The 245,877-nt window shown below is 36.3% G+C and overlaps 20 protein-coding genes, 1 non-coding gene and 2 pseudogenes across 39 annotated transcripts; 13 read left to right on the top strand and 10 right to left on the bottom strand.

Annotated features, from left to right (window-relative positions):
* Window positions 1–501: 501 nt before the first annotated feature.
* LOC145620580 (F-box/kelch-repeat protein At3g23880-like) lies at window positions 502–2,514 on the top strand. Its single transcript, XM_081675274.1, has 3 exons — window positions 502–661; window positions 860–932; window positions 1,028–2,514. Exons 2-3 carry the CDS (start codon window positions 862–864, stop codon window positions 2,202–2,204), a joined length of 1,248 nt encoding a protein of 415 aa, XP_081531400.1. The 5' UTR covers window positions 502–661; window positions 860–861; the 3' UTR covers window positions 2,205–2,514.
* Window positions 2,515–18,932: 16,418 nt separating this feature from the next.
* LOC145618935 (uncharacterized) lies at window positions 18,933–22,389 on the bottom strand. The gene is made up of 2 exons (XM_081673546.1): window positions 22,177–22,389; window positions 18,933–21,014 (listed from the first exon to the last, which is right to left on the bottom strand). Exons 1-2 carry the CDS (start codon window positions 22,387–22,389, stop codon window positions 18,933–18,935), a joined length of 2,295 nt encoding a protein of 764 aa, XP_081529672.1.
* LOC145621844 (small nucleolar RNA R71) lies at window positions 20,401–20,507 on the top strand. The gene has a single exon (XR_014108637.1). It is a non-coding gene; the product is annotated as a small nucleolar RNA R71 (small nucleolar RNA).
* Window positions 22,390–30,623: 8,234 nt separating the features above from the next.
* Window positions 30,624–31,559, top strand: LOC145618934 (ribosome-inactivating protein PD-L3/PD-L4-like). The gene has a single exon (XM_081673545.1). It carries the CDS (start codon window positions 30,624–30,626, stop codon window positions 31,557–31,559), a length of 936 nt encoding a protein of 311 aa, XP_081529671.1.
* Window positions 31,560–33,640: 2,081 nt separating this feature from the next.
* On the top strand, window positions 33,641–34,861 carry LOC145621472 (F-box protein At3g08750-like). Its single transcript, XM_081676207.1, has one exon. The coding sequence runs from the start codon at window positions 33,662–33,664 to the stop codon at window positions 34,838–34,840; it is 1,179 nt and encodes a 392-aa protein (XP_081532333.1). The 5' UTR covers window positions 33,641–33,661; the 3' UTR covers window positions 34,841–34,861.
* A 4,594-nt stretch (window positions 34,862–39,455) lies between these two features.
* On the top strand, window positions 39,456–56,659 carry LOC145619547 (putative protein arginine N-methyltransferase 6). The gene is made up of 13 exons (XM_081674258.1): window positions 39,456–39,770; window positions 41,314–41,379; window positions 41,723–41,791; window positions 44,008–44,043; window positions 47,776–47,841; window positions 49,261–49,329; window positions 49,466–49,543; window positions 49,649–49,727; window positions 50,579–50,673; window positions 54,082–54,166; window positions 54,770–54,972; window positions 56,036–56,154; window positions 56,232–56,659. The coding sequence occupies exons 1-13, from the start codon at window positions 39,528–39,530 to the stop codon at window positions 56,272–56,274; spliced, it is 1,251 nt and encodes a 416-aa protein (XP_081530384.1). The 5' UTR covers window positions 39,456–39,527; the 3' UTR covers window positions 56,275–56,659.
* Window positions 56,660–58,494: 1,835 nt separating this feature from the next.
* On the top strand, window positions 58,495–59,352 carry LOC145618933 (NEDD8-specific protease 1 pseudogene; annotated as a pseudogene).
* Window positions 59,353–77,203: 17,851 nt separating this feature from the next.
* Window positions 77,204–79,282, top strand: LOC145621190 (protein ASPARTIC PROTEASE IN GUARD CELL 2-like). The gene has a single exon (XM_081675927.1). It carries the CDS (start codon window positions 77,546–77,548, stop codon window positions 79,157–79,159), a length of 1,614 nt encoding a protein of 537 aa, XP_081532053.1. The 5' UTR covers window positions 77,204–77,545; the 3' UTR covers window positions 79,160–79,282.
* Window positions 79,283–80,746: 1,464 nt separating this feature from the next.
* On the bottom strand, window positions 80,747–97,994 carry LOC145619197 (helicase-like transcription factor CHR28). The gene is made up of 12 exons (XM_081673838.1): window positions 97,534–97,994; window positions 96,975–97,112; window positions 96,618–96,837; window positions 96,030–96,535; window positions 93,452–93,523; window positions 93,215–93,292; window positions 91,952–92,966; window positions 90,679–90,809; window positions 88,710–88,931; window positions 84,378–84,932; window positions 82,400–82,609; window positions 80,747–81,701 (listed from the first exon to the last, which is right to left on the bottom strand). The coding sequence occupies exons 2-12, from the start codon at window positions 97,083–97,085 to the stop codon at window positions 81,585–81,587; spliced, it is 3,237 nt and encodes a 1,078-aa protein (XP_081529964.1). The 5' UTR covers window positions 97,086–97,112; window positions 97,534–97,994; the 3' UTR covers window positions 80,747–81,584.
* Window positions 97,995–104,909: 6,915 nt separating this feature from the next.
* On the bottom strand, window positions 104,910–110,198 carry LOC145618932 (uncharacterized). The gene is made up of 6 exons (XM_081673544.1): window positions 107,778–110,198; window positions 107,613–107,623; window positions 106,686–107,037; window positions 106,302–106,619; window positions 105,517–106,199; window positions 104,910–105,357 (listed from the first exon to the last, which is right to left on the bottom strand). The coding sequence occupies exons 1-6, from the start codon at window positions 110,196–110,198 to the stop codon at window positions 104,910–104,912; spliced, it is 4,233 nt and encodes a 1,410-aa protein (XP_081529670.1).
* A 4,667-nt stretch (window positions 110,199–114,865) lies between these two features.
* On the top strand, window positions 114,866–118,452 carry LOC145618931 (uncharacterized). Its single transcript, XM_081673543.1, has 5 exons — window positions 114,866–116,078; window positions 116,154–116,593; window positions 117,260–117,387; window positions 117,817–118,237; window positions 118,330–118,452. The coding sequence occupies exons 1-5, from the start codon at window positions 114,866–114,868 to the stop codon at window positions 118,450–118,452; spliced, it is 2,325 nt and encodes a 774-aa protein (XP_081529669.1).
* Window positions 118,453–129,402: 10,950 nt separating this feature from the next.
* On the top strand, window positions 129,403–131,471 carry LOC145620586 (high mobility group B protein 7-like). Its single transcript, XM_081675279.1, has 8 exons — window positions 129,403–129,604; window positions 130,235–130,317; window positions 130,429–130,480; window positions 130,567–130,683; window positions 130,778–130,835; window positions 130,929–130,973; window positions 131,077–131,166; window positions 131,250–131,471. The coding sequence occupies exons 1-8, from the start codon at window positions 129,474–129,476 to the stop codon at window positions 131,295–131,297; spliced, it is 624 nt and encodes a 207-aa protein (XP_081531405.1). The 5' UTR covers window positions 129,403–129,473; the 3' UTR covers window positions 131,298–131,471.
* A 226-nt stretch (window positions 131,472–131,697) lies between these two features.
* On the bottom strand, window positions 131,698–133,693 carry LOC145620585 (uncharacterized). Its single transcript, XM_081675277.1, has one exon. The coding sequence runs from the start codon at window positions 133,584–133,586 to the stop codon at window positions 131,790–131,792; it is 1,797 nt and encodes a 598-aa protein (XP_081531403.1). The 5' UTR covers window positions 133,587–133,693; the 3' UTR covers window positions 131,698–131,789.
* A 1,497-nt stretch (window positions 133,694–135,190) lies between these two features.
* On the bottom strand, window positions 135,191–136,992 carry LOC145621149 (uncharacterized). The gene has a single exon (XM_081675880.1). The coding sequence runs from the start codon at window positions 136,973–136,975 to the stop codon at window positions 135,554–135,556; it is 1,422 nt and encodes a 473-aa protein (XP_081532006.1). The 5' UTR covers window positions 136,976–136,992; the 3' UTR covers window positions 135,191–135,553.
* A 973-nt stretch (window positions 136,993–137,965) lies between these two features.
* Window positions 137,966–142,886, bottom strand: LOC145620920 (pentatricopeptide repeat-containing protein At4g33990-like). The gene is made up of 3 exons (XM_081675661.1): window positions 142,758–142,886; window positions 141,383–141,497; window positions 137,966–141,119 (listed from the first exon to the last, which is right to left on the bottom strand). Exons 2-3 carry the CDS (start codon window positions 141,406–141,408, stop codon window positions 138,680–138,682), a joined length of 2,466 nt encoding a protein of 821 aa, XP_081531787.1. The 5' UTR covers window positions 141,409–141,497; window positions 142,758–142,886; the 3' UTR covers window positions 137,966–138,679.
* A 4,189-nt stretch (window positions 142,887–147,075) lies between these two features.
* On the bottom strand, window positions 147,076–157,313 carry LOC145620588 (uncharacterized). 3 transcript variants are annotated; one of them, XM_081675283.1, is made up of 12 exons: window positions 157,180–157,313; window positions 156,238–156,440; window positions 155,769–156,052; window positions 155,508–155,702; window positions 153,078–153,424; window positions 151,374–151,665; window positions 151,114–151,272; window positions 150,398–150,763; window positions 149,918–149,983; window positions 149,767–149,815; window positions 149,081–149,204; window positions 147,076–147,571 (listed from the first exon to the last, which is right to left on the bottom strand). In XM_081675283.1, exons 2-12 carry the CDS (start codon window positions 156,419–156,421, stop codon window positions 147,487–147,489), a joined length of 2,151 nt encoding a protein of 716 aa, XP_081531409.1. In that variant the 5' UTR covers window positions 156,422–156,440; window positions 157,180–157,313; the 3' UTR covers window positions 147,076–147,486. The 3 variants fall into 3 exon arrangements, with proteins under 3 accessions (XP_081531409.1, XP_081531408.1, XP_081531407.1); XM_081675282.1 differs by having other exon boundaries at window positions 156,238–156,587; window positions 157,180–157,294; XM_081675281.1 differs by lacking the exon at window positions 157,180–157,313 and having other exon boundaries at window positions 156,238–157,169.
* Window positions 157,314–157,610: 297 nt separating this feature from the next.
* LOC145620589 (uncharacterized) lies at window positions 157,611–164,485 on the bottom strand. Of its 2 annotated transcripts, none has more exons than XM_081675284.1 (11): window positions 164,249–164,485; window positions 163,766–164,043; window positions 163,501–163,695; window positions 162,756–163,102; window positions 161,710–162,001; window positions 161,461–161,619; window positions 160,779–161,144; window positions 159,301–159,366; window positions 159,147–159,195; window positions 158,260–158,383; window positions 157,611–157,748 (listed from the first exon to the last, which is right to left on the bottom strand). In XM_081675284.1, the coding sequence occupies exons 1-11, from the start codon at window positions 164,415–164,417 to the stop codon at window positions 157,658–157,660; spliced, it is 2,136 nt and encodes a 711-aa protein (XP_081531410.1). In that variant the 5' UTR covers window positions 164,418–164,485; the 3' UTR covers window positions 157,611–157,657. The 2 variants fall into 2 exon arrangements, with proteins under 2 accessions (XP_081531410.1, XP_081531411.1); XM_081675285.1 differs by having other exon boundaries at window positions 163,501–163,677.
* A 1,110-nt stretch (window positions 164,486–165,595) lies between these two features.
* On the bottom strand, window positions 165,596–178,321 carry LOC145621558 (phytochrome-associated serine/threonine-protein phosphatase). Its single transcript, XM_081676287.1, has 10 exons — window positions 177,966–178,321; window positions 176,329–176,475; window positions 176,159–176,226; window positions 174,049–174,106; window positions 169,300–169,410; window positions 168,597–168,647; window positions 167,418–167,561; window positions 167,233–167,328; window positions 167,073–167,144; window positions 165,596–165,916 (listed from the first exon to the last, which is right to left on the bottom strand). The coding sequence occupies exons 1-10, from the start codon at window positions 178,044–178,046 to the stop codon at window positions 165,833–165,835; spliced, it is 912 nt and encodes a 303-aa protein (XP_081532413.1). The 5' UTR covers window positions 178,047–178,321; the 3' UTR covers window positions 165,596–165,832.
* A 543-nt stretch (window positions 178,322–178,864) lies between these two features.
* On the top strand, window positions 178,865–181,637 carry LOC145621426 (uncharacterized). The gene is made up of 4 exons (XM_081676157.1): window positions 178,865–179,275; window positions 179,355–179,408; window positions 179,976–180,089; window positions 181,330–181,637. The coding sequence occupies exons 1-4, from the start codon at window positions 179,225–179,227 to the stop codon at window positions 181,456–181,458; spliced, it is 348 nt and encodes a 115-aa protein (XP_081532283.1). The 5' UTR covers window positions 178,865–179,224; the 3' UTR covers window positions 181,459–181,637.
* A 6,279-nt stretch (window positions 181,638–187,916) lies between these two features.
* Window positions 187,917–196,892, top strand: LOC145619135 (SART-1 family protein DOT2-like). Of its 3 annotated transcripts, none has more exons than XM_081673742.1 (13): window positions 187,917–188,033; window positions 188,488–189,407; window positions 189,588–189,729; window positions 189,838–189,892; window positions 190,085–190,198; window positions 190,305–190,401; window positions 190,804–190,870; window positions 190,958–191,017; window positions 191,129–191,741; window positions 192,656–193,065; window positions 193,799–194,019; window positions 194,352–194,436; window positions 196,589–196,892. In XM_081673742.1, exons 2-13 carry the CDS (start codon window positions 188,545–188,547, stop codon window positions 196,661–196,663), a joined length of 2,802 nt encoding a protein of 933 aa, XP_081529868.1. In that variant the 5' UTR covers window positions 187,917–188,033; window positions 188,488–188,544; the 3' UTR covers window positions 196,664–196,892. The 3 variants fall into 3 exon arrangements, with proteins under 3 accessions (XP_081529868.1, XP_081529869.1, XP_081529867.1); XM_081673743.1 differs by having other exon boundaries at window positions 187,935–188,071; window positions 190,305–190,389; XM_081673741.1 differs by having other exon boundaries at window positions 187,935–188,071.
* Window positions 196,893–198,716: 1,824 nt separating this feature from the next.
* On the top strand, window positions 198,717–201,220 carry LOC145620199 (putative membrane protein At1g75140 pseudogene; annotated as a pseudogene).
* A 604-nt stretch (window positions 201,221–201,824) lies between these two features.
* On the bottom strand, window positions 201,825–218,928 carry LOC145618912 (uncharacterized). 2 transcript variants are annotated; one of them, XM_081673519.1, is made up of 10 exons: window positions 218,681–218,928; window positions 218,128–218,353; window positions 217,879–217,965; window positions 217,571–217,740; window positions 216,870–217,006; window positions 212,214–212,391; window positions 211,428–212,031; window positions 210,219–210,331; window positions 203,873–204,116; window positions 201,825–202,372 (listed from the first exon to the last, which is right to left on the bottom strand). In XM_081673519.1, exons 1-10 carry the CDS (start codon window positions 218,827–218,829, stop codon window positions 202,145–202,147), a joined length of 2,136 nt encoding a protein of 711 aa, XP_081529645.1. In that variant the 5' UTR covers window positions 218,830–218,928; the 3' UTR covers window positions 201,825–202,144. The 2 variants fall into 2 exon arrangements, with proteins under 2 accessions (XP_081529645.1, XP_081529646.1); XM_081673520.1 differs by lacking the exon at window positions 218,681–218,928 and having other exon boundaries at window positions 218,086–218,220.
* Window positions 218,929–219,008: 80 nt separating this feature from the next.
* LOC145618913 (methyl-CpG-binding domain protein 4-like protein) lies at window positions 219,009–229,145 on the top strand. Of its 13 annotated transcripts, none has more exons than XR_014108075.1 (8): window positions 219,009–220,768; window positions 221,948–222,144; window positions 222,273–222,410; window positions 224,072–226,228; window positions 226,856–226,906; window positions 227,011–227,126; window positions 228,784–228,879; window positions 229,019–229,145. XR_014108075.1 is itself a non-coding variant. In XM_081673524.1 (8 exons), exons 1-4 carry the CDS (start codon window positions 220,739–220,741, stop codon window positions 224,085–224,087), a joined length of 366 nt encoding a protein of 121 aa, XP_081529650.1. In that variant the 5' UTR covers window positions 219,010–220,738; the 3' UTR covers window positions 224,088–224,134; window positions 226,856–226,906; window positions 227,011–227,126; window positions 228,784–228,879; window positions 229,019–229,145. The 13 variants fall into 13 exon arrangements, 7 of the variants coding, with proteins under 7 accessions (XP_081529650.1, XP_081529649.1, XP_081529648.1 ...); XR_014108074.1 differs by having other exon boundaries at window positions 226,782–226,879; XR_014108072.1 differs by having other exon boundaries at window positions 226,782–226,906.
* Window positions 229,146–245,877: the final 16,732 nt, after the last annotated feature.

Genomic DNA, 245,877 nt, shown 5'->3' with positions numbered 1-245,877 from the left:
CTTGAATTGGATTTGACGAAAAATTAACCTTATCCATCCTAATAAAACTAAATTTAAACTTAATTAATCGAGCTGAAATAAACCTAACCAAATCAGCCTAACCCGAAGTCATCCGACCTAAAGTTAACCTTGTTAAACTCGATTTGAACCCAATACGAATTGATCCGAACTGATATAAAATTAACCTGAACCTGGCTCGACAAATCTTGACCTAAAATTGATCCGACCCAAACCGAGATGGCTAAAAGAATAAATAACCTTGACTTGAATAGACCCGACCCGCTGTGAATCAACCCAAAACTTTATTTTGTTAACCAAATTGGCACCCCTAAATCTTAATCACAAGTATTGGGACTTTACCAATTGCCCCTCGTACAAGCGCACACAAACAAAAAGAAGAAAAAATATACGGAGTGTGTCGCAAGTGCTCGTATAATCGTACGTAAACAACTAAACAAGACAAGTACTCCGTAGACACAAAATATTCAATACTCCGATTAAGCCTATTTCAGCAAATTGCATATATTAAGCCTAAAAAACTGACATCAGGCAGAAATACTTACTCGCCAATTATTTTGTGATTTTGAATTTTGATTGACTTTATTTTCTTCTTCTTCAGTCCCAGATTCAGATCCATCAATCTTTTATAACTATTACCCAGGTACTGTATCAATCTTTCATTAATTGATGTTTAATTTCATCTAATTTTCATTCGTTCTTCTGCTTTGCCGTTAATCCTGCAATTTTAATTGTATGTTTCTTAACCCCATTCATTTTCTGCTTTCAATTTCTTATTTCATACATTATATAGTTAATTGGTTGTTAAAATTAACCCAATAATCTTCTTGTTTTGTTGCAGCGATGGCTTTATCTTTGCAGCGTTACACTTGGTCAGATGACAACGGCCGTTTTAATCATCTCTTGAAACAAAGGTCAAATCTTTATATCTTTATTCCTTCTGATTTAATTTATTTTTTGATGGGTGTTTTAAATTTGCTGATTATGTTTTTGGGGATTAATTTTTCAGGATTAACAAAGAAAAAGAGAGGTCAATGTCAATTGCAATTGAAAAGATTGATCATTTGCCTGAAAATTTAATCATTGAGATTCTGTCAAGGTTACCTGTGAAAGATCTGTTACAGTTTAAGAGTGTTTGCAAATCATGGTATGCTATTATTTCGAGTCCGAATTTCATATCCAAACACCTGAATAACTACTATAACAATGATGAAAGTTGGCGCAATTGTATCCTTGTTCAATTTTATGTTACTCATGCTGAACTTCAGCTGTATGAGCTGTTGCTTGATGAATCTCCTCGAGTTTTAGCTGATGAAGTGTTATATAGTATGCCAATGTATAGCTCGTATATTTGTGGTCCGTGTCATGGATTATATTATCTGTACCAGTACGATTCTAGTGGTCGTGCTTTGTGGAATCCGGCCATCAATGAATTTAAACCCTTGCCTAAAATGATTTGTAAGCCTGATCTTCCGTCTGAATTCACTTATGCTTCTATTGAAGTTTATGGTTTCGGGTTAGATCCTGTTAGTGGAGACTATAAGGTGGTTGTTATGAAAGGTTATTGGAGTACTAATGATGATGATGAAAGTGATGTCAAGCATCCTGTGTCAGTCCTTGTCTATTCGTTAAGGACTGATTCATGGAGGTATTGCGGAGATCTGGCTAGAGCTTATGATTTGGAAAGTAATAAATGTTACATCTATGTGAATGGATGTTGTTACTGGTTCGGATCATTTGAAAATAGTTCTGAAGTGATCATATCTTTTGATATGGCTACTGATGCATTTAAAGAGATTGATGTTCCAGACTATGCACAGCCAAGTTCTAAGTGTCTTGGAGTATATGATGATTCTCTTGCGTTTCTGTCTGTCCATGAGACTGAGAAGAAGTTTGATATTTGGATATGGAGTGAGGAGTGTTGGACCAAGAAATTTACTGTGGGGCCATTGTCAGATGTTCGTAGTCCTGTTGGTCATTGGAGAAATAACAGGCTCTTACTAGAATGTGAAGATGGTAAGCTGGTCTTATTGGATCCCAAAACACCACAAGAAATAAAGGATCTTGCATTTCAGAAGGAGAGGTGGTGTGAAGGAGTTTTTGCTTACATGGAAAGTCTGGTTTCGATCAAAGATAAGAACGAGGCAGGGCTGCAGCCTGAGGAAGTTGAAGCAGAAAATAACTAAGTATTGGATTCATCACTATTCCAACATACCAGTGCAAAACCAGCCTATGTTTGTCAAGTGCTTTGTTTAAAAATAAAGAGTAATCTTTTTTTTTTTTACCTGCAAGTAATTCAGAGCTATTGATTTCGGTTTATGGTGAAATATTTTGTAAATTAGAGATAGCTTTGATGTGTTCTGTAATATGTGTATTCCAATTGATGAAATAAGAGCCTTATCAGCTCATCTTAGTTTGTATTCTTATGTAAAAAAAAAAATGTTATTAATATTTCCAAAAACTAGTTATGCTGGAAATGTGTTACACAAAACCAAACACAGGCTGTGCTGCTGTTGACATAATCTTCTTCATATGTTCTTATCCTTGCATATGGTACCAGTAATAGCTGATCCTTATTCACTTGCGGTGGCTGTTTAATTTAAAGATCTCATTTTACGGCCTCTGTTTATGTAATTATATGGTTGTTCCGGTGTTTTTATGCATTTCTAAAATTTGGTGTAATCATTGAAATTATGTCAAGAAATCTGTCGGAAATCTAGCACCATTACCTGTTCTCCGGTAAGTCTCCTCCTTTTCTCGCGCCAGTGAAGAAGCGGATAAGAGGGATCCAAGCTTTAATTTCCTAAGAAATCTTCAACCATAATGACTGTCTCTTCTTGTCAGTATTTTTTTCTCCCTCTTACGGAGTACAATTTTGTGAATCAGGCACCAGAAATAACTCATTGATAGTTTTTTTTTTTTTTTTTTTTTTTTTTTTTTTAAAAAAAAAAAACAATAGCGGCCTTTGCGGGTGCATGGTGGTGTAGGAAAATGGATCCAATATCTCCTATTTCCTTGGCTATGAAGATCAAACAAGAAATTTGATAACTAACTTGTTGTTCGTTTAAAGTAGATGAAATTTGTGTTCGTTGAAAGAAAGCTCACCAATCCAATAGACTAAGAGTACGTTTGATAAATCTCTATTGACTCGTACACGATTAAGCCTATGGAAGCTAAATAAGGTTTCGTCTTTTTTTGTTTTTTTTTTTTTTTTTTTTTTTAACGGGGAATAAGGATTATTTTATTAATGATATGACAATGAATACTCACTTATCAAGAAAATTAACCCTACAAACCTTTTTTTAAAAAATTACTAGTGTAATTGTTTTAGAGAACCTTTTGGTGGATAATATGCCTTTAATTTCAACGAATAGTTGTGAATTGTGATAGTCCGTACCACTTTTGACAAATTATTCCCATATATAAATTAAATTTAGGAAATTTTGATATTTCTAACTCAAAAAATACCATGTTCCACATTTGCTATATGTTTAAATTTTTTTTTTTTTACTAAACTACCACCTAATACCTTTCTCGGCCTTTTGGCTAAGATCAAGTGTACTAAACTACCACCTAAATCACACTTCATTAAAAATAACTACCACTTAACGGAATCCGTTAAGGTTTCGTTTAATGGGCCCAATATTTCATTACATAATAATTTAATTTATTTAAAATAAAAATTTTATAAAAAAAAATTCCCAACCACCTTCCCCTCCCTTTCTACCACCTTCCCTCCTCCCTTTGCCGACGCCCAAATGTTCCCCTACCCGCTAAACCTCTCAGTCGCTCCTCGCCCAGCCTAGAAACCCTATCGACCAAGGTTTTAAAGGGTGGAGGAGGAACGGTTTAGGGTAGACGACGGATTTTTCTAGGGTTTCGTGGGAATGAAAGGGGCTTCGGGTAGGGGGCGGAGGAGTCGGTCATTAGCGAGGAGAATGGGTTGGCCAGCAAGGGGAGGAGGTGGCAGTGATGTGTTTCAGTCTTCAGGGCAGCATTGTTGGGGGAAATGGAGGTGGCTGAAGGTGGTAGTGAGGTGGCTGGGGAAGGATGAGTGGTTGGGAGGTGGTTGGACGATAATTAGGTCCCACTAACGGAAATAGTAGCAGTATAAGACATTAGGAAGTTATTTTTAACAAAGTGTGATTTAGGTGATAAATAAATAAAATAAAAAACAACCAGAAGCAAATATTAAAAATGGTGCTTTTAGTGGAAGCAAATGAGGTTGTCTAAGACAATAATTTGTAGAGTCCACTAGCACTCAAATAACACACCGTTGGTATTAAATTGTGTTTATATGGTACTTCGTATCATCTAAATACCATCAAGGATTATATTGATATCAACTAAACATTTTTGCATTCGTTGGTACTACTGAATAAGTATTCTGGTATTTAAATGATACCATCTAAACAAAATTTAATATCAACGCCATGTTATTAGAGTCTTAGTGGACTCTACAAATTAGTGACGTATACTTTCCTGGTAACAAATGTCAAAATTTCTTTATTAGTTAATGCCGACATAGATGAAAACAATACTCCGTAGTCCGTACATCTCAATTATAAGGACCACAATACCAAATTATCTCACAATGCATCAATAGTTTGGCTTCATTGCGTTGTTATTTAGCAGTAATACTCAGTATTAGCTTCCATGATTGAGCAGATAAAAACAAACAAGATAAATCAAAAGGTTAGACATGCATTGAAAATATGTATGATAGTGAGTTAATGGTACCACGTATACTGTATTTATTACTCGTTCTTATTTTATTTTATTCTCTTCCAAAATTCCAAACAAATCAATTATATAGGGCCCTCGTTGCACACGCTAACAACGTGCTGAGTAGAATTTCCATCCAAACAAACAAAAAGTGGCTCTTAGCTTGTTTGTTCTTTTCTTCTCATTCCTTATCGTATGACCCTTCGCTCCACAGTAATTGACACTTTCAACTTTTTTTGTCACTATTTATATATTAGTCGATCAATCAATTAAAGCCTTAATTCTGACCCTGTTTGGCAATTGGCTGTTGGCTGTTGGCTGTTTTAGTTGGCTAATTTGACTGGCTATTTAGATTACCTTTTGAGTTGGCTGTTTGACTAGAGTTGTAATGTTTAGTAAATTGGTTGTTGGGTGCTAGCTGTTGTTAAACTATATCAACACTAATGAACTAATATAGTACTTTAATATAATTAAAATAATAAATTATTGGTAATAATAATTGTAAATTAATTATTAATTGTTTACAATATAATAATTAGTTATAATTCAAATTAATTAATTATCGGTTATTAATCAACAATAATTGTATATAAGTTATAAATTGATAATTATCAATAATAATATACTATAAATTACTAATATTACTCCATTTTAATACTTATTATTAAAAACTAATTATTAAATACTAATAATTTATGTTTCAAAAAATATTAATTACTAATTACTACTTCCTCCGTTCTTTTTTACTTGACCCGCTTTGACTTTTACACTATTCATCACCCCTCCTTTGACCGTCTTTTGTGAATAATATATAAGAAAAAACATATTCATATGGGATCTTTTTGAATTTGTCTTAAAAAATACTATCATGATATATAAATTTTATAATTTTTACTTATGGGGAATTCAAATTATTGATCGTTAAAGTTTTGTATTGGCAAGCGTGATAAAAGAAACAGGTCAAGTAAAAAAGAACAGAGGAAGTAATTATTAATTATTAATTACTAATTATAATTACTACTACTGTTGTTGCTGCTGCTACTGCTACTGCTACTGCTACTGCTACTGCTACTGCTATTATTACTACTACTATTACTACTACTATAATTAATTGCATAATTATTTTAATCATTAAAGATATTTATTATTATAATAATTATTATTATTAAATATTAATTTTTAATAATAATATTAGTACTTTTAAATATTAATTAATTATTATTATTATTAGTAGTAGTACTATTATTATTAAATATTAATTATTATTATTATATATTTATTATTATTAATAAATATTAATTATTATTATTATTAAATATTAATTATTATTATTATTATAATAATTCAATATTAATTATTGTTATTATTAAAAATATTAATTGCTTATTATTATTATATATTAATTATTATTGTAATAATTCAATGGATAGAGCAGAGCAGATTTCAATAAAGTAGAGCACCTCTAAAGAACGAGGCCCAAATTGGTTAGAGGAGATACAAAGTTTGTCGCCAAAAGAAATGTCACTGCCAATACATAAAGCTGACCCTAGCACAATAGGCCAAATTATTACACAGATATCCAAAGTGGGCTTAACTTCCATGTGCTTCTAGTGGAAGGAGTTAGATGCAACATAGCTTGCTTGGCCACCTCATCGATCTGCTTCCCTGACTGAGGGCCTGTTCTCTTACGTTGAAATTTAGTTCAGTTCAGTTCAGCTGAGTTCAGTTCAGTTCAGTTCAGCTCAGTTCAGTTCAGTTTAGTTCAGTTCAGTTCAGCTCAGCTCCTAATTTCCTTCTCTTATAAAATATTCATTTCAGTTCATTTCAGTTCAGTTCAGCTGAGTTCAGTTCAGTTCAGTTCAGTTCAATTCAGCTGAGTTCAGTTCAATTTAGTTCAGTTTAGCTGAGTTCAGTCAATGAGAACAAGCCCTGAATCCCTAGACCTCTTGCACAGTACAGCCTTCCCCTTGGTGCATTAGAAGATGGTTACTCGGTCCATTATCAGTGTTTGTTGAGGAATTTTAAAGGGAGGAATGTTAGGCATTTAGAAATGCATAACAAGGGGCATTCATGTAATTATGCATATGTACAAACTAATAAATATTCTGGTATCATTGGATGATCAAATGGTACCACTGAATATACAGTGATACTATATATGCACATAATGGTATTATATATGCATTCAGTTGTACTAAATTTATGCGTAAATAGTACCACTAAGGATTCAATGGTACTATATAAACTTTCAGTGGAACAATCACCATGTGGTCCCCTATCACGTGATACAATCCGACCAAAAATTAGGTGGGGCCCACCTATAAGTCTCTCTCTTCCTATCTCTCTCCTCTTTTCTCTCTCTACTATGTGTTTTTAAAATATTTTAATCAATGTTATGCATTTACAAATGCATAACTTTCCTCCATTTCATGTTCCTCGTGTTTGTTGGTATGTGTCAGCCACTGGCGGAGCTAGCGTGGGACAGCAGGGACAGTTGTCCCCCCACTTATAAAAAAAATAAATTAGTTTAAATCTATAACTCTATATTTTGAATTTTGTTTTAGTGTAAAACTTTAACCATTCAAGTATCTGTTTATTCCAAGATTTTTGTCAAACTAAATGATACTCCCTCCGTTTTTAAATACTTGCTTTATTTCTCCATGCGCGGAGTTTTAGAAGAAATTGGAGAAAGTAATAAAATATGGAGGTAGTAGAGTTGGTGATGGAAGAATAAAAAAGTGTAAAAAAAAAAACAAAAGTAGTGGAGAAAATTGGAGGAGAGTGAATATATGTTGAGTTCATTAAGTGAAAGAAATTAATTAAATATTGTAAAAGCTTTCCAAATAAAGAAATTGAGCATGTATTTAAAAACGGCCGCAAATGAAAAGTGGAGCAAGTATTTAAAAACGGAGGGAGTATGCATTTTGTCCTCCCAGTTGAAAACTTCTGGCTCCGTCAGTGTATTGTCAGCGGATGACATAGATAGTGTGACTAACAACACATAAAGTGCGCTATAAAAGTTATTGTTAAACCTAATATGTGAATAGTTATAAAAATTAAAATTTTATAAAAAAAATCCAAAACGTGACATTTATTCTGGAATACAAAAATTGATACGGACTAATTACTGATAAAAATATGTCTTTTTTTCCAAGGAAATAACAACGTATGTAAGTGCTTGCCTCGTTTCACACGTTAACAATGTAGTACGGAGTATTAAATCTCATCCAAACAATGCGGAGTAGTACGTAGTTTGCTTGTCGTTTTCTTCTCGATTCCTGGCCCTTATAGCAGTGGCGGAGCCAGAAATTTCAAACCGGGGGGGGGGGGGAAATAAAAATCATTTAGTTAGACAAAAATGTTGGAACATTTATATACTTAAATACGTAGTAGTTAAGAGTATTACAACTCAAAATTTCAAAAATATAAAGTACTTAGTCTAAATAATCCAAAATCATGTACAAATTCTTCCTCCATTAATATATGCTTATGGGTTTAGAGTTTTGGGAGAATTCGAACATTAAATAATGTAGCTAATTAAATGTATAGTTCATAATTACCTAAAATTTGGGGGTATTATTCATGCAAACTACAAATTTGAATTATTCAAAAAAATTTATGGCATAATTGTTTTTAAAAAATGAAAGGAATTCAATATTTTACATTTAAAAATAAAGGAAAAAAGAAAGAAGGAAAATATTTTCAACAAGAATTTGGGGTATAATTTATGCAAAACTAGATTTGAATTACTCAAATAAATATATGGCATACTTTTTAAGGAAAAATGAAAGGAAAACTATGTTTTACATTAAAAACTGAAGGGGAAAAAAAAAAAGAGAGAAATGGCTGCAACAAAGTTTGATCCCACTTTCTCAATACCAGTATACCACAATGCTCTACTGCTGGAATACTGACCGCTGCTTTATGTTCTTTAGTTTAAATCACTTAGCAAAATAAACGTATATAAACAGTTTTTTTTAGGAAGTGGGGGCTGGCTCCGCCAGTGCCTTATAGTCTTATAGAGTATTGGTTGTTAATATTAACATGCAAAATGAAGCAATTACCATTCTTTTTTTCCCGATTCTAAATGGAAAATTGACACCAAAAACCTTACCTAAACAACTTTCACAGCTAAATAACTAATGATGCGCAACATGGGATATTTAATGATGCGCAAATCAAGGCAGTTGCAAATTACGAAATACAAAAACTTTTGTATACACCCGATTTACGCTAATATTATTGTACATCGAGCAGTATAAGGGTAACTTTTACCTAATTTTAGGGTAACTTTTTGTGTTTTTTTGGGTAACTTTAAACATAATACAATTTTTATATAAATAGACAACAAGAAAAGTTTTATAATAGTAATTTAATTACATTCAATCACTAATAATTGATTTTTAGCCATTTAAAATGTGATTTTTTTACTAATAATTTTTATTTGTATTGGATTACTTTTATGCATATTAGGGTAACTTTTATTCATTTCAGGGGTAACTTTTGATCACTTTAGTCTATTTTTATAATGGATGTACAATAATTATTGTACACCCGATTTTTTTAAAAGTTTGTGTACGAAATATTTGAGGTTAATTTGGATACTTAAGGACTAAATTGTAATTTGTGGTTGGTGCACCCGGGTGCACCATGCTCATGGTGCACCCAAAAGAACATTTAGTATATTTAAAAGAACATGGGTAAAAAATGAACATGTTTTTATTTTCTTGCAACTGCAAATCCATCACTCTCTTCTCCTGCAATTTCTCACTCCTCTTTCTCTTTCTATCACTCTCTTTTTTGATGCCAATTTTTACTCTCCTTTACACCATCATTTTCATTTAAGAATTTCAATGAATTTGGGTAAAAATCATTTCCAAAGTACTCATTTTCTCTCTCCATAACTTTTCTCTTTTATCTTTTTCTATTTTTCAAAAAAATTTCAAAATAGCAAAATTGTTCATCTTCAAAGTGAAACCCAAGAAAAAAATTGAACTTATTTCAATAATTCAACCTTCAAACTTAAACAAATGGTGGATTCAAGTAAAATGTAAGTATAAATTTTATACATGCAAATTTTTTTTCGTCAATAATTTTAAAGACAAAGTGTTTAATTTTGTGAATTTGGGGTTTTTTTTTTTTTAAAAAAGAAATAATTAAAGCTAAAGTACAAGTTGTTCAAAAAAGAACAATTAGAGGAGAAAGAAGAATTGTAATGAATTAAAGCCAACTGGAAGATAACAAAGCAAGGTTAATTTTTCAAACACTAACATGTTCTTTTAATTCCATGTTCTTTAAAATATGCCTATTGTTCTTTTCGGAGGTCATGTTCTTTGTCAAACACAAACATGTTCTTTTGTTGAACGCTATTATGCATGTTCTTTTTCAAATACTAGCATGTTCTTTTTCAAACACTGGCTTGTTCTTTTTCAAACACTAACATGTTCTTTTTATTCCATGTTCTTTAAAATATGTCTAATGTTCTTTTCGGAGGGCCATGTTCTTTGTCAAACACAAACATGTTCTTGTGTTGAACACTATTATGCATGTTCTTTTTCAAATACTAGCATGTTCTTTTTCAAACACTCGTATGTTCTTTTTTTTTCCTCATGTTCTTTAAAATAAGCCTAATGTTCTTTCCGGGTGCATTATACTATTTTCAACTAAATTGACCCCTACAATGTTACTTGAGCAATTTCTATAAAAAAATTTTGATACATAATATGAGGATACAAATTTTAGGGGTTGTCACTTTGACCCCATAAGGATACAAATGTTACTCCAAGCTCAATTTGTATCCTTAAGGGTCAAAGTGACAACCCCTAAAATTTTTAATGGAATATTTTTCAACACGCAAATCAAGAAATAATATTGATAGATGCAATGTGAGGCCCAGGCCACTTATGGTGACTGTTAACTGCAAGATCGATAATAGCAAGGTTACTATTGATGCCTAATTGTAGTTGAATGTTATAGTGTGTAACTTTCAAAAGGAGGGCCACAACTTAGAAAAGTCAATACTAGAGGCCGGGTTATTGCATTGTGTAAAATTTCCTTTGATTTAATTAATTGTTTGGATATCATGATGTCATTTATTGTTTGGATGAAATCTTAAGGTGTCTAGGCATGATGATATGATCAATTGGTTGGATGACATAGTTGAATGTTTGGATTATGGCCCTATTTGGTGGTAGTTTAAGGTAGCGGCTAGCGTTTTGACCAGTCAAAATACTACTAGAAAGAATTTGAGAGAGTTTGGCAAGGTAGCGATTCTGATTAGCGATAGATGTAGCGTTTAGATAGCTTTTTTCAAATGTTAAGAATTGTAGCATTTAGGTTCTGTTTGGCAAAGTAGCTGTAGCGGATAGCTTTTAGCGGTCAAGTAGCGAGTAGCTTTTAAGGTAGTGAGTAGCTATCAATTAGTAGTGGATAGAGGTTAGCTGTCAAAGTAACGGTTGATAGTATGAGTGTTTGGTAAAAGTAGCGGTTGTGATACTAAAATATATATCAAAATTAAGTGAACCAAAATATATATATATATATATATATATATATATATATATATATATATATATATATATATATATATATATATATATATATATATATATATATATATATATATATCAAAATTCATATTAATATTAATTGAAAAGTAATCAAAATTTGTCAAACGCTACCCGCTAATTCTAAACGCTACTATTATTAACATTTGAGAAAACCTACCTAAACGCTACCTCTATCACTAACCGCTACTAGAATCGCTACCATGCCAAACACTCTCAATTTTTTTCTAGTAGTGTTTTGACTAGTTAAAACGCTAATCGCTACCTAAAATGCTACCACCATACAGGGCCTTAGAAGTAGCGGGTAGCGTTTGACAAATTTTTATTATTACTTTTAAAACAATATTTATATAAATTTTAATATTGCAACTGCTATTTTTACCAAACACTCATACTATAAGTCGTTACTTTGACAGCTAACCTCTACCCACTACTAATAATTGACCGCTACTCGCTATCTTAACAGCTACCCGCTACTCGATTGCTAAAAGCTACCCGCTACCGCTACTATTGCCAAACAGGACCTATATCAGTAGCTTTTTGGATAATCTAATATAGTTAATTGTTTGGATGATATTCATATCAATAACTACGTGGATAATATGTTTAATTAATTAATGTCTAGATTGGATGATATAATTTATTGGTTGGATGACATAGTTAATTATAAGCTGAATGATATCAAAAACTACTTGGATGACATCATCAAAATTAATTTAACATTTTTAAAGGTCAGTCTTTCCTTATTTTGTGTTTGTCTCACAAAGTCATTAGTTAGGCAAGTTTCACCCAATAGTTTTTCAAACACTATATGTAACGTACATTGTATCTCAATTATTCCACAACTAGTTTCAATCTATTGTGTTATTTGCAACAATACACTAGAGTATCAACTTTCATTATGATTATATAAAAACAATTAATTACTCTCCATTTCTCCGGATATGGATATTTAAGAGGAATACAGAGTAGTATAAAGTGTAATTTTTTTTTTTTAAAGGATAGTATAAAGTGTACATTATTATATGATGAATGCGAGGTTGGTTGAAAAATAAAAAAAAAATTAAAAAAATTAAAAAATTGTGAAAAAGGCAAAAGTGAGTGTTAATGGAAAGAAGAGAGAATATGAGAAACATTAAAATATAATACTGCTTGTCAAAAAAAAAATATATATATATAATACTGTATGAGAGATTGCTAATGGGAAAAAAATTCAATTGCTAGTGAAAGAAAGGCTCAGAATAGAATTGATGGCTTATTTGATGAGCATGGAGACTGGAAGAGAAGCAAGGTGGATCTCGAAAAGCTTATTGCTGCTTATTTCTCAAAGCTTTTTGCCACAAGTTCTCCGACTGGTTTTCAGAGTGCAATGGAAGGGCTCGAAACAGTGGTTACTCCGGAGATGAATTCAGTGTTAGATTGTGAACCAACAGGGGAGGAAGTAAGACAAGCACTTTTTCAGATGCACCCACATAAGGCCCCGGGCCCCGACGGTATGCATGCATTATTTTTTCAGAAATTTTGGCATATTGTTGGACCTGATATTATTGCTTATGTCAAAAGTTGGTGGAGGGGGGAAATTGACTTGGCGGGAATAAATAATACTTGCATTGTGCTAATTCCGAAGTGTGAAAAGCCTACTCTGATCTCGGAATTTAGACCAATAAGCTGTTGCAATGTTATTTATAAAATTGTTTCAAAAGTACTGGCAAATAAGCTGAAATTTTTTTTGGGGGAAATTATTTCCCCAAATCAGAGTGCTTTTGTCCCGCAGAGACTTATTACAGACAATGCCATTGTTGCTTTTGAGATCTTTCATTCTATGAAGAGGGGTGGAGAAGGGAAGGATGGTAGCATTGCTATGAAATTGGATATGAGCAAAGCGTATGACCGGGTTGAATGGGTTTTTCTAGAGCAGGTGATGATCAGAATGGGTTTTTCTACAAGCTGGATTCATCGAATTATGAGCTGCTTACAGAGCGTGTCTTTTGCTTTTAAAATAAATGGACACATTTCTGGCTCTGTTGTACCTTCTCGTGGGTTACGTCAGGGAGACCCGATTTCTCCGTATCTGTTTCTATTGTGTGCGGATGCTTTTTCGACTTTGATTTCTAAGGCAGCCAACAGTAATCTTCTCCATGGTGCTAGAATTTGCAGAAATTCCCCAAGGGTGTCCCATCTTTTCTTTGCAGATGATAGTATACTTTTTGCTAGAGCAAATGTGCAAGAATGCTCGGTTATAGCTGATATAATCAGCAAATATGAGAGAGCTTCGGGTCAGAATGTCAATCTAAGCAAAACTGAAGTTGTCTTTAGCAAAAAAGTGTGCGCAAATCGTCGGCAAGAAATTATTGAGATTTTAGGGGTGAGAGAAGTAGAACGACATGAGAAGTATCTTGGGTTACCGACTATAATTGGAAGATCAAAAAAAGCAATTTTTGCAGGGTTAAAGGAGAGAATATGGAGAAAGCTTCAAGGATGGAAAGAGAAGTTTTTATCGAGACCGGGTAAAGAGGTATTAATCAAAGCTGTGGCTCAAGCGATCCCGACATATATGATGAGTATATTCAAGCTTCCGGATGGGCTTATTGATGAGATACACTCGATGCTTGCACGCTTTTGGTGGGGCTCCACGGAATCCGCAAGCAAAATGCACTGGCAGAGATGGGAATTATTATGTCGTCTTAAGGCTCGAGGGGGTTTAGGTTTCCGAGACTTAAAGTGCTTTAACCAAGCCCTTCTTGCCAAGCAAATGTGGAGATTACACCACAATCCAGGTACCCTTATTCACACAATTTTAAAAGCGAGATACTTTAAAAAATGTGATGTACTTGAAGCTAATCGGGGTTATGACCCTAGTTATGTTTGGAGAAGCATGTGGGGTGCACGGGTTTTACTTAAGGAGGGGCTCAAATGGCGTGTGGGAAATGGGTGCTCAATTAAAGTATGGGGGGATGCTTGGTTACCGGGTAATTCCCCTCTTAATACCCCTTCCCCTCTTCCCACAAGCAATTTGGAGCTAAGGGTGTGTGATTTGATTGACCACTCGTGTGGTGTCTGGGAGAGGAGTGTTCTAAGCAGCAACTTCTGTGAGGATGATATAGCAAAAATCGTTTCTATACCTTTGTCCTCAAATTGTCCCCCTGATAGAATGTTTTGGTGGCCGTCTAAGGATGGTGCTTATAGCGTGAAATCGGGTTATTGGTTGTGCAATCGAGAGCCTAATCTTGCTCAAGGTGTAGATATGGATGAGGTATGGCGCCTTGTTTGGTCTCTTGTATGCCCTCCCAAGTTAAAGCACTTCCTATGGAGAGCTTGTAAGGGATTTCTTGCTGTGAAAGAACGTCTCTTTTATCGTCACATTGCCACTGATTCCTCCTGCTCCATCTGTAATGCACAAGAGGAAACAATATGCCATACGCTGTTTGAGTGCTCTGCTGCTAAGGAAATATGGGAAGCAAGCTCCTTCAGTCAGTCGATCAATGCAGCCCCTGATAACAACTTCAGCGAGAGATTGCTATGGCTGTCAAGAAATGCACAAAAGGCTGACTTTGTTACCATGACAGCTCTTATGTGGGCTGCGTGGCATTGCAGGAACACGGTAATATATGAACAGAAGCAGGTGGTGGCGGTGGAAATTGCTAGAAAATGGGTGAACTTTGTTCAGGAAAGCAATGAGTATGCTGTGAAAATTTCCACCAAGTCTGCTCCTAGAGCTGCTGGATCAGCAAATTCGTGGAAAGCTCCTGCTGCTGGGGTTGTGAAAATTAATTGTGACGCTCATATGGGCTCGGCAACAGGCCTTGGAGTGGTGCTGAGGGATGAACAGGGGACTGTGCTAGCTGCTGCTGTACGAAAGGAAGGTGCTGATTGGGGTGTTGATGAAGCCGAGGCTGCTACCTGCAGGTTTGGGTTACAAGTCGCAAGAAGGCTTGGGTATTCGAGGGTCCATCTTGAGAGTGATGCTGAAATTGTGGTGCGAGCTATCAACTCGAAGGCAACGGGGTTCTCTCCTATTTTCTTGATCTTCGATGACATTCGTTGTTTGATTTCTGCTTTTAATGTTTTTTGTTTGTCTCATGTTAAACGAGCGGGTAACACTTTAGCTCATAATGTTGCTCGGTGGGATTCGAGAGGTTGTAATGAGTTTGTATCTTGATAGGCGTGTCGCGTACCTAACAAAAATAAACCTAACTAGACCACTACTATGTAGACGGGCAAGCAAGGGTCGGATCCCAAGAGACTATGGTTCAACTAATTAAATAGACTCAAGCAATTACTAAGCAAGTAACCAAATCAAACGAATTAGAATCAATAACTAAAGAACTAATTAAAGCGATTAAACTAAAAAATATGATAAATCAATGCTAAAAACATCCAAGATCAAGCATCACCACGAATACAATTAATGCAATAGTTGTTCTACCCCTAACATATAACTCAATTGATTAATGAGGAAAAGTAATCCCTATATAATACCAATGGTCTCTCCCGAGTTATCAATGGCTTCTCTAATCACAATCAAACCTACTTCCGTGGAATCATGCAAATTAAAGACTTTGAGCACATTACTCTAACTTCCTAATCATCCGTTCACCTACTTCCGTGATGAACTTCAAACCCTTAATTGATTTATTCAAATCCGTCAAAACCCAACTCCCGTTGTGATTAAAACAATGGATTATTAACAATACTAATTATCCCTAATCTAATATTGGCATGAGCACAATCAATTAAGCATATCAATTGCAATTATCATTAGGGAATTTAAAGAATTAAATCATGCATCAATCATATTCGGGTTCCGCTAGATCTTGGAATAAAGAAACTACTCACACATATTAACGAAGGCAAAAACAATATTCAATGAAGAAAACATAATTAATAAGCAAGTAAAAGTAAAAGAAGGAATAAAGATGAATACCAATTGCTTGAATGAAGAAAAGTACCGATTGTTGATGAACAAAGATCAAAACTTGAAAGTGCAAATTAATCTAGATCTAGAGAGAATATTAGGGTTCTAATGAATGTTAAAAGCTGCTAAAAATAATAACTAAGTATTTTAATCGGGGTTTACAAAGGGGTTTTTATATCCCTTAAAATAAGAAACCCGAAAAAATGCGAAAACGCGGTCTTCGACACATTGCCCGGGCTGACCGGGCAAGGCTGCCCGGTCGGGCGCGCGAAGCAACTCAACCCTGCGCTTCTTCATGTAGCTTCTCTTGTGCGGTTCCTTGTTTGCCCGGGCTGCCAGGGCAATGTTGCCCGGTCCGGGCGGACAAAAGTCACACTCTTCATACTTCCTCTTTTGTGACTTCTCTTCTTTCCTTCTTCGCCCTGGCTGCCAGGGCAATGTTGCCCTGCAGGGCGGACACGGGGAAAAATCTCTAACATCTTCATAAGCTCTCATGGCTATCCGAAACAAGTCCAAATCATCCGGAAATCTTCATATACCTACAAAATCAACTAAATAGACCAAACCACACTAGAGAAGAGGATATTAGTGAGAAGTAGTTCCGTATAGCTCAAAAACCATACGAAAATAGCTATAAAATGAGGGTAAAATATGGTATAGAACGTGTACATCAAATTCCCCCAAGCTAGCTTCTTGCTTGCCCTCAAGCAAGACAATCAATGACTATCAACAACCAAATAAACATACTTCACCCCATAATAAATTTGAAAATATCATACTCAAAATCGAAATCGGACACACAAGCATCTTAGCCAACCAATCACCTCATTCAGACTATCAATCAACCTGAATGGCCATCAAACAGAGTCAACCATGTACACATAAGGAATCGATGACTAGAATATCTCACTTAGTGGTCACTCTGCACAATTTTATGTGGCGAGCTAAAAATGAGCCCGATCTCTCTCCATCCCCACTAATAATGATAACCCCCTATCTCACAGCACTCGCGTGTTTAAAGGGTGATAACGCCGCTCAACCTAGTCAAAAGTCGACTCGAAATGTGACAAATACTCCAGCATTTTGACAAAAGACTCGTTTCACATGAACACAATACTATGCACGAAGGTCAGAAGGTCTTTTTCAAGCTTGTAATGTAGGCCGGGTGAAAATGGGTAGGAAAATTTGGAAAATGTAGGCAAATATAGTCCCTCAGGGAAGCCATCAAAAATGAACAATACAAATTAAAATCCCATCGAACTAATTCACAAGAACACACACTCCAAACATAACTTGGATTGAGAGAAACTACCACCTTATTCACCCTACATAACAATTCATCGTACTACTCTTATTTTTGAAGCTCATTTATTTATCCATTAAGAAGCTGATTTTTTTTTCCTTTTTTTTTTCTTTTTTTTCATTTTTTTTTCATTAACTTTTTTTTTTTATTTTAAATAACAAACTATAAGAGCTTCAAAAATAGATCATATAGCAAAAATTTCAAGAACCTTCAAGCTTCAAATTAATCTTCTCTAAAACATCATCACAAACCATAGAGAACACCAAGATAGATGGCTCCCCCAAGCTAGACTTGGGATAAGTTACTAATTGGGGCCGATAGGTTAATTTTGTGACTTAGATGAAGAACATGGACAAGGCTACAACATGGGTAAGCAAGAAGGGAACAGACGTTTCTAAATTCATCTGGAGGCTACCTAATGAACATGGCCTTCGTCCTCCTCATCGTGCATGTGCAATGTATCATGGCACACTACTAAAAGTCTCAAGTCAAAACTAAGATCAATGTCACACCAGGAACTAACACACATGAATGAATATTAAAGGCTCAAGCCTCACAGTTAACACAGTCAAGCTCCAGATTCATACACAGTTGAGCAAAGTTGACTTCCATTAGGCCAAGACAATCCAAAAATCAGATCATGATCATTTAATCCGCATTGCAAGTCTTTCAATCAAAATCAAGCTAAAAAAAAAACTTTTAAATCATCAAGGATAGGGGCACAGGGAAGTAGTTTACTAGCTATTCATCGTCATGATTCACAAAGTAACTGCCCAAAGCCAAAAGTAATCCCTCCCCCAAGCTAAACTTCACATTGTCCTCAATGTGAACATATATCGAATAAGAACAAGCAAGGAAAAAAAGAAAACTAGGCCCTACTGGCAGAGGCGGGATCATACCTAAGGGCGGAGCTGGGACCGCCCTCAAAATAACGTTGCATCATAACCCCAAACTAAAAAGAAAATAAAAAAATAAATAAATAAAAGAAAAAAAAAATAAATAAATAAATAAATAAAAAATACGGATTGGGTTGCCTCCCATTTAGCGCTTGTTTAAGGTCTTTAGCTCGACCCCTTTTTGGTAGCTCAACCTGGGTCACCACACGGAGAAGATACTCCGTGGTATTGCTCATTAATATATCCACCTCCAAACAACTCCTTCAAATTAGAGTCGATGTGTTTTGTATTCGAGCTTATTTTAATGTAGCTAAACCCATCATGTGGTGGAATATTGTCATTTTTGCTCACAAGATTTCTATTAGAAACACACTTATTAACCAAAGGGTTAGTAGCATCAATTCTCAAACAAGTACCACCATCGAAAGTAAAATTATGGTCATTAAAAAGCTTAAACACAACTTGTTTATCCTGAGCTCTAATGGTCACTTGTCCTTTAGGAACATCTATTAAAGCTTGACTTGTAGCAAGAAAAGGGCGACCAAAGATAAGTGGGATCTTAAGGTCTTCTTCATATCCACTACAACAAAGTCAACAGGAAAAACAAGTTCACCAATCCCAACTAATACATCTTCAACTACACCCTTAGGGAGTCTAACAGTTCTATCAGCCATTTGAAGAGATACGGGGGAGGGTTTAAGTTTTTTCAAACCTAATTTTTCATACAAAGAATAGGGCAGTAAATTAACACTAGCACCTAGATCACACAAGACCCTATCAAAATATGTTTCGTTTATCATGCAAGGGATAGTAAAACTACCAGGATCATGCAATTTAGGTGGTAAGCTATCATGTAGAGCATCAGGACATTTCTCCTTTACTACCAAACTTTCTAATTTCTTGTCATTATGATCATGATCTAGAATTCCTTTCACAAAATTTGCAAATTGAGGCATTTGAACTACAAGATCGGAAAAAGGAATGGTAGCATATACCTTTTTAAGAGTCTCAGAATATTTCCCAAAATGCTTATCGAGCACGACTTTTGATAACCTTTGCGGGAAAGGCATCGGTTCCTCATAGGCTTGTGGAGCAACATATTTGGGACCTTCATTCTCATGTATTTCAGTTTTCGACTCTAAATTGCACACTTTCTTCTCTAATCCCCCCATAGTCAACTCATCTCTTTTCACGAAAATTGCATTGCATTGTTTTGTTTGAACTTTTGCTTGATCTTGAAGAGTTGATAGATGACTCACTTGTTGTGATAATTGAGAAAGATGAGTTTCTATCCTCTTATTTTGAGCAACGAGCAGTTGGATCGAGTTTTCAAAATATTCATTCTGCCTTGCTTGTAACTCAAATTGCTTTGAAATAAGCTCTTGTTGTTGTTGTTGGGAAGTAGCAAAAGTCTCCATAATGGACTCAAGATTTGAAGATTGAGGTGGTGGTTGGTGCATGGGATGATGATTGATAGGTGCCCCTGCATGAAAAGCGGGTGGTGATGGAGGATTCGCTATAGCTTGAGTGTTCTTGTATGAGAACCCTTGATGATTTCTCCACCCTTCATCAAATGGCCTTGTGGAGGTCGTGGTATAAATAGCGTTGGCTTGCTCAATTGTCATTCCATCGTAATTGGGTTGACACTCCCGTGCCGTATGGCCTTGCAATCCACACATCTGACAAGTTTCCATCGAGGGTCGAGGGGACTCAGCTTGGAGTTGATTGACTTTATGAGTTAGTGCCTGCACAGAACTAGTCAACATGGTTAGAGCATCAACATCATGTTTATTACCTATGTTGATAGCATTTCGTCCCCTTGGATGGTAATTATCATTAGCCGCCATCTTCTCAATCAAATCCTTCGCATCGGTTGGGTTCTTAGTCATGATGGAACCTCCGGACGCAGCGTCAATGTAGATGCGAAACTCATGGGTCAAACCATTATAGAACGTTTGGATCAACATCCACTCTGGAATACCATGGTGAGGGCATTGTCTTTGCAATCGCTTAAATCTTCTCCATGCGTCATATAGGGATTCGTCATTGGATTGATGGAAAGTAGATAGCTCGTTCCTTAATTTTGCGGTTTTCTCTTGCCCTAAGAATTTGACTAGAAAGGCCTTGGCAAGCTTGTCCCACGTATCAAAAGAACTAATACCTTCATCTCGTAACCACTCCCTGGCTCTATCCCGTAGTGAAAAAGGGAAAAGGCGTAGTCTAATAGCATCATCAGTGACACCATTGAGCTTCATAGTGTCACACTTCTCCAAGAAACTATCAATGTGACTCACAGGGCAATCATTAGGTGAGCCCGCAAAAGAATCATTGGAGATGAACTGTATGAATTGGGGCTTCAACTCAAAACTCTGAGCGGTAACAGGTGGTCTAACAATACTGGAGAGGAATCCGGTTGTTGTATCCGGAATACCATACTCCAAAAGAGATTTTGTTCCCGGATCGTCCATATCTCTTGTATTTCGATTTTTCCTCCTTTTACCTCTTCGTCTTCTTGCAGTAGCTTCGATCTCAGAATCAAAAGGTGTTAAATCATCTGAACCTGAACTTTGAGTTTGCATGCAACAAAGAAACTAAAACGGGAGATCAAAAACACAAGGAACAATAGCCGAAGCAACAAAATATATGCTTAGTAAAAACGAATCACAAATAACTAGAATGAAACCGTTAGTCCCCGGCAACGGCGCCAAAATTTGATAGGCGTGTCGCGTACCTAACAAAAATAAACCTAACTAGACCACTACTATGTAGACGGGCAAGCAAGGGTCGGATCCCAAGAGACTATGGTTCAACTAATTAAATAGACTCAAGCAATTACTAAGCAAGTAACCAAATCAAACGAATTAGAATCAATAACTAAAGAACTAATTAAAGCGATTAAACTAAAAAATATGATAAATCAATGCTAAAAACATCCAAGATCAAGCATCACCACGAATACAATTAATGCAATAGTTGTTCTACCCCTAACATATAACTCAATTGATTAATGAGGAAAAGTAATCCCTATATAATACCAATGGTCTCTCCCGAGTTATCAATGGCTTCTCTAATCACAATCAAACCTACTTCCGTGGAATCATGCAAATTAAAGACTTTGAGCACATTACTCTAACTTCCTAATCATCCGTTCACCTACTTCCGTGATGAACTTCAAACCCTTAATTGATTTATTCAAATCCGTCAAAACCCAACTCCCGTTGTGATTAAAACAATGGATTATTAACAATACTAATTATCCCTAATCTAATATTGGCATGAGCACAATCAATTAAGCATATCAATTGCAATTATCATTAGGGAATTTAAAGAATTAAATCATGCATCAATCATATTCGGGTTCCGCTAGATCTTGGAATAAAGAAACTACTCACACATATTAACGAAGGCAAAAACAATATTCAATGAAGAAAACATAATTAATAAGCAAGTAAAAGTAAAAGAAGGAATAAAGATGAATACCAATTGCTTGAATGAAGAAAAGTACCGATTGTTGATGAACAAAGATCAAAACTTGAAAGTGCAAATTAATCTAGATCTAGAGAGAATATTAGGGTTCTAATGAATGTTAAAAGCTGCTAAAAATAATAACTAAGTATTTTAATCGGGGTTTACAAAGGGGTTTTTATATCCCTTAAAATAAGAAACCCGAAAAAATGCGAAAACGCGGTCTTCGACACATTGCCCGGGCTGACCGGGCAAGGCTGCCCGGTCGGGCGCGCGAAGCAACTCAACCCTGCGCTTCTTCATGTAGCTTCTCTTGTGCGGTTCCTTGTTTGCCCGGGCTGCCAGGGCAATGTTGCCCGGTCCGGGCGGACAAAAGTCACACTCTTCATACTTCCTCTTTTGTGACTTCTCTTCTTTCCTTCTTCGCCCTGGCTGCCAGGGCAATGTTGCCCTGCAGGGCGGACACGGGGAAAAATCTCTAACATCTTCATAAGCTCTCATGGCTATCCGAAACAAGTCCAAATCATCCGGAAATCTTCATATACCTACAAAATCAACTAAATAGACCAAACCACACTAGAGAAGAGGATATTAGTGAGAAGTAGTTCCGTATAGCTCAAAAACCATACGAAAATAGCTATAAAATGAGGGTAAAATATGGTATAGAACGTGTACATCATATCTTTAGGTCCTTTTCCCCAAAGCTTGACTACTTTGGCGGAAATTGATCTCCTTTAATGAAGCTTACAACGTGTTTTCAAAAAAAAAAAAAAAAAAATGGGAAAAAAATTAGTAAAATATTATTTAAAAAATAAAATAAAATTTAATACGATTGTAAAAAGAAAATGGAGCAAGTGTACGAAGCAGCATAGTACTTAAGGTGCACATTGCACACGCTTCTATAATTTTATGTTGTTTTGTTTTTGTAACAAGGGGCATGTTGGCAATACTAGGCATATGTTGCATATGCATTGAAAGTAAGTATTATAAATTTTATAATTAATTGATAACAACGTAGTACTTATCCTCATCCAAATTTCCAAACAAACAATTTATTATATATAAATAACCTTGTTGCCTCGTTGCACACGCTAGTAACCTATGGATTCTTATGGAGTACTTCCTCTACTTCTTTCTATTACAGAGTACGAATTACGGAGTAATTATGTTTCGACTTTGTATATTTATAAATACACTTAATTGTAAACATTTGTTATTGTACACTTGTAAAAATTATTGTATATAATACTTATTGTGATAAATCAAATAAGATTTTATATGATTATATTATCCTTTTTTTGTTTTATATTAGATGACATATTTTATTTAGGGTCTGTTCACATTTATTAAACTGAACTGATTGGAGCTGAACTGAACTGAACTGAACTAAAATTAAGCTGAGGCCCTTAGGCACGTTTGTTAATGCATACTTTTAACTTATAAATCATTGATTACATATTAGCAATAATTATAAAAATTTGATATTTGAAAAATAGATCTTGAGATGAATATAACAAAACCCACGTGACTGTGTTTTTTCTAAACACGAAATTACAAAACAAAGTCAAAGTAAATTATGTGAATAATACAAAAAGTCACACTACGTCATCTAATTTGAAATGGAAGAAGTATGTGATATATTGAAAATAAATCATCACATATTATCACATCTTATAAATGCGGTCAAGAATCAATATGTAACCATTAAAAAAGAGTGAAAGGGATAAGTATTTAATCTTATCCAAACATTCAAAAAACAACAACTAACTTTTGTGTGTGCCTGGCCCCAACGTGTGGTCAGCTAACACATACACAAGTAACTTCTGAATGAACAAGTAATCCCTAACTAAGTATTCCTGACCGACCGAGTGACTTCTGACCAACTGCGTAATCCCTGACTGACCAAGTAATCCCAGACTAAGTAACCCATGACTTTCCGAGTGAGTAACCCTTAACTAACCGATTAACCTCTAACTGTCCGAATAACCCTTAACCAAGTAACCCTGACCATTCTTTCAAAAAATAAAATAAAAAATATGTGACTAATCACATATGAAAGTTTGTGTTTAAAGAATGGCTCTCGATCTTAGTTAATTTTCTTCCTATGCAAAAAATGTGTTGGTTAGCCTTTTACTCTTTTCAAGTCACCACCTTGACCATTAACTTTTACATCCATTAAGTAATAAAAAGTTACAAAAAAAAAAAAAAAAGGTTTCTCTATATACTTATATAAAAATTAAAACGAGACTGGTTTAATATATAAATGGTCTCTTGGATACTATTATTAACCATTATTGAGGTCATGTTCTTAACCTTACAAAAATAATATTTAGTAATTAAAATAATATCAGTCCACTTATGAAAAATAATTTCAGTTTTATAAATATAATTTTTATTAGTAAATGTCAATAATTTTAAAGAACAAATATAACAAAGAATCAGTAAAAAAAAAATTAAAGTTTAGCAAAATAATTTTAATTTAGTAAACATAATTTCATTTTAGCAAAAGTAAAGTAAAGAGAACAAAGCCTAAATTAAACGAGAGTGGTATACAAAACTTATTTTATAATCAAATCTAAGAGACCGATTATGACCTATAACAAGAGCAGATCTCTTAGATAATTTTTTTTTCCTAGCGCAGCGAATTCAGTTATTCAGTTATATATAAGCATCAAACTAGGTTAGTACCCGTGCGATGTATGGTTTCACAAATAGAATTGGCTAAGTTTGGATATAATATTTAAAATTCCAACAATTCATGTATTATATATTCATTGGAGGTGTAAATTAAATTAAGAATATTGAAAAATCTTGTACAACATAGAGGGTATAACACAAAGACGGAGCAATGATATGAAATTGTTTAAACCCTTTATTTGCTTCTATAGTCTTATCTATAACAAATATTAAAATAGCAACCGCTGATGTCATCTTTTTTCAACGTTGTATACGTGGCGCTATTTCATGAAATGATTTCCCGCTCAAATGCTAATTTTTTAATTTGAAACAAAATGCTAAATAATTTTAAACAGATAGTAGCTATTATCTAGGTAATTAATTTAAAATAAGTTCCTATTACTTTGGTGATTTATGTTGATATTAGGTTGTTGGAGTCTTTATAGGAGTTGTTAGCACAATTGACGTCAATTAAATTGAACTTATGAACATTTTAAACTCAAAAAAAAAAATTTACAAGAATCCAAAGATAAATTACTGGTAAACCCGTGCATCGTACGGGTGCTAACCTAGTGTATACTACAAAAGATTAACCCTTCTATAATATTTGCAAATCACTATATCTTTTCAATCATTTCACGTTTGTGTACCTACACAAATAAAAACAACAAAATAAAAACCTAAATTTTAATTATAAGCTGATTCCCAATTCCAATAAAAATTTACAATTTATAGATTAAAATAAAATCAGAAGGGAATAGAAAATTTAATTGGAACCATGTTGTCCAAAAACCTTCATACCTTCAAGATTAAACCATCTAATATATATATATATATATATATATATATATATATATATATATATATATATATATATATATATATATATATATATATATATATATGTAAAGGGGAGTTTTTTCCCGAGTTTTTATAGAGAAACGTAAGATTTATTTTTTTCAGCGCGCCATGTAAGATTACAAATTTTAATTGTAACCAATTAAATTAAGAGATTATTAATTTACTTTAGATTTAATTAATTCAAATGCCACGTAAGCAAATTGAAGAATGATATTTTTTAAGTCTAAATTAATTAAATACAAAGTATAAAACATTATCTTTTGATATTAGGAATTTTATCTGTAACAAATTTTAGCACATAAATACAACAAAAAAAAAATTACAAATTCAAACAAACTGTGCATCGCACGGGCTTCATCTAGTGTACATGTAAAATTAACCTTAATACCTTCAATACTAAATTAGTATATTTTATGAAATACAATCCCATTAACAAAGTCCACAACTCCATCATTTCGTGATCTGACCAAGTACATTGACCTCAACAATGCTAACAACTCTTATAAAGATTCCAACAACTAATATCAATAAAATTAATCACCTTAATAATAGCTACTCGTAAATGTTTTGAAACATTTACTTGACAAATTTTAAGTCAATCTAATTAACCAATTAAAATAATCTCACCTTTTGAGCGTCAGAGTTTAATAATTCCACCTTTGGAATTCTTTTCAATAATTTTACCTTTATACCAATCCGCTCCTAATGATCCCAAGTGACCTGAAACTGGTTGAATAGGTAATTTTTTTTAATTAAGTTTAATTTACACGTGTCACCATGTGATTAGACATAAAATAAGTTTTAATTAATTATGTTAAAACAACCACCACCATCCCCAGCCACCTCCCCACCGCCACCATCAGCCTAAGCCTAGACTAGACACGTCGCCGAGCCTAGAGCATCAGCCGAGACACATTGTCGAGACAACGAGCCCAGAACACCAGCCAGTCGCCGCTACTCCTCCTACCCAGTCTAGTCGACGACGGCGCGAGCTCTAATCTGGTTGCCACAATTCGGCGATCAACCGTGGCTGGCTGGGGCTGCAACTATCAGATCGGGAAAACGAGAGGGAGGCCGCAACATAGATCCTAGCGGAGAAAGGGTCTTTGAGGGTTGCGTGATGGTTGGTTTCGAGGGTTTTCGTGATGGTAAAGGGAGGTTGTTGGTTCGGGGGAGGGGGAGGGGGAGGGTGGCGTTGGCACTAGGGAGGCGGTCTGGGCTGTTGGCGCTGCAGGGCAGGGGGGTCCGACAGCGAGGTCACCGGAACAGGCGGCAGGGAAGGTGGTTAGGGCTGGTGGGTGATTTTTTTTATTAAATCAATTAATTTCTTTTTTAATTTTTTTTCTTAAAAAAAAATTAAACTTAATATTTCTTTTGACCATTCACTAGCCAACACGTATCTAGTAATTTGTTATAACAAGTTCCATGACCGGTTGGGATCATAAGGAGCAGATTGAGTACAAAGGTGTGATTATTAAAAAAAACCTCAAAAGGTGGGATTATTCCCATTAATTTTTTCTATTAGTAATTTTATTTAAATTTTTTATTTAACTATATGTTGTGAAAACGAAGACTTCAAATTTTTTTTTTTTTAAAAAAGATATGTGAATATGAAAATCGACTATACGGAAGATTGATGAAAGTTCTTAAGATTAGTAAAGACAACAAGAATGGAAAAATAAATTGAAAACTATAATTTAAAGCATACCTTTACAACTCTAGAATCGGAGAACTGTAAGTTGATGAACCCCTGCAAAATATTTGCCAAAAATTAAATCCATCGTACATAATTTGTATTTAAAACTAGGAAAATTTTGCAAAAAACCACCTTTTAAAAGCATTTTTTTTTTGCAAGAAACCACCTTTAATTTTTTTTATTTTTTATTTTTTTTTTTTTTTTTTTTGCATAGACACACCTTAATCAAATTTTTTTTTGCAAAATCATACCTTTATGCCGGAAAATAGAGTCAAACCCTATTTTCCGGCGTTGACTACGCCATTCGCACCCACGAAACTGACAGTGGAGGGGAGAAGGGTGGCTAGGGCTATAGAGGAGGGTTTAGAGTGGTCAACCTCGTTGAAGGGGTGTGTTTAGGGTGGTCAACGTCGTAAGAGGGGGTGTGTTATGGTGGTCAACGCCATGAAAGGGGTGGTTTTGTGGGTGGGGCTTGGGAGAGAGGTGATTTCATGGGTGGGGCTGGGGAGAGAGGTGGCTTGGTTTTGTCGGTAGATTGGGGTAATCAACACTGCAAACCTCATTTTCCGGCATTAAGGTATTGATTTGCAAAAAAAATTGATTAAGGTGTGTCATTGCACAACAAAAAATTTATAAGGTGGTTTCTTGTTAAAAATTGCTTATAAAAGGTGGTTTTTTGCAAAATTTCCTTAAAACTAATTAGAATGAAGTTGTGTATAATAAAATATAAATTTAGTTGTTCCTTTTCTTAATGCTATAAAATGATAATTTCATATTAAAAAATAATTAGAATGAAGTTCATGTAAATTATGTATATACATACCTAGTAGATAAATTTTTTTTGACTTGATAATGGAGTGAGAGAGGGGGAAGGTGTTGGAAACTGGAAAGAATACATTTTGGGAGAAGGTGGCTTGGAGACTTCTCCAATATTACTTAGGGCCTGTTCACATATACTGAATCGAGCTGAACTGAACTGATTGGAGCTGAATTGAACTGAACTGAGCTGAAGTGAATATTTTATGAGAGAGGAAAATTAGGAGCTGAACTGAACTGAATTGATTGGAGCTGAACTAAACTGAAATGAACTGATTGGAGCTAAACTGAATTGAACTGAACTGAAATTAAGTAAATGTGAACAGGCCCTTAATACGTAGTACAAGTCATTCATATGTCCATTTAATCGGCCAAGTTCAAGACGAAATAAAAAAATTAATGACAACATCTATTAATTTAGGCGGGAAATTTTTGCATGATAAAACGATATGTGTACAGTTTGAAAGAAAAAAATAATGTTAGCGGTTACTACTTTAATATTAGTTATAGATTATCAATACGCACAGACAAAAAGACGATACAATAGTTTATAGTTGTCATATTTTATAAATAACTCCAATATATAAGTTGACACAAAAATTGACTCCCCGTTTTACTTGTATTAATGTATTTTTTTTAAGCCTAATTTTATACTCCGATCTTCAAATTCCTATCTGTTACGTATAGGTGCCATATATCATATATGCCTATATAAAGAGCCAAAGAGCGAACCTTTTCTTCTCACCAACACAAATCTTTTCTCTCTACTCATTGTATGTATGATTTGTATCCACTCGACACAAGCTTTGGCTTAGTTTTGTTGTAAGTTCTCTGATCTCTATACTCTTTCCCTTCTTAATTAAAATATAAAGGGTCCTTAATTTATACAATTCCCATAAATGAATTTTGTTGATTATTACTTACTCCATTTTATGTGAGGTTTTTTTTTTTCCTTATTATAAGTTCATATACTTTATCGATCGTTTATGTGAAGTTTTTATTCATATCGTTAAATTTTTAATTCTGTAATGAAAATAATTGTAAAATTGACTCTCTTTATCCCAAAATAATGAACTCAGTCAAACATGATAATACTACTGCTAATTTCAAAAGGCTCTAGTTTACAACTTTACATATATTACCAACGTATTTTAACAGCTACGGAGTACTATATACATTATAGTGGTTAGACTCTCTTTTCATGTCTGGCTATTTAAAAACCAATAATGATGAAGATTTATTCTTCATGTAGCTTTAGCTCAAAACCTAACGAATTTAATTAACTTAGGCCTGGTTCAGTTCACCTTTAAAAAAAATAATATTTAGTAAAACGAATTTTAGTTCAGTAAAATCTAGTAACTTTAGGAAGAAATATAATAAAAAAATTCAATAAAAATAATTATAATTCAGTATAAATATTTTATATTTAGTAAAAATAAATTCAGCTCATAAAAAATAAAGTGAAGTGAACAAGACCTAAACTCTAGATCTATAAATAATACTTCGTACTGTGTAATTACTATGTCCTAAAAAAAGGCTAAAATGGTACTCCGTACAAAGTAGTCCATAACTTTCATTTTGAATACAAATGAGGTCATATATCTGTATACAAATTTAACCAATTTGGTCTTTTTTTTTTGTCACATTCAACTATATATATGACCTTATTAATCATTACGTAGGGCATGTTCTCTTACGTTGAAATTCAGTTCAGTTCAGTTCAGCTGAGTTCAGTTCAGTTCAATTCAGTTCAGTTCAGTTCAGCTGATTTCAGTTCAGTTCAGTTCAGCTGAGTTCAGTTCAGTTCAGCTGAGTTCAGTTCAGTTCAGCTGAGTTCAGTTAATGAGAACAGGCCCGTACATTCCTAACCATTTTAAGCTTAAATTTTCTAATAAATTGGTTTCACACTTTGACAGTAAGTAATGATATATCTAAACACTAATCAAATAATCCCTACAATACTGACAAAGTATTCCCTGCAAAACTGATCGAAACCCCATAATAGCTAGCCACACGGTATAGCCAGTTACATATAAGAATTTGTGTACAACCAATATACTCCAATATAGTACTTCTATTTGTAGTTATTACAAGTATTTGTTAGAAGAAATTAAATGAGATTTTTAGGTTTAGGATTGTTAGATTGGTTTTCTATTTAAAGGAAAGTTTTTAGTGATGATATATTATGTTGATAACTAGGTTAACACCCATGTGGTGATACACGGATTTAAACAAAATTATTTATACTAGTTTTATTTAAATGAATAAATGTTATTATATATTATATATCATAAGATTCGTCATAATGTCTAGTTTTGTAACAATTTTTACTGATACACAATTAAAGATTTTTGTGGTCAAAGTAGCATCTCGGCAAATATGCCGGTCAAACTGATGCATATAAAAAAAACAGAGGGAGTATCATTTTTATTATTATTATTATTTTAAAAAAAATATTGTTTCCATTGTTGTTCATTTTGTTTCTATTTTGTATCATATTGCACCAATGTTTTTTAATTAATTATCAATATAAAGAAATAGATAGCTAATCTTATATTATTACTCCGTATGATCTGATGTAATTAATTGGTGCAACAAAGGGAAGTAGGGCAAGTGACATATATAGCTGAATATTGAATTACTATATATGCAGGTGGAAATGAAAATGCTGTCAGCAGGCACCATAATGGTGGTAGTGGCTATGCTATCACTAACAGTGAGCAGCGTGAAAAGTAATGAATTGGAAGTTAGGAAGGATTTGCAGACTCCCTTCTCCACCGTGACATTGGATCTTAGTGAACCTGAGAATACTTGGGGGAACCACTACCGGACATTCTTGAAGGACCTGCGCAATGAAGTGAAAGCCGAAACTTTGGTCTGCGGCCTACCTACGACCAACGGCAAACCAACAGAAGACAAAAAATATGTTCATGTCAAAATTATGATTAGCGAGGTTCCGCAACAGTGGGTGACCTTAGGATTAGATGTAATGGACCTTTATGTGGTGGGTTATACAGACAATGTCAAATACCAAGATCCCAAGACTAAGGAACGCGTTCATCGTTCCAATTTCTTGTTTGGCACTCCTGACGCTGTCAAAGAACGCATTTTCGCAAAAAAGAATATAAGAAGAGTTACCAAGTTCTCATGCAACTATGCCAGCCTCGAGAAATATTCCGGTAAGAGAGTGGACCTCGAATTAAAGCTTAAACTCCTCAAGGAAACCATCCTTGATGTTTATGGGAAACAACAACCAGACGACAACAAAGAGGCTAAATTTGTTCTTGTTGCGATCCAAATTGTTTCAGAGGCAGCACGTTTTAAATTCATGGAGAAAGCCATAGTTGATGTGGCAGCTGCTTCCAACCGAGAATTCAGACGTAAAATGGTTGCATTTCAGAATGAATGGAATGCAATCTCTAAATCTATTCATGATTCAAAGGGTCCTTGCAAAGATTTGAACCCAGAACAAAAAATCAATGGAAATGATTACAAGACATTGAATGACATTAAAGATGACATGGCCATGCTCAAGTTCAAAAGAATTAAACGAGAAGCTGCTCTATCAGATGCTGATGATGTTTTCGTCGATGATCATCAGAATCTACACTTAGATGAATGAGTTGTCATCTATCTCATCGATCGATCATACATCCTACTAAGCTATCCTAGTTAAGTTTCGCATGAAATTTCTTCTATGTATAATGTGTGTGCAAGTACTATGTATCATTCTGTACGTTTTTATCTTCCGTGTTCTATCTCAATCATGTGGACTATGCATGAATTATCAATGATAAATAAGCAATGATGTTATATCATTGAACCATACATGTAATATAAGTGTATGTCTAGCTTAATAAGTATCCATATATACATGGATTGCTCAATATATATGATACATATTTTATTGTTTGCAAATTGCAATACATATTTTTGTTGGACCCAAACCATACATTTAAGGCCAAAGCCTTGTGGTCAATTTTCAAGCACGACAACGAAAGACATTGCGAACGACTTGTCACACGACAACGAAAGACATTGCGAACGACTTGTCACACGACTTGTCACCTTCATCCCCATTTAGATAGGTTCATCCTTCTTCAATGGCTTTTTGATCTATTTTAATGGGGCACTCCATCTTCAACCTCCAATATTAATTAGTTATCCAAAAATTACCAAATTACATATGGAATCAATAAGATTAATGTTTAATAATCACATTATACCTTTTTTTTTTTCAAAGTGCGTATATATAAATTAAATTCGATTGAAAAATTATGGATTATATCTTTTGGGATCAATTTTTTAGAATTGCAATGATTTTTAGTTTAATTTCGATCAGTCATGAATTCTTGAATAATCATTGACCATTGTTGAATATTTTTTTTTGAGAAGCCAGTGTTGAATGTTGAAGCTTGAGCATGATTTTAATTTGAAAATTAAGTAAAATAAAAATAAAGATAAAATAAAATCCAACTTATTTCCTTTCTTTTTTTGGGAGCGTGATTTATCCAACATACCCTCCTATTTAGAGTACACATGCTGACATCTTAACTCTAGCTTTTAGAAGTGTGACTTGATAAGTATCTCCCTCAAACACTACATTTATATAAACAAAGTAGCCGTTACAAGTGTGCAACGGTTATTTTTAAAAAAAATATTACCGTTACAAAAAAGTGGGTAACTGGTGAAATAACATTCAAATAATGGTATATGGTGAAATAACTTTTCACAATAGTGGTATATGGTGAATTGGTAAATTCCCTCAAACGGCAGACTAACGGCGGTTAATGAAAAAGGCATTTCGTGTTAATGTGCGATAACTGAGTGGTATAAGGTGTATTACAAAGTTTTTGGTGGTATACGATGAATTAAGCTTAAACTCAGTGGTATTTGGTGAAAAATCCGTTTTAAAACTGACATCAGGCAGAATTTGCTCGCCAATTATTTTGACTGACTTTATTTTCTTCTTCTTCAAACCCAGATTCAAATCCATCTTCTTAAACTAATACCCAGGTACTGTATTATTTTTTGTATTTCTCTTTTAAAAGTTTCATAAATTGATGTTTACTTCTTTTTTTTTTTTTTTTTTTAAATATACAGTATTGATGTTTAATTTCATATACGAGTAATAATCATTCTTTTTTTTTTACTGCTTTGTCTTTAATCCTGCAATTTTAATTGCATGTTTTCTAAGCGCCATTTATTTTCCGCTTTCAATTTTTTATTTCATACATTATGTAGTATAGTTAATTGGTTGTTAAAAATTAACTCAATTAGGTTTCGTTTGGCATCGCTGTGGTTTTCTGTTTTTTGGTTTTTTTGTTTTTTTAAAAGTATATTACATATGTCACATAATGGATCAAAAAATATTTAGACTTATTAAAATCATGATAATTTTGAAAACTGACAACAAAAAAGTGGAAACACCTTTTTCTTGTTTCCTGTTTTTGGTTTTTAGTTTTCTAAAAAAAGGAAACTGAAAACCAAAAATGATGCCAAACAAGCCCTTATCTTCTTGTTTTGTTGCAGCAATGGCTCTATCTTTGCAGCGTTACATTTGGTCAAATCATAACAGCCGTTTTTATCATCTCTTGAAACAAAGGTCAAATCTTTATATCTCTTTCCTTCTAATTAAATTCATTTTTTGATGGGTGTTTTAAATTTGCTGATTAGATTTTTGGGGATTCATTTTTCAGAATTAATAAAGAAAAAGAGAGGTCAATGCTAATTTCAATTGAGAAGATTGATCATTTGCCTGAAAATTTAATCTTTGAGATTCTGTCATGGTTACCTGTGAAAGCTCTGTTACAGTTTAAGAGTGTTTGCAAATCATGGTATGCTATTATTTCGAGCCCGAATTTCATATCAAAACACCTGAATAACTACTATAACCATGATGAAAGTTGGCGTGATTGTATCCTTGTTCAACATTATATTAGCCATTCTGAACTTTACACATATGAGCTATTGGTTGATGAATCTCCTCGAGTTCTAGTTGTTGAAGCGTTAGATTATATGCCAATGCATAGCGTGTTTGTTTGTGGTCCGTGTCATGGATTATATTATCTGTACCACTACGATACTAGTGGTCGTGCTTTGTGGAATCCAGCCATCAATGAACTTAAACCCTTGCCTAGAATAATTTGTAAGCCTGATATTCCATCTGAATTCACTTATGCTTCGTATGAAGTTTATGGTTTCGGGTTTGATCTTGTTAGTGGAGACTATAAGGTGGTTATTATGAAAGGTTATTGGCTTACTAATTATGATGATGAAAGTGATGTCAAGCTTCCTGTATCAGTCCTTGTCTATTCGTTAAGGACTAATTCATGGAGGTATTGTGGAGACCTGGCTAGAGCTTATGATTTGAAAAGTAATAAATGTTACATTAATGTGAATGGATGTTGTTACTGGTTCGGATCATTTGAATATAGTTCTGAATATAGTTCTGAAGTGATCATTTCTTTTGATATGGCTACTGATGCGTTCAAAGAGATTGATATTCCAGACTATGCACAACCAAGTTCTAAGTGTCTTGGAGTGTATGATGATTCTCTTGCGATCCTGTCTCTCCATGAGACGGACAAGATGTTTGAAATTTGGATATGGAGTGAGGAGTGTTGGACCAAGAAATTTACTGTTGGACCATTGTCAGATATTTGGAGTCCTTTTGGTCATTGGAGAAATAACAGGCTCTTACTAAGAGGTGAAGGTGGTAAGCTGGTTTTATTGGACCCCGAAACACAAGAAATTAAGGATCTTGCATTTCAGAAGGAAATGTCGTGTGAAGGAGCTTTTGCTTACATGGAAAGTCTGGTTTCGATCAAAGATAAGAACGAGGCAAGGCTGCAGCGTGAGGAAGTTTTTGCTAACTGTGGGGCCATGGTCAGATATCTTTAAAAACTAGTTATGCTTATGCTGGAAACACAGGCTGCGCTGCTGTTCACATCATCTTCTTCATATGTTCTTATACTTGCATATAGTACATGCTTAAGGTACAAACAACAGCTGATCCTTGTTCAGTTACGGTGGCTGTTGAATTTGATATTAAAATCTCATCTTATGGCCTCTGTTTTAATAAGTAGACATTTCCTAAAGAGTATGGATCGGGACAACCTACATACATATATGAAGTACGGAGTATTTGTATCGAGTATTTGTACAAGACATGTATGTATTATCCTACATTAGTTCCATGCTTTCATAGTATAGCTCTACAAATAAACATAAAAATATACTTCTATCACATTGAGTAGTGTTTGGTGATTGGTAATAAAGTCTTAAGATTTTTTTTTTTTTTTTGGGAGAAAATGAGTTTAACAGTGATGGGATGTAGTTTTTCATATCGATAAAACCTTCCTCTCTTGTTTTGTATGAAAGAAACAAGTTATTTGAATAGTGCACAAAGTCAAAATGATTTTTAAAAGAAAATGAGGGCCTGTTTACATTTACTTAATTTCAGTTTAGCTCAGCTTCAAGCAGTTCAATTCAGCTCCTAATTTCCTTCTCTCATAAAATATTCATTTAAGCTCAGTTCAATTCAGTTCAGTTCAATTCAAACTCCAATCAGTTCAGTTTATGTGAACATGTCCTAAGTTTAACATTTATGTTGATTCTTCTTTTAATTGCAAGTTATGTGAATAGTGCACAAAGTCAAATTATGCCATCTAATTTAAAATGGAAAGAGTTAACTCTTGTATTGGGGTGAAAAATTGATCTGGGTGAGTTCTTTGTATGTATGAGAGAGTTTTGAGTGAAGCTTCAAGGAGAGAAAGGGTAAGACTTTGAGTAAAGTCTTAAGTAATTAAGAGAGAGAGAGCGCGCTTTGAGGGGAGATCACAAGCTTTTTTTTTTTTTTTTTGGTGCGAACGTGGGGCAAGCCCCAAATACTAAGAGAAAGGTAATACAAACTAGAAAAAGAAAAGCAACAAAAAAGGAAAGACATAGAACAAAACAAAAAACAGAACAAAGAAAGCAAAAAAAACGACACTAACTCGGACTAAGTACCCCTAGAAGGCGCCTTCCTAGGCCTCGTGATTGTAATACCCCGTATTTTTAACGTATTTTATATTTTATTTATTTATTTATAAAATATATTTTGGGTAAAACTATTTTAATTATTGGATTATAGATTAATCAAGTATTTCTATTTGGGCCAACAAGTATTTAATCCAAATGTAGCCCATCTTCATTATAAACCCAACCATCCTATTTTTATAATTTGGGCCAACTATTTTATTATCCAACTCCATAATTTTTATGAAGCCCAAAACTTACCCTAACCTACTCTACTCTATAAATACTCTTTCAATCCCCAAAATTTCCCACACAAAAAGTCAATTGGTCAAGGTAATTATTTCTCCCTCTTCTCTCCTTCTTTATTTTGTTTTAATTATTATCCCTATACTTTATATATTTTGGGTATTGATTTTAATTGTCTAAACATGATTAGTATACTTTATAATTATGTTTTGATGATTAAAGATTGTAAATTTTAGAGTATAGAGTGTTTTAATTTCAGATTTTATAAAGTATTAAAAGCTAGGGTTTTTATTATTAAAGACTTGATTTTTTTAGGGTTTTTATGAACAATTGATTTAGGGCTTTTATAGTAATGATGTTTTGAAATTTTGGTGATTATAACTACTAATTAGTTTAACTTAATTCCAGATTATTTTGAACTCATAAATTCGTGCTTTAATTATAGATTTCCCGTTCGTTAATATTAATCCCGTTTTAATCCCGATCAGGTTCTAAACTCATCCGATTTTGACAAAAAAGTAGTGTTTTCCATGTGGAAACAACGTTTTAAGAAAGACTCACTACCTTTGGTAGTGAGCACCACCCTCTCGTGGCCAAATTCAGCCTCTAAGTATGATTTTCGGGCAGTTTTTGATTTTTAACGAAGTTTTTTTTAAATTTAATCCTTGAGTTTAAAGGGTAAGATATAATTTAATTTTTCTATGGATAATTTAAGTATGAAAATATATTTTGATGAAGTTTTAAAGGGGTTTTAGATTAGTTTAAAATGCTGGAATTTTATTTAAAGTAGTATAATTGTGATTTTAATAAAAGGGTGTGATAACCTATTAAAAAAGGAGTTTAATTAGGGGTTTTTAAATAATTTTCAGATTATTCTAAATAGTTTAAAGTGAGTTTAAGTTGCTGGAAATTGTGTATACAAGAGTAATTAATTTAGTATTATTGTCCCTTATTGTAGGAGACTTGATTCGGGAATTGTTGTAGTATTTTCGGCCACTTTATGGGCTTAATTGAGGTACGTTCGCGTACTTAGCATATTTGATGATGTAGAGTCATGCTAGGCTTAATTTCAATCAACTACAAATAGTATCATGCTAAGGTTCATGTATTGAATTGTGAATTATTGGTGTTGGTGATTGAATTGTGAAGCATGAATTATTTGTGATGATCTATGGATTGGAAAATTATATTTTGGCATGATTATATGGACTACATATTTATTTATGGCATGTTAGAGAGCATGTTTAATTAAACTAATTGTTTAATTATGTTTGGAATATTGAAAAGGAATTTCTAGGGTGTTACAGTGATGCCCCCTAAATCCTTCAATAAAACGGCACGAAGGTCCTCCGGGACCGCCTCATAGAGAACAAGTTTCTGATTTTGATTAGCTTCACGATAGCAATGTCTAATACTAACCTCCCATCCACACCTTGAGATAAGAGATTTGCACTGTCGAAGTAAATGAATAAAAGGAGAGTTGGATGGTATAGGATCCACCAACATTCGGATTATAGTCTCCGAATCGACTGCATACGATGCCCTCCATTCCAAGCAATAGCTAGCCCTCGCATAACTCCCAACAATTCAGCTTTAATACAAGTACATATACCACAATTAATAGCAAACATCTCATAAAGCTCACCCCTATGACCCCTTATTACTCCACCTCCACCAGCTGGGCCTGGATTGCCCTTCGAGGCACCATCGGTGTTAAGACACACCCAACCTTCTCGTGGAAAATCCCAACGCACAAGCACCTCTTGGTATTTCCTCTTCCCTCTAGCATTTTCCAGAACATTGCACTCGTATGCCCTCCTTATTATATCTCCAACTCTAGCCATGACAAATGTTGCCTGATCAAGGGGAATCGAAGCTTCTCTATTGAATGTTCTCTCGTTTTGCCATCTCCACAACCACCAGCAGGAAGTAGCAAATACCAAGTCCCAATCCTCACTTGCAACTGCTCCTTTACCACAAAGGTTATCCTCAATCCATTGCCTCACCGGGCTACCCTGAAATAATTGTTGGGAGTATGAGCACGTTGAACTTAGTAGAGGCTTAAGCTCATTATATTATCCGTTGTAATAGAGTTGTTAACCTATTTTAATGAAAAGCTTTAAGTCAAAATCCCTTTGGGTCGAGGATTTTCACTTCTTGAGGCCTATGAAGTTTTCCTTGCGAATTATATCTTGCACTATTTCTCTACTTGTGTTAAGATTCTTTTAATACCTTTAAAAGTGACTAACAAGCTCAATGCTAAAATTCACCTCCCTCTTTTAGTATTTCATCTAATTTATATAACACTTCATTCAAGTAATATCACGCTAAAAAATTAGCAAAAATTGAAAATCTCAATCAAGTAATATAATCGTGAATTGAAACTTGAAAACAAAAAACTTCTCAAACATATTTTCACACATTTCATTAAAAAAAAAAAAAATACTTCCTCTATTTTTTTTCTTGATGCAGGCTATAAAAAAAACTTAAATTTCCATTTTTACATATTGGTAATTAAAGATAATAACGATTAAAATAATACATTGACAACCTTGAAAATTGAAGTAATCTTTTTTTGAAACAAAGCAATTCAGTAATAAAAAGTCATTGCATCTACAAATGAAATCTTAATTAACAAATATATGGATTTGAATCTAATTAGGGTTTCCTTCATCAAAACTACGGTCGTTGAAAAGATCGATCTTGAGCTGTAATAAATCTCTCGCATACATCTATCGCTGGAATATACAGCCTTTTCGGAGAGACAGTCTAACGATTTGTTGCAGCCCCGTAAGGATGATGTTTATCTGATTCACTTGAACACAAATGAAAACTTGACGACCGTTGCGATCTCGAACAAATCTTTACTAACGAATTGACAATAGGCCAAAAGATGATTACCTTCTAACATAAACTAACGACTCCACCATAGGGAGACACACGAATGTAGTATAAACCGAGACAAAAATAAAGGACGTAACAATAATATGAAAAGTCAATCAATTTAAATCATCATTAATGTCAATTAATATGTCACTTAATTAGGTTATCATCTAAAACTCAAAATATATTCTGCATTAATTAATATGAATATAATCATAATTCTTCATTTCCATATGAGTAAGTAGTAAGTCCTTGAGAGTTGAGATTGAATAATTCAATTGTTGTATGTGAATTCAATACAGTACTTATTATTTTCCTTTTTTTTACCCTCTTTTTATTTTTTTTAAAAAAAGCTTCAACACTAGCGAAATAAGGACAGAGTCACAGAGAAATACTCGCAGTAGACAGATAGAGAGAGTGAGAGTGTGTGTGTGTGAAGAAGATGTTGGCGACTTCAGGTGGCGGCGACTGCAACGGCCATTCTACTTCAATGGCGGCGCCGACGTCAGCGACGACGACGACGACTACGACGGCAAGCTGTCACAGAGATAGGCTGAGGAAGGCTCGCCGTTTATCACGCGACGCCGACGGTGCCGCCATTTCCGACGCACCTCCTTGTACTGACTTCGATGTTGCCTACTTCCAGTCTTACTCTCATCTCGGCATTCACGAAGAGATGATTAAGGTTTTTCTTTCTATTTTCTGCCTTTTCTTCTTTTCAATTTCTTTCTAATTATTCTATTCTTCTTTATGATCACTTCATTTTATTCACTAATTAGGGTTTTATTAACAGTTAATTGCTTATTGTTTCTTTGATTATTACCTTCAAATGATGGACATTGGCGCTTCAAGATTTTAATTTTTGGTTAATTAGAGAAATGCTTAGGGGTTTTGTGATAATTGAAATTAAGATTGATTAGGGACATTAGGTGATGTTGATTCATTTCGGGTTTGTTTGATAACCTAGATAACTAGCCTCGAAAGTCGGTAATGTTTGATATGCAGCCCTTCAATCTTTTTGTCAATGTATGACAAGTTTGAAACATAATGTAGGGTTTTAGTGTGAAGCTTTTCTTGCTGACTCTTTATTTGGGTTTCACTTATATGCCGCGAATTGTTGCCTCTTTTGTTATAATAGTGTTTGACGGAGAGTTGGATATAAACTTCTTGATTATCTTGTGAGCGTAGATGACACATGCAATTAGGTGTAGGTAATCTTTTTAAGCCACCTTTTTAGGGACCGGGATGATCTAGGAAAATGTGGAATTGTTAGATATGGTGTAAATTTTCGTAATTTAGGTATTTTATTCTGAATTGTCTGATTGGTCTGTCCTTTTTATTGTATTTGGTTGTTTCGAAGTCTAGTAGATGTGTTAAGGAGGTGGTGATGATGTTGCTATTATTAGTTCCTTAATTATTTATGTTGGATTGTGAACTACCAGTCAGAGTTTGGGGTTATGATGAGTTGTTTACGCAAGTGTCTTTAGGATCAAATGTTCCTACAGTGGTGATTGGTGATTGGATGTGGAGATGGCTGACAAAAATTGTATGAGATTTAAAATTTAGTTTGTATGATTAAGCATCTGCAATGACAAGGATGATTATACTGCTGTATCTAAGATTCAAAGTGATCTAGGTGTGTGTCTTGTGTGCAATGCTGTGTTACTCTCTAATGTTTTCGAATGGAATTGTTCTTTTCTTATTTTATCATTTACGAGTACTATTTTACTTAACTCGTGTTTTTCAAACTTTACATTTGTTCTTCGCTAATGTTTTCTCAAACCTTTATGTTTTTACTCGCATGTTATTCCTTCCCTTTTATCCCCTTACCACTCTTGTAAAACTCCTGTATATTTTATTTGCAAACTCTTTTTGTCAGTCACTTAACTCATTTATTTCCAACTTTTATTCAATCTTTATTTTGCTATGGTCTTTTTTCTTTTCGGTTGGTTCCTTATGTGATTCATGTTAGCCAAGTTGTAATCATTTTGGGACTAAGCCTTTGTTGTTGTGTTGTTGGGCGTAACTTGTTAAAGATTAAATGCCACCTGCCTTATATTATGCTTCAAAGCTGTTTTGTTTAATCTGATGAAGACCTTCATGAGTATAGTTTTTTTTTTTTTTTTAATTTTTTTTTTTTTTTTGTTTTTAATTTTGTAATTTATGCTATCTATTGCCATATAACTTATCATAAATATTCTTGCTCTCTTTAATCAATCTATGCACAGGATCATGTGAGGACTAGCACTTATCAGAATGCAATTTTGAAACATCAACATTTGATTGCAGGCAAAGTAAGGCTAATATTGTTGGCGTTTTGTAATTACTTTCTACTCAGATTTGATCATTGATAAGTATCAACCTTTGCAAACAGTGATCGGGTGTGATTCTTGGATTTACATAAAAAATAACTCTCAAAGTCACCTATAGTCTGTTTCGTTCCATTTAAAATACATTTGTCATATCTTATTTTAATACTATTACTCTAAATGTGTAATTGACAGTCAGTTTTTACAGCTTCCCTTTGTAATTATAATGACAAGAAGGCGTATGCATTGGCTTTATAGACTATAGTATAGGTAAAATGAGGTTATCCACGCTTACCTGTTAATAGATTCTACTTAACAAGTTTTGCAGGTTGTTGTGGATGTCGGCTGTGGTACAGGCATTCTATCTATATTTTGTGCACAAGCTGGAGCTAAAAGGGTAATTTTGTTTTGATTGTTACTCAGTTTTTTGGATTTCTCAGGTTTTTCAGCTGATTTATTTATAAAATGAAGGCAAGAAACATAAATTCTTAGGTTTTGCTGCAGAAAACTGTTAATGTGTTGAATTTCTTATAGTCAAAGGATGACAGTAAGTTTGTCAGAGTAAAGAGTAGCTTGAGGTACTCTTTAAATGCTAGAACAATGTAGTTTGTTATAATGGTCATTTTGGGGGCAATGAAGTGATCCTTATTTTTCCACATAGATGCTAGTAGGATCTTGAGTATGTTTCTATCCTGAGGTTGTAGATGATTATTGGATTATAGAACATTGTGACTATGACTATAACTTTGGCTAGGGCAATGCACAGATTTTAACAAGATATAATTGTTGCTGTTGTTGTTGTTTTTTTTAATTTATTTATTTATTTTTATTTTTATTTTATTCTTTAATTTTTTATTATTATTATTATTTTTTTTATCATACTTGCTATCAGATGAAGCCAAATAGATACATATGAAAACCAAAGGTAAGACTAGAGGAACCTCTTAATGTGGTTATGGTAAGTTAGATATCTCCTGGATGGGTTTGGATTAATTCTAGTTTCCCTTTGAACTTCAATCACATTTTAGTTTTCTGAATGATAGGGAAAAGTAATATACTGGATTACTGATTTATTAGATTGTTTATGTTCACCCTGAAAATGATAATCATGTGGTGGGTAATACATGGATATATTTGAGAAAGACACTAATTGAAAATGCTATGTCATCCATCCTTAAGAAGAGGTTAAGAACAACATCTACTAATGCTCAACCTACATAGGTATTAAGTGTTGACTTGAGGGTAGCAGCAGATTTAAGTAATGATACTTTCAAGATAAATTAACGATCATGGTGTGTAATATTCATCCAATGACCAGCAACCTGAAGTGAATTTTAATCACTACTTTACACAAGCATCAAACAGGATGATTTGAAGGCTTTATATGACCAAGCTAGGGGTGCTAATCGGGCGAGCCGAGCCCGAACTATGGTCAGCTCGGCCCGTGATCGTTTAAATTTGTTCGAACTCGAACCGAGTTCAAACCTTTAAGAGTCGAGCTTTGACCGAGCCGAGCTTTGACTAAGCGTTGACCGAGCCGAACTCGAACTGTTCACGAACAAACTTGATTTATTCTTATCTCTAGTTTACTTGTCTTCTTTGTTGTTTATTATTATGTTTTATTTTATTTTACAACAAGTTTATTTTTTTTATAATGAAAACACTAACTTATTATTGTGTAATATCTTTGTGTAATATCTATTGATAAATATATTTATATTTATATACATGATTTCTTTATATGAAAAAAATAATCGAGCTTGTTCACGAACTTTCGAGCCGAACTTGGCATAACTCAGCTTGGCTCGTCAAGGTCTCGAGCCGAGCTCAAACTCGAGTCGAGCCACCACGAACCGAGCTTTGACCGAGCTTTGACCGAATCGAGCTAGAATAGTTCACGAATAGCTCAGTCTCATTATCACCCCTAGACCAAGCATAGTTTAGGAGCCTCTAAGCTCCCAGATAAGGAAGTTTAAGTAAGTCACCTGGAGAAAAACAAACCACTGTAGTGCATTAGTGCCATATCTGCCCTTAAAACATGATCATATTGGAAGTTCATAAGTGGCATAACCAATATCTTTGTAGCTCTACATTTTTTATTTTTCACTCTTTTATTATCCTAACCTCTTATCTATCAAAACAATGAAAATTGACCCCCCTGTATTTCCTGCAAAATTTTCTATCCATACTCTTTAAACAAGGAAGGTGATTGTTATGTTGAAGATAATATTCCCTTTATGATATTGACTCCTTAGAAAAAAAAAAAAAAAAAAAATCCTCTTGTACAAGTTTTTGTAGTCATGTTACTCATGTACCAGATTAAAAAGGGATTCAGGATTCGGGAATGTTACTAGCTCTTGATTTTTCTTTCTCGAAAGACCTCTTGAGTAGTTTACATACTATAAGAAACCACTAGATTTGTGCCTTGTTCCTCTATGATTTTGAAATTTTGCTGAATGTTAACTATCTTGATTACTCCTTGCTTCCCAAATTTCATGCTAGTTTTGGAGCTGTGATTTTACAAAAAGTTTAAAGCTTGCAAAGTATATGGAAAGGGGATAGTGGTATATGCTCTTTACATTTATGTCTTCTAATTTTCTTTTCCTTTGTCAGGTTTATGCAGTGGACGCTAGTGACATTGCGGTGCAGGTATTTTATTGAGATTATGCTTCCTAATAGTAGTCACTGACTCCTCATGTGATTTTATTGAAATTATGCTTCCTAACACTAGTCATTTGAGCTTTGCTTAGTTCATGTGTTGACTAGATTCTTCTTTGTTGCAATGCGACTCCTTTCTAGTCTTCCAATTTTGTTTAGTGCGAGATTGCTAATCATATAACAATTGTTGAAAGGAAAGATTTGGCAAGTCAATTTCAATAATTGCACTGTAATGGGTTATACTAAAATTTCAACTGTCTGTCCTCTTATTATTATTTATTTTATTTTTTTCTTGAAGGTAGGTCACTGTTAGTCTATTTATTTATCTTGGAAATCCATCCCGACCTTTATTGGCATTAGTCTAAATAATATGTGCCCCAAGTTTCAGCACAATCCGAATCCATGACCCATTATTATGTTATTGGGAGACAACCCTTGACAAGGTGCTTTATTCCCTCGGAAACTGTACAACAAATCTGGAGAATTTGATGCTAATTTTGTTTTCTTAAGCTTTGGTTTAAAGCTTAAAGCTTGAAAAATATATGGAAAGGGGCTAAGAAGATGCCATACGATTTGAGGAAAATCACTTTGGTACCAATTTGTTAGATTAGAGGGTTGAGGTATAAAACTCATGGGCCACACCATTAAATTATGAGGATCTATGAGAACTATTTTAAATTTATGCAAGGGGGGTCTACTGTGGAAGCTATACATTGATAAGGAAAATGATGGAGTATTTATAAGGCAAGGAAGAGAGGATAGATCTTGGATGGAAGGGATTGTAACAGGACATGAAAAAGTTTGGTTTGTAGGAATATTACATTAGATAAAAGGAAATCAAAGGAGATAATTTCGGCTGTCATGTTCATGTAGTAGACCTCCAATCGTCACCTTAAATTCCTTCCTTGCTCCTTACATACAAATTTATGTGAAATAAAGGTGATGATTTTCCATGTACCACAACTTATTAACCACCATCACTTAGAAAATCATTCTTTAGAAGCACCCATTATCATCTCCAAAAATCTAGCAAGTGACTCTTTATTCAATATCTTAAAGAAACTCTTTACTCATCATGTCATAAGCTATGCTAGTTAAACATGAAATGTTTATTCGGGTACCGGTCATCACACCACACATATTCAGGTGCAAAATAATTAAGAGTTGTTAAAACTTCCCTAGTAGAAATTAGAGAGGATGGAGGGAGATATGGGTGACAATTGGTCTTTGAGATTTTTATTAAAACTATAAAGTTGAAGCTCTTTAGATATAAGAGAAAGTCCGAAGATTGGACTATTGAAGATGAAATCTACAATACGAAGAAAGATTACATTCAGTGTTTTGGTGATTGGGGAGAGAAAGGTAAATTGTGATCTTCAGAGCATTAGTTGTCTAGTTGTCTTCTTTGGCGCATGTGCTCCATTATTTCCTCTTTCTTCCCCTTGAACTACTATTGAAGTATTCTTTGCCTTTTGTATGTATGTGTGTGTGTGTGTGTGTGTTTTTTTTTTTTTGAGGATTTATGCTTTGCCATAATAAAATATTAAAAAGGAAAAGTTGTCAATTACTACCCCTAAAAATATCCATTGTGACTTACTACCCTTAAAAAAAAGTTGACTTACTACCCTTAAAAAAAAAATTGGTAATTACTACTTCTAAAGTTGATTTATTATAGCAACTACTACTGTTTTCCCTAATCAGCCTACTTAACCACTTAATGACATCATAATCCGACTAAATTGTAATTAGTGGCTTTAAAACCTTGATTGATTAAAAAAACCCTCTCACCACCTATGGCGGCTTCTCTACCGTGAAACCCACCATGATCCCACCACTTCCCGTTCCCCTACCACGAAACTCATCCCCCTCCCGTTCCCTTACAACCAAACTCACCCTTTTTACGTGGCCCCTCCCGTTCCCCTACCACTTAACTCATCCCCCTCCCGTACCCTACAGCCAAACTCACCCCTGTCACGTGGATGAGTTGTTTTGGGGGGTTAAGGAAAGGAAAGGGGTGGTAATCAGGGTTGGGGAAAGCGGATAAGATGGGTTTTGAGATTTGGGGCAAGGGGAGGGGTGGTAATTGTGGTGGGGGAGTAGGATGGAGGTGGCTTTCATGGTGGGGAAGTGGAAGGGGGCCGGTTTTGCGGTGGGGGAACAAGAGGGAGGTGGGTTTTTAGTGAGGGAACGAAAAGGGGGTGGGTTTTGCGGTGGATGAGCAAGAGGGGGTGGATTTCACGGTGGGCGAGATGCCGGAGGTGGTAAGGGGGCTGCCAGAGGAGGTGCAAGTTAATTGATTAAGGGTTAAGAGCTACTAATTACAATTTGACCAAATAATGATGTTATTAAGAGATTAAGTAGGCTGATTAGGAAAAAAGGTAGTAGTTGCTAGAATTAATCAGTTTTATAGGTAGTAATTAACAACTTTTTTTTAGGGGTAATAAATCACAAAGGACCTTTTTTTGAGGTAGTAATTAACAAATTTTCCTATTAAAAATTGTTATATCAGATTGGATTCGTAGACCGTAGTTGTGCCCTTGTTTAGGTAACATAGGTCACTTTGTCATAATTATCCCTGAAATCGCCTTCTTCTGTATAGTATAGTACAGATAAATTATCAAAGAAACAAAATGAAACATTTTAATAGAAGAAGGGTTTCTTCTTATACCTTAGACCTCTCAATCTGTTTGTCAAACTTATTGAAGTTCGGACTTTCCAGAACCTAGATAATCTTTTCTCATCTCATATGAGACATCATGACTATCTAGTTATGAAACCTTTTAATTTGTTTGTTGGACTTTATGTTTAATAGAATAACCTTTTTTTTTCTTCTCAAATGTAACATCTTTATTGAAGAGAGGTTTCTTGTGAGAAGAGCCATCAATATGCTTGTCGGACTTCTTGAAATTTGACATTCTAGTATATAGATGTAATTTGATGTCCAATTTGCCCTCTTTCGAGGGTCATGTGCTGACATTTAAATTTCTTCTTCTCTCTCTTTGTCCCTTGTTCCTATTCCTTTTTTACTCTTGAATTTATTCTCCTTTTGAAGTGAGTCTTGACCCAACAACTATTCTTCTTTATTTCCCCTTACCTATTGTTGCATAGTCAGCTTAATTATGTAAGTGTTTCTCTTTCTTTTGTTTTTGGTTTTAGTCTGGAACTTTTTTCTCATACTCGCGGATCATCCATGTAGTGTATCTTATATGTACCATATTCAACTAAGTCTGACACCCATGTCCAAGTCCTAGTATCGTACATTTGAACCAACCAAGTCCTAGTATCATCACTATTTCAGAGTTTGACAAGCCACTTGAAATATATATCGATGCTTTTGACTCTCAATTTCCTTAGAAATTGCAATAGTTTGACTTTCATGTTTGCTACTGCACATCTCTAACAATTTATATCTTTATTATACATTGATACTTGGTCAACAACATTTTACATAATAACATATTCTTAATGTTAATGAAATTTGTGGTCAAAATTGGATTAATAAAAAATGTAAAAGTCAAATTGTTGCGATAATAAGGATTCAGAGGAAGTATAATTTTGTTTAGGTCATAAAACTCCCCACCCCAACCCACCCTACCAACAACAACCCCAAGGTCTGCTCCTGTTGGTAGCTCTTTCTTCTTCTGTCACAGTATATACGTAAACATTTTTTTTTTCCCTTACAGTATTTCAAGCACCTCCTCACAATTGTTGCATTTGTAACAGGCCAATGAAGTCGTCAATGCAAATAATCTGTCTGATATTGTTAAAGTATTGCATGGACGAGTGGAGGTAGGATTCTGAAACAAACATTTCCATTATCTGGCTAAACCACGAAGGTCTGGCTATGTTAGGGATGATTTATTTGTAATATGATAGAATGTTGCTTACTTGCTTCTGAGTGATTATGCTTTTTTAGATCTTGAAAGTTTACTTGTTGCATAAATTGCATTTAATTCTGGAAACTTGGGCCCAATTCAACTCATGTACAAGTACGAGTATTAATTAAATTGTAAGAAGCCGATTACAGCAACACCTTAACAACAGGTTTTAGGATTTATGAACTTTACTCCAACCAGTGATTTCTGTTTGCCCTTGCTTATCATTGGGTGTCCTTCAACATATTTTTGGGCAGAAGCTGATATATTCATCTAATCTGTGTCAATTAATTACCAAGGAATTTGAGCTTCAAACTGAAATCTATTAGTAATATAGTATATGGTGAAATTAATGGAAAAGTGTAGCCATGTAGATGCATGAGCCCTTAGGAAAATAAGAAAAGACAACTCTTTCCCATGAGTATTCTGTTTCAAACCCCAAGCACTAATATACTGAAAGAAAAGCATTCCTTCTGAAGTATTGTTCTGGAATTCATGTGTCTTCTGAAGCATTTCTTAATGTGTATCTTACAACCCAAACTAATAGAGTATTGGGACATAATAGCAATTACTGTGTCTCGAGTTCTCAACCATTCTACTTTTTAACAATAGCAATCTTCCATTGATTACTGTATCTGAAGCTGAAATCTGCACCCTGACATTTTTACCTACAATATCTTTCTGTAAAAGGCTTTGTTTCAAATTATTCGAAGGATAGATATTTTTGTATGCTGTGCCTATGATTTGAACTGCCCGAAAGACACCGGATTTATCTACCTTCAAGCCCTTAATCGTTGTCATTGAAGAGGAGATAAGAGTCCAAAGACACTGAGCAAATAAATAAATGCTACAACTTTCAGTTTGCAGGAATTTGTGAGTTGGAAAATTAAGAAGAAAAAAATAAAATTGCTTATGAGAACCTCCAATGATTTCTATTCATTTTTAAATGTTATATTCGAAATCATACCAGAAGTAATTGTTTCAACATTTGTTATGTCGTTAGTCTATCCTGTGTTGATTTAGTATTTGTTATGACATATCACTCTATGGGAACTATTGTTGTTTATGGCCAGCCTGTTTGATGATTTTTGTTGATGTCTGACTGCCATTATATGCTCTTATCTGATTTCATTTTTGAAACAAAGATTAAATTTGGAGATAATCTTCCTGCCTGACTTATTATTAAATTTTAAATAACTTGTTTTCTTAGTACACATTTTGTTTAATACCTGATCTGAACATTTTAAATACTTGTCTGTAGTTCTTTTAGTCTTCACAGTTTTGCCAACTATTGTATCTATCATGTATTACCTTATTTCGTGTTTTACTGCAGGATGTGGAGATTGATGAAGAGGTTGACATTATAATATCAGAATGGATGGGGTACATGCTTCTGTATGAGGTTAAGATTTGGGCATGTGTGTCAGTTATAAATTATAATATTCTCAGTATTGAGATTTCTCATTTCAGATGTTGCAGCCTGAGGTTTCAAATTTATTTCGCTTTCATTGAACATTAAGTCTTTTTTATATCTGTAGAGCATGCTGGGAAGCGTGATTACTGCTCGAGATCGTTGGCTGAAGCCTGGAGGTCTTATACTTCCTTCACATGCAACTGTATGCTCTTTTCTATGCTTAGTTTTTTTTTGTTTTTTAAAATTACTAATTAATGCACCCTGTACGACTGTTTATAACATCTGCTTCTCACTGGTTTATCTGCAGCTATATATGGCACCTGTTACAAATCCTGATCGATACTCCCAGAGTATTGATTTTTGGCGTAATGTATACGGAATTGATAGTAAGTATGAACTATCGCATGTCCATTGACAAATTTATTTAGATTTAATATTTTTTTTGGATTATGTCCATACTGGTTGTTTGCTTTTGTCTTGGAACCATTTCTCGTAGCATGCTCTGTATCCCTTGTTTGAACTGCAAATAAGAAGATTGCTAACAATAAATCATCAGATTCATGTTAAGCAATTTATATTATCTAATTTATAATTTGATAATTAATTTCAGGACAGTTTTGCATTTATTGAGGTACCAATTCCTTTGAGATATTGATAAATAAACCTTTCTATCCTCATTGAGTCTTAACATCTTTTATCTTCTACTGTTTCTGAGGGAGGTGATTCTTTTTATAAAGTTATAAGATCAACTACAATGTACAGAAAGGTTGCAGCAACATTCTCCACATATGTATAATTTGTTTGGTATTGTTTGGTTCCGTCTTTATCACATGGAGAATCCTTCACCCTTTGTTTAGTCCCGTTTTCGAAAATCTCACCCTTTGTTATCCGCTATTGGGTTATTTGTGAAGCTCTTATTAAACATCTTGCTGTACTAAATTTATTTATCTAGTAAATTTACTAGTCTAAAGCAATGATCTTAACATGCACCAACTTTATGCATTCATGCATAATCTAATGGCTTTATATGCAAAGTCAAGACGACATACATTGGTAGCTATGTTGCAAGCTATATAAAAGAGAAATAATCTTGTCCGATCATATATCATTATTCCAATTCGATTACTATGAAACTGTGAAAGAGCAGATTATAGTAAACTATAAGTCATTGTTTGTACTCTACCCCTTTTTTGCTAAGCCTTTCAATTTGATGAATTTTCTTTTTCTGTATCACTAGTGTCAGCTATGGTGCCACTTGCTAAACAGTGTGCATTTGAAGAGCCAAGTGTGGAGACTATTTCTGGTGAGAATGTCTTGACTTGGCCCCATGTGGTGAGTCCTTTCTTCCCCAAGTCACCTCATTTTAGTTTTTGTTGTCAAATCTAATTATAGTTGAGTGAAGAGTATCTAGGATCCAAGCGAGTGGCTTATTTTATAGGTTAGCTTGTTAAGATGTTTCTACTTTTTGAGTTTTTTTTTTTCTCTTAATTCATCTTCTCGAGTGACATTTCTATGCTTTGCTTATCTCTGCGCCACATGTAAAGTTCTTTGTTTGATTACATTTCTGTCAAAATGCCCTTCCTTTTGAGAGGTTTTGGTTTTTTGAATTTATGCATGTTCAAGTGATATTCCCTTTTCTTTAGCTCCTTTAAAAGATTTTGGAATGTTTGCTTGTAGGATCTAAACAAATTGTTAAAACCATAGGGTCTGGTAAAAACTTTACATATACCAGTGGATATCAAAAAATTTCTATATCAGGTTAAGACGCGCCTCTTCTTTGAGAAATTTACTAATATGCAGAACAGAGATGGGAAAGTGAGGCAGACACAACAATGTTTAACAAATTAGGAGACATAGTAATGACATGTTGTGGATCAAAAAAATTTCTTCAGAAAAAAATAAATAAATTCTAAACATCTAGTGGTAAAAATGCATCTTATGTTGGAATCATTTGGAGATGAAAATGCTGTAAAGCAGAAATGTCAGAAAGATGTAACAGAAATATGTTATAAAAAGGCACATATGCTATGGGCTTTAGTAGTGTTTATATAGTATCATCCGATCAAAGGGATGACTGACTAGGGAAGATTGCTGTGTGATCCTACTCTTAATTTGAATGCCCAAAGCTTCAAGTTATATGACACTACTCCCTCCGTTTCTTTTTAAGTGTTACACTTTGATCCGCACATAGTTTTAGGTAACTTAATTGACTTTAATATAATAAGAGATAAGTAGGGTAGTTGTGGTATCAAAATTATAGAATAAGATAATGTACTTAATATTTTATTGAAAGGTAAGGGATGTGAGAGGGAAGGAAATAATAATAATAATAATAAAATAGTAGTTGGTTTGAGAGGGGACCATGAGAAGAGAGAGATATAATATTAAATTGTAGTTGTTTGCCAAAAATGGAAGTGTAACACTTAAAAAAATATAGGGGGACTAAAAACTAAAGAAAATCTATAAGTGCCACTACCCCTGCTTTTGATGTTAGAAGAAATTGTAAATAAAAGCCCGATGAGATTAAAATGAGAGCAGAGGGGGAATTATTTGGGGATTTTCAAACATTGCCTAGGTGAGGGCTTTCAACTGTGTGAAAGGTAGGGAGTGAGGAGAAAGATGACTGCGATGATCGTCTGGATGAGCAAGTATAAATTTCCAAAATTGAGGGTATTTTTATACGTCTGGATACTTGGATACCTGCATGATTTGATTTCTTGTTGGGGTTACCAATTTACCACCTGGGGAGAGATCAATGTTTTGTTAATGAAGGTGCATAGTGACCGGTGGAGAAGGGGTTACAGGTTTGATATTTTGTTTTTTTTCAGTGAAAGAGGACGGTAAATAAAGTAAGAGAGGGTAAGAGATTCATGATGATAACAATAAAGGGACCACCATGTCTTTGAAACACGATAAAGGGACCACCATATCTTTGAATCACTCCGTGTACCGAAGTCCTCCGATCACATATACTAGGCATATGTATATGTACCGAAGTCCTCCAATTCAACTCACATATACAAAGGAGGGAAAGGAAATTGGGAGAAAAACTTCATGCATCAGTATATGTACCGAAGTCCTCCAATTCAACTCATATATACTAGGCATATGTCCAAATACATGGATCAAATCCGTGGCGACACCATGCCCCTTTAGGCATATTGAGGGTCTTACAAACCACCCCCCACTTGAAGACCTAATGTTCACATTAGGAATTCTTTGATTTTAGCCTGAAATTGTTAAGAGTTGTTTCATGCTCCCACTAATCTCCCTTTGCTTCTAGGAGTTCCTTTTCTTTTAGTCGATGGGTTAAATAACTGACATCCATGACGTGAAAGGTTAGTTTACCTCAAGTCTTTTGATTGGATCCTACCAAGAATAACGATAAAGGGACCACCGTATCTTTGAAACACGGAGTAATGTGTTGTATTGGTTTGTTTTCTGAGTTTATGGTGCAAATATTTGACTCTACTTATATGTTACTTGGACTCGGCATTTTGGCCTTCGAACGCGCTTCGACACGCCGCGTATGGGATTCGGACACGAAATTTTTATCCAATATCAACTTATCCTCGGATTCGACAGAAACCCTAATCCCCAAATTATACAAAAATGAAGTAAAAAGTAATAGAACTATAGGGCCTTTACTCGTGGGCCTCTGGTGAGCCAAACGCCATATCTGATTCTGCAGCGAGGGTGATGGTGAAAAGAGACATCATTGAAGAGCATGGAGTTTTTTAGGTGAAGAAGAAGCTTATTTGTTTCTCTCTCTTGCTTACATCTCTCTTTTAATTCACTTGACTCTTTAGGCTTGACATTAGTCTAGTGGACTTTAAAATTGGGCTTCCTTATAATACTATGGCTTAGAATTGGTATATATATATACACACGTATGTCCGCACCCGTGTCCAAATTTCAGAGTGAGTCCCCGAGTCCAAAAATTTTGGACTTTGCCAAATTGGACACGTTGAGGTGTCCGTGTCCGACACTACTCAAGTAACATAGATCTACTTTGCCTTTGTAGATGAATTCCAAAGAGCGCTTGCTGTTGGTCTACCTTTTCATCTGACTGGATGCTTTGTTTAGGCTATCTTGTGATCTTATTAACTGTGGCACCACATCCTGAATTTGTTACACAATCTCGGGAGATGTTTGCTAGGGCGACCGTGAATTCGAAATGGGCTCATCTCTATTTCCAAATTCTTGTGGAGGTTTACTTATAATTGAATTCTGTGCCATTAGTTCTGCCACAAATGCTTCTTTAGTATGGTTTTAATACTTTTTTTTGTTTATTTGTCTATGGGTGATTTAATTTGATTTCGAGTTGTGCTAATGAAACCAATATGTGAATCTGGTATTTCGATTACTATTGATTAGTCATTTGATAGACTTGTACTTAACCACAAACACAAGGAGTAATTTTGCTGTTGTTACTGGAATTTATGCCCTCCGTTTTTAAATACCTGCTCCACTTTCCATTTCTGGCCGTTTTTAAATACTTGCCTTTACTTTTGTGTCATCCATCCAAGCTCTGCCTTAGGTCTGTTTGGTGACTATGGCACTATGTGTGACTCAAGAAAATTTTTTATGTACTTGTGAAATAACAATTTCTTTATTTATAACTTTCTTGGGAAACTTGAAAATTTTAATTCATATGTATCTGCTCTTTAGAAAGCTGAAATTTCTTTATCGTGTTGTTTTATCTAGTACCTATGGCTGATCAGCTCTTTTTATATACAGGTAAAGCATGTAAATTGCTATACCACTACATTAACAGAATTAGAAACTGTCGAGGCAAAGTTTAAATTGCAGTCTATGATGCGAGGTAAGCATTGGTTGGGGTGTATTTTTTTTTTTTTTTTTTTCCAATCATTGCAGCACCCAGTGCTATAAGATCATCTCTTGTCTATTTGTTAAATTCAGATGTTATAAAACTTTTGAAGTGATCTATTCCACAAGATTAGTACCAGTCTTGGGCTTCCTGGTAAAAAAAATATTGTTGAAGAAATGATATTCACCCCCCCCCCCCCCCCCTCCCCTCCCCCCTCTCCAAAAAAAAAAAAAAATGGAAATATGGATGGATTCATGATGAGTTTATTATTGTTTGTTGTTGAACACTATGGTGATTATATTCACAGTTACTCTGTAAGTGCTTCTATTTCATTTTATGAGTAACCCTTTTGGCTGGTTGACAATGTAGTTCCTTGTATCCGCATACTAGGGTACAACTAATAGGCTGAGGGAAATTAAGGCAAATGTGTTTCTGCTTCTTCTCTACACCTTTGCAGATCACTAATAGGGAATAATGATTAAAATGATTCCAAAAGTTACTTTTATGTTCCGATTTAATATGTACGGCATTTCAAATTGTGAGTTGTGTGCAGCTGAGCTATAACTCGTGTCTTCTGTTATATTATTATGAATTCAGCTCCACTTCATGGGTTTGCATTCTGGTTTGACGTTGAATTTGGTGGACCTGCCAATTTGCCAACCAACAATGGTGCTTCCTCCAATGATAATTCTACCAACAATAATTGTGAAAATGATGGACATAGAAAGAGACCTACAAATCCTAGTGAAGCACTTGTTTTATCTACTGCCCCTGAGGGTCCACCAACCCATTGGCAACAGGTACTTTCTTCCTCTACATATATCCTGGCGCCTAATACACGAACTACTTTGTAATGTGGATGTGGATTCTGTGCTTGTTATCATGACATTATTTTCATCCATAATTTTAATTTCATGTGCAGTGATGTGGAGTCTATGATTGAGTAGTATAAAGTTCAAGTACCAAACCAACAACCTAGCTCTAAATGCATACTTTTCTTCTCTGGTTATGTGTGATAGATACTTCTCTTTGATAGGTTCTCATATTCAGCATATCTTCCAACTTATTCTAGTGCTCCCCTACATAAGTGTGTTTGTTGATGTCATAGTAGACTCTTTATTATTATAGTCAGATGATAGAAGCTTTAGTTTTCATCCAGTGGTCTTTCATATGTGCTGATTTTATCTTGTCTCTCTAGCATCTTGTCCTGTTGTGCTTGTTTAAGATCCCTGGGATTGTAGTTAACAAGATGAGTGTAAGGTGTGAGCCTTGATTTAAAGATCCCAAAAGTTGAAGTTGACAAGTCGTGTTGCAACCATTCAAGAAATTTTAGTCACGTTTTGCACCTGACAGGCTGTGCCGTCTGGCTTGGTCATACGCCTGAGCTACATTGTGGTTATAAATCCAAAAGATTGCAAGAGTTACGGGATAATTATTGATAACTAGGAGGCCTTGCGTTTGTAACTACAAGTTTGTTACCTTAAATTGGGACTTTCGTGGTAGTTACTTTTGGTAAGTTATGTCCATTGATTATAGTAGTGGTCAAAACTCCATTTGTTTAGGAATTCTGAGAACTCTGGTTGTACTCAACCTCTTTGTATGAAAGCTAATGAACATAGTGTTGTTGAAATCTTGACATCCCCACCGAAGCCTCAGACAACCTGTCAAGGCCCATCCCTGCAATTGTGTGATGATGTCCAATAATTTTTTTTTTCCAAAACCTATTGGTTTCCTATGTAATTTTGTGGCTTGCTTATGAAATTGATCAGTGAACTGCTTGCACACTCAGTAGAATTTATTACTGTGTTATGTAAAGAATGAGCCTACCTCTTGATATTAAAACATGTCTTTGGATGGTTGCAGACGTTGATTTACTTTTATGAGCCAATAGAAGTCGAGCAAGATCAGCTCATTGAAGGATCTGTGACCCTAACGCAAAGCAAGGAAAACCGTCGGTTCATGAATATTCATCTTGAATACACGTGAGCCTCTTGACAACACATTATAATTGGATGATTGTAGTGAAATGTATATGTGATTTGACATCCTTTTCTTGCAGTTCTGGTGGCCGGAAATTAGTTAAAGAAAGTGTTATGCGCTGAGCTTCTCATGATTTGGAGTTCCATGTATTGGAGCAAGTTCGCTGCCTGATGTTGCTGGTTCAAACTTGACGACCAACAATTGATACACGTGACTGTATTGTTGAAGGCATATCTATCTGTATCAGTTCTATATCCCACCACAGCTCTGAAATAGTGAAATGTAAGATAAAGAAACTATATGGGTCTAAGGGTATGGATTGCGGTGTTGCTAACATCGAATTTTTGATGTGGACTTGACACCCTATTCTTTTTTACAATTCTCCCTCAAGGGTGTAGTTTTATTAGAAATAGTAATTGTTACCAGGCAATTCTTTGAAAACAGAGAGCTCTGTATCAGAATGTTATTGCTATACTATAGCTGTCCTTTAGTATTAAGTAGTTAATTTATATCTTGGGTGTCGCTTTAATTCTCTTATTTTATTTATACCCTTATGGTGTTTTTGTTCTATGATAATGCAATTGTGCATATAACAGTGCACTTTTTATAGCTTCGGGCAATGGGGTGTTTTGTGGGATTCAAGGGCAACAAATACGAAGTTGCTTTGAAAAGTCAATAAAAATCTATACTAATATATTAAAAGGCGTTCCTAGGAAAGCTTATGTGCCACGTAGCCCCCTTCATTATGCCACATCATCTACTCAACTTCTTATTACGCCATGTCACCCACTCAATGCCACGTGGCTCTACCTTCTACATATATTTCATTGCATGTCATGCAATTATATTAAAAAAATGTTCTCCGCAAGATTTGAACATGCAATCTCTAATTCTAAAGTTGAGCATCTTACCACCAAAGCTATAGAATATTTCATATTTCCTTTTGAGACAAATTTTAATATATATAACATATTATTTACAAGAAAAAAATTTAATGACTCGGGGCATCGCCCGGGCCCAAAAACTAGTATATATATGAAAAGCTGGTATACTAAAAATTACGACGAAATAATACAAATCTATCAATTTCTCACAATTTGCTAAGGATCGGATAGATATACTTCACAAGGATAATTTTTGTATTTTTCACAGGTTTTATTTTTTAAATGAAAATTCTACAATTAGTACTTATTTAGTTGTTCGCACTGTATTTTACACAGTATATATATACGTAATCTTGAATGCTTGGCCATCAATTAACCCTAGCTAATTTTCTAAGAGCTTGAGCACCAAGTAACATTATTCTTGTTACTAAAACTCATTATTATGCTTCTAACTTTATTTAAATTTTTTGTTACATTATTTATTCGATTGTTCAAATTAGTGCTTCATGTCAAGGGCGATAGAAGACTCCATAATTTGAAGGTATTCTCCTTAGAAAATTAAATTATAGGGTTTTAGTTTTGTGTTATATATTGCTATTTCGTTGGAATTTCGTTTGAATTGCTAATGCTAATTTTATTTGTTGAACATGAAATCGGGAATAAATTCTGACAAAGTTATATAAGAGTCTTAGTTATATTAGGTAAACATGCATACTAGTGCGTGATAATAGACTACTTTCAAGGTATCTTATTTCTATTTATCCCTGATATTTCGTAATATGTTGAATTGCTAATGTTACTTTTGTTGATCTTGATAGAACACTACATTGTGAAATAGGGGATTAGGAACAAGTTATTCTAAACATGGATGTTTAATTTAAAGTTTAATCGTGATGAATACAAACTTCTGTTTTTTAATTTTTTATTTAGCAGTGATTTAAAATTAATATTGTTAATTTATTGTTAGCCTTGGTGAAGCGTAAAAGGAAGCAAATTAAAGAGGTAGAGATTGAAAAAATAATTAAAAGAAAATCAAATAGTTAGTAACTAAAGACACACGGTAAACATGCATATTTTGATAGGGTTAAGGGTCTGTTCATATTTACTGAATTGAGCTGAACTGAAATGATTGGAGCTGAACTGAACTGATTGGAACCGAACTGAACTGAATTGAACTGATTGGAACTGAACTGAACTAAATTGAGCTGAAATGAATATTTTATGTGAGAGGGAAATTAAGAGCTGAACTAAATTGAACTGATTGGAACTGAACTGAACTGAAATTAAGTAAATGTGAACAGGCCCTAAGACTTAAGAGTCCTAATTAAATTAGAAATAGGTAAACATATGTGGTTTATTTTAGGTAAAACTCTATATAAGTTTTAAAGTTTCAAATTATGCACTTTGTTTTCTTCAATATTTACCTCTGACCACTTAATTAAATTATTGATGCAGGTCATGGAAGATGAGAAGATACTAAATTTCAAAGGCATAATCTTATACATGTCGGATCGAGAAATCCTTAAAAATCCATGTTACATTAATGATCAGATTATAGAGTTCTACTTTCGGTTCTTAACATTCACATATGAAGAACAAGACATCCTCTTTGTATCCCCTGCAGTCTCATTCTTACTTGCTAATTCTGATTTTGAGTGTATAAAACACACTGCAGAGTCCCTCAAACTCGTCGATAAAAAACTTATTTTCTTCACCATCAACAACACCATGAATAACGAAGATGTTTCAACCGATGACACGGAAGAATGTACACATTGGAGTCTACTAGTCTATTACAAGACCCTTCATCTGTTTGTGCACCATGATAGTGTTGAAGGACTAAACAATTCGGATGCCAAAAAGCTTTATAATACTGTCAAGGATTTTGTAAGGGATGATGACAAGTCTCTAAAGCGGCCTACAAAAATTAGGAAGAATAATGGAATAGGCAACAATTTTGATAAGGCTTCAACAGCAACAAAGATGGATGATGATGATGATGATGATGATGATGATGATGACGATGATGATGATTATGATGATGATGATTATGAAGAGGCGGTTTACATAGAGTTTTATACTCCACAACAAAGCAATGTGTATGATTGTGGTCTTTATGTGATGAAAATTGCTGCTGTTATATGTGAATGGTACTTGTCTAGGAAAATTACTGCGAGTGATGAGAATAATCATTGTCTTTGGTATAAAGTTGTTCGAAACCAAGTCCTCCAGTGCTACGTTGAGAACCAAATGCGATCTGATTTACTCGAATTTGTGGATTTGCTCAAGGATAATAATCACTCTGCCATTACATGATTTGGATTCGGGTTATATATTGTGTAGACTAAACCATATGTATTTAATGATGACTAACAAATGATACTCTCATTCTTTGAGTTCTTGTACTTAGATGAAGATGTAGTTAAGTTTTGGATTATGGTTCTGTTTTTAGCACTTTATTTAGTTAAACTAATGAAGCTTCCATAATTCTCATTGATTCAAATGTATAGTTTAATTTGATACTTGTACAGCAACTTGGATATGACCATGTTAAGAGAAGTGGGTTAAGCAAGTTTTCATAGTTTAATTCTTTACTTATTGGTTTTCTTCTGCATATACTAATTCTAAATACTAGTAAATTATCTGATTTTTTATTTTATTTTTTTTGAGGATATTCTAGAAGTACCATTAATCAAGATTTGGACAAATTGTCCACTAGTAGGCCAGGCAAAGGAAGCAATGGCGGGAGGACAATAGTTTTCCCACACTCCCCTCAAAGCCAAAAGGTACTATTCTAGCTAGGTGATGAGCGACAGAGTTCCCATCCCTACGAACATTTCAGGAACAAACAAAATCAAAATTTTGCAAAAAATACTATCTAATTTATGAGATATTGTTTTCCTTAAAAAAAAAAAAAAAAAAAAAAAAAAAAAAAAAAAAAAAATGTTTGGAAAATATATCTTTTGAAATTCAGTTTTCGAAATTCTATCTCATTGCGCAAGGATTCTAAAAAATAATTTATTACATTATCTTTTTTTACAAGGAATTGATTAATTGATTTTACATGTTAACAAACAATCTGGTGCTCTTGACCATAAATTGCATCATGCTATTTTCAATAGTTATATTTATGCATGGCTTCATGCCCTTAAATTAATTATTTCGAGTAAGTTAAAATCTTGGTGATCTTGTAGCAATGATATAGCTAAAACCCACTTAGCATTATCTTCCACTAATAATTATATATATAAATGCTAGGACATCATCTGTTGTTCAATCGTATACACCATGTAATAATTGATTTGGACGCGACATATGCAAGTGTACGAGTCTAGGAGAGGATCGAAATCCTTGTGTTTGTCTCAATGCTCTATATTGATCATCAACCATGGAAAAAAAACAAAAACAATAAGAAGAAAAAGGGTTTAGGAATTTGGCCATCATCATCTAGAGTTGATTGATGAGTGCAAAAAGTAGTATTCAATGAAATGACGAACTATATACACTTGAGACAAAATTGGTTGATGTAAGTGTAATCTTGTCAAGATTTGTGTGCTTTTTATCAAGGATTTTTCAATTTCATCTATCCAAGGTTGTGAGATTATATATTCTAAGACTACTTTCACAATCATTTGAGTTATAACATTTTTATGGAATCACTGTGGCAATCTTAGGCACGATTTTCATCATCTATGCATTGTCCCACCATGGATTTTCTTCTTCCATATTATTGTTTTTCATGCATGTTCGGAATTCCGAAGTGGCTTGCTACAATTAATCTTTAAGGGGTAAAGTGAGGTATCCCTTTGATTAGCTTATACTAATGTAGATTGTGCAATTTATAAAAATGTACAATAATGTTATAACAACTCATGAAAAATCTTTTGGTACATTTTGCACAAAATAATAGAGTAATTGAAAGGTTTGTATTAGCTATATGCATATAGAGCTAGATCTATTTATATTCATTCAGTGTATAAATAAAAAGTTTTTGAACGGTTTTGTTCTCAAACGAACCTAAATACTATAGGTTTTTTTTTATTATTTATTTTTTAACACGTAGGCAAAATATATAGACAAAATTCATAAAAATCCATACATTACATGAGAATAGAAGAGGAATTTTCACCAAAAAAAAAAAAAAAAGAATAGAAGAGGAATGTCTTTGTGACATTTATTAATTAGGTTCTTTCAAATTAAGTCCAAAGTTCTATCAATTCTCTGATCTATTCATTTTTTAGACATCAAATCTTGGACTTATTTTTCTAAAACTCGACATATATAGACCTTGAGTTACTTCTCTAATTAAGCTAGAAGACTATGTATGTAGACGAAAAGCAAAAGAATTAAATTAATATCAATTGTGGACATACCAATTGTAAGCCACTTTACAAATACCAAAGATGATATTGTATTAGAATAAGATTAAGATGGAGAAAACTTTTAGGTAGTAATAATGGCTCAATTATTGAGAATCTCTAGTTTATGCATGCCAAATGTATTCCCAACTTTCCATTCAGAAGATCGAAGTATATATATGTCCTTTTCTAAACTCTCCTTTTTAATTTTAATTTGGTGACATTAATTCCACTTAATCTCTTAATCTTATTTTTTTCTGCACTAATTTATCATCAGTTTGGTACATTCTTGTCGTGTATTCATGCAAATTAGTTAAATTATTTAATAAGATGATATTATTGCTTCCCATCGTAATCCATGTCCACTCCTATGCTCAAGGATAGTATGATCCAATTGATTGCTAGCTTTGATTAATTGGTTTTTTTTATTAGCCTTATATTCTATAATATATGTGATAATGGGAGGTGGAAGATTTAATTTAATAAATGGGAGCATACACAAGCTGCATTAATAATAATTAGTAGCTTTATGAGATCATATTTTTCCATTTAACCTACTAATTGCGCTGGAAAACACTCCTTTATTTTAATATACTTTTCTCTTTGTTATTCATGTTATTATTCGTTCTACATGCTTGAATTTAATGACTATGAATTAAGTGTTACAATATATTATGAACTATAGCACAAGATAGACAGTCTTACTTAAATTATGAGATAAAAATGTATCCTTGATCATTTCAAATAATTGTCACACTATAATATTAGAATTGATCATGCAAATCATTTTTATATCACTCACATAGAATGTCAAACCTATATATCAATACAATTGTCTCATAGAAGCATATTGCATTGTTTTTAATACCGGAGTTTAATAGAGTGTATTGTTTCTCTACTTATAAACGGTTTACATGTGAGTCAAGTCGAGTTGTACCCAAATCATTATCAAAGGCTCATCTTGCCTCAACCCCAACCGCTCCCCCCTTCCACCCTTTCCACAAATGTCTCCGCCACCTAAGTTTGAACCCAACACATGTACGTAGCATAAGCACAAGTGCACGAAAATAACTAGGATAAAAAGCTCCTACATAACCAGGAGTTTGGCATGCACCCACTTTCAATAAACTGCATAAATTGCTCTTAGTCTCCTACAAAAATGATTGAATGTGCTCACTTTGCGTGGTATACATCTTGAATGATTACTGGCTGAATGATTTGAGATCAAATTTCAATCGTCTATATATATAGTTAACTTCAATTCCTTTAATATAGTAATTGCGCAGCTCTTTAACTTATAGACCGAAAAAAGTTGGTTAAGCTAAGTAGTACTATACGTAGCAGTTTAGGGTTTATATATTAAAACTGTAAAGATTATAAAAGCCATATAATCTTTTATAAACTAACCCCCTATACTGATTGAGAGGCAAAAAAAGGTGGGCTAAATAAACAATCACACTTTGATTTATCCTTAAATTAATTGAACTTGGAAGCCATTTTGTCAACAAAAGAATTCCAACTTTTCATTATAGATAACCCATTACTTGTTAATCAGTGAAAGAAAAAAGGTTGGAATTTATAAAGTGATCGAATTTCTTTGGATCACTAGTATTGTAATGTTGCTAAGTGTCTTTATCAATTCAGCCAATTGTTCTACACGTAAAGAGTTGAACGATCATGCAACTACTAAAGTATATTTGGTATCTTATACTATTATTAATTATTAACCAAAACTACTATTTTAATAATCATAATTATCTCGCCTCTTTGATTGAACAATGAGTTATCTCTCGTCAAATGATGGATTTGCATAGATACAATTACTACATTCTCGATTTGTTTCAATTTACTTGCAAAACTTTGACTTTCATATTTGTCATTAACTTAAACTGATAGTATTTGAGAGTTGAGACTAATCTAATTACATTTTACATATTCCCTCTATCCTTACATAATGGTTTCATAATGTTTCTGCACACAATAATAGTAAGGTGAATATATGAAATAGAGAAAGTTGACCAACGGAATGGATCGAAATTTACATCTAGGGAATAGATTTTGGATAAAAAATAATTGGACTTCTATTAAATGAAATGGTCATATTTGTTGTATTTTTCAGCATCACAGTATGTTAACAAAAATAAATATACTACGTATAAATAATAAAAGGATCAAAGTGTTACAAAGTATTTTATAACAATAACAAGTGCATACGATACATATATAATGTTCAAAGAGTGAAATTACATGTAAATTTCGTGTGTTATCTTATTGTAGTATCTTCAATAATTAAACTTGACTTAAGTTGTAGGAGATTGGGTGGTGAAAGTTTGTAAACCACTAAAATCAAAAGGGGTAGATTTAGATAGATGAATGGAATGGAATATGAGAAAATATCGTCTTAGCTTGATGCACACGTACCATACAAACTAGTGCGTGACTATTGTCGTCTTATTTTATTGCTACTACCCACCACTCACCAAACCCACCTCCACTTCTCATGCCCTTGCCTTATTTTTGAACAAATAAACAAGCTAAATTAAGATTTTCCAAGTTGGTGATTGGATCCATCTCTAGCTACGTTACGATAGATATACTACAATTCCATTGCAACAGATTTCTAAAATAACCACATATGTAATACTACTTCGAATTCCGTTAAATATTAGTTGCAACCTTGCAATATTTTATGTCTTTCAAATAATACCCCAAAGTTGCAACTAATATTTAACAAAGGTACGAGTAGTATATAATTGAATCAAACTAATTCTTGAGACTTTATAAACTTTATGTATGTTTGCAATTAAGGTTAGCTTCTTCGCTTGTCTTAGGGCCAATGCAAGTCTATACAATGACATGACAGAAAATGCATCTCATACCAAGGACAATACAAGATAACAATGTGAAGCCGCCTAGGTAAGACAAGAGAAGACATCTTAAGACATGATGATAAGGGTGAACCAAGGAATAAATAAATGAGATTGTTCCAAGCACCAATTAAGCCTCTGAGGCCCTTTGGGAACACCAAAAAGCACATCAATGCATAATTTTCTCGTGTCTAAAATATGTCATTTGAAAGTTGTAACACACATAATTGGAGCAATTTTAGAGCTTTTGAGACCCGATGTTAAGAACTCGCAAAATTGTAGGACGTGAATTGTTGAGTCATATATATAATGTTTTTTTAACCACATATAGCGATTAATTTGTTACATAAAGGCCAGTGATGACCGTAACCTTAGCCAATGAAAGGAGGCATATGTAAAAAAAAATGTAGATCGAGCTGACAAATAGGTTGGGTCGGGTTTAGGTTAACGAGTTTACATATAAGGGGTTAACACCCCCAACCAGAACACGACCTGTTTACATACACCAGTTATACGGGGTATAATATTATGATTTATGACAACATATAATTATCATCTATGGTTTCAAACGACATTATATGAACCAGAGATGTATCCCTAATAAGTATCTCGAGACTTTCCGACACCGGGTCCCGAAACCTCCAAAATTGCTCAAAAAATCTTCAATTTTGAGAATTTTTTACTTTTCTTTGGCCCGAAAATAAAAATTGTCGAGACGTTAACCATGGACCCAAATACCCTCCGGGTGTCCAATTGGGTGGGTAGAAACATCCAACTTTGATGTAAACATCCAATTTATTCATTTTATTACACGCGTCTTTTATTGGCTTTAAGCTTTCAAAAGGGCCTTTATGTAACCAAATAATGGTCATATAAGGGTCTAAACAATATTATCTGACCTCGAGACGCATCCCATAGTGTTCCGTGAATTTTAGACACCGGGCCCCAATTGCTCCAATTTCGTGTATTATAGCCTTCAAATTTGGCTTCCAAATATCATTTTTCCACTCGACGAGATTATAAATCCAGGTACTTCCATGGGTTCCCAAAGGGCCTTGGGAGTCATAAATAGTTATCGAAACCATCTCATTCATCACGACTTAAGGCAAAGTCGACATACACTCTAGTGACGAAAATATTTGTTTGTATGCGTTGTCCTTGGGTGCACATGTCTTGTGCGCATGCCACACGCCCCCTAGCACCATCTAACATCCTAACACTTAGACTTTTTGACATGTCTTAATCCTATACTTAGCATTTTTTTAGCATATAAGAAGCATTGCTAACCTCGTTTTCCAAAATATAGATGTTTTTAGCGAATAAAGTGGAGGAGACGAATCGAAGCGGTGCTTCTTAATTGCTAAAAATGCTTAGTACGGGAAATCCTAAACCCTGAAACCCTAAATCATCACTTTATTCAAGTCACATCACTTCCCTGTACTTATGTGACATCTTTATATTTCATCAATTATAAAATAAAATCAAAATTAAATCTTTGTAGATAATATGTCATCACTATTCTTATATTTCATAGGTATCTTATGGTTTCAAACAACCTTTTATGATCCCAAGAGAACCCCTCCTACGCGTTCGCGCCTATTTTGATAAATGTCAAAAATTGACCCGAAATCGTGTATTATAGCCTTCAATTTTGGACAATTATTGACTTTTTATGACCCGGAAACAAATACTGTCGAGGGGCTTACCATGGACCCTAATACACCCCATGAGCCTATTTGTGTGGGTAACACCATCCAATATGCCTTTAAATTGTCATTTTATCGGCTTACAACTTGCATCGATTTCATTAATTCAAGCCAACCACGGACATTTTTAACAGCGTATAATGATCATATATGGGTCAAAACGACATTATATGACCCCGAGATGTATCCCCTAGTATCTAAAAAGTTTCCGACACCGGGTCCCAAAACCTACAAAATTGCTTGAAAAGCGTGAATAATAGCCTTCAATTTTGAAATTTTTTGACCTTTTATTGGCCTGAAAATAAAAATTGTCGAGACGTTTACCATGGACCAAAATATCCTCCGGGTGTCCAATTAGGTGGGTGGAACCATCCAACTTTCATTTAAACAACCAATTTACCCGTTTTCGTACACCCGTCTTTTGTTGGCTATAAACTTTCAAAATCGCCTTTATGTAGCCGAATAATGGTCATATATGGGTCTAAATAATATTATATGACCCCGGGAAGCTTCCCGTAGTGTTCTGGGAATTTTTGACACCGAACCCTGAATTGCTCCGATTTCGTGTATTATATCTAATTTGGCTTCTGAATAATATCATTTTTTCACCCGACGAGATTATGAGTCCAGGTACTTCCACGGGTTCCCAAAGGGTCTTAGGAGTCATAAATAGTGATCGGAACCGTCTCATTCATCCTTAATAATCATGACTTCAGGCAAAGTCGACATGCCCTCTAGTGACGAAAATATTTGTTTTTATGTGTTGTCCTTGGGTGCACATGTCTTGTGCGCATGCCACACGCCCCCTAGCACCATCTAACATCCTAATACTTAAACATTTTAACTTGTTTTAATCCCATAATTAGCATTTTTTAGCATATAAGAAGCATTGCTAACCTCGTTTTCCAAAATATAAGTGTTTTTAGGGAATAAGGTGGGGGAGACGAATCGAAGCGTTAATTCTTACTTGCTAAAAAATGCTAAGTAGGGGAAATTCTAAACCCTAAAACCCTAAATTAAATCATCACTTCATTCAAGTCACATCACTTCACTATACATATGTGACATCATTATATTTCATAAATTGTAAAATAAAGTAAAAATTCAATCTTTGTACATAATATATCATCACTATTCTTATATTTCATATATAGGTGTTATATTGTTTAAAACCACCTTTTATGATCCCAGGAGTACCCCCCACCCCACGCGTTCAGGCCTTTTATTGATAAATATCAAAAATTGACCAAAATCGTGTATTATATAGCCTTTAATTTTGGACAATTGAATTTTTTTTTACCCGGAAACAAATATTGTCGAGGCGCTAACCATGGACCCTAATACACCGCAGGAGCCTATTTGTGTGGGTAACACTATCCAATATGCCTTTAAATTGTCATTTTATCGGTTTACAACTTGCATCGATTTCATTATATCAAGCCAACCTCGGACATTTTTATGAGCATATAATGATCATATATGGTTCCAAACGACATTATATGATCCCGAGATGTATCCCCTAGTATCTCGAGACTTTCCGACACCGGGTCTCGAAACCTCCAAAATTGCTTGAATAGCGTGGATAATAGCCTTCAATTTTGAAAATTTTTGACTTTTTTTTTTGCCCGAAAATAAAAATTGTCGAAACGTTTACTGTGGACCCAAATACTCTCTAGGAGTCCAATTGGGTGGGAAGAACCATCAAACTTTCATTTAAACATCCAATTTACCCGTTTTCGTACACGCGTCTTTTATTGGCTATAAGCTTTCTAAGGGGCCTTTATGTTGCCGAATAATGGTCACATATGGGTCCAAACAATATTGTCTGACCCCGGGACGCATCCCATAGTGTTCCGTGAATTTTTGACACCGGGCCCCAAATTGCTCCAATTTCGTGTATTATAGCCTTTAAATTTGGCTTCCGAATATCATTTTTTCACCCGATGAGATATGAGTCCAGGTACTTCCACAGGTTCCCAAAGGGCCTTAGGAGTCGTAAATAGTGATCGGAAACGTCTCTTTTATCCTTAATTATCATGACTTAAGGCAAAGTCGACATGCCCTCTAGCGACGAAAATATTTGTTTTTATGCGTTGTCCTTGGGTGCACATGTCTTGTGCGCATGCCACACGCCCCCTAGCACCATCTAACATCCTAACACTTAAACATTTTGACTTGTTTTAATCCCATACTTAGCATTTTTTAGCATATAAGAAGCATTGCTAACCTCGTTTCCGTAAATATAAGTGTTTTTAGGAAATAAGGTGGAGGAGACGAATCAAAGCGTTAATTCTTACTTGCTAAAAAATGCTAAGTACGGAAAATTCTAAACCCTAAAACCCTAAATCATCACTTCATTCAAGTCACATCACTTCACTATACATATGTGACATCATTATATTTTTCATGAATTGTAAAATAAAGTCAAAATTCAATCTTTGTACATAATATATCATCACTATTCTTATATTTCATATATAGGTGTTATATGGTCTAAAACCACCTTTTATGATCTCAGGATTACCCCCCATCCCACGCATTCAGGCCTTTTATTGATAAATAACAAAAAATGACCGAAATCGTGTAATATATAGCCTTTAATTTTGGACAATCATTGAATTTTCTTTTGCCCGGAAACAAATACTGTCGAGGCGCTTACCATGGATCCTAATACACCCCAGGAGCCTATTTGTGTGGGTAACACTATCCAATATGCCTTTAAATTGTCATTTTATCGGTTTACAACTTGCATCGATTTCATTAATTCAAGCCAATCTCGGACATTTTTAACAGCACATGATGATCATATATGGTTCCAAACGACATTGTATGATCCCGAGATGTATCCGCTAGTATCTCGAGACTTTCCGACACCTGGTCTCGAAACCTCCAAAATTACTTGAAAAGCGTGGATAATAGCCTTCAATTTTGAGAATTTTTGACTTTTTTTTTTTGCCATTAAATAAAAATTGTCGAAACGTTTACCATGGACCCAATTACCCTCCGGGAGTCCAATTGGGTGGGAAGAACCATCAAACTTTCATTTAAACATCCAATTTACCCGTTTTCGTACACGCGTCTTTTATTTTCTACAAGCTTTCTAAGGGGCCTTTATGTTGCCGAAAAATGGTTACATATGGGTCAAACAATATTGTCTGACCCCCGGACGCATCCCATAGTGTTTCGTGAATTTTTGACACCGGGCCCCAAATTGCTCCAATTTCGTGTATTATAGCCTTTAAATTTGGCTTCCGAATATCATTTTTTCACCCGAAGAGATTATGAGTCCAGGTACTTCCACGGGTTCCCAAAGGGCCTTAGGAGTCATAAATAGTGATCGGAACCGTCTCATTCATTTTTAATCATCATGACTTAAGGTAAAGTCGACATGCCCTCTAGTGACGAAAATATTTGTTTGTATGCGCTGTTCTTGGGTGCACATGTCTTGTGCGCATGCCACACGCCCCTTAGCACAATCTAACATCCTAATTTTAGACTTTTTTGACTTGTCTTAGCTTAATCCTATACTTAGCATTTTTTTAGCATATAAGAAACATTGCTAACCTCGTTTTCCAAAATATAGGTATTATTAGCGAATAAGGTGGAGGAGGCGAATCGAACCGGTGCTTCTTAATTGCTAAAAAATGATTAGTACGAGAAATCCTAAATCCTAAAACCCTAAATCATCATTTTATTCAAGTCATATCACTTCACTGTACTTATGTGACATCTTTATATTTCATCAATTGTAAAATAAAGTCAAAATTAAATCTTTGTACATAATATGTCATCACTATTCTTATATTTCATATACAGGTGTTATATGGTTTAAAACCACCTTTTATAATCCCAGGTGTACCTCCCACCCCACGCGTTCAAGCCTTTTATTGATAAATATCAAAAATTGACCAAAATCGTGTATTATATAGCCTTTAATTTTGGACAATTATTGAACTTTTTATTACCCTGAAACAAATACTGTCGAGGCGCTTATCATGGACCATAATACACCGCAGGAGCCTATTTGTGTGGGTAACACTATCCAATATGCCTTAGCTTTAAATTGTCATTTTATCGGTTTACAACTTGCATCGATTTAATTAATTCAAGCCAACCTCAGACATTTTTAACAGCATATAATTATCATATATGGTTCCAATCGACATTATATGATCCCGAGATGTATCCCCTAGTATCTCGAGACATTCCGACACCGTGTCTCGAAACCTCCAAAATTGCTTGAAAAGCGTGGATAATAGCCTTCAATTTAGAGAATTTTTTACTTTTTTTTTGCCCGAAAATAAAAATTGTCGAAACGTTTACCATGGACCCAAATACCCTCTGGAAGTCCAATTGGGTGGGAAGAACCATCAAACTTTCATTTAAACATCCAATTTACCCGTTTTCGTACACGCGTCTTTTATTGGCTATAAGCTTTCTAAGGGGCCTTTATGTTGCCGAATAATGGTCACATATGGGTCCAAACAATATTTTCTGACCCCGGGACGCATCCCATAGTGTTCCGTGAATTTTTGACACCGGGCCCCAAATTGCTCCAATTTCGTGTATTATAGCCTTTAAATTTGGCTTCCGAATATCATTTTTTCACCCGACGAGATTATGAGTCCAGGTACTTCCACAGGTTCCCAAAGGGCCTTAGGAGTCGTAAATAGTGATCGGAAACGTCTCATTTATCCTTAATTATCATGACTTAAGGCAAAGTCGACATGACCTCTAGCGACGAAAATATTTGTTTTTATGCGTTGTCCTTGGGTGCACATGTCTTGTGCGCATGCCACACGCCCCCTAGCACCATCTAACATCCTAACACTTAAACATTTTGACTTGTTTTAATCCCATACTTAGCATTTTTTAGCATATAAGAAGCATTGCTAACCTCGTTTCCGTAAATATAAGTGTTTTTAGGAAATAAGGTGGAGGAGACGAATCAAAGCGTTAATTCTTACTTGCTAAAAAATGCTAAGTACGGAAAATTCTAAACCCTAAAACCCTAAATCATCACTTCATTCAAGTCACATCACTTCACTATACATATGTGACATCATTATATTTTTCATGAATTGTAAAATAAAGTCAAAATTCAATCTTTGTACATAATATATCATCACTATTCTTATATTTCATATATAGGTGTTATATGGTCTAAAACCACCTTTTATGATCTCAGTATTACCCCCCATCCCACGCATTCAGGCCTTTTATTGATAAATATCAAAAAATGACCGTAATCGTGTAATATATAGCCTTTAATTTTGGACAATCATTGAATTTTTTTTTGTCCGGAAACAAATACTGTCGAGGCGCTTACCATGGACCCTAATACACCCCAGGAGCCTATTTGTGTGGGTAACACTATCCAATATGCCTTTAAATTGTCATTTTATCAGTTTACAACTTGCATCGATTTCATTAATTCAAGCCAATCTCGGACATTTTTAACAGCATATGATGATCATATATGGTTCCAAACGACATTGTATGATCCCGAGATGTATCCGCTAGTATCTCGAGACTTTCCGACACCTGGTCTCGAAACCTCCAAAATTACTTGAAAAGCGTGGATAATAGCCTTCAATTTTGAGAATTTTTGACTTTTTTTTTTGCCCGAAAATAAAAATTGTCGAAACGTTTACCATGGACCCAATTACCCTCCGGGAGTCCGATTGGGTGGGAAGAACCATCAAACTTTCATTTAAACATCCAATTTACCCGTTTTCGTACACGCGTCTTTTATTTTCTATAAGCTTTCTAAGGGGCCTTTATGTTGCCGAAAAATGGTTACATATGGGTCAAACAATATTGTTTGACCCCCGGATGCATCCCATAGTGTTCCGTGAATTTTTGACACCGGGCCCCAAATTGCTCCAATTTCGTGTATTATAGCCTTTAAATTTGGCTTCCGAATATCTTTTTTTCACCCGAAGAGATTATGAGTCCAGGTACTTCCACGGGTTCCCAAAGGGCCTTAGAAGTCATAAATAGTGATCGGAACCGTCTCATTCATTTTTAATCATCATGACTTAATGTAAAGTCGACATGCCCTCTAGTGACGAAAATATTTGTTTGTATGCGCTGTTCTTGGGTGCACATGTCTTGTGCGCATGCCACACGCCCCTTAACACAATCTAACATCCTAATTTTAGACTTTTTTGACTTGTCTTAATCCTATACTTAGCATTTTTTTAGCATATAAGAAACATTGCTAACCTCGTTTTCCAAAATATAAGTATTATTAGCGAATAAGGTGGAGGAGGCGAATCGAGCCGGTGCTTCTTAATTGCTAAAAATTGATTAGTACGGGAAATCCTAAACCCTAAAACCCTAAATCATCACTTTATTCAAGTCACATCACTTCACTGTACTTATGTGACATCTTTATATTTCATCAATTGTAAAATAAAGTCAAAATTAAATCTTTGTACATAATATGTCATCACTATTCTTATATTTCATATATAAGTGTTATATGGTTTAAAACCACCTTTTATGATCCCAGGTGTACCTCCCACCCCACGGCCCACGCGTTCAGGCCTTTTATTGATAAATATCAAAAATTGACCAAAATCGTGTATTATATAGCCTTTAATTTTGGACAATTATTGAACTTTTTATTACCCTGAAACAAATACTATCGAGGCGCTTATCATGGACCCTAATACACCGCAGGAGCCTATTTGTGTGGGTAACACTATCCAATATGCCTTTAAATTGTCATTTTATCGGTTTACAACTTGCATCGATTTAATTAATTCAAGCCAACCTCAGACATTTTTAACAGCATATAATGATCATATATGGTTCCAAACGACATTATATGATCCCGAGATGTATCCCCTAGTATCTCGAGACATTCCGACACCGGGTCTCGAAACCTCCAAAATTGCTTGAAAAGCGTGGATAATAGCCTTCAATTTTGAGAATTTTTTACTTTTTTTTTTTTGCCCGCAAATAAAAATTGTCGAAACGTTTACCATGGACCTAAATACCCTCCGGGAGTCCAATTGGGTGGGAAGAACCATCAAACTTTCATTTAAACATCCAATTTACCCGTTTTCGTACACTCGTCTTTTATTGGTTATAAGCTTTCTAAGGGGCCTTTATGTTGCCGAATAATGGTCACATATGGGTCTAAACAATATTGTCTGACCCCTGGACGCATTCCATAGTGTTCCGTGAATTTTTGACACCGGGCCACAAATTGCTCCAATTTCGTGTATTATAGCCTTTAAATTTGGCTTCCGAATATCATTGTTTCGCCCGACAAGATTATGAGTCCATGTACTTCCACGGGTTCCCAAAGGGCCTTAGGAGTCATAAATAGTGATCGGAACCGTCTCATTCATTTTTAATCATCATGACTTAAGGTAAAGTCGACATGCCCTCTAGTGACGAATTGAAAATATTTGTTTGTATGCGCTGTTCTTGGGTGCACATGTCTTGTGCGCATGCCACACGCCCCTTAGCACAATCTAACATCCTAGTTTTAGATATTTTTGACTTGCCTTAATTTTATACTTAGCGTTTTTTAGCATATAAGAAACATTGCTAACCTCGTTTTCCAAAATATAGGTATTATTAGCGAATAAGGTGGAGGAGGCGAATCGAACCGGTGCTTCTTAATTGCTAAAAAATGATTAGTACAGGAAATCATAAACCCTAAAACCCTAAATCATCACTTTATTCAAGTCACATCACTTCACTGTACTTATGTGACATCTTTATATTTCATCAATTGTAAAATAAAGTCAAAATTAAATCTTTGTACATAATATGTCATCACTATTCTTATATTTCATATATAGGTGTTATATGGTTTAAAACCACCTTTTATGATCCCAGGAGTACCTCCCACCCCACGCGTTTAGGCCTTTTATTGATAAATATCAAAAATTGACCAAAATCGTGTATTATATAGCCTTTAATTTTGGACAATTATTGAACTTTTTATTACCCTGAAACAAATACTGTCGAGGCGCTTATCATGGACCCTAATACACCGCAGGAGCCTATTTGTGTGGGTAACACTATCCAATATTCCTTTAAATTTTCATTTTATCGGTTTACAACTTGCATCGATTTAATTAATTCAAGCCAACCTCAGACATTTTTAACAGCATATAATGATCATATATGGTTCCAAACGACATTATATGATCCCAAGATGTATTCCCTAGTATCTCGAGACATTCCGACACCGGGTCTCGAAACCTCCAAAATTGCTTGAAAAGCGTGGATAATAGCCTTCAATTTAGAGAATTTTTTAGTTTTTTTTTTTTTGCCCGAAAATAAAAATTGTCGAAACGTTTACCATGGACCCAAATACCCTCCGGGAGTCCAATTGGGTGGGAAGAACCATCAAACTTTCATTTAAACATCCAATTTACCCGTTTTCGTACACGCGTCTTTTATTGGCTATAAGCTTTTTAAGGGGCCTTTATGTTGCCGAATAATGGTCACATATGGGTCTAAACAATATTGTCTGACCCCGGGACGCATCCCATAGTGTTCCGTGAATTTTTGACACCGGGCACCAAGTTGTTCCAATTTCGTGTATTATATCCTTTAAATTTGGCTTCCGAATATCATTTTTTCACCCGACGAGATTATGAGTCCAGGTACTTCCACGGGTTCCCAAAGGGCCTTAGGAGTCATAAATAGTGATCGGAACCGTCTCATTCATCCTTAGTCATCATGACTTAAGGCAAAGTCAACATGCCCTTTAGTAACGAAAATATATGTTTTTATGCGTTGTTCTTGGGTGCACATGTCTTGTGCGCATGCCACACGCCCCTTAGCACCATCTAACATCCTAACACTTAATTATTTTGACTTGTTTTAATCCCATACTTAGTATTTTTTAGCATATAAGAAGCATTGCTAACCTCGTCTTCCAAAATATAAGTGTTTTTAGGGAATAAGGTGGAGGAGACGAATCGTAGCGATGCTTCCTAATTGATTAAAAAATGATAAGTAAGGGAAATCCTAAACCGTTAAACCCTCAATCATTACTTCATTCAAGTCGCATCACTTCACTGTACTTATGTGACATCATTATATTTCATGAATTGTAAAATAAAGTCAAGCTTCAATCTTTGTACATAATATGTCATCACTATTCTTATATTTTATAGGAGTCTTTCTGTTTCAAACTACCTTATATGATCTCAAGAGTAACTCCCACGCATTCATTTCATTTTTTGATAAATGTCAAAAATTGACCCGAAATCGTGTATTATAGCCATCAAGTTTGGACAATTATTGACTTTTTTTACCCGAAAACAAAAATTGTCGAGGCGCTTAACATGGACCCAATACACCCCAGGAGCCTATTTGTGTGGGTAACACTATCCAATACGCCTTTAAATTGTCATTTTATCGGTTTACAACTTGCATCGATTTCATTAATTCTAGCCAATCTCGGACATTTTTAACAGCATATAATGATCATATATGGTTCCAAACGACATTATATGATCCCGAGATGTATCCCCTAATTTCATTCAAATCATCACTTCATTCAAGTCACATCACTTCATTGTACTTATTATGTGACATCATTATAATTCATGAATTGTAAAATAATGTCAAAATTCAATATTTGTACATAATATGTCATCACTATTCTTATATTTCATAGGTGTCTTATGGTTTCAAACCACCTTATATGATCTCAAGAGTACCCCCCCCCCCAAGCCACACGGATAAGACAAGAGAAGACATCTTAAGACATGATGATAAGGGTGTACCATTTCAAGGAATAAATGAGATTGTTCCAGGCACCAAGTAAGCATCTTGAGGCCCTTTGGGAACACCAAAACGTACCTCAATGCGTAATCTTCTCGTGTCTAAAATATGTCCTTTGAAAGCTATAATAATACACGAAATTGGAGCAAATTTGGAACTTTTGAGACCTGGTTTTAAAAACTCACAGAATTGTATGATACGAATTTCGGAGTCATATATAATGTTTTTTTCTTAGCTAGATATAGCAGTTAATTAGTTACATTAAGCCCAGAAATGACCCTTAGCCAATGGAAGGAGGCATATACAAAAAAAAAAAAAGTAGAGCTGGCAATAAATAGTATAGGTTGGGTCGGGTTTAGAATGATCTGTTTACATATACACGGGTCAACATCCCCAACCTGAACCCGACTTGTTTAGATAAAGGGGTCAAAATAAAAGTTAAGCCAGAATTAATCTGTCATGATGTTAGACGGCTTGATCTAAAACCGACCCGATTTAAGTTTGTGAGCGCAAGTATGACATAAGGAGCAACATTTAATTTTTTTTTTTTTTGGTAAAGGAGCAACATTTAATTAATTAAGCACAAAGCAGGCTGCTGAAGTGTAAAAGCAACATTAGCATACATAGTTATAGAAAATATAGCTTATTGTTGTGGTTAAAACTGAAAAGTCATGGATTAATTTAAAATATATATACTACGTAAGTCCAAGCTAATATAGATAGGTAAACTAATGCGAGCATGTATAGTGGAATTAGTTTGTCTACCTATCTATGTCTTAGCTTTAAAGCGCACCTTATTATAAAGGCTACTGTATATTGTATTCTCTAACCTTTTCATGTTCCATTAACACTCCATAACCTATCAAGTATGTAGTTATATCCTAATATAATGCATGCATAATCCTTTTTTTAATTTTTTTTTTTTTTTTTTTTTTTTTTTTTTTTTTTTTTTTTGTTGTTGGGAGATTGGGGATATATAATTATTTATGGAAAAGCATGAGCTGTGTATGAAGATTTTATGTGTAGGAAATTTACATTAGTTGATAACATAATAACACTGATAAAGTAGTTGGTAGGGATTCATCTTATAACCTTAACATTGATGCTATAGCTACGTTTGACTACCAATTACAGTTCTTGAAATTTTATTAATTGAGGCTCCATAATAAAATAAAATTTATCTATGAGACAAATATATAATTTAAGAACAAATTAAAGGGATTACAAATTAAAAACAACGATGAAATGTACATGCCCATAAGCCTTGGTTACAACATATATAGCTTCGTCCATGAATATGCTGATATGCACTATGTAATAGGCTTTGTGTAGATGCCCTATAAAAGAGGGGTTACATTCCCTACTTGGGGTATTGCAGTAATGTGAATACAAATACAATCTCATAGTCAATCACTCAATTACAACCACAACTATTTCCCCCTTCTAAAAAGGACAAACAAAGATGATTTCACTGCTCACTAAAAATTCCTCTGCCCTCTTTACTACATACTACCTACCTCATACAAAATACAATGAAATTGGTAAAATTTACATACAACACAACTTTATCCTAATCATACCCCATCACACAACAACATTAACTCAGACCAATGGGCCATCAAAGTCAACAATCATTTCTTTGCATTGCTTTTCACTATTTCATTTTTTTCCAAACCCAATACCAATAAATCCTCCCTCTCTTCACCCCCAAAAATCTCACATTTCATTCACTTTCTAATTATCCCACTTTTTAAACCCACAAAACAAAACACACATAAACACATACTTGGTACTACATAATAATTGCAACCAAATGACACTCCACAAAAGAAGACTAGTTCAAACTAGTACCATATCATGTTTCTCTATCAACTCCTTTCCTCTTCAAGTGGTGGCCACAACCACGATACTAGTGTTTCTCCGCCTTTCGTGTGTCGCAGCCACCCACAAAACCACCAATCGTGTGACATCCTACCCAAATTTCCAACACTTGAATGTCCCTAAAGAAATATCCTCCAATAAGCTTCAAAGTAAGCATTATTCTCGTCCTACAAAATTAGATATCGATCATCATCATCATCATCCTCTTCCTAAATTTAATGAACAAAAGATTGTTACATTATTATCCAATGACAACAACAACAACAATAAGAATTCAAGTTTGAACTTCAAGTTCAATCTCATTCATAGGGACAAGCTTAGCAATAAACTATCGTCGTCTGGCAAGCACAAGCATGATCACACCCATCGATTCTCGCTCCGAATACAGCGCGACATCAAGCGAGTTGCCGGCCTTACTCACCGGCTTTCGATTACTAACACTAGTGGTGTGGATGATTACAAGATGGTGGAGTCATTCGGGTCGGACGTGGTATCGGGTATGGATCAAGGGAGTGGAGAGTATTTCATAAGGTTAGGAGTAGGAAGTCCTCCTAGAAAACAATATGTTGTCATTGACTCAGGAAGTGACATTGTTTGGGTACAATGCCAACCTTGTAAACAATGTTACAAACAATCTGACCCGGTATTCAACCCGGCCCAATCAGCCTCGTATTCGGGTGTCTCCTGCTCGTCGTCCGTGTGTAGTCGGATTCAAAACTCGGGTTGCAGCCACGCGGACCGATGCCGGTACGAGGTGCTATACAGTGACGGATCTTACACCAAGGGGAACCTTGCATTTGAGACTATCACAATTGGTGGGACTGTTGTAAGAAACGTTGCTATGGGTTGTGGACATAGTAATCAAGGCATGTTTGTTGGGGCTGCTGGTTTGTTGGGATTAGGTGGTGGGTCCATGTCTTTTGTGGGCCAACTTGGGGGTCAAACTGGTGGGGCCTTTAGTTATTGTCTAGTGAGCCGGGGGTCTGGTACCCCCGGCTCACTAGTATTTGGACGAGAAGCTATGCCCGTGGGAGCTGCTTGGATCAACTTGGTCCGCAGCCCCCGAGCCCCTAGCTTCTACTACATAGGGCTTATGGGACTCGGGGTAGGCGGGGTCCGAGTCCCGCTCCCTGAAGGTGTGTTTGACCTCACCGGGTCAGGAGACGGTGGAGTGGTCATGGACACGGGCACGGCCGTGACCAGGTTTCCTACCACCGCCTACCAAGCATTTCGAGACTCATTCCTGACCCAAACCGCCAACCTCCCCCGGGCCTCAGGGGTGTCAATATTCGACACATGTTATAATCTAGCCGGGTTCGGGTCAGTACGAGTCCCGACCGTATCTTTCTACTTTACGGACGGGCCAATACTAACCCTCCCGGCCAAGAACTTCTTGATCCCTATAGACGAAGCGGGTACGTTTTGCTTCGCTTTTGCTCCTTCATCTTCAGGACTATCCATCATAGGAAACATTCAACAAGAGGGTATTCAAATATCTATTGATGGTTCCAATGGTTTTGTAGGATTTGGCCCTAATATCTGCTAAATGTTTATGAAGTTATAAACAACCAACAATTGATTGAATTACCAATTTTATAGTCATCATACTACTATACTATAGTAGTAACTCTACTAAGTAGTAATAGTAATAGTAATAGTAATACTGGATCCCTCTTTGTAAAGTTGCTTTTTTTATCTCCTTTTTGAAATTTTGGCCTATATTTTCACTCTTTTTCTAGTCAACTTTTGTTACTGCTATGATCGATTATGATTGTATTGATAAGTGTAATTGATAAATAAAACCATAGTTTGTACGTAATAGTATGATAATCTCTCTGTATACACGTGAGCTTGCATATAGTAGTATATGTTTAGACTTTGTTAATTAATCAAGTTTAAGATCGAAAAGGGATGACAATTAACATAATTTATATTTATTTGGGTTCAAGAATTGGTGTTGAGATTAAAGAGAACATGAAGTTACAATAGTGGGGTCATCAATAATTGTTGATGTTTAGAGGTGATATTCAAAGAGAGGGTAAAAGGTTTGTGTGTGAAAAAGCTAATTATAGTAGTAGACACTAGACAGTCAAACAAAACAATATGCAATTATTACCATTTTCCAGGTTACAAGGGCAGCCCACTAAGGGTGACCCTTTTGGACAACTGTAAGAATCCAAAGGTTTTTCTTGTTAGATTTTTTTTATTTAACATAACTATATAGTATTAATATTACGTATTATAATAATTTTTCAAAAATTAAAATCGTGCACCTGATTACCTAAGTTGTAGGAGAGCATTTGTATTGAAGGTTTAGCCTAGCACGGTGCATGGGTTTCATAATTCACACGCATATTTATTTATTTTCCAAAATTCAGAATGACAATGAAGAATTCTAAGCACAATACATAACCTATCACTGGCCACCATTATGGCGGCGAGTACCAATAATCTTAAATAAATGGAGGTGTTTACTGTTTAGTAGTAGTGATAGTAATTTAAGAAAGTTGGTTGCAAATAAAAATGAGTGACAATGACATACGATACGAGTAGTTGTTTGTCCAAACGCACCATGCACCTTCCTATCTTTGGCAGCACTTTTTTTTTTACTCCGTATCAAATAAAAGTGAACAAACATAATAAACAGAAATAAAAGAAAAAGGGGTTTTAGAAATGATGAACAACAGATAAATCTGTTTTTGTGTGTGTACATGTGAAAGCATGAGTAAACTTTCTTTAACTGCATTTACATACTTAGCTGCTGCTGCTGCTGCTTGGATTAGAGTCCTTTCAACCAAAGACTTTTTTATCTGCAAAGGTACAACTCACTTTTCAATGATTTTTTACACTAAAGATGACCCTTCCCTTTTCTGCTTTTCATGTCTCTATTAGCCATTCATTTTTCAGCTAACTCCTGCTTCTTTTATCCCCAACCCTCACATAATACACATATAAATCTGGACCCTCACGAATAACTAGATGTCTAACTTATGAAAAAAAATGTTCTATAAAGAATTAAAGACTAAAGTCAAGGCTATAATACATGAAATCGGACTGATTTAGAAAAAAATTGGGAAACCAGTGTAAACAAAACTCAAGTAATGGTGCATGATGCATCTCGTATTCTCGTGGTCATAAAAGATTGTTTGCAACAATATACATTCGATAGTCAGTTACATAAAAGCTCGAGATAATCTTGAGTCAATGATGATAAAAACATGTTTGTAACTAGCTAAATTGATTGTTATGAGGCAAAATAGATGATTCCAAATCACTCCTTCCAAGGCCACATGATGTTGATGGGAAGCTCCTCAGCCTCTTTCCTTTTCAGGTTCAAAGTTTTTGAAAATTCTCTAAAAAGAAAGGTTATTATACACAATTCAAATAGACAATGCGAAACAGAACGAACCCCATAACAATAATCCAAAACTCCAAATGGTTTTTATAAGATTTATCACCGAAACTGGTGATTTCAACATAACTTACTATTCCCCTAAACTCATGGCAGCCCTTTAATGACACCCCGTACATACCAATATTTGATTGCACAATAAAAAGAACATGATTTTATGTCGATGTTGTGAGGATTTGATCAATGTATAACATTTAGAGAAGATAGACCAAGTTCATCACACCGTTTGCCATCTTACCATCCATTTCCTTGGTGAAAAAGCAACTTTAGATAATTGACTACTGCTAAGATATATAGAAATAAACTGCATTATTTACATAGTATATGCTAGCCTTCTCACCCCCCAAACAAGTCTGGTGGCTTCCAACAAAAAATTATGTTCAACAGAAAAGAAACTAACCTAAAATTGTCACTGAAACACCTAAGACTGTTGCTGGGAACCACCACTGGCAAACAGGGCTCATAAGACGCCCAAGAGGCCAACTATTCAAACATGCACGCAACAAAACATGGAGGGGGCAATTGAAAAATGAAGCCATAGAATTTTTATTTTTTTTTTTTATATGGGTTGATTCCCGAGAAAAATGTATTTGAGATCATCAATGGTGAGACGAGCTCCAGAACCAGAGACATGGTCTTCACCAAATGCAGACGCCACAATCTTCCTCTTCTCTTCCTGCAGTTCACCAAATCATCAGACAAGGGAACATTGTGCTCCAGGGACAAATTTGCATAATATACACACCAAAGAAAATATAAGTTCATAATAAAAAGGTACAATCTTGATTACAACCCCTACACAATTGAACTATTCAGAATGATTTTCTTGGCAAGATAAACTTTCAGGCATCTGGCTTTATTTCTGTTGATCAAAATAATTGAGGAATTTTCTCAAAAGTTGGGCAGAGGACAGAGGACACATCTTTACTAGGTCAAGCATGTTCTGTTGATGATATAGCAAGATACTGTACGCTTAGATCTTTTAGAGCATATTGTTCAAACAGACAGCTCCTCAAACATTTTACTTTCAACATGCCCAATGCACAAATTTAGTATAGAAGCCCAAGCTATTACAATATTCATATAATGGAAAAAGTGAAAAAGAGATTGATAAGTAACTGTTGCATTTTCGGAAATAATTCAACTTATTCTAGCTGCCCAGACTAGTACTCTTACACTCCTTAAATTTAACGATCAACACAGCCAGTCAATTTAGCCTCCAAGGTGGCTTCAAAGTTCAAACTAGGCAAGTTTTTCATTGCTATGCAACAAGAGATTATACACACAATTTACTCTATACACCAAAGCAGCAGTAAACATATTATAAAGCATTAAAATGAAATACGGGAGAGAACTGAATGTGGCACACAATACCTGGAGAGCTAAAATACGATCTTCGACAGTGTCCTTGATTGTAATCCTTGACACGGTAACAGGCCGAGTTTGCCCAATACGATGTGCTCGATCAATTGCTTGGTCTTCTGTGCTTGGGTTCCACCAAAGATCCAAAAGGATAACATGGCAAGCTGCAACCATGTTCAACCCAAGGTTACCAGCTTTGAGAGACATCAGCATGACAGTGACCTACAAGGAAGCCCACAAAATCAGATTTATAAATTATAATCGCAGCAAATTACAAGAGCACGCCAAGGAAAACTACACCAAAAGCTAAAACCAATAACAGGTACCAATGTAAATCCAAGAATAAGATTATCAACAATGCTAGTGAATTCATTGGCTACACAAAACAGCACTACTAATGACGGAAAGAAATAATGCATGCACCATAGAGATATTAATAGAAAATATCAAACAAAGAACGGTTTTTATTATATCAGGTGATATAAACATGTATTCTTATACTCTGGTATACGATACTTTACACAAAATTATCCTTGGAAAGACATACAAAGAACTTCAGCTGCAAACACATTATTATTCATATCAAGGGAAACTCAGATATGTATAAAGCAGAAGGCCAAACTGCCGACTCAACTAGTCGAAATGGGGAGTTGGCTTGGTTAACATATTAGGCTCTTCTTAGTCACAAAAAAGTATCCAACTTAAAAGGGATACACAAATAACTTATACTCTAAAAAGATTAGATGCTCATCTCTACAAGACAACCCCGTGCCCATTTACATTTTAAGTTTCCAGTTATTTAAAACCTACTTTCCAACTAACAAAATCCTAACTTGACATCTCTCCTACTTGGCCTCTTTTCTTTGTTGTCTAGTGAAGTATCAGATTCAGTAAACATCTACAAGACATAGTAATAAATCTGCTTACAATTAAAGAATTATCACCCCCTCCTCCCCTACACACCATCATTTCCTGTATGGAGAAAAAGTCAGTACGCGTTGTGCAACACTAACAAAGCACATCACGTTAAAGTTTTCTGTAGCATTTACATTATACTAGTAGAAAACAGGCATCTGGTGTATGAAAAGGATTGAGGCACCCTTAGACGATAAGGGTCCTAGAGCTTCAGGTGTGAGCTTCAAAGAAGGAAGCATAGTTTTAGATATATAGACGTGTATAAAGAAAAGGTTGCTAGCATGAAAATGCAGCTAATGTGCCTTTATACACACCATAGAGTTCCTCATAAAAAGCCTCACCCAAAGCATTCTAAGAGCTTAGGCAGCGCGCCTAGGCATGCCATGTCAACACTGCAAGAATCAACATTGATACTAAGGTCACTAACCCAAATGCTCCAAAGAGGCTCCCCTCGTCAGTGGGCTAATGGGGGTCGGATACACACATCCTTTTATCCTTGATGTAATATGCCACAATATTCTGCAATTTTTTATTGAATAGTGATGCTGACAGTTTGATTAGCCCACTATAATCGCAAACCAAAATATTATTTTTCTCCATTGAAAATGTACATAGTGATGGAACGCACGCAAACACGCACAAATTATATCTATGCTAAAGCCTAAAGCATGTTAACTAACTGAACTAAGATACTGATTGGAGCACAAATTCTCTTAAACCATCTGTACAAAGCATTCAGTGTGCAACTGCACATTATTGCCAAGTAAATCCATCAATTAAAAGCGATTGTGAAGGAGGAAAAGAAATTCCTCAAACGTGTTACGGTGTTACGTACAACAAAATATTATGGTATTGTATCACATTGCTTTGACTAGGGAATATTCTGCCACTCTTTCCCATAAGCAGCCAGAAACACACACACACACACACACTTCATTTTCACATTAGGTACTCAGCACCACATCTACTTCCACTTAGAATAAAGGGATTAGCTGAGATCAATATTTTCTTACCATGTAAAAATAAATGAGAAGAGCAACAAATCAGTTAAAGATTGAAAACAAAAGAAACAAACCTCAGGATCAGTATTGAACTCTCTGACAGCCCGGTCTCTTGCAGCCAAAGACATACTACCATCAAGCCTCCTATATTGGAGGCAATACAGATTTAAAGAATACTCGAACAAATCAAGCATGCGAGTCCACTGAGAGAAAACAATTGTTTTTATTGGTCCTTGCGTGGATGAACTCTCCATTTTCTCAGTTCTCACTTGTGCAGACATAGAATTCTCTTTACTTGTCTCCCCCGGCTCATCAACCTTTATACATTTACTGTTTAATTCACAATGAGAGAACAGTATCTCGAGTGCTGCCTTAATTTTAGAGGAGCTATACTCATTACTAAGTATAGATGAAGCCTTGGAACTACCATTGTCAGTTGAAATATTGCCATCAACATCACCAGAAACACAACTTATTAGAGTAGCCTCTGAGAAGAGAACATCATCACTTAGTTGTTGCTTGCATCTACGAGCAGGGCACAGATTGTCATCACCATTCAGATAATCTGCCACACATTGGTAGCAGAAAACATGCCCACAAATGGTAACAACAGCATCCTCAGCTGGATCCTGCAGAAGCATCAGTTAAAACAAAATATTAACTCACATTAAATCAACAGAAGCTTTTAACATAAGGTGATAATGTATTTTTTCCCTCTTTTTTTGTCCCCGTTTTCCTTAATTCTTAGTTGCAGAGCCAGAGTACAAAACAGATACAGATCAAGGACTCAGATGTCCACTTGTCCAGATGACCTATTGACTATGAATTTATGACTCAGTTGTCTCCAACAAAGACTTTGGGCCATCCAGTGAAGATAACTGGAAAAAAGAAGGTATTCCATGGATTAGGGGGGGGGGGGGGGGGGGGGGGGGGGGGGGGGTGGCGGGGCCGAGAAGGAAAGATTAAAGGAGTTAATTAATGATGGTCTTAGTTTGGATCTACCAGCCACAGCTTGTCTGAACAGTCACAGTAATTCATAACCATCTATCCCTAATACATTTAACTTGTTATCTTTTAATTACCAGAAGAAAGGTCCTCAGTCAGTGAACAAATAAGGGAACCTAAAAAAAATACGCCACACTCTGGATAGCAAAGGACAAAAATTATAGCCACAACCAAAAGCATCCCAAAAGACATTGCTGACTATTAAACTTTTTTTTTTTTTTGACAAAGATTATTAAACATTCTATAGTTACCTAAATACACTAAAAGATAGCACGCACTACATTCCTCCACAAACTTCAAGAAAAGGCCTCCAAGTTTGCAAAATGTACACAACAATGAAGACAACTCCAAATGAGATTATCAATATTCAGATACTTTCCAAATCCGAGGGGACTAGCACATTATGGAGCACACTTTTTAGATTAAAAAAGGGTATGAGGGGGTTTATTTGTTTTTATATGTCTTTGGCGTAGAACATGTGGGTTAGATGGTCTGATTACAGCTAGAATGGCAGAGAGTGCATTAAAACTGTGAGTCTCTGGCAGCGGTGTAAGAGTGGCTTAACCACAGTAACTATATCTCTACCGCTAAGGCCCTATTCTCTTCACCTTAAGACAATACTTCTTCTGCTCCCCAAATATTGCAACATGGGGATGAGACATGGATTTTGAGAAAAGGAGAGAGATTGAGATGAATAAAGACAGGGACCCATGTGATAAGGAGAGAGAAGAAAAAAAAACAAAACATGTGCACATAAGGAAATGTTGCAATATTTGTGGAGCAGAGGAAGTAATTTTCAAGAAACAAAAAAAGATTTTTAAAAAATAATAAAAACTTGTACTAGAAAGACATCAAGAGGGTCAATGCACAACAGGAGGGGAAAAAATCACATACACTTGAGCTATCATCCAAGTAGTTTATCAACAAAATCAAGAAGAGTTGAGCAATGCTAGCAAGCTAAAACTTGAATCCTGGTATTAAATAGCCTTTCAAATTGAAATTCAGAACTCAACAAATCAGACGAAACAGTACAACAAATTCACTGGTTTCTTTCATTCCAGGTACACCAACAAATCGCAAATAAAACCATTTTTAACACCTTAGAACCAACTGTTCGTCATTTGTATACGGACAACCACATTTTTAATGAGCAAGGTTGAATTTAGTAATCAACTAGTAGTCCTAAGTCTTGACCCTCATAAAGTTAATGACAAATATCAAACTTCTTATAAAGTTTTTGACTTGTCCACAAACTTCTAGTAATAAAATAGTTATTAAAAGTCATTTTGATTTGGTAAAGCTAGTTTTGAAAAGTAAAATTCAATTTTAAACATTAAGGTAAAATTTGCAATAATCATTCTAAACAGTTAAAATCACAAGTCCTGTAACATTTTATTTTACCTACTTAATATTTGGGCGTGTACACACATATAATCAGCAACAACAACAAAGCCTTAGTCCCAAAAATACACACATACGACCCCAAAATTAAAACAATAAAATTAAGGGAAAATTACCTAGAATAATCCAACCTTCACTCTATTCTCCCAAAATACTCCCACCTTTCGATTATTCTAGATTAATCCTGGCGCAAGGAGGTCATGCGCTTTTTAATTTTTTATGGTCTGGGCGAGACGATTTCAATGAGGCGCACAGAGGCAAGCCTAGGCGCAGCCTGAGGCGCACAATGAGTTTTTTTCAAAAAATTTTTATTTCTTATTATATGCGCCTAACTTCAATGAGGCGCACCACGGCGCGCCTTAAGGTACTCCAAACGCCTAAGTGCGCCTGGAGCCTTTTTATACATTGGATTAATCCAACCTTAACCCCATCTTCCCATATCACACCTTGTAAATCACACCTATCCGATACAACCAGTTACATATGCTACGTGGCACTTCATGATTGGTTTTTTGTTTTTTTAATTTACTGTTTTTTTTAAATTGAGTCGTAAAATTTAAAAAAAAAAAAAAAAAAATCCCACCACCTCTATTGATGTCTCTCTCCTCACCTTCTTTCTCTCTCTTCCACTACCACCTTAGTCACCACCATCCTTCTTTCTCTCTCCTCTCCCTTCCATGGCCTTCCTCCATTACCACCATCTTCCTCAACTACCACCTCACCTTCCCTTCCTCTTACCAGCCAACAAAAACACCAACATCACCATGAACCACAACCACCACCACGAAACACTTCATCCACCCTCGAGACCTCACTACACCACACACCAAAACCTATCAAAACCACGAACTTCACCACTCACCATGAACTACCACCACCGCCACTAACCACAACCACCAGCACAAAACCGGCCGAAATCCCCACCCACCTCAATTTCTGTCACCTTCCAGCCCACCACCAAAACAAAACCCTCGTTCACCTCGTAACCCATAAACCGACGGTGACTCGGTGAGGGTGAACAAGGGTTTCATTTCAGTGGTAGGGGCAGGGAGTGGTGGTTTCAGGGATGAGGGGTTCAGGGGCAAGGTGGATATGGGAAAGGGGAGGGGAAGCAAGGTGGCTGAGCCGCTGACGGGAAAAGGGAGTGGCAGGCCTTCTAGGGGAAAGGGGCAGGGGTGGTTGGGGTAGAAGGAAGAAACAGGGGGAGATAAAATAGAGGTGGAGCTTTGGGAGGTGGTAATGGTGGAAGATGATGATTGATGGCAGATGATGGGAGGAAGAAGAGAGAAAGGGACTGGTTGTTTAGGTAACCGGTCTTTTAGGTTCATTATGGGAAGAAGGAATTTGAAGGTAGGATTATTTTGGAATAATCCAAAGGTGGGATTATTTTGGGAAAACGGGGCAAAGGTTGAATTCTAGGTAATTTTTCCAAAACTTAAAAAGAGAGAGGAATCTTAGACAGTCAAAATAACGGTGGTACAAGATACCCACTATTAGAAATGCAACAATACAGTTTTAAGTAAGCAGTCAGGCAGTCAGCCAGATTCACAACACCCGACCTCCACCCTCTAAGGGAAATGACCACAGCAGAGTATCCATGTGAGTGAAGTGACACACAGCGAATATGAAGAAGGAACCTCTACAATGATAAATCTAGACTCGAGAATGATTTAACTAAAAAGGAAGTAACTGTTTTAAAGGTAACAAGGTCAAAAATAAAATACATAAAAGTAAAAATAAATAAATAAATAAAATATATAAAAAATAAATAATAAAAAAATAAATAAAAATAAAACATTGTAAATTAGCACATTTGTAACAACAGAAGAAAAAACTCAATTTCCCAAATCCCCCAATTGAAACTAAACAAGAAGGAACCAAAAAGTATTCTAAACCACAGAATGATCTAAATTTAAAATAACAAGGGTGAAAAGCCACATACATCAAGTTTAATAAGAAAGCCGGTTTAAGGAATTAAAACGGTTCTAACAAGAACATACAGTGCAAAGGAGACAAATAGCAGAGGCTGCTTCCAAATGATCCAATAATCCCATCAAAACATGCGTAGGGAGTTTCTTAGCTTTCTCTAGATTTGTTCTTTTACCAGAGTCAGAATTAAATCCCTTCACAAGAAGAGGGTGATCACAAGCCTGGCGGAGGCGCAATATCATCAACAGAATGTTGGCATAGTTTTGATTAACTGTACCAGCAGCTGCGTAAGCCTGCAAGACAATTATTTAATTTCAAATACCAGATAATTTATAAGAAAAGCCTCAAATGGCAGGTTTCATCCAAAATTACGATCACTTCTAGAGCCTACAGATTAAAGGTTGGAGTTTCTGGTGGTCTTTACAAAAGATTTAAGAGCATCATTTCTCTTCTCAAACTTCTATTATATACTCCTTATAAGGTTGATAGCAACACTGTCTTTTTAATACCATTTTTTATAGCCCATCAAATAGAATGAACGATTGTCTCCATTTCTCCGAAAAAGAAGGTAGATTACTGAAAGTATTACTAGGTTATCATAGCATGGTAATTCGAACTATCAATTGAAGAGAACGTATGATGTTATGAAAGCAACTTTTTTGTTACTGGATGTAAAACTATGTCTTGAAATGAAAACACTTGAGCGTTAATTTCCAAAATTATATATATATATATATATATATATATATATATATATGTAAATTGACAAGAGAAGAAGACAGCACATTCAACATTGCACTTCAGTATCAGAATCAGTCACAATTCGAATTTAATACTTCCTCAATTATTTATTTGTGCCATTTGAACTATACACTAATCACAGACTCCTTTGACCATATTTTGTAAGTTATACATAAGGAAAATATAGTAATGTGGGATCTTGTTTAAAACAACAAAATCAAAGTCTTAGTCCCAAAATGATTAGGCGTCGAATAACATGAATCGTCATAAAGAATCGTATGATATAAAGAAACGAACAAAACCATCATTTAAAATAGTTTGAAAAAAGGTGAGTTAAGTGAAGAAATGAAAGAGCAATCAATCAATCAAAGCCTTAATTCCATAAGTGGGGTCGGCTACATGAACCCAAAAGTGATTATTTCGTGTAGTCATCAACAAAAATCTTCCTCCTTCAATCCTTACGATCCAAAGCCTCATCCTCATGCAAATTCATATACTTCATATCCTTCCTAACTCCTTCCAACTAAGTCATCTTCGGTCTTCCTCTCCCTCGTTTAACCCTCCATGGTCAAGAAAAATTAAGTAAAACTAAGGGAGTTTTAAAGGAAAATCACGAATAAAATTCAAGAAAGTTTTTAAAAGAGTGGTTAAAACGTTCAAGTTGAAAACATAAAGGTTTGAGAAAGCTTTAGCAAAGGAAAACAAAACAGTTCATAAAACATTGTTGGGCTAAAAATAAAATTTAAAACGAAAATAAATATAAACTTGTTTATACTTTAAAAATATAAACTTTAGAACATATAGAGTAAGTGAGTAACAAAACTACTGATATTCGAAATTTTATTATGCATAACGGAGGAAGTATATACATCAACCAGTGACTCAACTTAAATAAAATTGACACGCATGAAACAGTGATGATGTCAGCCAACATGGTTCTGCCAGATTAATATTTAATAACACTATTTTATAAGAAGCCTCTCCTTAAACTTTTGTTGTTTCATACAAATTAAACGATTTTTCTTGTTTTTTTCCTTTCAATTAATCATTTAAACAATACAGCAAACTGTAGCCAGTGGACCACAGAAATCAATAAACCGAAAGGAAACAAAGTGTGTCAGCTGTAATGATAAAGGATTCTGCATCCTAGCTTCCAGTGATTTAATAGACCAAGGTCACAAAGAAGTTCAAATAGAAATAGGCCAACAGCCCAATATAAAAAGGATCAAAAGTGCCAGTGTCACAGAAAAATTGCAACTAGAAAGCAAGGATACAAAAGATTTAAGAAAAGATAAACACCTTAAACTGTGAGCGTGATTCAGCTTCCAATTGAGCATAAAAGGACCGCTCCTCAGCAGTGAAGGTCACAGCCTTCATCTTTATGAACTTAGGAGGTAGGCTAATAATAGGTTCTCCATCAAGTAATGTCTCTGTATTAAAAAATATATTTTTTTTTTTTAAAAAAAAATAAAAAAATAAAAATAAAAAAACACTATTGTACTCAGAAAGCATTGTTCATAACAAAATCCAAAGTGCTTATAAGAAGTAATTGAACTATTAAAACCATTTCACAAACTTCATCACGCACTAAAACTATAAAGACTAAAGAGTGCAAATATAAGCAGAAAATAGTCAAATTAAAAAAAGAAATTTCGCTACCTATTGCACAAAATTCCACACTTTTACAGATTTGAAATCAGTATAGGCTAAATATACGTTGAAAATATTAAATAATCAATTCAACTTCCTTGGAATCTTAAAATTATTGTTCCACAATTTAAATCACTTTAATTCATACTTCTAAAAAAATCAGAATCTATTCAAGAACTATTCTCCATTTTAGATGTTTCTATTTTTTTGATAAGCAATAAGAATATACATTATGAATAATCTCTTATATTGTAGTTAACATCTCCCACGTGAGAAACTATAGCAAGTTAGATTCAACCCTCTATCTCACTGCATTTGGAAAAATCATAGCAGTCTCCACATCAGCAAAATTAATCATCCAGTACACAACGATCATCTGTCTTATACACCATCTAAAAAGTACTTTTTTTTTATTGGTACATTTTTCCTTTTGGGAAAGTTGCATATTAATTGCACCACATCTTTATTTGGTATGCTTTATTCACCTAATTCTAGTGTTCATACACAAAATAGCCTAATTACCCTTAATCAACTGTGATAACAACTATTATACCCCACCTTTTCTCTCTCTCATTTGTTTGTATCACATGGGCAAATTTGAGACCCCCCATCTTTTATGCTTTTTTTAAATCTTGTGCCCATACAAAAGGTGAAACGGTGCGATTAAAAAATAAGAGGAAGTATATCTAAACCAGTACAGATGAAAAAATAAATAAATAAATAAATAAAATAAAATAAAATAAAATAAAATAAAAAAAAAAAAAATAATAATAATAATAATAATAATAATAATAATAAAAAAATTTTTAAAAAAGAGGCAAATCAGTAGTCACAAGATGCAGCAGACAGCTTATGGACACAATCAAACAACGCTACGAGACCAGTGTTTAGAAAGAGATGGCAATGATAAGAAAAGGATAACCTTTTGTGCGCCGCAGCAATAAAGTCCTCAGTACTGCTTGAAGCTTCTTGTAGCCTATATTTGGATCTCTAGAAATCGGGTTTTTTATTCCTCCATAAAAATTTTTGTAACTAGAATAAAAGTGATGTCTAAGAAACCTGAAGTAGCTGTACATTTCATCAATTGAATTTTGTATGGGGGTTCCAGATAAACACCACCTTCTTTTAGCTCTCAATCCGCAGCAGGCTCTAGCTGTTAGTGTCCTACGATTTTTAATGGTTTGTGCTTCATCTAGTACCACTCTAAACCAATTCACTCTGGCAAGTGCACCAGCCTGACTACATAAAGAGCCATCAGCTACATTCTTGCCTTTCTTCCCTTTTTTACTGGTGGTGGATGAATGTTTCCGCTTCTTAGTACCAGTAAAGTCAGATGATAGCCCGTGCCTATCCCCAGGTTTTTGCTCACCATCATCCTCATCGACTATAGATTGCTTAGGAACCTCATTACTAACTATAGAATAAGTGGTAAGCACCACATCCTGCTTGGCCAGCATAGCAGGATCCTTTGTCCTATTACCACCATGATACACCAAAATACGTAACTTTACTTTATTAGCAACTTTTTCAAGCAACTCTCGATTCCACTGCCTCAGAACAGTTGCTGGACACACGATCAATGTACCTGCAGGTGGTCTTTTCTTCTGAATTGGCGGAAGTGAAGAACTTGAACCTGATTTAGATTTTGTACCATCAAAATTCTCCATTTTATTGACAGTTTCAGTAGTGGCACTTCCATTATCATCATCATCCACACTATCCAAATCAAGTGTTTCAGGTTTATTGTTAGAATCCTCCTCTAATTTGCTCTTCCCAACATTAGGATCCACTGTTTTACTTCCTACATTGTCATCATCGTCATCATCCAAGTTCAAAGCTTCAGTATTGATATTGGTATTTTTATCTGATTGATACTTCGACTGTGATGGCCACTGTTTAAGTATCAGGGCGATAGTTGAGATAGTCTTACCCAGTCCCTGAAAATCACATAAACTTAGCATGTTAAACCCTTAAGAGGAGAGATAATTACAAGCAAAAGGATCCTCAAGGAAAATTGACCACATGTAACTCCAAGTACAATACAAGTTCCAAATTACATAAGGGGGGATGTTAAAAATAAAATCAATGATACAAAATTACAAAGGACAAATACATAAATGTCTAGCATCAAATGTTAATATACATGCAAGTATGAGTGCATGACAGCATGAAGCATGAGACTAACCTGGTCATCTGCAAGAATTCCACCCAAACAATGCATAGTTCTTGACTCCTTCTCAACCATCCAAGCCAGTGCAATTTTCTGTGAGAAACACACATAAGATCCTTAAGTGAGAAGGCCAAGTACCCAAAATTTAATACATTATGTATATTCATAAAGTTCAGAGCTCTGCAAGAAAACTACTGCAAATAATCACAAATACTTCAGGCTTTTGAGTTTTGGCTATAAGGAAAAAAAAACCTGGTGTCTCAAAAGGGGGACAGTTAAGAGCCCAGGAGGAATATCAACTTCAGCAGTTGGCTGGCTAATTTCCTGCATATATATTTAAAGCAACAATAAGATAGATAAGCAACTAATGTGCAATGAATTAAAATAATAGAAAACAATGGCGCAAGTATAGAACCATCATATACTATATACTACAATGACTTTACTCTAAGATCTCAAACAAAAGATCAGATCTCCAATAAAACCCAGCAAAAGAGTAATCTTTCATCAACAGCAAACTTACCACGGTTCAAGAATAGATGAATGTAAAGAGTAACAAATGAAGGACGCCATATAAGCAATAGAACAAACCAAAGAGAGCATAGTTGCAAACTTAAGCTAATCAGTCACAGAGATTTTTAAATCTAGCAACTAAGAAAATTCAATATTTGAAAAATACATGTTGAGACGAATCTAACAAGATCCCACTTGGTAATGTTTTATCTTAATCATTGAAATACAGCTAAGCTCAAAGTTGAGTCAATCAGACCAAACTTGAGAAAATAACAAGAAAAATAAAAGAAAATAGCAACCCACACTGCAAGTGGGGTCATAGAGGAGACAACCTTACAAACCAATTCAAATAAGATAGAATTTCAGAAAATAGAAAAGAGAAGAATGAAAATTTTAGAAAAAGGAGAAGAGAAGATCAAAGCAAAAGTATGAACGAAAGAGAAGAGCAAATAACAAATAGAAAGAGAAAGAACACCTAGAATGCTTAACCGGCAACGAAAACTGGCAGACCAGTGCTCGCATGCAATTGTTTTCAAATGCCGGTAACCACCATTTTCCCAATTGCTACACTACCAGCAAATTAGGGTTTGCTATAATTAGGGTATTTGAATTGAGGATTTAAGCATAGCAAATTCATGCTTGTAATCAAGGGTTTTCGAATAAGCTTTTTAAAGATTCTAAGGATTGATTTGAAAAAAAAAGAATTTTTTTTTTCCTAGTATAATTTTGACCCAAATCTACTAATTATATCATCTTTGAACATGAGACGCAAACAACATAAGGCAGACACACTATTAAGGGACAAGATTTGAACATTTTGAAATACTCTGCGCTTGATATAGCAAGGCGTTTTGCCCTGCGCTAGACTAGCCTAGCACCTAGGTGCGCTTTTTAAAACAATATGAGCGCTGCATTCAAAATACAATAAGAGCGCTGCTCCCCAAATTTTGGGGGTTCATAACATGCTACTGAGTACAAGTATCTTCCCTAATAAAAAGAAAGTTGGACTTCGTTTTCTTTGAAATATTGCTTTCCTTTCATTTGAATCATTTCTTTCTTTCAAGCTCCATAAGGTTTCAAGGAAATCTTTTCGGTGGTTACGGCTTCACCCAAGGGGAAAGGGACAAATGGGAAACATATAGCCATATAGGTCATAGGTTTTGGCTACCTACAAAGTGGTTCCAAGTTTCCAATTAATCAAGAAACAACTTGAAGAACAATACTGCTTTTAAGGTTTTATTTGTAAGAGCGAGTAATGTTTGTTATGTTAGTTATGTTCATGTAAGAATCTTAAATAGCCTAGTAATTTGTGTTGCAATAGTTTGAACACTTATAAAATTGATGGATATACAAATGTTTGAGCCATCAATTTAAGATTCCTTCCAATTCAATTAAATGACTCAATTAGACCTTTGAACTATTTGCTACTTCAAGTACACCACTTTACCAATGTTTGTGCTTTATATATAATATTGAACATGATTAGGTGGGGCACTTATTAGAATAGTCTCAGTGTATAATTTTTTAATATCAACTATTTACACGTATCGATTATACTTATTGATAATTAAAGATATTATGAGTCAAAGTTCCAGATGGGGCATTTATTTTGGAACAAAGGACCATCTTATATACACCATATATTTCAAGAGCAATGTTTTCTAAGGGTGCCCTATAAACAAAATGATATAAATACAAGCTATGAACAATATAAATTTTATGTCTAGAGATTCTGATAAATTTCAGCTCCCACATGTATAGAAAGAATGATAAATGTAAATACCCAGTAATAATACCACTGGAAATAGCATGGGAAGATGGCATAAAGTTACTCCTGGGAGAACAAGGAAGCAGCTTCTAATGGACCTAAACATGTTCCTAATAAGTAGATAAATTAATTGACCATTATTGGTAACAACTCATGCAGTAAAAAGCTCACCACAAGCTCACAGCAGTTTAAAAGATTCGCTACCATTCTAGTATTATACTACAACATATAAATAGAATTTCAGAAAAAGCTAGAGCACCCCTAAAGAGTTCTATTGGACCTAAACATGTTCCTAATAAGTAGAGAAATTAATTGACCACCATTAGTAACAACTCATGCAGTAAAAAGCTCACCACAAGCTCACAGCAGTTTAACAGACTCGCATCCATTCTAGTATTTACTACTACATATAAAGAGAATTTCAAAACAACCTAGAGCACCCCTAAAGAGTACCAAGCGCATCATTTTATGAGGCACTATTCAGGAAACAGAGCACAAGTATGTGAAGCAACATACCACAAAGATATGGCAAGGAGATAGGAAGGGTACCTGTAGTGCAGCTTGATAGATTATTCTTTCGTCACCTAAACCCCTATCTTCCCCAAACCCCACATTTTGGTAAGGGTCACTTGAACTAGTATGATCCGATGATGAACCAGGCCTTCCACGCGCCAAAGTATGAGGAAGAATGCGAGGATGGTTATTATCATACATAAAATTATCGTCGGCACTTCCCCTACTAAGATACCCACGATTGTTGGCTAAGTTATCCCAAGAACTGCTTTGATTAGTCTGCGACCCAGAAATTTGGAGGTAAGGAGGGAGGACCCTCTTATTCAGGTGTTGCTCTTGATCTGCATCACGGGCGTACGAGGATATATTCCTATTTGACTTTTCATCGTTCTTCCTTGGCTGAGAACTACTTCCATTTCCTACACCAATTCGAGAATTCAGAGTTCGACTGCTTGTGCCATAACTAGTGCTAGGAGTGGATTCACTTTGATGATTGCCAGCACGCGAATATGATCCTCTGCTAGAAGATGCCTTTGGAGGACCTACAAGATAAAATAACATTGGAAACAGCCCAAAAATTGACAAGCAAATTGAACATTGAAGTCTTGAGAGTTGATTGCTGACCCTTTTCTCTAGTCCAACTTGGTAGAACTCTTTTACTACTAGAATACGAGAATTCAGGTTGAGGTACTTCCACAGTGTCATCATCATCGGAGGACAAGTCAATGTCGCTTCCTGATGATGTAATATCGATAGTCTCCATTCTATCCAAAAAAAATTGACTCTGATTTCCTTGTTTCTCAGATAAATTATAATATGAGGTGCTAGAAGAAGAAGACTTGACCTGCAATTCCATACATATTTGTCATAGAGGTGCTAGAAGAAGACTTAACAAAATAAATGTCATTTTTTGTCAAAAACCACAAATAGTAGGAACAGCCGAACATGGTACCACATTGTTTGTCAGTGTAATAAACTCACCAGATCAGCAAGCTGCCTGAACGTTAAACCGGAAATCCACTGACTAAAGAGTGAATAAAACCGCCGAGTAGATTCTACAATTCCGCGTTGATTATTCCCATCATCAGACATCTAGTAATCTCATCATACAAAGACGTTCTGAAAGAGGCAGCATTTTCACACCAAATACAAAGATTTTTCAAGATTAACAAAAAGCTAAGCTATGAAGGAAATAAATTAAGCAGATCAAAACAAGAGTATACGAAATCAGCATTCAAATTAGACACTCGTACATTATATCAATATAAAACCCTTTAAAAAATCCGAAAAACCACTCAAATCATCTTGCATGCCCTAACAAAATATTGCACATTGAATAATTTACTGATTAAAGCTTAAAAACCCAAACTTTGACAAGTAAATTACAATCAAACGGCTTAATCACATACTAAAATGCAACTAAAACTCTATCCAAATCCCATCAACACCAAATTTTCCAAAATTCAAAAAACAGATTAGGGGTTACGTTGCATGAATCAAAAATTAAATGATAAATTAGAATTAAAGAAAAAGGGTTTACCCGAAAAAATCTAGGTTTAAACAAACCAAAGGAAGTGGGTGCAATAGCCAGAATTCGAGTAATCTGAGAGTAAAATTAACCAGTTTGCAAAAATGGCGGCAAATTGGGGGTTGATAACTAGTAAATTAGGTATTTTGATGAGGGAGATAATTAGGGGTTTTTAACGAGACGATTAGGGAATGGAAGAAGAAGAAGAAGCAGCATGATGAGAGAGAAAGTGTGAGAGTAGAGAGTGATGTAAAGTTGACAATGGAGTTGGAGTTGAGTTCTGTGTGGAATTCTCTCTCCTCCAAAGATCCTGCTTTCAAGTGAAAATGCACGACATCACCAACAACTAATTACTTGATTCATTGGTTTGCTGGTGTAAAACCCTATTCTACTGCTTTTTTTTGGAGCCCATGCTTTACATGACTTTATTATTAGTATAACGATTTTGGAAATTCAATTCTTCTTTATTGGGAAATTGAATTTCAAGTATGTCGTGAATAAATTGAATGTCATTGCTCGGGAGTACTTGGGAAGTTTATCAAACGTTATCAGGAGTAACAGGGGGCGTTTGCTTTGGTATGGGGTTAAGGTGGTATCGGGTTGGAACTTGATACTTAATATCATGTGTTTGGTTTGATTCTGGAATGGAATCTCTCACTATTCTCTCCTTTTATTTGATTAACGGAATGGAATGAGTCAAACCCACCTCCCCCCTCCCCTCAAGTTTCTAAACCCCATACCCCATGGACATGGGTTCAAAATTCATACTTTTTACAACCAAACATATAATATGGGTTTAAATCATTCTAAACTCATACCTCATACATATATTCCGCAAACCAAACGCCCCTAATTTGCATAAATTATAAAGACCCATTGTTTACGTATGTATCCTTTAACATATGGACGTCGTCAGGTTGTATCAGTTAACCACATTTAACTGGTGTTATGAGGTGTATGACACTGGAGTGTTTTAATCTGTTTCACTAGCTAAATTTCCTTGCGCTTTGATCGAAGTTGTTGTTCTTAATTGTTGACATGTTATTATACGGCGCCCGGAGACGGGTCGGTGGTTTTCGATTATCGGAGACTGAACGGTGGCGTGAAGATTGTAAAGTGTGATGTAAGGAATCAGGGATAGGGGTTATATTAATATATTATAGGATTATTACTTTTTTGAATTGAAATTGTAGATTAAGAAGTTTAATTATTGCCTAATTAATTGAATTGTGTATTGGATTTAAATTCATTTTTTTATTAATGTAAGCTAAGAGAAGCATATGATTGAGCATCTAATTACTCAACTTTGATGACACACCATCTCCACCACCATAAAAGTTTCCCCCTCCTTCCTTGTGTATGTCCACTTTCCACTAATACCATCTTTCTTGTCTCAACTTTGATGACACACCATCTCCACCGCCAAATTAAACGAAACCCTATAAATTAAGCTAAGGGTGAAATTAAGGACATAGTCAGCTCCAAATGAGAGGGGTAATTGTGTCCTCTAATGCAACTGCCATTGAGCTTAATTTTCAAATCAAAGATGGTGTCAAAAATGGTGGAAATTGGGGATGTGTTTCTGTCTGATCTTAACTCTTCCAAGAACTCGGACTTGAGATTCTGATACCCCTATCGGCAAGCTGAGAACCTACACAATGAGAAGAAGTTAGCTAACCCCGGGGTGATCCGGGGACAACCACTCCGATGATAAAGTCAGAAAGTGTTTGAGAAAAGAAGATAAGTAAGAGAGAGAGAGTAGAGAGAGAATAGAGAGAGAGAGTAATTAATGCCCTCATTAATGAGGTCTTACCTACTATTTATAATAGTTTACCTTGACAGGTGGCTCTCATCCATGCAGAGCCTTTTGTGCCAAGTGTTGAGCTTCTGTTGCCACGTGTTGAATTTCGGCAAGCCGACATGTCTTCTTTCTGTAACATATCAGCATCTTCTCTATAATTATTAAAACCTGGTCGTGTGTTTTCACAAGATATCGGTCATGCCCAGATATCATCCCATACAATTAGCCCCCCAAGTGAGGACGTATGATCATTCATCATCGTGATCAGTTTATATGAGTAACAAGCTGAACCTAACGAAACAAATTTTGGGTTCCATATCTCATACTCCAGACTTTTCTTTATGCTGTAAATTTTATTGTAGTAACGTTTCTTGTACTCTAGTAACGTTTCTTGTACTCTGTCAAGTACTGTTTACTAACAAAATTTTATTACTGATCTTGTGATCTTGGCGTTGTCACAATTCATTTTAATTGCTCGACCTGTATCCAGGCAAATTAGCTTCTATATATTCATATATTTTTAAGCTCTATATTCTTTTGCTAAGAAGTGTTATTCTTGTTCGCTACTTTTAGTACTTTTTATTATTACTATTTACGTAAGAGTATAATTTTTGTGCCGTAACGCCGTGTTCTTCATCACTTTCATTAACTCCACTTCCTCCCCAAGTGACCTTGTATGCTGATAGCTTACAAGGTCAATTTATTACAAAAAGCCTGGGAGCGAAAAAACTCCGTTTTCCTCCCCAAGTGACCTTGTATGCCGATAGCTTACAAGGTCAATTTATTACAAAAAGCCTGGGAGCGAAAAAACTCCGTTTTCCTCCCCAAGTGACCTTGTATGCCGATAGCTTACAAGGTCAATTTATTACAAAAAGCCTGGGAGCGAAAAAACTCCGTTTTCCTCCCCAAGTGACCTTGTATGCCGATAGCTTACAAGGTCAATTTATTTCAAAGTGTACGTTATGGTAGTGTAACCGTTTTTCCTCTTTTTCTTTTTTTTTTTTTTTTTTTTTTTTGTTTGTTTGGGGCGGGAAAATTTTTACACGTGTCACAAATCCTGCCGCTGCTTTTTGAAAAAGCTCAAAAATTATCAACCGTCGGATCTCTGAACCGCCTTTCACTTCAATTGGCCATTCAGTTTCCCCTTTTTAGATCAAAATTTCGCCATTTTCTTATTACTTCGCATTCCTTCCTAGTTTCCTCTCAAAAAAGCTTAAGTTGCCGACCGAAGTTCTTTCCTTTCTTATCTTCCTCGCGTTCAGTTTGTGCATTCCGTCTCCTCGGGCGTACTTTCTCCTTCTTCGTCGTTTCTTATCAGTTAGAGGCACTAAATCAGCGATTTACATCGAAGGTACTGTCGCACCCTAACCCCTGATTTTCATGCTATTTTTATATTTTTTATATTCAGTTAAATGTCTGAAGATAGTGTCGAAGAGAATTTTCCTAACCTTAGTACTGCTAGGCGTCGTTTAATTAGACAATCTTTAGGCAAAGAAACTGGTAGTAATCAGGGTAATTCGTCTTCCCTTTCTGATAATATTGATTACCCTTTTGAGACGTTAACTTCTGAAGAAGAAAAACGCGCTTTTATGATACATAGGACCATTGCTCACCGTGAAAGTGCCTTTCACCCTACTAACCCTGATATCCCTGCCGATACTGAAATTCTTGACGTTGAGCCTGTTAGTGTCCGTTATCACTTACGCAGCTTTACTGGGAGACGATATTTTAATCAATACGGCACTAACGTTGGCAATATAGGTATAAACACTATGCCAAGGGTAAAGAGTACCAGTTACCAGCCTCGAGCCGCTGCCCGTGAAGCCGCTGAGGCCGCTAAAGCAGCTAAAGCAGCTGAGGCCGCTAAGGCAGCGGAATCTAGCAAAAGACCTGGACAAGGTCAGGTTGTAAGTTCTTCTGAAGAAGAACCTGAGGATGACATCCTTTCAACCCCTCAAGAAGGTCCGTCATCTCCCGTTCATGATTCTGCCGTCAACTCAGTTTTAAGAGATGACGAGACTCAGGAAGACAGCGTAAATAATGAGAGTAGGGATAACATTGTTGATTTAACGGCTGAGGTTATCCAGGAAGAGAACCTATGAGGGGTATAATTCTGAGACTGATAGGGCTGAGTTCTGACAACCTATGGTTCTTGCCAACGAGGGAAAAGTTGCAAAGGCAAAGATAAGTGAAGCTTTTAGGAAAACGGCAATTGCAAAGGACTATTGTCGTCGTGCAAAAAGGTTCTTTAACTTACCTGATGGGTACGAGTTGTCTCTCCCTCCATCTGGAGCTTCAGTGTTGGATTGTCCAGTTGGCTCCGTGGCCGTGTACATGAAACACTTGGATTTTGGCCTCCGTTTTCCTCTACATCCCTTTGTTGCTAAAATTTTGAAGGCTTGGAACGTTTGCCTAGTTCAGTTAACCCCCCAAACTATTCGTGCCGTTATTGCTACAGTTTAGGTCATGCTATATCGGAATTTTCCTCTAACCCTTAATGTATTCAGGCGGCTTATTACCCTAAAGAGGGATGGTCAATCAGATGGGTGGTGGTCATTATATACCCAACCTCACAAATATACCGTTCACCCTAAATTATCCAGCTGCAAAGGTTGGAAGGATAAGTTTTTCTTTATGTCAGTCCCAGAGGATTTTCCTTTGAGGAGAACTTTTTTCAAGCCTCATCCCCATTTTGATTCAATCCCTGAGAGAGATCTCGGGAAGCATGAAGAAAGGGCTGTCAATCACTTTGACATCTCTGAATTTGATGAAGGCGACGGCAAGGTCCGTCTAATTCCTGCGGTGTGGGTGCCGAATGTGAGTTACATTCTGGGCAACGCGCCGCTATCTCGTGTCGGTCTTTGTTGGACTGACCAGCATGGTATAACTTATCCTTCTTAGTTTTATTATTCTTATTCACTTATTATTCATTTTCTTATTTTCATAATGAAAGCGGCATAGTTTACTTGTTGTTTATCGTTACCTTCCTTACCCTTTTATTGTTGTTTTTTTTTATATCCGCATTTAACTGATTGAATCTATATTCCTTCTTACCAGGTATTGATAAGTTGGATAACAGACAACTCGGCCTATCTTCTGACGGGACAAGGGTTATCAGACGCTGCCCCAAAGCCTCTGACCCCTACGATACTCTTGCTTCCGTTTGCGGGCGTGCTCCAGCTATCAATGCCAAGAGAAGAGCTGAGATCATGGCCGATGAAAATGCCAAGAAAAGAAAGCTAACACCTCTAGCCAATCGGCGAAGTGGAATTGTGATCTCCAGCCCTAGGCAACCTGAAGGGCGGGCCGAGAAGAAGAAGGATCAACCAGCGCCCGAGAAGAAGAAAGATCAGTCGGTGTCTGAGAAGACCCCGACTGCCAACAAAGCTAAAAGCCCTGAGGCCGTTGTGAAGAAGATTATTCAGGGTATTGAGATCGAAGATCTCACTTCTGCTGAATCTCCCCGTCAACCTCAGGCAACCACCATAATTGCTCCTACAACGGTTGGGTCAGATTCCAGCATCCCAGCCTTGACTTATCGGTCCAATCAATGGATTGAACGCGTTTCTGGAAGGTTTCCGGATGAAGTTCTGAAGGGGTTCGCCGTCCCTCCTGGCCATTCCGGTGACCGTTGGCAACCTGCTATGGATGTCGGCCGGAATGAATCTATGATAACTGATGACCCAATGCAAGGTGGGAATCTCGGTTATCGGCTTCTGAGCAATTTGACGCTGCCGATGGACAGACTTGCTGGTCCAATCGGCCCCCTTGCTGCTACCCACATGCACAACATGATGAAGGTACATATATATATATTACTATTTTATATATTTTTTTTATATATATATTTTTATGTAGCGTTCTCGGTTTCCCTATTTTTACTCAAATATACATTTTATAGGCCGTCATGTCTGGCACAGAGCTGGTTGAGATGTATCGTTACTACCAGGAGAAACATCATCAAGCCTCCGCCAGCGAAAGTGCCATGCAGGAGGTCATCAAAAATGCTGAAAAGGCCCTCGATGATCTGAGGAAAATAAAAGAAAAAGATGACAAGGAGATGTCGGAGCTGAAGGTTAAGGCTGAGAAGGTTGTTGGCTTGGAATTGGAATTGCAGAGTCTGAAGACTCAGATTGCTGAAAAAGATAAAGCCATTGAGCGCCTTCCTTCCGTTGAGAAAGATCTCGACGATGCCAAGGTTAAAATTAAGAGCCTTGAAGAAAAGGTTCAAAAAATGGAAGCTGACAAACCTGGTATTCGTCAGAGAGCAGTTGGCCGTTATATTGCCTCCGATGAATTCTGCTCCAAGCTTCAAGACCGTTTTGATGGAGGTTGGACAGCAGCTCAGAGATGTGTTGCTCATGCTGCCGGTTGGAAGAAGGACGATTGGGCCAAGGTTGAAAAGGCTTTCGGCGAAGAAGCCTACAAGATCCCTTCCGGCTTCGAGGCGCAGCAATTCTCTGAAGAGGACTTGTATAACTTGGCGCCAACTGCTGATGACGGCCTCAAAAATCCCAGCATTTTGGACTCCCCAGTGTCTGAGAATGCACAATCTTAAAGGGGCGGGCAGTCATCACCGACATCCTCTTGTGGGTCTTGTATCATTGGGCCTTACCAGCCATAACTTTTTATTGTCTTTTGTATGTGTGAACATTTATTTTGACAATGTTGTCCTATCGGCATATACCCCTTTTTTGTGGTGATGCCTGTCGATTGTCAATTTCACCTGTTGTGTTAAACTTATTTTTGTTTTCATTGTCTGTCAACTATCTTACAAATTCCTACACCTTTATCATGACTGTTTGCTTATCTATTTCTAGTTTGCCTGTTTCTTTTTAAAACAACGTTATGATAGTTATATTGCCTTGCTGGTTTTCAGCATATAAAAAATTGCAAAAAATAAATGCTTACCTGAGACTTTGTCTGAAATTTGAAAACTTCAGTTGGAAATCTTTTTAAAGACGCCAGCTTTTGAGGATATCAGATATAAAAACCTGGCTGAGACTTTGTCTGAAATCTGAAAACTTCAGTTGGAAATCTTTTTAAAGACGCCAGCTTTTGAGGATATCAGATCTAAAAACCTGGCTTGAGAGATTACATATAAAAATTACCAGCATACTTTAAATACTTATCAGCATACTATGGGTACCACAAATCAATAATATATTATGAACATCATATCACTCCTTGCTCCCCCCAGTGTACATAGTTCGCGTTAGAGCTATGCACACTGAGCCGCGAACGGTTGTTGCTGGTTTAGATTATAACATTGGTCACTTACTGCTGTGTTGTTTTAGCCAGTTAGGTACCCTCTTGGCGATCATTTTCTGAGCTACGCCTCACATCGGCGTATACTCGAATTGATTTGGCCGGTATTTATATTTTGAACCAGCAACCTCATGAGTTAACGTATACAACTGATCAGGTTGTATAACTGTTATCTTCATGGAAGCGGTTTTGAGCTGTCCGTCCCACTTAACGATGTTCTGTTAAATGGAGGATGCCTATTAGATTGCGCATTGTCTGAATACTTCTTCATTCATCACTGACATCTTTCTTGATGTCAGCTTCTCATTAAAAATGTTTGTTACATATAATATTTCTTTAGTACAGCCGAATTCCATACATTTTTTAGAGGTGTTCCATCCAAAGTTTCCAGGTAAAATGACCCTTGGATGACGACATCTCTAATCCGATAAGGCCCCTCCCAGTTTGCAGTTAGCTTCCCGTCTTCATTTCCCTTACCGGTTGCTGCGGTTCTTCGTAATACCAGATCTCCTTTATTTAACGGCCTATGTGATACTCTTCTGTTGTAGGCCCGTGACATTCTTTCTTTAAAGACAGCTGACTTAACTGCTGCTTTTTCTCTTAGCTCTGGCAGAAAATCTAACTGTTGTCGTAGGAGTAAATCATTTTGATCTTCACAGTAATGCTGAATCCGTAATGTCGGCAATCCGACTTCTGCTGGTATGACTACTTCTGTTCCAAAAACCAGAGTATAAGGGGATTCACCTGTGGCTTCTCTCACCGTTGTCCTGTTGGCCCATAATATTTCCGGTATCAAATCTGCCCATAAACCTTTTGCGTCTTCGATCTTTTTCTTAATTGCCGTTATTATTTGCTTATTTGCTGCTTCTGCCTGGCCGTTAGACTGGGGGTGGCATACTGCTGCATAAGCAAATTTCACCTTATACATCATTAAAAGATCTTTGACTGGCTTACAGTCAAATTGGGTTCCATGATCAAAGACCATCGCCATCGGCAACCCGAACCTCGTGAAGATGCTTTTCCATATAAAATTTTTTACTTCCGATGTCGTTATCTTCGTTACTGGTTCTGCCTCTATCCCCTTGGTGAAGTAATCAATTCCCACTATCAGATATTTTCTTCCACCTGTGGCTGATGGGAACGGGCCTACTATATCCATTCCCCATTGGGCAAAAGGGACTGGGTTCAATATTGGAGTTAGATCATTTGGGGGTAAGTTGATAACTGGGGCAAACTTTTGGCACTTTTCACATTTTTTAACATAAGCCAATGCATCTGCGTTCATTGTCGGCCAGTAGTATCCCCTTCTCATTGCCTCTCTGGACAAAGCTCTTGCTCCAAGGTGGTTACCACAGCTTCCCTCGTGCAATTCTTCTATTAACCTTGCTGATTCGACATCCGTTATGCACCTTTGCAACGGCAGTGAAAACCCCCTTTTGTACAACTGGCCCTGGTACATAACGAACCACACACTATCCTTCCGTAACCTTTTCAGCTCCCCTTTATCTGTTGGCCCTACACCATGAACGATGTATGCCAGTATTTTATCATACCATTGATCCCCTACTTCAACACAACAGACATCCGCCGACATCTCGTCTATGCTTCTCTGCCTTAAAATCTCAACCATAACTGTTCTTTCCAAGTCATTGAAGCTTGAACTTGCCAATCTTGCTAATGCATCTGCTTGAGCATTTTTCAATCTCGGAACCAATTTGATCTCAAAGTATTGCAACTGAGCTGCTAACTGCTTCATCTTCTCCAAATACTTCACCATTGCTGGCTCTCGAGTTTCGTACTCCCCACTAAACTGGCTTGACACCAGCTGAGAATCAGTTGTCAACACTAGCCGTTTTGCTTCTGCCGCTATTGACAGCTGCATTCCGGCTACCGCAGCTTCATACTCGGCCTCATTATTTGTTGCCTTGAACTTAAATTTCATGGCGTATTCAAACATTTTTCCATCTGGAGCCGTTATCACAACTCCAGCCCCTGCCCCCGTTGCTGTGGCTGATCCATCAACTGATACCTGCCATGTTCCCAACTCCTCTTCTTCATCTGTATACGTGGTTTCAACAATAAAGTCTGATAATGCCTGGGCTTTAATTGATGTCCGGGGCTTGTAACTTATTTCGTACTCCGATAACTCCACTGCCCATGCCAGTAATCTACCAGATGTATCCATTTTGCGCAGTGATTTCTCTAAAGGATGATTGGTGAGAACTTCTATCGGATGTGCATCAAAGTAAGGCCTCAACTTCCTGGCTGCCACTATTACAGCTAACGCCATTTTCTCTATAACTGGATATCTGCGTTCTGCAGCATTCAAGACATGGCTGACAAAATAAATCGGTTGTTGTTGTCTCTTCCTTTCTACCAACAAAACGGCCGCTATTGTTTTTGGTGATGCCGAGATATATAACTGTAACACTTCTCCCTTCTCAGGCCTGGCAATTGTGGGAAGAGATCTAAGATGATTCCTCACTACTTCTAAGGCATCACTTTGTTCTTTTCCCCACTCAAATGCCTTATTCTTTCTCAGCACCATAGAAAACGGAAGTGCCTTATCAGCTGACTTGCTGATAAATCTGGTTAACCCTGCCATCCTGCCCGTTAACCTCTGTATATCACGAATGGTTTTTGGCTGTTTCATTTGAAGCACCGCATTCACCTTATCTGGATTCGCATCTATCCCCCGTTCACTGACCATGAAGCCTAAAAACTTCCCTGATCTCACCCCAAAAACACACTTCTCTGGATTCAACTTCATTTGATATTTTCTCAAGGTCTCGAATGTCTCCCTCAGATCGGCTATATGGTCTCCTTTGTTCTTACTCTTTACTATTGTATCATCCACATATACCTCAACATTCCGCCCTTTCTGTTTCTCAAAAATCTTATCCACCAACTTCTGGTAGGTTGCCCCTGCATTTTTCAACCCAAACGGCATTGCCTTATAACAATACACACCTACATCTGTTATAAAGGCCATTTTATTTCTATCAGCCTTATGCATGCTGACCTGATGATATCCTGAAAATGCATCCAGAAAACTAAGCATAGCATGACCAGAGGTCGAATCTACCAGCCTATCTATCCGAGGTAATGGGTAGCAATCCTTAGGGCAAGCTTTATTCAAATCTGTAAAATCCACACACATTCGCCACTTCCCTGTCGGCTTCCTCACCATTACTACATTTGCCAACCACTCGGGGTATGTACAGGGCTCTATAAACCCTGCTGCCAAGAGCTTATTCACCTCGGCCTGGATCGCTTCTATCTTCTCAGTTGAGAAATTGCGCTTCTTCTGCCTTATCGGCCTGAACTTTCTATCAACATTCAGCTTATGCTCCATTACCTCAGGATGTATGCCTGGCATCTCACTGGCCAAGAACGCAAAGACGTTGGCGTTCTCGCGCAATAAACTTATCAGGTTACACCTGGTCTCCACATCCATATCAGCCCCAACTTTCACTGTTCTACTGGGGTTACCTGGTTGCAATTCAACTTGGACGGTTTCTCCGCCCGGCAACGACCTTGGTGTTTCTTCAGGTCTTGCATCAAAGTTTCTCATTGTCAAATCTTGCACTGTCGGCTCACCTTCCCTTGTTGGGTTGCATGGAACTGTGGCATTACCAACTGGGTTCTTCAAAGCTGTAACATAACAGGCTTTCGACATAACCTGACCTCCATATACCTTCTCCACAGCTCCCAAGTTTGACACATAGGCTATTGCCAAGTGGTATGTTGATACAACAGCCTGCATGTCATGAATTATCGGTTTGCCGATAATTGCGTTATAAGCCGACTTGACATCCACCACCAAAAACTCTGCCATCACATCCCTTGCTTGTGGTCCATCACCCATCCTTACAGGCAACACAATACTCCCTTCTGGCCTCACTGTCGACCCGTTAAAACCGATCACAAGGTATGATACCGGCTTCAGGTATTGCCTTCCTATATTCATTTCAATAAAAGCCTGCATAAATAACACGTTCGCTGAACTGCCTCCATCCACCAGCACTCTTTTGATGTCAGCCCCATTGATCTTGGTTATCAGGACTAACGGATCATCATGCGGGAACTCTACACCTCGTGCATCTTCTTCTGTAAATACAACTTGGGGTATTGATGCCGGCCGAGGACGATTATCTACATCTAAAGCACAAACCAGATGACGGTGCTCCGCTAAATGCTTCTTCGCTCCACTAATCGTCCCTCCATGAATCGGCCCCCCCGTTATCACATCCACTCTTCCTGTAGATAACGGCGGTATTCCTGCATCCCCTTGTCGGACTATCCTCCCTTGTGTCCTTTCGGGCCTCGCTTCTATCTGTTGCCTCTCAACTGCTTGTGTCGGCTGTTGATTCCTGCCGGTATTCAACCGGTATTGTGTTAGGTGCCCTTTCCTGATCAACTCCTCAATGTTGTCCTTCAATTGGGTACATTCTTCCGTATAATGCCCCACATCCCTATGGAACATACAGTACTTCTTCACGTCCCTCGACCTTGCTTTCATGGGAATCGGCCTTGACCAATCTTCTCTGTTCTGATTCACTGAGTAGATTGCAGCCCTTGGCGTATTCAGGGGGGTGTAAGTGCTATATCTCACAGGCAGTCTTGTCGGTCTAGTATCTTGTCGGCTTCCTCCTCCCCTTCCTGGAGCAGGAGCTCTCGGCCTGTTCCCTCCAGATGAGGTCCCCTCACATTGACTTTGCCCCTTTCCGGCCACCATATGCCTGCTACTCGTCTTCATCAGCTCCTCACTCTTTATGTAATCGTGAGCTTTGCTGAACGCCGCTGCCAATGTCGGCAGGCTTTTCCTTGTTAGATATCTCTTAAAATCCGAATCAACCAACCCATTCATCAGAGCCATCACGGCTATTTCCTGTTGCAATTTCGGAATGGTGTTTGCTTCATTATTAAATCTCCTGATGTAATCTCTCAAAGATTCATCCGGTTTCTGTTCCACAGCCATCAATTCTCCAGAGGTCCTCTGCCTCACGCTGTTACTAACATACTGACCAACAAACATCTCAGTCAGTCTTTCAAAGCTATCTACTGACCCAACTTCAAGGTTGTTAAACCAGTCGGCTGCAGCCCCAATCAGAGTTGTCGGAAAGACTTTACACCAAACTGCATCCGAGTTAGTGTACAGCATCATGTGTCCCTCATAAGACGTTATGAACCTTGCCGGATCCCCTCTTCCATCATATCTACAAGTCGGCATTTTCACCTTCTCCATTGGTTGATCTAAGATGTGCTGGGCAAATGGGGATGCCCTTAACTGCACCACCGTGCGTACTGCTTGACCCCCTACTTGCGAGCTTCTTTGCGGCTGAGTTCTGGTACTCACAACACGGCTCGAGGACTGCTCATCCTGCCGTAATGTTGTATGCGTCCTTACTGACGACTCATGTCTGGGTCTCCTCGATGGGTTCTCCAACTGGTTGTACTGTTCTTCCTGGTTTTGGCGAAACATTCCCCTATCTGCCTGAGCAGCTTCTCTTTCGGCCCGTGCTGCCTCAGCCTCCTTCCTCTTCTTACTCATTGCACTCATTACCCTGGCGGCCGTTTCCAACTCGTCTGGAGTGAATGCCGCCATAGGGTCCTCTGCCTCCCCTCCTCCTACGGGGGGGGGGGGGGGTTAACGGCACATGGAACTGATTATCTTCTAGGGTATGGGTTTCATCTACTATCTCCACCTGGGGTTGTCCTTCTAGTATTCCATTGTTTCCGGCCATAACTGTTATTATTATATATGTGTTTTGTGTGAGGTTCTTAGGCAATAGAAGTGATCAACTGCCCCCTCCTTCTAGCGCCAAAATTGTTTCTGTCTGATCTTAACTCTTCCAAGAACTCTGTAATACCCCGTATTTTATACGTATTTTTATTTAAAGTATGTATTTAATGAAGTATTTAAGTAGTTATAATAATTTTAATTAAAGCATTTTATTAATATATTCTTATAATAGGAAAGTTTATTTAATTATCTTTATTTTTTTTAAAAAAGATGGGGTTTTAATTTAAGAAAGTTTATTTTTAACAAGTTTTAATTGGAAAGGGATTAGGAGAATTAAAAGAGGAAAGTTTAGGGTAAAAAGGGGGTATAAATATCCCACTTATGAGGCAAATCAACTTTGCCCAGAGTGGAGAAAACCCAAGGTAAGTTTCTCCCCTTTTCTCCCTTACTTTTCTTTCTTTTTTTTCCTCTTCCCTTCCCCTTCTCACGGCCGGCCACCACGCACACCACCACACGCGTGGCCGGACCACCACCGCACACCACCACAGCGCCGGCGCACGGCCAGCAGCTGCAGCGGCAGGCGGCAGCAGCCCAGCCTTGCCGCGGTGGCTGCTGCTGCCGTGGCTGCCTCTCGGAAAAAAAAAAAAAAAACTTAATCTTTCTTGTTCCTAATTAATCTATGCTTAGATCTAATTATAAACCTTGAGTTTTGGGATTAAAACTTGATGTTTGAATATTGTAATTATGTTAATTAATTTTCAGATTTGATTTTAATTAAAAAGCCCCAATTTTTGAAACCCTAGATTCTTGATTTATGAAATTATGAAAGTATATGATGTAATTATGTTTAGACCTTTAATTTAAGTACTTTAAGATCGATTTTCAGCAAGTTTTAATTATAAATATAGTGCAGGAATTTTAAGTAGAAACCTAAATTTTATGTTTTTAAAGGGAATTTAAATTACCCATTAAAGGGGACTTAATTATGGTGTTCTAAATATAATTTCAGCTTATTCTAATTAATTTATGAAGGGTTTTAAAATAGTATATATTGCTGGAAATTTGTTTAGAGTGGACTTTGATACACTATTATAATTTTAATGTGTAGGAGACTTTGAAGTAAGCGATTTTTACTAGTCGTGGCGAATTTAAGATCATATTCAAGGTACGTTCGCGTACTTAACATATTTTGATGATGTAGAATCATGCTAGGCTTAAATTCAATCAATTATAAGTAGCATCATGCTAAGGTTCATGTGTTGAATTGTGAATTATTGGTTTTGGTGATTGAATTGTGAAGCATGAATTATTTGAGATGATCTATGGATTGGAAAGTTATATTTTTGGCATGATTATATGGACTACATATTTATTTATGGCATGATAGAGAGCATGTTTAATCAAACTAATTGCTTAATTATGTTTGGATTATTAAAAAGGAATTTTATTATGGTTCATATAATTTTTATTGATGCTTTAAGCATGAAGAAGGAGCTAAATAAGTGTCTATGTACACAAGAAATAAATTGTATGTTGGTGCTTTTGGGCACTTAGGGTGCTTTAAACACCAAAGGATAGGATTGTTGGCGCTTTATGCGTTTACAGTGTCTAAGACACTGAGGTAGTAATAAAAAGGGTTCAACATTAAATATTATGTGGTCACTAAATATTCAAGAATTAAATTGGTGTGTTTGAATGGTTGAATTATTATTGATGATTGAATTGATATGCTTTGAGAGTCATCACCAAGTCTAATAATGTGTAAATAACGTAAAGTGAAAGAGATTACGCACCAAAACTCTTGGAACGTATATACCTTGAGTATGAACATATGGGGGGAGTTATGTGACTTTATATTTGATCATAACTTCTAATGGAGTACAGGACGCTGTACATTCCTTTTATTTTTATTATTATTGATATGCGCTGGAATTCCGCCACCCAAGGATGTGGCACAGGTGATGCTGGCACGGTTAGCTCCCGTGTCAGTGGTCCTCATTTCATTGAGGAAGGTTTGGTTAAGTTGGAAACCCGTTCGATGCGTAATCAACGCTTAATAAATTATGTAGTGGTCAACTTAAGAGTCTTGCAGTTTGTTGTGCATGCTTGAAAACAGGTGCTTTGAGGTTAGTGTGTGTAATTCTAGGAGTTGCATGATAGTGTGTTTACAAACGCTTATGTACTCAGTTTTGCTGATTTTGTGTTTTGTTGTGTCTGGCTATGTCTTTATCTTGGCCCTACGATGATCCATTTTGATGGAGAGTAGTGGGGGCAAGTAGAGATTCTCTTTTCAGGTATTGAAGCATGTTCATGATGGGGCATGAGTGAAGAGAGAATTATGCTAGTTTTCATTAGGATGTGATATGCTTAAGTTTTGAATAATATGCTTTTTATTTGTTGGACTAACATCATCTCGGTTTTGATCGGTTTTGAATAAGGGCCATGAAGGTTCCAAGTTGTAGTAGTTAATATTTAACTTGGTTTTGTTGATTTCCAACTTTACTTTCGTTTGGTTTGGTTTTTAAGATTTGCGTTATTTCTTAGTTTGACTTTCAAAACTTCCGCTGTGTGTCTTTGATAATTGCCTTAGCCGTTTTTACGGTGGCGGTAATGTCTTAGATATTCCTAAATAGTATTTTTAAGAGGGAAAAACGTATTTTGTTGGAAAGGAATTTCTAGGGTGTTACAAAGTAGTATCTGGGAGCTTTGGTTGAGATTTTAAATTACCACTAACACGAAAACGTTCTTTTATGATTTAAACTTGGCCAAGTGCTTATTTATTTTTTTTATGTCCACTTCTTCCCGATTTTATTTTATTTTATTTTATTTTATTTTAAATATTTTCTTTTTTTTAAGGAGGTCCGAAATTTTTTTTTAATTTTGGGCCGAATTTTTTTTTATTTTATTTTATTTATTGGTCCGAATTTTTTTAGGGCCGAAATTTTTTTTTTAGCAGGAAAAATATTTTTTTGTTTGTTAATTTTGCAGGGAGCAAGGATTGAGGTAAGAATTATGTGTTAAAAGCTTTTATTAACATGTTGGTGAGCTTGGGTAGGAAAAGAAAGGGCATATAGGCTAAAATTTAATTTCTTCCCTGCGTGCATTAATTCTATTTCAGGGTGTTCATGCATGTTGTATGATTAATTGTTTATTGATTGAAGCATGAAATATATGTATTGTTTTGTGGGAATTATTCAAATTGTATGATTGAACACCAAACTTAAATTCTTGCACGAATTGTATTATTTATTTTATTTCTTTGGGGAAGGGAATTCTTTCTAAGCCTTTTTCCTCTACAGGATGCCTAACTTTCCTAGTAAGTATACACAAATGGGGTCATTAATAAAGAAAAATGATGAGCACCCCTATGACTTCGTAGAGAAAATCAGATACTATTGTTCTTATAGGAGTAATGTCTTGCGGGACAAAATATTTGAGACCCCTGATCGTATCTCAGTAATGATTGTACACTGTCTGCCAGAGGAGCCTCCTTATATTGCTATCAAGGAAAAATTTGTTGACTTTTACCTTCCAGGAGATGTTCCAAACTACTACAAATACAAAAATTATTATGGCCAGTGGTACCCCGATTATGTTTATTTAACTAACTACATTGTAAGGGTGGAAAGAGCTCACTATCAGCGTTTAAATCTTCCGTACCCTAACTACTACTATGACAACCCAGTAGAGAACAACCCCCATGTAAATCAACAACCAGAAAGTTCCTCTTCTGCATCATCAGGGGGTAACCAAGCGGAAAATGGGGAGCAACAAGAGGGGGACAGTTCAATGATGGAGATATCCGATCCTAACCCACCTCCAACTCCAATTATAATTGACATATCATCAGACGAGGAAGAGGAGGGAGAATTCGTCCAAGTAGAACCTAAACCTGAGTCACCTGAACCAATGGAGGATTCTAATGACAATGATTTCGATCCTTCGAGTTATAGGCAATCCACTGACAAAAGGGACAACGTTCGAAAGGACTAATTATTATAATCTCTTTTATTAGGACTTTCAGTTATCTTCGGTATCTTTAATATTTGCAACTAGGTAATAAGTGGTATTTCCACAAACATTTAGTGATCCTATGAACACTTGCTAGTGATTATACTCATTTATATTCCAGTATTTATTTATTATTCCTATCAATAACATTCCAATTTCTTTCCTTACTACTTCCCAATAATTTAATTATTTCAATTACAGCAATCACTCCATTTCACACAAGTTTTAACCTATGTTGCCATTCCAATTCTACAAACCATGTTTCAGCGAATTAAGTTCTAAATCTCGAATAGCAAGGGTTGACGGGGACTATTTTTATTTATTATTGTGATGCTTTATTAAATGCTTGGTTGATTAGCAATCAATAATTAGTTGATAAAGCTATGAACTATGAATTTGGTAAATCCAATTCAAAATTTATTAGCTTCAAAGGAACTGTGCAAGTTTAATAATTCTATACTTAGCGAGTGAATGCCTTGGGAGCTAACCTAAACCACATTTAATTCAGGAGAAGAAAGATGGCAGGAGGAAGCAGTATTAACACTGGTGGAAATGAGCTTAGTGAGGTAGTAAGACAATTAGCAGCAGTTGCCCAGCAGCTGGCTAGAAACACGTCCGGCAATGGGGATACTCAGGGGGAACTTTTTAAGAAAGTGGCACAGAGTAAGCCACTCACTTATCAAGGGGAGCCTGACCCTACCATTTTAGAAAACTGGTTGAGAGAGTTCGAAAAACTGTTTGAAGCGGTAGGATGCCCTGAGGATTCGAAAGTAGGCTGTGCTACCTACTACCTAAGGGGTGAAGCTGACCTCTGGTGGCAGCAAAATGAAGCTACTGTTAGGACCCTACCTGGATTTAACTGGACCAAGTTCCAAGAGAAAATGAGGGATAAGTTTTACCCAAGCTTTTTGCAAAAGCAGAAAGCAGAGGAGTTCTCAAACCTCAGAATGGAAAAGATGTCAGTTACGGAATACTATACTAGGTTTATAGAGTTATCCCGTTTCGCTGAGGAGACTGTTGCTACTGAAAAAGCCAAGGCTAGGAAGTTTGAGAGTGGTTTAACCACGGATCTGCAATTAAAACTCTGCGGGCAAGTATTTGAAACTCTGGACGAGGTGTACGGAAGAGCCGCACACCTGTATGCGTTGGAAGAAAAGAAGAAGAAGGAGCTGACTGATATGGAAGGGAGAGAGAAGAGAAAAGAGGTGGTGCAAGTTTCTGGAAACCAGCATGGAAACCAGAATGGTTTTAAGAAGCAGAAGTACCACCACAACAATAACTTCTCCAATAATAATAATTTCCAGAATAATAACCGTCAAGGTGGACGTGGCAACAATGGAGGAGTTAGAAACAACAATAACCGGGGGAATAACAGAGATGGAAGGTATTATCTCTGCAGAAGGTGCAGTAACAATCACCCTGGGAGGGACTGCGAAGGCAATCTAGTTACTTGTCGTGCTTGTAACAAACTGGGGCATAGGGAGTACGAGTGTTACTCTAAGAATGCTAATGGAAATAGGCAGAACAACTTTAACCCAAAGGGGAACCAGAGGAATTTCCAAGGGAACAACAACAATAACAACAACTTTAATGGAAGCAAGGGAGCACAACAGAATGGAGTGAGGAATGGTAACCCCAACAATAACAATAACCAAAATAAGAATGGAGCTGCTGGAAAACTGAATGTGCTGAGTAGACATGAGGCTGAGGCCACGAATGATGTTATAACTGGTACTTTTTCTATTAACTCTATTCCTGTTAAAGTATTGTTTGATTCTGGTGCAACTTTCTCTTTTGTTTCTAAAGGTACTGTGGCAAAACTTAGGGACTGCTTAACAGCAGTAAAACCAGTAGATTTACCTATAACTATTCCGACAGGTGGGGTAGTAAATTGTACTAAGGCATTTAGAAATGTGCCCTTAGAAATAGAAGGAAAGATATTTCCTTCTGACCTTATTGAGTTTGGGTTGAGTGACTTCGATATTATCCTAGGAATGGACTGGATGAGTAAGTATAATGCTGAAATTAGTTGTAGGTCACGAAAGGTCAAAATGGTTGCAAGCAGCAATGAATCAGTGACATACTGGATGAAAGGTGGTACTAAGCGCCCGAGATTAATTTCTGTCCTAAAGTTGGCAAAATACATGAAGAAAGGGCATCCAGTATATTTTTGCAGTGTCAGGGATATGGACCATGAGCAAGTGACAAACCCGGAGGATATAACAGTAGTGAATCAATACCTGGATGTATTTCCAGAGGAAATTCCGGGGATGCCACCTAAGAGAGCAATCGACTTTACCATAGATTTAGTTCCCGGAACAGCCCCTATATCCAAGGCACCATATCGAATGGCACCTAAGGAAATGAGTGAGTTGAAGGAGCAGTTGCAGGACTTACTGGAGAAAGGATACATTAGACCAAGTGCTTCACCTTGGGGAGCTCCAGTTCTATTTGTAAAGAAAAAGGATGGAAGCATGCGATTATGTATCGATTACAGGGAATTAAATAAGGTGACGATAAAGAATAAGTATCCCTTGCCACGAATAGATGATTTGTTTGATCAATTGAAAGGAGCTACAGTGTTCTCTAAGATCGACCTGAGGTCCGGATATCATCAATTGAGGATTGCCGACGAGGACATTCCTAAAACGGCATTTAGAACAAGGTATGGACACTATGAGTTCACAGTTATGCCTTTTGGGTTGACTAACGCTCCAGCGATCTTTATGGATTTGATGAATAGGGTGTTTCACCAATTTATGGATAAGTTTGTAGTGGTCTTCATAGATGATATTTTGGTATACTCCAAGAACAAGGAAGAGCATGCAGAACATCTAAGGGCAGTTCTGCAAACACTGAGAGAGAACCACCTTTATGCAAAGTTCTCTAAATGTGAGTTTTGGTTGGAAAAGGTAGCATTCCTAGGACACTTTGTGTCTAAGGATGGAGTAGAAGTAGACCCAGCCAAAATAGAAGCTGTGAAAAGTTGGCCTACACCTAAAACTGTATCTGATGTGAGGAGTTTCTTAGGTTTAGCAGGGTATTATAGGCGTTTTGTTAAAGATTTCTCCAAAATTGCTAAGCCTATGACTACTCTAATGAAGAAGGATAAGAAATTTGAGTGGGATGAGAGGTGTGAAGAGGCATTTCAACTCTTAAAGCACAAACTAGTTACAGCACCAGTGCTTACACTTCCAGATGATAGTGGATTGTATGATGTGTATAGTGATGCGTCAAAGAACGGTTTGGGATGCGTGCTTATGCAAAATAGGAAGGTAATAGCATACGCATCAAGGCAGCTTAAAACACACGAGGTGAACTATCCAACCCATGACCTAGAATTAGCTGCCATCATTTTTGCCCTAAAAATTTGGCGTCATTACTTGTATGGAGTGAAATGTAGAATTTATACAGACCATAAGAGCCTAAAGTATATTTTCACTCAAAAGGACCTGAACTCTCGACAAAGGAGGTGGCTGGAGTATACAACGGATTGCGATTTGGACATACAATACCACGAAGGGAAGGCGAATGTGGTTGCGGATGCTTTAAGTCGTAAATCTAGTCATGGAATAAACTCGTTAGTAGTAGCTAATGAGTTATGTAGAGAAATGGCAAAATTGAACTTAGAAGTCGTGGAATGGGGAGTACCAGCAGGTATTCTAGCGAATCTGAGCGTCCAACCAACAATATTCGATGAGATTCGAGAAAACCAAGAGGGAGATGTGAAGTTGGACAGGATTCGTGAAAAGATTAAACAAGGGAAAGCTACAGACTTCAAAGTTCATGAGGATGGAAGTTTAAGGTATAAAGGTCGATGGTGTGTACCACAAAAATGTGAAGAAGTGAAGAGGAAGTTGATGGAAGAAGGTCACAATACACCTTACTCAGTACACCCGGGAGGAGACAAGTTATATAAGGATTTAAAGAAAATGTTTTGGTGGCCTAGAATGAAAAACGAGGTGGCTGAATTTGTGGCAAGGTGCTTAACTTGTCAGAAAGTGAAAATAGAACACAAGAGACCTCAAGGGACTGTACAGTCATTGGAAATCCCAAGCTGGAAGTGGGACTGCATTTCAATGGACTTTGTGACCTGTCTTCCTAAATCCAAAAGCGGCAATGACACCATTTGGGTAGTGGTGGATAGACTAACAAAATCAGCAGTGTTTATACCAATGAAAGAAACTTGGAAAATGGAACAACTTGCAAAAGCTTACATCAAGCACGTTGTGAGGTTACATGGGGTTCCAAAAGATATCATATCTGATAGGGATTCCAGGTTTCTATCAAAATTCTGGAAAAGTGTGCAAGAAAACTTTGGTACAATCCTTAAAATGAGTACAGCCTTCCACCCTGCCACAGATGGGCAAACCGAAAGAACCATTCAAACCTTGGAAGATATGTTGAGAGCCTGCATTATAGATTTCAAGGGAGGATGGGAGGATAGCTTGGATTTAATTGAATTCTCTTATAACAATAGTTATCATGCGAGCATTGGTATGGCTCCATTCGAGGCCTTGTATGGGAGAAAGTGTCGTAGCCCAATCTGTTGGAACGACATTAGTGAAACTGTAGTTCTTGGGCCTCAACTGATTGAAGATACAATCAAACAAGTAAGGGAGATCCAAGCTAAAATCCAAGCTGTAGGAGTTTATAGGTACTACGCAGCGGAAATAACATATATGAATCATATTCAATAGAGTACCTAATCCCAAGAATCGCATGCATAACACACAAGACACATAATCATACCTTTGAAGCGTGAATTCCACGAAGCTATTCGACAGGCAAATCAGGGAGAGAATAGAGCCCCAAGTGTTGCTCCTCTACTTAGTCCACGAGATTCGAACGAGCCGTCCACCAATACTAGATTGGTCGAGTGATTGAGGAAAACCGCGATCACCACCTTTTCGGACAACCGACCACCGCACGAACCACCACCACCACGAGACACCACCGGCGCCGGGAGGAGGAGAGTGACGTGAGAGAGGGAGTATGAGAGGGGTTTGGTTTCGTGTTTGCTAATTAGGGTTTGATCTAAATGATCAGTTAATTCCTTACATGCAAACCTAGACACCTAGTCTATTTATAATCTCATTATAATTAGACTAGGGCACGAAGCCCAATAGCCTCTCAAAGCCCCATATGGCCGGCCACCTAGAGTGATGAGGCCCATGATGGGCCTCGTCCTCTAATGCTCGATCTAGCCCCTTTGTGTGACCTTATAGGATCCGTCCAATTGGGCTTTGGCCTATTTTACTAGTCCAAAGATCGTAAGTACCTCTAGCTATGGCAAAACGACGACCCAAATGTCCGGACTTAATTATCTCCATAATTTGATCCAATTATATATCTAGTAATTGCACACGACGAAGACATAACTCCTTCAATCTCCCACTTGTCTGAGACAAGGGTGCAATGTTCAAATTCCTTAAGTCAATGTATATGTCGATTTGATAATATGATTGCATCACATGTCGATATCATATTAATCTACAAATCGTTTCTTGAAATCTGAGTTAGAATTACAAAACCAAATGATTACTGAGTAATGCATTTGAACGCGGCCACGTATTTTCTGAATTCTCCCTCTTCAAGCGGCCATGACACATTTCCTAATTTAATAGGTAGACTCTATCCAATCTTGTGGCAACAAGCCTCCCACTCAACTTCTGAAATAACCGGGAAACATCCTTTATAATCTCCAGTTACGGGTAGACGTTTGAATGTACCACAGTTATAACATCCATTGAATGAAATCAATGTTCCACTCATGTCAAAGGAATCCACTAATATATACGGAAGCTCTATACTTGAACTTCAAAGTAGGTCAATAGTTCGATCATGCATCATTCATGCATATCCAAGTGATTGATCGAGCATCACTATGCCCCTATAGCCCATGAAACCGAGCTATCCAATCAATCTTACATGCTAGTCCATTTATTGAAATCATTTATGTCCACTTTAATGATTTCGAACTAGGAACTTAAATAATATACGGATTTTGTTCACCTGTGGGGTTTCATACACCAGGTCTCTAAAATAGATAACCTGATGAGCCCATCAATCCATAATTATTTTGGACATTTTATTTAATTTCAAAACCATAATTAAATAAGAGAAATAATAATTTCTATTTTTAAACATAATTCTGCAAATTGATGTATTTTCTTATGTAATATGTTTCCACAAACATACACAACTTAAATTTACATAATTTGCTTCAATCCAAGACTTTAATATGACTTTCATACCTTTGTCTATGGAAGGGGTTTAGTGATTTCTCACTCATAATAAAACTTTGCAGAACGTGACCTTCCGCCGGTCAATGATCTCATAACTGAGGCGATATCTCATATCCATTTGCTTGGATTTGTGATGTGACCCTGGCTCCTTTGTTCTTGGGCAAAGGTGACCCTTCGGTCATATTACATTTCAATCCAAACTTCCTCTAAAACTATCCGACTATAGCTTAATATACATATTCTGACATTGAGCATGCAATAGTGCTTTGCTTTGAACTCTTCAAGCTCACTGTACTTCTCCATACTAACAAAATTGTGCGTCTAGATCAAAATCTAGAGTCATCTTGCCTGTTTGGAGAGAACTTGCATTCGTAAAACTCTTGACAACTTGTTTATCTTTAACACCATAAACTAGAAAAATTCCTTTAGTGCTTCTCAAGTACTCAAGGATTTGTTCTTGGTAACTTTCCGTATGCTTATTCTGTATTTGTTTGAAACTTGCTACACATGCACAAGTCATATGTAACAACTTGCTTTGTACATTTCATGGTACATGTAATGGTCCCTTTTGCAAAAGCATTAGGTCCACTGCCTTTACAACTCAACTCAACTAGCTTTTAAGGCACTGAGTTTTACTGAGTGTAAAACCATGAGACATGGGAAGAGATCCTCTCTTAGAATCTTGCATCTTGAACTTGTCAAGAATCTTATCAACATAAGTCTCTTGATTAGGTCCAGTCATCCTTCAAGATTCACTTTGTGGATTTTGATTCCCAATATGTACTCAACATCTCCTAGGTCTCCCATATAGAAACAATCTTTCTAACCATTGCTTGACTTATTCAAGTATTGATATATCATTTCATGTGAAATGTGTGTCAACTTCATACTAGACTAAGAAGACCAATTGCTCCCACTAAACTTCTTGTTTCTACAAGATTTCTTTTCATTCTTCCAAGGTAATCAAACTGTTTGATTTCCTAATGAATATTCCAACTCCTTAATGCTTACTTCAATCCATAAATGAATTTCTGAAGTTTGCAAAACTTTCTAGGAATTTCTGGAATTCAAAACTTAAGTTGTATCATATACATCCCATCCATCAAGAACATTTCATGAAGATGATTTTGATTTCCATAACTAGAAATAATCCGAATAGGCTTACATGACTAATAGGTTTGACCCTATTTGTAAGACTATCATGGACTAGCACATCTTTACAGACATGGAGTCCATTCTGGATTTCTTGGCTTTAAGCCATTTCCTGAGTCGGCACTTGTCCAAAGCTTGCTTGTAGGTATGGATTCCAACCATTCCAATAGGAAAATTTTTAGAATCCACCTTTTACTAGAATTCCAACAAACTGTTTGTTTTAATCCTAAGTAACCTACGATAGGTGTGAGCGACAATAGAATTATTCTCTTCAACTCTTTGAAGCCTTTCATTCTAGTAGGACGATAGAAGTCTCGCTAGTTGAATTAGCTTGCTTCGACACACGTTTTATCAAATTAGCTGATTTCATGCGCATTCGTCTCTAATGTAGTGTTATCTACATCCCTTTGTTGCTCGTCTCATCGAGATCTAACTTTACTCCCACTTGGCTTTGTAGGAAGACACTTCTTTCTATAAAGACACTATCGCGAGCAACAAACATTTTGTTTCTACGCGATTGTAGGAATAATACCTCTGATTTAGGGTTTATTATGTCATCTTTGTAAACATTTTACATAGATTTCATACTCCCTCAATCCTAAAAGATTACTTTGGAACATTTCCATCCTTTCTACTGCTTTGGTTAAGTTTCTGTTTAGTATATTTGCAATTGTTGTTGTTCTAATGCATATCCTCAAAACGATATTTGTAAATCATTAAATCTTGGATCGAACCATGGCAAGCAAAGTTTGATTCCTACTTTATACATTTTAATTGTAATGTTCCTGGATCGTGAACTAATTCAACAATTCCTTTAGACGATCATCTATTTTGAGTTAATTATTTATTACAACAATCATAATGTGGTGCTAAATTGTTTATCTCAAACTTGATTTTACATTTCATTTTGGAATTTTGAACATTTCAATGATTCCAACTTTTATTTCATTAAGTAATCATCGACATATTCACTTAAATCGTTAATAAAAGCAATGAAATAGTTAAATCTCTTGCTAATTTTGAATTTATGGTACACTCACATCATATGTTTGTGTTCCAAAAGGTCATTTTAGCTCTTTTACCCTTTCAACTAAAAGGTAACTTGGTCATTTTATCAAGCATGACTTCTAATTCTCAAGTGATTCATAATCATATAAGAGTAAGAGTCCATCCATATTTTGGATGTGCAAATCATTTATGTGACCTAACTTTACTTTGTTATAAGTATGTTAGCTTTGAATCATCTAAATTTACTTTTGTGATCTACTTATATCAATGTTATAAAATTAACTCATATCTAGCAAAATGAAAACAATTTATTACCTTGGTCATGGATCAACATTTGTCCAAGCCAAGTAAAACCAAATCAGTATTCAAAACAAGAAAACCGAAATATTGTCTCAAAATGGAAATAGTTCTAAATGTCATGATAAACTAATCAGAAATTAAAACTATGAAGCTATCTCTGGCCACTCAAATATTTCTAGTGCACCTTCAAGCTCCATCTCCATGCTAGCTTCACTTGCTTGCAGTTCCTGCGCAACATCATAATGTTAAGCACTGCAACTTGGTATCACATACCTTAGTGAAAGTTAAAATGTTTATAACATAATACCTGAGGTTGATGCTCCATTCTTCTTCTTGAGGAAATCAAGGTATTTCTGGCAATTACGTTTCCAATGCCCCTTCTTCTTGCAGTAAAAGCATTCACTCTCACTTGCAACTTTGGGTTTTGGATTCGCCTTAGGCTTTTCAGGAGCCTTGGCAACTTGCTTGCCCTTGCTCTTGGCATTAGCCTTTTGCCCCTTCTTCTTGAACCCCTTTCCCTTTTGGATCATAAGAACTTCCTTCTTAGGTTCCTTAGGGATTTGTTTCTCAGCACTAACCAGCATTGCATGCAATTGACTCATAGTCTTTGCACTCGCAGTCATGTTAAAGTTCATGATAAACTGGTTGAAACTTTCTGGAAGTGAATGGAGAATGATGTCTGTTGCCAAATCATCACTAATTGGGTACCCCAGTTTCTCCATACTTTGAATTAGGCCGATCATTTTGAAAACATGATCATGAACTGTGGCACCCTTCTCCATTCTACAATCCATAATCTCACGATGAAGCTCATACCTTTCAACTCTAGCTTGTTTCTTAAACAAAACTTTGAGCTCTTCCATGATTGAATAGGCATCCAGGTCCTCAAAACGCTTTTGAAGACTAGGTTCCATGGTAGCAATCATTAAGCAAGTGATAGGCATAGCTCTATCATGAGCTTCCTTGTGCTTCTTTATATCTGCCGCAGTTGGATTTTCTGGCAGAGGTCCTGGTAATGGGGTATCAATGACATCCTCCTTACCTTCAGATTTCAGAACAAGCCTTAGCATTCTTTCCCAGTTGGAAAAGTTTTCCCCTGTCAACCTATCCTTTTCAAGGAATGGTCGCAAATTGTAAACGTTGCTGTCATTGTTATTACGGCTACCCATCTATGTCAAAATAAGGCAAAGTTTAATAATTATGTTTAATAAATTAAAGTACCACAAAACATATTCATTTGGTAACTTTAAGACACTTTATTCAATAATTAAATGACCCCAATTGAATTTTAAGTGCTTCCAAGACCCTTTATTCATGCAATGATTAACCGGACTTTGGCCCTGCCATCAACCATTACATTTTCAAGGTGAGTAAACTCTTTACTGATTACAACTCTTGTAACTCTTGGTTGAATAATTAACCATCACATGTTTAATTATTACCCTTAGCTTCAAGGTTCTAAACTTTATCTTTAGGTAACCTTGTTGAGTATAACCAATTAAAAGTGTAGAATTTGTCCTACCCCCACTCCCCAATGAAAATTATGATGCCCAGCTTTGGCATGACCCATCACAAATGTCAAAGGTTTCATCGGGTTTTTAATTGGAAAAGCTGCCTCAATATTACTGGGATCTAGATTTATTATGTTGTGATTATTTAGTGAACTCTAGCGCATCATCAAAACAACATAAATAAACCTAAACATGCATAATCTACTAATGCAATAAAATAAATGTGACGTAGTATGGCCCCTTAGTCCTAAGAAAACTAGAAATGAAAAAACTCCCACTTGAATCATCATGGACCTCCATCCACCTTGCTCCTTTGGGCCTTCATTTCATGGGCTTCTTTTGGGCTAACACCATTTAAATAACTATTCTATTTACATTAAATAAAAGTTATGAAAATACTCAACGGTACGCAGACCGTATTTAGATTACAAAAATACATCACGATACGCAGATCGTATTTAAGAATCTATGGGCCATACTAGTCTATATATAGCAACATAATATCATATATTAGAAAAGTGCCATATAATAAATCACTCAACATGCTTGTCTAAACTATAACATCTGATGATCATAATAAAGACAACGCATTTCCTAAAATATCTTATATTTTAATCATAATTAGATAATATCATATATTATCCATGACGATTCATAAAATATCATATATTTAATTTAGTCATGAGATAGAATCAAATCATATTTTAATCTAGAAAGATAAAATCATATTTAATCTTCCATGATTATCCTAACTAATTTAGGAGATTCTATCCTAATTACTAGCCAATCAAATAATTTTAAAATCAATTACATCCTAATAATCTAATTATGGGATAATCACATTATTTAAATCAATTATTATCCTTTTGGAATATGCTCAGAATATCCTAATCAGTCTTATCCATAATTAATCACTTTAATTTAGGATAATTACAAAAATAACAAACTAAATATGGATAATATCAAACATAACAACTTTTGAATATTTGATTTTATCCTAAAACAAAAAGATTTTATCCAAACAAAAACAACTTTATCTTTTAAACTAAAAGATCATATTTTGAAAATATTTGAACTTATCCAAAATAAAACCAATTTTATCCCAAAATAATTCGTAATTATCCTGAAATAAATATTAAAACAGAAATTTTTTTTTTTTTGAAAAACCACAACCACCACGCCGGCCACCGTGGTTGGCTAGCCGAAGCTAGCCACGGTGGCTGGCTGCCATGACAGCAGCCACTGCCGCAAGGGCAGCAGCGTGGAGCTGCTTCTGCTGGGCTGCAGGCCACCGTGCGTGGCCAGCCGAGGCTAGCCACGGTGGCTGGCTGCCTTGCAGCAGCCACTGCCGCGCAAGGCAGCAGCAGCACCGAGCTGCAGCCGTGGCAGCAGCCGTGCAACGGTTGCACGCTGCTGCCCACAGCCACCCTAGACCGCCGCCCTCCCTTCCCCTCCCTCTTGGACGCCACCTGGTCGGCAGCCGCCGTGGCTGCGCCACCCAGCCGCGGTTGCCGGCCAAAATAAATTTTTTTTTTTTTGTGTTTTTAATTTAATTAAAATAACACTTATCCTAATTAAATTAAATTAGTCCATAAGATTTAAAATTAAATCATATTCAATTTTAAAATTAGGGTTCAACATAAAATTAATCCCAATTTAATTTTAACATTTAAAATTAAATCTATGATCATACATAAAACATTTTTATGCATAAATCAATTCAATTAAAATTATGAAACATAAAACAAAACGAATAAAGCCAAAATCAAGCACAAAAATCATATTTTAGGGCTTGGAATTTTCGAAATTTAGGGTTAGGGTTTTCGAAATTTTCGAAATACTAGGGCATAATTCGATCTCTTTATGGCTATTTGAGCATAATTAAATCGCATTTAACTGATTCCAAAAGTTTAATCATATTAAATATAATAATTGAACCATAATTAAATTAATTTCTCCCTCTTAATTGATTATAAAATTAACGTGGACATCAAATAATCGTATTATTATGATCTAGCGCGTTAATGCAAGAGGCTAACTGATACCACTGTAGGAGTTTATAGGTACTACGCAGCGGAAATAACATATATGAATCATATTCAATAGAGTACCTAATCCCAAGAATCGCATGCATAACACACAAGACACATAATCATACCTTTGAAGCGTGAATTCCACGAAGCTATTCGACAGGCAAATCAGGGAGAGAATAGAGCCCCAAGTGTTGCTCCTCTACTTAGTCCACGAGATTCGAACGAGCCGTCCACCAATACTAGATTGGTCGAGTGATTGAGGAAAACCGCGATCACCACCTTTTCGGACAACCGACCACCGCACGAACCACCACCACCACGAGACACCACCGGCGCCGGGAGGAGGAGAGTGACGTGAGAGAGGGAGTATGAGAGGGGTTTGGTTTCGTGTTTGCTAATTAGGGTTTGATCTAAATGATCAGTTAATTCCTTACATGCAAACCTAGACACCTAGTCTATTTATAATCTCATTATAATTAGACTAGGGCACGAAGCCCAATAGCCTCTCAAAGCCCCATATGGCCGGCCACCTAGAGTGATGAGGCCCATGATGGGCCTCGTCCTCTAATGCTCGATCTAGCCCCTTTGTGTGACCTTATAGGATCCGTCCAATTGGGCTTTGGCCTATTTTACTAGTCCAAAGATCGTAAGTACCTCTAGCTATGGCAAAACGACGACCCAAATGTCCGGACTTAATTATCTCCATAATTTGATCCAATTATATATCTAGTAATTGCACACGACGAAGACATAACTCCTTCACAAGCAGCTCAAGATCGCCAAAAAAGTTACGCAGACTCAAAGCGAAGAGAAGAAGAATTTGAAATAGGCGATAAGGTGTTACTAAAGGTGTCACCAATGAAGGGAGTTATGAGATTTGGCAAGAAAGGAAAGCTCAGTCCAAAATACATCGGTCCATATGAAATACTGCAAAGAATAGGCAAGGTAGCTTATAGGTTAGCTCTACCTATGGAACTTAGCAAAGTACATGACGTATTCCACGTATCACAGTTGAGAAGGTACATCCCAGACAAGTCCCATGTGCTTCAACCAGAAACCATTGAGATAGATCAAAGTTTAACCTATGAAGAGAGACCTGTTAAAATTCTTGACAGCAAGGTGCGTAGTACACGCAATAAGAATGTTAAGATCGTAAAAGTTCTGTGGTCTAACCAAGAATATGAGGAAGCCACTTGGGAGGCCGAGGATGAAATGAAAAAGAAATACCCAGAGTTGTTTCAGGTATGTAGAGTTACGGGGGCGTAACTCGTTTTCTTTAAGGGGGGTAGAATGCGGTAGAATTTCGCGCTTTTTACCCAAATTTCAGTCATTTTTGGTGCTCTTGGCACAAATTTCAACAAGTATTTCTAGTATTTATGCCCTTAAGAGAACCTATCGGCAAGCTGAGAACCTACACAATGAGAAGAAGTTAGCTAACCCGGGGTGATCCGGGGACAACCACTCCGATGATAAAGTCAGAAAGTGTTTGAGAAAAGAAGATAAGTAAGAGAGAGAGAGTAGAGAGAGAATAGAGAGAGAGAGTAATTAATGCCCTCATTAATGAGGTCTTACCTACTATTTATAATAGTTTACCTTGACAGGTGGCTCTCATCCATGCAGAGCCTTTTGTGCCAAGTGTTGAGCTTCTGTTGCCACGTGTTGAATTTCGGCAAGCCGACATGTCTTCTTTCTGTAACATATCAGCATCTTTTCTATAATTATTAAAACCTGGTCGTGTGTTTTCACAAGATATCGGTCATGCCCAGATATCATCCCATACAGGATGAAATCATGAAGAGGAGGAAGCTTCAATGGAAGATGGAGGAAGGAGTAAGCTTCAATGGAGGATGGAGGAGGAGGAAGCAATAATGGAGTATGGAGGAAGTAGGTAAGGAGAACTAATGGTGTCGTTACTATAATTTACAACTCAACTTGTTGAATTTATAACAACATCCCAAAACTCATGTCAATGTTGATTTGCCCTCTTGATTAACGTATTTTGTCAACAAATAGATCAACTTATATTTTCTCATTGTTAATCATTTAGCCATACTGATTAATGATTCATGTTATTAGTAGGATGAAGATGAAGAGGCCTACTTGAAAGTATATGACAGTAGAGACGTAAATGGTGCTTTTCATCGATGCTAGGTCGTCTGAAGATGAAAATTAATTTAGATGCATAGAAATTAGCAGAGTAATTATAGGTATCCAGATGTATGAAATTTACCAATGTATTTGGAATGAACAGCATATAATCCATTTTTTCCTTGGCTTACACGTATATATAGTCTCAATTCATGGAAGCAAAGTACGAGCATTGCTCCCAAAGTTTTAATATTAGCACAAATAATTAATAGTTTGATACTAGTCGTACAATTTAATTTGTTACATGAGAAATTTAAGTTGATAATCTATTCCAAGTTTCCAACACATAAATGTGCTTGAAAATTTAAAGGAGTCATGCTATTAACATCAAAATCAGTTTGGACTTGACATTAGAGTTGAGTTGAGTGTTGGGCCTTGGGCTCTGAGCCCATTTTTTTAAAAAAAGGAATGGAAGTTTTGTGAATCGAGAACAGAAACAAACCAATCCAAAGCGTCGATTAATAATAAGCATCCAACGGCAATAAATGATGCCAAGTCAGCGATCCATTGATTATACGTACAAGGCGGGACGTAAAATTGAATTGGGCGCCAAGTGAAAATAATAAAATCGAAAATTAAAATTGAAAAGAAATGTTCCCTCCACTTGAATTGAATTCCATTATAAACCGACTCTTGATTTTGTCAGATCTCACCATCTTTCATTTCTCTCTCTAGAAGAAGAAGAAGAAGAAGAAGAAGAAAAGAAAAGAAGAAGTTGTTGGAAAAATGGCATCGACAAGCAGTAACCCGCCCAAGCAGAGGAAGAGAGTTGAAGCTGAGTCTCCAGATGCCGATTCTTCGCTTACTGCTACTCTTTCTCTTAAGCGTGCTAAGGATGGCAGTGCTTTCTCTCGCTGGTATTTTTCTCCCTATATCTAAACCTACCTTTTACCTTTTTTTTTTTTTTTTGATTTATGTTTTTCTGCTATTTGTCTTGTTTAACCCTAATTTTTTCAGATTTTAGGGTTTTGTATTGAGTACATTTCGCTGTTAGATGTTGTAGACTTTAACAATGTTTTAATTTCTCACGTTTTATTATGATTTGTATGTTGCCTGCTTAAACCTGTTGGATTTTTATCTTGTTTTAAGAATGGTGAATTTGTTGTTGCTTCTAAGTTCAAGGAGCGACTGTTGAATGTTTAGTGGTATTTTAGGTGTTTATTTAGCTAGGACTGATAATATTTAGTGGCAACTGTTGATAAGGTGATGATTATAATTGTCAATGAAGAATACAATTTTTGTGTGAATTAGAATGTATTATGTGTCTTTCTGAATTTAAGTCTCGCCTGCTACAAGTCTTATTGATTTTGTTCCTGCTTGAATGCACTAATATCTGTCGAGTAATTGATGGATTTTATTGGTAATATTATGCATATAAAGCTTGTTGAATTGAATTGAATACTGTTGTAGTTGTGTTGGTAAAATTGTAATCTCTAGTATTGATGAGGTAAATGTCTGATTTGAGACTATTTTGTAACATTTGACAGTGAGGAATGCAACAGCAGTGTGCCAGTAGCTCTTATTGATATGCACAACTGCAGCATTGAGGCAAAAATCAAGATGAGCCTTGGTAAGCCGGTTTATGACTTGTGATTTCATTTGTTTTACTTTATTTTGCGTTTATGATGTCAGTTGATGAACTTAATTAATATGCTGATTTTATTGTGTGTTTGCTTGTTAGATGCGACTGTTGTTGAAAAGCCGGCTGAGGTTAAGAAGAAGCCAGCTGAGAGGTTTGATATTGTGTTTGAACATTCTATAGTTATCTGACAGTTCTTAATGTGTTGTTTATAAACAGTCTCTCTCAACATGATTGCAGGAAGAAGCCATCATCATCTGCAGCAGCTTCTGAGTCTAAGTCAAAGAAGAGAAAGCTTAGCAAAGCCAAGGATCCTAACATGCCAAAGCGCCCCATGGGTGGCTACTTTGTTTTCATGTATGCTCCTTGTTTCCTTACTTTGCAGAATGTTTATAATCCTTCTAAGCTTGTCAAGTTGGGCTGAAGTTCTTCTATTTATTATCTTTGACAGGGAGGATTTCCGAAAGGTGTACAAGGAGGAGCATCCCGAGTCCAAGGGTGTGAAAGAGGTAAACCATATTCCATTCTCTTATTATTTTTTTTACAGAAATGTTTGTTGCTTTTGCTGTTTCTTAATAGTTTATCTAATTTGTGTTGTGAAGGTTGCCAAGGAAGCTGGAGCAAAATGGAAGTCCATGACTGATGAGGTTAGTTTTAGTGAAGTAATTTGAAGTTTGAATGAAAGCTCAATTGTTTATTCCTGCATTGTTGAGGGTACTAAATTTGTGTGCTGGTTTGGTGGTCATGCAGGAGAAGAAGCCATATCTGGATAAAGCTGCTGAGCTCAAAGTCGAGTATGAGAAAGCAATGGAGGCTTACAATGCTGATAATAATGCAGAGGTATCATTGTTACTGTACTATTGTCTTTGTGATTATCTTATTGTGTTTGTCTCCATTTAACTCTTGTCGTTTCTTATGTTCAGGAACCTGAGGATCTTCAAGCTGAAGAACTCTGTGATGAAGATGCATAAGTGTTTCGATATGATGTTTAGAGGCTTCCAGAAGTAGGTCTTTTTTTGGGATGGTGATTGTTACGGGTAGCTTGTAAATTTGGGTGTTGTTTATGGCTAGTGAAGTATAGAGGTAGTTTATGAATCTCTTTGAAAACAGTAGGTGTTTCCTATAATTGATGTTATGCTGAATGCTGGTTATCAATGAAATGTTCATCTTTTTTCAGTTTGTAATTTGTGTTCAACATTTATCTTCTCATTTTCTGCACTCAATCCAGATTTAGCATCATTCAATAACTGTTAGTATGCATCTTTCACACAATTATATAGACTATACTTTAAAGAGCTAGATAGTTTTATAATAAAGTAAAAGTACAATGTAGGATGCTTGTGGCAAGCATCAGATAAAGCTCGTGCCAATTTCTTACTCTGCTATATGAAAAGTATCATATGAGCAGCTAGTGAAGATGAAAATGGTATAGATGATAGGTTACTCCTTTTTACTAAGTTAGTTTACCGGCCAATTTTAGGTGGTCTCTTTCCCTTGCAAGGAGGCAAGGGTTTGCCACACAAGCATTGGTTATGGGCATATGCTGCAGCAGGAAAGATATTAAAAGGTCTTCCCTGTGGTATCTCTCCACACAATCTGTTTGCTCGAAAACTTGCATGCCTCAGGTTTTTGATTCCAAGCAAGCTGTTTGGAATACTTCCCGTGAAGCTGTTAACAGATAAGTCCAGCCATTGCAGCTTCACTAGCAGACCCAAACTTGATGGAATGATTCCAGAAATTTGATTCCGACCTATATCAAATCTCTGTAATTCGATCAAGTTTGAGATTGAGCTTGGTATATGTCCAGCAATCTTGTTACTACCAATATTGAGTACTTTCAAGGCCAATCCTTTCCTGAATTCGGGAATACTGCCTGAAATTCTGTTCCTTGAGACATCAATGACCTCGAGGAAGCTGGTTGTGTGGTCATTGAGGATTGCTGTGAGAGGACCAAATAATTGGTTTGAACTGAGATCAATAGAAGATATCCCTTTTGGGAATACAATGTGAGAAACATCCAACTTGAGTTGGTTGTTAGATAGCTTGAGAAACTGCAAGCTGTACATTCTTGTTAAAGTAGAGATACCATATACGAAATGGTTATTGGAAAAATCTACGGAGGTTAAAGAGGTAGGTGTTGTGAAGGTTGGGAGAGTCCCTCGGAGGCCACAGCCTGCTAAATGGACTGCAGTAAGCTCTCTGGTCCTGATCCAATTCGGAACTGACCCTAAGTTGAAATGGTTGTAGGACAGGTCAATTGACAGCAAAGAAGGCAAGCCTTTGGCAAGGGTACTTGGCAAAGGATTTGAGAGAGCATTTCTTGACAAATTCAGGTTCCATAAATTCTGTAATCTAGCTAGAGATGCAGGTATTTGGCCTGTAAGATGATTGTTACCAAGGGAAAGACTGGTGAGAGATTTAAGGCCACTAATTTGCTCAGGAATCCTTCCAGTGAGCTGGTTGTTGCTCAGGGAAACATCTGAAAGTGCAGTAAGACTGCAAAGTGATATGGGTATTGGACCAGAGAGCTGGTTATTAGAAAGATTGACAAAAGTCAGATTATGAAACTGCCCAATAAAACCAGGTATTACCCCAGATAGTAAATTGTGACTAAAATCAAGAAACTGCAAGCTCTGAAAGTTTTTAAAGGTAGGTGGGATTGCACCTGCAAGATAATTTTTTGCTAAATTGAGCTGGAGGAGGCCCTTAAGGTTTCCTAAGCTAGGAGGGATGCGACCCCTCAGACGATTGCCATCTAACAAGAGGGTCTTAAGAGTAGAAAGACGACTGATGGCTGAAGGGATAGGTCCTACGAGTGAGTTTCCCTCCAGGACAAGCTGGGATAAGTGTCTTAAACTGGAGAGAGTATTCGGAATGTTTCCTCTAATGCGGTTCATCCCACTGATCACGAGCACCTCAAGAAATTGCAAGTTGCCTAAAGCAGGTGACAAGGTGCCCTCCATGTAAATGTCATCAGCAGCACCACCGCTAGAAGGATTCTGCAGCACCAAAGAAGTGACTCTTCCAGTAGCCGGATTACACCCAACACCTTCCCAGCTTCCTCCACAGCAATCTGCGCCCACCCACGACTCGAGAATGCCAGTTGTGTCCCTCATTATCTTGGCTTTAAAGCTAAGAAGTGCAGCTCTATCAGCTGCATTACAGCCTGAGCCAGTTGCCTCAGTCCTTTCGGATTTCGACAACTGACCAGAGAAAGAAATAATCAGCAGGAGCATCAGAACCCATCTCAGAATCTGCATTTTGCCAAGCGGGTTTTAATTCGATTTTGTGAAAAAAGCAAGGCCAAAGAGAGAATCAAAAGAATGAAGGAGATGAGAATTATAAGTCCATTTGGTGGGAGTGTTTATTAAGTGATGAAAATTGCTAGCCAATGATCCATCATTTTAAAGAGTTGAAACAAATATTGAGATGAAAAGCGGGGTGATTAAATTTTGTTCACATGAATAATCAATCATATATCCAATTGTCCTGACCGTTTGATGAAAAACAAAAATTCACGAGGAATGTAATTTCAACTAGAACGTTGGAGCGCACTATATTTTCAAATTTTGGAGCTATCATTTTCATATGTTATGTGAAGTGCCAATCAACCACGATGAGCGGAAATACAAAGGCACATCTGATCTAGCTAAACTCTCTCACATATTTGCCACTGTTTACCCTTTCCAATTTCAAAGATCGACCACTTTTTCAATACTCTTACTAGGACTTTATGAACGCAATTTATTACTATTAGCTTGTATTTTGTCTAGGAAAATTTTGTTAATTTGTTACAAGCTACATCGTCCTTCAAATTGTAATTTGGTTACTTATAAGCTATAAAAATTATCGAGATTCATTCGTGTTGTTTTTAATTTTTATACTACGTATTTGAAAATGCAAGTGCAAACGACATTTCCACACATATGAGTAGACATGTAACAATTAATTTATGATCGGTTGATAATTAAAGCTTTGTATGTTCACTTCACCTAATTTTTACTGAGAGAGTTATTATTCTATCGTTCAAAAAAGAAGCGAGTAATAAGAAAATGTAATGTGTTAATTGAGATTAGTATTGTAGCTATTTAATACAGAGTACTTCATTATCCTTTTACTCCCTTTGTTTTTGAATAATTGAAACAATTTAACATTTGCACTATTTATCTATTAATCTTAACCGTATATTTATACTAATTATATAAAAAAAACTCAAATGTTATTGTTTAAATTGTTATCAATTTATATTAACATGTACTTGTGTTTTCATTGTATCATTTTCGTAGGTTTTAGTAATGTATTTTTCATATATTGATTATTGACGGTCAAATTTACAAAATGACATGTATGACTGATCAAACTGTGTCAATTATTCATAATTGGAGGAAGTATTTATTTTATATGCAAAACGAAGGGTGATTCATTTAAATTTGAATCTATTATAGAGGATGAAATATATTTTATTCCAATTTTGCCTTTACCCAAAAATAATAAGATTATGAGTTCTGCAGTTGGATGTATTCCATACAACAAGTCCAACTTTGGCTCACAGTCTCACACCTCCACTTGGAGATATCATTTGTCACAATGACTATTTGCTCAAGTGCAATTGAATTTCTGAGCAAATTCATAACAAAAGGCGTTCCCCCCCCCCCCCACCCCCCCCCCACCCCCAAATTTAGCTTTTATTTTTTTAAATAAAGCCATAATTATAGTACTAATAATTTGCAGATAATTTTTTTTAAAAAATTCTCTCCTTAATTTAAGGAGCTCGTTTCTTGGTGTTTATCCAATCCAATTGATACTATCTTAAGCAATGATATCGTGAATTAAGTGTGATTAAAAATTAATTAGAATTCCTAAATAAAAAAATAATTAGAAAATATAATATTTTGAAAGCACAAATCAACACGAATCTAGCAGATTAATCTTATACAAATACACAAGGCCGTCGTCAAGGTTCTTCTCTTAAACTGGAACAGACCATATGAAAGAAAGTTACAAACCATAACATAATAGCCAAATTGTCACACCTTATAATTAGAGTGGCACACACTAGCAGGAATGCAGGATGACTTGAAACAATTCTAAGGAAATATTTATTTTCTCATTTTCTGACATTATCTCATTGGATTACTCAGCTAGAAATTTGATCATAAGCATCAAACCATATTAAAGCTTTATTAGGTACATAAATAAATATTAGCAGTAATTAATTGATTAAAAATTATCTTACAAGGCCCAAGTTAAGGATGCCCCAGGAAGTGTGAGGCCAAGACCTTTCCTTGGATTTCATGAGCATAACTCTTGCCCATGCAATCCAACCTTCCCAAGACATCCTCTTATCCCATGGACTTCCCCATTCCAGCAGAAGAATCAGCCCTCTTTCCGCCTGTTGTTCCGCTTCCTCGAACCTTTCCTTGCCCAGATACAGCTGACTTAGAACCACACGAGGCTCCCCAACAAAAGGGTTCTTTTCAATGCTCTTTAACAGCAATTCCTCTGCCTTTTCCATCCCTATCTTTCCATGCTCACATACAGCTTCCCAGTATAAGTCTCTTGCTTCTATTTGGTCCTCTGCCTTCAAAACTTTTGTGCAATTGTCGAAAATTGGCGGTACAACCAGCTCTAAATCTTCATCTCTTCCTTCTAATACCTTTGTCATTCCATCACCTGTCTTTTTTCTCTCCTCCATCATAATCTCTTCTTCCCTCACAAGTAGCATATAAACTCCCCCCATCTTTGATAGTGAGTTCAGCCAAAGCCCTGGCTTACCATCTCCGGGCCACAAGGATTGAATATTATTCCCAGAAAATTCAAGTCGGCCATTAGAGTTATCAAACAAGACATCCTGGAAGCTAAATAGCTGATCACTGAAGTCAGCTATAGTCATTAAAACAAAAATCGCGACAATTCTTCTAGAAACCCTGATATCTTCCCCTGTTTTAATGTGTTTCACCACCACCCCATCTTCAGGAACCAAAGAATCGATCTTCTGCCTCCACTTTTCATCTCTACTCGACAATCCTTTCTCTTTGATATCTCGAAGTGAGTTCTCAGACATTTTCAAGTGCTCAATGAGTTCAGAATCAGAGTAATGGAATATGAGATGATCATGGATGAGGGGTTGCCTAGGAACGATGCAGAAGAGGTGGATGAGGCTCTCGGCTGCATCTCCAACATAATCACGGACAGTTTGACGGCCAGTAGAGGGATCAAAGATGGCAAGATTGACATAAGAGTTGGAGTAGGCAGAGTGAAAGAGGCCACAAAGGCAGACAGCATCAGAAGCACCCCAGAGTTTGAGTATACGGTACATGTCGAAAAGGTGTTCAAGGAAGCTACCATGCTTATGCCAGCACTCCCCTGCACCAACAGATCGAAGCACCGCCATCAAGGAAGGGAGTTTGGCATCAATGTTTTCCAACTCACCACGGAGGAATGGTCTGGCTGCTTCCAGGAGGGTGGGAAGGTAGTCGCGGCTACTGCTGCTGTAGGAGGCGGCATCCTGATGTGATGAATTAGGCGACATCTCTATCTGGTTGTGGATGAATGCAAAAGAGAGAGGAGAGTGTGATAATGAAGGTGGAAGGCTTAGGATGAATGAAAACAAATAAAAGACTTTGATTCCTAAGCTAATAATCAGCATTAGATGCGCAGTTTGTTGGGAAGTGATAAGATGGACCTATTATCCACTTCATCACAGATGACTAAGAACACAGTCATAAACACCATCTTTTTTTTTTTTTTTTTTTTTTTTTTGGGAAAGAATAAACACTATCCTTTTTGGAGGTTTGGTATTATTATGTCAGATATTTTATTTGAAAGGAGAATATTGTTACCACGTATGCAAACACATGCATAGCAAATACAATTAAAGAGAATTTGTTTTTGGCTTGTTAAAAAAAAAGTCTTTTATTTTTGGCTCTTACTTTGTAACAAGAAGGAATCCGTCATCTATTATTAATCTATACCATTTTCATCATCACTAGCTGCTTAAATGACGCTTTTGATATAGGCACAAACTTTTTCTGATGCTTGCCACACGCATCCTTTCTACTTTTACTTAATTAATGATAATATAATATAATTAATTTGATTGTGCCAAAACAGCATACTAACGGCTAACCATCAGTAATAATAAATCTGTTAAGGGCATAAAAGGAACGCGAAAAGATAAATATTGAACCACAATGCTGTGATTTTAGAAATCACAGCATATTATATCAGCTAAAATATCACTCAACTCAATTCAAATAGCCATATAAACACAAAATTACTATGAGTTTGCCTCATTCAAAGCAGAAATAAAATCAGCAAAGCTTGAGCAGGCATTTCAAATGGTTGAATTATCCACCCAATGTCTTTCTAATGGTTTCCATTTCCACTAAAAAATTTCTGTCTTAGCTAAATAAACACTAAAAATACCACTAAACATCCAACAATCACTCAATCAACTAAGAAGCAACAACAGACTTCACCATTCTTAAAGCAGGAAGAAAATTTAACAACATCAAGCTAGCAAAATACAAATCTACATAATAAACCGTGAGGAACTCTCTTTTTATTTCCACAATAAATTAATCTATTGAAGATATATATCGTTGATAGTAAATTCTTGAGGGGTGGTGCCAAAAATTTGATGGTACTCCATGATCCCATCTATAACATAATCCTTTGTAGCTCTACACCAAATAAAAGTGTATGTAATATTGTACTAAAAAATGAAAACTCTGAAATACCTTATAAAGGAGGAAAAGATATATCACCCTGTCCGGGTTTGAAAGAAATTACATCAATGGACCGCAACCTGCGTTTTCCACCAGAGACATAGTAAATGGCATGGGCGCCCTTCTGCAGCATGCCACATTGCGAAAAGTGGCAACTAGTGTTTGTTACAGTGTTTTGGGGCCAAAAATTAAGTTAAAAATCTTCAAAGGGAATACATGTATATATGTGAAGGCATCTTCCCAGAGTTTCTCAAAACTGAAATAAATAGTTGTATTGATCATCAGGTCAAAAATATAAATATGTAACAGCACTCAAAACTTTGGGAAAAATGGGAAGAAGTATTTAATCATTATTAACTTCTAGCAGGTACAGTGCAATACCATGAAAGTGGATACCTATGACGATTAGCAGCACGATCCTAACCATTATCCTCAAGCTTATAATATCTTCTTTGACAGAGGTGCCAATGGATATATGACATAATATTTGAGCCATCAGAAGCTAAGTTAGATATTTTTTTCCTCCTTCCCCAGAAAAGAGACTAACATGACAGCATTGAAATACTCAATATCAACCAGTGGGATAAGCAATGGAAATTGACATAAACAAAAGTATATCAGCTTCACCAATAATCCCTACATGAGCAAGCCCCATCCTTGAAGTGATGGAAACGATTAGAATCCCTCACAATAATTTCCCTCTCAGAAATTTTAGAAACAAACTTGGTCCAATTGTGGCAATCTCCACAAACTCTCAAATTTTTGAAAATCCTAATAACACTTTTTGAAGGAGTGCTAATCAATGCATAAGCAATAGCCAATCTTTCATTGTGACTTGAAAGAATATGTTCCTTCTCGTCCTCCTCCACATCCTGTAGCACAAAACTATAGTCTGGAACATACCCAAGCCTCTTTACTTTATCAGTTAGAGAGTTCAACTCACTGTAGATCTGATCATACTCAGGGTGAGACTTGTTACCGGTGTAGAAAACATCAATTTTGTTGCACACTTCGACGGAGCTCCAGCCTGGAGTCTTCTTCAATCCTCTGCCCAAAGCCGATGATCTCATCTCATTAACCCCTTCCCATTTCCCCACATTTGCATAAATATTTGACATCAAAACATAGTATCCTACATTTTCTGAATCAATGGAAAACAGCTGATCAGAAGCATATTTCGCCAGTTCAACGTTTCCATGTGTTCGACAAGCAGCAAGCAGAGCACCCCAAACAGAAGAATCTGGCTGCACTTTCATATCCTTGATAAAATTATATGCCTTCTCTAGTAACCCAGCTCTGCCAAGCATATCTACCATGCAACCATAGTGCCTTAAATTAGGTTTGATTCCAAATTTATCTTGCATTAAATGGAAGCACCATTGACCTTTGTCAACAAGTCCTGTATGGCTGCAAGCGGACAATAATGCTAAGAAAGTCACATGATCTGGAACCACACCTTCCTGCAGCATTTCTTCGAAAAGATTTAAACATGTCTCAACATGTCCATGGATCCCATGGCAGGATATAATGGCGTTCCAAGTCACAGAGCTCATACTTGGAACCTCATAGAATAAGGATAATGCAATATCTAATCTACCACATTTCCCATACAAGTCAATTAAACAAGTACCTACATATGTATCCAAGTGAAGAGACATCTTAATGACACGGCCATGAATTTTCATACCTTGTTGCAAAGCCCCTAGATGAGAATAAGCTGGTAGCACACTCACCCAGGTTCCTTGGTTGGGTGTTACTTCCATGCAGGATTCTAGCTCAGAGAATGCTTCTGAAGCTTCACTTGCAAGGCCATTCTGGGTGTAGCCTGAGATCAAAGTGTTCCATGAAATAATATCTTTTTTAGGCATCTCATGAAAAACCTTCTGTGCATAATCTAAGATCCCTAATTTAGCATACATGTCCAGAAGAGCATTTCCCATAATGACATTACCCATAAGATAAGCTCTCCTTACGATAAACCCATGAAGCAGTCTGCCATTTTGACAATCCCCAAGTTGAGCAACACTTGCGGCAAGACTCACAAGTGTCAATATGTCAGGCTTTAGTCCATGGCACTGCATCCCTCTAAAAAATCTAATAGCAGAGATACCATTTTCATTCTGCTCATATGCAGATATAATAGAGTTCCATGAGACTCTATCTTTAGCTAACATCTTATCAAAAACCTCCTGTGCCTGCTGCAGATAACCAAATTTTGCATACATATTAATCAAAGCATTGGAAACAAAGACCTCATGCTCTAGACCATGCTTTATGGCATATACATGGATCATAATACCACTGAAGAAGTCACCAACGAAAGCACAAACAGGAAGAATACTAGCTATAGTTACAGGGTCCAAATGTATGCCTTCCAATCTCATTTCATTGACAACTTCTAATGCTTTTTCCACATAACCATTCAGGCACAATCCAGAAATCATGGCATTCCAAGAAGCTGAATCCCGGAATGGCATATAAATGAAAATGTTTTCTGCATCAGCCACAAGACCAAATCTGGAATACATATGAATCAAAGAAGCAGCCACAAAAACATCCCACAAAAAACCAACTTTGAGAACCCTACAGTGAATTTTCTGTCCATCCAAAAGGCTCTGACAAGCCTTCAGGATAGGAGGGAAGGTGTAATTATCAGGCAGAACCGTCGCGGATAATATCAGCTCATTGAAGCAATTCAACGCTTCACTGCAAGAGCCAGTGCGCACATATGCAGCTATCATTGAATTCCAAGTGTAAGCATCTTTTGAAGTGATATTGCCAAAAGTTTTACGAGCAAAAGCCAACTCTCCGTGATAAGCATAAAGATTAATAAGCCTAGTGCTCACATATATACTTTGAGCTGTTCCAGAGACCACAAGAAGGGCATGAACTCTCTTAACAACGTGTGCACTGAAGCAGAGCCTGAATAGATCCTCAATGTCCACCTTTTTATCCTTATTTTCAAAGCCATTTGATGATGCCTGCAAAGGATTTGATATTGTTGATTTTGACAGGCAATGGCGCCAAAGCCTTTGCCAAGTTCTAGGCTGATATGGTGATGATCTGCATTAAGACTAATCAGGAATCAGCCCAGCAATGAAAATATCAGCAATTTAACAGAGCTAATTATGACAGCATTAAGGAGCAAATTACGAGGGAGAGAGAAGGATAGACAAACAGTAATATCAACAAGTCTTATTTAGGAATAATTACGAGGGAGAGAAAAGGATAGACAAACAGTAATATCAACAAGACTTATTTAGGAATAATTACGAGGGAGAGAGAAGGATAGACAAATAGTAATTCTCAAAAAATATGAACCGAACCTGGTGAACACCAAAAGTTGAATCATCCAACTGTCACCGGAAATATCGCAAATAAAAAATTAAGAGCTCAACATGCATATACACCCATTTCAGCCACCAAAATGTAGGCAAAAACCTGCATAGTATATCTAAATTAGAGAGATTGATTTGCCTTAAAGGCCAAGCCAAAAATGTGACTAATATGATATTCAAGATGATAAGATAATAACTTTAGCAACACAATATACAACTTTGCAATGTACAGCCTAAACTGTAAAGTATACCATGCCAGATGTACTTTTGCAGTTTTTGGTTTATAAGTGATATGAAATTATGAGTTTTTTAAATTAGTATTTTTACATTTTGATTTGGGTTCTTGAAGGAAAAAAAAAAAAAAGATATAGTGCTGTGTGACTCTCAACAGCTGATTACTTAAATCACAAACAATAATACAGTACAAAGCAACTACGATGTACAGATTTAGCCCTTTTTTTTTATTCATTTACAAGAGAGTTAAAGTTTTGATATCTTAGTATAGTTTTTAATATCCCTAAGCTTGAAAACACGAGGATCCTAATGTTTTGATATCTTAGTAAAGTTTTTTATATCCTCAGAGTATATAGAAGACCATTATAGTTGTTGATAGCAGATCTTACAATGTTTGTGCCTCGGCAAATATATCTTAAATTGGTGCAAAGTGGGAGTAATTTATGAATTTCCTGCGTATTATTAGAAACACAGCATGTATTCCTAAGGTTTGCAAAAAGCTTTTGACGCGCCCTAAGTAAAATCAATAACCCAAGTCATTTAATCAATCAAACCATCTTCCTTCTAAAACTCTAATTCTTCGTTTTTCATCCCATAAACTCATTGTCTCTTCGATCACCACTCTTACAACTTTACAAGTAGGGGCCAATGCTCAACACCACATTCACTAAAACCCCATAATGGCAATTCAACATCCTCTTATCTGATGGACTCCCAGAATATCAGATTTAAGTATAAAGAATCAAAGTTAGCGGGTTTTGATCAACTCTACCATATAAACTACTCCGTACATATTATTATCAATCAGTGGCTTCATACAAAACAATTTACATTACTATCATAAATAAGCTTGTTTGGAGCTAATAGTAGCTCATAAAGCTCCATTATCATAGTTCCGTCTTAACAGTAAAGGTTTGGCCTGCAACAGATTACCAATTAATTTCGACACAATAATCAAATTACCCTAAAAAACATACCATATATTATTCTTGCTCAGCGTAAATTGCATATACAGTTATAAATTTTGCAGTAACAAAATCGGTCGTTAATTAACGATAATGTGAAACTGAAAAACCTATCTAGACTGTGAAATTGATATTTGATAATTAAAAATAGGAAATTTTTTTACCTGAGAAACTGTTTCAGTGAAGCAAGCCACTTCAATGGAGAAATCAGAGTACCCCTTCAATGGAGTAGAGACTAGAGAGAGTGAGAGAGGTGCAGCTTATTAATTTCAAGTGAAAAGCCCCAAAACCCAGTTTAATGTTTATAATTTTATTTAGGGAATTTGGATTTTTATTACCAATCACATTTACATTTTTTTTTTTTTTACAAATTCTTAAATGAACCTGATTCACATTAATTTATTGTGGATCAATATTAAAGAAACTATGATTGTTTTATTAATAAAAAAAAGTCACTATAATAAAAATAAAGTCACTATGTTGAAATAAAAGTCTTTTTGGTATCTTTCAAAAAAAAAAAAAATCATTTTGATAATATATAGGCTATAAGAGGTTTATTTTTTTTAATGAAGTATTTTATATACCGGTCAATATGAATAATAAATGTTACTATGTTAAAATTAGGATAATAATTTCGTAATAAAGTTTACAATAATATTAAACGTTATACAAGTTTTAATAAAAGTTACTATGTAAAAAATAAGGTTATTATGTTAAAAACAAGGGTCACTATGCTCAACATAATGTCAGTTGCGTGTGTATAAATTTCAGGTCCACGCAAGTCTCTTTTTTTAATTGTTATTTTTATTTTTTTTTTATTAAAGAGCTACAAAGAGGGGGTGATAATCGATTCCAGATCTTCTGGAACCGAAGAAAACTGTAACCACTTGAGCTATCCCTCACTTTCATTGACCTTTACGATTTTAATGCGAACTAATCAATCAATCATCAATAAAGATATTAAAAGACACTATACTAATGACATGTCATTTTTTGGGGGTGTCCATAGTAGTATTTTAATTTTAATTTTTTAAAAAATGAGATATTTAAGGAAGTTATTTAAAAAATGTTCATATTTGTCAACCATATAATGATCAATAATACATACCTATAATTTCCTATGTTAATACACAATTAACAATAGTTGGAATATTTTGTTGGAAATATTATCAAGGAAATAAATAACACGAAGTATTTTTTAAGAAAATGTAATTTCGGTGAAATATTTTGTATGAATATAATCTTGATTACATATACTCATAATAAACATTATACAAAAATTTCGATTTATATTTTTTAGAAATCACTATATTATAAATTGAAGAATTTGTCAAAAACATAATTCAGTTACAAAAATGGACTACACCTTTTTTTAAGGAAAAATGGACTACAAAAAACTCCAATATAATTGCTTTTTTTCATTTTAGTAAAGCGAATAGTAATGTAATGAATTAATCCATCTACATCAACTAATTTAGTATGGACTATTTATAGAATAGAGTAGAGTAGAGTAGAATTTAATTAAGATTATGATTTTTCTTCTCTTTTCATAAAACATAATTTAGAGGGATACTAAACTATTTAAACAATCTTGTTGCACAAGATCATTATTTGCCTCTTTTGATTGAGCGTTTCCAACCGCATATACTAAGCAATTTATTATTATTATTTTTATCGTACTAATAAATTTATCTACAGAAAATATGGAGTAATTACACTGAACCTAATTTAGTTTATTATATAAGTCGATTTAAAAAAAAAAAAAATCTTATAGTATTGTTCATGTAGGTTTGATTTTAAGGTTCAATATATTACATTATAAAATCGAGAACAATGTTCGATTTTATATATAGAACCGTTAAAGTGTTAATGCCATATGAGTTTTCATTAGAAATGCCAACAACGTTAACAATTTTATATTGGCAAATACAATATCGAACCTTGAAACCGAGTCTAAGTAGTGGACGCTATTGTGAAAAACAGATTTAAAACAATATACATAGTATATACTTGTTTGGCCGCGTTTTTTGTTTTTAGTATTTTGTTTTTCTGAAAACCAAAAACTAGAAACAAAAAAAGGTGTTTCCAGGTTTTTTTTGTCAGTTTTCAAAATTTATCATGATAATAGTACAGTGCACCCGGGTGCACCATGCGCATGGTGCACCCGGAAAGAACATTAGGCTTATTTTAAAGAACATGAGAAAAAAAAAAGAACATACGAGTGTTTGAAAAAGAACATGCTAGTATTTGAAAAAGAACATGCACAATAGTGTTCAACAAATGAACATGTTTGTGTTTGACAAAGAACATGACCTCCGAAAATAACATTAGGCATATTTTAAAGAACATGGAATAAAAATAACATATTAGTGTTTGAAAAAAGAACAAGCTAGTGTTTGAAAAAGAACATGCTAGTATTTGAAAAAGAACATGCATAATAATCTTCAACAAAAGAACATGCTTGTGTTTGACAAAGAACATGGCCTCCGAAAAGAACATTAGGCATATTTTAAAGAACATGGAATAAAAAGAACATGTTACTGTTTGAAAAAGAACAAGCCAGTGTTTGAAAAATTAACTTTGCTTGGTTATTTTTCAGTTGGCTTCAATTCGTTACTATTCTTCTTTCTCCTCCAATTGTTCTTTTTTGAACAACTTGTACTTCATAGCTTTATTTTATTTTTATTTTTTTTTAAAAAAACCCCAAATTCACAAAATCAAACACTTTGACTTTAAAATTATTGACGAAAAATAATTTGCATGTACAAAATTTATACTTACATTTTACTTGAATCCACCATTTGTTCAAGTTTGAAGGTTGAATTGTTGAAACAAGTTCAATTTTTTTCTTGGATTTCACTTTGAAGATGAACAATTTTGCTATTTTGATATTTTTTGAAAAAATAGAAAAAGATAGAGAGAAAAGTTCTAGAGAGAGAAAATTAGTACTTTGGAAATGGTTTTTACCCAAACAGTAGAAGAGGTACCAGTATTACGAGATTGAAGCAAAATGAGAGCAATTTGAGAACTTCATTGAAATTTTTAGATGAAAACAATGGTGTAAAGGATAGAGAAAATTGGCAGCAAGAAAGAGAGTGATAGGGAGGGAAAGAGGAGTGAGAAATTGCAGGAGAAGAGAGTGATGGATTTACAGTTGCAATAAAATAAAAACATGTTCATTTTTTACCCATGTTCTTTTAAATATAGTAAATGTTCTTTTGGGTACACCATGTGCATGGTGCACCCGGGTGCACCAACCACAAATTAGATTTTAATAAGTTTAACTAATTTTTAATTCATTATATGACATATATCATATGATTTTAAAAAACAAAAAACCAAAAAACAGAAAACCACAATAATTAGGGCTTGTTTGGCATCATTTTTGGTTTTCAGTTTTCTGTTTTATTGAAAACTAAAAACCAAAAACAGGAAACAAGAAAAAGGTGTTTCCACTTTTCTGTTGTCAGTTTTCAAAATTATCATGATTTTAATAAGTCTAAATAATTTTTGATTCATTATGTGACATATATAATATACTTTTAAAAAACAAAAAACCAAAAAACAGAAAACCACATCGATGCCAAACGAACCCTTAGGTTTTTACACTATTTAGGGAAATCGCTCAATTTTACTATGTATCTATTATTATTATTATTTCTTGCTGCGTCAATTTTACTCCTTAAGATGCCAATTGACATTTTTCGTTAGGGTTTCGTTAGTGGTTAGTTTGTAATTTGTTTTTTCCTCTCAATTTGCGCGCTGAAAAATGTTTTGTTAAATAAATTAATAGTAAGTCTTAATGAGTTCTATATTGTTACTCATGGACAACAAAAATAGCTCCTAATGATGAAGGTGACCTTAGTACATTTTGAGGTTGAGGTAGGGGTAAAGATGGCTCTTGGCCGTGTCGGGTCGTGCCTCGTGCCAGGTCCACGTGTTTTAGGGTTGATTAGGTCTGCCCCATTGCTCGGCTCACGAGTCTTGTCCCTGGCCGAAGTTTTCAAAAGGTTGGTCCGTGCTCAGCTCAGGCCCACGTGCCGTGCCTTATCGCGCTTCTCCCAAATAAAGGCGGGTCAGGCCCAACCCAATGCCATCTTTAGGTAGGGGTGATCACATATTGGATACCGATATTAGAAATATTAGATATTCGAAATCCGAATTTGATTTGAATAGTTTCAGATGATATCTGGCAACTTTCGGATTGGATATACCGAATATCCAATATCCGCAATATTATATAATAAAATTTAATTTGTTTTAGAGAAAATGTTAAATACGAAAGAATACCCAATATTTGGATACTTAGATCGGATATCCACCATCTAAAATCTTGATATTTGGATTTGATATACATATCCGAAATTTTTGAATCGGATATTCAATTTGGAATTAGTATCATAATGGAATTGGATCAGATCTTTGAATAATTTTGCCCAGCCCTAGATTGAAAAAGACTAATGACCGAAGACCTCTTCAACATAGATTAAATCTCAGGAGTAGTTTAGCCTATACGAGTTTTTTTTTTATAAACATTCTCACCATTCCCATTTTACAATTTAATTGAGTTGCTAATGATGATAATAAGTTAAACAGCAGGTGATTATCATTGTATAACATGTAACTCCTGATCCACTTTTTATTAGTAACTAAATAATTCAATAAAATCAAATCAAAAAAACAATTGATCTACTGTAATCGTGAAAGGTTGCTTCAGCAAAACTTCTGAAGTTGGTTGGCTACAGAAGTTTTCAGCTTGAATAGATTATCTTGAGAGACGAAAGCCTTCATCTCTCATAGTAGCAAGGAAGACACCATCATCTCCAAACAAACTTGAACGACTTTCAGCGAACATGCTGCATGGGAGAATTGGCAACTAGTGACAGATCATTATTAAGCTGTTTCGTGTGCAGGAATCATGTTTAAAATCTTTAACAGGAATGTGAATGTCAAGGCATCATCCTGGAGCTTCTCAAATCTGAATTATACATCAGCATGTCAGATCATAAACTCCATACAGCATCCATAACAAAAAAAATGCAGCAAGTATTTAAGACAATATGTTGTCCTGAGTCTCCTGTCACGCTCTACGAGTCTATAGCTCCCTTCTATCCCAAAAATAGGCCATGTTTCCAATTTAGGTTCTCACCAAATGAAATGAAGTTTCTAAATTTAGCTTCATATTTTCTGAATTACAATAACTTAATTCTAACTTACAAATCCAGAGCACTATCACATCAATCTGATGGAGAAAAAAAAGAAAAGTGAATGAAGATAGTTATAATGCTTTTGCTTTAATTCACTTTCCTTATTATTTAAACACACTTAGAAAAACTGCACTCTCAAATTTACAGTTTAGTCAAGGAAAAGGTTTATCAGTGTTCATAGAGAAGTGGATAGTATATGAAGCTAACTTGTCAATAAAACAGCATTAATTAACCAACAAAAGTTTATATATAAGGCTGGGAGGCAATCTAGATAAGCCTTCAAGAATGCAATTCCCTTGGCACTAACTCACTTTGCTAAGGCAAACTTTAACAATTAGGGTACATATGGTAAAACAAAGGGAAACGGTAAGGAAGAGAAAGGAATTAAAGTTTAAAATCCCTTACATCTGCTATGCTGTTTGTTTAATACAAAGACGAAGGAAAAAAACAGCAACAACAAAACCACTACTTCTCAACCCCATCTCCACCTCCACAACTAAACAGCTAAACTAGCAGGACCCTAATCATCGGAACACCATCTCACTTGCAACGCAGTTTCACCAAACCTCTACCATCCATTTCACTGGAGCAATGCCCCTCATTCTCTAATTCTCTTTCTCTTTATTCATCTCTCTAAGATCTACTTTTTTCTAGAGTCAAAAAGAGGGGGGAGGGGGTGTTCGGTGGATGAGGGTTGATTTTTGGGTGAATAGGGTGAGTTTCCATAGGACGTGGTTGGTTTTAGTAGATGACGGTTGATTTCCTAGGCATGGGGTGGATTTTAGGTTGGGTTTTGTGGGTGGTGAAAGTGGTGGAGTGGGTTAAGGTGGGGGTTTTGTGAGTGGTGAGAGTGGCGTTGGTGGGTTGCTAGTGGAAGGGTTGTGCTGTGGGTGTGGGTTGGTGGTGATGAGGGTAGTGCTGTCAGTGGTGGCAATGATGGAGGTATGTTAGGTGGCTAAGGAAGGGAATTGAAATACCAAAGGGGGCTAGAGAATCACGCTAGAAGACTTTGGGGGAGTAAAGAGGGTAAAGGGAATGAACAAAATGTCATTAAAAAACCAACAAAGGGAATCAACCCTCTTGATTCTCTTTCCCTTTCTTTAATACCTCGTAACAAACGCCCCCTTAGAGTACACCATTCCTAATGTCCTACATAATTCTTTTAAAGTCATATTATACCATTCCTAATTTCCTATATTAATCATAACAAAATGACATTTTAAAGTCATATTATACTTGTAGCTCATAGAAATTGACCTAGAAAAAGCAAAGAATATTACCTTCCAGATTTAGCAAAGTGTCCTGCGCCAAATTCGCATTTAAAAAGCAGTGTGTTGTCATCAGTCTTCAATTCCCTCAGTTTTGCCACAAATTTAGCAGGTTCCGAGTACATCACACGGGGATCTGCCATAGATACAATAAAAATTATATTTGGAAGTCGGGACATGAAAATTCTGCCAGGATGAACTACAATGGGATTTATTTACTGTCGATCATATTACAACGTCAAAGCCTACCAATCCTGGAAAAAATTAATCTTACAGGAAGTTAGATTTTATCGATGAAGTGATAAATCGTCTGCAAAGGTGAATGGTAAAAGGGAAGTAACAAGGAAGATGCAGTTCTAAAAACAGAAAAGTAGCATCCTCAGTTTGCTTTGTCTAATGCATTCTTGCCAAATTAAAGAAACTGTAAAGCTTACAAAGTCAATTGATCAAGGATACTACCATAAGAAGACGGTTGGGTTTTGCCCATAAAACAAATGGAGTATTTATACTGGACTAAACATCATAAGGGGATGAACAGCCTGTTCTTAGCTTCTTATACATAATCATGACAAATAATTAAATCTTAGTACTTACCATGTATTCATGTAAGCCTACATGCTCATTACACAACATAAAATCTTAGTACTTACCATGTAAGCCTACATGCTCATGACAAATCCTAAAATCTTAGTACTTACCATGTAAGCCAGCTGTTACCAGTATATGAGGATAGTTTTGCGCTCTAACCTGTTCACATAAGTGGTTCATCAATCAGAATGACAACTCACCGAAATCAATTATAGAGTGCCAATGAATGAAACTATTGAGAAAATAAATTGTGCAACTCACATTATCTACTGGGGAATAAGATTTCATGTAAAAATAGAACTCCTTTTCCCTAGGATCACCCCATTCCTGTCAGAACATATAGCATGCTGCAATTACTTGAAAATGTAATGGTCTATGGAGGACATCAAGTTAGTCTATCAATCAGGAAGATCAAAATTTTTTAGTGTTAATCTGGAAAATATGAATTAGCAATATTCTACATCAGCAGAAAACCAATTTTGACCTACAGGCTATAGCCTGCAAGACATTAAATTACGTAGTACATATTTTACAGGGTGTTTACTTCCCCTTTCATTATCTGAAAAGGGAACGCAAATTCGACGGAGGGGGAGGAAGTAGCATTTGGTAAAATTAAACATTCTGCCCATTATGTTAAATAAGGCTCCAGGAAGCAGAAACATGATACAATTATACGTGTGTGGGTGTAGGGTCTCCATACACATCATTATCTGCTATTAGGAGAGAGAAGATATAGGATACCTCCCATTCAGCAGTTGTCAGAGGAATCGTTGGATCAAGCATTGTTGTGACAACATCAACAAAAGGTACACCAAGTACAGCAGCCTTAAATAAATCAGGGCGCATATTCAATACAGCACCAATTAGCAATCCTCCAGCACTTCTTCCATGTATGCAGAGCTTTTCCTTTGAACAGTACTTATTTTCTATAAGATACTCAGCACATGCTATGAAATCAGTGAAAGTGTTCAGCTTCTTCAATAATTTTCCATTCTCGTACCATTTCCTACCCATTTCTCCACCACCACGTATATGAGCTATTACAAATATGAAGCCACGGTCCAACAAGGATAACCTTGACGCTTTGAAAGCAGGATCTATGCAAACCTGCCAAGACATAATACAAATTCAATAAACAACATAAAATAGGTTGTATGCATGTCATTCCAGATACTAGAAAATATTAACAACTATCCACGACGACTCTCCCAGCAGAAGGTTTTCAAGATAATATATAAAGGCTCAAAGGTTAAATTTACACTCTTCCAAGAGAACAAACGATGGAAAGAACTAAACGTAATGCATTATGTCAGAGTATAAGGACAACAGAAAGAGAAAACATTTAATTTGTAATGTATCCAAAAGGACATAGGATTTAGAGCAGGTAACTGAAAATGTCTAGTGATTGCAATGCAAAAGACAGTAGTGACTATCATTGAAGCAAAACATAGGCTCACCTCATATGATCCATAGCCATATAACAACAACGGATCAGAACCATCAAGCTTCACAAGATCCTTCCTATAAACAACTGATAATGGAATATCAGTACCATCTGACGCAGTGACCCACTTTCTTTCTGCCACATAGTTTGATGAATCAAAACCACCTAATACCTAGAGGACAAGTAGATGAATTGGAATAATAAATATTGACCATCTCGTATCAAAAAATAAACAGAGGAAATTTTCATAAGTGCAAATAAAAATGAGCTTACTGTATCGATTTTCTTCAAGACACGCTCTCCACTGTCCATGTCATAGTCATATACAGAAGGAGGAGTCCTCAAGGAGCTATATGAAAATCTTAGAACATTGGAAAAAAATTGCGACTCCACAGGGTGCACATCATATACAGGATCAACAAAGTCAACTTTGCGGCCCTCTGAAAGGTTTTCAAGTGGCAACCCTATGGCAGGAAGACGATAGACAACTATCTCAGGGAGACCACCTTCACGCTCAAACACGACAAGATGGTTCTGAAAAAGCTGGAAGTGTCTAATTTTTACACTGCAAAAAACCAACCAACCCCCAACCATCAGGCAATCAATTACAGAACTCAGATAAGGTAACGACTATTGTATCCTCCAAAATCAATGAAATGAATAATATATTTTGTTTCTGAAGATGCCATAAAGAATTTTCTTTAAACGCAGAGCTGTAGCTAGACCTGGAAAATGGGTCAATGGGTCATTCAGATCGGGTATGGGTCGGGTCACTATCGGGTCAGCTAACGTTCGGGTCGGGTGTGGGTCAGGTCGGGTCGAATCGGGTTTCAGGTCAACTTCGGGTTATGTATCGGGTCGGGTATGTTCGGGTCGAGTCAATTTTGGGTCAAGTATATTCGGGTTATATTCGGGTTAGGTCAAATCTGGTCGGGTCATGTTCAGGTTGATTCATTTGTGGATCAAGCTCAAATTAATAATTTTATAGAGAGTATATTTCAGTTTATGAGTTTAGCTACGGTTGAAAATGAACAATTTGAGTTATTTTTGGCACAAGACATATTTTATTCAATTATAAGGTAATTTTAGTACCGCATTTCCGATACTGGGTCTGTTCAGGTCAATATCGGGTCTGTTCGGGTCAATTTTGGGTATCGGGTCTATTCGGGTCAAACACTTTGGGTCAATTTCGGGTCGGGTCAATTAGGGTGTCCGTCAGATCGGGTCAACTCCATTTTTGGGTCGGGTATGGGTCGGATCGGGTCAATTTCGGGTTCGGGTCATTTTTGGGTCAATGTTTTTGGGTCATGGGTCGGATCAACGGGTCGGGATTGCCAGGTCTATTTGTAACCATACAAAATTAACAAACATAAGACAATATGTTCTTCTTTTAGCATTCTCTTAAGCTAGTACGAAAAACAATAATTTATCATAAGATTCAGATTTTTCAGATTTTCAGCTTTACTTTGAAAAAGAGCTATATTGGGATCCACTGATTAATGAATGCAAACAGTAATCAGTCATCACCCTACAAACACAAGACATCTAGATGGTTTGATTTCTCCTAATCATGTATGGAAAAAAAAAAAAAAGTTTCTCAAGGAAGCATTTATAATTGAAATTGCCAATTTTAATAACAATAAAGCATACAAGTATAAAAGCATGTAGCATGAAATACATTTGGGCCACCAACCAGACACCAATGCATAATTACAAGTTGATCCTCTCAAGCCCAACATAGCCACAAAAGTCATGTCTACAATCCAGGTATATATTGAATACACATTGGTCAAAATAAGTCTTGTAGAATTCTAAACAAAAAATGAAAGAAAATACTCTAACGAGTCTAGCCTACAACTTGAAGAGTGGTATAGTCCATTAAAACAAAGAAATCCAGGTCTACAACCAACTAACCAATCACACAAGATGAAGACTAAAAAAACAGAAAAATAAAATAAAGAACACTGAAAGTCTTGCCTTTCCCTATGTGGAAGGAGAACTGTCATTGCAGACAGATTTTCCAGTGGACATGCTAGCAGTTCCGAGTTGAAGCACGTATCAGTCCTCCTCCTTATAAAGAAATGGTCACCGCGATGACCGACATATGTGGATACACCTTCTGTCCGAGGAGTCAAAACCTTGAGGCCTTCTTCAGGTTTTGAAGTGTCCAGGTAGAAGACAAACATCGTAGTTTTACTTCCAGATGCTACAAATAAAAACTTCTCACTCTCAGAAATATAAAGATCAAGACCAAACTTTTCATCTTCCTCATGATAAAGGCAAGAATCACTTGATTGTTCTGTTCCCAAATTATGCAACCACACCTGTCAATTTTGCATGTGGCACAAAGGAGGCTAATCAGAAAAAATTCTATGACAGATTAAATTTGACAAAAACAACACAACTGATGGAAATAGAGAGCTGAATGACCTGTGGGCAGTCATCAAACATGCCCCAAAGACGACCAATATTCCAAAATTTCTCCGAATCACCAGTGGGAAAACGATAACCTCATCAAGTTTAGCCAAGATCCATGTGTGTTCTTCATTGTTTAGGCAATAAGTAATCATACCCTATTTTGAACTAAAATGAAGTGTCCAAGTGTCATACTTATGTCCGAGGGTCGAGGGTCCGACACGGGTACTTGAGGTAAAATGAAGAGTCCGAGTAACATAGATCATACCAACATATCTAAAATTCTAGCATGACTCTTTTATATGTTGAGTATTTATGCATTAGAAAACCATCCCATACAACATTATAAAACAGCAACATCATCTTCAATATGTAAAGCTTTAAGAGTATCAGGTTCACAATAACGAATGGCAACAACTTCTTGCATTGTACATCACCATTGAAATCGATGTCATTGTGGTTGATGACCAATTTTTTTTATTTTACCTAGGAAAACAGTTTTTTCCATTATCACCTAAAGATTTACTATTGCATGTAGAACCCTTACCCTTAGGTGTAGTTATGGGCTGTGAAACCCCATGGGTTCTCTTTTGCTTATTTGTGGTAGAGCAAGCCATCAATTATTCACAAAATTTCCAAATTTAATCACACAACAATCACGCGAATACTAAGCTGAAATCAAAAACGGAATCACAGGGGTACCCACAAGTCCACAACTAAACCCAAAGCTCATGTAATTTCAACTGGACACTCAATTTTGGAGATTTTTAGGAACTGAATTAAAATATAAACAATCAATCTATTACATAGTGTACTACTCAATGTATAAATTAGGCATTGTTCTTAATTTTGCTTTTGGTTTGAACAAGTTTCATTTGGTGCTTCTTGTTAATGAAATTAATCCAAGTAATTTAACTTCCTTTAATTCTCATATTATACTTGTTATAATGCGTACTTTTAATAATTTATTTATTTCATTATTTAATTATTACGTGTGGGCAGTTTCTTAATTTAGAGCATGTTTAACCCTTATAGATTGATGTGTGTTTCGATTCCCAATTTAATTAATTAATAATCTTATTTGTTAGGGTTAGTTTTAATATCAATAAACAGCTTTTTTTTTTTTGAAGAACAACTAAAACTACTATTAATAATCTTATTTGTTCTTCATATCAATAAACAGCTAAAACTACTGTTATTGAATGTGATTAGGTTCACAACAAGTAAACTCTTGGATGAACTTAGAACCCTAGTCCATATTAAGGACTTAACATATATGAAAATAGCTAAATGTTCTTGTAGGACTTATATGTTGTCATTCTTAAAGTTTTAGTATGTGTTATTCCATGAAGATAGGTATGATTGTATGTCAAGGAAGCCAAAATTTGATAGAAAGATACCCTTGGTACCATTGTAAGATTATTCAAATGTTTATTAATTTAATTGAGGGAAAAAGAATAATTTTAGTGCTTTAATCCGCATTAGTGGAATTACCTAGTTCTAAATGTCATTAATTCTTAATCTGATTTTGGTTTTCAAAAAAAAAAAAAAACTCTTAATCTGATTTTTAAAATCTCATTAATTTGATCAGTTTAATTACTCTTAAAAATTGATTGGTTACTATGAGTATGCTGTTTGTATCCAACATACCTATACAGAGCAGAGAATGGAAGGAAAAAATCCAGCTATATACAGCTATCAGTGAAGGTAGGTACCTTTTGGGTTTAAATCAAATTGATTAAACTATTAAACCGGTAGTACATGATATCCAGTATGGATGCATTCATTGTTCTTATGTACGATGCACCTCTATTCTCTTCTACAGTAGAAATTAATAACGTTCAGAATCAATTAACCGTGACAAGAAAGACCCCAAAGCTCCCATAGTTGACATATGGACACTTTAAGATGCAAATGACTGTCATGATTATTATATAATAGAAGCAGAAGCATCTAAGAAAAGAAGCCTAAGTTGAAGTAGAATATTGATACCTTGTCTGGTCGAAGGATCTTGTCCAACGTGGTGTATAATAAGGCTCCATTACCTGCCCATTCCACATTACACGTGACACCAACTAGAGGCTTTTCAAGAGGTTGTAAAGTCTGAGCATCAATGATGTGAATAGTATAGATCTCATCTCCTTTAGTATCTTCAGCATATGCCACCAGCTTATTGTTTGGACTAACCTGGAGAAATGGGGGCAAGTTAGTTACTTATACAAGTAGGTGATGATTAAGATGGGGCTTACTTACTTTAAAGGCGTGCACGCAATAATATGTGTGGTGCTTAGCCTTAGCATTTTCATCAAGTATAACATGCTCAGGAGGAGCCTCAGGGCCAGTGGGCATAGCATGATACACCGATAATGGGGCTCCAACGTCCAAAGCAAGACGCCTGCAGTGCCTCACATACTCCTCCCCTTCCAGAGTCCTTTGATAGTAATAGTAGTTCCCTTTCCGGAGAGGAACAGACATATCATCCTCCTTTATTCGTCCTCTAATCTCTGCATACAACTTTTCTTCGAATTGCTTCGTCCCTAAATTAAACAAATTACTAATTACTCTTCCCGACAATCACAGCAATATTGAATCTATGAATTTATTTCCTCAGATAGAATATTCTTTGGTCCAAATTTGATAGATACAATAAAACCCCTAAATCAAATTCAATTACTCGTACAAATTAACAGATTGTTGATAACTTAGAATTGCAGAAAGTTACCAGACATGACGAAATCAGTGTAAGAATTCTCAGCGCGAAGATGAGAGAGAATATCGGAATTAGAGCGAGAATCATCCCTGAGCCAATAATAGTCGTCGATTCTAACGTCGCCGAACATCTCGATCTCATGTTTCTCTTTCTTGGCAATCGGGGGCACCGTCATTCTCTCTCCTGTCGTCGCCATTGATGATGAGCTTGAATTTCTAATCCAAGAGTGTTTCAGTTTGGTGTTGATGGGATTTAAGGATTTCGAAAATGCAAACAATACTTGTACTCTCAATTCTAATATCTGTGTCCGCATTATTAGCGGGATTTTTATTTTATCCCCTTTTTCAAGCTCTCCATCTTTTCTGTAATACAAAACTCATTCTAAGCTTTTCTTAAGGTTCGAAAATATCATTATATCCTCTTGTCAAAAAAAACTCAATAACAAAATGTATTAGGAATGAAGGCCATGCGATGACATGTTTGTAATCATTTCTAGATAATCAACTAAATTACGGTTATTTCCTCGAAAAAAAAAAAACACTAAATTGCGGTCATGATTGGGTTAAAAGAAATCTTGCTATTATAATGGTTGAAGTAAAGGTGACAAAACAAATTGTCATGGTGAAATAATGAAATGGATATTGAAATTAGTTGGCTATGATAAATTAAAAAAAAAAAAACTTAAGAAAAATGGAGGAAAAAAACTAGTTAAAGGAAATACGAAGACCATTATTTTACAAATAATACAACCATCATTTTAAACTCATAAACATCCCTCGTCATAAATACAAAGTACTACACAAGTACGTAATTATTATTGTGAAATATGAAGTATGATTTATTAATGTGTGCTCATGGACACATTTGATGAACCGAATATTAAAAGCTCATTTTAGTAGTTTTTGCAAAACATTTCACAGAAACTAGTTTTTGTAGGGTTTTACAGAACACTACCTCAAAAGCTAGGGTTGACCACATTTTCCAAAGTACTCCACTTTATTTGCTAGTAGTGATTTCAAACTTTTGAAGTTACTCAAAAAGTCATTGTCGAAAACACCCTGAATTGATAGTAAGCATCATTCCAGTCTGCTGAACTATCTCCTACTTCAAGCTGGTGCATTAGGAAAATGTCATGTCCATAATACATCGGGGGTGAATTGCCACTTACTACACAGGTAATTGAAATATCTAGGGAGTGAAGAGAAGAAAGAACCACATGCTATAAGCATGGAAGCACCCCATTGCGTTTAGGCCTGCTTCTAAAGCTGTGGCTGACGACAGCACCCTTTTTCGAGAAATTGATATCAACGGATGGCAATCTCCATCTTCCAAAACAGGGAAAACACCATCACTCCAGAAACAACTTACAGAGCACAAATGGCCTTCTGCAGACAGACCAATTGGGGGAGCGTTGGCAACTAGTCTTCCACTGTCATGGTTGTGTCATTTCAGGAGCAGGAATCATGTTCAAAGTCTTCAAAAAGAATGTCAATGTGAATGCAGCTTCCTGGAGCTTCTCAAATCTAAGAATAAAAGATGTGTATAGATCAAAATAAATACTTAAATAATTTACAGATGTATTGGCATTCATGATTGAGATCAATGGAAAGCAGTATAATAAAACGAAGGATACTGTTATACAGCTCTGTGTCTCCATCACTAAACGTACTTGGAAATATTTGCACTTGCCTTTTATGGTTTGCCATCAAGGCAGGAGTTATATTGTTTATAGAGTAGCAGACTAGCAGTGGTATGTAAAATTGTCAACACGTCAATTGAAAATTGGAAAAAAGTCTAGGTTGACCTTAATGGCTGGTCCAGGTGATCTAACACAAGAAATCATTTCCCTTTCCATATCACTATATTTGCCATGGCATTTTGTATCATTCATGATAGACCAATCCAATTTGTGAAAGGGATACATTGTCATTAACTAAAACACCAATTACTCGTACAATTCCGTGGAAGAATATCAAATCTTACATACATACTTTCAAATTAGAGCCATAAACAAGAAAAATTAAGGAAGATTACCTCCCTGATTTAGATGAATGCCCTGCCCCAAAATCACATTTAAACAACAGTGTATTATCATCAGTCTTTAACTCCCTCAATTTTGCCACAAATTTAGCAGGTTCCGAGTACATCACACGCTGATCTGCCACAGACACAGCATGATTTGGATTTGAGAGTGGGTCCAAAAAAACATACTACGTAAAAAAACTGAACTGAACTACAACAGAGTGCCAGCGTCGGTAGATCAAATTTTTGAAGATAAAAAACCTGCCACACCTGGAAAGATAAACCACTTGCAGCACAACTGGTGGCTGGTTATAAACAGCAATGATGGAAATGAATTTAAGTGAAATTTGGCAAGCAGAGTAACATTCTAACATCTATAGTTAATCTCATCCCCAAATTTGTATATATATATTTTTTTAAAAATTAATGTCAATTAATACTAAACACTGCCCCAAAAGATAAATAAAGAGATAATTTGGGTAAGTTAGCATTGACTTTTCATGCCCATTACCACTATATGCTACCTCTTACTAAACAGCTGTTTGGTTTATGGACTCTTCTGACTACAAGTTCCATAATCAGAAAGAAGCTTCTTTTCCAAGAATGAGAAAAATTGATATATTGTTATAAATGTGGTGAAGGGGAAGTTTCAAAGATATCAAACTAATAAGGTTGTCCACTATTGCTACTTCTAAAGTTCTAAGGCGCTCTTGGCAAAAGAAATAACCAGAAAGCTTCCAAAGGATTGGAACCTCTTCAAGTGATCAAGCACATTGAACACACCGTCAAAGACAATAGAAGAATATTGATCTAATCGGATGAACTTTTGTATATTGAACGAACGACTCTAGCGCTAATGAAACTGAAGCGTTTGACAAGCCGAAAATTGCAGTACTTACCATGCAAGCCAGCCGTAACCAGCATATGAGGATAGTTTTGCGCTTTGACCTGTTCAGATCAACATCAATCAAAATGACAGCTCCCTGGAGTATGGAATCAAACACAAGTTGGCTAAAAAGAGTTACTCATAGAATGAAATATCCCAGAACTCACATTATCAACAGGGGAATATGATTTCATGTAGAAATAGAACTCTTTTTCCCGAGGATCACCCCATTCCTGTAAAAACGTATACCATGCTATAGTTGCTTAAAAAAATTTAATGGACTGAAACATAAATTATGGGGGATGATTGGATAAATACTTAGTACATACTATAATATTAGATCAAACAATTAGTATAGATCTGAACAAATGGTATAGTATAATTCTGCAGCATTCTGCAGCAGCTAAACATGTTGGATGCCTGGCTCAAATTATTAAAATAAATCCTATAATAGTTTTATGCATCCCCTAAATATATACATTTTACAAACTTGAATTAGGAATCTTAAAATAAATAGAGGGGATAAGGTGACTTAAAGTCTAAAACACAATGACTATCAAATTTAAGGCCCTCTTAGGTGAGGAGCCCTATGATGTTGGCATTTTGCATGCCCTCATTGACAACCATGCAGCTGATTATCAATGCCTGCTAACTATATATCTGCATATCTTTTATTCTTATGCAACATACTTCTTATAACTCATAACATAATTCAAACAACAAAGTTGGTTCAAGGTCCAGTAAAATCTGATCAGGGATCTAAAACTATAAGTCCAATCCATCTTACAATTTACGCCTGATATATAAATTGTAATTGTTAATAAAATCTAAATCTGTTCTAAGCTTCTAATTCCCTTCTCAGCCTCCTCAGAGTAAAAGGAGTCAAAAGACAGAAAAATAAAAATTGACAGCTATAGCATGTAAACAAAAGCTTAAACATTTTGCAAAATTCCTAACAAATTGACTGATCAACATAGTTGTTATAACCTGTAGCATCCTATGGAACAAGTGTGACGCCAGACTTGATTGTGGAGGGGAGGGGAGGGGGGGAATAGACCCGAACCAAAAAGAATTGTAACAATAAAAGGATAATAGAAACTTTTACCACGTGTAAACCCACTCCCATAACTACATACAGTAAATTTACACAGAAACCAAGTCAATGTTTTTTCTTTAATACATAAGAGTAACTAATTTCTAGTTGTATTGTCTCTTAGTAAGAAGCAAACTCCATAGACAATAGTACATGGCTACATGCCAGTATGTACCCGTCAATATATCATTTATTTAACTCTCCTTTTTATAGTATTCCATATTTATGTTAGCAAGAAAGGCCATGAAACTAAATTTTTGTGCTCGGGGCCTCGGGCAGCTTTTTTCTAGTGTTCCAGTAGGCACCGTAGGGGGGCTATGGCAAAGCTTGGCCTAAACCAAGCAAGTTCAAAATTTGGAGAGGGGGGGGGGGGGCAGTTTAATGTAAAATATAGCGTTTACATACTGCCATTCTACCCTATATGATAGTACGATAGACAGGAGGCAAAAATTAACAGACAGTAGATGTGTGTGCTTGTGTCATATTTAGCTGAGCAAGTCATAGTATATCCATAGACAGTAATTCACCATCAAAAGAGAGTGCATTTGTTACCTCCCACTCTGCAGTCGTCAGAGGAATTGTTGGATCAAGCATGGTTGACACAACATCAACAAAAGGTACATCAAGTACAGCAGCCTTAAATAAATCAGGTCGCATATTCAAGACGCCACCAATTAGCAATCCTCCGGCACTTCCTCCGTGTATGCACAGCTTTTCCTTTGAGCAGTAATTATTCTCTATAAGATACTCAGCACATGCTATAAAATCAGTGAAAGTGTTCAGCTTCTTCAATAATTTTCCATTCTCATACCATTTCCTCCCCATTTCTCCACCACCACGAATATGACCTATGGCAAAAACAAAACCGCGATCCAACAAAGATAACCTTGATGCCTTGAAAGTAGGATATATGCATATCTGCCAACATATATAGCATGTTTAATATGCATAAAAAAATAAAAATAAATAAAGCTCCAAACCTAAACGTAGAGTTGTGTTAGTTTGTCACTGCCAGACATATAAGTGTATTCAGCACAAATCCACAAACTCACAAAGAAACTCTCACGGTAGGATGGTAGGTCTTTTTGACTTTCATTATATGATGGCTCAAAAGTTATACTACATACTTTCAAAAATATACGTGATAACAGTATAACATAAAAGGTTATGTCTCAGCTAAATAAATCTTTGTTACTAGGATGTTCCCAGAAAAATTATCAAAGCAATACATCACCTCATATGATCCATAGCCATATAGCAACAATGGATTTGAACCATCAAGCTTTACAAGATCCTTCCGATAGACAACCGATAATGGAATATGAGTACCATCTGATGCAGTGGCCCACTTTCTATGTGTCACATAATTTGATGCATCAAAACCACCTAATACCTGAAAGGCAAGTGATTGACTTGGAAAGATAATAAAAGTAAAAACCATTACAAAAAAGGACTAGAACAAGAAAATAAACATTAAACTTACCGTGTCAATTTTCTTCAAGACACGCTCTCCACTGTCCATGTCATAGTCATACACAGAAGGTGGGGTCCTCAAGGAGCTGTATGAGAACCTCAAAACATTGGAAGAAAACTGAGACTCCAGATGGTGCACATCATATGCAGGATCAACAAAGTCAACATTGAGGCCCCCAAATAGGTATTCAAGCGGCTGATCAATGGCAGGAAGGCGATAGACAACTACTTTCAGGAGACCGCCTTCATTCTCATAAACAACAAGATGGTTCTGAAAAAGCTGGAAGTCACTAATTTTTACACTGCACAAAAGTGAACCAACCAGAAAGCTTAGGCAAACAAAATGAACTGGAGGGAAACATATTATTAGTGGTACATGTACCCGATGGTATCGATACAATGATTTAATAAATGATATTCCGTGTCCTTTGTTTATTTACATAAAATCCAAGAGCAGAATTATCTATAAACATAAAAGCTGTATAATTAATCATACAAGAACAGTATAAGCATCAAACCCCCCACCCCCTCTCAAGTCTCTGACACTGAAGGTATCTCAGTTTAAAAAGCCTTATAGAAACAGCTGAAACTGGTTTGTGCTTCACTACTTACGAACCACAAATAAACAACACTCAAGAAAAGCAAAGCTAAAAGGTGGTTAAATCTTTCCCGTGTATGAGGAAAATTGTTCCAAAGAAAGCAATTACATTGACATTCACAGGTTGCAGCATACAGCTTTTGTAGAAAAAGATTACAAGTGAAAAGGTCCACCAGCAAAGCGCCAATGTATAATCACAAGTTAATCCTCCTCAGTCCAATAATGTAACCAAATAAGATATGCCTACAAATCTACAATCCATGTATATATTAAAAGCAGCACAAAATAAATACGACTTATAGAAAACTCCTTGCCTAAAAAAGAAAATAAGAACATGTTCCAAACTACAACTAGAAGAGTAGTCAGCACAAATCTAACATGACCAATATTGTCATGCCTACAACCAATCACACAAGAACTAGATACAAAGCAAAAAAGTAAGAACTAAAAAATCTTGCCTTTCCCTGTGCGGGAGCAGAACTGTCATTGCAGATAGATTTCCTATTGGACAAGCTAGCAGTTCTGAATTGAAGCAAACATCATTCCTCCTCCCAATAAAGAAATGCTTGCCGCGATGACTGGCATATGTGGATACACCTTGCTCGCAAGGAGTCAAAACATTGAGGCCTTCTTCTGGTTTTGAGGTGTCCAGATAGAAGATGAACCTTGTGGTTTTACTTTCAGATGCTACAAACACATAACATTCACTCTCAGAAATATTTGGATAAAGTGAAAACCTTTCATCCTTCTCATGGTAAAGGCAAGAGTCACTTGATTGGTCAGTCCTTAACTTATGTAACCACACCTGTGAGTTTAGTTTGACAATCATACAAAGGAGGCTTATCAGAATAATTTTGACAATTTTTTGGACTAAATTAATATAAAAGATGGCAAATATAGAGAACTGTATGACCAACAGAGAAACAACAAGAATTAACAACCCTGAATAAAGAGCAGAACATATGAAGACCACCCACCAAAAAAAAAGAAGACCAAGCAACATAGCTATTATTACGATAGATTCTACTATCTTGTCTCCAACAGACCAGCAAAAATAAGCATTGCTCCAGCGTTTTTTATGCATTAGTTTTCCAAATCCAAGTGTCCTAGTTAAGCATCAAGCACAGTAAAAAGGCTAGACACAGAAGCAGAAGTCGTTCTAGGAAATACTTGAAGGAAATGCAAAGAAACATAAAATGAAACCTTGTCTGGTCGAAGGGTCTCATCCATTGTAATGTACAACAAAGCTCCATCACCTGCCCACTCAAGATCACAGGTGACACCCACCAGAGGGTTTTGAATGGGTTCAAGAGTCTCAGCATGAATGATGTGAATGGTATAGATCTCGTCTCCTTTAGTATCTTCCGCATATGCAATGAGCTTTTTGTTAGGACTTACCTGGAGAAATAGGAATTAAGACAAAAAGGAAAACTGATAGTGGTAGAGGAGATAGAAGATGCAAGCTTACCTTAAAAGCATCAATGCAATAGTATTCATACTTGGTAGCCTTAACATTCTCATCCAATAGAACATGTTCAGGGGGAGCAGTTGGCATTGTATCATGCACAGACAATTGGGTGACTCCATTGTCAATAGCAGCGCGCCTACAGTGCTGCACATACTCCTTCCCTTGTAGTGTCCTTTCATAGTAGTAGTAGCTACCTTTCCGCAAAGGAACAGACATGTCATCCTCCTTTATTCGTCCTCTAATTTCGGCAAACAACTTTTGTTCAAATTGCTTGGTCCCTAAACAAACATATATATGATGAATTTCACCGTTACAAACATATGATTATTGCAAAATTGATTATAAATCGGATTTCAGTGAATATAGGTTTTGCTGCATTGCCAATCAAAATAAATCACACAATGAAATCAAATTGTATGAATCAACAGAATTAATTACTCATAAAAATTGCAAAATAATACTTGTAAGTAGAAGTAGAATTACCGGACATGACGAGGTCGGAGTAGGAATTTTCAGCGCGAAGATGAGAGAGAATATGAGGATCAGAGCGAGAATCATCTCTGAGCCAATAATAGTTGTCCACTCTGATGTCGCCAAACATCTCCATTTCATGTTTCTCTTTCTTCGCAACGGGTGCCACTGCCACCATCATCTTCTTTCCGGATTCCTCACTTTGATTCCTTTTTCGGACTAGAGTTGTTATAGCAGTTTAACCAGTCTTAGGAGTTGGAACTCAACTCAATGCTTATCAATGTTTCACGAATCAAACCAAACACTACTGAAGCGATCACACTCTCTAATACTCTATACTCACAATTTATGTCAAATCGTCACAAATAATATGAAATGGAGGTATTAAAATACGACTCTCTGTCCAAAAAAAAAAAAACCGACTAGTGGGTTTTGGAGACAAATCAAGCTTCGGAATTCGTGGCAAATTCAATACACAAAAGTACAAGACTTTGATACCGAGTAAAGGTACCATCAAAATATGAAATTTTGTCGAAATCAATACTCTTTTACTATTTCTGCCAAATCTTAATAACTATCAATTGGGTTAAAAAGTAGACTTCAAGAACTTTTCAACGATGTTTTACATTCTACGCGAAAATCTCAAGAGTTTAGCCTCCATGCAATTTTTTTTAAAAAAAAAAATAGTCTTTCAATCCGGGTGATGACCTTTGTTGGAGGATAGAATATTAGATTGGGTTAAAAGGTAAAACATAGAATATACATAAGACAATAAGACGTTCATCCATTCATGATTAAAATACGAGCGTCGTTTAACAACTCCACCATGTTTTAACTAGGAAAAATTGCCCCAAATAATCTCACTTTTGGGGCATCCGCTAAAAATAATCCTACCTTTGAGTTATTTTTAAATAATCCGACCTTTATACCCAATCTACTCAAAATGATCCGAGAGTAACTCTCTTTATGAGTAGAAGTTATATGACAATTTTTTGCAGCTATGCCAAAATATCAATTTATAAATAAAGAGCTTAAACTATGCTAATGGTTTCCCTTTTGGCTTTTGAGATGTTGATTAAGGGCAGCTCTTACAGAGTTGCGGACATCCCCCACCCCCCCCCCCCCCCCCCCCCAAAAAAAAAAAAAACAAAAAAAAAACCATTACTGTGATAGGGAGGGCGGAGGGGGGCCCTCCCTGTATACGTTACCGTTAAAAATTTTTAAACATAAATATGTACTCACTCACCAGTTCACACTCCCTAGCAACTATGTTTCGGTATCATTTAACCTTCAGCAAATGAAATATTTTACAATATTTTATATGCAATCTAAAACTTTGATAAAGAAACCATCAATAGATTAGAAAAATGATGCAAATATACCACTAGAAACAAGAAAACATATGATCTGAGTTATCACAAAGCATGACTGAACAAGAGGGCATTTTTTCTGGCGCGATCAAAGCATTTACTGACAGAAATCTAACATGAATGAGCCAGCATTACCAAGAATTCATACCCCTTCCTAAAAATTATAAACTTGAAAAATCAGATCAATTAATAATTATACAAGTCTTTGAATACTGAGAGAGAATGTCTATAAGAAATATGGAACCCCTGTTCTCGGCCCCCTCATCTGATTGTTCTCTTCTGTCTCTGTAAAGAACTTCACCTCCCTCTCCTGTTACACATGAAAAATTACACTTTAAACTGTGCTTCCATTACAGACAGAAACAACATTTAAAAAAAAAAAAGCTTCTACATAAGTTGATTTAGAAAGAGGAATGCATAAGACCAGAATATGAGAACTATTAAATCTTAAACCATGCATTTTACATATAGACAATATGACTACGTCAAATAATCAGTCAAGAATAATGTAATCCAACAAACAAGTCACATCCAGCAATCATAAAACTGTATCACCTACTTTCCCCATAATTCAACCTACTGGTTGTGACTTGCATTTGTAGTTAACACTAGGCAATCCTTGCAATCCCATTAAATCTAAACGCCAAATTCTCCTATACATAACAGGCAACTTGATAGTCCAGAAGATCCCAATATCATACAAGATTCTAGAGATACCCCTGGTATCTTTTGGGACTTAAAAGATAAGTTTGCAATAAGAGTTCAGATTTGCTAATGCAAAAATTCTTCCTATACATGAATCACAAAGAGATCAAGGTTCATGTTGAGGAGTAACATGAAACTAAATTATAAAAAGGACAAGCTCATAAGATGATTTAAACCATGAAGCGTGGACAAGACTGCTGCTGTAGACAGCAAAGAGGAATTATATGACAATCCATATCAAGTCAAGCCATCAAAGAACATAAACACTAGAATTTCATGGCTTCACTTCCAATTGAAGGGGCTTCTCTGAGAAATTTAACAAATAAATTTCAGACTTACATACTATTTGTGGCCCATCTCTCTTGATATTACCCAAATAGTAAGCTTAACAATCTAATGATAATTTGTACGTAAAAAGTTGGAAAATAGCCGCAGATGTATATTTTTTATATTTGTCTAGCTCTTTTTCTGTGTTCACTTATCTTTTGAAAAAAAATTTCTGGTAATTATACGGGTCATTCCTGCATGTGTTTTCTTGTTGACAGTTCACTTGAGGTTATATAAAATCAGGCAAGTATCTCCCAGCAAGAAAATAAATTTAAAAATAATGAGAAGAAAAAAACCAACATGAGAAAAAGGAAAGGCAATCATTTCAGATGACCACAAGTCAACACAATTATGCAGTCAGTTTATTTAACCACTCCAGTGGAGAAAAATAAATAAATAAATAAATAAAGGTTACGCCGTTACGCCTAACTCACCATATTGTCATTGAAACTCAAAATTGAAGCAACATTCCCACAACGGTAACAGTAATTTGGTGCAGACCACACCTGTTAAATCAAAGCCAAATCCTTCAACAGAATTTTTAACATTTTTTTTAAAAAAAATATGAATAAGGAGTTGAAGCAGCAAATTTACCGTTACAAGGCCCTTATCTTGAAACATGTACTTGAGACCTTCTTGTACAAGCTGATGAGCTCGACAAACTAAATCAAGATTGTTTATGTGGTTGAACTGCGCATTTAGAATTATACAGCTTAGTAAATTTATCAAACAAACTGTTCAGAGTATAAAAATAAAAAAATAAAAAAAAAAAGACGTGCCTCAGTTGTCACTCTAGATCCAAAAAGCCACCCTGCACCGCGAGGACTGACAGCCCATGTCTCAATATCTTCAGGATCACTCCACATAAGGTCACAAAATGGCCCTTCATGAGGAATTTCACAATTCCGTTCAATAACCCTTATCTGCTTATTGACAAGTCAAGAAAAAGAAGTACAATCAAAATTTAGCTCACTATAAACAAATTTATGATCATAAGCTCATGCATCTGTACAACAAATAAAATAAATACAAGAGAGAGAGAGGGGGGGGGGGGGGGGGGGTTGTAATGCCAATTTGGCAAAAAAACAATATCAAGATTTCCTTAAAACTAATGGTAAATGAAATTTATTGCAAAAAGAAACTTGAATATCTACTACTTCCTCCATTAACTATTATTTGCAACATATACTATAAATAGATGCTAACTATTATGTGCAACAAATGTTTTCTTTCCTTTTTAGGTTATCATTTCTCTCTATCTCTCTCCTCATCACATGCATCCAACTTTTTCTCTCTCCATTTTACACTCACAAACAACTTGTAACACTCTACTGGTTAATTACTTGTAATAATATTAATTTATGCAATAAAGACTTGATCTTGGAAGGAATAGGCAGCTTTTGATTAATTTGAAAATGGAGTAACAAAACAAGAGTAGCTTGAGGCTACAAGTCTCTGATTTAGCACCTTTAGGGCACCACTCTCTAGCTCTAGAATTTACTATGATCTTGCCTAACTAGCAAATCCTACCCTCCCATTCTTATATATACATATGCTGCCAAAAGAAGGAACAAAACGAAAGTTGCAGCAGCTGTCAAGAGCTCAGGGCTCCCTCACTGATTTGGTGGTGACTGCCCTGCTGTCACATTCCTTGGCAGACCCTCATTCATTGGCTCCTCATTCCTTGGCTGACCCCTCCTCCTTCGCACATAAGTCACCAAGCCACGGTCCTTAGGAGTTAGTGCATTCGTTACACAACTTTTGCCTAGGAGTCCGCAGACACCCCATTTGTTACAAATAATAGTTAACGGAGGAAGTAGTTAAAATCAAAACAAATACAGTTAAATAATCACATTTAGAATATCAGAGTTATTGAACATTTTGCAATGTATCAAAAAATGCCCACAACAATAGCATATTGCAAAATGACATTGAAGCTAGAAGCACAGTGACAGAACCTGATCAATCGTTCGAATATCAGGTGAAAGACCACCATGAACACATAGCACCTGCAAGATCAAACTGAGATGATTAGCCAAGAGAGGAAGAACAAGGTACACAGGTTCTCAGAGTAGTATTTGTATCAAATGATAGAGCAATTAATTTCCAGGATCAAATGATACGACAAGAAAAAGTTTAAAGAAGATTGTAAAAAAGACAGTCAAATACTCTCAACCTATTCCCACGTATTTTCTCCAGAGTTTTTGGCTGCAGGCTGCAGCATTTGACTTTTACACGATTCACACATTCTACTTCGACAATTTTAGGTGAACTATACTTTAGCAATGTGAGATCTTGTTAGGTGTGCCTAAACACATACTTTGAAAGCATCAACTTTTTCATAATCTTTACTCACTGGTATTTAAAGAAAGTACCGGATGAAAAATGCATTGGCAAGCTTGAAAATAGGACAGTTGCAACTTAAAAAACGAAGGAAGTGTGAAGAAAAACCAGTGCATGATGCTTCAGTAAAAAAAAAAAAACAACACAAAAACACACCAAAATAAAAAAAAAAAAAGGATATGAATGGTGTCAAATGTACAGTCTCCACCCACTATTGACAAAGATGATCTTACTGCAACTTCATCCATTGACCTCCTAGCCAGAAATGGATTATACTACCATTACACCAAGAGTAAGATGAAAGGAAAAAAAACTTACAGTTCCATTTATAATTGCCGAGAGAGTCAGATAATCAAAGACATCTGTGCAATATCTCCATGCATTGGCATTTCCATACTTCCTCTGGCATTCATCATAAAACCCATATACCTGGAAAAAAATAAGGTCATTATTCCATAAATTAAACAAACCTACACACTCACCTATCCTGCAATAGTCAGGAGAAAGGTGTCCCGATTACAACTTTAAGGAATCATCAAAGTACATAAAGTAGAGACTTAAATTCTTGAGTTTATTACTACACACTTAACATTTAAAAATTTTAATCATTCTAGATTGGTGCCCCAATATCAAGCATGAGCTTAAAATTCTGTTAATAAGAAAAATACAATTTTTCTAATTTTGACAATTATTTTTTTAGGAACATTTGACAAGTAATTTAATTTAAAAGGGATGATCATACAAGGTAAATTATCTCATATATATTCGTGTTACGCATATAGTAAGATATGGAACGTTTAACATACATAATTGCCATAATATTTTCATGTTTTTATAATATACAACTTCTTCTGTGTATTCCGTACTTGTCAAATTACATAGAGGGATACTAGGTATGTAAGGGGCATGCCAAGTGTTTTCTTGCAGATCTATTTGACTCCATATATAGACTATTACTTATGATGACATCTTCATAAACTGAGGTCTCAAGACCTTCACAGTGGATATAATTAAAACTCACAACATTAATTAATGGAGTACAAAAGAAAACTATACTTTCGTAATTGAAATTTCAGGTAAATAACAGAAACTCCAAAGTACGCACACAAAATTTTAAAATATTCATCCCCCTGCATCTCTCTAAACCAGAAATATAAATAGCCTATCATTCCACTAGAAGTACAACCAGAAGCTGCAGAATACCACTCTTAAAAAGACTGCCTTTTTCCTAAAGGAATAACTTCATCAACAAAGCACATCAACACTTTTCTTAAGTATGCCAACAGCTCAATACCAAAGTAAGGAAGACATTAAATAAACAACAATGATATTTCCCATTTCCACCAGAAAAGACTCAGAAGAAACAGAAGAAATATGCCTCGCCTAGTTAGTTTCCAACCCTAGGTTGCACAGAAACTGATATGGGGACGGAAAACGGCAAAATGAAAATTTTTAAAAACGGGTACGGCAAGGATACAGCAAAAAATTGCAGAAAAATTAAAATTCATATGATGCTCGTAAAAAAAATCCACACAACATTTTTAAAAAGAAAAATACTCCTAAATTCTACTGAATGTGAGTCAGAGTAATAGATAAGTAAGACTAAAAAAGAATTAAAAAAAAAAAAAGGGGGGGAGTAAAAAAATTCAGAATTACAGCTAATATACCTTTTTCACCTTTTTGTATATTACAGTTACAGCCACTTTACCTATTTCACGTGATAATGCATTAGTGCTTTACTATTTCCAATTTCAGATTTTATAATTCTACGGTACTTTACTTTTTTACCAATTGAAAGTTAAATAATTGATTTAAAAATAAAAGCCATCTTCTTCCTCTCCTCTCTCAAAGGTTCAGTAATGGATGCCTGAGAGATTATCTCCCCGGCCACTGGTGTCGCTACGGGTGGTAAAAATTGTATATGGCTTCTTCAATTTTAGGGATATCGAAAATCGAAATTGGGTAAGAAAAATTGGGTTTTTTTTTTACAAAAATGTGGGTCGGGCCTCTATTGGGGACGTTAGAAAAGGAGGTAATCCGTCCCCGAAACGACTCTGAAGGTGCTCCCAGCCGTACCCAAATTTTCTTCCCGTACCACTTTTCAAGGGTACGCCTTGGGGACGTATCCTGGCCATAACCGACCATACCCGTCCCCGATGCATCTTCGGTACGAGAAACGGCATGAGGTGGGTGTACCCGGGCATCATTGGTTACACCTAGTGGGTAACATTAAGCTTATTCAGATTACAACCAACATTATACCACAGGTACCATCTTTCCTCAATGCAACCAAAATCATAACTAATGGAACACGCAAATCAAGGCAAAAGCACTGCCAGTCTAGTTGCATTTTATTAAGGCCCTGTTTTTTTCACCTTAAAAAAATATTATTCAGTAAAAATGATTTCAGTTCAGTAAAAATAAGTTCAGTTCAGTAAAATTAATTTCAGTTCAGTAAAAATAATTTCAGTTCAGTAAAAATAAGTTCAGTTCAGTAAAATTCAGTTTTCTTAAAGAAGAATTATAATAGAAAATCAGTAAAAATAATTTCAGTTCAGTAAAAATAATTTAATTTCAGTAAAAATAATTTCAGTTCAGTAAAATTAAGTTCAGTTCAGTAAAAATAAGTTTAGTTCAGTAAAAATAATTTCAGTTCAGCAAAATTAAGGTGAATCAAACAGGGCCTAAGTCTAATAATTGGAAAAGCCTTTCATGTTCAAACTTGAGTGCTTACTAGTTTTACCTGTCTAGATCACTAAGAAAAATATTTGAGTCCAATGAAAATGGGCATGAATTGGGACAATCGATTACAGAGATTGTGATATTTGAATACATCTGACAGTATTTGATTACCTACCCCACTCCCACCCCACTTGTTGTTTTCTTGTAATATAAAAATACTAAAGTTAATCCTTTTATACAATAAACAAATGTTTTAAATAGACCCACTTGTAGTTTTTTTAAACTACGTGTCCACCCCAACGTCCCAAGTATTATGGGACAGAGGGAGTAAAAGTTTAGCAGAAATTAAGTTTTTTTTTTTAAAAAAAAAAAAAAAAAAAAACAGGGAGACAAAAAAGGTGGAGGCAAACTGTATTGTGTCCTTTCTAAATCCCAAAAGATAACAACATCAAGTAGCGCTCACCTTATTTCTGACAATTTAATCCTGCATAAATACTATACTAGAAATAAATTGACAGAGGTTTTAACTTTCAATATTGATTCCTATTTCCTTCCACACAAAAGGCTTATGGGCAGCTAAAGCTCTACTTTGCTCCAGGGAAACTTCACTTAACCTACAAATCCCTCCTAAATGTGTAGGTTAAGTGATTCCTGAAATGCCTCCACTTTCAACTCATTACATCATGGCAGTTTTCAAAGATATAACCCACATTGTAAATGTCAAAGAAGCTGGGGAAAATGACAAAAACAAAAGTCTTTGACCACTACAAAGCTAAAAAATAATATTCTCCAGATAAAGAGCTTGCCCACATACTAGACATCGAAAATAAATAGTTCTTCAATCACAATCACTGATAGAAGCAAATAACTGAAAAAACAAGCATTACTTCAAACTAATCAATACCCTTACACTTTGTTTAAATTAATATCTTACATTGACATTTTCTTATATAAAGATCTCGGTTTCATGAGAGGAAAAGGAACGAAAAAAGGTAACTTGTTACAAATTCGATTCACCAGACTACTATAAAAATCTCAATTTTGATGAGTGAGTTAAAATGTCAACTCAGTAACAAAATAATGACCAAAATAAATGGTCACTCAAATGATAGATCTGACAAAGTAAACTGTGCAGTCTCCATCAATGTAGTCCAGCCACATTCGCATCTATTATATAGAGATGATGAATATTGAAAACCAATAATATACTACCCGGTTGTCACCCACATACATAGAAGGCATATCATACTTACTGCTGAATAAATGAGGTCAACAATTGCTCATGTGTCCTCTATTTTTCTCAAGAGACGAGTCCACATCACCGACTAATTTCCTCTCACGCACAAGTTTATCTATTTATAACACGAGCCATTTCTTCATATATCAACAAAAACTGATTGAATTTTCAGGCGATGTATTTTTCACCTACAAACTCCAAGCTTATCTGATCTAAACCTACCAACATATTGGCCTAACATAAACTTACTTTTAGTTATAAATGAACTTACCAGCCCTTTTCTAGACTTATTAGCCTAAACAAATTAAAATAATCATAACCTAGAATATTTTTTAAGGAATAAAAAGAGGCCTAAACACCTCCAAATCATCATACTAAGCAGATTTACTTGAGCAATACACATTTTTTTTGCACGAAGCGCTCCAACAAAAACTTAAGAGTGAAAAGGGAAGGAAGTATAATATGCAAGAGGGGAAAAGTTTGCAAAACAAGGCTCAAAGTAAGTGGATGAAAAAGAAAGGGAAAATAAAATAGATGAACAATCATGTCATGTCCTCAAAACATATATTCTCCCTCCACCCTGCCCTATACCATGCCATATTTTCCTCAATCCTCGATAGTCTCATATTACTCTCAATCACCCACCACCAAGCTTTCTTGGGTCTTTCCCTTACCCACACAATTTCATCACTTTGCTCACTTTATAAGCCCTCCTAACCAGTACATCACTTGATCTCCATCTTACATGGCAAAACCACCTAAGAGATTCTCCCTCACTTTCCCACTCCTTAATTTCAATGAATATTATATAAAGTAGGATAATATACATTGAGACAAATCTAACACAACCCCACATGATCATGTTTTTTCTCGTGTATATGTGAATAGTGCCCAAAGAACGTGTCAACTGGTATGAAACAAAGGAACCAAGTAAGTAAAGTTTAAATCAAATAAAGAAGAACTTCACCAACTCATGTCTTCATAAAACATCAATAGAAAAAACAAGAAAATCTGAATGGAAAATAAGGAGAAGGGGAAATAGTCATGCAAAATTGCAAATGAAGCACAATGGAGAAGAAGATAAGTAAGAAGAACCACTGATTGAAAGGAGAACAAGGATGTTAGAGCAGCATATGTCGGAAACCTACCTGAGTAAGCTGCCTGCTTTCATGATTTCCACGCAAAAGAGTAATGTTTGCAGGATACCTGCCAAAAGACAAGAATGCATAGTTGCAACAAATATGAGTTAAGTATAACTTATAAAGTACTAAATAACCTAATAATATTGGTAACTTAGGGAAAAGGCAGTAGGGTACAGAAGAAAAATTCTCAAAGGGATGATTCATATCTGTTGTTAAATTATGGCATATGTATATAAATTCTAGCGACAACAATATACATAAGATAGAGATAGCAAAGTTATTCAGAATCCACTCCCAAGCAGAAGCTTAAACATATCACTAAATCAGGATGAAATTATGTGAAATACAGCCATCAATCCATCATCTCCTCATGCCAGAAAAAGAGATTTTAAGAAAACAAAAATTATTTAAAATTCAACAAATAATTATGCACATTTTTCAACAACTTATGAAATTCCTCAGTTCCTAACGAAACAGATTCTGCTGAATTTTGGTTAGAAATCTTTGCCAAAGAATAAGGATGGACACAGCAATAATTAAATGGAAATGAAAATTAAATAAAATAACACCAAGCGACACACAGATTTTGTCATTAATCCCTAAATGAAGACCAATTTAAGCAATATATTTAATGCTTATAGTTAGCTCTTAGGGTTGTATTATCAAAACCAACAACTAAATGTTACTTTCAGTTTCAATCACTTGAAGCAAGTTCACAAAACAATGGAACAATTGTTATACAAAACCATCATGAATGTCAATGTCATAGAGCATAAAGCACTCAAAGTTTTACATGAGTTACTTATCGTCCTAATAGTGCCAATAAGGAATATGGCCACTAGATCCTCAATTTCTGTTAGCTGTCTACAACATTCTACTAACCTTACATGCCAGATCCAGTAAGGATTGTTAAGGCCAGCTAACCATGATTACAATAATATTGGGAAACGAGATAGGATATTGGTGCCAATAAGTCGGCCCCTAACATACATTCGCAATCCAAGCTCTTCTTCAATGCAAACAATAGTTTTTCACCGATAACAAACGGAATCATAACCCCTAATGCAATTTATCCAGCCAAAATAAGTTGGCTTAGGAGCTCTCTAGATTTGTAATTAACATAGCTCATACAACGCTAGATACAGCGTAATTCTAAAAGTCAATTCTCTGAACAATTATTTTCTTGAAGACAACAAATAAAGTGTCGTTCACATTCATTCACAAGGTCTTCATAGTTATAAATTACCTTCTTCGGCAATAATAGATAAAAGTGTTGTTCATGGAAACTACAATTGAAGTGCAATCAAATAATCGCCATAAAAGTATAAAACATAAACTTCACTCAAACAATTCCAGGAGACTGGTAGTCTCAGGTTCTCAGCAATCAACATCAGTACGCTTATCATCAATCCACGTATAAATCCAACAATGATGAGTGATCCAAAATCTCACAAAACTTGCCAATTTTATACAAATCCAGAATAATTCCCTTGTGAAGGGTAAAGAGATCGACCAAAAACTATAGTGACACAATAATCACTAACGAGTGAAGGACATGGTATTTAAGAGCATAATGACTTCATTCCATTCACAATCTAAACATCTGGTTGCTTCTACACTGCATAATGTGGTTTCCTCGCAACAAATGCTTAAGGATTAATATTACACCTGTTAGTGACATAACGAAGACCTTTATCCGTTTCACGAGAGAGATCATATACGACAGTTCAACACTATTCGGACTCCTACCTGCATCTTCTAAGATTATGATTCTTCCAATATAGTACCTAAATAACTCAAGTTGACTGTGAGCTTGCTCTTAACATAATGGCAATTAGTCAATCAAACAAACACTATACAATTAGTCAAGTATTTTTAGTCTTCCCCAAGAAAAGGTCTGCATCAAAAACCTGGTAATTTTGCACATCTCTATACGTAAAGGTCCTAAACCACTAAGACCATCTAGTTCAAAGATTACAGATAGAAAACATGATAGTGAAATGGAGCAAAAGCAAAAATCCAATAACAAGATCCACAAGCATTAATTTTAGTCCAGCAAGAAGAACAAAGTTAAGTTAATAATAAAAAACATATGCATAACAGATTTAAGGCATACCTAGCTTTAAGAAGCAAAAGGATGGTAAACACTTCAAGACTATTGTAGCCTCGGTCAACAAAATCTCCCTGACAAAGGATTTGAGATTTTAGGTCAATAGAGCCAAGCAAGAAGGGAACAAATGTTGACAATCACACAAGCATAGCAATATTAATACATATAACTAGTACCATAAATATGTAATTGGTCTCTGGAACATGACCTCCAGTCTGGAAAAGCTTCATTAAATCATGGAATTGCCCATGGATGTCACCACAGACAGTGACTGGACTGTTGACTGGCTGAACGTTTGACTCCTCAATAAGTATCTCTTTTACCTGATACATTCCAAATATGGGTATACGCAAAGAAATGATCAGATAATTGACAACTTTATGAACTCTGACAGAAAACGAACCAGCTTAGATGATACAAGAATAAAAATAAATAAATAAATAATAAAACTGAAAACAAAAGGGTAAAATTTAGCCATAAAGAAGAAAGTGAATGATAGTGACGTAAATATCCTAAGAGGGGACTGCAACAATAGTTTGAGATGAAAAGTCTTCCTAATTCAAAATTCTTTGCTAAAAATCAAGTAGTACTCCACAGATCTATGTAAGAGAAAATAAAAAATAAACGCAAATGTGGTACTTATCCAAATACTACATTAATCCTTTCTTAAGCATGGTATCCCTTCGGAAACATGTCTTAAAGACATACATTTAAAATCCACACCAGAACTTCTCAGCATACTAAGCGCCTGATATCATCAACCCTTCAGGCTGACCATTATCACCCAACGTGTTACTTCTTTCTTACGAATTAACAGATATTGCACTAGACCAGTGTAATTGGAATACCGCATAATAAGCAAGAATTTTCTTAGAAATTAAATTATTGCCATATTATCATACGAACCGTTCAAAAGTAAGGTCACTACATATATACAGTAATTTAACTACATGGACACTATCCGGGATTTTTTTTAATAAATAAAATATTGTCATGGTTTTCCTTTCCCTTTTTTTTCCTACTTGAGGATTTCTCTTAATAAGTATCCGATTGGGAGATCCAAAGCTTCAAAACTTAAAAAGCCTGCCACTGCCAACATTTACTATTGCATTAAAGCACACTCTAGAATATAACTGATTGCAAAAAGATGCAGCTACAGAAAGGTTTGACTGGCAGCTTGCTGCACAAATTCGGAAACCAACTATGTGTAACAACATTGACATTTGCCAATAAATGGCATTCCTTTGTCAGGTTCGTGAAAGGATTAGGGGAACTTGTGGATAAACTTGGCCTAAAATCATTAATATAAACTAATCTCAACATCCATCATCAGATTCATCACTCCAAAGTCCTAAGGAGCAAAAAAATTCACATAGATTGGCATTAGACCAGCCGTTCTGATAAACATAAATTGGGAGCATTGAAATTATACATAGCTTGTACTGTTGCCGCAAAGATTACACTCCTCAGTCCTCAATCAAAAAACACATTATTGATTATTCCCATTTGCATTCCTCAGAATTTCGCTTTGAAGCAGCAAACCACAACCCGGCCATCTCCAACATTTCTTATTGCATAAAAGCAAACTCACGACTTAATGCGAAACCACAATTCGAAACAAATACATCTATACATCTAAGTATTATCAATACAACAAACTTCCTGTCAATGAAGGTAAACTGAGACTAGTCTATCAATCATTTATCCATAAATCCAAAATTACAAACACAAATTAAACGCAGAAATAGTCAATCAGAAAATCAACAAAAGAGAGAGAGAGAGAGAGAGAGAGAGAGAGAGGAGGAGAAAATACGTATTCGCAAAGAAGCTGAAGCTCATCTTCGGCTAAATGCTGGCCTTCTTTAACCTTGGCGATCCATTGGTCCAAATCCATTGTAATAATTGTTGAATAATCTCAGAAATTTCTACTTTCACACTCAATCTTTCTCTCTCTCTCTCTAATAGTTTTAGGGTTTTCGTGGTTGAAGCAAATCTGGAGAAAAGAGAGAAATAGGGTGATTCAAATGAAAAGACAAAAGATGAAGAAAATGAAGAGGAAGAAGATCTTCGAAAATAAATTGGGGGTTTGGCCGGCACTCGCACGCCGTAAATAGCCTCAAAAACCACCACACCCCCTGCTGCACCCTAGATTTAGTACGTGTATTGGGTACTTGTCTTGTGTTACTCGTATTGTAGTCGCGTCCATTCAACAATCAATCAACGGTTGGTTATTGGCTATCAATAACTCGACGCTGATGTGACCTACTGACCTACAAGAATTTGTACAACTATAGAAATAATTTGTTGGATTAATGATTTAATGATGTCAAAAAGTCAATTGTTGATTACATAGGTATTCCAATGTTTTTAACTTGCCGTTAATATTAGTTTAATTCCAATTAAATTCATATTTAAAACTTGTAGTTAACCTACAGTAATGAATTTTGTTGCAAATAACTATTTGGTGTTGTCATTTGACTTAATCTATAAATTTCATCTATCTACAGACATAATTCTTTTAAATTGGGAGATTTCTACAAGATTGATAAAAACTAGAATGTACTCAAGTTAATATACGAAATACAAAGTATATTGTAGGAAAGATAATCCAAGTAATAGTTTACAAGTTTAGATAATAATATAAATTTACGATTATAATAAATTTTAAACTTCTAATAAGGTTGAATAAATTCAAATAAGTTTACATGATTCCGTTAAATCAAGGTTAACGGGGCAACCTCAAAAAAAATTAGAGTAGAAATTGTATAAACTTTTCCTATTGAGTATAAAGGCCGTCGGTGAAGCGATTGAGGGTTGGATCGAAGAGAATGGAGGAATCTTCAAGTTCTGTATAAACAAATCGTTCTGCTACTCTTGTGGTGCGCGGAGTCGCAGACCACCCTTAGCAACCACCAACACTTGACATCAATCAGTTTATGCACCGAGTATTGGTTAATTGAAAACACGGAGTATCAAGGTTAACGGGGCAAGGTCAAAAAAATTAGGAGTAGATTGGTTAATTGAAATTGTAAAAACTTTTCCTATTCGCGATTGAGGGTTCGATCGAAGACAATGGAGGAATCTTCGACTTCTGCTCTTAATTCCTCTAACATCGGATTTCAGGTTCCTCTTTAATTTTCTTGAGTTTTATTTTTGGTTTAATTTTTAATCCCTAACTCTTGTATTTGTGAATTATTCTCAGTTGTTGAAGAAGCATGGTTGGAAGGAAGGAACTGGTCTTGGTGCTTCTCAACAGGTTCTTCTTTTTCCCTCAATTTTATTTTAAACGAGAATAGATTTAATACTAGTAGTTGCATTATTTAAAGTTTCACCTTCAAAAAACGTTAACTTTACTACTTAGAGATTGCCAATTTCTGAATTAATCCCTTGCTTTGGAATTGTATTATTAATGTATGCACACATATAATATATTGGTTATGATTGGTTGCTAGACTACTCCTTATGGATGTGGAAATGTGGAATACGATAAGGGATTAATTTTATCACATCGTTATAGTATACTGGAGTTTCAGTGGATCTTCGGATGCATTCATTGTCTCTTGCTAATTTTCAACTTGTTTCTTTTCCGATTTCCATTGTCTCTTCATTTTTCTGGTTGCTTCTTAACCAATACTATCACTTATCATGTTCAATATTTTGCTAGTTTACAAGTGGCATCTCTCATTCAATTTATGGGAAGAGGCTTAATTATCTATATTGGTTTGACTTGAAAATATCTGTTTCATGTTATGCATGTATCTGCTTGTAGCTTTGAAAATCAAAATATAATGTTGTCGTAATTGGTGATCTATGGCGCTAACAGGGGAGGTTGGAGCCTGTGAAAACATATGTTAAAAAGAACAAAAGAGGTTTAGGGGCTGAAAAGTGGAAAAAGAAGACCTTGCAATCATCTACCTCTGGAGAGAAGGAGAAAACTGTAAGTTTCACTTGTTCCTTTTACAATTACTCAATCCTGTGTTGTTTCTCATTAGCTATTCTTTTGGGGGCATCGATGAAGTTATTGCTTTTTAAGAAAACCAATTATTATCTTTACAATTGCGATCACTGCTTTTGGATTTTAATTTTAAAATAAAAAGGATTTTGTTTATTTTTCCCTCTAGCAGATGATTTGATGCATGAAATTTGTTACTTTTTAGTTAGAACAAGCTCAACTATATTATATATGTGAAGTTGTGGTTCTGTTGTGCACTTTTACTCAAGCTCCCCCTGCAATTTTCTTGCAATAACATTAACTTGCATTTCTATAACCTCTGCCGATTATGTGAACATATGAGGTCCTGAGTAGTGGTCAGTATCTGTGTTGCTTGTACTGGTTATGGAGGTGGATTTTGTATTGTCATTGCATATTCTGGTGTGTATATTTTTGAGTCAGATTTAGATTGCCTTGAGTTGTATTCCTATTATTTTGGATCAGATTGAATCATTAAGAATTTAAGATTGCGTGATGAAGTAAACTTTTCAACCCTCATTATTGAATCCTATACTCCCTCCGTATTTTATTATTTGCTTCACTTTCCTTTTGTGGCTGTATTTTACTACTTGCTCTACTCCTTTTTTGGAAACTTTTAACAATATTTTACTATTTTCCTCCCCACTATCCTCCCCACTTATACTCACTTCTGCTTTATTAGATCTTTTATCCTTAACCAATGCCACTTTCATCATAAAATAGTACTTTCTAATTTCTACTATTCCTCCCAAAACTATGTGTCCGGAGAAATTGAGCAAGTAATAAAATACGGAGGGAGTATTTGTTAAGTAGCTGAATAAGCTATGCCCTCTTTGTAGTTGCACAGACTCCATGACATTTCTACGTTAGCGTTGCCTGTTTTGTAATAGGAGACGATCCTCATTGTTCAGAGTGGGAAGTTTCTATTGAGTTTTTGCATTGGGTTTTACTCATTTTCCTTTAATGATGCTGTTTGGAAATGCATGTAATCTGTGGACTAATACAGTATTATGAAATTGTTGCCTTGAGTGGGGGGACGCAGAAGGTGTGGTGGAGTACTGGTGGTGGTGCTGTGTAACGACTGAGTGTCGCTTAATATTGATAAACTAATACTTTGTAGTTTTATTATTGGTTGTGGGTCTTAGTCCTTATGCTTCAGATCATCGAGTCCTCTCTCTTGCTAATTTTGTTGTTATTTTTGTGACAGGAGAAAATGTCAAAAAAGGAGAAAGCACTTTCTAAAAGGGTGAGGAAAATGCTGGATGAAGAAAAGCGTCGGCAAGAAAATGAAGTTCGTCGAGCATTCTTCAGAGAGTTTTGGCCAGAGAATGTCTGACATTGGGTCACTAGGAGAACCAAAACCATATATACATTATTTTCTGCTGTCATGTATAGCCAACTTTTTTCTGTTGTATGGATACTTAACCTGAGTTTTGAGAGTGCAAAACGGAGAACCAAAACCATATGTACACTATTTCAAGAATTGAACTGTTATAAACATAACTTATCAAACCATCTGCGCTCTTTAAACAAGACAAAGTGGCCCATGATCATCGGCACTTGAGCAGGCTAGTCAGCCTCGATGTTTAAGGGTATTTGAATGAGTTTGCTCACTAATAATTGAAGGCACAATTATGATGTGCATATCTGCAACCCATTTTTTACGTTATCATGCAGCTGAAGATGGAAAGGTCAAGGGCTAGATCATTATTTGACATTTTATGTTGTGCTTCCTTTTTTTGTCAAAGAAAACCATGACTTCTAAAGGGTTCTTAAAATGTTTTCTTGAAAATGTGATCATTTTGTTGAATATATGAAATTGTTATGAATTAGAATATTCTCGTTTTATTAAAAAAAAAAAATGGCTGCAGGTTGTGTCTGACTTGTGCAGGATTTTTGTGGATATGCTGCCAAAGTCTTCAAGGGGCAAGGAAAGGGTGCAGTGAGACTAGCTTGCTGGCAGCCTGTGATGTTGGCTTTGTAAAGGTTGACACTGATGCACATGTGTGTGAGAGATTGTATGTAGGGCTGAGTGCGGCAGTAACTCAGTAAGGGATCATAGGGGGAAATTGGTTGCGTGGGCAGTGAGGAAGAAACGAGTAAGATGGGGTGCTGATCTAGCTAAAGCAGCAGCAGCAGCTGTTGGTGTGGAGTTTGCTCAGAATCTTGGTTACAGCCATGTTATTCTCGAATCTGATGCTCAGAATATGGTGAATGCAGTCCGAAAGAAATCGTGTGGAGTCTCTCCTTTATAGCTCTTTTTTTTGTTTTTAATGATATTAGTGTTTCTCAATCTAATTTTGTTGCTTTCTCTTGTATTCCTGATGGTTTCCTTGATGACATTCAGGCTCTCATTGCTCGTTTTTGGCGGGGCTCAACGAACACATCTAGAAAGATGCATTGGCATAGTTGGGACACCATGTGCTTACCGAAAGCATTGGGAGGAATGGGTTTTCGTGATCTTAAATGCTTCAATCAAGCCCTCCTTGCTAAACAAGATTGGAGATTGCATAATGATACTAGCTCTCTGCTACACTCGGTTTTGAAGGCAAAATATTATAAGAATGGTGATTTTTTGAACGCAGAAAGAGGGTACGATCCGAGCTATACGTGGAGAAGCATTTGGGGAGCGAGACCTCTTCTTATTGAAGGTCCGAAATGAAGGGTGGGTAACGGTTTGAGCATTAGGGTATGGGATGAGGCATGGCTGCCCGGAAATGGCACATCTCTTGTGCCTACACCAAATCTGAACTCTTGCAGGGAAATGACAGTGGCGGACTTGCTTGATTTTGAGAAAGGGTGCTGGAATGAAGAACTTGTTAAGAGTACTTTTGTTGAGAGTGAAAGTGATTTAGTTTTTGATATTCCAATTTCGTCTCACTGGCCTGCGGATCAGAGGTTTTGGTGGCCAACCAAGAATGGGTGTTACACGGTAAAGTCGGGATATTGGCTTGCTAGGCTAAGTAAAACACAAGCATGGTACTCTCTCCATGGAAATCAGGAGGAAGGTCTTTGGAAATTGGTTTGGGATATGGATTGTTTACCTAAATTACGCCATTTTATATGGAGGGTGTGTAAAAGTTGTCTCCCTGTGAAGGCGAGGTTACATTATCGCCATAATGTGGCTGATAGCATTTGCCAGGGGTGTGGTGCTGCCAATGAGACTGAAATACATGCGCTATTTGAGTGCCAGGATGCTGCTGTTATTTGGGCTCAGAGTGAATATACGGGGTTGCTTGCTGATGCTCCATCCTCTAGCTTTTCTGATCGGTTATTGTGGGTGGCTATAGAATTGGGCGCAAGGAGTTTAGTAAATTTTGTCTGCTGTCCTGGGCATCTTGGTTCTGCTGGAACGAAAGGTTGCATCAAGGGCCTGTTTCTGATCCCATTCAAGTGGCTGCTAATTTCTCAAGGCTGATGGCAGATTACCTTGAGTATGCTAAGCGTGTTTTTAAGCCTGTAGGTACGACTATTGGGGAATTTATTGGCTGGAAACCTCCTGCTGCTGGCTGCATTAAGGTGAACTCTGATGCACACTTATCTACTGGTGGGTATGTGGGCTTGTGGGTGACGATAAGGGATGAGTTGGGGAGGTTGGTGGCTGCTGCTACGCAAAAGGTGAAGGCCAGATGGGAGGTGGAACAAACCGAGGTAGCTGATGCAAGATTTGGGGTCCAGATTGCGCGTCAGTTGGGGTTCACAAGAGTTGAGCTAGAGTGTTATGCTCATACGGTTGTACAGACCATTAACAGTGATTTACTTCGCTATTCTCCTTTGCTGTTGTTCTATGAAGATATCAAGAGATTGAAAGTTGACTTTGAGTCTTTCGTTTGTTGTCATGTGTGTCGGGCGGGTAATTCTCTTGCACACTTAGTGGCTAGATACAATGTTTGTGAGTCGTGTTTTGTATGGACTGAAACCTTCCCTCAAAGTTTCACAACTTTGGCGGATCTTGATATGATTTAATAATATTGCCCGGCTAACAGAGTTGGGAATGCGGTAGCTCAAATGTTGGTGAATAAAGTATTTGTACGGACTATTTCCCGCAAAGCCTTATTGCTTTGGGGGGGTCAATATTTCAAAAAATAAAACAAAATAAAAAAAATATATAAAAAAATATAAGCATTAAGTGTGCATTCATAACTCACCCGATCAATTTGTTTAATCTTTAAATTGCAAATTATATTGCAGCTTTACGACATCATATTGTGGATTATCTAAATATTGACCCCGATGTAGATGATAAATTTTCTTATCTAAATTCATTACATAAATTGGGTACAGTTTTTAGAGAAAAGTTACCTAACATTTGTTTCTTTCCTTTCAAAAATTAAAAATTAAAAAATTCCAAATCTAGATTGAAAACATTGACGTTGTAATTTTATTGATTACCTTAACTAGTTCATCGTGGACATGAAAAACTAGTCTTCCAACTATTTATGGGATCTTTTTACCAAAACGGCTAGTTTGACAAAAGTATTTACCAAAACAGCTAGTCATAAAATTTAATTCCCAAACTAGCTAAATTTATTAACTTGAAAGGATATTATCTATTTTTTTATATTCCTTTGGACCGGTTCGATTCAATTCATTTTTTTTTTTTTTTTTTTTTTTTTGGTTTTATTTTTATTTCCTTAAAGAAATTTTTAAGTTGGAAAATTTAAACAATATACAAAACTACGAAGAACGTAAACAATTGCAGACTCGCAGAACCCTAATTTCGATCAAAAAAATAAAATTAAATTAAAAGCCCTAATTTTTCATCTTGATCATATCAATCACAAAAATTTGGAATTTTAAGTAGTACTCCGTATTGTTCTATAAAGACTACCGCAAATTTATAAGACGATAAGGGATTTTAGGGTATTGTTCATCTTTTTCATGTCTATTAATTGTATACTCTTTGTTAATGTCGGATAATATGAATATTTTGAGTGGTTGTTTATATGTGTAACTTTTTAAAAAATTGAGAAATGTTGCATATATATTATGTTGATTGTTATTGTTCAAATTAATGGGATATTTTAAACTATGGCATTAGAATTAAAATAAAAAAAAAACTAATTTTTTTTAAATAAACTAAAACAAACCAAAAAAAAAACATAAAGTGAACCGAACAGGTTCAAAGGAAATATCTAACTAACGCCCGCAAAATAAAATAAAATTACATATTTGTCCTTATAATAACGATTATAAAAATAATTAATTTTACCTCGATTTCACACTTTTACTGCACACAAAACTTTTTACCGTTCTCTTTAGTGGTCAACGGCCACCAACGCTCATCGAACAACCACCCCAACCACCGTGAGTTTCAAAATCAAACAAATTTTTTAAATTTTGCAAAATCAATTTCGTTAGATCTCTTGGACAACGACGAAATACAAGAAACACAACCTTAGACGCTCGTAGAAGCCTAGTCAAACCGTATGGAATCGGTACGTCGCAATAAATTTTTTAAAAAAATTCGAAACCTAGGAAACGCCTAGTTTTTTAAAATACCCTAGGCTGAAACGCCTAGTTTTTTTGAATACCCTAGGCTGAAACGCCTAGTTTTTTCGAAACATCCTAGGCTACTCGAAAAAACTAGGTGTTTCAGCCTAGGATATTCGAAAAAATTAGGCGTTTTAGCCTAGGAAATTCTAAAAAACTAGGCGTTTCACCCCAAATGCCCAGATTTTGCATACAACCACACGGTTGTTCACGGGAACTAGGCATTTGAGCTTAGGACGTGCGAAAAATCTAGGCGTTTGCCGTGAATTCAGAAAATAAATAAAAAAAATACATTTTCTCCGTCGGCGACCGACTTCCCTTTGTCATTAGCGCGGCTGTTTAGATTGTGAAACCGGAGTTAAAGAGTTGGTGGTTAAAAGAGGAGGAGGAGGAGGAGGTGGTGGTGGTATGAAGAGAAGGGCAAATTGAGGGGGTAATTTTTTTGATAAAAAGAGGGTAAATTTGTAATTTTAGTTTATTTTGTGGGCGTTAGTTAGATATTTAAGAGCGATGTTTAGCTTTCCACATTATATATATATATATATATATATATATATATATATATATATATATATATATATATACACTACTTGAAATATCCTTTCAAATGAATAAATTTAGCTAGTATGGGAATTAAATTTTATAATTAGCCGTTTTGGTAAATATTTTTTTCAAATTAACCGTTTTGATGAAAGATCCTATAAAGAATGGCTAGTATCATTAATACCATTAGCAGTTCTCTATAATGAGCAGAATTAAAAGTTGATGTAAATAAAGTAGCTTAATGGTATTTGAGAATCTATGCATAAAACCTCTAATTGTGTTAGCGATTTTATATATAAAAACTCTAATACCATTAGCGGTTCTATGCTGACAAATACCGAACCTTGAAATCGAGACTACGTGAAGGGTAGAGGTAATCATAAAATTGGGCCTGGCCGGGCCTTAACACAATTCCTCGTGCCCAAACCCGCAAAAAAGTAGCGGGTTTGTTGGGCCAAGACGGGCTTTCGGGTTTTTTTCGGGCCGAGTTCGAGTTTTTTTAACTAAAAATGTGTTTTTATGCTTGTCCAAATCCGTCCTATTTTGAGCCGGATCGGGCAGGGCTAGCGGGGCGGGCCATGGTTGATCACCTCTAGTGAAGGGTATTGTTTTAATCAATTAAGGAAATACGGAGTAATTTATCATTTTATCATTACTTTTAGGAACTTTTGACATTTGCTACCACCTAAAACACCACGCTTCAGATTTGCTACCTATTAATTTTTTTTTTTTACTTTGCTACCACCCTAAACAGAGTTTGTTAGAAATTACTACCACTTGTCTTACACCGTTAGCATTTTCGTTACCACCACCCAACCACCGTCCAGCCGCCACCCAACCACTGTCCAGCCACCACCCAACCACCCACTCCTTCCACCGTCACTGTTCAACATCAACCCCACCGCAACCACCACCCAACCTGCTCCCAAATCCCCTGCCGCGACCCCAGCCGCTCAAACCACCATCAATCACCGCCCCTTCCCCTGTTCCCTTGTATTACCACCATCAATCACCGCCCCTTTGGCCAATCAGCAGCAAAACCACAGCCAACCACCATCAATCACCGCCCCTTTCCCCGTTCCCTTGTATTACCACCAATCGGCGCCAACACCTAATCCCAACCACCGCTAGCCGCCGCACACAGAAAACGAACCCAATTCGCAACCCCAGCCCCGTTCGAACTCCAGTAATCGAACCCAAAATCGCAACCCCAGATTCGCAAGGCACCGGCGTCGCGATCGCAGCCCCTCCCCTCGAAAACCCGCCTCAAATCCAGCCAAAAACCCCAATCGATCTGAGCAAATCTCAAACCCCAATTCAATTAAGCTTGTGGGTAACGAGAGTGGAGAATATGGGTGAAGGAGAAGGAGGAAGAGCAGTTTTTGGGGGGTTTTCCGGCGGCGAGGTGGAGGACTATGGGGAGGTGGCGCCGGCGGCAGGAGGGGGATGGTGGCTAAGGTGTTTTGGGCGGCTGGTTTTGTTTTTGGTTTTTTTTTTTAATTTTTCTTTTACTTTTTTTTAATTTTTTAATAAACTTAACGGAAATCCTAACGGATTCCGTTAAGTGGTAGTGAATTTTAACAACATATGTTTAGGGTGGTAGCAAAGTAAAAAAAAAATTTAAATAGGTAGCAAATCTGAAGCAAGGTGTTTTAGGTGGTAGCAAATGTCAAAATTTCCTTACTTTTACGTATAAGGCAAATGTGAGAGATTTGGGCTAGCTAGTTTTTTTAATTTTAATCTTAAATAAATTTATACGGAGTAACGGGTAACATTGTATGCGGAGGGTATCGGATCATTAATCTTTCCCTCTTGGAGTTTTTCACCTTTGCGCTGCACCACCACTATCTCTTCTCCATTGAAGCATATTCTGAGGTGCGAATTTTCTCTCCTCCATTGAAGCAGCTTTTGAGGTGCGAATTTTCTGTTTTTGTAGATTATTCAATTTCAATTGCATAATCTAGGGTTTTATTTCACGCCATCTTTTATTTAATTGTCAATTTAGGGTTCATCTAAGGTGGATTATTATTTATTAATCAAACTAATGGTTACAATTAATGAAGTTATTAAAAATTCTATTGAGCGATTTTGCTGCTTTGCTTTGTGCACATTATGTTTGATATTCTCAAGCAAAAAAAATGTTCAATTAATGAATTTCTTGAATTTTCATGATTTTAATGTATGTAGATTATAGTTTTTCATATTGTGCGTAAAAAGTTATCCAATTTACATATATATATATTGGTATAAAAATTCAATCTCAAATTTTCTCTGATTAGAATCAGCTATGTTTATGGTAAACTTTTCTTTTTTTTCCTTGTAAATTTAGGTTGCAAATTGGTAATTTTCTTTGTGTCGTGAGCTCAATATTTTGATTATTATCTTCATGGATGCTGACCGATTTGGATCAAGGCATGATAGAAGTGAAGAAAGGTATCGAGCTGGCTCTCCCGTAAGAGAGTCTACTAAAGGTGCTTTTGATGATTCAGAAGAAAATGATAAAGATAGATTTAGAGAATCGACAAAACACAGAAGCAAGGATAAGAAGAAAAGCCGGAGAGAGGACAAGGATTACAGAAGCAAAGACAGAGATCGTTCAAAGCTAAAGGATGAGTCGAAAGAAAAAGAAACTGAAAAGGATTTGGAAAAAGAAAGACTTTCTGTCAAGGAAAAGAGGAAAGAAGAGAAGGAAGAGGATAGGACTAAAGATAAAGGCAATAGAGTGAAAGATCTTGATAGAGATAGAGATGAAAAGGATCGAGGGAGAAAAAAAGATCGTGAAAGAGACCGAGATAATGAACCGGAGAGAGGACGGGAGAAGGATAGAGGAAAAGAAAAGAGCAAGGAAAAAGAGGAGAAAGCAAAAGATAGGGATAGAGAGAGGACTAGAGACCGAGAGAGAGAAAGAGATCATGAAAAGAACAAAGGTAGAGATATGGTAGAAAGGGAGCAAGTGAAGGATATTAGTAGAGAAAGAGAGAGGGAGATAGATTATGAAAAGGAGCGATCCAGGGACAAAGAAAAAGGTGGCAGAAGAGGACGAGAGGATCAAGATCACAGTAAGGATGCTGGAAGAGACACTAAGACTATAAAAGCTGGTGATTACAACAAGGAGAGGGCGTCCATTGAGCTGGAAACCACACCTTCTGACGAGGAAGGCGTAGGTCCCATCAAGCAAGGGGATTATGTCACACATTCATCAGTGGACCCAAGTCAGTCTCGAATGGAAGTTGCAGAGCGCATCTTAAGGTTAGTGTAAGCATTTATATGATTATATTTGTATGATTCTATTGGCTTAGTTTAAGGAAACGATCAACTTTCAGTAGCTTTTGAACCTTGACAAGTTAATGAGATAGAATCTGGCTTCAATATTAGGTGACCTCAGTTACATATATTCCTTGTTTTTATTAACTTTGATTTATTTACTAGGATGAAAGAAGAAAGACTGAAAAAGAAATCTGAAGGCGCTTCTGAAATTTTATCATGGGTACATAAAAGTCGTAAACTTGAGGAGAAGAGTAATTTGGAAAAGGAGAAAGCTTTGCGGAGGTCTAAGATTTTTGAGGAGCAGGTTCCTTTCTATGAGTTTTGCCCTTGCTTTGTTACTTGCTCTTTTTTCTTTGTCACTGTCTGATTGTCCTGATAGTTATGATTCTATACTTTTTTTTGTACCTTTCAGGATAATCTGGATGACGATGACTATGAAGTTGATGATAAAGCTAAAGAGATTACAGGTATGTAATCTATAATGCATTAGGCTTACTTCTTGTTTTTAGTTTTTTTTTTTAAATTTTTTTTATTGGTCTGTGAATATGTTTTACTTCTGATGCTGTGAATATGTTTTTTCTTCTGATGGTTGATTTACTTTTTTTTTAAAAAGGCTTATGTGTCTATTCTAGTTTTGTTTTCTGAACATTCCTCTGCAGATTATTTGGCAGGAGTCAAGGTTCTACATGGGCTTGACAAAGTTCTTGAAGGAGGCTCAGTTGTTTTGACCCTAAAAGACCAGGACATAATTGCCAATGGTGACTTGAATGAAGGTATGTTCGTTGTGACAAGTGTCAGTGTGACAGTTATTTTGTGTGCTGTAATTCAATACTGTGACAAGGCATCAGAATTTTATCTAATATCTTTTGGTGATACCAGATGTTGATATGCTTGAAAATGTGGAAATTGGTGAGCAGAAGCGGAGGGTTGAAGCTTACAAAGCAGCAAAGAAGACTTCTGGCATGTATGTCGACAAGTGAGTACTATTACTCTATTGTTATTATAAGTCCAGTTAAAGCACAACTTACAATCGATATTCTTATGAAATGAGAGCTAGAAGAATATCCGTGGGAGTGGGGCTTATGAAAGTGGTGTTGTAAACTTGTCAAGAGAGAGAGTTTCTGGCTCTGATTATCTCAGGCACTTTCTTCTTGTTTGCAGAATGCTGTAAAATGTCCCAATAACAATAATTTTTTGGTCTAAAATAGAAGGATAGGGAGGGCTTCTATCTATAAATGTTGATCATAATTCTAGCAAAAAATCACGTGCAGTGTTTTTTTAATTAATAGGACACGCTTTTAACTTTTTAAGTGTTTGTTGGTGAAATAATTTCTTTGTGTGTGTATGATGACTGACTGATTTTTATTTTATTGTCTAGGTTCAATGATGAGCCTGGGGAAGAGAAGAAGATGCTTTCACAGTATGATGATCCAGCTGTGGAGGAGGTAATTTCAATGATTGAAGAAGTTATATAGTTTATTTTATTTTATTTTTTGCATGTTAACTTTGCTTCTATTGGGTTCTTTTTCCAGGGGGTTGTTTTAGATGCCGCTGGGCGGTTCACTGGTGAAGCAGAAAAGAAGTTGGAAGAGGTAAGAGCAAATATTTAGCTAAATTTGAATGCCTTTAAGAGAAAATATCCATGTCCAAGTCTGAGCCTTTCTCGTGCATATCATTTACTTTACTTTATCTTCACTTATCAGCTTCGTAGAAGGCTTCAGGGTCCTACAAACAATCAAGCGGAGGATCTGAATGCATCTGTAAAGATATCATCAGATTACTTTACCCCTGAGGAAATGCTTAAGTTCAAGAAACCCAAGAAAAAGAAATCTTTGCGTAAAAGGGAGAAACTTGACTTAGATGCTCTTGAAGCAGAGGCAAGGGTTACTGGTTTGGGTGCTTCAGATCTTGGTTCACGTAGTGATAGCAAAAGACAGGCTGCTAAAGAGGAAGAAGAAAGAAATGAGGCTGAGAGGCGAAAGAGTGCCTACCAAACTGCATTTTCAAAAGCGGATGAAGCGTCTAGGGCTCTGCGCATGGAGCAAGTTGTTACTTCTGCTGAGGAAGATGATACCCTTGTTTTTGCAGATGATGCTGAGGATTTGCAGTTGTCGTTGGAAAGAACTAGAAAACTAGCTTTAAAAAAACAAAATGAGAAAGCCCTTTTTGGGCCAGAGGCAGTTGCACGTCTTGCATCTTTAGCTATCAACAATCAGGCTACAGATGCCCAAAATTTAGCTCTCGAGGATGGTTCAGATAATAAGGTTATCTTTACTGAGATGGAGGAGTTTGTCTGGGGTCTTCAGCTAAATGAAGGTTTGTTCCTTTACCTCTTTTATCTCAATGCGAACACTTAACCTTTTTCAAAAAATCATCTGGAAAAAAAAGAAAAGAAAAATAGGCAATTAGAGAGATTAATAAATCGAGCATATGGTACTTTTAATTCATAACTTAAATTGAAATACTATATATATATATATATATATTTTTTTTTTTTGATTATATAGCTGTGATGTAGTTCCTGTAATGTGGTATGCAACGTGTGATGCCTTATCAATTTTTTTGTGGTTTGCAGGCCTAGAAACAATCAAACTACTTAAAAGATAGTTGATTAAAATTTTCTTTCGTAAGATGTGCAGGATAGATGTTCTAATGGTAGATAAAGTGTATATGTATGTGCCAGGCTGCTAGCTCTTTCTCTAGATTTGTATGCCTTGGATGAACTGACACTTAATATAGTTGCGCCACTATGCAAATTCATAAGCCCATTAATATGTTACTCATTTCAACCCTAGTGCCTATGTTGAATCCTTGACATTATGAAAGCGGTATGGACATTAAAACCTTCAGCTTGGACTATAAGTCCATAAGACCATAACTACATACTCAGAATTTTCATAAAATGATTGAGGATGACAACTAGATCTATATCTGTATCCTATGTTAATAAATGAACCTGCATAACGTAGCTTATCCCTATTTCCTGTTCACTTTTATGATTTTAAGAATATCAGTTTCTATGGTCACTGTCCAACAATTCTTCTTGCATGTTTGTCTACAAAGTGAATTTATACTGTTTAGGATATTTTGAACTATATTGTTTGATAGCCATTAGAATTTTGGGTTTTAAGATCTAAATCTTAAAGTTGTTGACTACTGTTAAGGTGGTAAAAAAGACACAAGACTTGGCTAATTATTTCTCATCTTAACTTGCTTTTCTGCATATGTAGAGGCTCAAAGGCCATACGATGAAGATGTATTTATGGAGGAAGATGAAGTGCCAAAAGCTGTTGAGGAGAAAAAAGATGAGACTAGTGGTTGGTCAGAGGTTGTGGATTCCGGAAAGGATGAACAGCTCAAGAGTGAAGATGAAAAAGATGTAGTTCCAGATGAGACGCTTCATGAAGCTCCTGTTGGTAAAGGGTTGTCTGGTGTGCTTAAGATGCTTAAAGAACGAGGCACACTCAAAGAAACTATCGAATGGGGTGGAAGAAACATGGACAAAAAAAAGAGTAAGTTGGTTGGTATCCATGAAGAAGAAGGACCTAAGCAGATACGTATGGACAAGAAAAAGGGTAAGCTGGTTGATGAAGTTCCTAAGGAGATAAATCTGGAGCGTTTGGATGAATTCGGCAGAGTTGTAAGTTGATTTTCTTGTACTCTTGTCTTTTGTTTAGTAATTTTTGTACTTTCTCGCAATTTAAGGCCCCACAGTTTATTTATTCAAGTTTTTGTTTTGAAAACAATATTTTTGCATGTCACTTGTGACAAGGATTAGGTATGAGGGTGGATTTGAATCCAAAAGTGGTGAATTTGCCTTTTTTTCAGAAAACACTTTTAGTTTCTGGAGATCTGGACTAATTTTGAAATATTGGCATATCATGCTGTCCAGGCTTTAGTGTTGGACATTTGTTATTTGAATTGGAATATAGTGCTCTAGCTTGGTTAAGCGTTGTTGAATTACTTGTATTTACTATGCCCATTGTTTGAAAGAAAGTCAATGACTTTCTTCCCCTATATTGATGATGTTACCACACTCTTGCTGTTGCTGAAGTTAATTATGAAAAGTTCCTGGCAAATTTTTTTTTATTATTTTTTTTTAAGTTTTAAAATTTTAATTAATTAATTAATTTTATTATTTATTATAAATTAGATGGTATTGATATGTGGAATTTTCTAGACAATTATTCACCTGTCCGAGTGAATTAAGAGATGAAGATGCGTGGGGGTGCACTTGATGTATTTGTGCATTAGTCTTTACATTATTTTTGTTAATTAATGTATCTGCATTGTATTTAGTTTAGGGTGCAGACTTGAGCTTTAACTATGTTAGCTTTGAAACATTCTTAGATCCTTTGTATTTTGTTTTGCAGCTAACTCCAAAACAAGCCTTTCGCTTGCTTTCTCATAAATTTCATGGAAAAGGGCCTGGGAAAATGAAACAGGAAAAGCGGATGAAACAGTACCACGATGAATTGAAGCAGAAGCAGATGACTTCCACAGATGTGATTCCACAGTCTGTGGATAGAATGAGAGAGGCTCAAGCTCAATTGAAAACACCCTATCTTGTTCTCAGTGGCAATGTTAAACCTGGGTTAGTACTTTGCTTTTTTTACTTGTATATCAGTATTTCTCAACATGAGTTTAGCTTTGAGATAGTGACTCTCAATGACCAAAAAAGAAATTTGATGCACTTTTTGGAAACATTTTGTAATTATTACAACTGTGAAGAAGATATTCATACTTTGCTTTTTCTGTATTTGCTATGTTATAGACTTATAGCATCTTAGGCAGTTACAGTTTTTGCTTATTATCTATCATCTGTTTGATGCCTCTTTGTTCTCTCTGGAATACTTTTATATATATATTTATTAAATCAAGGCTATTATTCGACTAACTCTGTGTCCTGTTGCCACCTTCACTCAGGCAAACTAGTGATCCTAGGAGTGGCTTTGCAACTGTTGAGAAGGATGTCCCTGGAAGCTTGACACCTATGCTTGGCGATAAAAAGGTTAGCCCTCATTTTGCTTGTTGCTTTATATATATATACAATACATATGTGAGGATAGGTCCTTATGTGAGACTACAATACATGTATGAGAATAGATCTAAATTTAGAACATACATATGATAAAAATTTAGAATAGATGATTCAAAATTTAGAACATATGAGCAAAATTAAGAACATATGTGTGAGTTATGTGTGAGTAATAATTTAGAACATCTGATTTTTTACAACGGTAAAATTTAGAATGTGTGAATAAAAGCTTAGAACATACGAGTAAAAATTTAGAATATTTGATTTTAATTCTAGAACATATGATTAAAAGTCGTAGAGAACACGATCTAAACTGATTTAAAATTTAGAACTTACAACTAAAAGTTTGGAACATAGAGTGTGTTCTAATATAAGAAAGTGCTTTCACATAGAAAAATGTGATTCAAAATTTAGAACATATGATTCAAAATTTAGTACATATGAGTAAAATTTAGAAAATGTGCATAAGTAGTAACTTAGAACATCAGATTTAAGTTCTAAATATGTAAGTAAAATGTAGAAAACTTGTCTGATTTAAGATTGAACATGTTAGTAAAAATTTAGAAAACCTGATTTGAAATTTAGATTTATGTGTAAAATTTAGAACATACGATGTAAAATCTAGAACATATGATTAAAGATCTTAGAATACACGATTCAAAATTTAGGACAACTTACATGTGTGTAATAATTTTGAACATATAATTCTACTCATCTAAGATTTAGAACATGTGAATTAAAATCTAGAACACCTGGTGTAAAATAAAATTTAGAACATATGAGTAAAACTTTATAACATGGAGAGTCTTCTCATATAAAGTAGGTGTTTGGTAAGAAACTTGCGGTGACTGGACTTGTAAAATGGGTCATTGGTCAGGTTCTAGTCAGATGATTTCGTGTTTAGGTCATTTTGTTATGGGATGCTCGCAACTTTAGTGTTGGGAGTTGGGACATAGGAATCCTATACATTGTTTGAGTGAGATGCAAATAGGAATCAATATGTTTTCGGTTACAAAACCGATAAATTGACCCCGTAAGATTTGGGTTTTTTGTTTCGACTTCAAATCAGAATTGTTATCAATAACGTTGGGCCTTTGATCTTGATCGATAGGGTTAACCTTACCCTCCTCCGAATCCAAAGATATGCAACAACATCCGTTTTCATTTAAGTGACATCTTTTACACCAATACACCTACGAACACAACCATCTCCACCACCATCTCCTTCCATTCTTTTCCCTTTCTTCCCTAACTTCCTCTTTTCTCCCTTCCCAAAATTAGCACAATCTTGAGCTATAAATAAAGGCAAACTAAAAACACCAAAAGCAACTAAAAAAATTAAGAATGAAACTGATAAACAGAGAGCAAACATGCAACTCCATAACTGAAACTAGCTATACCAGAAAAAGCCAACATGAAGAACACTGGCAATGAAACGAATTGAAGGAAGACCCGGGCCCGACTGATGCGCCGCTGCACCTGTACTACTTGGGGTAACCGTAGTTTTATAGCCAATTTGCTAGTCCTTAGATGTGGGAATGGTCTACGAGAATAAGACCATTAAATTCCCCAACAAACCCTAACCCTAATTTTTCTTTGGGAAAATTCTAGCGTTCGGGTTAGCTTAGCAAAGGACCGGACCTAGTTGGTCCCAAGGCCGTCAAGAATTGCTCGCCGATGACCTTAATTGAGCAACGGTGCTCTGGCCGTTGGCGGCAGGGGCAAGCTTGAAGGAGGACTCTGTTTTAAAGAGAAGGGAGAGAGTTTTGAGAGAGAGAAGCGTTTGATAAACTATCATTAGTTATCATGTAAACAAACATCAATTTTTGATATAGATTTATGTACAAATTCATGTCCATTAGACCATTACCACTTTCCAAACAGGGCATAAGTTGTCAGGCACGTATTTTATACTCATATAGGAGTGTTCAGTACATAAATTTGTAGTACCCGACACAGGTGCCTAAAATATATTGAACTCTATAGGTAACGTTGATTGTGAATTTGTGAGCTTTGTCGGTCACTTTGTAAAGCGCTGTGATGTATTTGTGTTTGTCCCTTTTTTATAAAAAAGAAAAAAAAAAAAAAAACTGTGCATGCCAATTTTTAAGTTATTGTCTTTCAGGTAGAGCACTTTTTGGGAATCAAGCGGAAAGCTGAACCTGGATCTAATGGCACGCCAAAGAAGCCTAGAACTTGATTTTTTTTGTCCAATGATACTGTAATTTTTACTTTGGAGGTTTTCAAATTGGAAAGGCTCCACTTTAAATCCATCATGATAGGGCTAGTGAAGATTTTTTATCATGTTCTGACTTGTACTGTATATAAAAACAATAGCATGATCTGGTTTTGGGTGATCATGTTACGATTTAGTTTTGTTATAAGGTTTTTGAATTTTGATGTTATTGCAAGTTAATTGGTTCTGAAGATGACTTGTGCCTTTTAATTTTGTCTGATTTTTTATGTCTTGTGCAAATCATTTATACGTAGTATATATCATCATTTGTAATTAGTCAACCAAATTGTTTGCTGTCTTCAGATTATGTTCCCAAGGGACATTACGGTTGGAATTTCTTTGGTTATTTCAGCTCTTGAGTTTGTTATGGCGCTTTAGCTGTGTTTACTGTGTAGAAATGCGGTCGAAAGTAGGCTTGTCTTTTCTTTATATCCTTTACTTCTTGAGGTCAATGGTCGAAATTTTTGGCCAAGTAGTAGCTGAAGCCTTTGATCAGCTATTTCTTTAATTATCAATAAGTATAAATCGTTGTAAAAAATGTCAGTTGTGACTAAGTGGTAAATGTGCATATCTTAGTTTAGTAGGTGCATGGTTCAATTCCTATCTACAAATTCACAATTGCACAGGGCCTCCGTAATAGTTGGGACGACCCTGAATTGTAGTCAGGACATACAAATGTAAAATAAATCAAGGCAAACCTCAAAAAACAACATCACAACCTAACTATACTTCAAAAGCTTCTATTCAAAGACATAGTTGCAAAGCAAGAACTAAAAAAAAATCTAAAATCAAACACAAAAGAAAGTTCAAGTGATAGTAAAACATAAATCCACCATGTCTATTCGATCAATCAGTTGTAATCAACATTTCATACACAAATAACTCTTCCAGATTTAAGATAAATAATGTAAAAACAACTCAAGAAGTTTATGTATGGCCCTTGAATTCACCATGTCATTCCATAAATCGGTTTTAATAAGCCTATTCAAGAAATGAGAAACACTGATAAAACAAGAACAAAAACCAATTTCCAGTAAATGTACTGAACTCTTAAAACTTGTCAAAATACATACCAGAAACTAAGCAAGTAAAGCAAATCCTATAAAAATTGGAACTTAAGAGCCACATTTGACAAATTCAATCTATATAATTATGCATGAATATAAAATAGAGGCGACAAAGATTCTTAATTGCACTGCGGTGCAGATTAGAACACCCAAATGTAAAAGGTCTTCATCAATTGTAAACGAACAAACCAGACCATCTGTTCCAAATTCAACAAGGGCATCATCACATATGCCCCCATCTGGGAATAGTTTCTTCTATACGGAAGCTGAGTGATCGACAATAAAAGGGTATACCAACCATGGCATTACTTCAGACAATGCTAAATCATCATCCGTTGTAGTTGTGGAATTATGAGAAAATCTAATGTAATCCTATGAGTTTTGACTAGCACAAATTTTTTTTTTTTTTTTTTTCTATTTTTTATTTTAAATGAACGGCTGAGATTATTGTTTTTTTAAATTTATTTTTTGAGTAAAAATAAATCACTTTTTTCTTACAAAAAATTGATTTCAATAAATCATTCAAGAAATATCCAATACTTGTCAATAAAACCCACCTTTCCAACAAAGCAATAAAAATTGAACAAAATATTCGTCCACATTCAATGTTTGGACAACAGTTCATTATTTCCATTTTTAATCTATGTATAACATTCTAAGTTAGTTTATCGTTGTGAAATTAAATAGAAAATAAAATGAAATGGAACGATTATTTTGGAATATCCAAGTAGAAAAATGTGAATAAATAATGAGGCACAAAAATTATAGTGTACTTTGTATATAAAGTATATTTGTCATAGTGTGGTGACTGTGGTCATTGTCTAAATTGCACCCGAAAACAAAAAATTAAAAAAAAGAAAAAAAAAAAAGAAAAAAAAAAAAAAGATTGAAACAGTGGAGTAAAAATGAATGGGCATGAAATTGTTGGGACAAGAAAATCCAATCTAGGCCTGGCTATAGCCTATAGGGAGAGTAAAAATTCCGTGTAAGATTTAAGACCTCCTTTGAAACCGCCTTCAGTCAACCGGCAACTCACTCCTTTCTGCCCGTAACTTTGGAAAACACCCGCAATCTCTCTCTCTCTCTTTCTCTCTAACTCACTCACTCACTCTTTTTCTCGAATCCCCATCAATTTTATTCATCAATCTGCAAATCCCAGATTTTATTTTCTATCTTTGATTCGGATGTTCAGCTAGCAGCTACGAAACTCAAGGAGAAGCTTTTTAGTTTCTTCTCAGAAAAATCCTAATACTTCTATGGAAGGCAAGTTTTATGTCCCTTTTCTTGTTTTTTGCATTTCTTTTTTCATCATTTTTGATGGGTTTTTTGTAAACTGTGATACCCTTTTACCTGATAATCAGCTCCTTCCTAATTGCAATGATAATAATATTATTGATAAACATAGCACTAACAATGACAATAACAATGGTGACCCTTTTCTGCACAATCAACGCCAATCTCAAATTGATAAGCTTGAACAACTAGTGAAGAATTTGAGTGAGCTAGTTACAAGATTAGAGTCCAAATTTGATGATTCAAAAAACTATGTTCATAATAACAAAGAGAAGGGTGATAGATCAGCTCATATTGTGGGCAGAGATGTTGGAATTCATGATGAGGGCTCTAAAGGTGTGGCTGCTGCTGCTGCGCCTGGGAATCGATTGAAAGCGGGTTCCATCACAAAGTACAGCCCTTTTTGGTCTGAGAAATTTCAGTTTATGTCGGCTGTGAGTTTGGATTCAGTTGCTACTAGTGTTAATGTTTTACCCTTTCGAGATTTCGAGGGTGCTAGTAAGTACATCGCTGTTGGCGATGATAGCGGCCGAGTTTATGTCTTTTTGAGGAATGGGGATGTTTTGGTTGAGTTCAGTACCTTGACTGATTCACCTGTTACTGCTATGCTTTCTTATATGTCGGCTTATATGAACGAGAGCGTGTTGGTTACAGGACATAGTAATGGGGTTATTTTGGCTCATAGGCTTTGGGAGACGTCGCTTGCTGAGGATTTGAGTTCCCTTCACATGGAGAATCACGTGGCATTGGATACGGGGGAAGCTGGGTCGATTGGCGCCCCAGTCTCAATCTTGGAAGTCCATCATGTTGCTAGATCTAGATACATTTTGTCAGTGGAAGGGAAGGGGAAAATCAAGGTTTTTAGAGAGAATGGTACTTTGTATGGGTTGGCTGTGCCAACAAGCCGCCCCCTGGCTTTCCTGAAACAAAGGCTTTTGTTCTTGATGGAGAAGGGTGCTGGATCTTTGGACTTGAGGACTATGAAGATTAGGGAGACTGAATGTGAAGGTCTGAATGATTCCACAGTGTCTAACTATGTGTTTGATGCAACTGAGAGGTCAAAGGCATACGGGTTTACATCATCTGGCGAATTGATTCATCTATTATTATTAGGTGATGTGACGAATTTCAAATGCAGGGTTAGATCCAGGAAAAAGTTTGACATGGATGATCCTCTTGCATTTCAGGCAATCAAGGGATACTTACTAGTCATAGGCCAAGAAAAGATCTATGTGTATAATGTTTCAACTCAGCACTATAGGTCTGGTGCTCCTCGTCTTACATTTTCTGCTGGTATAGAGGAGATCAAATCATCATTTTTACCTGGTCAAGCTGTGGATGAGAGCGGGAAGGAAAAAGCAATACCACTAATAGCCAGTGACCGTGAAAAGCTTGTTATTCTTGGTCTTGGAGGAGGATATGTGGGAATGTACCGTTCAAAACTTCCAATTACCAGAGGAGAGTCCAGCGCAGTACTCTGGACAAGTCCTGTATTGTTCTTCATACTATTCCTCTTTGGAGCATGGCAGTTCTTTGCCAAGAAGAAGGAAGCACTTACATCATGGGGCCCAGATGATCCTTTTAATTCCACCTCAGTCACGAGTGGAGGAGTCTCATTAGGGTCTGGGTCAGGAGAAAGATCTTATACTGATTCGTCATCAAGAAATGCTGACATCATGGATATGAGGAATAATGGTTTGCGAGGTCCTTCAAGAAGGTATACTTCTCCATCCCGATATCCTGGTGGAGGAGGCAGCTCTTTTAGGCCAAGTGCTGTGGACACTAGCTCCAGACCGTTATCTGTTGATCCCAATTATAGAGCAACCTCAGAGCTGAAATTCAGAGGTTCTAATCTCGACTCTTCTGCTTTCCCCAAACGTAGAGAGAACATGTATGATGATGGAAATTGACTTGTAAGATAGGATCGATCAGGAAGTGTTGTAGCCTGCTAGGTGACAGGTGTTTTCACTGAATTTTGTTTTTGTTCCATGTTCTATCAATATGTGTTCATATGCAGTATTTCTGTTTGAGCCTCTACCCTAGTTGTAATTTTGAAATACAATAATGCTAGAACTTATTATAGTTCTATCCATATATTTCCACAGGGGTTATGCTTTTCTTTAGTAAAACGTTATTATAATGCTCACAAAGCATATTGTCATACACTTTTCTTGGTCATTGCAGTTTTTCGTATTTGTAAAATTTCTTCTCTTTTCCTACGCATGATTTTCAGTGATTGTGGGAAAAACTGATTTCTGCTAACAAATACCAATTCCTCAAAGTACAGTATTGCTTTAGCTTCGACTTAGAATACACATTCTTGGTACTGGTAGGTATTCCATCAGTTCTTAATACTCTATATCTCCATTTTTCTGAAAGTGGAAAATTCTATAGATGCAGTCTTTTGTTAGTTTCCTAAATTCCACTGAATACAGTTCATTGTTGGTTTCCTACATACATGCTGATGGACAAAAAATTCCTACAATTGATGAAGGTAAACTTTTGAGACACTAACATATGGTTAAGAAGCCAATGATAATTAAGTTATAGGGGATTCTGATTTCAATAATACATTGGATACACAGTATTTGAACTTCAGACTACAATTAATTGATAATTTGTTAAAGTCGACAATAATACAAAGATGTACTTCATATAAATCTGGGAAAATAGTAAAAATAATAAAGAAAGAATAGAAAAGAAACCGAGCAAAATAACATACCTATTTTTCCAACAAAAACTTAGAAAGAACGCACACAAAAGCCTTAAAGCCTTAGAAATGCATGCTTTACAAAAACTTATAAATCAGTTCATTTTTAGGAACTCAAATAATACAGTATGATATTCAATGTAGCAAACCTGAAGCACACACTAGTTCACAGTTTATAACTTTATGCGGAGTATTAATGTATTAGGTACAAAGTGTACAACAAACAGCTTAATTTAAAATTTAAATCATCCTCCTTTTTAAAATGTGATGCAGCAGGTCCTTTTTCTGTCATATAAGTTAAATACACAGGCTTCTTACAGCAGCGAAGAACAGTCTCGTCATCCACTTTCACAAATTCGTGTCACACCCGAGGGGTTATTTCTTTTTTTTACTGTCCTCATGCTTGATGAGCTGAACTGGAGCAGCAGGTATCCCAAACCACCACTCTCTTAGTCTCCTCAACCACCTGTAGCTGCTTTCCCTTCTCAAAGGCATTTCCCTAGTGTAGGGCTCCATTAGAACAAACAGGATTATAAATCTGAAAGGCACTAGTATGAACAATGCCGCTGTAAGAAGCAAAAAGATGGAAACCCTATATGTGGCCTGAGGAGCAGAAGAAGATAAAGGTTAGGACACAAAAATAAGGAAATCAAAATGAAAAAGATAGTAAGAGGATTCAAACTTCAGAACTAAGGGTCATGGAAAGCTTTAAATGGAGCTAGTAGATTCATAGCTATGCCTTATTTTATGCTTAATTTCATAGGGGAGAGTGAGAGAGGGCAGCCACATACCATGCAATTGAAGTGGGATCTGACGCAAAACCGTTGCCAAGGAGTTATGATCTGGGTGTTGTGACACCAGAAAGGTGCACTCTTGCTATTTGTTGGAAAGGGTTCAAGCCTCGTGGGGAAAGAGGGGAGAGGGGAGATTGTGCAGATAGGCAATATTGCAGAGAGATACAAGCAGGCATCTGATTTTGAAAGGGACACTCTTGCCTAAGAGCAAAGACAAGGGTTGATTTGGGCCCTTTAAGTGAGTATCACATAAGCACACATAAAAGATTAGAAGGGACCGATGATGAGAAAATTGAGTTGCTGCAGGACTGTTGTGGTTTTGGGGTGCTTTAAAGCAGGTGACGAAACCCTCAAAAGCCTTAGAAACTAATAAAAAAAAGTCCTAGAAAGTATAAAATGAGAAAAGGAAGGTTGGATTCTATTCTTTCCGTTATGACTTGTTCTCATTAGCTTGTGGGAAAATATTGGGTGTTATAGTAAATCTCACAAATAAAAATTCAAGAAGCAAGGATACTCGAAGATTCTAAAAGACAGCTATTAAGGTAAAAAGGGATCTTTCTCAAAACATTTCAGGCACAAAGTACAGAATTTTATGCATCCATTTGTATGTCTTTTAAGCAGTGCTAATAATTTTCAAAAGCTATCTCTATCAAATCATCAGGCATGACAAATCTTGTTTATGAGCATCCCATTTATGATGTACATACTCTTCTCACGTGTACAAAGAAACTAATTGATGGGAATAAGTATCAATACATGCACTCATAATCCAGAAGAATAGATGAAGACAAATGTCAAATCAGATGTCACTTTCTAATCTCCGTGATGGATATAATACTACCTAGATTTCTTTTTAGTTGCAACAAAAGGGTATTTTTTTGTGAGATATAAAAATTCATTTGTTGCAACTATAAAGTAACGGAGGTAGTATGAAATTCCGATCTTCATTGCCGAACCTAACCCCCCCCCCCCCCCCCCCCACACACACACACACACACACACACACAACAAAATTTAAAAAAAAAAAAAAAAAAGTTGTTTCCTACTTCACATAGGAATCTCATTCCAAAAAAGTATAAGCTTTCTTTCGTTTAAGAGATTACAAAAGATTGCTTCTTAAATTTCAATATACACTTGTAACATTAATCTTTCTCAATGTCTAGCGATTAATATTAGTGAAAAATACACATTCAGATATCTATATATAGTAAGTTGTAATTAGCAAAAAATACAGAACAAAAAAATCATAGAGCTGGAAAAAAAAGCAAAAAACAGAAGTCAAGTTCAGTTATTCGGATGGGAGAGATACCTCTGGAAGTACAGCCAATAGAAGGGCTCTCATCTTCAGGAGAACAATATTCACAGCCTGGACCAGCGTTTCTACCTGAGAAATTGCTTCCTGTAATGTAATCAGCTGCTCCACGGCATTCTTATTGGGAGGCGCTATGATTCTGAAGGCATCTACCAGCTTCCCTTTGTTGGCCAAACGGTGCCAAAGCATAAGCACCGCAAAGGAAACAAGAATGAATGGCAACACAAACTTAAACCATCCACTGAAAAAAAAAAATGATGAACTCTAGTCAAACATCTGGGAGGACAAAAGAAAATTTAAAAAGGGTATAGATAATACAACCAGTCGGCCACATCCCAATGATAAGCTTTAAAACTTCCACATAAAAACGGACTTATATTCTTCTCCCTCCGTCCCATAATGCTAGACACAGTTCTCATTCTCATCCATCCCAAAATACTAGACACGTTACTAAATATGAAATGGGACCACTAACAAAAAAATACTTTCCCACATTTTATCTCTCCTCACCTACCCCACTCCCACCCCACTTGTTGTTTTCTTGCAATATAAAAATACAAAAGAGAATCTAAAATACAATAAACAAATGTTTTAAATGGACCCACTTGTAGTTTTCTTAAACTACGTGTCCACCCCAACGTCCCAAGTATTCTCGGACGAAGGGAGTAATAAGCATCCGTGGCAATCTCATTCAACAACGATGGAAGTTATAGTCACATCCCACAAACAAGCTTCGACATTTTAAAGTCTACGTCTACATAAAAACGAGCTTGTGTTCTAATTAAGTATATGTTGCAATCTCAGAGAATCTATAGCATAATGTAATAAACTAACATAAGGAAGGGTAATATTGGTAGTCTAGTATTATTATGTTAAGAGTCTTTAGCTTTAGTATAACTAGATAGAGGAGAGAAAGTAGAAGGTAGACAGAAATTTGGTGTAAACCTTTTGGAGAGTTATGGCCTAAAGCCATTATTGGAGAGTTGTGAGCTAAACTCACTATTGAAGATTGATAGCCTTAAGCTATTACATTATCCCTTGTAACCCTTCCACCATTATCAATCAATCTAAAAGCTTTCTTCTTTATAAATTTGCTAGTTAAAATCCGAATCAGTGTTGTTACACTGACTTTGCTGGGTGACCGAACTCAGTTCATTACACATAATGAGATATTTAAGGTCCTAAAATCCTATTAAGGCCCCACATGGCAACCTTGTATTTTTTCATAAGTAGGTTGATGACAATTCCCTTCAACTATGTCTTAAGGCTTAAGCATACAGACATTAAAAATGATTAGGTTCTGACACATTATGAGTGTCAATCATCATGTAAAGTGTGATTTCAATATTTCAAATCTGAAAAAGGCTCCTCAAACCCGAGTCTAACTTTATTTGGCACATCTTGAAGCTTGCTTATCTCTCACATATGGATAATGATAGAGATATATGTTAATATTCTCTAGTATATTTTGTGAATATCCTTTTGTATAATTAGGTTAACTCATATGTTAGGTTGTAATCCCTATAAATATTGTTTAATGAGAATAACCTAATCAAGGAGAATTATACACACTTACATGGTATCAGTTGCCTCCTAGGAATTTCCCTTCTCACCGAATTCCTAACACCACCGATCCGTGCCCTAGCCCTTCTCCTCCATCATGCCTTCTGATGATGAAACACCCTCCAACAACAACAAAACCCCTCCCCCCCCACCTCCTCCCTCCCCTACCTTTCACCCTGCGTACGCCGTGAACAACATCAAGACCATTCTCCCTGTTACCTTGGATCAAGATGATAGTGCGTACGCTGCTTGGGTCGAATTATTCCAAATCCACGCGTGTGCAGTCAATGTGCAGGATCATATTGATGCCTCTGTTTCTCGTCCTTCCGGGATTGATGACGCAACCTGGACTCGGCTTGATGCTTTAGTCAAACAATGGATTTATGGTACGATTTCTAGGGATCTCATGAATACAATTATGAAGCCAGGTGCCCTTGAACTATGGAATCGCTTGAAAGATATCTTTCATGACAACAAACACACTCGCGCCGTATATTTGGAGGAACAATTCACTAATACTCGCTTGGAAAACTTTGCAAATATGGCTGAATATTGCAAAGAAATTAAGGTTTTGGCTGACCAATTAGCTAATGTTGACAGACCTCTCTCCAATAAGTCCATGGTGTTGCAGCTTATCAAGGGTCTGCCAAAGGGCGAGTATGACACCCTTGCGGTGATGATTCAGCAGGCTGATCCTATGCCTACCTTCCACAAAGCCCGATCTCAATTTCTGCTTGAAGAAACGAGAAAAGCTCGGCAAGATGAACACAGCCAACAAGCTCTTGTTGCTCCCTCTTTGGGTCCGTCGAACTCTGCTCCGCCACCACAACCTCAGTTTGATCAGCAGCCCCGTGGTGGGGGACGTGGGAAGGGCCGTGGCAAGAACCCTTCCAAGAGTGGAAAAGGCCGTGGCAAAGGCGGCAAGCCCAACCAGTCCACGCCTACTTCCAACCCTCAGCAGCAGCAGCAGCAATGGGCTCAAGGCCCAACCTGGCAGCAGCAATCGGGCCCGATACAATGGCAGCAGCAGGCCCAACCTGGTCACTGGGCATCACCACCGTGCCCATACCCCACTGGTCCATTCCTGCGACCTCAGCAGGGTATTTTGGGGTCTAGGCCTATGCAGCAGCAAGTTTATTTCACTCCCTCTCAACCGCAAGCCTCATATGGGCCTCCTATGTCTCCAACAGAACTCGGTCAGGCATACAGCACAATGACACTTCAACAACCCGACAACGGTTGGTATATGGATATGGGTGCCTCATCCCACCTCACACATAACTCCGGTAATCTTTCTTCTTTATCTACTTTGAATTCTCCTCGGTTTATTTTGGTTGGCGATGGCAAACGTATTCCAATTAAAGGCTATGGCACTACCACCACACCTTCTCCCCATCCTTTCAACCTCAAAAATGTCCTTTAAACTCCTAATATTATTAAGAACTTAATTTCTGTTAGGAAATTCTCTTGTGACAATTTTGTTTCCGTTGAATTTGACCCTTTCGGTTTTTCTGTGAAGGATCTCAATACGGGGAAACCTCTAGCGAGGTGCAATAGTGTGGGGGACCTCTATCCGTTCACTCCTTTTTCCGCATCTTCAATCAATCACAATGTCTCTCTAGCAGCTTTGTCTCCTTCAATTTGGCACAGTCGCCTTGGTCATCCCGGCACTCCAGTTTTTAATGCTTTAAGAAATAGGAATTTAATTCAATGTAATAATGGGTCTAAATCCCAATTTTGCTATTCTTGTCCATTAGGGAAGCACATTAAACTTCCTTTCAAATCTTCTGTATCTGTCACTTTTTCTCCCTTTGATATAATACATGCGGATTTATGGACTTCTCCTATTTCTAGTAAATTGGGACATAAGTATCATCTGGTTTTTCTTGATGACTACTCTCATTTTCTTTGGATTTACCCTCTTAAGTACAAATCTCAAACGCACAATTGCTTTCTAGAGTTTCAAGCATATGTACGTACTCAATTCGAAAAAAATGTCAAAACATTTCAAAGTGACAATGGGCGTGAATTTGATAATTCTCCATTTCACCAATTTTGTACCACCAATGGCTTACGTTTTCGTTTCTCTTGTCCCAATACTTCCTCACAAAACGGTAAAGTCGAGTGTATCATACGCACGATAAATAATATGGTGCGCACACTCCTCTTCCATGCCTCCCTTCCCCCCTCTTTTTGGGTGTATGCCCTCACCGTAGTTAGTCATACACTAAATATCTTACCCACAACTACTTTAAAGAACAAGTGTCCGGCCGAAATCCTCTTCCGTCGTTCCCCTACATACGACCATCTTCGGGTTTTTGGGTGCTTATGCTATCCTAATCTTTCCTCTATTGCACCTCATAAACTAGCACCCTGGTCAACTCCTTGTCTCTTGTCTCTTTATTGGCTATCCTTCCAATCATAGAGGATATATGTGTTATGATCTTTCTACTAACAAAGTCATTATTTCGAGGCATGTCACGTTTGTTGAACACATTTTCCCGTTCACAAATATTCAGCAATTTAAGGAACAAGACTACTCATTCTTAGAGTCTGCTATGTCTCCTATTCTCACTCACCATCTTCTGGACCAGCCCACGACAACATCTTCTGGCCCATTCCCCACACAAAGCCCACCCGCCACTCCAATCTCTCCTCACACCCCACCTCACACCCCACCTTCTCCAATTGGGAAGAATAGTCCGCAGGGGGGTCGTGGGCCTGTTCAATCAGCCACGGCCCAACTGCAGGCTACCCAATTGGAGAGCCCGAGTCCTCCATCTCACCTTAGCCCACCTGATGCGCCAACTTCACCATCACCACAAATGCAGACCCGTTCCAAACATGGAATTTTCAAGCCTAAAGTGCCATTTAATCTTTCGGTTCAATCAATCTCTCCTTTGCCTAAGAACCCGAAATTAGCTTTGCTTGATCCAAATTGGAATACGGCCATGCATGAGGAATTCAATGCACTTACTAAGCAACATACTTGGGACTTAGTCCCTCGACCGGAAGGGGTTAATGTCATTCGGTGTATGTGGCTTTACAAGCATAAATTCAGGGACAATGGTGATCTTGAGCGGCATAAAGCACGACTTGTGGTCAATGGCAAGTCACAAGAGGTAGGTGTGGACTGTGATGAAACTTTTAGTCCGGTTGTGAAGCCGACTACCATTCGGACTGTCTTAAGTATTGCAATGGGTTATAAGTGGCTGATTCATCAGTTGGATGTTAAAAACGCTTTTCTTCATGGTGACTTAAAGGAAACCGTTTATATGCATCAACCCCCGGGCTTTGTGAATCGGGATGCCCTTACACATGTGTGTCGTCTCAACAGGTCTCTTTATGGCTTCTTTATGGCTTGAAACAAGCACCCCGTGCTTGGTACCAACGTTTTGCCTCTTATCTCTTGAAAATTGGGTTCACTTGCAGCAAGAGTGATAATTCTTTGTTTATCTTCCACCGTGGCAAGGACACGGCTTACTTGCTTCTCTATGTGGATGATATAGTTCTCACGGCTTCATCCGAGGGATTAAATGCCAAATCATAGACCTACTCAAGTCCGAATTTGCTATGTCAGACCTTGGTAAGCTAACTTCTTGGGTATTTCAGTCACTCGCACTCCCAATAGCATGTTCCTTTGTCAAAAGAAGTATGCTGAAGAGATAATTCATCGAGCAAAAATGATGAATTGCAAGACGGTAGCCACTCCGGTTGACACCAACTCCAAGCTAAGTGCGCATCAGGGGGAACCCGTGGCTGACCCCTCCTTGTATCGCAGCTTAGCTAGAGCGCTGCAATACTTAACCTTTACTCGCCCCGACATTTCATACGCGGTACAGCAAATCTGCTTGTTCATGCATGCCCCTCGCGAACCACATTTTAATGCTCTTAAACGAGTCATCAGATACATCAAAGGTACCCTTGACCTTGGTCTTCATCTATTCCCATCTCCACCAACACGGCTTGTAGCTTATACCGACGCTGATTGGGGTGGCTGCCCTGACACGAGGAGGTCAACGTCGGGCTATTGTGTGTTCTTAGGGGATAATCTAATTTCTTGGTCCGCAAAGAGGCAAGCTACTTTGTCAAAGAGCAGTGCCGAGTCTGAGTACAGGGGGGTCGCTAATGCCGTCTCTGAGACGTGCTGGCTCAGGAATCTACTACTCGAGTTATTTTGTCCTTTACGACGGTCTACCTTGGTTTATTGTGATAATGTTTCAGCGGTTTATCTTTCTAGCAACCCGGTCCAACACCAACGAACGAAGCACATTGAGATGGATATACACTTCGTCCGTGAGAAGGTGGCATTGGGTCACATCCGGGTTCTACATATTCCGTCATCTTACAACTATGCCGATATTTTTACCAAGGGTTTACCGCGACAATTATTTCTTGATTTTAGATTCAGTCTTAGCGTCCGTCCTCCTACCGCTATGACTGCGGGGGTATGATAGAGATATATGTTAATATTCTCTAGTATATTTTGTGAATATCCTTTTGTATAATTAGGTTAACTCATATGTTAGGTTGTAATCCCTATAAATATTGTTTAATGAGAATAACCTAATCAAGGAGAATTATACACACTTACAGATAACAAAACCAAGTTCCAAACACTTTAACAGCCCATTTCTGCTATAAGATATATAGCTAAATATATTACCTATTATCCAACCAATCAAAAATATAACAAGATCTAAAAACAAGCATTCCAAAAATTATGAGAAAGAAAAACAAGCATTCAATCTTTGTAGAGCTCTAGTAAGATCAAGAGTACCTCACAAACAAGTAGCTCATCAGCACCAAGAATACTGATGATTTGAAAGGTTCCTCCCACGAAGCCAAAAATTGAACACGCCTAGCTAGTACAATCAGTGGAAAAAGCAACTCCTGCCAGAAGGATCAAATCTATCACTAGCTTACTTGATTTAGGAAGAAGGATTGACACAAAAGACAATGAACAAATTACTATGCAAATTTAACCATGACAGAGAATAACTTCGTCAAGAGCAATATAGAGATGGTCCCCTATATCATAAATGCACAAAACTGAAAAAAAAGTCGTACTGTCTAGCTTCTTAATGTTTTGGCTTACATGAGTGCTACTGTATACTACAGAAGCATACAGTCATTAGATTTTAAATGAAAAGCCAATTCAGGCATATATATATATATATATATATATATATATATAAAAGCTTATGGCCGCTCCTCTTTAGTCTTTAGAGACATAAGGGCAATGTCAAAGTTTATGACATATAATCAAAAGCAAAATGAAAGAAAAATATAGAATTGGGTGACTTATCATGAATACTAGGAGATATACCATTACACTTTAAAAAAAGGCTACTGAAAAAAAAAAATTCGCTCTCACTTCCCTAATCATTGTTACATACATTTTAATTAATTTCTCTTTTGTAAACAACATTTCCCCATGTCAATCTGCTCTTGTAAACAACTCAAGGTGGTTTATCAAAAGCACCCTTGTTTCAACTCACATACACTTGATTAGTTGGGGCCTTTGGCAGGTTCATCAGCTTAGTCCACACATTTCTCTTGATAATTTTGGAAGTTTTTTACTATGAGGATGCTGGTGGTCCAATTGTAAAGATAGCGTGAGAAATTAAATTCAAGTAAGTGATTTTTGGTGGTAACAAATTCAAGGACCCCTTACCTCTGCTCTGACCAATCAAGAGTTACTTCCAAAGTTGGTAAGGAGTAAGTACTTTTAAAAATACGTTTATATCCTATACATCAACAAAACTATAACTAAACTGCACCAGTAGTATAATAGAAGTTAAAAGCATGTAAATTTCACTTGGTCACAATGTCATAATTTCAAGTATTTCCTAGGCGTAAAGATAAGATTAAGAAACTACAATGTCACTTAAATCTCGACAACAAATAACTTCTTCAGCTCTTCGATCCAGCAGAGAGATAGTTAAAGAAGAATCAAAAGATACAAGATGTTCAAACATTCAATTACCTTCATGATTGCTATATTTGCATCAATCCCATCAACTTTAACTTGATTGACCGTCTCCTGTGCTGCTACAGCCTTCCCTGTATCCACTTTTGATTGTTTTACTGCTGCTTCCAAAAGATCTACTTCACCCACATGTATATATCCGCTACCATATGTAGCTTCCTGATCAAATTCTACATCTTCCTGAAGAATTAATCCAAATCTTCTTAGTGCTAGAAGCGAAACTGGGTATACCATATGCTGTTTCTCTGTACAAACACTCCCAGATGAATATGAATCTGCTTGAGTACTGCCTGTTCTCAAAAGCGCTAAACAACTTGACAGAGTTTCTAAAATTGTATCTCCACCAGGAAGATTCTCGGCAAGGTTAAATAGAAGCAATGTTTTATAATGTGATGAGAAAAAATAGAAACCCTCTCTTACTGCACGACACCGAAATATGCCAAGAATAGCCCTAGCAACCGCTTCGGATTCCCGGAATCCCTTTAGATGATATTTCCTAACAAATCTGTGAGCAAGCAATATCTCCAGAGTGACATCCAACCAGTAGTCCCGCCGTGAACTTCCTTTAAATTCAGGGAACTCCAGGAATATGGGCTCTGCTCTGTAAATGAAAATATTAGCAGCTGAATGTAGGGTTTACTCTATAACACTATGCGCACTATAACTTTACATTACTACATAAAAACACAGACTTGGCTATGTAAATTGTAAAAGTGTATAGCACTATGGAGGTCTAATTCAAAATATTAACACCTAAAACTGGAGACATGATCAAATACATACAGTGTTACTGCTCGATACATCACAGCTTTGTCAAACAGCCGAGCACCAAGTGGCCCAGTCAATTCAGGCTTAATGACCTGCTTCAAATCCGTAGAAAGATCATATCGTGCAGCTTTATCATACTGACCCACTCCCAATGACTCAAAATACAAAGCTTTACTGCTTAGGGTCAACCTACCTGTAAGAAAGACCAAATAAATTTTGAAACCCAAAAAGTGTGTAGAAAAAAATTGATGATAAAAATTGTCATGAGAATAAGCTAGGAGAGAATCTACAATGATACAGATAGGACTGTCATGTTACCCTGACGCACAGGTGGAGTGAGGCAGGGTGTTTTGTTATTATATTAACTTCCACAGCAATCCCATGGTGTCATTACCAGAACAAATAAGCATAAATGAATGCAGCCAAATAAAATTGATGTCTTTGCTATTCCTTCCACAACCCTTCTTGTTCACACAAACACACAGTGTTTACAAGGGCTTGGCTAGTGGAAAGCTGGCAACATATATCAAACACAAATACAAGTCCAAAATAATACTCCACTTTCCAAGACAATTTTTTTAAAAGACCAATATAAATTATCATAAAAGCTAATTAGTCAAATACCCAACATGGGTACTTTAGGATGAAATGAAAACCATACATAGCATAGCAAACAGGCCAGGCACAGGACCAGATACACCTGACACAACGCACTCATATGCACTAAAGACATACACAAAACATATTCCCTAATTATGCATACACCTCCAATGCCCACAAAAAAAAGGACAAAGTGAAGGTGTTCTGCAAAAATATCAAGCAGGGGATCAGATTTAAAAAAAAAAAAAACACACAGATAAGATTAAATAAACTTATTAAATACCACAAAGCCCAATGTCATAACTCAATCAACAATTAATTACGACCAACTATAAGAGGACGGGAGTACATTATTCAAGGAAAGTACCCAACAAGTGTAAATAATTAATAACATAAACTTGAAAGTTGAGAGTTAAAATAAAAAGGTCTCTCTATATGAATGTTTCTAAAATATCATTCATTAAAATCTGAATTGTCACTTACAACCTTCTGTATAGACTACCATGAAATTACAGCCTTTTCTGTATTATTAAAAAAAAAAATGTATGTTACAGCCTAAATAGCAACTTTCATTTATATTTGATTGTTAGATACATTTAGGAAATTTATCATGACTTTTTACATTTTGACTTATGTTTTAATTTGACTGATAATTCAATCAAATGGAATAATGTGGTAAAAAAAGAAAAATTAGCATTTAAGACGACTTTCAAGACATCAAAAAGTGCAAAAGGTATCAAATTTGATGAATACGTGAATGCAGGGTTGTAAAATTCAATTTAATTTTATTTCTAATCTGAAAAGGTAGTAATTGCTAAAATGGCCAATACAAAAGGCTACAAGTGACAAATATTCCTTCAATCACCCATTTTTTTTTTTTTTTTGACTAGAAGAAAAAGGATTTCATTAATGAAAGACAGTCAAACGGCACTTACAAACAATTTCTAGGAAATCTAAAATTCCAAAACAAGTACAAATCACCTTAGAACTAGTTACATCGCAGATTCGAACAACGATTGCCTTAATAAATAAACTTCATCCGAAGCAATACAATTTGTGAGTTAGCACTAAATCGGCTTCAGATCCACAGATGAGTAGTTGTTTGGGTGAAAAAACTCTAATAGCCTTCTAGATATTTTTGGAGACGATGGAAACCCTAAATCTTCGATCTTTAGCACACGAACAAACAAAGAAAATAACCCTAATTGAATAAACACCATCATAAAGATGGGATCCATTTATTGAAAGCAATTACAAAATTTTTTGGGGCTTACCACTGGTAAAAATATACTGGTGGAAGCCCCTACAAAAATTTACAATTGAGATCAGAAGAAAAGAAATGAAAGAGAAAGAGAGAAAAGGAAACGAGTGAAGGAAATCCTTCAAAAAAGCTAAAAAAAAAATCTAGCGATGAAGGCTAGAAAAACCCTCCCAAGGGGAAACCCTAGAGGGAACCAAAAAACACATATTATACAGCTTTTTCTTCACATAATTCATTGCGGAAACTCCATTAACATTTAACAAATTCCACTAACGGGATAAGATGCCTAATAATTTTTTTTTAAAAAAATAAAAAACGTTAGGAAGCAAACACGTAAGGTTATCCCTTGAAGTCCTTTGTTTTAGCTTAGTAATGAATTTTCAATCTATTGCTTTGAAAATACCAGTTTTAACACTACTCCCCAAAATAAAATGTTTGGGGGGCTTCTTAAAGATAATTTTGGGTGTTTATAGTATGTAAATGGTCTCTTCTTTAAAGAAGGGATCAATAGTACTCACAGTTAAGCGTATCGAATCATTTAAATGGGTGATTCAGTTTGTGATGTTAGACCACTTTGTTTTTCCGCCTCATTTACTTAATGATATAAGCAATTGATGTCCTTCGTTTGTTAAAATGTATGCCAGAATTTGTTTCTTCGTCATCTTCTTATGCATTCGTCAAGTTCAAAGGAATGTGGGATACAAAAGATTATTCAAACTGACAAGATCAAACAAAAAGATGTATACTAATTTTATATATTTTCTTTGTAACAAAGGAGCTAGTAAGGCTCATAGTTTGTAATACTTTTTATTTACTTAAACCTTAGTTTTAAAAGGTGCAAGGCGCACCAAGGCGCAAATGGTCCTTGTAGCCTAGGCGCAAGGCGAAGGCGCGCGCCTTTTGTATGCAAGGCGCATGTATTTATATATTTATTTCAAATAATTTTTTTTCTTTGATTGTACTTAATACCAATTAAAAACATTCATAATAAATAAAATAACGATATATTTAAAGCTAAGGTAGTCTGAATTTGAAAAAATGTCCACCATTCTTCAATTTATAACTTAAATCTTAGTTATTTTCCTTGAGGCGCAAAGGCGCACCTTACAAAAGGCGCTTTGAGGCGCACGAGGCGCGCGCCTTTCGTAGGTGACTCAGCCTCGCCTAGTTAAAGCCCATTTTCCTGGGAGGAGAGGCGCGCTTTTTAAAACCAAGACTTAAACCATAATTTAAAAAAAAAAAAAAAAAAAAAAAAAAAAAAAACTATCAAAAACACATTAACTTTCTCTCTCTAGAATTTCTCTCTCTGTATTTTCTCTAGAAAGGAAGAAGAAAGGGAAACAAAGCACAACGAAGGAGGAGGAGACTGCAATGAAGATTTCTAAGAACTTAGATTCCTTAGGGCCTTATGCTGGAGGGCAGAAGACGAAAACTCGGGGGGGATGTGGGTCAAATTTCGCCATTGGAAACAGAGAATAAATTAGATCAACGTATTCTTTCACCTAATTCACCTAAGAAATCTTTGGAAGAATTGATCACAAAATAGCGAGAGAAATTGAAGCTTTCAGAATGGATGACGAAACTCAAAGCTTGCGAAAGTGGGTATATGGGTTTGAAAAACAGATGATCGAATTCTCAATTGTATCTTCTAATTCGCCTGTAATTTTTCCAGTAGTTCATGTGAAGAATTCTTTGCATGTTTAATCTGATAAACCTAGATCAAAATTGACAATGGATGATATTGTGGGTGAATTGGATTATTGGAAATTGGGGGTAGTAGCTTATACTATTGCGGGAAGTACTCATATTAAGACTTTTAAAGGGTTTTGCAGGCGAATTTGGGTGAAGTCGAACATAGACAAGGTAATTCCATTGAAGAGGGGTGTGTTCTTGGTTAGATTCTTGAATGTGGATTCTCAAGACAAAGCATTAGCTAGCCCGAATCTCATAGTGGATAAGAAACCTATCTGCCTTAAACAATGGGAGGATGAGATGGAATTGAATGTGAATGATGCGAATAAAATTCCAAATTGGGTTCAACTTCTAGGGTGGGTAACCTCTGAAATATTAGGGAAAAGGGTTTCCTAAGAAGATCAATCAATCAAACTAAGAAAGTTGATTAAAAGCCTCTTTTGGTTTTTACGCGGAAATTAAGAAAGTTGTAAATTCTTTAAAACTAATGATTAAAAGTAAATATGTGCATGTGGGGTTAGAGAGAGATAGAGAGAAAGAAAAAGTAGTTGGGAATAATTAAAGAGATAAAGAGAGAAAGTGTTGGAAATTGATGTTAAAAGTACAAAAAAGTAAAAGAAAAAAATGACAACTCATCAAAAAGAGGGTAATAATGTCAAAAAAAATACAATTTCTCAATAGAAAGAGGCATTGTATTTTGGTCTACCCAAAAAGGAAATGAGGCTTTGTATTAAGAAACGGAGGGAGTAGTGAATTTCGGAGGGGACTATGAGAGGAGAGAGAGAGAGAGAGAGAGAGAGAGAGAGAGATAATATTAAAATGTAGTTTTTTGCCAAAAAAAAAGGTGTAACACTTAAAAAAAAAAAAATACGACCACGTTTGGTAAGCGTAACACTTAAAAAAAAAAAAAAAAACGAAGGGAGTAGTCAATCTCATATAGATATCCTCCATTGAAAATTAAGACTATTGACCACTAATGGTTAATCTATAAACTTGACATTCTGTTAACTAAATAAAATTCTCAACCCTAATTCTAAATAATCAAGTCTTCAATTAATCATGTAAAGATCATCTAACTCAAATTATACAGTACGTTTTCCAAGAAGAAAATGACTAACCAGGCCATGCAGAAATTCCAATATGCTGGAGAATTGGCTGGGTAGGGACAGTACCATCAACATCTACAATGATTTCCCCATCAACAATTTCAAGATTTGATGAAACTGATGACACATTTTTTGCGCTCCTGATCACCCTGCAAAAGATATATCACCAACAAAGTTTCTTATCAAGAGAAGTTTCATTTGTTTTCCTGCACCAGCAAGGATAAAAGAAATACAAACCATCAACCCTGACAAAAAAATATACAGTACATCATGCACAAGAAGCAATGAACTCCACTAAATCATAAATCTAACAAACAAGAGACAAGGTGTCCTCATAGCATCACCCAAAATGCCACAACTATATATTATCCCAGTTTTTGTAAATCTCCCCTATAGAATAATATGGGAAAGCCCTTGCTGCTTTGATACTTTGTATACTATTATAGCCCAACAAAGAGGGTATAAACAAGTGAGAAACAAGTTAGCTTTAACAAATGTGACCTAATAATTATAGTTAAATGTAGATAAGTGACAACACCATATAGTTATGAATAAGTAGTTATTGTTAATATTTGTTATCATGTTATATTGAGCTCATAAAATACCCACAAAAAAAGGAGTCACTTTACTTATTCACAAAAAATATTTTGTAGAAAACATAAAAACTATAGATGACTTGTAGATGTCAACCAATTTCAGATCCGGAAACACACCTATCAAGGCTCTGAAGGTACTTATCATAAATAAGAAAATGAAGTCTATTTCCAGAAGTGTTTGTCAGTGCATCAAAAAGATTTTGTACAGTTGCTACATCAGCGATAACTGCACAAGCAGGTGCTATTCGTGCGAAGGCTTCAGGACCAACAGTATTCTCATTATCAACCTATCGATCAATAGACAACAAAAATGAATACAAAAACCAAAAGAAGTGCCAAAAAAGTATCAAATACCATTTGAGCATAAAGCAATTAAATAAACAATAATTGACAAACTCCTTGGGCCATGAAACCATATAAAAAACCTGAACAGCCGTGGCAGTAGAGCTTGAATAAAATAAAGACCATCCATCATCATCTTCACTCTGCATCTTACTGGGAGAGGCGCTTTCCTGCAAGATTACCACATAACAAGGTCGGTAAGTCCAGATGGTGAAGGCAAACTCTAAGTTTTTGACCCTCAAAAATATTAGCCATCATGCAAATTCCTTGACAAATGCTACTTATTATACCAAGGTATCTTACAAAGATCAACAAGCAATTTGCTGTCTCACTTTGTATAAAGTTTCACAGTCAACACCGGGGGCCTCCCACGCAAGCATCATGTCATATGTCAAACGACGGAATTCCTTATCGCTCAAATAATCAGCACGAGCGGTCAGAACATTAAATGCCCTGTAGCAGCAAAACTCTAACAAATGCCTAGCATACGTGATTGGTTTGTTGCCACTTTCACCGTCGAAACAACTGCACAAATCTTCCGTAGCCATATTCAAAATCCTGTAAACAAATACGGAGTAGTAGCAATTTATATGATCAGGACTAATCCAACAAGACGAATCCTCCATAATTGGGGAAAATAGCTAGTAGTATCATGAAATGGCACCTAACAACCTAAAGTCCACTAAATGCAGGTCTAATCAATAGTAATTAGATTATGATACTACAGATTTAGTTTCTTAGTTGTTAGTTTGAACATAAATAGCAATCAAAATTAAAGTATACAAAATCAGCAAAAATTGAGAGCAATTTGAGTTTCCATTGATAATAAGAAATCAAAGTCCAATAATTAAAAAAAAAAAAAAAAAGGGGGGTAAGATAATTTACTTGGAACATCGAGCGACAACAGAATTAGCGATAGGAGAGAGAAAGGGAATGGAATTGGGAGAATCGGAAGAGGAAGGAGAGCGAGGACTGGAAATCCGGCGCTGAAAAAGCGTCATAAAGTTGTCGAACATTCTGGGTTTGTTCTCCATTGCTGCTCAAATCAGAGTGAGTTTGTGGGAAAACTGGACAAGTAGAATTCAATGGAGGGTTTCGCGCTATTCGATCCTCTAACTGCAAGTAACCCACAATATGCGCTGTATATTTACTTTATTTTATTTTTCCTCTTACATTTACCTCTTATTTTATTTAAGTTAATTAAATTAAATAAAGTTATTTGTCGGTCAAAAAGTAATATTTAAAAAATACACGGAGGGAGTATTACAGACAAGCGTATATTATATGCACCGTCTAATTATGACCCGCCAAAACTAGAGCCATCTCCTACTTTCCCAGAAAGAAATTTGGAGTCTGAAGACCTTGTTACATTACTCTCGGAGATATGAAATAATGAAAATTGAAACCCTAATTATCCTTAATCGGAAATGGAGGAAGGAGAGAGGATGATTCCAATTTGAAATTGAATGGCTTCTGCTCAAGAAAATAAGGTACCTCTTAATCTTAACGTTGTGAATAATATTCCTATCATCGTATTAGGTTTAAGTGCATCGTCTAATTATAAATTTAGAGGTGATAGAATTGTCGAGGGAAGGAGAGAATTATTGAGGAAAAATGATGGGAATGGAATTGCTTTTTTTGTCAATCAAAAGGAAAACAAAAAGAAACGGAACAAGAATATTGAGTTTGCTGTTGGGTCGGAGAAGAATAGTGAAAGGGATTTGTTTGTCAGTTTAATGAATGAGAATGGGAAAAGAGTCGTTTCTCCATATTTTGTGAAAAAGGGAAACAAGGAAATAAAGAAAAGTGGCAAAATTCTGAATGTGCTAGTAAAGAGGGAAGATGGTGGTGATTGTTATGTTAAAGAGGGAAATGAGGACATGAATTCACTAAGAGGACATGATAGCTCTTTTATGAGGGAAAATAATCAAGTCTCAAAGTCAAAGGGAAGGAATCTCTCTGGAAGTATGAAGAATGATAGCAAGGAAGAGAATAAAAGGAAAAGGAAGAAAAATATAGGCGAAATTGAGACTAAGGAGGGCAATATCACGTTACCGAAATTAAGGAAGCAAAGAAATAGCAACAAGAAAACAACAAGAAAACTTCTGTGATTTAAGAGAAATTGGAAACAGGAGACAAAGTTAAAAAGCTCAACAGAAAAGGAACACTTGTTGACCAATGTTGCATGGAGAAGAATAATGCTCACAACAATTCAAGATTGCATCTCCAAACTGTGCTTTCTGCTGCCCTCATTACTAAAGAGGCAGAACAAAAGAATATTATGGTTATGTTAAAGTCTGTTAAGCTTGATGAAGAGGAACCCTTGCACCATTTCAAGGTTGACAATTGTCTGGATGAACCAACTTTATGTGGTGATGAAGGCGCATATGACTTGATGATTGGCAACATTTCCCTAAAAGCAAAAAACAAGAAGAAAAAGAAAACTGCATCTTTAAAGTGTGACTCAGCAGCTGGCCAGGAGAATGACCTTGATCCCTTGTCACTGAGGTCTATACATGATAACCAAAACTGTTCAAAAGCTTTGGCATCCAAGGTTATCTCTCCATATTTTAGAAAGGTGTCAAAGGAAAATGAGTTTGATGGTGAAAGAGACGAGGCTGACTGTAGAAATAAGAAAAAGAGAAGGGTTGACAAGACTATGTACGTTGAATTTGAAGAGTTACTTTCCAAATATGCTTACCAAGGGACAGCTACTTGAATAGGGAAGAGGAAGTAGAGGGTAAGAAAGAAGACGGTACTGCTGGAAATGGTAAGAAGAAAGGTAAACAACAATGTGGAAGCAGGACTCTTAGTGCTGCTGAGAAGCGAGCTGATGCTTACCAAAGAAAACCACCAAACTGTACCTGGAGGCCACCCTGCTCTCCTTACAATCTTCTGCAAGAGCAGCATGCCCATGACCCTTGGAGAGTGTTAGTGATTTGTATGCTTTTAAATATCACTACTAGACCCCAGGTATGTTTTTATGATGTGCGTTAAGTACTAAAATAACTTATTTTTATTTTAGCCCTGAACATAGACATTATTTTCTTAAACTGCAATGCTTATGCTGCTGTTTGAGCATTTATCGTGTCTCAGGTTTAAAACAATTGAGTAACATTGGTGATGATTATGGAAGTACTATGCTCTATGAAATATTTGAAATGACTGTAGATTAAGGCATAAGTTATCTCTAGTTTCTAAGGTTTGCTTCCTCTCTGTCCACATTATATGAAACTCTTTTTCTTGATGAGTTTCTCTTGATAAGGAGTCATAGCTACACTTGATATGTTGAAGTTGCTTTCATTATTCAGGATTTAGGATTACATCCTGGTGGTTTGCAAAGAGCTTGATGAATACAAATGTTGGTGCTGGGTTTCCGAATTTTACGCGTCATTTCAGATAAATAGTGTTTTATCGTTAGCAACTTTGTATGTATTGGTCATATTAGTTGAGGAAAAAGCCTATTAAATGCCAGATAATTATCATAGTTCATACCTTGTGATTATTTAGTCAGCTTTGTTGTTGGGAAATGGGAGATGTTTGGTGCTTGCTTTTGCTGGATGATCAATATGAGCTGAGTCTTAAATATATAATATGAATATGTTATTTAAAGCCTTTATCTCATGCAATTTATTTATTTGTCAATTTTTTGTAAACTTTGAAGTATATGGCATTCAGTATCCAGGGGATATTTCTCATAGAAAGATATCAAAAACTACTTCACTTTTTCATGATACCTTGCATTATCTGTGTCCTCTGCCCTACTTATTTACATGTGTGACACCCCTTTTGGTGTCTTTCTATTTTAATCCTTTGTTGCTTATTACTTTGTAGTAACACTGTACTTATTGCAATTTATAAATTCTCGATTGTCTTGTAATGTAACATGGCTTGTCCAAGTGACTGAGCTTAATAGATGAGGTTATGCAACGAATATTTAATAATTATTAAAGTTTTGCTCTCTTTTCTTCCTCTCATGCCCATTTGTGTCTGTCTGTGCTTGTGCGCATGTGTATCCTTTGGAGGGGATTTATTTGGTGAAAGACTGTATATAATTTGGTCATGATTTCTTGTGTGGATTAATTGATACTTGAATTCATTTTGAGGACTCAAGATTGTGAAAACATTTGTTTATGGTTTATTTTTGTGTAGGTCAGGAAAGTTTTGTCGCACTTTTTTGATGTGTGCCCCAATGCTGAAGTTGCTATTGGCACTGATTTCACTAGAATCGCAAGTATGATACAAAGTTTAGGGTTGCATAGAAAGAGAGCAGCAATGATTCAGCAATTATCTAGGGAGTATTTATCTGATGATTGGACACACGTAACTCAGCTGCATGGGATTGGAAAGTGAGTGAAACTGATGCTTCCTTGGTACTGTTAGAAAGACCTGCAAAGTTATTGACTTATTGTAATCCTCCTAAGATGTCCATAACATTCACCCTCAATACATAACTGGTTTGCATTTCATTGTACAGGTATGCTACCGATGCATATGCAATTTTTTGTACTGGCAAGTGGCACCAGGTAACCCCAAATGACCATATGCTAAATCATTATTGGAAATTTCTTCAAAAACGCGGCCTCAAGGAAGTTGCTTTGTAAGTTATTAAGTGGTAAGATAAGATTCAGTACTTGATTGTAAGCCAGCCAACTTCTGGAGTTTGGTGTACATATTTATCACTTTAGGGTATAAGTTGTAGAAACTTTGGTCTATATAAGTGTAATTCTACTGTAGTATCTTGTCAGATTGGTAAGAGCAGAGTGTTTATTCTTAACCTATTTTATTACAGAGATATTTTGGTGTTTGGAAAAAAAAAAAAAAAAGCATACTGTAATTTACTCACTGAACAGTCAAGTCTGTTGTGTGTTGTCACTTATGGTCCTTGTGGCTCTGGTGAAAGTTTTGAATTTTTGAGCAGGAAACTTAACAGTGTACAAATAGTTACTGTTGTGATGAAATTTGTGAACTTTGGTAGAGATCCAATTGAGGTGATGTAATCCCCCGTATTTTTAAATATTTTATAAAAGAAAATTTATTTTATTTATAATATTTATTTGTTATTTTTCATAATTTAATTTCAAAAGTTTCAAATTATTAATCTGGGTCGAAAATTATTTGAACAAATTATTTTATGCACCTTTATTCTACAATTTATGTCCAATCACACAACCCTAACCCATTTAGTGGCCATTTGTTTACTAAATCGACCCATTATTTTTATGAGGCCCAATCTTTCTTTTTACCCTACAATAATTCTCTCCTATAAATACCCCATGAATCTCCAAAAATTTCCCACACAAAAAGGTTAGTCTTATTTTCATCCTCCTTTAATTCATTATTTTGCTTAATGTTAATTTAATTGTTTTGGGTTTTGATTTTAGTGTAAAGATTATATTTTTAGTATCAAATTATATTTTAATGGTATAAAGATTATAAATTTCAGATTATATTTATGTTATAAATTTCATATTTTATGAATTATAAACCTAGGGTTTCAATTTATTGAAAATCATGATTTTAGGGTTTTTATGAACAATTGATTTAGGGCTTTTATAGTAATGATGTTTTGAAATTTTGGTGATTATAACTACTGATTAGTTTAACTTAATTCCAGATTATTTTGAACACATAGATTCGTGTTTTAATTTTTAGATTTTCGTTCGTTAATATTAATCCCGTTTTAATCCCGATCAGATTCTGAACTCATCCGATTTTGATGAAAAAGTAGTGTTTTTCATGTGGAAACAACATTTTAAGAAAGACTCATTACCTATGGTAGTGAGCACCACCCTCTCGTGGCCAAATTCAGCCTCTAAATATGATTTTCGGGCAGTTTTTTATTTTAACGAAGTTTTTTTATACTTAAAATATTATCCTTGAGTTTGATTAATAAAATTAATTATGTTTAAAGTTAATTAAGCATAAATATATGTTTTTATTGAAGTTTTAAGTGTTGGAAATAGTTTCTAAGTACTACTTTTGATGTTTTATAAAGAGGGTTTAATCACCCATTAAAAAGGGAGATTTTTAGGGATTTTTATATAATTTTCAGATTTTTATTAGACTTTGAACTTGCTGTAATTTCATGTATAAGAGTGTATTTTAAGGTTTTTATGAAGAAAATTTAAAGAACTATATATAAGCCTTTAATTTTAACTAAAGGGAAGGTTTTAAATTGTTGTTTGATTTGGATTTTGAAGGTTTTAAAGTAAGTTAGTATTGCTGTAAATTTGATTGATTGGGTATTGATTGAGATGTTATTATTTGGCTTAGGAGAGGAGTTTATTGAAGGTGATTTCTAGTTAGTAAAGTGACATACCAATTCGTTTGCTTAAGGTACGTACAAGTTACGAAACCTTTCTTTTAGGTGCATGTTTAAGGACGACGGATCGAGAACTTAGTATCATGTATAGGGATGACTGAGTTAAATTGTTTGGTTATACATTGTGAATTTTGTATGACGTGCACTATTTTATATTGCAAGTATTAATTGTGCTCTAATTATGCAAGGTGCTCTTAGAGGCAAAGGTATATGATTGGTGTAATGATTAATTTATTATTCATTCATGATTATGCAAGCAGGATGAGTAAAGGAAGAATTTAAGTCTTCTAAGACGAACTTGAGGTTTTGGGGTGCCTTATGCACTCAAAGGTGTTTATACACCGAGGTAGTAAAGGAATAACTAATAAATGTTGCTTGCCACTAATAAATCAAGAATTGAAATTGAAAAGTTGTTTTACTTGATTGAATTGATATTGGATTGATTGTATTGTTATGCATATGAGTCATCACCAAGTCTAAACCTGTAAATCACGTAAAGTGCAAGATGCATGAGCAATAAAACTCTGGATTGGTGCACTTCTGGAGTAATGACAATCAGGGGTTGGGGTACATGGGGTATTAGCCGTGTACTTTTCTCGAGGCCGTTTGATCTACAAGTCTCTTATTTTAAATATTTTTCAAAACTAGGAGTTAGGTCAGATCTCATACTAACTACGGTCACGGAGTCGCGCCCGTGGTCGTTGGATGTTTCTTGATGTTTCCGAAAGGAGGCATGGGGTTTTTCTTTTATTGATGTTCCAAATGGAGCATGGGTTGGACAACCTTGTCTATTGCGTAATCCAATGAATAAAAATAATGATTTACCTATTATTAATTAATGGAGTCTTAGTAATATAAATAGTTAGAGTCGTGTGTTGAGTCTATAATTTATTGATGCATGATGATTGATTATTAGTAGCATGTTATGGATTTCTTAATTTATTTTGTAGCTTGTATGTACTCAGCTTTGCTGATTGCGTGCTTTGTGTGTCTTTCTTTGGTCATGGCCTTCGCCTTTCAATGACCCTGTGACGATCCAATTTTTACACTTGTAATATTGGGGAGCAGAATTACCACAGGTTCTTACACATGCAGCATTCATCAGGGTTGTGGGATCTTGAGTAGAGAGTTGGTTGTTTGCATTTTATTTCTTTTGCAAGTTTGAATTTATTTTAATTCGATTTTATTCGACACTATTTCTTTTGGGTTTGAATTTATTTGAACACTGAATTTAATCACATACTACTTTTATTGGGTTTTGAATAAGGGCCTTAATGGTTCCAAGTTGTATGACTTAATTTGGTTTCATTCGTTGGTTTTGAAACTTATTTATAACTGATTTAGTTTTTCCGCTGTTATTTTCTGATAAAGGCTTAACGTTTGAACACGTGGCGGTAGCACGCCAGTAATTCTCTTGAATATTGTTCAGGGTCCTCACAGGTTTAAAGAGTGAATTATTGGGGTGTTACAGGTGATCTTAAATATTTACTCTAACTCATACTTCGTATAAGGTTACAATTTGCATGATCTGATGGGAGAAGTTTTTTGGAGGAAATATTGGAGGGTGAAGATCTGGCCAAAGTAGTTGATTTTGGATGGAAAAATTTTCATACACTAGTAGAAAAAAAAATTCGCAGCGAGAAATGGCCACTGAAAAAAATAGGCGGGATATGAGTAAAGAGAATTCGCACCGGTTTAAACCAAACCGGTGCGAAATTATATTAATCGCACCGGTTTGAAATAAACAAAAAAAATCTGCCCTTATTCTTCCTTCTCTTTCTCTTTCTTTGTTTTTCCACTTCACTTAGCTTCATTCTTTCTCTTTCTCGTTCCCTCCTCTTCGCCCGCCACCAGCACCGGAACCATTGCCGCCACCTGCCTCTGAACTCCCTCCACCACAACCACCTCCTCCACCACAACCACCTTCTCCACCGCAAGAACCGGAGGTTCCTTTCCCTCTTCATTCTCCTCTTAGCAGCGCCATAGGAGAATAAGAGCCCGAGGTTCGCCACTGCTGCCGCATTCATTTGTTTAATGATGATCGAAGCTCCATTAATGAAGAGAAGGGCAACCACGAAAGAATTTAGGGAAGCGGACACTCCTCCTGGGTTCGCCTCTTCCTCTCTCCTCTTAGGGTTTTGAGTTACATATAGATCTTGAATTTATCTTCTATTAAGTTTTGACATTTCATTAAATATACTCTTACCCCACATTTAGATTTCCATGATTTATTTGCTCCCCCCACCCCCTGTAATTTAGGGTTTGCTTGATCTACTTCATTTATTTTTGGCAGCCGAGTTTGATCGTTTCACTGATATTGTTTTATTTTTTTATTTCTAATTGCATTTAAGATTTTTGGAATTATATGATTACTGAATTGGATTTTGGGCTACAAATGATATGTTTGTGTATAAAAATTATTTGATGAGTGAATAAGCTCCCCTAATATTTATTCTGCTGATTTTTTGCTTTTAATAGTTCAATTTCTTCCCAATTTCAATTAATTTTGGTTGTGTTAGCTTTAATAGCATATTTTTAAATATTTCATTTTAGGGACGAAATTGGTTGTTGTATTGTAACTGAATTAGTGTTGTGTTATTCAATGATTGTATTAGTTATTTAGTTTGTGACCAAAATTTGAGTTTTATTTGATATTTCTAGCTTTAATAGCAAGGAAGAGACTGTATTGGAGATTTGCTCACTTGATCACCTAGTGAATATGTCAACTCCTACAGGGCATATTTGGAAGGCCAAGACAGGTAGTCTATATTCATCCAGTTTCTCATGTGAGTTTGTTACTTCTCTAATTTCTGTTGGGGCTCTTTGATCACTTTCTTTGATTTTTACATGTTTGTTGTTGCTCCTTGATAAATTACCATTTGTTTTGAAGGACTTGATTCAGACTTCTAGAACTCCCTCATCACAAGCTCCACATACCAAACCTCAGCTCAAAAGTTTCCTTGCTATGACTCTATGAGTCTATAAGCCCAATCCTCATATCACAAGGTATGATGCACGGATATAATTTGTGATTTTTATTTATTTTTTTGTTATTATTTTGCTGCATGAAAATCTTCATTTTGTTGGGTGTTGAATGTGCGGTGTTGTGTCTCGTGGTGCCTTAGTATGTGTTGGGTGCTACGTGTTGCTTATATTGCTATTTGTTGCTGCGTTTTATTGTGGGTAAAGTGTTCCTGCTGCTGCTTATGTTTCTTCTTTGTGTGGTGCATTGCCTGCTGCTTGTGTGTGGGATGTAAAATCTTCTGGAGTGAGTGGAATTTGCGAAGTTGTGTGTTTTTTCTTTATCATTTAGTTGCAAGTCTAGAATGTTAACAGCCGAGTAACATGGTAACAGTAACATCTTCACAGACTAACCCTGATAACCTTGTGATAATTAAGCTAACTTTATTGTTGGAGTTAGTGGTCTGAGAAGTTTTGTGTGTTTTTCCCGAAGTCTAGAATATAAACAGTTGAGTAACATGGTAACACCTTCACAGGCTATCCTGATACAATTAAGATATGAACCAGGTTACTTTATGTGTTTTTGGAATAGGTTGTATACATGTGTTGCATTCATTTATCAAAGCTGCTAGTGGCTAACCTATCTCTATTTAGGTTTTTTTTTTTTCACAAAAAAAAAAAAAAAAAAAAAAAAAAAAAAAAAAAATAATCTGTTTTAGAGAGCTCACCCGAGCCCTTCATTTCATTTCACCTATAGTACCAATGTTGTCATGTTGGTTACTCTGCAATCTAATATAGGTATGGACACTTGACACACTATTTTGGAAATATAGTGTGGATTTTTCTAATGTCATCTGCAACCTGAGCATATTCATGTCCTACACTACTCGAGTTTTGATTAAATGTATATACACGAATCATTCGAAGTTTTAGGTCATTAATTTCATTGTTTTTGTCTTCCTGATATCAAAATTCAATTCTCACTTTTCATGGTTTTAATTTCTGGGTTTTTGATTGTGATTGGCTATGTAGGTTGTATAATAGAATTCTACATTCAATTTTGAATCATTGAGGGTTAGGAGGGACTAGGAATGAGGGACTAGTGACTCTGGCCTGCTGCCCAATTGCAGCTACTGCTGCCCTGCAGAGACTGCTGCTGCAGCTGACCTGGAAAGGGTGCAGCTACTGCTGCCCTAGCGAGGCTGCTGTTGCAGCTTGCCTGGCAAGGCTGTAGCTACTTTTTCCCTGCCGAGGCTGCTGTTGCAGCTGGCCTGGCAAGGTGTTTGTAGCTGGCCTGGCAAGGCTGCAGCTGCTGCTGCCCTGCCGAGGCTGCTGTTGCAGCTGGCCTGGCAAGGCTGCAGCTACTGCTACCCTGCCGAGGCTGCTACTGCAGCTGGCATGGCAAGGCTGCAGCTACTGCTGCCTTGCCAAGGCTGCTGTTGCAGCTGGCCTGGCAAGGCGGTAGCTACTGCTGCCCTGCAGAGGCTGCTGTGGCAGCTGGCCTGGCAAGGCTGCAGGTACTGCTGCCCTGCCGGGGCTGCTGTTGTAGCTGGCCTGGCAGGGCAGCAGTACGAGGTTAGTCTAAGTTGTAAATTTGACATTTGATTTTTTTTTTTTTTTTTTTTTTTTGCTTACAATTTTATTTTTTTTGGTTCAATAACTTTCTCTATTCATTAGGTAAAAGCATTCCTACATTTTGCAGGAAAAAATTGCTGCTTTAACACCTCAAGGGTGGATTTATACCTTGAATACGATCCCCATCCCTCATCAGCCAAAAACATAAACCATCTTTTTCAAAGTGAGTGTTGTGAAGCATTTTTCTTCTATACAGAGTTATTTTTTTTAATTATATCTTATTGGCTGCAAGTAGCACTTGCATATACGGTTTCATATACTTCCTCCCTGAGCTTGGTTTTTATTTGTGCATCCTGTACTAGTCTAGATTCCAAATACTAGTGTGGTGGGTTGTGAATACCAGACCCCCTGCTGCATGCTGCTCTACTGCTCTCGCTGCTGCTAATCTGCTCTACACTACTGTTTACAATATTAAACTATGTTCCGTAAATTTTTTTTTTTCTTTTTTGACTTAAAAATTGTAATATTACAGCTTTGGGTTGTAAATTGTAATATATATATATATATATATATATATATATATATATATATATATATATATATATATATATATATATATATATATGTTAGACATTATTGGCACCGGTTCAGGTTAAAACCGGTGCCCAATTTTATTCTTTTTTTTAAACTATTGAAGAACCGGTGCGAAAAATAAGAAATGCCACCGGTTTTGAACTGGTGCAAAAGTTTCACTTTTTAGCATCCCTCAAATCTAAACCGGTTCAAAACCGATGCGGATTTATGTTTTTCTACTAGTGAATAACAGGTTAGCTAATAGGTATAACCCGAGGAAAAGAGGTAGAGAAGTGGAGGGAAGATGTGTGCTAGGTAATCAGGCTGAGGAATTAGTGAGACATCTCTTTAAAGAATGCCAAATTGCCCAAAGAATTTGGGCAGCTATCCCATTAGGGCTAAATGCAATGGCAAACCTGAACACCTGTTGCACGCGATGGTTCAGAGGGTTCACAAGAGATTCCATGTACTATTCTCATAATTCTATGGGTGATATGGTCCCACAGAAATGATATGATATTATATTCAGAGGCATGAGTGGTAAGCCCCAAGTAATATTGGAGCTTGCGTAGGTACATGACATGAGATGGTCAAGAGCTGAGGCAACAAGAGACAGGGAGCAGAAAAAAACAGATTACTTCGTAAAGTAGACAAAATCCCGCATATTTTTGTAACAGGTACTCCTTCGAGGAACCGGACTTTATCACTTTGTAATCCCCCATGTTTTTAATTTAATTATAATTTATTTATATATTATTCTTACAATTATATTTATGGCAATTTCATTAAATAAATTATTTTATGAAAAAAATTTAAGTAAACTAATTGTACGGGATAATACCGACAACTCAACCTCGAAGATCAGTTCAATCAGGCCGAGCAGCAGCCTCAGCCACGACCACCACCGCATGAAACGGTGATGCCCTCTGAACGACAGGTTACAAGAACTGCGCAAAGGGGGGAATCAGAATCATACCGACAGGAGGCCAGTAGCGGGCCGCTGAGGCACTTAGCCAGGACCATCATTCGACCAAGGACGTCTCCCTTTACGCAAGAGGTCCTTGATCAGCAAATGGAAAAAATAAAAATGCCGGCATGTACCTATGACGGCAAGGGTGATCCAAAGAGGTATGTAACGGCCTTTGAAAGCCATATGCTGTTATACACCGATACTGATGCGGTGTGGTGCAAGGTTTTTCCTACAACGTTGGTGGGGGCTGCCTCAGATTGGTTCACTTATCGACTGTTTTGAGACCCTTGTCGAGATGTTCACAAGTCAGTATGTGAGCAACAGTGCAAGACAGAGAACCTCAGGGGAACTCATGTCTATCAGGCAAAGAAGGGACGAATCACTGAGAGATTTCGTTCGGCGTTTCAATAATGAAGCTAATACCATTCCAAAATTACAGCAAGAGATAGCCGTCATGGCTTTGATGAGTGGTCTAGCCGACAGTGATTTTAAGAGATACATGGCGCGGAAATCCTTCCCCAACCTGGGGGTAGCATTCAGCAAAGCTCATGAATATATCAAGAGCGAAGAACTTCTGAAAGCAGGCAACCAGACGGTCTCGGCAGAACCGTCTCGGCGACAAAACACGTATGTACCAGTAGAAACCCTGGTGGAAGGGGTTAGAAGGCAGAACCCATAGAAAGCGAATAGACCTGCCAGAGGTCTGGGACGGTACAATAATTATACTCAACTGAACACACCAAGGGCCGCTATTTATTCAATAAATCAGCAGAAGGAAGATTGGACTCGGCCAGCACCAATGATAACGAAGGGCCGAGATATAAAGAAATATTGCATGTTCCACAAAGACGTCGGCCATTATACTGAAGAGTGTATCCAGTTGAAAGAAAACATTGAAGACCTTATTAGAAAGGGACACCTCTCCCAATATCGGTCTCAGGGTCGGTCTCAGGGGGGGAACAAGCCGACAACCCGCACCATTGGCCCGGCAAACAGAATATCGGAAACAAGGAGATCCGTCAACACAAGATGATACATACCGTCCAGGTCATGCTGATTCTTACCGGCAAGGTACTACACCTCTTGGACGTAAGATAACCATAGAGGTAATTACCGGAGGGCCCGTGCATGGGGGTTCCGTTAGCAGAGCAAAGAAAAGCTTGTCGGAGTTCAAGCATGTTGTGAATGCTTTAGGAGTGGATGAACGGCCTCGGCCTGCGATGATGCCATGTGTATCATTCTCCGAGGACGATGCAAAGGGTATAGTCTTTCCTCATGACGACCCGTTAGTGTTGATATTGGCAATTAATGGGTGCGACGTCAAGCGCGCGTTGGTAGATGGGGGCAGCTCAGCAAACATTTTGTTCGCAAGAGTGTTTGATGCAATGATGATAGGCCGAAAGTACTTGACGCCGGTGTCGTACCCGGTTATCGGTTTTAACGGGTCAACAGTCAGACCCGAAGGAAGCATAATATTACAGGTCAGAATTGGAGAAGGATCGATGGCACGGGACGTGATGACGGAATTCCTGATTGTAGACGTGCCGTCAGCATATAACGTTATCATTGGTAGACCATTGATTCATGATGTACAAGCAGTGGTATCGACATATCACCTCACGATGGTTTATGTGTCTAATATCGGCAAAACAGAACATATCCGAGGCAGCCAGACAATGGCAAGAGAATGCTATGTATCGGCATTAAAGCAACCTGGCCGACAAAGTTCAACGAACTTGCATAATCAGAAAAGGGAACGATCCCCTTCTACCCAAGATTTAGCAATGACGAATTTTGACACAAGGCCCATAACCATCCCAAGACCGCTGCCGGGAGGAGAAACTATTGATGTTGAATTACAGCCCGGAGTAGCTAATCGTACGGTTAAGATTGGCTCCGATATGGATAGCGATATGCAGTGCCACTTGATTGAACTCCTGAGGGAGAATGCGGATGTTTTCGCGTTCTCGGCCGATGAAATGCCAGGTATTCATCCAGATATAATGGTGCACAAGTTGAATGTTGATAGGCGAGCCACAGCAGTACGACAGAAGAAAAGAAACTTCTCAACAGAAAAAATCAAAGCAATACAAGCAGAAGTGAATAAGTTGTTAGCGGCAGGTTTTATAGAGCCATGCACATATCCAGAATGGTTAGCCAATGTCGTAATGGTTAGAAAACCGTCAGGAAAGTGGAGGATGTGCGTTGATTTTACGGATTTAAACAAGGCATGCCCAAAAGACTGCTATCCATTGCCGAGAATAGATAGATTGGTCGACTCCACCTCAGGCCATGCACTTTTAAGTTTTATGGATGCCTTTTCTGGATATCACCAAGTCAGCCTCTATCAGCCGGATTGAAACAAAGCGGCATTTATCACAGATGCCGGAGTTTATTGCTATAAAGCCATGCCTTTTGGGCTGAGGAATGCGGGAGCAACGTACCAAAAACTGGTAGATAAAGTTTTCGCCGACCAGAAAGGGAGAAATGTCGAAGTTTATGTTGACGACTCCATTGTAAAAAGCCGTCTAGCTGCAGATCATATTGAAGACTTAAGGGAGACATTCAATACTCTCCGACAATACCGGATGAAGCTGAATCCCGAGAAATGTGTGTTTGGAGTCAAGTCCGGAAAGTTCTTGGGCTTCATGGTTAGCGAAAGAGGAATAGATGCTAATCCTGACAAAGTTGAAGCCATCCTCAGCCTTCCGCAACCGAGATCAATTAAAGATATACAAAAGTTAACGGGCCGGATGGCGGCGTTGACAAGATTTATCAGCAAATCGGCAGACAAGGCACTACCATTTTTCGTAGTCCTACGTCAAAACAAGACTTTTGTTTGGGGGCCAGAGCAGGTCAAAGCATTAGAAGCCGTTAAGAACCATCTACGATCATTACCCACAATAGCAAGACCAGAAACGGGGGAAACACTACAACTTTACATATCGGCATCCCCTAAAACGGTAGCGGCAGTGCTATTAGTGGAACGCAAGAAAACACAGATGCCTATATATTTTGTAAGCCATGTGTTAAATGCTGCAGAACGACGATACCCCTTGGTAGAGAAGACCGCATATGCAGTCGTAATAGCGGCAAGAAAACTAAGACCGTACTTTGATGCACATACCATTGAGATCTTAACAAACCAACCATTAGAGAAATCTCTTCAAAAGATGGAAACCTCTGGCCGTCTACTGAAATGGGCGATTGAATTGTCGGAATATGCGTTGATCTATAAGCCAAGGGTGTCAATCAAGGCCCAGGCCTTGTCAGATTTCATAGTCGAGACCTCTTACAGTGAAGAGGAGGACGAAATCGGCATCTGGAAGGTGTCCGTTGACGGCTCTTCTGCCGCAACAGGATCCGGGGCCGGTATAATACTAACTTCCCCACAAGGAGATATATTCGAATATGCAATAAGATTTAAGTTCAAGGCATCCAATAATGAGGCCGAGTACGAAGCGGCACTGGCTGGGGTCCAATTATGCATAGCGGCAGAAGCAAAGAAAGTAGAACTTTCCACAGATTCGCAGTTAGTAGCAAGCCACTTTGATGGAACGTACGAGGCACGTGAGCTGACAATGATGGCCTATCTAGAAAAACTCCGAAATGCAATAACAACACTTGATGAATTTGTGATCAATTTAATACCCCGTGGACAAAACACTCAGGCAGATGCGTTGGCAAAGTTGGCAAGTTCTAGTTTTAATAACTTAGAACGTACGGTGATGGTTGAGGTTCTGGAACAAAAAAGTATAGATGAAAAAGTGCAGAAAGAAGTAAATTGCGTGACGCAAAGCCGAGAATGGTATGACGATATTCTGGCATATAAGTTGCAGGGTGTACTTCCGACAAATAAAAGCGAGGCACAAAAGATCAAGAAGGATAGCGTCTGGTTCATTATGTTTCGGGGCATGCTATACAAGAGAGGCTTCTCGCTGCCATTGCGTAGATGTTTAACGGCATATGAGTCAGCGAGATTAATAGAAGAAATACATGAGGGAGATTGCGGTAATCACTCAGGCGGCAGGTCAATGTCCTTAGAAGCAATGAAAAGAGGGTATTATTGGCCGACAATGAGCTCAGATACTCTATCCTACGCCAAGAAGTGCGATAAGTGTCAGAAATTTGGCCCAGCAATTAATCAACCACCTAACAACCTAACACCTATCCTCAACCCTATCCCATTCGCCCAATGGGGAATGGATATTGTCGGACCTTTTACTTCGGCAACGGGAGGCCGTAAATTTCTGATAGTAGGAATAGACTACTTCACGAAATGGATAGAGGCGGAGCCGGTTGCGAAGATAACTGCCAATGAGGTAAAGAAGTTTATTTGGAAAAGCATTTTCACCAGATTTGGGTTGCCGATAGCAATGGTATTTGATCACGGTTCGCAATTTGACTGTAATCCGGTCAAAGATTTCCTCAGCATATATAAGGTGAAGTTCGCATATGCCGCGGTTTGCCACCCTCAATCCAATGGCCAAGCTGAAGCCGCTAACAAACAGATACTAACTGCATTAAAAAAGAAGATTGACGACGCCAAAGGACTTTGGGCAGACTTGGTGCCGGAAATATTATGGGCTAACAGGACGACAACTAAAGAGACGACAGGAGAGTCACCTTTCAATCTGGCGTTCGGCTCGGAGGCCGTCATCCCTGCAGAAGTAGGGTTACCGACATTTCGAATTCAACACTTCTGCGAGGATCAAAATGACTTGCTATTACGACAGCAGTTAGATTTCTTACCGGAAGTAAGGCTAACGGCTTCCATTAAGTCTGCAGCCTATAAGAACAGAATGAGCCAAGCCTACAACAAGCGCGTCAGCCATAGGCCGTTAGAAGATGGAGACCTAGTATTGCGTAGAACAGCTGCAACGGGAAAAGGAAATGCCGATGGTAAATTCACGGCAAACTGGGAAGGTCCGTATCAAATATACGAAACAATACGCCAAGGCTCCTATCGTCTTATGACACTAGAGGGAGCCCAGTTGAAAAATGTTTGGAACGCAGCTGTCCTGAAAAAGTATTATGCTTAGTCCTATGTATTTTGTACTAGTAGTAACTAAATTTGAAGTTCTTAGATGTCGGCATAACTATTCAATATGTATTTTGTACTTATCCTTTAAAAGGACTACTTTGTACGCAAGTTTTATTTTGGCGGAAAGCCGTTAATAAGAAATGCGAAACAATCAGCAATGAAAACGAGAACCATCTGCCCACTTTCGATATGGACATGCAAACGGCCTAGCTAGCCGTAACAGCCATTCAAGTGCCGAGATGGTTGGATAACTATGCACCTAAAGGTGAGTTGAATAGACGGTCTGATCCACTGTCGTTGCTCAGCCTGCTAAAGGTCGCAACGAAAAAACGCGGATTTATTCAAGAGAAGTAACGGATTTTTTCCAAATCCATCACGGCAGTATATTGTTCAAGGACAATAATAAGTTTCACGAGTAAATGCTTACCCGTTAAGCTGCGGGGCTAGCATGATATGAATAAACAAAATTGGCAGCTAACACAAGCACAAGCCCAATATCACAGACAATAAACAAATTAAACATAGCTACCAAAAAAGAACAGATTATCGTTTACAGCCGATAGTAAAATGAAAAGTTTGCTGATTAAAACATAGTCAGAAAGAGGACATACAAAACCAAAACAAGTAGTCCCTTATCGGACATAGCATACAGATATGAGTTTTTTCAAAAGACAAGTAATTAAACAGCTTGATGATGACTGCCCAAAACACTTCAGTTCTTTTTGGGCTCAGACTCCTTCCCTAAACCGTCATCATGAGAAGGAGTAGCAAGAAGGGCGTCATCAAATTCTTCATCAGGAAGGCCGCGAGGATCAAGGTTCTTCATAGTTGCAAGGCTGGGAGGATCATCGAAATAATCCTTCTCGTAGCTAGTAGGAGAAAGATGTCGGTCAGACCCATAAGCATCCTCCACTGCCTGCCATTTGTCCTCGCCCCAGTCATCGGCTTTACATACGCACCGATGTGCAGCAACCCACCCACTAGTGTAACGGTCAATCAGCTTCTGATAGTAGATATCAGATTTCAGAAATTGGTTCACGGCCCGACGTTTCAGCGCAGGCCTCTCTGACCGTGCCAGCTCAAGGTCCCTCTCTGCCGTTTCCCTCCGAGTCTCCTCGGCCTTCAGCTTCTGTTCCAAATCAGCAATTTTCTTGGACAGAGAATCCTGGTCGACCACTTTGAGCTCTAGCTGATTGATCCGAGACTGCAGGCCTTCAACCTCAATCCGATGAGCTTTGTGCTCCTCATCAGCCTTCTTCAAAACCGCCTCAGCTTTATCGGCCTGCCTCTGATAATGCTTGTACATATGAACAACCTCAACAGCCGAGGTGACAGTCTGCAAAGAGACAGTTTCCACCCTTAACAATAAAAAATAATAATAATATATATACATACAATAAAAAAAAAAAGAAGAAAAGAGAAGAAAGAAAAATACCCTCATAAGATTGTTCATCATCTGACCGCAAGGGGCCGTAAACCTACTGCTAGTCCTATCGGCAGGGGTTGGCAAGTCCTTCAACATCCTCCAGCCAGACTGCCCCCAGATAACGGGTCATCTACATAAATGGATTCACCTCTGTTAACGTTCAGCTGAGGACGCCAAGCCTCACTAGCATTGCCGACAGGGAAGTCCAGAAGCTCGTCAGCAATTTCTTGAGGGACCTTAACATGTGGAACCTCAATAAACTCTAGAACAGGCGCAGGCACAAAAGCGTTCTGAATACCAGCTGTTGAGAGGCCGATTAGGACGTGAGGAACCTTAGAAATAGGAATGACCCTCTCAGACTGAACTTGGTTGTCAGCCCCCTGGATTTCTTTCCCAGAGTCGTCAATTTCAATATCCTCTAAGTTAACGACATCCGGGGCAGCAAAAGACTCTTTTCGGCCAGTAGCTGAGGTAGTTCTCTGCTTTTTAGACTGATCGCGATCAGAGGCCGAGTTAGCTCTCTTCGACCTTACGCTACCCCCACCTCGTCTGAGTGGAAGAATAGCAGACCCAGTAGTTCTTGATTGGGAATGGGCTGTCATGTCTCGCTTACTTCTTTGACGGCCTTTTTGGGCTCTGGTAGCAAACTTTGGCAGAGTGTCGAGTTTTCCCTTAGGATTAGGCGGACACTGATGCTTAACACGGCCGTCAGGATGAAGCCCTAATTTGGCGTTGTCTAACTTATCAGGACCTGTTTTTTCAATAAAAAATATAAAAGTACGGTTAGTGCCACGCAATAACGGCGAAAATTTCTAACATAATAAACACTAGTTGAAATCAAAACAATACATAATGTGTATGTATGCTAACTGCCGCAGATACTCAACAATAACTTAAATATTACGAGAGATCAAATAATGCACGGAGACAAATCAGTATAAAAAGTAATTGACACAAACTTAAATATGATGGCTAAATTCGTACCATATTCGTCAGTATGGCAGAGACCGACATGAGACAGGGGAGCGTTGCCCAGAATATAGTTACAATTGGGCAGCCACTCCCTCGGAACGGCCTTTACTTTACTACCCTCATTTACATAAAGACAATCGAAAAACCGATAGGCTTTTCGTTCAAGAACGCCTAACTTTCTATCTCTAAGGGTGTCAAACCAAGTGTGAGGAAGGTGAAAGGTCTTCCGTAACCCAAAGTTATCAGGAACCTTCACAAAATAGAATTGATTTTGCCATTTTTTACAGCTGGTCATTTTCGGCCATACTGTAATCTTACCGGTAGTAGTAAGAAGAGACCACCAGCCTGGAGATTGACTGTCTTTTTTCAATCGATGAATTTTGCGAAAAAAATTCAACGTTAACGGAAAATCCATATAAATCATAGTCCAGACCAAGGCTACGACATTGCGTACTGCTGTCGGAGTTAACTGTGCAATGCAGACGTTCCAGGCCTTAAAGATCTTTTCTATGAAGGGATGAAGCGGAAAACGGAGACCAAACTCAAAATGCTTAGCATATACCGCAATGTGTCCCTCCGGACAATTAAAAACGCTGTTGCCAGAAGAAGGCAGAGTAAGCACATAGTCATCGGGTAACCTGAAGAATCTCTTACCGACGCCACAGTAGTTCTTCTCAGTGGCAATTTCCAACCACTTGTCATCAACTTTTGTAGTCTTCACCTTTATGTTATCGGCTAGATTCAAAGGACGCCGATGCGCGTCATCATCGTCTTCTGAATTATACGCCTCATCCAACCGCTCCTCGGCAATAATTTCTTCGGCGATATTGATGTCTTCGTTTATTTCAGAATCTGTTTTCTCGTCATCAGAACCATTACCTTCAACCTGTTCTCCGCTACCATCACCTGAGTTTTCACTCCTCTCGAAAGCTGTGCTACGCTCAGTAGACTCCACATCCTCATCAGGGATGTCGGCTGTTTCCCCTTCATGTTCTACCAAAGGCTCCTTGCCTGGACGCCTGACTGAACTCTCACCTTGGCTGGGATCATGGCTAGGACGTTTAGTTCTCGGCATTCTGACTCTTTCAACACCAATTTTACCAAGATTAGAACCGTATTCGTCGAGGAAGATGTATGACTCAACGTCCTCAATAACACTAACAGACTCAAGTTCAAGAAGATCAATATCTTCTAATATACCAGAATTAACAGACCGAGAAGATTTTTCAGCTTCCTTTTCTAATGCTGAGGACAAGGGCACAAACGGGTCAGCCTCACAGGCCTCACCCGTAATAGAATTCTTTATAGATTTATGCATAACCAACTCAACAAATGTAGAAACATCAAAACCCACTACATACAAGTCACAAACATCGAACAAATAAATTAAAAAAAAAGAAATTCAGAGTTTTTTTTACCTCTACGCGAAGCGAAGAACTTCGACGAATCGCGAAAACAGTAGGGAGCAACAACGTCTTGAGGCGACTGAAATCCGTCCACCAGAGTATGAACCCAGAAGTATCTTCGCACTAGAAATCAAGCGGAATAGCAAACAAGACCTATGTTTGGGAATTTCTTGAGAAATTTTTTGGGAATTTTTTGAGAAATCCTTTGCAAAACTTGAGATGAAATGAAGGAATTGTTCATGTTCCTTATTTATACCCCCAGTGAACAGTATTTTGATATGACGTTTGGTGCATGAAATCCAACGGCGGAGATAAGAGCACCTCTTCATCAAGAAACGCTCGACGATTGACACGTGCCCCACTACTTTTTACTTATTTTCAATTTTTCCCGCCCATCACAATGTCCAAACAAGAGCAGGGCTAAAGGTTAGTTAAGCTATCGGTACTTTACTCTCTTTTGGGGAAAATCGGAGATTTTCAAATCTCCTACATTCATTTTATATTGAGCAAAGCACTATCGGTACATTACTCACTTCGAGGGCAAATCGGAGATTTTTAAATCTGCGTAATAAATCTCCTACATCTTGTTTTTGCTGGGTCACATAACTCATTCGATGTCATAAAGTGCGAACGATGACTTTTTGTCAACGTCCCCACTTGGGGGGCTAGTTGTACGGGATAATACCGACAACTCACCTATTTGGCCGATAATTGACACTAATTAGCCAGCAATTAAGCGAACCAACCTAGCATCCACGATGGCCGGTTTCTCGGCCACGTGGAGAGTAGCTTGAAACCACGCAGGCACCTGCCACCTATAAGGTCGGTGCGCCACCTATTAAGTCGGTGCGCCACCTATTAGGGCTGGTGGCACCTGCTTGGTTACTCCCCTATATATACCCAGCCACATTTTCACAATAAGGTACAATCTCTCTCTCTCTACACTCTTTCTCTCTCTTCAAACCTTCCTCCTCAGATTACTAACTTTGGCATCGGAGCGGTTATTCCTGGATAACCCCCGGGCTAGATTATCTGTGCTGACTGTGCAGGCATCAAATTGGACGGTAAACCTTTACCAACCCCAAGACATCTCGGTATCGGAACTCACCCGGAACACTAATGTGTTTTTACTAACTTACAAACAATCCTAACATTATAGCCCAAAACCCAAATATTACTCCTAATCTAATTAGGAAACCCGAAGCCCAAATAAAACCCTCAAAAACCCTCACTTTCCTCCTTCACACGTAAAAAAAAAAAAAAAAAAAAGAAGAGCTTTCATAATTTTCCTCCTCTTCCTACTGTTTTCACGAAGAGAAGAAAGAAAAAAAAAAAAAAAAAAAAAAAAAAAAAAAAAACCGAAACCTGCTGAACTTGCTGCCGCCCCTGCCGCCCAGCAGCCACCCTGCAGTTCGCCTCCCTCCCTTCTCTTTCCCCTTATTTCTCTTCCTCTTATTCCTTGTTATTTTTTTTAATTAAAGCTTCAATTTTTATTGGTTTTCAATTATAAAATTATTGTTATTAGGCTTTGATATTATGTATAAATTACAAAAGATTATAAATTTATGGGTTTTGTATGTTTAAATTATTATGTTAATTTTCAGATTTGGTTATGCATGAATTTAGGGTATTAAAGTGTTGATTTTTCATGTTTTAAGGCTTAATAACGTACTAAACAAGTTACTTAATTATTCTATATTCAAAGTATGTCAAAGTATGATTATTTTGATTGTATATAATTTTCAGATTTATTAAAGTTTCGATTTTTATGGACTATTAGTGTAAATTTCATGTTTTTATGCTTCTAAACCTATAAAATATTTATTGTGGGTATTTTGTGATTGAAAAAGCTTTGAACTTTATATTCTAATCTTAATAATAATTTTCAGATTTTATACCTTTTATTTTGAAGCCTCTAATTGCATTGAATTGATATATTCTTGGGTTTTTAACACACTAATTTGCTATATAATGACTATTTCAAATAATTATGCTTATGGGATTATTTTATATGCTTAAAACAATTTTTCAGATTTATTTAACCACTTTAAAGTTGCTGTAATTTGGTATAAAACACTATATTTTCATGATTTTAACACATAAACTTGTAGTTGGGATGTTGTACTACTAGTTTTGGCTAATGGGAGTAATTTAAAGGCTTTATTTTAATGGTTTGAGAGGATTTAAAATGCTTTAGTATTGCTGTAATTTTAATTGCTTTGGTATTGATTTATTTCTTATTGTTTGGTTTAGGAGAGGATTTTGTAGAAGGTGATTTCTAGTTTCTAAAGTGGCCAATCGAATTGTTTACTCAAGGTACGTACAAGTTACAAAACCTTGCTTTTAGGTGCATGTTTAAGGACGGACCGAGAACTTAGTATCATGTCTAGGGATGACTGGGTTAAATTGTTTGGTTATACATTGTGAATTTCATTTGACGTGCACTATTCCTTATTGCAATTATTGGTTATATACTAATTATGCAAGGTGCGCTTAGAGGCAAAGGTATGTGATTGGTGAAATGACTTAATTATTACTCATTCATGATTTAATGAAATAGGATGAGTAAAAGAATGGTTCATGTCTTATAAGACAAGGTTAAGAGTTTGGGGTGCCTTATGCACTCAAGGTGTTTATACACCGAGGTAGTAAAGGAATAAATAATAAATGTTGCTTGCCACTAATAAATCAAGAATTGAAATTGAAAAGTTGTTTTACTTGATTGAATTAATATTGGATTGATTGTATTGTTATGCATATGAGTCATCACCAAGTCTAAACCTGTAAATCACGTAAAGTGCAAGATGGATGAGCAATAAAACTCTGGATTGGTGCACTTCTGGAGTAATGACAATCAGGGGTTGGGGTACATGGGGTATTAGCCGTGTACTTTTCTCGAGGCCGTCTGATCTACGAGTCTCTTATTTCAAATATTTTTCAAAACTAGGAGTTAGGTGAGATCTCATACTGACTACGGTCACGAAGTCGCGCCCGTGGTCGTTGGATGTTTATTGATGTTTCCGAAAGGAGGCATGGGGTTTTTCTTTATTGATGTTCCAAACGGGACATGGGTTGGACAACCTTGTCTATTGCTAAATCCAATGAATAAATTGAAATGAGTTAGCTACTATTAACTAGTGAAGTCTTAATAAATTGGATAGTTGAGTCGTGTGTTGAGTTTGTTATTTAATGATGCGTATGGTCGATTATTAGTAGCATGTTAAGTATTTCTTAATTTATTTCACAGCTTGTATGTACTCAGCTTTGCTGATTGCGTGCTTTTGTGTGTGTCCTTCTTTGGTCATGGCCTTCGCCTTTCAATGACCTTGTGACGATCCAATTTTTACACTTGTAATATTGGGGAGCAGAATAACCGCAGGTTCTCTCACATGCAGCATTCATCAGGGTTGTGGGATCTTGAGTAGAGAGTTGGTTGCTTGCATTTCATTTCCTTTGCAAGTTTGATTTTATCTTAACTCGATTTTATTTTACACTATTTCTTTTGGTTTAAGTTTGTTTAAACACTGAATTTAATCACTTACTATTTCTTTTGGGTTTTGAATAAGGGCCTTAATGGTTCCAACTTGTAATACTTATCTTGATTTAAATACTTTGTTTTGAGGTTTATTTATAACTGTTTTGGTTTTCCGCTGCTAATTTCTGAGATAGCCTTAACGTTTGAACACGTGGCGGTAGCACACCAGTAATTCTCTTGAATTTGTTCAGGTTATATACAGGTTTCTCACAGGTTTTTAAGAGAGAATTATTGGGGTGTTACACACTTGTTGTGGATGTATCTTGGAAGAAGAAAGCTGGGAAAAAGATAGGCCGGCCAGGATGGCAGGCAACAGTGGAGTGGGCTGCCATCAGCCAAAAACACGAGGAAATCCAAGGCTCGAGGAGAATTCCTGCTACTCAGCTGAGTAGGCTGAAGGGTATGCAGTCTGGTGGGCAATTCATGAAACCCACAAGAACTTCAAAAATATAATTGTGAAGACAGACGGTGAATCGATGGTGAAGACACTCAAGTCCCCAGACACGGCCTATAGTCTATGACATAATACATATGCTGCAGGAAGTAGCCTATTTCCTGTGTATCAAAGTGGACAGAAGTACGGTACAGAAGGCCCATGAGCTAGCCTTAGCTATGAGGAAAGCCTAACTAGATCTTTCTGTATCTCTCTCTATCTGGTCTGATTTGTTATAACCTTTGTCTAAAAAAAAAAAAAACTATGTTATATCCCTTAAACCTGTTATATTTATTATTGTTGTACTATATTAGGCGCTAAGTTATGTGATGAACTGCTAGAGTACTATATTTGTTCCTCAGTTTCCTGGATTGGGGCCACTAGGTGGGATGTCGAACCCAATGAAAGGAGCTTTGTAGAAGAGTTTGATGCTATGAGATTGCGCCCGATAGGGGTAAATTTCGGGGATGGAGCATTCTATAAATATGACCTTTGTCTTCTGAATTCATTATTTTTGAGAAAAAGATTGAGCTGTAACATAGAGTAACAGCAACCCTAAACACATATACCTTCCATGTCCCATAAAGATCTGCGTAGTTCTTGAAGTAATTCCACCCTTTAAATCGGTCTATGGAGTTTGAAGGTAGTTGTGTTATCCTTAGAGAACAATCTTTAATGAGAACCAATAAGCTTCTAGGGCAGCCATTAAAGTAAAAACTTGTTATAATTTACAATTGAGTGTCATTTTCTTCAAAATATGTATTGCTCTGAATAAATTTTATGATTACAACAATTATTTTCTCAACATAGAGCATCTACATAGTTGATTTTTTTTTTTTTTTGGCTCTTTGCTCATGTCAAGTGGGTATTAAGATCATACAATATGCAACAATAAACTACAAGGGCTCCCAACTAAGCCTTTCACGCTACAACCATTTTAATCCCTCAATGGTAGACTAGTCGACTATAATTTTTATTTATTTAGGATGAGTCCCATAAATAAATGAAAAGGATGTTAGGATCACAAAAAATCACTAATTGCACTTTTTTTTTTTTTGGAGTTTTTATTACAAGAACAAAATTCAACCTTTTGTCTCTTGCACTCTCCGATCTCCCATCACTATTTTTATTGTTGTTTGCTTCAATCACAAAGCGACTACGCTTTGTAGAGCGAACGTGTTGTACGAAGCTAATAATGACATTTTGTTGCATTACAAATTTGATCTTTTGCACTAGTCAACTTGTCTTTTTTTTTTTTTTTTTTTTGATAAGAAGAAAAAGATTTCATTAATGAAAGATAGCCAAACGCCACTTACAAACAATTCCAAGGAAATCTAAAATTCCAATACAAATACAATTCACCTTAGAACTAGTTACATCGCTGATTCGATTAATAATCGCCTTTATAAAAATCTTCATTCGAAGCAATACAGTCTGTGAGTTAGCATTAAATCGGCTTGGGATCCACGAATGAATAGTTGTTTAGGAGAAAAAAACTCATATGACCTTCTAGATACTTTTGGAGATTGTGAAACCCTAAGGACTTGTTCTCATACGTTGAAATTCAATTCAGTTCAGCTCAGCTTAGCTCAGCTCAGTTCAGTTCAGCTGAGTTCAGTCAATGAAAATAGGCCCTAAGTCTTCAATTTTTGGCAGACGAACAAACAAATAAATAAAACCCAATAGAGTAAACACCACCATAAAGATATGTTTTTTTTTTTATTGAAAGCTATTAAAAAGTTTTTTGGACTTACCACCGGTAATAACACCGATGGAAGCCCCTATAAAAATTTACAATTGAGACCAGAAGAAAAGATGGAAGGGAAAGAGAGAAAAGGGGAAGATTGAAGGAAAACCTTTAAAAAAGTAGAGAAAATCTAGTAATGAAGGCTAGAAAAACCCTGAGAAAATACAAGTTTCTCAACATGAGAAACATGTCATGTATCTCAACAGGGCAAATTCGTCATTTTCAGTCTTTGAGTTGGGGTAATGTTGGAATTTTATATAAAAAATCTGAAATTTCAAGGAAAAACAGATCCAAAGTTTCAATGGAAACTGAAAAACGTCAATGTAGAAACAAGGAAACTTCAATGGAAAAATTAAACATGACAAGGTTCGTCAATGGAGTAGGATGATATCATCACCCTTTGGGGTTAACTATGCCCTTTTTTTCACCATTTTTTCTTAGGGTTTTAGTTTAATTCGGCAGCGAAGCCGCCAAAAATATGTCGGTAGAATAGGTAATTCACGAGAGGAAAGCTTAAGCAGCTTCAATGAAGGTGGTTACGGGTTGGGATTGGAGGAAGAAGATGGACATTGGTTGGTTATGGGCTTATGGCTGGAGATCTAAAGTAGAAGATGAAAGAGGAGGAAGAAGGAAATGGGGAAAAAGTCAAAATACAGTACACTGACATCGCACGTGTCTTGCACGCCTCGTCCACTGGTCATGTTGAGAAACATCTAATGTTTCTCATCTTGAGAAACCGAGACAGCCTCAAAAACTGTAACACCCCCAATTTACTAGCTAATAATAAACAATAAATTAAAGGAAAATAAATAACCTTTGAATAAAACTGCGGAAGCATACGCCTAAATCGGAGGTATTACCGCCACACTCAACAAATTGTCAAGTGCTAAGGCTTACAAAAATCCCAATAATTACAATCCAATAAATCTACGTGAGCTATTTATACAACTTTACAAACTTGTTATAACCGACTAATCGAAACACTTGAGCTCCTTTAGCTACAATCACTTGATCAACCTGCTAAAACAATCTTGTCTGCTCACCATTAAGGACAAATTCCAAAATAGATCGTCGCAGGGCCACCATAAGAAAAAGACATGGCCGCAAACACAAGT

Source organism: Chenopodium album, chromosome 27, assembly GCF_948465745.1.
Source record: "Chenopodium album chromosome 27, dcCheAlbu1.1, whole genome shotgun sequence".
Taxonomy (NCBI): domain Eukaryota; kingdom Viridiplantae; phylum Streptophyta; class Magnoliopsida; order Caryophyllales; family Amaranthaceae; genus Chenopodium; species Chenopodium album.
The sequence above is the reverse complement of the archived record's forward strand: the minus strand, read 5'-3'. Positions and strand labels throughout refer to the sequence as shown.

Coding starts and splice junctions, on each gene's coding strand:
- LOC145620580 (XM_081675274.1), top strand. CDS start 862: ATGGCTTTATCTTTGCAGCGTTACACTTGGTCAGATGACAACGGCCGT. Junction 933..1,027: donor AATCATCTCTTGAAACAAAG/GTCAAATCTTTA, acceptor TTAATTTTTCAG/GATTAACAAAGAAAAAGAGA.
- LOC145618935 (XM_081673546.1), bottom strand. CDS start 22,389: ATGAGAGCTTATGAAGATGTTAGAGATTTTTCCCCGTGTCCGCCCTGC. Junction 21,015..22,176: donor GCTACATGAAGAAGCGCAGG/GTTGAGTTGCTT, acceptor CTCCCGTTTTAG/TTTCTTTGTTGCATGCAAAC.
- LOC145618934 (XM_081673545.1), top strand. CDS start 30,624: ATGGTGGTAGTGGCTATGCTATCACTAACAGTGAGCAGCGTGAAAAGT.
- LOC145621472 (XM_081676207.1), top strand. CDS start 33,662: ATGCTAATTTCAATTGAGAAGATTGATCATTTGCCTGAAAATTTAATC.
- LOC145619547 (XM_081674258.1), top strand. CDS start 39,528: ATGTTGGCGACTTCAGGTGGCGGCGACTGCAACGGCCATTCTACTTCA. Junction 49,330..49,465: donor GGTACATGCTTCTGTATGAG/GTTAAGATTTGG, acceptor TTATATCTGTAG/AGCATGCTGGGAAGCGTGAT. Junction 54,167..54,769: donor ATTGCAGTCTATGATGCGAG/GTAAGCATTGGT, acceptor TTATGAATTCAG/CTCCACTTCATGGGTTTGCA.
- LOC145621190 (XM_081675927.1), top strand. CDS start 77,546: ATGACACTCCACAAAAGAAGACTAGTTCAAACTAGTACCATATCATGT.
- LOC145619197 (XM_081673838.1), bottom strand. CDS start 97,085: ATGTCTGATGATGGGAATAATCAACGCGGAATTGTAGAATCTACTCGG. Junction 93,293..93,451: donor TCCCCCTTTTGAGACACCAG/GTTTTTTTTTCC, acceptor TGTTTCTCACAG/AAAATTGCACTGGCTTGGAT. Junction 88,932..90,678: donor AATCACGCTCACAGTTTAAG/GTGTTTATCTTT, acceptor ATTGTCTTGCAG/GCTTACGCAGCTGCTGGTAC.
- LOC145618932 (XM_081673544.1), bottom strand. CDS start 110,198: ATGGCGGCATTCACTCCAGACGAGTTGGAAACGGCCGCCAGGGTAATG. Junction 106,620..106,685: donor GGACATCAATTAAAGCCCAG/GCATTATCAGAC, acceptor GGAACATGGCAG/GTATCAGTTGATGGATCAGC. Junction 105,358..105,516: donor GTCAAAGATCTTTTAATGAT/GTATAAGGTGAA, acceptor ATGGGCCAACAG/GACAACGGTGAGAGAAGCCA.
- LOC145618931 (XM_081673543.1), top strand. CDS start 114,866: ATGGCAGGAGGAAGCAGTATTAACACTGGTGGAAATGAGCTTAGTGAG. Junction 116,594..117,259: donor TAGTGAATCAATACCTGGAT/GTATTTCCAGAG, acceptor TGGTTGGAAAAG/GTAGCATTCCTAGGACACTT. Junction 118,238..118,329: donor GTCACAATACACCTTACTCA/GTACACCCGGGA, acceptor ATTTGTGGCAAG/GTGCTTAACTTGTCAGAAAG.
- LOC145620586 (XM_081675279.1), top strand. CDS start 129,474: ATGGCATCGACAAGCAGTAACCCGCCCAAGCAGAGGAAGAGAGTTGAA. Junction 130,684..130,777: donor GGTGGCTACTTTGTTTTCAT/GTATGCTCCTTG, acceptor TATCTTTGACAG/GGAGGATTTCCGAAAGGTGT. Junction 131,167..131,249: donor ATGCTGATAATAATGCAGAG/GTATCATTGTTA, acceptor TCTTATGTTCAG/GAACCTGAGGATCTTCAAGC.
- LOC145620585 (XM_081675277.1), bottom strand. CDS start 133,586: ATGCAGATTCTGAGATGGGTTCTGATGCTCCTGCTGATTATTTCTTTC.
- LOC145621149 (XM_081675880.1), bottom strand. CDS start 136,975: ATGCTGATTATTAGCTTAGGAATCAAAGTCTTTTATTTGTTTTCATTC.
- LOC145620920 (XM_081675661.1), bottom strand. CDS start 141,408: ATGATTCAACTTTTGGTGTTCACCAG. Junction 141,120..141,382: donor CAACTTTTGGTGTTCACCAG/GTTCGGTTCATA, acceptor GTCTTAATGCAG/ATCATCACCATATCAGCCTA.
- LOC145620588 (XM_081675282.1), bottom strand. CDS start 156,538: ATGCGGACACAGATATTAGAATTGAGAGTACAAGTATTGTTTGCATTT. Junction 151,666..153,077: donor CTCCTTCCACATAGGGAAAG/GCAAGACTTTCA, acceptor GGTTTTTTGCAG/TGTAAAAATTAGACACTTCC. Junction 149,984..150,397: donor TGACAACTGCTGAATGGGAG/GTATCCTATATC, acceptor ATGTTCTGACAG/GAATGGGGTGATCCTAGGGA.
- LOC145620589 (XM_081675284.1), bottom strand. CDS start 164,417: ATGATGGTGGCAGTGGCACCCGTTGCGAAGAAAGAGAAACATGAAATG. Junction 161,620..161,709: donor TCTTGAAGAAAATTGACACG/GTAAGTTTAATG, acceptor CTTGCCTTTCAG/GTATTAGGTGGTTTTGATGC. Junction 159,367..160,778: donor TGACGACTGCAGAGTGGGAG/GTAACAAATGCA, acceptor ACGTTTTTACAG/GAATGGGGTGATCCTCGGGA.
- LOC145621558 (XM_081676287.1), bottom strand. CDS start 178,046: ATGGATTTGGACCAATGGATCGCCAAGGTTAAAGAAGGCCAGCATTTA. Junction 174,107..176,158: donor CTTTTGCTTCTTAAAGCTAG/GTATGCCTTAAA, acceptor GTCTTTTGGCAG/GTATCCTGCAAACATTACTC. Junction 167,145..167,232: donor AAGATAAGGGCCTTGTAACG/GTAAATTTGCTG, acceptor TTGATTTAACAG/GTGTGGTCTGCACCAAATTA.
- LOC145621426 (XM_081676157.1), top strand. CDS start 179,225: ATGGAGGAATCTTCGACTTCTGCTCTTAATTCCTCTAACATCGGATTT. Junction 179,276..179,354: donor CCTCTAACATCGGATTTCAG/GTTCCTCTTTAA, acceptor AATTATTCTCAG/TTGTTGAAGAAGCATGGTTG. Junction 180,090..181,329: donor CTGGAGAGAAGGAGAAAACT/GTAAGTTTCACT, acceptor TTTTTGTGACAG/GAGAAAATGTCAAAAAAGGA.
- LOC145619135 (XM_081673742.1), top strand. CDS start 188,545: ATGGATGCTGACCGATTTGGATCAAGGCATGATAGAAGTGAAGAAAGG. Junction 189,893..190,084: donor TAAAGCTAAAGAGATTACAG/GTATGTAATCTA, acceptor ATTCCTCTGCAG/ATTATTTGGCAGGAGTCAAG. Junction 190,199..190,304: donor CAATGGTGACTTGAATGAAG/GTATGTTCGTTG, acceptor TGGTGATACCAG/ATGTTGATATGCTTGAAAAT.
- LOC145618912 (XM_081673519.1), bottom strand. CDS start 218,829: ATGGAGAACAAACCCAGAATGTTCGACAACTTTATGACGCTTTTTCAG. Junction 217,741..217,878: donor CTACTGCCACGGCTGTTCAG/GTTTTTTATATG, acceptor ATTGATCGATAG/GTTGATAATGAGAATACTGT. Junction 212,392..216,869: donor TGGAATTTCTGCATGGCCTG/GTTAGTCATTTT, acceptor TCTTTCTTACAG/GTAGGTTGACCCTAAGCAGT.
- LOC145618913 (XM_081673524.1), top strand. CDS start 220,739: ATGCTTTTAAATATCACTACTAGACCCCAG. Junction 220,769..221,947: donor ATATCACTACTAGACCCCAG/GTATGTTTTTAT, acceptor ATTTTTGTGTAG/GTCAGGAAAGTTTTGTCGCA. Junction 222,145..222,272: donor CAGCTGCATGGGATTGGAAA/GTGAGTGAAACT, acceptor TTCATTGTACAG/GTATGCTACCGATGCATATG.